The sequence below is a fragment of the Podarcis cretensis genome (assembly GCF_951804945.1).
Source record: "Podarcis cretensis genome assembly, chromosome: 1".
Lineage (NCBI taxonomy): Eukaryota > Metazoa > Chordata > Lepidosauria > Squamata > Lacertidae > Podarcis > Podarcis cretensis.
The window spans coordinates 136,508,380-136,759,483 of record NC_137170.1 but is presented as its reverse complement, the minus strand read 5'-3'; the positions used below and the strand labels follow the sequence as shown (position 1 = coordinate 136,759,483).

Genomic DNA, 251,104 nt, shown 5'->3' with positions numbered 1-251,104 from the left:
TAATTTGTTGTTGTTGTTGTTGTTGTTTAGTGTTAGAGAGGAGATTTTCTGATTCAGTTGGGATTTTTTGTCTCAAGTGCCTTGGGTACTGTGCACATTGAATGGGGGCGGAGAGGGGGTGGAGAGGGCTTGTCATTGGGAGTTGGCCAGTGACCTCATGCCTCTCCGAAAGAGCCAGGACACAGTTTGCCCACAGTCCCCTTGAGAGGTGCCTCTATTCAAGGTGGATCAAAAGAAGCCTGGTTCCTTCTCTTGCTATGCTGAGGATATCTACATTGCTTCATTTAGACACATAAACATTTAATGACTCAGTAGGGAAACATAAAATATTCAAAAGTCATTCTCTGACTTAGCAAAAAATGAATCAAGGCTGTTCCGGGGTAATACATTTTCAGAATGTGAAGATCAATCAGCAGTTCATCATGTCACATTTCAACATTATGGCAACTTTCCCTTTCCAGGCCAACACTAAATCAAAATGAATTACAGAAGGAATTTCAGATTGGCACAATATGATTACCTGAGCTGGATGCTTGCCATGAAATGATGTCTATCATTCTTCTTCTTCTTCTCCTTCTTCTTGAAAAGTTTCATTAGGAACACTGGCTATGGCTGAGGCTTCAGTTCTCTCTTCATAGCCCCTTCCAAAATAAAGTCACAGCTGCAGCAGCCACTGCCATTGCAGGCCTCCCACATAGTTTGCATGTGGTGTGTCTTGCGATCAATTATGTGGGGCGGGGCTTCTCTGCCCCCCATATTTTATTCAAGTTGGCACCCCTGAGTGTTGGTGTGTTAAATAGGATTTATTCCCAGGTGAATGGAATTGCAGGTATGTAGGCTAACATCTGTTAATTGGCTGTAGTTCAACAATATCCTTTTTGAGGTAAGGCAACCATAACTTTACACAGTATTCCAAGAGCAGTTGCATCATAGATTTCTCCAATGATATTATCAGTTTTATTTTCAAGCCATTTCCTAATGAATCCTATGTTAGCATTCATTAGAAAAGGGACTAAAAATGTAAGCAGGATTTCTTAACCGTTTTAGAATGCCCTTTAAGACACACAGGCTCCCAAGCGCTTGGAATCCTTTGAAGGAGAGAGTGCTGGAGACTTAGGCATTGCTGTCAGTGCTCAAATTATTGGAGGTGTTGGGAGGGAGCTTAAAGAAGTTCTCAACTTCCTAATAAGATGTACTGTCAAACAAATGTAAATGATAATGTCCTCATATTATTGTTTTCCTAGACAATTCCCAAAGTTTGAATGAACTCTCCACTGCAAGTTGCAAGTTAGAACTGTGTGTATTCAGCCATGGCTTGGCTTTCTCCTGCACAGGAACCTCAGATAATTCATTTACTTGATCTCTAGAAGCCAGCTTTTAAGAAAGAAAAGTATCAGTGCAGCCTTGTCAAGGAAAAGCTTTTCCCTGTGCTGCTGCTGTCATCTTCCCTGCACAGTGGGACACTGCTTCCTTCACACCGCAGGACACTGACTTCTCTGTTTCTTCCGGAACTCACTCCTGTGTTTGCTTGCAAACTTTTGCAAAATGATTGTTTTTGTGTGTGGCAAATGTAGCAGGTCTGTCCAAAACAGAGCATTGCCTGAATCTGTGTGTGCTTCCACAGTCATTGATGTCGCCTTTTACAGTTTAATTCTGGCTATTCCTTGCACAGTTCAGATTACAACCTTCCATCCTGACTGATCTGCCCCCCTTACACTGTTGCCCTGTTGCAACATCCACTGTCTTGCTCTCACTCCAACTTGGCAAATTCTGATTGCTTTCCCCAAGATTAAATCCAGGTCCTCAAGGCAATATTTTTCTTAGTCCTGAATCCTGAGTACCAATTACAACTTGATCTTTAATTAGTTAATTAATCTAAAAGTTCTCCATAATGACATGACTGAAATTACCGGTACATTCTAAAATCCATAAGGAAAGATTCAAATGTTCCCCACTCCTTCTGGGCTCCCATATTGACCTAGCTCAGTTGGTAGAGCATGAGACTCTTAATCTCAGGGTTGTGGGTTTGAGCCCCACACTGGGCAAAAGTTTCCTGCGTTGCAGGGGGTTGGGCTAGATGATCCTTGTGGTTCCTTCCAGTTCTCTGATTCTATTTAGTTAAATTTTGCAGGGTGAAATATTCCTGTAATTCTGTCTCATAAAAAGGTTTCTTCAACTATGTTTGAAGAAAGAGGAAGAACGAGCAGGTGGTAGGTCCTCTGTGTGGAGAAGACAAAGAAATGTTATTGGGTGTCAGAGAGAAGGCGGAACTGCTCAACACCTACTTTGCCTCTGTCTTCACCTGTCTGGGAATGGCCTGAAGACAAGGACTGGGAATGCATTCTATGGCAGACCAGCTTCTCTCCGAAGGAGAGCTGGAGGGGGAAGAGTCACCTCCCTTGTCCACAGCATGTTCAGAAGCAGAGAGAGACAGAAGCCGAACAGCTTAGGGAGGAGTTACCCAGTTTCAAGATAATGACAAGAGAGCCAGAGAGGAGGGGGCAGCTAGTTGAGACATCTCTTGAGAGCATGGGGCACCCCCCCCCCTCACCACAGACTTGGAGGTCCAAACATATCAGAGAGCAGAGGAGTCAGAGGGAGGGAGGAACTTCTTGTTGGCGTCCAAAATGCTGCAAAAGCTGGAAGGAGCTGTGTATTTGTGCCTGCAACATGATGCTGTAAAAGAAAGACTATAAGGAAGGAAGGAAGGAAGGAAGGAAGGAAGGAAGGAAGGATGGAAGGAAGGAAGGAGTTTGGATTTGATATCCCGCTTTATCACTACCCGAAGGAGTCTCAAAGCGGCTAACATTCTCCTTTCCCTTCCTCCCTCACAACAAACACTCTGTGAGGTGAGTGGGGCTGAGAGACTTCAGAGAAATGTGACTGGCCCAAGGTCACCCAGCAGCTGCAGGTGGAGGAGCGAGGAATCAAACCCGGTTCCCCAGATTACGAATCTACCACTCTTAACCACTACACTCAACTGCTTGTTAATTCTTATCTGTGAAGTTACCAAAGGAGAGGAGGACTCTCCACGCCTGACATCACCCAAAAGAAAAGCAGTGCCCAACCTGGTGCTAACAGGTTAAATGAAGTAAGGCAGGAGCTGCACCCCAAAATAGGAAAAGATGTGGTAAGGGAACACCTAGCTACTTTAAAGGAATTTGAATCTCCAGGACCTGATGAGCTCCACCCAAGGGTACTAAAGGAGTTTGTGGATGTAATCTCAAAGCTTCTGTCTATGTGCATTCTTGGAGAACAGGTAAGGTCCCTGCAGACTGGAGGCAAGCAAACATTGCCCCTACCTTCAAAGGGGGGGGGGAGAAGACCTTGGTAACTACTGACCTGTCAGCTTGATGTTGATACCAGATACCAGTAATTAAAGTGTTGGCCTGGGAGTACTTAGAAAAGCATGCTGTGATTACTAAGACCCAGCATGGGTTTCTCAAACACAAGCCATGCTAGATAAATCTCTCTCTTTTTAAATATAACGTAGTTACAAGTTTGGTGGATCAGGGGAATGTGGATATAGTGTGTCTTGATTTCAGTAAGGCTTTTTACAAAGACTCTCATATTCTTGCAGAGAAGCTGGTAAAATGTGAGCTGGATGAGTTAGCGGTTAGGTGGATTTCAAGCTAGTTGACAGACAGAACCCAAAGAGTGTTCACTAATGGGAAAAAGTGTCAAGTGGGGGGTTGCAGGGTTCTGGCCTGTGCCCATTGTTGTTCAATAATGGTTTTTAGGCTGGAAGAACCAGCTGCACAAATATAAGATGAGGAACATCTGGATTGCCATTAGTACACTTGAAAAGGATTTAGGAGTCTTAGTAGACCACAAGCTGAACATGAATCAACAATGTGATGCAGCAGCAAAAGAAAGCTAATGTATCAACAGAAATCAAGTGCCCTTATCAAGGCAACTAACAGTACCACTCTATTTTGCCTTGGTCAGACCACACCTGGAGTCCTGTGTCCAGTTCTGGGCACCACTATTTAAGAAGGATATTGACAAACTGGAATATGTACAGAGGAGGGTGGCCAAGACTGTCAAGGGTCTGGAAACCAAACCTTTTGACAAACAGTTGATAGAGCCCAGTAAAGAGGAGACTGAGAGGAGATAAGCTAGCCATCTTCAAATATCTAAAGGGCAGATGGAAGATGGAGCCAGCTAGTTTTCTCCTTCTCCGGACGGTAGGACTCAAACCAAGGCTTCAAGTTACAACAAAGGAGATTTTGACTAAACACCAGGAAGAACTTTTTGACAGTGCATTGCACTGGTTGGACAAGATGACCCTTGGGGTCCCTTCTAACTCTGCAGTTCTATGAATCCATGATTCATTAAATATTTTCTTAACCAGCAAGGGCAGAACCTCATTTCACTGTCTACTGTGGGGGATTTGTATCTTTCTGCCATTATTTCTCATCTGCACTTTCATAATTCTCACCCAAATGGCATTATAAACAAAGGGCGTCTTGTCAAGGCTTTGATGTCTTTAAACTGTACAAGATAAGCTTTTGGCAGTTCTGTATACGGCTCGCTTGTTGCAAACTGAAACATGCTGCCTTTGTGTACGAATGCATTTGGTTTTCAGTGCTTCAGGGTCACAGTAAATGAAGCAGTTCAGCTGACTGCCCAAGAAAACAAAATAAAAAGTCTGCAAGTGTATTTTTTTCTGACACTTTTATGTTTACTCCAAACCATGGGATCTTGAAAGCAGCCTGATGTGCCATGAGCAGGGCTGGCCCTGCCTTTACTCAAAGGGAGCGTCAGGTGCTGGGTGGGCAGGGACAGCAGCTGCCCTCTGGCTGTTCCTCCTAAGCCCCAGGGCTGCCAACCCCCCCCCCACTGTAAGAAGAGTTGCAGGGCTTTCTCTGCCACATGGCCAAACAGCCCTGGATATCAGGTACAAGGGGGATACCTGCCCATCAGCAGAGCTGAAGTGAGATCCAGCTGCCAGCCCTGGTGCCTCCGTAGGTGGAGAGGGGGAAGGGGCGCCATGTTGTCTTTTGCCTCAGGCAGAAGCATGTCACTTTTCAAGGACTATTGATAAATCAATCCCACTTTGAGAAAATGATGTGATGGGATATCCCAAATTCCCCTTGAATATTTGCCTTTTCCCTGTTTCCTGATGGCCCCCCTGATCAGCACCATCCAGAAAGGACACTGCAGCAGAGACTTCCTCCTGTGTTCTGGTGCCAAGCAGAAGTTGGGCCTCCTTAAGAAATTGCCAGAGGTTTCTTCAGGAGGCACGATGACCCTTTCATTGTGCAGCTGTTGTTCGCCCAGAGCAAATCTCCTTAAGAAGAAAGGAAGTAACCAAACTGCAAAGCAGCAACACACTGGCTCAGCCTTTGTACTGCAAGTAAGGGGAGAAATGTGCATTTGGTGATGTTTTATTATTCCCAAATGGGGCGGGGGTCTCATTTTTTGTAAGCAGTTTGTTGTTGTTGTTTGCTAAACCACTTAGCAATTTATTTATTTTTACAATCAAGCAGTAGATATCATGTCATGATGTCATGGCGTAGCATGCATGTGCCAGCACCCACGGTTTGGGGCCCAAGTCAGCACTACTGACCCCATCCCAACCTCACGGCTGCCCTGTCCTATACCCATAGCATCCCAGTAAGTGATGCTTGCAGTCCAGCCTCTCAGTGGCTTCCTGCCAGCCACTCCTAGTGATATCTAAACAGAACTGCCATAGCTGTTTACATGTTATCTGAAATAAAGCAAGAACCAGGTAGCTTTGCAGATGTCAAATACCACTTCTATCTGTTAAAGAAGCTTCTGCTACTTCTGCTATGTGAAGGTCTGTCATCCAGTGCCCAGGAGAACTTAACCAGAAGCCTGCTTCTACTCCCACAAGATTTGCCTGATAGGATCATCAGTTTCAGCTAGGCTGAAAGAAGGAGAGTTTCAATAATTACAGTGCAGCAAAAGGAAACTTTCTTGGACTGCCATCATCATGGGGGCTCAGCCAGTTAACAATATCCCTGTGCGCATTGACCACAAGATTTGGTTCAGACCCCAATTTTGCCTTTGTAACTGTGATTCAACTTGGACCAGTGAGGAGGCTGGTTCTGCTCAGGAGTCCGAGTTCAAATCTTTCTCCCCACCCTCAATCACTATTTGGAAATCAAAACTTGTTTTCTCTTTTGACAGAAGTGAATGAAATTTGCAGGCATAATAACCCTTTCAGAATGGTCAAAGCCTGCCACATTACAGGCAAATAAGTCAAAGAACATTTGTGCTGAACATCTCTAAAATACGCGCCCCCCCCCCCAAGGAACTGTCTCTAACTTGTTACATTTTTGGCCAGAATTAGGTGAAATTTGTGGGCAAGGTCTCTTCTTAGGGCATGAATCTTGGGCAACTTTGGATTTGGGCTACACTGCTTACTTTCTACCACATAGCTTTTGAGCTCTTGAGGAACTGCAGTGTTTTTAGAGGAAGGCTTTCTATCTGAACAAGCCAGACAAATTTAGCATTCAAAAGTACCCAGTTTACTATGTGTGGAAGAGGACATGGCTGGTTGGAACCCTGAATAAGAGCATTCCTCCCCATAATAAACTGGGCACTTTTGAATACCACAACCAGCTTCCTTCTGGCTCTCTCTTCTTCTGTGAGGATTCTTCTGTTCTTAAACCCCATCTAGCAGAACCATATACTGATGAACGGACGAAGGAGAATGTGACAAGCTGTGATTATAGTCATTGTGCATTTTAGACATTATTGGTTCTTTTGGCAGGGAAATTAAATGCAGTATTGCCTGCAGATTTCAGTACAGCCTCCACCTATGATTAAACTAAATTTGTCTGGCTACTTCAGACAGGACCCCCTTTGTCTAAAAATATTACTGTGGCTTCCAACTTAATTGCTTTGATGCGTTCAATACATATGGTGCAAAAATAAAATAATGTAGCTTATTTTCCATCAAGAGGTCAATGCCTACTTGATGTAAAATAAGCAATGTGGCCGCAATCCAAAGTATGATGCAGCCTGATCCTAAGAGTGTTTACTCAGACTTCACCCCCACTGTTTTCAACAAAATGTATAGACCAATCTTATGAATGGTTACTTGGAATTCCATTTAGTTTGCTGCTGACTCTAAAGCACTTTCTTCCTAGGGAATAAATCCTGTGCATTCAGTGGAACTTGCTTCTGAGTAAACATGCTTAGGATCAGGTAGCACCTCTTGGCATTGCCAGGTTTGGCACCAACTTTGGGTGGCCCTTTGGGCAGCTTGGCCCATGAAAGCCCCCATAATTGTCTAGTGAGGTGATGGCAATGGTGATGGAGAGATGTTTAGCAGATGATGGAGGGGAGAGGCATACCTGAATTAGGAGAATGCCCCAGATACTGCTTTGAGTGTTGGGATGAGCTTTCATCTTACACAAGGGTCACTAGGGCTGGTGATTGCTTATACAGTGGTACCTCAGGTTAAGAACTTAATTCGTTCCGGAGGTCCGTTCTTAACCTGAAACTGTTCTTAACCTGAAGCCCTGCTTTAGCTAATGGGGCCTCCTGCTGCAGCCACATGATTTCTGTTCTCATCCTGAAGCAAAGTTCTTAACCCGAGGTACTATTTCTGGGTTAGCGGAGTCTGTAACCTGAGGTACCACTGTATTGCCTCCAACCTGGCCTGTGAGGATTATCCCAGTCCCTTCTGCCATCACAAGGATTCCTAGAATATGTTCTCAGTTGTCATGGGGTTTAGTGGTGTCAGGACATCTTGGCCCTATTGCAAATAAAAGCCAAAATGGCAATGCAGGCTGGAGTCTTCAGTGATCCTGGGCCTGAGCACTGCTGAATTTTGGGGGTTGGTTGCAAGGACTGCAGCCTCCACTGCTCTTCAGTCCTGTTTAAATCAATAGAACAGCTAACAAGTCCTGATTATTTCAACAGGCCTTTGGTGTGATGCCTTTTTCCAAATTAGGACCTGTTTGGTTGTTTTCCTCCTATCGAAAGCATGCTTTTGACATTCATAAATAAGAGCACTTAGCCCATTTATGATATGCAGATGCATCCTTTCAAGGTGTTTTCTCCTTGTGTGATTACAATGTGCTGTGCCAGGTAATCTTTAGGGTAGTTGAGGGGGCATGGCTGACATCTTGGGGGATCTGAGGAGATGGCAGATGTCTCCTGGAGCAGGAGAAGATGCTAATCACTGGTGGAAATTGCCAGTGGGATTTCTCAGTCTTCCTGCCAGGAAAAAAAAAATCTATCCTGTGCTTGTGTATTTGGAAAGTTACCTGGGAGGACATGTCCAAATATTCAGGTGAAATTAAGGGCAAGAGACTCAGGATTTTTCTTCACACCAAGTAACTTTAAACTTCACCTCTTCCCCAGTTTCAGGAGCATTTCTAGCTACCCCAGCAAACTGCAGAGGCCAAGTGGGCACTTCTCAGCCACTTCTCAGCAGTCATGCCTTGCTCTGAGGAGGAGCCTCATCGGTTCTTCCTAGACTGAGGAAGGGATTAGGAGATGGTGATGAAAGAGGAAAGCCAATATTGCCAGCTCTAATGAAATAATTTGTTCTGGGACAACATATGATTAATATGTAGAGGTTCTTCTGACTCAGAGGATGACCAGCTGATGACCAGAGGATGACCAACTGCAAAGATCATTCCAAGAAGTGGGAAGAGTTATCATTTGGCACTTGTGAACTTCAGCATGAATGGTAAACTCTGTGGGTTTCCTCCTGAGCTTTCATTAGGCTGCCAGCTTACAGTAAACACAGCTGCGCTTTGCGAGGGGAGGGAGGGGAATGCTACTGAAATGCTACTTCATTAATTTGCTCCCCTGAGATTATTCTTTTGCCTTACTTTGTTCCTGTCTGACTCAGGGTGGTTCCAGATGACAACAACAAAAGCATGTTTGTGCTTTATTAATGTTCTACAAGTATAAGGCTGAGTCACTTGTAATTGCATAATATCTAGTCCCCCTGCAATGAATCGCCTACTTCTGAAGACATAATTCTGCTTCCTGAAGAAATGAGAAGCTGTTTTTCTCTATTTCATAGAATGTGCAGATCAGTGCTAGAATAAGACTGTGCACACTATATGACGCTCAGCACCTTGGGATTTTCCTTAAAGAAGCTCAACAGTTTTGGGGTATTCCTAAGAAAAGCTCAGCAACTTTGGGGGTGTCTGGATTTTTACTTCTTAAAATATGGCAACCCTAATATTTCCCTCTTCATTCCTACCAGAGAGTCAAGCTACAGTTTCAAGATTAAAAAATGAAAAAGTGTCAAATGGACAATCAATTTCATTTTATTTGCTTTGAAACCAAAGAGATGGTTGGCCAGGCCACACCTTGGTGGAATCTGCACACATATAAAAAAACATTCTGAAAATGCTGTTTTAAAAGCGTTTTAAAAAATACATTGAATTTAACTCTCCATCGCCATCTAGCGTCACATTGTATATTGCACTAAAAACACACTTAAAATGGTTTTTTTGCAGCTGTATAGCTGAGTCCCTGGATTCCTGTGTCCACTTCTGGGCACTGCAATTTAAGAAGGATGTTGACAAGCCGGAAGGTGTACAGAGGAGGGTGGCCAAGTTGATCAATGATCTGGAAACCAAGCCTTACGAGGAACAGTTGAGAAAGTTGGGTATGTTTAGCCTGGGAAAGAGGAAATTATGATATCCATCTTCAGATATCTAAAGGGTTGTGACATATTTTCTCCTGCTCCAGAAGGTAGGCTCTGAATCATGGGCGTAGCCAGGGAGGTGCTAAATCAAGTAAATAAATAGAAATACTTAACTAATTGACCATTTGCAATTGCAGATAATTTGGTTCTGCCCCCCCAGCAAAAAGCCTGCCCCCCTAAAATATATCCTGGCTATACCCATGCGCCGAATCAATAGCTTCAAGTTAGAAGAAAGGAGATTCTGACTTAAAACCAGGAAGAATTTCCTGATGGTAAGAGCTCTTTGACAGTGGGAAATCCAAGTGCCTCGTTTTAAGAAATGTTCACAATTCCTTTGAAGGTGCCCCAGGCTCTGCCTTCGTCCCGGGGTGCCCTGTTTTGTGTGGGCTGAGGACAGGGGTTGCGGAAGTAGCTCCTGTGACTGGGAAGGAGGCATGAGAGCTGCTTTTCTTCCCCATCAACATGGCACCCTTCTTCTCTACTGCAACTCTCATCAGTACCCGGGAGAGAGGGGCCCACTGTTGGCACGCCTGCCCAGGATGTTCCCACACGGCTGCCGTCATGTGTGCTCTATGGTTGGCATGGCGTGAGCCAGTGAAGGTAAGTCAGTAGCATGGTACAAGGGGGGGGGGGTGTCCCAATTTGCCCTTCCGAGATGACAGAGGGTATGGGAATGGACTTCTTAAGGAGGTGGTGGATTCTCCTTCCTTGGAGGTTTTTAAGCAGAGGTTGGATAGCCATCTGCCATGTGTGATCTAGTTGAGATTCCTGCATTGCCGGGGGTTGGGCTAGATGACCCTCGGGGTCCCTTCCAACTCAACAATTCTATGATTCTATGGATAAAATTGCAGCAGATGGACAAAATTTGAACAAAATGCCACAGAAATAGAATTATATGTATTTGCGGCGGAGATGACGGGCAGAATCCGAGACCTGGGAGAAGAACTGGTGGAGGAAGACTGGAAGAAATTCAAGGACTATCTACAAAAATATTGTAAATTGTATGATTGTTAAGAAAGATGTAAGATTAGTAAAAACACGGCTTCAACAAACTAGTTATAAAGAATATAAATCTAAATCCAATTGGAAGATGAAAAGATAAATCTGGGATAAGTAATATTTTATGATTAAGCTTTAATAAGTGTATGTTAAATCCCAAAATTTGAGATATTAAATATTGGAAAATTATATTATATGAATTAAATCAAGTTAATAATTTGCTGGTAAAACTTATGTTTAGAAAGCAGGAACAAGAGATGTGAGGAAGTCCAAAGTTGAGAATGAAATGTGGATAATGGAAAATATTATGTTATTATGTATGTTTTTTATTGGTTATACAAAATTTAATAAATATTATTATATAAAAAAAATAGAATTATATGTATTTGCTCCAAGGAAGAAAAAGTAGTAAGCATGAGTGTAAGCAGGGTCAAGCTGGTTTTAAACAGAGCCTGAACTCAAGACAAATAAAAACAGTTCATGTTTGCAGCAGTTATCCCACAGTAGACAGGCTCATGAAGGATAACAGAGCATGCCAATTCCTTTTCTGCCTTCACCTCCAGTAGTAATCCTAAACGGCATTTAATGTATTTTGAAATAATCTTTCTATTCTGAGTTGCTGCAGAAGCCTCAGCTCAGCAATCTCTAGCACAAAAGGATTAATCCAAATAAAGCGATAGCAGCCTTGCTATTGTTCCGTGATCATAGATGTACAACTGGCATTTGAAATCTCCTACACAGGGCAATAGATTTCTATTTCTTCATCTGTTTCTTAATGGGATGCAGCATTTTCTCACCTCACAGCCTAGGTTTTACATGGCCAGTGGGCAATGAGGTATTAATCTTTACTTCAGAAAACTGAACCCAAGACTTGCTGGATTAGCAATTCAATATAATGTAAATCAGCAGGTTCAGGTGAAAGGAAGTAGAAAGGCACTGTCCCTTGGCCTAGAAAAAACAGTTTGCCTCTTATGAGAAGAATACATAGAGACTCCCCCCCCCTTCTATTTTTACTTCATTTCATGTTGGTGTTTTGAAAATAATAACGACAAAGATTTGGATCACTGTCAAAGGTATTTCCACAGTGCAGGGAGGGAAACAGAGAAGAAAATACTAGATTAATTTACCTTACTATCTCTGTTGTAGACTAACTGCTATCCCTAAACCTTTAGCCTAAACCACTACATTGACTTTTAAACTAACTCTCAGTTGAGAGTAGGAGAGAGCCAGTCATTTGCAAATGAGAATTACCCTTTGTGTTGTCTGAATGGCTCTTCTCCAGGCTATCACCTCAAATGGAAATTAGCCTGACTTAATTAGCTGTTAACACTTGTGGATTCCCTAGGATTAAAGAGGTGTCTGACACACAGCCTAATACACTTGGGTGATGATTAAATTCTGACACCTATTAGACCCAGGATATTATGGTGTCTAGCACCACAGACTCCTAAAAATATCATCCCTGGGTCAGCTTCACTGGTTCCAGACCCAGTCCATTTGGGGCTGATTGTAAGGTGCTGGTTTTAAGTTTCAAGCTTTTAAGCTTGTGGCCAGGTTACCTAACAAATAATAATAATAATAATAATAATAATAATAATAATTTATTATTTATACCCCGCCCATCTGGCTGGGCCTCCCCAGCCACTCTGGGCGGCTTCCATAGAAAGCAAAAATAAAATAAAATATCACACGTTAAAAACTTCCCTGAACAGGGCTGCCTTAAGATGTCTTCTGAATGTCAGGTAGTTGTTTATCGCTTTGACATCTGCTGGAAGGGCGTTCCACAGGGCGGGCTTCTTTATGCTTCTTCTTTTTAGATTTTTTATTTTAATTTCTGCAACTCTCCCATACAAGGCAGCCATACAGTTGTGGCAAGCAAGCAAGTAAATAAAATAGTGGTGAAAAGACACTGCAACATTCTGCCACAGGCCCCAGTTGTAAGTGTTGTTGTTTAGTTATTTAGTCGTGTCTGACTCTTCATGACCCCATGGACCAGAGCATGCCAGGCTCTGGCGTGTTCCATGAAGGAGAGTTGTAACTAATACATTGTTAAGGACAACTACTAAAACTAGTGTGGTGTAGTGACCAGAGAGTTGTCACTGGATGACCTTGGCAATCATTACCTCTCGCCTCACCTCCCTCACAGGGTGGATCTGGGGATAAGAACATGGGCCATGTACATTGCCTAAGCTTTTAATTAAAAGGGCGTTATAAACATGGAACAAGCAAACCAAATGACAACAGTAACCTACCCAGTTCCCCTTGTTTTCCTTTCCAGCCAAAGTGGACAATGGCAATGACAGAAGCCTGAAAGACTAGGGGACTGAGAATAAAAATAAACCAACATACTTCTAAAGGTTGCACCATTGGATGGTGTTCTCGCCAAATTTAGTTTCTGCTCTGTCCAGAATGCCTTCCTGTATCTGTTATGTAAAGGGGCGTGCGAAGATTATGTGAATGCTGAGTTTGACACACTCTCAAAGTCTATAAGCAGAAAAGTGAGAACAGAAGGTCCCCCTGGAGAAAAACAACTAAACATAAATCAGCAATTTCATAGCAAGTTACTTCTTTCTTTCTTTCTGTGCAAACCCCACCCCCTCACCAGCCTCAAGTTCGTTTCTTAACAGTTTGCTCCTCTGAATGTTCATCTGGTTTCAGAAAGGCAGAGCAAAGACTGAGAAGATGGAAAGTCTTTAGACAGATAATAGGAATGGCATGCAAAGAATGTAGCTCATTTAAGGGTTGCTCGTTTAAGAATTTAAACTTACCAGCTTAAGGTCACAGCAATGAGATGAGCAATGAGATGAATTTAAACTTACCAGCTTAAGGTCACAGCAATGAGATGAGATCATAGAAATTAGTTGTATCCAGATTTTTGACAACATTCATGCAAATTAAGCTTTGTGTGTGCATGGTGACAAAAAGAGAGGAGAGGAACTGTAGCAGGGAAAGCCATAATTGCAAAACAAGCAAGCACTAGAGCAGGGGTGGCTAACCTGTGACCCTCCCATCAGCCTCAGCCAAGGATTCACTAGAGTAAGAATGTCAAGTTTCTTGAAATATTAACTGCTTATTAGGTTGGCCGTGTGTCCTACTTTAAATAGGTCAATCCTCGGTTTGAAGGCATATTTTATATGATGCACTGCCTGATCCAAACTCAGTTTACAAATAAAAAATGTGCAGAAGGGAGAGCAGGAGGCACTGGTGGAGGAAGGGGGTGTGATGGGTGCGGCCCACCCCGGGTGTCATCCCTGAGGGGGGGTGAAATTGCCCCCCCGCCCCCTGGGCTGCTTGCCACTCGCTGCGGGCAGTGCCCCCAGGATGCTTGCCCCGCCCCTGCGGCCGGCTAGCCCCGCCCCCGGGTGCACAGCATGTGCGCCACTGCGGGTGCTGGAACAGCCAGCTCCGCCTCTGGCAGGAGGAGCCCTGAAGGCACTTGCCAACAGCTGGCACACCTGCAGAGCAGACTGAGCAAGCACAGAGCTCACCAGATCACAATCTTTCCACTATGGTGAGTCATGCTGAATTATTATAATTTATAAATTTGCATATGTTATAAAGTTATGTGTATATAATCATATGTAAACATTCTGCAAATCTGTGTTCTATTTTTGGCACATATAAGTGACCACTCTATTGCTGACAGCAACAAAGGGCCTTTTCTCTTGAGCCAGTTGACACATTTTGCGCAGGGGGGGGGGGAATCACTTAATGTACATTTTTGTGTGAGCTCAACAAGGAGCTACAACAAATCATGTATTATCCACATGGGTGACACACTCATGCTTTACATGTTCAATTTTTTCCATTTAAAAGACTTACATTTAAAAATATCATCCATGAAATGCTTTTTACACTCATGAATAGAAAATTTTAGACTTCAGTTAATACGCAGAGTTAGTATATCTTGTTCCCCTCTCTCCTGCCATAATGTATTTTTATTTATTATTTACAAATTTATTTAAAGGCTACCTTACTAAGAAATTTGAAAGGCATCATCTCACCCCTCGTGGCCAGACCCACAGTCACTACATAGAATTGCAGGGAAACCTGTGAAACCATCATCCTTTCCTGCACTTTTTCCAAAGTCAACATTGCCTGGCTTTCAAATACATTAAAAGTTCTGAACTGTCACAGAAGTCAAAGGATTCTGCTGGGTTTTTTCAGATCAGGTTTCCAGTCAAGCGGTAACGGTGTGACTAGTCTTAGATCTTCCTGGATTACTGTTCAGACACTTTTATATTTATATTCCATAGTAGAACTCCTATTGACTTCAGTTGCAATAGTGGCTGTTCAGCATTTGTGCAGTGATCCATGGTGACTGACCTTAAATTCTGCAATAAATAATGATCACACAAAGCTGGTATGTTCATTGTGCTCTGTGCCCTGTGCCCTGTGAACTGGAAAGATAAAGACTGCCATCAGCCAACTGATTATGTGCCACCAACAAAAAGAATCACTCTCAGGCAGTGAATCAAAGGGGTGAGACATGTCATCAGCCTCTGAAACAATGAAGTAGACTCAGAAGCTACACACACACTTCTGGTTCCATCTCTAACTGCATTCCTGAGGTGACGTAAGCAAGACTGACTTGACTTTTGTGAGTAAACAGAGTTCATCTACTACCATGTTTTCTCCTGATCCTAGTTTACACTGCATGGTGAGAAAATCATGTCTGTCTCCCATATGACCTCGCAATGCATAATAATGTTTTTCTTTATTAAATTTGTATCCCATTCTTCCTCCTAAATGAGACCAAGGTGGCTATATGAATAAGGATCATGAAAGATGCTGCAGTAGAAAAGATCTTTGCCCAGCTGTTTGTAAAGAGGTGGGCAGAACACATCACTTTGTATGCTAAGACTTTCCCACAGTCTTCTTTGAATTCCAGCATTAATGCAAAATATAAATATATTTTGTATGTGGGACTTAAGATGGGAGAAGAAACTTGCTGCTCAAAATCTGCTTTGCCCCCTTCCTTTTCCGTCCCCTCCCCTTCCCTTATATTTTTGCTGTTGCTGTTTGTTTGTTTGTTTGTTTTTATCCCACACAAAACTGAACTGCATTTCTTGAGTTTTGGATCTCCAGTCATCATTTGTTGTGGAAGCTGGTTGCCAGAAGCCAGAGATATCACTATAATTTTGAATTAGCCACATAAAAGTGATATACTATATAGGAGCGTTTCAGGTTAACTTTTCTTCTTTTTCCTCTGCTCCGTTTCATTGGAAGAATTGTACTTAAAGGAAGCAAACTGTTTGGCTGAAGCTGTTGTTTGAGAAAACACTGTTTGTAAAGACTGTGTCCAGTTTGATGCACAAGAGTGCTGCTGATACAGCTTGTTTTTGCAAAAGGAAATTGTTGCCGTTTGCTTTACAAGCTCAGATGATGCAAGCCATCAGCAGCACAATTGAAGCATGCAAGAACAGAGAAGGAGCCTTTAATTATGCAGTAGTTGCCATGACAACTTTGTGTATCTAATAGGATGTCATCATGGACCATCGCCCATCCCCCCCCTGCTTTCCCCAATTGCTTTCTCTTTATAGTTTGCCCTGGAATTCCTGATCAGCGGTCAAAGGCTAAGGGTGAGTCTGTGCCAGCTTTGTAGCCAACTCAATGACCAGATTCTGCACCAAGGAAACATAAACCATGTTGTGTCAAAATGTATGATTCAGGGTTTAAAAAATCTTTAAGATTCCCTATGGGAAATGATGGGTGGGGGAGCTTGTAAGAATGACAGATATTATAACAGCTGACATGCACAGAAGAGAGGGGCAATTGAGACCCAGCAGCATGAACAAGAGTGCCCATACATATTTGGACCCGCACTCCTCCCCCTCTCACTTACAGCCCCCTCATCCATGAAGAAGGGCTGAGACACCTGGGAAGGTATTCGAGCATCTGTGCGGAGCCTCCAGTGCTCAATGGGTTATGCTTTTGAAATAAGAATAATGAGGGGTCCCTCCAAGGGGTTCCGCTTCTTTTTGTTTTTAAATGATATTTATTAGAGTTTCAAATAATCCAGAAAAGGTAAAAAGGACAAAAAAGAAAAAAAGAAAAGAGACAGAATTAAAAGACATTCAACACTTACAGTCCTTATTTTCAATAACTTTTTTCCATGACTTCCCCTCGCCTTCCCTTCTTGTATTCCATGTCCAAATATTTGTTCAACAAGTTCTTATCCCTATTTTTTAACCTTAATTTGTTATTGTATTTAATTCAATTTATATATGAATTTTAACTTATATACATTAATCGTAATACTTAAAGACTTTTTCTAAGATCGACCCAATTTCCCTTCCACAAATTCCCCATTTTTATACTAATAACAAGACGGGAAAAAAACAATAGAAAAAATCAGAATATATTTGTACACCCTTTGGGTTCCCAGACCCCACCCTCCCTTTCCCGGTTTTGATCCCCTAACCATTGTCCATTAGTCCATCTGCTATCAGCCTGGATTCCTCACGTCTGCGGCTCTTAATTCTCTCTCAGTTCCTCTCTGCCGGTTTTTTTGATAGTCCTTTATATTAGCCACCAAGTCTCGGAGGGGCTCTGTCCCAAAAATGTCCATGTTCCTTTCAGCCGGGCCTCCATATTTAAAGGTGGAGCTCAAAACTTGTTTCTTAATCCCTTTAAGTCCAAATGTCCCAGAAGCTCCAACTTCTACCTTAATCAGGTTGATAGTCCATAGATCTTCAGATCTCCACAAAAGGAGATCTTTCCATTCCTCCTTCTTCCATTCAAACCAAATTTTCATCATCCAGTCCTTTTTTTCTTTTTTATCCATCTTGACAGGCCTCCGGCTCTCCTTTGCCTTCTGCAGCATTTCAGCCCCGCCTTCCTGTTCCTCTTGTTCGGCAAATGTCTTTTTCTCCACTTCCTCAAATTTCTCAAGTTTCTTTTCTTGTTCAGCTGTCTGGACTGTAGACAAAACATGACTTTGCTCTAGCAATTTTCTCACGAGAAAAGCAACCTCGTCCAGATCAGCTAGTATTTTCCGACCTATATCCATTCTTGTAATGTTCCTGAACCCCCTCTAGAGGGATTCTGGTTATTACAGTAAGTATTCCTTACACTTCCAGTCCCAAAATCAAGTTAACTTGTTTCAGTTCTTCTTTATTTTCAACAATTTATCCCTAAATTGTAACTAATGTAACCAGCAAAAACATCAGAAACAAAGTTCTCTATTTTTTCCAACTTTGACAGCTAGTTTGACAGCTGTCAAAATCTTCTATGTCTCCTCAGCAGGCTCCTCACGCGGATCACTCCCGGGTCCCGGGGGGGCACTTTAGTTCTCGAAGTTAGCTCTTACCCTCCAGCACAATTACTTATACTATCAATCCGTGCAATTAATAACTTTATCCAATAAAAAGGAGATATTCTCTCAATCTTAATTATTTAGTCCTTGCTTCAAATTGTTTACAAGACGGGGAGACGGACTTCCTCTTTGCGCCTTCCCCGATCGTGCCAGATTCAAACAGAAAAAAACTTTCTTTTATAGATCCAATTTCCGTATTACTCACGGGCTTTTTACTTTAGGTCCAAATGTTCAGGAGAAGAAGTCAGCGCTCTCCGACCATGGCATGCGGCTTCCCTCAGTAGGAGTAGCAGTCGACTCTCAGCACCGCGCCTCTCCCCGTCCCCCGTTCCGAAGCCTTTAAAAAGGCTCCCTCTCGGGTCGGGGGGGCGCGAATGGTGCCCGCCGAGTCACCAGGTCCACAGGCTTCCGCGCCTGTGGTTTCTGAGGGTCCCCGCGTCGCCGCCGCGGCAGGACCCGTCTCCTACTGAGCCGATTCCCTCCGGAGCTCGGAGGGAATCCGCCATTAGGCAATGGCGCTAACCCGGAAGTCCAAGGGGTTCCGCTTCTTAAGGAAGACTGGACCTTCGGAGAGAGCGTACCTTTTAAGGCTCAAACTGGTCGGGAAATGAGACCAGACCAGGATATACGAAAGCAAAGCGGCTATAAGCCTGATCTTTATTAAAGCTATTGCAACAAGGTGTTCCCCCGACATGCAGGAGAGAGGAGGAGGACCCCAGACAATGGTGTGCAAGCCCTTATATAGACTTTGAAATTGCCCACCCTGTAGCTCAAGACCACCCCCCAGATACATCATACCTACATCAGAGAAGGGGTGTAGCCCAAGACCACCCCCTTAATACATCAGAGAAGGGGCGGACTACAACAGAAATCTGAGTGCGTTGTTTTTCTCCTGTCTGCTAGGTTACTTGGTTGGATTACCTGGGCATCCTGGCCACTCTTTTGTTATGATAACTACTCAACTCCTGAATCCAGGTCATGGGTCACAGGCTCACAGGTCACAGGATTTGTGAGCAGAAAGACAATGAGAGGCTTTCCCCATTTCCTTCGACCTTGCAGAGAAATATTTGAGGTCGATTTGGAATAGAAAAAATGGTTTCAGGACTTTTCTGTGGGTTTCAGACATGTGGTTCAGACATATTTGTATGTGTTTGCTTGGTACATTTATGAACATCTAATATATCTAATCTTAAAATTAGATTTTAACATCTAATCTTAAAATTCTTATAACACTTTCAAAGGATGCCTTTTCAGTGGAAGTTTTGGGGGCTGCAAGAAGATTCTCTGTTAGTGAAGACTCATGAAAAATAAACATTAAGACTCATTTTTCCAGCAGTTAAGAGTATGTGAAGAAGCTGTTTTTAGAAAGCTCATCTGGGAACTCAGTTAAACGTAGGTCTATGAAAGGTGTGTTTTGCCCACTTTCAGGAGGTCAGAGTTTAACCTTCCCTTCACCATTGTCCCAGTTCAAGGGCTTAGCTAATGCGAGGCAATTAAGCCTCAAGGTCAGCAGCATCATGATTTATTATACAATGATTTATTATACATACACAGTTTTAGGACTGTGAAGTTTAATTAAAAGTCAGTAAAGTCAGCTGTTAATTACAAGCTGAAAATGAGTATCAAAGGAACTTGTGACATTGCATTTGATGCCTTCCTTAAATTTTATTGAATTAAACTTATCTGGGCATTTTAAAGCTTGAGGGTCTATATATGGAATACCCACAATAAACACTCACAATGCACTGCAGAACCATTAATGAGATTCTAAACCTCATACCCTTGAATTGCAAATGTGCAGGCACAGGAACATGCACCACCATTGGTCAACTGACCCCACATGTCCTTGCTCAAGACCTAATCACAGACTCCTCATTGGAGGCAGAAGCGGGATAGGAGAAGTCAGCAGAATTATTTGGTTGTGATAGGAACTACGCTAGCGCCTGCCTTTTCCTCCCAAGCAGCATGAGAGTCTTAATCTCAGGATCGGGAATTCAAGCCCCAGGTTAGACAAAAGATTCCAGCAATTCAGGGAGATGGACTAGATAACTCTTGTGGTGCCCAGGGCTTTTCTGGAGGTACTCAAGGGTACGCAGTGGCAGCACCTCTTGTTGTTTAAAAGTGTGGCACTTACTGTAACAACTTCATGGTGAGTGCCAGCGCCTATTTTTCTAGAAAAAAAGGACTGTTGGTCCCTCCCAACTCTACAATTCTATGATGCTGTGATTCTACTTTATATAGGGTCCAGCCCCTGATTACAATTGTCCCAGGCAGCATCTTCCTAGTCCTAAAGGGGAAAAAATTCACACTTTAATGAAAACTAGATTCAAAAAATGTTTTTACTTATTCAATTCTTCATGTTTTGCTTTACCATTCCCCAAAAATCTGAAAGCTTTTGAGATAGCAGAGAGAGAGAGAGAATGCAAAGCCCTCTATCGGGGTAGATCTTAATCCTTATCTCACCCCAAAGGGGGTGGGCCTTCCCAAGTCTCACCCAGGAGCTTCCATTTCTTCTCCCAGCCCCCCATGCTAGGAATTCTTCCCCTTCCTGCCTCCCACCCAGGGTCCTTCATCAGGCATCCATCACCTTTTTGGGAGTATTCTCATCAACCCAGTGCAGAGGACATAAAAAACTGAAATGAAACAGCCAAGCTATCTTAAAGGCAGGCAACTTATTTTGTATGAGCCCCTTACTTTCACGCCACTTAAACACAGCAAATAGATCAAACAGCTGCAAACCTTCCTAATACTGTATTCCATTACTGTTAACTTACTGTTCTCTAAACCAACTAGCCAGCCAATTAAAAATAATTCCTTTTTTGTCTTTGCATTTTCAAAAGAACACAAACAAACCCACAAATCTTATTTATATGTGTGTGTAGTTTCATTGTGGAATGTTTCATCTTCAAGGAGCTAAAAATCAAAGGCCACCAAAGTGTGATTCACTTATATCGGAGGCAAGTCAAAACAAGCTCGCCATAAGCCCACCTCCCTTCTCACACCTGGATACCATCAGGCCTCTTCGTATTCACTTCTAGTGGCAAGGGCAAAAAAAGAAAGAGAAATTCCTTTTCTTGATGGGGCATGCAAGTAACAAATTCAGCAAAGCCCTGTCTAGAATTTAAATCTGTTCCTTGTCTGAGTGGGGTGGGGGAGCCAACAATTGCACCAACTTCCCCCCATTTGTCATTGGTTAAGGAAAGCCTGTGCTACTCAGTAAGATTTAAAAATAAAATAAAAATAAAATAAAGACTCTTTATTGTGGGATAACCAGCCTTATATAAGCAACATGTTTAAGTCTAAGTACTGTAATGCATGAAAATAATAGAGAAAGCTGTCCTTTCAGGCTTAGCTCATCTTGGGAGGAATTAGGTAATCAAACCTTTCTTCCCTCCAATCTACTTGAGAAGCTCAGCATGTGAAGAGGCCTGAGCTGGTTGCTCCAGGATCAGCCTGCATGGCTCTAACAAGCCTCTCTTGAGTTTGTATATCAATAATTTAGGAACTTTCACCACTTTCTAATGAAGCCAAGTTTTACTGCCTATGCAGTTTTTTCTGAGTGATGTAGGAAAAGCACATGGACATGACCTTTGAAGAGTTTGTAAGTAAACCAATTTTTAACTTACCAAATGTGTGGTCTTTTTCTACGCTGGGGGAAGAGGGGCATTTTGGAACTCGGAAGGGCATATTTTAAAGGTCAAACAGGCTATATTTCCAAGCTTTGCTGCATATTTTGTGATTTTAAATCTCTGTTGGAGTTCTCTCCCCAAAGAGTACTTGCCCCAAACCTGGATTTTGGCATCCAAGTAATTCTTCTTTCTATCCCTATTTTCCCCTTGAACCAACATCTTTGAGCAGGGCTTACCTTTGTTTCCCTCCATATCCTGCCCTGCCATTGCCTGCTTCCTATGACCACCCCTATACTGGCTTCCCCAGAGCTCTGCATTCCGCAGCATCATTTAACAACCCATTCAGTGGACTGTCTGAGCCCCTGCTGCCCTTAAAACAAACAGTACACTTTACTGCAGCCTATTTGGAAGTTCAGTTTTTCTACACTGTAAGTGCTGACAACTTATACAGTATGAAATACTACTGCTCTCATAAGCTGCTTACATCTCTGCTTTTGTAACATTTCAATATGATCCAGTTGAGCTGCAAAATGTAATCAATTCCAGCCTGAGTCAGGGATGTGGAACTACAGGCCAAATCCAGCCCACCAGGAATACGGCCCCCAGCACTCTCACCACTTCCTCTGCTGGTAATGGAAGCTGGATCGGTTGGTGAAGCTGGGAACAGTGCTCTGCCCTGTCAGCCGCTGGACAGGCACAGGTTTCTGTATTTCCTCTGCATACAATGACAAGAGGGTCTCCTTTATCTAGGCAGAGAGGAAGACAAAATGAGAAAAGGAGGCCAATTTTTAATGCAAATAATCTCTGTGTGTGTAAGAGAGAGGGGGGGAGAGAGAGAGAGAGAGAGAGAGACCGAGAGGTGGGGTGGGGGCAGGGGGAGAGAATGGTGTGTGTGTGATGGCCTGGAATTCAGACTCGGATGCTGAACCTGAGGGATCCCAGCCTGCACAGGATTCCCCGCCTCCAGAACCAGCTGGGCTGGGGCTGGGGCTTGAACCTGAAGGGTCTTCACCTGTGCTGGATCTTCAGGTGCAGGCACCAGCTGAGTCTGCTCTGGCCCCTGAGGTGATGGAGGACCCATTGCCTGCAGGTGCTCCACTCTCAGACCCGTCAGAGGAAGCTGAGGCTGCCTCTGGGTCCGGTAACCCTCCAGCCTCTCCTGAGCTACAGAGGCTCAGGGCAGAGAGGCAGAGGGAACTAAGTTCCCACAGGCGGAGTGCTCACCTCCAGGCCAGGAGAGGCAAGTCACCAGATGATTGGGGCCGCCCTATGCCTTGGGGCAGATAAAAGCCGGCCAGCCCCAGTCCCAAGTTGCGGGAGCAACATTGTTGGTTGCCAGTTCCTGCCTGAGCTCCTGACCTGATCTGAAGCTCTCCCACCCTTGAGTTGGAAACCTCCAGAGTGGCTTTTCCAGGAATGTAATTGGAAGGTAATTGGTCACCTCAACTTTTGATTTATGCTCAGTTACAACTACTTTATGTGGTCCATTCCTGAGTCAAGGGAGAGAGGCAACTGGTGGAAAAGGTGCTCAAACCTGTCCGCCTCCTCCCCTGTCTGCCTGCCTCCCCCCCCCCCCCCACTGCTTGCCTTGTATGTACAGAGAGCCAGTGTGGTGTAGTGGTTAAGAGCGGTAGTCTCCTAATCTGGGGAACCGGGTTCGCGTCTCCGCTCCTCCACCTGCAGCTGCTGGGTGAACTTGGGCCAGTCACACTTCTCTGAAGTCTCTCAGCCCCACTCACCTCACGAGTGTTTGTTGTGGAGGAGGGAGGGAAAGGAGAATGTTGGCCGCTTTGAGACTCCTTCGGGTAGTGATAAAGCGGGATATCAAATCCAAACTCTTCTTCGTCTTCTACAGCAGCCCAGGCAAAAGAGCTGCAGCGTTATGTGTCGGGGGTGCAGGGGCATTGGAGAGGACCTTTAACTTTGTTTTCCCATTTTTCTCCCCTCTGCATCTCGGAGAACAATTAAAAGTAGTGGAGAGATCAGCCCTCCCCTTCCTGATTTTTTGTTTTGGAAACAGAAGTGTTTGCCCTGATTGAACAATTTAAAGGGCAAATTCCCAGGATAAGCTCTGGAGTTGTTCTGCGTGGGCATGTCTTGGAGTCCTGTGTGTCAGTGGAGGGGGTCTCTCCCTCTCTCCTTCACCAAGGCTTGGGTGAAAGGGGCAGAAAGTATGAGAAATGCTGGTCAGAAGTGAAAAAAGATCTTGAAATATGGTCAAACCTGAAACTTTCCTTGTTGGGCTGAATTGCTGTTATCAAAATGAATGTATTGCCAAGAATGTTGTTTTTGTTTCAATCATTGCAAATAATAGACAAGATGGACTGTTTCAAGAAGTGGCAAAGAGATATTTCTAGATTTGTCTGGCAGGGCAAGAAGCCCAGAATAAAATTTAAAATACTCACTGATGCAAAGGACAGAGGTGGATTTGCCCTGCCGGACTTTAAGTTGTATTATGAATCAGCAGCTTTTTGCTGGCTGAAAGAATGGCTGCTTCTTGAGAACACAGACATTTTGGACTTAGAAGGTTTTGACAATGCTTTTGGGTGGCATGCATATCTGTGGTATGACAAGGTTAAAGTGCATAAGGCTTTTAAAAATCATATTGTCAGAAAAACATTGTTTAATGTCTGGACAAGATATAAAGACTTACTTGAAAATAAAACCCCAAGGTGGTTATCGCCTATGGAAGCGAAGGCTCTGAAAAAACTCAATATGGAGGCTAATTGGCCAAAATATTGGGAGATTTTAGAACAGGAAGGTGACAAATTTAAATTGCAGAGTTTCGAGAAATTAAAGGATAAAGTGGGAGATTGGCTTCACTATTTTCAAATAAGGGAGGCTTATAATCTAGATAAAAAAATTGGTTTCCAGGTGGAAAAATCAAAACTAGAAACAGAATTGTTAGAATCCAAAGCTAAGACATTATCAAAAATGTACAACCTGCTGCTGAAATGGAACACTGAGGATGAAACGGTAAAATCTGCTATGATAAAATGGGCACAAGATATCGGTCATAACATTATGTTTGCTGACTGGGAACAGTTGTGGAGCACAGGTATGAAATTCATGGCATGTAATGCCTTAAGAGAGAATATTATGAAAATGATATACAGGTGGTACATGACCCCAGTCAAGCTTGCAAAAATCTATCATTTGCCCGATAATAAATGTTGGAAATGTAAAGAGACTGAAGGTACATTCTTTCACCTCTGGTGGACGTGCCCAAGGATTAAGGCTTTCTGGGAAATGATCTATAATGAATTGAAAAAGGTATTTAAGTATAATGAATTGAAAAAGGTTCTTGAAGAAACCAGAGGCCTTTCTCCTGGGCATGGTCGGCCAATTGGTGCCAAAAAAGGATAGAACTTTTTTTATGTATGCCACAGCAGCAGCAAGAATACTCACTGCAAAGCATTGGAAGACACAAGACCTACCCACCCTGGAAGAATGGCAGATGCAAGTAATGGACTATATGGAATTTGCTGAAATGACCGGCAGAATCTGAGACTAGGGAGAAGAGTCGGTGGAAGAAGATTGGAAGAAATTTAAAATTTATCTACAGAAACACTGTAAAATTATTGAATGTTAATGACGTTGGAATAAAATGAAGTGGTTCTAGTAATAAGGTAAAATAAGAATATGCAAGAAGGGATGGACACTAGATGAAAATTTGAAGTTAGAATATGTGAAGATAAATAACCAAGGGTAAAATATGAGGTTATGAATTTGCTGAATAAATTTTCAAATGGAATACAAAAAAGGGAGGTGTGAGGAAGTCACGAAAACAAGTAAATGAATGTAAGATATTATAAAAGGGATTTTTAGTTTTTCTTTTTTCTTTTTATGTTAAATTTTTGGTTTTTGTATTTTTGTAATTTTTTTTCCTTTCTGTTTGTGTGTTATTATGTAACTTTTTTCTGTTAAAATTTAATAAATATTATTAAAAAAAAGAAGAAGAAAGGGGCAGAAAGGGCTGCCTAGAAAAGCGCCCTCCCAGCTGCTGCCACCACGCTTGGCTCCACCCCTGGTTCCTCCCAGCCCTTGTACATCATGCAGAATTGCAAACCCCCTCCCAACATTTTATTCAAGTTGGCATCTCTGTGTCCACATGGAGCCTGCTTGAGACTCCTGGGCTTATTGGTCTCTGCTAATGCAATGGCAGGTCTTGGGTTTAAGAGTCAGTATGAGAAGCAGTCTAAAGTAAGGTTACCAGATTTTTTTCAAAGAATCCAGAGACAATTTTTTTTTCTTGAAAAGAGAAAAAAAAGTTGTTTTTTTAAAAAAATTAAGAAGTCATATCTTCTCTTTTGCGCGACCTTCCTCAGGACCCCGACCTGCTCTGGGCCCCGTGGAGTCGGCTCAGGTTGGGCCTGGGCTCGGCCACGTGTCCTTGCCCTTCTGGTGCTCTCCTACCTCTCATCCTCAGTGGCTCCCCTCTTTTTTCTCCTTCCTCTTTCTCTCTCTCCCTTCTCCTCTCCCTCTTCTCCCTGTGTCAGCCCCGGAGCGCCTCTGGGCAATCAGCTGGGTGGCCGTGTGCTCTCGCTCCTGGCTCAATTTGGGTTGCGGGGGGGGGGGCAGCGGTTCCCCCAGTTGACACGATAGGCATCCCCAGTGCTCCCTTTGGCAGTGGCGGCAGCAGCAGCAGCAGTCTCAGCAGCCCAGAGCCAGCCTGGTAGCGCAGTTGGCTCTGGCTGGCTTCAGGAGCTGCTCGCTGCCATGGCACCCGCCATTTTGCCTCGCCAGAAGTCCCCATATGATGTGTCTTGTGCCGTTGAACCAATCATGCAACATTCACTCCCTACTAATAAATCTACAACACTTAAAATATAAATCCGGGGACATTAAATGAAATCCGGGGACATTCCAGGGATGGATTTTGTCCGGGGACAGATTTGTAAATCTGGGAAATGGGGGCGTCTGGTAACCATAGTCTAAGGGCACCTTGGATCTGGATTGGCTCTTACATTTCTGCACAAACTTGTGCCTGCATTCTCAGTGGACTTACTTCCAGGCAAAATATTCCAAAAATTGTGTTTTATTCTGTAAAAGCAGCACACTAGAGGGAATTAATGAAATAATGTGGACAAGAGGAAAATGCTTAAACAAACACACCCCGGGTCATGCGTGTAGCCAGGATTTTTGCTGGGGGGGCATGCCTTTTGTTGGGGGGGCAGAACCTCGGTTTACTATGTATTTTATTATTATTATTATTGATTTGGGAGGGCAGCTGCCCCCCCCCCCGGCTATTCCCATGCCCCATGTTCCTCCTCCGTTCAGCTTCTCTTATTTTTTCTGCTGTTCTGGGAGGGCTCCCTCCCAAGTCCCAAATGGGGGTGGTCATTAAGTCTCCTTAGCAGTGGTGCTGCTTCCCAAGTGCCAGAGCATGAGAGTTGTCTTCATGTTTTGTTTTATAACTTTCTTTAGAAATGTCTGGTTGGCTTTTTATTTATTTTTTTTAAGGAAGGCTATGGACCTAGGGCTTCTGCATGTATGGGGCCTGGTACATATGTCCCCCCTGTTGGTGGCCCTAGTTCTGGCTCAGAATTTCCCCTGGCACGCTAGTTTTCTGTGTGCCATGATTGCATTCAGTCACCTGAGCTCTGACACAGGTTTATCACCTCAGTGAGAGTATAGTCTCATTTTCTATATAAAAAGCCTATCCAAGCAACTGATGTGCAGGTAAGTTGCTACTCATTAGTACTGATAATTGCACCTTAAATCATGTTCCTTGAAATTCTTTTACAGATCTCTCCCAAGCACACACCTGAGATTTCAGCATCTCACTTCAAAGCGACTCCCTGCTACTACCTGTGGCTGATCCCTGCCATCTCTGTCCATCTGGATGTGAGTCCTAAGTTTGCTCCTCCCAGCTCTGTTTAGACTATTTTACCTCTTTTCCCTACTTTGGTCTGAGTCTTTGGCCCACTGTACTGACCACATCCCCTGACTGTGCTTCTCCTGAACCTCTTAAACCTGAACCTCTTGAACTGCAGCAGGACCCCAGGAGCTTCTTAGTTAGATGCAAAATAACTCTAATATTTAATAAACCAGGAAATGATTTAACAGCTCTAGACACCATGTCTTTGCCAATTAAGTATTTGGCAATATTCCCAGTGTTGGCACAATAACTGTTTAACCTTCAGAGCTGCCTTCAGTGCACTTCCATCTTGCCTTGAGGTGACTCCTTCTCTGACAAAGATATTCAGGGCAGTGAAGGGCCAATGAAGTAAGGTAGCCTTGCTTTCCCAAGTTGTGATGTCCTGGAAAACAGTAGGTAATGCCATATTTGAAGTGTGGAAATTTAAGTGTGTGAGAGAGAGTTTTAACATGAATACTGGTGAGAAAAATCACCTTGTGGGGATTTTTTTTTACCTTTAAAACAGTCAGGAATCAGCTACCCGCTTGCAGACTCGTGGGCTCCATTAAGTACTAGAGACAGATGCAAATAAGGTAGCATTTACATTTCCAAAAGGGAGAGCAGCCATTCCTTGTTTCTCCCAACATGCTTTGGTGCAACATGACAGTTTTTGCACTTGGCATAAACTCATTTAATCATTATGCAAAGAGCTTCCTGCGTTAGATTTGTAAGATAGCCACAGATTCCTCCCAAATATGCTTTGCATCAGAGACATGTCTCTCTCTCTCCGCCCCCGCCCCCATTTCTTATTTATTTTTGTTGGTTTAATAGCTAGGCTAAAGAGGACTCAAAAATTAGTTCAATACTTTATGACTTTCAATTGATACTAATAAAGGCATTATTTGATTGCTATTGAAGGAAACTTTATCCTCTGTGTGTTGCTCAGGCCATCACCTGAGGCACATGTTCCCTCGCCTTGCCTTCAGAAATGAAGTGGGCAGGGACACAAAGGCCTCCTCCATCATGGTGCCACATCGCATGGTGCCAGGCTTTTCTGAGAGAGGTCTGCCTGACTCAGTCACTGCTCAACTTTTGGAGAGCTGTGGAAAGGTGGTTGTTTAGGGGGTCCCTTGGGACACAACCAAAGCTCAATAATGCAGCATGTGCTTTTCATGTGCTTTTCATGTGCTGGGTGCCAGATCCAGCCTCTGGCATATCCAAGTTTAAAGAATGAGGTATCAGATGACATAAATAATAAAATTATTATTCTTTTGGGAAGTTTTTAATGTTTAATGTTTTATTATGTTTTCATATGTGTTGGAAGCTGCCCAGAGTGGCTGGGGCAACCCAGCTAGATGGCTGGGGTATAAATAATAACATTATTAAAAATTACTATTATAAAGATCTCTGTCTGAGATCTTGGCATAGACAATACTAGGCTAGAGGGACAAATTGTCTGACTTTGAATAAAGCAGGATTTTTGCTTAATATTCCTCCTCCTGCTGCTGCTGCTGCTGCTGCTGCTAGATATAGTGATATTTTAAATGTGACGTCCCCCCCTTTTCCCTTTAGTTTGTACTGTTCAATATCATTTTATTGTTTTGTTTTCAAACTGCTTTGGGATTCAAAGGAGTGGCATTAAATATTTCTAAATGACAGATATGGATGTACAGATGAACTTTCTTCAGCCCCTCTTAGCAGAAGTATTGACTCGCTCAGAACATTCAGAGCAAGAAGGTAAATAGAGGTGATTTGTGTTTTGTCCCCCACCTCTTCCCCATCACTTGTTTAACTGTTCAAAGCAGACTTGAACCTCTGATAGATGGGCCTCAGGAAAGAGCACAGTCAGACTGTATCTCCTTCCCCATCACGGCAGGGGCTATTGCTGCTTCAGGGGCACATACACCTCCCCATTTTCTGTGTGTATGCGCGTGCGCTTGAGCCCAGCTTTAGAAACTTGAAACAAGTGCCAGCGTAGCTCAGCTCACTTGTTTTGAAAATCCAAAGCTGCTCACAGAAAGTAAGGTAAGAAACGAAATTTAGTCATGCAGTCTTTGTTTTGCTTAAAGCTTGCTTGGAACTAGTGTCAATCTCTGATTTATCTCATTATCATGCTACAAATGCTGGACTGAGGCAAGTTGGGGGATTATTAAAATATGACAACTGATGATAATTTGAGTTGTTGTCTCCAAGGGTGAGTTCGGATAATGAATTCAAGTAGGATAACCTTGTAGTAGACTTAGCACGCAGCTTTCCGCACAAACTGCAAGTGGTGGGGAAATGGAATTGTGATAGCAGCTGTTGGCTGATGGATAAACAACTTAATGCTTTATCATTACTCCAGCAATGAAACCGGTGCAGAGCACATTTGAGGCATGGCTGATCTCCCTGCTTTTGGGCAAGTGGTGCACAAAGAAGCTGTGGAATCATACAAAGCCTGTCTGGGATAGAAATAATAAAAGAAAACAAGTATTAGCTCAGCTGCTGGGTTAATTTTAGCACTGAAAGCAAGTTCAAAGGTAACACAGCCAAAGCTGCACCAATAAATCCTCTCCATTTCTTGGGAGCTGGGGGGGCAGTGACTTTGGGAGACTGGCTTTGACTCTTCTGGATGGAATGCGAGCAATTTCTTGGTATTATTTTCCACAGGATATTAACAAGACAAAAGCAACTCGCTGGGGATTCTCTTCAAAGGCAATAGCTGAAATGCATAAAAGCCGGCTTGAGTCACAGTATGAGCTGAAATATTTCCTTTCCTCCATCCTATTAGAATACATTATTGTTCACAGATATGCACTGATCTAGCAGTTATTGTTTGCATCTCCAAAAACAACAAAAAGGAATTCATGGAGCATACTGATTCTCACCAGAGTAACCACAAGTAGCCCACCCACATCCTGGAAACTGAAAAAGATATTCTAGGACAGGGGATGTGAATTCTAGACAGGCTTGAATCTTGGCATCCAATTCTGGGCTTAGACATTTTCATGGCACAAAGCAAAAAGCAATGACCCAGCCATCTTTGCTTTCAAATCAAACAATTTTGGTTAAATTGACATAGAAAGATAGGGACAAACAGAACACTATGGGCAGAGATGTGGAAGCCCAGAGAAAATGGGAGCGGAATTCCTCCCTCTCCAGGCCTTAACATCTGTATTACATCTTATGCATGATCCAGTTGACAATGTGTATTGAGACTTCCAAGAAGCATTTGATAAGCAAGTTAGTTTAGTAGTCATGGGAGTTTAGTAGCCATACTGCTCTTATGGACCAGTAACTAATTAAAGAACTGGGAGGAGAAAGGAATTAGTGGACAATTTTCCTAGTAGAGAGGCTATAGAAAATTGACTCTCCAAAGGATTGGGACCAGTGATTGTGAACTTGTTCATTAATGTTCCAGCGTTAGGAATGAGCAGTGAGAGAGCCAAATGTTTTTGTTCACATTTTGTTCAGTGTAGTTAAAAGGGGTGGAGGGTTGCATGGGGCTCTAAAAAGATTTCTTCAAACTAAGTGAATTGGCAAATGCAATTCCAAGCAAGAAAATTGTGTGTGTGTGTGTGTGTGTGTGTGTGTGTGTGTATCTTAAAGTAAAGGTAAAGGGACCCCTGACCATTAGGTCCAGCCGTGGCCGACTCTGGGGTTGCAGCGCTCATCTCGCTCTACTGGCCGAGGCAGCTAGCGTACAGCTTCCGGGTCATGTGGCCAGCAATGACTAAGCTGCTTCTGGCGAACCAGAGCAGCGAACGGAAACGCCGGAGCGGTACTGTTATGTATTGATGACAGCCAGCTGCCTATAAAAGCAGGCCAGCTGAGCTGTTTGCTGTTCAGTTTCTATTCCAGCTTACAAAATAAAGAGCTGCTTGGAGAAATCGCTGTGTCGTCTGTCATGTCTACCCACTATTCAACACTGGCGACGAAGGTGGGATCGATGGACATCAGAGCACAGCCAGATGCGGCCAGCCTCTGAACTGAGCTGAATCACTGAGCTGAATCACAGAGCGAAATCACTGAGCGAAATCACTGGACAGAACCAATTCAGAGCTGACTGTTCTGGCTAAGAGCACTGTGTTCCATCCATCGCCCTTCACGCCGGCATCGGAATCATGGCTTCACTTGTGCCTCTACCGCCGTTTGCCCCAGCCTCTGAATCCTGGGACTCCTACCTCGCTCGGTTTGACTGCTACCTCCAAGCAAATGAGCTGACAAGAGGGTCTGTAGAGCAGAAGCGGGGCCTCTCCTCAGCCTTTGTGGCCCCGAAGTGTTCGCGACGGCCCGAGCATTGGTTGCGCCTCTAGCAGTCCAGGCAGCACCTTGAGACACGATTCAAGAGAAGCTCCGCAACCACTACGCACCAAAGCCGTCCAAGATTGCTGCCCGCCATGCATTCTACCACTGGAACCAGGCAGAGGGGGAGTCAATCAACAACTACACCACCACCCTCTGACAGGCTGCAATGCACTGTGAGTTCCGAGACTTAGATGATGCCCTGATGGATCAAATCATCTGTGGGGTCCGGGACATCCGTCTGCAACGGCATCTCCTCGCCATGCCAGACCTCACGCTGCAGAAAGCCACTGAAGAGGCCGTGGCCTCAGAAGCTGTTGAACCCTCCGCCCAGGAAATCCACAAGGCCAGTAGACCGTATTTAAAGGACTATGTTGTTGGACATGTAACACTGTTGGTCTAATGGAAGTAATGTGAAATGTAACCAATATGCTTTGTGCCTAACTGAACCATTACGTGTAGTGCTGTATATAAGGAAACCATTACGATTGTAACTAACGCCTTATCTCGGTGGGGAGGGGTGTTATGTATTGAAGTTCTCACTCAGGCCACCAGGAGTATTGTGTATGTAGTTTTCACTCAGGTCCACGTCAGTTATTTTAGGCGGGAAACCCTGGGTTGTTCTTGCTACAATGTTTGACAGCCAGCTGCCTATAAAAGCAGGCCGGCTGAGCTGTTTGCTGTTCAGTTTCTATTCCAGCTTACAAAATAAAGAGCTGCTTGGAGAAATCGCTGTGTCGTCTGTCATGTCTACCCACTATTCAACAGGTACCTATTTATCTACTTGCACTTTGAGGTGCTTTCGAACTGCTAGGTGGGCAGGAGCAGGGACCGAGCAACGGGAGCACATCCCGTAGCGGGGATTAGAACTGCCTGCCTTCTGATTAGCAAGCCCTAGCCTCTGTGGTTTAACCCACAGTGCCATCCGCGTCCTGTGTGTGTGTCTTAAAGGTAAAGGTAAAGGTACCCCTGCCCGTACGGGCCAGTCTTGCCAGACTCTGGGGTTGTGCGCCCATCTCACTTAAGAGGCCAGGGGCCAGCGCTGTCCGGAGACACTTCCAGGTCACGTGGCCAGCATGACATCGCTGCTCTGGCGAGCCAGAGCCGCACACGGAAACGCCGTTTACCTTCCCGCTGGTAAGCGGTCCCTATTTATCTACTTGCACCCGGAGGTGCTTTCGAACTGCTAGGTTGGCAGGCGCTGGGACCGAGCAGCGGGAGCGCACCCCGCCGCAGGGATTCGAACCGCCGACCTTTCGATCGGCAAGTCCTAGGCGCTGAGGCTTTAACCCACAGCGCCACCTGCGTCCCTTGTGTGTGTCTTAATATCACATAAAAGCTCATGAGGAGAGTGCAGAAACTATACAAAGGTAAAATTCACCCACTTTTGCTTCTGGCCCCCACTGGCATGTGCCCCCCCAAAGGTCACCCAGAAGGAAATGCATCCCTTGGCTGAAAATAGTTGTCCCACGTCTGATGCATAGGATTGCGCCACAAAGGAAGGAAACACAAAAGCACCAACAAGAGAACACAGCAAGGGCTGGCTCTGCTTTGAAGCATAGCTGTCAACTTTCAGATTTGAAAATAAGGGATCAGCAGCCTCACCTGTCCTGGAGACAGTCTACGGGATATCTAACAATCCGGGATAGCAGCAGGAAGCAGCGGGAAACGGCGCTGAAATAAGGGAATTTCCCGCAAAAAAGGGACGGTTGACAGCTATGCTTTGAAGGCTTGTTCTGGCTGAGCTATTGCCTTTTGCCCCTTTCCCTCCAGTACCTGTGTGACTGTGTAGCCTCTCCAAGGTGTTTTTTGGGGGTGGATGGAGTTATTTTCAGTGGCTGGGACTTATATCAGCAAAATTTCTCCTCCTTGTGTTTCAATGCCCTTTTACAATTTTTCATTGCTTTCTCAGATATATCCAATACTGCTGCTACTACTACTACTACTACTACTACTAATAATAATAATAATAATAAAATTTCAAACCTAGGGGTTAGCATAGGTCTCCAACAGGGGCTCATAGAACATGCAAAGAGGAGAAGTAAGTGCTTTGCAAGACTGTTTGGGAAACTCCTTAAATATTATGTCCTCACAGATTTTGCAGGAGCAGCTGAGCTAAGATGAGTTTTCCCTTTTACAAAACTTGCTACCAAAATTCGCCATGAAAGTCACTTTTGCTTAGCATCAACTGGACCCATTTTAAGATGGGTTAATGGGGGGGGGCACACACAGATAAAGAACTTTCAACCCTCTGCAAAGGGACAAGCTGAAGGGTCCAGAGTTTGTTTGCATGATAAACCTGGGCTGTCAGAGCGTGGCATTCAGAAATGTAATTTGAAAAAGAGCAATCGTCAATGAAAATGTCACTCTGGCTGCCTGCCCTCACAGAAACAGAGCTTCATTATCATAATGGTGAAGGCTGTGATTTGACAAAGTTAACATTGCCTTTTCCAATGGTGGAGGACAGGCATGAGGAATTTTAATGATGATAAAGGTTGTTTTCCAGTTAGAGCATGACTTGTTGACAGTCGTTGGACGCAGGTCTGTCATACTGTATTATATGCTTCACTTCCTACTTTTCAAGCTCAGTCATAAAAAATTCTCCCTGAGCAGATCTTTATATATATAAATAAATAAATAGAACAACCACCTAAGACAGGGGTGGCCATCTGGCAGCTCATGAGACACAACTGACCCACAAGGCCATTATTTTATTGGGCCTTGGGCAGCCCTACCAAAGGTTAAGCAAAGCTTTGTCAGAAATATATGCCCACATTTTCGTTTGAAAGGAAAAGAAAACTATTTCCCAAAGCTGTAAGAGATATTCTGCATTTTAATGTCCCATGCTGCTTTGGGTTTGGGTGCAATGCTGTGAATGATAGCTGCTCAAGGACTTTATTGAAGGATCTAATATTCTATGAAAGAGCTGAGTTTGTGGCAAGAAATACTTTCAGACTCTGAATCACTATCTGGGAACCGAGAGAGAGAGAGAGAGAGAGAGAGAGAGAGAGAGAGAGAGAGAGAGAGAACGTACACATATATGAATCAATTGTTTCTTTTGAATAATTCTGTGATTAAAAGTAGGTTATTCAAGAATGTAAATGGGAAACTTTTTCTGGCTTAATAGATCCCCTTTGTGCTGCAAGGTTCTGTCCTAGGCCCATTGTTATTCAACATCTTTATAAATGACTTGGATGAAGGAATTGAGGGAATGCTCCTCAAATTTGCAGGTGACACCAAAATGGAAGGGGAAGTAATGCCACAGAAGACAGAATTAGGATTCAGATGACCTTAACAGATTGAGACCTGGGCGCGAACTAACAAAATGAGTAGGGACAAATGTAAGGTTCTACCCTTAGGCAGGAAGACCATAAAATGGGGAACACCTGGCTTACTAGTAGTATATGTGAAAAGGATCTAGGGGTCTTTGTAGACATCTAGTCTCCCGATCAAGGAAAGTAATAGTACCACTCTGTTCTGCCTTGGTCAGACCATACATGGAATCCTGTGTCCAGTTCTCAGTGCCAAAGTTTAAGAAGCTTATTGTCAAGCTGGAGCATGTGCAAATCAAGGCTACCAAGATGATCAAGGTCTGGGAACCAAGCCTTATGAGGAATGGTTGAGGGAATTGGGTCTGTTTTGGCCCGGAAAAGAGGAGAATGAGGGGAAATATGATAGCCATCTTCACAACAACCTAAACCCCCCAAACAGCATATGAATTGATATGGCTAACCTGGCCCAACAACTCCAACCCACTCACACAGGCATCCAAATGTCACTGCAGTCAATTGGGCCCTGGGCTATCTCTCACGATATCAACAAAAACAAATAAATAAGTAAATAACCTATCCATGTGACGCTGACACAAAACTCCACACATAAACTACCATTACCCCACCTCCCCCCCCCCACCTCACAATACCTACAACAGCAATGTCTTACAGCGAATGCAAATGACCTGTAGAAAGGACATTATAAACAAAAAACCCAGACATTTTATGTACCTTTGTTAACCCTGAAAATCTTACAATTATATATATATATATATATATATATATATATATATATATATCAGTCACATAGGGTTTTTGTCTTCTAAGATATGAGCTGGCCTTCCCAGTTTGGTGTCATCTGCAAATTTGATGAGTATCACACTCTTTCATCCACGTTATTTATAAAGATGCTAGACATCACCAGGCACAAGGCAGATCTCTGCAGCACCCCACTTCTCTTTTCGCTCCAGGCTGATGAGAAGGCATTAGTGAGAACTCTGGGTACAGTCCATCAACCAACTATAAATCTGCCTGACTGTAAAAGGTAAAAAGGTAAAGGACCCCTGGACAGTTAAGTCCAGTCAAAGGCGACTATGGAGTTGTGGCACTCATCTCGCTCTCAGGCCGAGGGAGCCGGCGTTTGTCCGCAGGTAGCTTTCTGGGTCATGTGGCCAGCAGGACTAAACCACTACTGATGCACTGAGGACCGTGACGAGTGCCAGATCACATGGAAACACTATTTACCTTCCTGCCACAGCAGTACCTATTTATCTATTTGCACTGGCATGCTTTTGAACTGCTAGGTTGGCAGGAGCTGGGACCAAGCAACAGGAGCTCACCCTGTTGCAGGGATTCGAACCGCTTTAGACCACAGCGCCACCCGTGTTGTCTAGACCATACTTTACCACCTTGTCTACAGGAATATCACAGGAGACCTTATGCAAGGTTTGGTTTGATGGTGGAGGACCTTCCCTGCAGATGTGGGTGACTGGCCAATTCAGATGGCCTTCCCATAAATACCTAAGGGATGTCTGAATGCTTTGGGAAGGCTTCTTGAGAGACAGGACTTGTGATTCTGTCAGTGAGTTTAAAAAATGTTTTTGTTTATCTTCGCATTTGACTGGTGGCTTCATATTTTAATTGCTGCTGCTTTACTTGCCAATACTGGTACTGTTTTAATGTCTTGTTATTTTGTATATGGGTCTTGTTGATTCTTGTTAGCCTTCTTGTTGAGAGTTTTACCCTAAAAGGTGGGATACATATATATTCAAATGAAGTTCCTGATTCCGCCTTCCCTTTTCTAACTTCTTGAGAATTAGGCAGAGGGCTAGCTAAACTTCACCACAGCAGTTGCAATGGTTGTGCTGCTGAGGAAGATCAAGAGTGCCCTTGTTTACCAGAAAGGCAAGGATGTTGTCTTTGAATTCAGATACTTTTTTATTTAAGCCACCATTGACTTGAGTGAAGGCAGCTAATAAGAAGTAATTTCTTAGATTATAACAAGGGCACTCAATAGGTAGTACGCTGACCGAGCTAATCCTGCCAACTAAAACACAGGCATGCACATTAAAGTTTGGAGCAGGAACTCATTATATGCTTCAGTTAACACTAACAGACCTGCAGGATTAGTGATTAACAGTCCTCCACTGTGGAAGTAAAGAATTCTAGGCCTCTGCAGGAACATCACTTTCTTTCTTCATGAAGTTGAATAAGCTAACACAATTTGCTCAAATTAAGCACACTTAAGAGACGTGCTTGCTGCATGATCAGTTCCAAGCACATAAAGGGCCTGTGGGAACAACCCCTCAACAACGACACATGTGCTGGCCATGCATCTGGCTGATGCATGAGTGATGTTAGTCTGAAAGCAGCAGGAACCCTAGTCCCAAATGCTGCTGAAAATGAATTTGCTAAATATGTGGGCACATACCAGGAAGTTACAGCCAGTCACAGGTCCCCAGCACTTGTGTTCTATGTGCCATATATACATACAACCAACTGAACTTTACAGTCTTCATCAGAGGCATGAGTGTATATGCATAACACAACTGTCACGTAAAGTGAGAACACACCCTGTCTTCCAATCTTGTCTTGTTCTGGATTTAACTCAAAGGTTTGTGGTGGGAAGAGGTACTTGCCAAGTAGTTTATGTTTTGATGCATTTTAATACCGTTGCCAATTTTAAAGTTTATCCTTTACCTTTCCCCAGCTCAACCACAATATTTCCAACCCACCAAACAGTTATTTGGTGGGCATTGCATGGGGTAGACCTATCTTATTTGCACCCAAAAACAAAAGATCAGCATCAGTGGCAAAAGCAGGAGCAGCAGCAGCAAGGAACATTCAGGGAGCCATGGGAGAGACTCATCTAAAACTGGTACCCAAGAGGTCAAGGCCATCTGGTGGCTGCAGAATAATGGATAGTGAGTCACTTGCTTCAAAAAACACTGGAGGGGAACGGAGAACTCAGGAGTCTCTTTCACCTGTTCACCCTTCTAAAGCTGAGGCCTGAAGACTGTGAATCTTATTGGATGGATTTCCTCCAAATTGATTTTTGAACTTTGAATTTTATTGTTATTCATGCTTTTATACTGTATTTTATGCTGCTTCTATGTTGTATTACAATTGTTTAAAATTTGTTGTTAGCCGCCCTGAGCCCGGTTTTCTGAACTGGGAAGGGCAGGGTATAAATAAATTATTATTATTATTATTATTATTATTATTATTATTATTATTATCATCATCATCATCAAGCGGCCAAAGCCCTGGCCTGACAACAAGCATCTCTCCTCCTTTCTGTGATCTCCTACCTGACATGCTCCCTGAGCCGCTGGATGCATATGCAAGTATGAGAGACACTCTATTTCTCTGTCAAGTCAGGCTCAAGTATTACATCCATGAAGGCCTGGCTCAGGCTCTGAACCACCAGCATCAAGACCCTGACCCAATCCCACAGCCGATAGTACAGCAGTCCTGGCTTCTGAAAGCCCGTTTCTCCAACTGTAAGCTTAAGGTCAGAGCTGTCTTTCCCATAGGGCTTAGTGGTGCGTTGCGCCTCTCGGGGCGCCCCAGCAAGTGGAGCTGCGTGGCTTTGCCGCCAGCCTCCCCCCTTTCCCTGCATGCCTGCCAGCTGCGCCCCGCCAACCCTAAGGCTGGCAGGCGCGCAGCTTGCCTCCCAAGCTTCTGCGGAGATCGCTCTCCAGCAGCGGCATGGAGGAGAGTTGCCCCCCCAATGGCTGGCGGTGCGCAGCTACGGCCACCCCAACACTATCCATGGTAATTTGGGGGCACTGGGCTAAGTTATTTAGGGCTTAAAACACTAAAGTCAGTACTATAAAGTGCAGCTCTTAGAACAGGGCCAATATGAGAGGTTATGTTCAGAGTTTATTTTCATACAATCCAGTTAGAGGGAGTATTTAACTGGAGTATTTAAGTGTGCTCTGTATCATTCTGTTCAAAAAGACATAGTGTATTATTACTATTATTGTTGGACAGTGTTCTCGAAGCTACCAGCATGAGTTTGACCAAACTGCGGGAAGACAGGAGGGCCTGGCAGTGGAAGACAGGAGGGCCTGGCGTGCTCTCTGGTCCATGGGGTCAAGAAGAGTCGGACACGACTAAACAACTAAACAACAACAAAATTTTATTGGGGGTTTTTACCAAGGTTATTCAAAGCAACTTTCAATATATGTACATACAAACACATACATTGAAACCAGCATAAAAGAAAAAAATAAAGACCCTAAAGGAAAATCCGATTTTAAAAGGCAGAATTAAAACATTCCACCCACTCAAGGCCGCCAAAATAATTAAGGGGCAAAGGCCTGGTTAAAAAGGATTTTTATATAATGATGGTGCCAGAACATTCCACAAACAGGGAGTCAGCACTGTAAAGGTCTATTCTCACACTGCCACCCTCCAGATCTTCCAGATGATGAAAGCCAGGTCCAGGATGCTTTATATGGGGAGAAGTGGTCTTTGAGGTATTGGGGTCCTGAACTGCATAAGGCTTTATAGGTCAAAAGCAGCACTTTGTATTGGGCTTGGAAACTAACTGGTAGCCGGTGTAGTCAGGCCAGAAATGGTGTTATGTGCTCAAGCCGTCTTGCTGGTTTGGGGGGGTGGGGGCCTAGGAGAGCTGTGCAGTCCAACTGGTTTGAGGGGGGAAGAGAGATCACACACTGGTTTAGGGGTGGAGAGATGAGGGAGGCGAGAAGGAGCCCTGTCTCTGAGGAAGCAAGGACCACCTCTGAGGACCACCACCAGCATCTCCTGCATGGCTTTCTTTGACAGAGGAGGGTGGAGGGAGAGAGGGGGAGAAGGCGGAATCTGCAATGTGATTGCCTGCACAGCTCTCTTTGACAGATTTCAATTGGGGGCGTGGGGGGGGGGGTTGACAAAAAGAATTCTGCACCGGGTACCACTTGACCTTCCTACACCACTGTGTCCTCCCTAATATGAAGTCAGGCTTGCCGGCTATTTTATTGAAACAATTTGACACGTGTCTTTAGCTTCTTTCCCCATCCCGTGGGAAGCAGGGTTTCTTTTTCTTTTTTTAATAATGATTTGTATTAAGTTTTCCATTTTAAGCATCCAATCAAATCACATTAAATATTCCAGATTATGCAAATACATACCATAAAGTCCTAATATTTTGCCAAATTATAAAGGGAAGTGGGGTTTCTAAATCAAGATTGTTTTGTTTTGTTTCTTGGTTTCTTCTGCCTCTAGCTTTGGGGAATACAGCCTCGCTTGCCTCATAGGGACGTTTTTTTAAAAAAGAGTTTGTCCTGTTTCTGGTCTTTAAATTTTGCCTCTCTCTCCCCTAGCTTCAACTCCTCCCCCCCCCCCCAATTGTGAAAGAGAGACCGGCAGGTGAAGCGGATCTCAATCAGCCTCGCCATTCTCAAAGGGAGGCAAGCAGCTGATTTCAATCGGTCGAAGCTTCTGGTCGCGGATTGAGCATCTACGTCCCCGGCGGACCAATCGGAAACGGCCCCGGGGGGAGTTAAATGGAGGGCCGGGGGGGGGGGGGCAGAAAAGATGGGGGAGGAAGGCGGCGGCGGCTGCTTGGCAGGTGAGTTTCTGGGGGGTGGGAAAGGTGAGTTGTCCCAAAGTGGCGCCGATTCCCGCGACTCCCAAGCCTGCAGCGAAGAGGCGCAGCTCCCCGGCTGGAGGAGGAGGCAGGCAGGCAGGGCGGGTGTCGTCCCTGCAGAGGTGGAGAAAGGCGGGCTCCATCTCGGAGGGGGGGGGGGGAGGCTCGCCCGGAGAGGCTGGGACTGGGCAGGAGCGCCCAGCGGTTAGAGCGAGCCCGGAGGAAGGGAAGGGCCCCTGGGGGGGGGGTTCCTTCATTTCCTCCACAAGAGGAGGGGGGACACCGTTCCCCGCTGCTGGCGTCAGGCTGCTCTTCCTCTCTCTGGAAGCCGCCTCGGGTCCTGGCCATTGAGGGGGGGGGGCAACTCTCCTCCATGCCGCTGCTGGAGAGCGATCTCCGCAGAAGCTTGGGAGGCAAGCTGCGCGCCTGCCAGCCTTAGGGTTGGCGGGGCGCAGCTGGCAGGCATGCAGGGAAAGGGGGGAGGCTGGCGGCAAAGCCACGCAGCTCCACTTGCTGGGGCGCCCCGAGAGGCCAGCGTCCTGGCGCAACGCACCACTAAGCCCTATGGGAAAGACAGCTCTGACCTTAAGCTTACAGTTGGAGAAAGGGGCTTTCAGAAGCCAGGACTGCTGTACTATCGGCTGTGGGATTGGGTCAGGGTCTTGATGCTGGTGGTTCAGAGCCTGAGCCAGGCCTTCATGGATGTAATACTTGAGCCTGACTTGACAGAGAAATAGAGTGTCTCTCATACTTGCATATGCATCCAGCGGCTCAGGGAGCATGTCAGGTAGGAGATCACAGAAAGGAGGAGAGATGCTTGTTGTCAGGCCAGGGCTTTGGCCGCTTGATGATGATGATGATGATGATGATGATAATAATAATTTATTAATAATAAGGATAATAATTTATTTATACCCTGCCCTTCCCAGTTCAGAAAACCGGGCTCAGGGCGGCTAACAACAAATTTTAAACAACTGTAATACAACATAGAAGCAGCATAAAATACAGTATAAAAGCATGAATAACAATAAAATTCAAAGTTCAAAAATCAATTTAGAATCATAGAGTTGGAAGAGACCACAAGGGCCACCAGCTGGGGGGAGGGAAGCGCTCTCCAGAACCGGGAAGAGATGCCCCGCTCCGCCTCTCCAGCCCAAGACGCTTTGGAGGAACTGCCGGAGCAAAAAGGGTTTAGCAGCCGCTTCCACGACCACCACCAGCGCTTTGAAGGGGAGGCGGGTCATCCTCGTAAATGATGAGAATCCGATCCAGCCAATCAGCAAGCGGCTTCCTGCCTGGCCTGAACCACCCGGGCGGAGGGGGGGGAAGAACCGAGGAAGCTTTTTAACCCCAGCACCACCAGGGCCCTGTGAAAAGAAGGCGAAGGGGGAAGCCAGGGGAGTATCCCCCCCCCCTTCACTCATTTCCCGAGGGACAAGGAGGCGCCTCGAATCTCTCGAACCTCCCTCTGGGCCTTCCTGCAGGATCGAGCGCCCTTTGGTTCCTCGCCTCCCCCCGCCCAGGCGCCCGAGATCGATTCGCCCACCGGCCCTCCCCTTTAGGCATTACTACGGAGCAACTTGTGGGCGGGGATTGAGCGCCTACGTCCCCAGTAGACCAATCGGAAACGGCCCCGGGGGAGGGCAGAGGCGGTTTTTCCCCGAAGAGATTGGGCAGGCAGGGAGAGGGCGGGGCCGTCCCGGAGGGGGGCGGGACATCCTCGAGATGCTCGCCCCGCCCCTTGGATGTTCGCCCCGCCCCCTCAGGCGATTGGTTGTGGCTGCGATGATGATGATGATGATGATGATGATGATGATGATGATGATTGGATTTTATTTTATTTAGTTTTATTTTATTTTACATTTCTTACCACTGGGCGATTTACAGTACAAAAAAACAAAAAAAAATGCCATAATAATAAACAAAAACAATAAAACACACACATCGTTTAAAAGACCATAGATGGTTTAATTAGCCAAAGGCCTAGGAGAAGAGGAAGATTTTTGCCTGGCACCTAAAATATGTAACAAAAGCACCAGGCATGCCTCCCTGAGAAGAGCATTCCACAAGATATGCCAGTTCTGGGTTCTGTTGGTCGAGGGCAGGTGTGCTACTGTATATACTGATCCGCACATTACAAACTGGTATTAGTGGTGGCTGTTTTTGTTGGTCTGTGGGACGTGGGTGGCACTGTGGGTAAAACCTCAGTGCGTAGGACTTGCTGATCGTATGGTTGGCGGTTCGAATCCCCGTGACGGGGTGAGCTCCCGTTGCTCAGTCCCTACTCCTGCCAACCTAGCAGTTCGAAAGCACGTCAAAGTGCAAGTAGATAAATAGGAACCGCTTACCTAGCAGGAAGGTAAACGGCGTTTCCGTGTGCTGCGCTGGCTCGCCAGAGCAGCTTCGTCACCACGTGACCTGGAGGTGTCTGCGGACAGCGCTGGCTCCCGGCCTCTAGAGTGAGATGAGCGCACAACCCTAGAGTCTGTCAAGACTGGCCCGAACGGGCAGGGGTACCTTTACCGTTTACCTAATCTGATGGTGATAGTAAAACAGGTTCACAACTTTGCTTTCGTTTTTTAAAGATAATTGAAAGCAAAGAGATAGCTATGATGGCGCAGTAATATCTCACTTGGTGAGTTCTTTGAAAGATAGAACAGGTTTGTAAATGGGAGTTGGTAGAAAAAAAACTACCATTGAAGGATGCTGCAGCTTGTGTGCATTACAGGAACATCCTGCTGGATCAGACCAACGATACCATGCATGATCTTATACACCTCTATCAGGTCCTTCCTTAACTTGCCTTTCCTCTCAAAGCCCCAAATGCTTTGGAGGAAAGAGGTTTGTGTGCCATAGGATCTGCTCTGTCCTCTAAGCTATGCTGCTGCTCTAAGATGAAGTAGAGCAGGGGTAGGCAACCTAAGGCCCGTGGGCTGGATGCTGCCCAATTGCCTTCTAAATCTGGCCCATGGACAGTCCGGGAATTGGCGTGTTTTTACATGAGTAGAACGTGCCCTTTTATTTAAAATGCATCTCTGGGTTATTTGTGGGGCATAGGAATTTGTTCATTTATCCCCCCAAAATATAGTCCGGCCCACCACATGGTCTGAGGGATGGTGGACCGGGCCACAGCTGGAAAAGGTTGCTAACCCCTGATTTTGTCTTGGCACCAATCTGGTTGACTTGGCTATACTGAAAGAGGTGGGGTGACAGGAGTGCCATCTTCTGTTTCAGCTCAGGCAGCAAAATATATTGAGCCAGCCTTGTGTGCTTTCTGCTTGAGATGTAGCCAGCCAACTATATATTGAGACTGTGGAAGGCTCATGAACTTCTGAAGTGTTTAATGGGGCTGTTTCTGCCTGGGAAATAGCAGCTGCAGAAATTAAGCTGCTCTGGGTTTCAAGTCTGTTTGGCACAGCAGTCCTAATGCTTATTCAAAAGGAAGTTCCATTGACATTGCTGGAATGTGCTGAAGAGGTGCAGACTAAACAATGCCCATGTTACTACATTTATATCCCACCTTTCCTCCAAAAAGCTAAGGTGGCCTACTTGATTTTGTTCCCCTCCATTTTATCCTTACATCAATGCCACAAGGTAGGTAAGGTTGAGAGACCAGTGAGCTTTGTGGCTGTGTGGGGATTTGAACCCTGGCCACATTGGTTCCTTGGACTATAGTAGAAATTCAGTTATGACTGTTCTTAAAGGGGTCGAAACATCAAATCACATAGTATGCACATCCTTCTACCTTTTCTTCTGTTACAGACCAACCAGGATCTTAGATGCAATCTACTAATGACATTTAACACACGTTTCCTCTGTCCTTTTGCTTTCATGAAATGTTAAATGTTGTTCATTTGAACATATTTTCTCCCAATATGGTAGCAAAAGGAGCTATTGTGGCAGGAGCTGTCTGAAAATAAAATGCTGTTTGATGTTTAATGCCTAGGGATTCATCTCGAAGAGAGCCAGTGTGGTGTAGTGGTTAAGAGCGGTAGTCTTGTAATCTGGTGAACTGGGTTCGCTCCTCCGCTCCTCCATCTGCAGCTGCTGGGTGACCTTGGGCCAGTCACACTTCTCTGAAGTCTCTCAGCCCCACTCACCTCACAGAGTGTTTGTTGTGGGGGAGGAAGGGAAAGGAGAATGTGAGCCGCTTTGAGACTCCTTAGGGTAGTGATAAAGCGAGATTTCAAATCCAAACTCTTCTTCTTCAAAGAAGGCTGCAGTGTCAACTAAAGCCTCTCCATCTTGGGCCAAGTTATCAAGAAGCTTTGTGCCGATCAGGCTGGGTAAGGACAATACAGTTAAGAAAAGGTTTTTTAGTTTGTGCTGTATTGAAGAGTGTTCTCACTTGATTCTAGACCAGGTAGCCAACGTAGTGCCATCCCTAGGTTGTTTGACTACAATTCCCACTACCGCAGGCCATTGGTCATCTGTCTGGGCCTGATGGGAGTTGTCATCCGACAATTTTTGGAAGCCACCACATCTGCTGTCTCTGTTCTAGATGTAAAAGATCGGCTCTTGGCCAGTTTTGCCTTTACTTGATAAGTAAAAACTTCCTTGTTCTTTTTTTGGTCATCCTCCTTCACCAGAGACTACATTAACTACAGGGGTAGCAAGCTGACACAGATTCTCCAGAATTCACTAAATGGAAATACTAAGACTGTGATTATCTGCACAGTCCCTCAGACATCCTTGGAAGAAACTCTTAGCACTTTCCAGGTAAAAGTATACAGTTCCGTTTTCTTCCCCAAAAAGTTTTGTGGGCAAAGTTGCCCAAAGTAGCAAGGAGGCAAGAAGTTATTTCCCTCTCTTTAAACTGGCACGCTTTGTTCTAGTGTATGTATCTGCAGTTAAAGAACTGTGAGAAATCAGACTTCCTCTTCAAAGGGAAGTAATGTAGCACTTCCTCTAATAGCTGGGGTGGATATTGACATTTGCAGAAGCAACCCAACCCCTCCAACTCTTAAAAAGAGAGTCTTGAATATCAGGCGGAAAAGGAAAGGTGGGGGGAATGGCCTACTTGAGCTCCTGATAGTTTATCTGTTGCCCTCCAGATGTTGGAGGACTCCAACTCCCATCAGCCATGGTCAACATGGTCAGATGATGGGAGTTGTAGTTCAACAACATCTGGAGGGCACTAGGTTGGCTAACCTAGGCTTCTCCCTTCTATGAGAGGTGAAGGTATGCTGCAACATTTCGTTTAATGGGTCCCTTTTGCATTTACTGTAATAGCAAATGTTGATTTTTAAGATTCCATACTTCTGTAATTTTTGAAAAGAGATTTTAACAAAGGTATTTTTTTCTGACTTCTCCTTCAAAGAGCAGTTCTGACTGCATGTGCCTATCTCTCCTAGTTTGCGAGTACAGCAAAAAATATGGAAAATCTTAAGAGAGGTCGTTGAAATGACGCCTAGAAGAAGTAAGTTGTTTACTTTGAAATCTGAGTTCTAGGCTGGAACAGGTCAAATTGCATCTATATCATTTTTTTTGTTTTGTTTTTAAATGGGGTTCATGCTCTGTTTTGCCAGCAATTACACCTTAAAAGCATAGCATTCTTTTGGTTGGTGACTCGGATTATAAAACTTTTTCTTTTACCGGTAAGCTGCCTATACCAAGTGAGGATGCCATAATCTGTGTTTAGACGCACTCTCCATTTTAAGAGTCTGGCCGAATTTTAATGGCGACCCTGAATAAAGTTGGCAACCATTTCATGCAGAGGTTTTATTCCCGGCCCCACATACATTGGAAGGGCATGTATAAGTGTACCCCATCCCTGTTACGCCCTTTTCGTGACATGCTGAGCAAAGTTTTTGGGTCACTTCCAGGTTCGTTGCCATATGCAATCGGATGTCTTTCGGATGTGCATTAATCGGTTGTTGTGTGTATGCAACCCTTTCCGCACTGAGGGTGGTGCAGACTTAATTTCATAGAACTGACTTAAGGAACTTAAATGCTTTCATTGTTTAATGCTGATGTTTAACCTTCACAGCCATTAGTACTTATAGTACGTTATTACCATCACAGTACAGTGGTACCTCGGGTTACGTACTTAATTAGTTCTGGAGGTCCGTTCTTAACCTGAAACTGTTCTTAACCTGAGGCGCTGCTTTAGCTAATGGGGCCTCCTGCTGCTGCCGCGCCACCGGAGCACAATTTCTGTTCTCATCTTGAAGCAAAGTTCTTAACTTGAAGCACTATTTCTGGGTTAGCGGAGTCTGTAACCTGAAGCGTCTGTAACCCGAGGTACCACTGTAATATACAGATTAACAGCCACAATCCTCATAAGCAAGAAGGGGTCTACACCAAAGCACATGGGTATCCTATCCTTGCTATGAACATCGTGTGCCTTCCAACCTTTGGTATTGAAGCTTTCCCTTTCTGGTTTCATCACAGTCCCAGCTGGCACAGATTCTTGAAGAGAAGAAGGCTCTTGAAAACAAGCAGCAGGAGAAAATAAGGATTGTCACCGAGATGCTGGTGACACCATCTGCTTCTTCAGCATCAGCAGAGGAGTTCAAGTTAATATTTAAAAATTTAAATGTTGTGGGACCTTTGGTGGAAAACTGGTGGCTCTTCCACATTTTGTGTCTCAGCTGTTAAGTAACCAATCGGGCAAAGGACACCTGGGAATGGCTAGAAGGGTGCCACTGTAGAAAAGGACCATCTGATGTGTAGAAGCTTAACCTAGCTCTGTTGAGGCATGCTTGAAGCAGGAAGTTCATCCCGGGAAGCTGGTATATCTCCAGTGACCTGTTGCTTTTGGTGGCCTTGCATGTATAATCAATCAGAACACTATTGTTTAGTCTTAGTCAAATGCCTTGAATTCTTTGGTCGGTTTGTCAATTTTTATGTAATGCTGCGCCACACCTAAACCCCCATCAAACTGGGAAATGGAATGGTGTGCCTGAACACCTTTCACTTCTGGTGTTTTTCCTCTTTCTTGGTTTATCAGGAGGAAGTATTGTCAAAAGACTTGCAGATCAAGGAGCAAAAGAATAAAATCGAAGCACTGGAAAACCACGTTAGTGAGCTACAAAAGATTTTGAATAACACGGGGGCTGAAATGGAAAAAATGAAGCAGGCTCTCAGTGATGCTGTAGCTGTGAGACAATGGTTAACAATCGCCAACAGTTTAAATGCCAGAAGGAAATATGCTCCCAAAGTTGTACAGTAGCAGCAGCAACTTCCTCCTACTAGACAAGAATAAGTTATTCACTTAAGTAAACTTACAAAGCCTTTGAAGCACAGCAAAGAACTTTCAGGCGGCCCTTTGAATGTATCCTGCACTGCTTCCTAGGCATAGTTTCTTCAATATTGCGTTAAGCACTTCAACTTGCAATGAAGCAGCAGCATGAGGCTGTTTGAAAGCCCTTTCCCTCAAACACCTCCCTGCTGCTCCTGAAACCTCTTCCAAGCAGAGAGCTAATTTTGATGATTATTCTCTTCTATTACCTCTTGCTCTCTTTCTGCCTCTTTCAAGAGCCTCAAACTCATAAATGGATATGTCTGCCTTCAGCTCTCTGAACTCACATACCAGCTGCTCTTTCTCTAGTCATAATAATAATAATAATAATAATAATAATAATAATAATAATCTAATAATAATAATAATAATTATGGTCCAACGACCCATAACATAGATACAGAATAAAATACTCATATAGACAGCCCCCCAGGGAAGGTAGACCGAAGCGTTACTTGCTTAGTCATGGGTATGTTGATCTTTGATTTGTATGACTACTGAAAGAAACTTTGGCACGGCCACTGTGATATCATTGGACTTGTCATCCAGACGATATTTGATATAGTAGGCCGATTTGCCAGTAGTGGTTTAATCAATAGTTCCCTCGCTTGATCATATTGACCGCAATGCAATCAAATATGCCTCATGCAGTCAACGTCCTGAGAGCACACACAGATCCTATTTTGATAAGGGATGCCTCTCCGTCTGCCATTTAACACTTCTGACGGGAATACATTTAATCTGGCTTTGGTGAAAAGACGCCAATATGTTGGTTCAGACGAATTTCTAAGATATCCAGGTGTCTGAAAATTGAACCCATAGTGAATTCCTACTGCTAATGGGCCAAAGATAACATGAGATTGAGATCAGAGATCACTATGTGATATGTCGCAGAGCCTTTGCTTCAGAGATTCAAGGGCAGTATCATAGCCCAGATGGTACAGGGGAGAAGGTGGCATACCAAGCCAAGTGGCTTTTCTAACCATAATTTTCATCCATGAGCTGGCAAACTCCTTGTTTAGGTATGGAAGTAACCCCTTCCCTAGGCCAAAGATGGAGATCTTGAGCCAGTATCTCAGGGAAGCCCACCATGCTTTAGGCGATAAAGAACATTCACCTGTTTCTAAAAATAGTATTGCATTTGGAACACAATTTGGAACTTGTAGGAGGGACAGGAGAAACTTGGCCTTTCCCACACCATAAATATGCATGCCAACCAAATCTGTTATCATGTCCTTACGGATCTAATAAATCAGTATTTCCTAATTTGATCCAGTCCCGGATCCAAGTAATGCAGCTTGCGTCATAGAAAAAAAATTAAGTCTGGAAGAGAGATGCCTCCTCTTTCTTTCACATCTGTTAATATTTTGTTTTATTCTCGGTTTCTTCCCTTTCCAGATAAATTTAAATATATCTTTTTGCCACTTTTTGAAGGAAACTGCATCACTTATTCCCGATATTGTTTGGAATAAAAACATTTTTGGCAATACATTCATCTTGATTGCTGCAATTCTGCCTATTAAGGAGAGATTTATTCTTCCCCATATTTCTAGATTCCTTTTTATCTCATTCCAACATTTTTCATAATTATCTTTATAAATATTAATATTTTGATATTGTTTAAATGATTTTGTCAGCCGCTTTGAAAGCTGTAAAAAGAGAAGATGGCCTAGAAATAGGATTATTTACACACCCACTTTGTCTTGCCTCTTTTTCTGTTTCCTTTTCAAGAGCCTCAAACTCATAAATGGAGATGTTTGCCTTCAGCTCTCTGAGCTCACATACCAGCTGCTCTTTCTCTAGTAGCCTTTGTTATACCATAAATGTGCATGCCAGCCAAATTGGTTATCATGTCCTTCCACCTACTGGTGTTATGTACCATCTATACATCATTCCCATTATGTTCTCTTTCTGCCACTTGCTGCAGAGAGCTGCTCAGAGTATGTGTGAGTGTAGACCCCGCCCCTTGGGCCTGATGAAATTGACTTGTAGTGGGGAGCAGTCTTCCCAAATACAGTGGGGCCTCGCAAGATGAAAAGAATCCGTTCCGCGATTCTCTTCGTCTAGCGGTTTTTTCTTGCGAAGCAAGCCCATTGACGGCTTAGCGGATTAGCGCTATTAGCGGTTTAGCGGCTTTTAGCGGCTTATCAGCTTAGCGGATAAGCGGCTTAGCGGCTTAGAAAAAGGGGGGGGAAAGGGGGAAAAATTCGGAAAAACTTGCAAAACATTTCGTCTTGCAAAGCAAGCCCATAGGGAAATTCGTTTTGCGAAGCGCCTCCAAAACGGAAAACCCTTTCGTCTAGCGGGTTTTTCGTCTTGCGAGGCATTCGTCTTGCGGGGCACCACTGTACTCACAGGAGTAGCGGGAGCCGCAAATGCAATTTTTAGGGAGTGCTTCACTTTAGAGGCTTTGCGCAGCTATCCCTGAAGCTAGAACAGCAAGAGGGATTGCTGCACAGCTCTCCCTCTTGCTGTTCTGGCTTCAGCGATAGCTGCACAGCCTGCATTCGCTCCATAAGACACACACACATTTTCCCTTACTTTTTAGGAGGGAAAGAGTGTGTCTTAGAGAGCGAAAAATACGGTATTTTGTCATATAATCATCAAAGCATTGCTATTTGTTTTTTAGTTTTTGATTTGACTGCTGTCATATGGATGCTGTTAATTTAGCCAATTTTAAATATCCATTTAATTTGAGAATCCATTCCTCCTTGGTAGGTAGTTCTTTAGCTTTCCATTTAGATGCTATTACTATCCTAGCTGTGGTGGTCGCATATAAGAAAATTCTTTTTTTCGATTTTGGTATTTCTTTTCCTAAAAGGCCCAGTAGGTAAGCCTCTGGTTTTTTCGTTAATGGCATTTTAAGCATTTTTTCCAATTCCTCATGTATTTCTCCCCAGAAGTACTTAATCAGGGTGCAGCTCCACCACATATTCATTGTTGTACCAGCTTCCTTGCTGCATTTCCAACAGAGGTTGGATTTCAGTTTATAGATTTTTGCTAATTTGACTGGTGTTAAATACTACCTGTAGACCATTTTGTACTACAGGTGGTAAACCTTATATCTTCCTGCCAGTGTTTCTCCCATTGCTCTAAATATATTGTGTGGCCGAATTCTCGCGCCCATTTGATCATTGTCTTTCACTTCCTTGTCAATCATGTCCAAATCTAGCAAAAGGTTATACATTTTAGATAGTAATTTTTTGTTGTTTTTTAATGATGTTTCAAGCATTAATGAATTCTCTTTAGCAAAGCCTTTCTTTGAGTCTGAGTTAAAGACACTTCCAAGTTGTGTACATTGCCATCTGTCGGAGACATAATGCCTTATTTCCTCATATGGTCTTATTCTAAGTTTACCTTGATCTTCCATGATCAAATCTCTATAAGTTGCCCATTCCTTATTCATGTTTAGTTTTTTCATGGCATGGGCTTCTAGGTGACAGCCACCATAGTGTCATTAGCTCCACTCTCATTTTGTACTTACTCCAGACTCCAACGGGTTTCTCAATAGGTGGCTATTGAAGTCTTTATTGACTTTGATCTTCTCATATGCGAGGTGGGCGTGCCATCCATACCTGTTGTTAAAGCCCTCCAGGTCTGCTTTTTCCAATAAATCTGCTTGATCCGTTCTTTCAGCCATACAAGGCATTCTGCTTCATAGTATAATTTTAAATTTGGCCACGCCAGACCTCCTTTCTTTTTTGTCTGTCAGGAGTTTAAATTTTATGCGGGCTTTCTTATTTTGCCATATGAATTTTGTCATATCTTTCCTCCACTCCTCGAAACATGCTTCCCTTGATATTATGGGAATTGTTTGAAAGAGATGGAACATTTTGGGACAGGCATTCATTTTAATTATGGAAACTCTTCCCCCTATTGATAATTTTAATCTGCTCCAAATTTCAAAATCCTTTTTTATTTCTTTCCAAACCTTATTATAATTATTTTCAAATAAATTGATATTTCTCATGGTTAATTCTATACCTAAATATTTTGCCTTTTTCACAATTTGCAATTTTGTCTTTTCCTGTATATCTTTTTGTTCCTGCTCTTGCATGTTTTTCACCATTAACTTTGTCTTTGTCATATTCATCTTAAATCCTGATACACAGCCGAATTCTAGAATTTTCTCTATTGCTTTTGAGACACTTGTTTCTGGTTCTTCAGTCGTTAAAATGATGTCATCCGCAAACGCCTTGATTTTAAATATATTTTCCCCTAGTGTAATCCCTTTTATTTCATCTTCACTGCTTAATTCTGAATTTAAAATTTTGAGGGATAAAATGAATAATAAGGACGAAAGCATGCCTGGTGCCCTTCTCAATTTTTATAATATTGGTCTTGGTGTTGTTTACTATTAAATTGGCTTGTTGTTGTTTATATATTGCTTTGACACCTCTACAGAATTTTTCTCCAAGAGCTGATAGTTCTATCGTTTTTTGCAGAAAGGCCCAAGATAGGTTATCAAAGGCCTTTTCGGCATCTATTAGCATAAATGCTACTTTTTTGCTAGGTCTTAATTCCAAATATTCAATTAAATCAATAACCACTCTAGTGTTTGTTTTCATATGTCTGTTTGGTAGAAAGCCTGATTGATCATAATTAATAGTATATTTTAGTATTAATTTGAGTCTGATTGCCAGGATGCCCGCAAATAATTTATAATCGTTGTTTAATAGCGAGATGGGTCTGTAGTTACTTACTGGCTCTCTAGGTGTTCCTTGCTTATGAATTAATACAATATTTGCTTCTTGCCATGACACTGGAATTTTACCTTCTTCCAATATTTTATTAATCAGATTTTTTTAAAAGCAGGACTATGTTATCTTCCAGGAGTAAGTAGAGATTCATTCTTCCCCATATTTCTAGATTCCTTTTTATCATTCCAACATTTTTCATAATTATCTTTATAAATATTAATATTTTGATCTTGTTTAAATGATTTTGTCAGCCGCTTTGAAAGCTGTAAAAAGATGGCCTAGAAATAGGATTATTTACACACCCACTTTGTCTTACCTCTTTTTCTGTTTCCCTTTCAAGAGCCTCAAACCAAAAGTGGGTATGTCCTTCCAGATCTAATAAATCAGTATTTTCTAATTTGACCCAATCCTGTATCCAAGTAATGTAGCTTGCCTCATAGAAAAATTTTCAGTCTGAAAGACAGCCATTTTTTCATATGTGGTGGAATTGTAAAATAATTATAAATTATTGGGATATGATTTATAATGAAACGAAAAAAATGTTCAAGTTAACCTTTGGTAAAAGTTCAGTAGCATTTTTATTAGGTTTTGTAGGGCAATATTTACCAAAAGATAAGAATCTATTTATGTATGCGACAACAGCGGCCAGAATTCGACTACCTCAAAGATGGAAAAGTGACAAAATACCAACAAAAAGGACATTGGCAAGAAAAGTTGATGGAATACGCTGAAATGGCGAAGTTAACTGAGAGACTCAAAGATAAGGACGATAATGACTTTTAAAAAGATTGGGAACACACACACACACACACACACACACACACACAAACAATGCACTGAAATGAACTAATTTGCAGGACTCGAGTAACCCACTTACAATGGACATATATAAACAGAAAATAATATGAGGTAAAAATGTTAAGAGTAATTAATAATACAATTTTAATTTCAGTATATAAGGCATCAAAACTATAAGCAGAAAAAATATGCTATAAACCAAAAAGGGAAGTTGGGGGAAGTCACTGTGGGAGGGGGGGGTTAATTGAAATTGAAAATGTACGGTAATTTGATTTTTGTATTATGTTAAAATTTGTAAGCTTAATAAAAAAAATTTAAAATGATTGCCTAGCATTCCAAGATCAAGTCCTTTGTGAAGGTCTACAATTTGCACCAATAAATATTTTTTAAAGCCCCTCCCCCAAAAAAACTGTTCATGGTTTTTATACTTTATATGTAAAATACTTATTTTTAATGTGATTTTAAAAGATGAAATAAATAACAGACCTTTGCACAAATATTTATGTTGTTGAAACTGAGGTCATCTTTCCAAAGTGTGGTGGCATAGAGAGAAACTGAGACGTGTGTGAGCTCATCATGACAACCAGGACTCCGTAGCCACATCTCCAAGAGGATCAGTGGTTTCCAAACTTCCACGGATCGCTTGAAAATTGCTGAGGGTCTTTGTGGACCATTTAATGGCCTTTCTGCCTGTTGTAGCAATTGTAACATTCTGCGATGAGACAATGTATGGTCTTCCATTGAATTTCTATTGTTGCTTTTATTTATTGTGTTTCATTGTACTACAGTTTACATTCCATAGAACTCAAATAATACAATAAACTACAATATGAGAAATAAAAGAAGCAACAAAAATTACAATTAAGAATTTAAGTGAATATTAAGGCAGACCACCTGAATGAAGCTCATGGACCACAATTTGGGAGCCTCTGTTCTAGATAATGTATGACTGTAAATTGCTTATAAAAATCAGAAGCAAGGCTTAAGCAAGATTTTAATTTGGTGTGCAGATGGACATTGGCAAAATACATGTGGATGCTTGCCTAAATGTATGCAAGTTGGAAGAATCTGCCCGTTTCCTTGTGAGGTAAATGAGTTTAGCCTAGTATAGAAATAAGCTTCATTTTTCTGATGGTTTACACAACCCTCATCATGGTCTGCATTCCCTGAGATTCGCCTTGGTATAGCTGGCAACCGCCAAAAGTAATAAAAATTAAAATAGGTAGACGTATTGTGGAGCTTGTACATCCATATAATCTTTTATTTTTAGAAGTAATTCAATGCAGTGGGCAGTATTCAACTAAATGTGTGAGTGGAGCAATTTCAGTTTGCACCTTGGGAATTTTTCGCACTCTCCTCTCTGCACGGGCTCCACCTGCCCTCCCCAAATCTGCTCCAGGTGGTTGAGAACAGGTTTAGGGGTTGCTGTGCTGAATACAACCTGATGCAGTTTTAATCTAATTCATTTGTGTGACATGGTCAACTCTACTGAACAATTTTTATGAATTGCATCTAGTACAAAAAATTGAACCTGTTGCCATCGACCCCGGCGTACTCACTGGCGAGGCTTGGGCTTCCCAGTCCCTTTGAGAGGACAGAAGGTTTGCCAGTCTACCCACCAGAGGGCCAGGAGATGCCGGTCTACCTGGCGGAGGGGTTGACAGCATTACCAGGTCTAGCAGCCCATGGCCTCCTTGAGACCTACAGGTTTACCTCATGCAGAGTGTGACATTATGTCCAGTGCCCCAGGGTCTACTCCCTGGGAAGGCTCGTGCTTCCCGCTCCCCTTCGGAGGAAGAAAGGCTTCCCTAAAGCCCTAACCCAAATCCCTAGCCTAACCACAAAACCCTAACCCCAACCCAACTTTAGCCCCCTAACCCTAAGGCTGAGAACAATCTAGACTTAAAGTGTTTGCTGGTAAACATTTGCAGCCGTAATAAAATGGCAAAGAGTTCTAACATTAGAGAGAATGAAATACTTATTTTGGGACTGATCTTTACTAAGCTGTTTTCTGTTTGCAGCTTCACATTTCTTTCCTGATGTGTTCTAAACAATGAATTGGGTGCAAAAGCTACACAAACAGAAGGCTGCTGGTGCTGTAATGGAATGTGGCATTCTCATTGGGAAGAAGTTGCCTCCACTTCCCTTTGAGCAATTTATTCCCCATACTGTGGCTCCCTGCATTACGACAGTGTTTAGGAAGATTATCTGTCAGAAGGCTGTTCTTTATCATAGAATCACAGAACCTTAGATTTGGATAGGAGCCCCCTGCAATGCCAGATTCATTCTTATTCCTTACCACATATGTTGACACTTATACCTGATGTTTTAATATAATGTTGCATTTGCAATTACTGAAATACAAGTCTTTCAGTTTGACAGTTCACCAGTGCCTGATACAGAAAATGGCTTCAGCTGTCTTATGACAACCTGCACATGATGTGCACCTCCTTCCCCCACATTCCTAACAGTCTTCAGTGTCATCTAAGTGAAAAATGCCATCAATATTTGCACTACTTTGTTGGCCAATGGGGAATACAGTTTGATGCTGCAGATATCTTTCTTTATCTGTTTGTGTGTGTTAATATTTTATTTATTGATAAGAACACATTTTTTGCTCGACTCTTAAAACTTTTGAATTGAAAGCTGGAAAGCTGCAATCTTTGCACTTACTGAAATGTAAATCCCACTGCAATGATTTTTACTTATTTATGAACATGCATTGAATTCAATATCAAGGGTACTTCTACGACATATTGCAACAATTCACAATTTTATTGCACTCTGTGTGAATAATAATAATAATAATAATAATAATAATAATAATTTTATTATTTATATTCCACCCATTTGACCGGGTTGCCCCAGCCACTCTGGGCAGCTCCAAACAAAATATTAAAAGCACAGTAAAACATCAAATATTAAAAAACTTCCCTATACAGTGGTACCTTGGGTTACAGACTCTGCTAACCCAGAAATAGTACCTCAGTTAAGAACTTTGCCCCAGGATGAGAAGAGAAATTGTGCGGCGGTAGCTCGGCGGCGGCAGGAGGCCCCATTAGCTAAAGTGGTGCCTCAGGTTAAGAACAGTTTCAGGTTAAGAATGCACCTCCAGAACAAATTAAGTTCTTAACCCGAGGTACCACTGTACACGGCTGCCTTCAGATGTCTTCTAAAAGTCAAATAGTTGTTTATTTCCTTGGCATCTAATGTGTGGTCATTACACAGGGCACATTCTGCTGAAAGAGTAATGCATCTCCCCTCCTTCCTCAAAAGAAAATTGATGTTGAAAATTGTAAGTCCTGCCATGCTAGCTGTTGGGGGAGACAAACAGTAGAGAGGGCTGTTGCATTTCCAGGTGGCCACTGTAGGAAGTGGAACACTAAACTAATCAAACACAGATCAGTTGTTGGTCTGATTCAAGACTGTTCTATTTAGGCTCTTATGTAACAAATGCTATATTTATATTCTTCTTACAAGTTTCATTTCTGGTAACCCACATGAGGTGGGTGTACCACATCCAATCAGCTTCCTGTTTTCAGTAAGTTAATAAAACAGAAAACAGTACTCCATAAACCAACTAGCTAAAAATGAAACACGCAACACATCCAACCCTTTGTACAATGCACAGTGAAGAGCTTCACAGAAGTCTGACTGCACCAAAAAAAGTGGCATCTCCATTCAAGACGATCTTGGCTCCCATCCGTGGAATGGTGAGCTGAAGCTCATCCCCTTCTTCTAATTTTGCAATACCTGCCAAGAGAGTTTGAATATCCTTACAGATATGTAAACATATGAACATGTACAGATTGTTATCAATCAGTCCAGAGACACCTCTTTGATTTAATGTTGTTATTGCTGTGTTGCTAATAATAAGGTCCCAGGATGTAAAATAAAACTTATAATACAACAAATAAAAATAATTATTTTCCTAAGTAGAACATAATACCTGGAAAGAGACTGTGTGGGTCTCCAACAAGTGTTGGGAAGCAACACCTGTGTGACACATATGGTATCAGTCTGGGTGGGTGACTCTCTTCCTAACTCCATAGGATTTTTTAGAAGATAAAGGGATGGACAATTATATACACTGCCTGAGATCCTTGGAGAAAGTGCAATATATAAATGTAATAAAATATAAAAAAATAAAGATTGACTTCTAAAACTGAGGCCCAAGTTGGTGGCCACAGCTTTCAGATCATGGAACAGGAAACGGAAGCCCTAAACTACCCATAACAGATCTTAAGCATGATGTGAGCATTGCTTATAGACAGTTAATCATGCAAGTTCTCCAACACACACTTTTCAAGGGCAGGAAGTCATGTGAATTGTTCCTCCACCACACAGAGACTCTTTGTCATCCAGGTAAGAATTTGCACTCAGGCTTCAAAATTACTGAGCACATTCTGCTGAAAGTAGCTTGAAATACCGGTAACAGCCACAACTCCACTGAGGAGAATCTATTATTGTCTTTGAATACTGTTCACAGGCAACTACCACAGAGTAGGTAAAGATAAGGAATTTAGGAATTTATGTATGAAACTTAATGAGTTCAGTGAGTGGTTGCAGAAATATGTGGTACACACTCACACCACTTAGAAACACTGTGTCAGATATATTTTTAAGCTCCTCATTCCATGTGTGTAGGACTTGACAAAATGTATTTAGGACAGGGAACGTATTTACCAGCAGTATAACAAGAGTTGTTAGGATTAGTGAGAGGCATGTTTTGGATGCAACGAAATAATGTAACCAAACTGAGATCATCACCAACTACATGAGCTTTTTTCCTCTGGATCCAATGTCCCATTGCAAACATTTCATCTGTATACAAAACCTGAAGAATAAAGACAGACAAAATTGATTACACTATGAAACTTTAAGAAAACAGAACAAACTCCAGGAGCTTACTGAATTCTTTACCTGACCATATATGAAAAAGTAGCCAGTTTCTCTGACAAGTATTTTATTTCCTTGCTCTTCAAGAGCAGTTCCTCTTTTAAAGCTAAGAAGCCATGGAACTATACTTGAACCATCTAAAAGAAACAAAAAAAATATTGTAAGAATAAGCTAATCAGTTTATGTTTCCTTTTAGCATCAAAGGCATGTTGCTGACTTTTGAAGAGAATCAGTTGGATTTTTTGAAATCAGTCGTTTCTACCTTTAAGATGAGATTCAAAGAGCTGTGGTAACAACTGCGTTATACCTGCTTGTTTTTCTCTTGGGTCACCAAGAATAAGGCACCCTCTCCCCATCATAGATTATTCATGTTTTCAAAAATTTCTGGAAAGTTGCAGCAGTGCAGCAAAAATAGAAAATGTGGATTGCCCTAGTATGCACTATATTTTCTATATTTATATTCACTATATTCACTATATTTACTAGTATGCACTACAATTTGAGTATATGCACCACTCGAGGTGGTATGGCTAACTTTTCTCTAGGCTGATAGCCAAACTGACCCATGGGTCAACTATCTAAGTGGGCATGACCATTTTTTCCAAAAAGAAAAAGAACAAAGAACAATTTGAGGGGACTTGAGGGGGGGTCACCTCTTGGCGTCACAAAAACACAACAGAAGACATGCATTTAAAATCTTTAGAAAAAGAAATTGACAAATTTGGGAGGGCACAAATCTTTTGAAACCACAGTAGGGAACAGAAGGAACCAAGCCAGGCCTCTTGGGACGCTGTCTGCAGCCCACAGGGTAGTAACCCCTGCACTAAAACAAGTGCAACAATGGAACAGAACTCACAGTGCTCATGTGCTCCAATGAAGCAGCAGCTCACAGGATTTGAAGACAGGGTCACCATTTCAGCATAAAGCTGTGCTGACAAATTCCCATTGGAAATGTGAAAGGATGTTACTAATGGAAATGAAAAGCTGAGCACAATTTGATGTTTCTTGCCCTGTAGCAAGTGAAAGGGAATCATAGGTGGTGCTGCCCATTTATTTGTGGCAAGAGTAAAATGAGGTTTAAAAAATGCTGCATTACCATGTTGCTGAATGTCACGCTTGCTGTCAGCCATCAACTGAAGACATGACTGTAGAACTGAAGGGGGAAACAGAAGGAAGGAACTAAAATATACATCCCAGCAGCCGAGACACAAAAGTACAATTCCCCTGCAGTGGCCACAGAAGCAGAACAATATTGATGGTAGGTTCTGTGTGTGTGTGTGTGTTTCTCCTGCCGTCAGGGGCAGAGGAAGAGGGGTGGGGGGCGGGTTTACTGACTACCTTTTGAGGAATTATTGTTTGAGTAAGACCATACCAAACCAAAAGCTCTGAGCTTCAAAATTTGCCCCTTTAAATAACAACAGATATAGAAAGTGAAAGGCAGCTATGGTTAGAGGTGTTAAGTTGAGCAAAAATGGGATTTAACCAACACAAAACATAATGAATCTACTTTTCCAAAATAGTACAGATTTTTATGGTGACATACCATCAGCCTCTGAATATATTGATCTATACAGATTCAGTATTCTGTTTTTTTGAACAGATTAACCATTACTTATTTATCTGCTAATTCTGTATTGTGTCTTTCCACCAAATCGTGTTGAAGATTAATAGTAAAAGAATACAGATATTTTGTATTGTTTGTATTTGTATTGTTTATAAATTTTAGCAATGTTGCTTCAATTAATCTGTGTAGTTTGTTCACCTTCTATAGACAAAATAACACTAGTGAACCTACCAGAGTTGAAGTGTTCCCCATGTGTGAAAACAATAGAGAAGACCAGGTGTGAGGAACATTTTTCATCCTAAGTGGGAAATTTTAAGGAGACCACCAGCGGAGCAAGCTGATCGGGCGCCTGGGGTGGCGCGCATGCCCTGCGCCTGGGGCGGAGCCTGTGGGGGCGGGGCCAGCTGCCCGTGGGGCTAGCCGGGGCAGGACGCTCCACGGGGTCTCTGAGGAGTCTGCCTGCCTCCTCCCATGCAGTCACCCAACAGCTGAGGGAGAGGGGGCGGGTGGACTATTTGGGGAGACGCGTGGCTCAGGCGCGCTGCAGGCCCCGCGGTGAGTGCTGCCCGGCATTTTGTCACCCCCCCTCAGTGGTGGCACCCGGGGTAGCCTGCCCCCGCCCCCCTACCTCTGGCACTGGAGGCCACATGCTAGTAGGCAGGGCCAGAGGTAGAAGGGTGTGGAGCAAGCAAGCACAATTCTAGGACATATGCAGTTAGGCAAAAGCTCTCAGGGAGCTGGGAGAGCAGGGCTGGTGAAAATCGTGACCTGGAGAGAGTCCTAAGGAATGGATTGAGCTGTTCAGTCCCTGGGTCTGAGATTTCTTACCCCTAGTGTGTGTGTGCGTGCACATACACACACACACACACACACACACATGCACACACACATACTGCTTTTTTCCCTAAAAAATATTTAGGGGTATTCTCATTTTCCTACTCATATTGAAATACTGCCCCTCAATGAGGCCAAACTTAAGATTCACAAAATGTTTAGGGGTATGCGTACCGCTGTATTCCCCCAGAAAAAAGCACTCTGTGTGTGTGTGTGTGTGTGTATCAATGTTACATTTTCCAAAACCACATTCATATTAAAATAAACATTTCCCCATTCATATCTTTCTTTAAAATAAACCAATTTACGACTTCCCTTCTTCCTCCTCCCTGGTTCCTTTAATTCTCCCACCTATTCTTGTATTTTCATTTAATTCCCTTTATCCTTTATTATTCCTTTGTTATGTGTTAGACTGTTGAATTTACCTTACTCCTACTAATGTTTTCACATGGTTATAGTTGTTTTCCACTCCACAACAATTTTCCATTCTTCTTTATATACTTGATCTTCTTGTTCTCTTACTTTATTCGTTAGACCTGCTAACTGCATATTCTGTCATTTTTAATTGCTAATCCTCCGTATTTAGGACATCACTCACCCACCATTTCTGGGCTAACAAAATCCTAGCTGCTGTAGTAGCACACATAAATAGTTTTTTTCTGAGACCTAGGTACTTCCGTCTGTACTATTTTCAAAAGAAATACCTAATTACCATAATTTTGGCTGTATGCCACAGTCCCAGCAAACAAGCTTACATGCCATCTCTGGCTTTCATATTTGTTTGTTGTCTTATTTACTAAGCTCTTTTCACTTACCTGCTTCTCTTGCGTGCAGAGGAGACCGTTTCCCCCTGTGTTTTTCTCCACTCCACATTATCTCTTCACTACTTTGATGTGGTCCAGAAGAAATTTGCTGCCAACAACATACGCAGAAAGTCAATATTAGGGCTGTGACTCCTGTCCTTCCCCAAAGCGAATGGAAATTGCAGAACACCCAAAGAAGTATACATTTCCTTCCAATGGGTTCTGCAGCTCACCTGACTAGAAGCACCTTCTAATACATTCAAGTAGGGAATGAAGGAATTGGCCTCTTTGCTCTTTTCCCAAGACCTCAAGAGCTGTGGAAATGATGTCCTTGTCTGGACCCTGCAGTTCAGCTTGCTGCTCAGCATTGCTAGTTCTGATTTTAATGCTGTAACATAGTAGAAAGAGACTGCTGCAAGGCAAGATGACATGAACACTGCAAGCCCCAGAAATATTAGTAAGAACCCTTTAGGATCCAAGCCATTAAAAGGATGGGAGGTGGTGATATGGCTCTTTCCTCGTGTGTAGGTCATAAATGCCATGCCTCCTTCCTTAAACACCAGATGAAAACTTCAGCTGATTCTTTCTGGTGAATAACCACATCTTGCCAGTTGCATCCAAGATATGTGGCCAAAATGCAGACAGCACTTACTTCCTGTCATGTGGGTCTGTTGATGCTATATGCATGACATTTAATGTTTGCTTCTGCTTTGTGGCTCTGTTTCTGTAGTTCCCCAACTGACCTTCCTCATTTCAGTTTCAGCTTCACGTATAGCAGTTCAGCTACACAGCTGTGTATGATCTTCACCACATCCAGGTGTCTGGTCATTTTGAATTCCATTGTACTCTTAGATAGCAAGCTGTGTAGGAAACTCTTGGCAAGGTGTAGAGAATACAATGTATTGGCTCCGAGTACCAAACATGACATAATTAGGTATTTTCATTTTCCTCTTATACAATCCAGTGCCAGAAAGATTAAAACTCTGACATCATCAAAGAAATCCTATCCAACTACAGGGATTAACAATGCTACTCTTGTTTTTCAAAAGTCACTAAGAAATAATTATGTTAAAGCTCCTAGACCATGTATGTCTTATTGATACACTAAGGCTGCAGCCCTATACCAATTTATGGAAATGGCTCATTGATCACAGTGGGGTTTAGAATCATAGAATCTTAGAGTTGAAAGGGACCCAAGAGTCATCTAGTCCAATCCTGTGCTATGCAAGAAACACAGCTAAGAATCTCAGAAAGATGGTCACCCAACCTGTTTAAACACCTCCAGTGAATGATAGTCCACCACTGTCCATTGTTGAACAGTTATTTCTGTCAAAAAGTTATTCCCATTGTTTTAGTTGGAATCTCCTTTCTTGTAATTTGAATCCAATGGTTTGTGTACTATCCTGCAGTGCAGGAGAAAACAAGCTTGCTCCATTGTCCATGCGACAGCCTCTTAGATGTTTCAAGATGACTATTATATCTCCTCTGTCTTCTATTTTCCAGGCTAAACATACCCAAATTTCTCAACCATTCCTCATAAGACATGGTTTCCAGGCACTTTATCATCTTGGTTGCTCATCTCCAAGGTTGTCAATACCCTTTGTAAACTGTGGTGCCCAGAACTGGACACAGGACTCCAGGTGTGACCAGATCAAGGTAGTGTGGGACTATTACTTCCCTTGATTAGGTCACGCTTATGGTCTATTAAGATCCCTAGATCCTTTTCACATGCACTACTGGCAAGCCAGCTATCCCCTATGCTATATTTGTGTACCTGGCTATTCCTAGCTAAGTGTAGAACTTTACATTTGTCCCTATTGAAATTCATTTTGTTAGTTTGGGCAGTGATCTCTGATCCATAAAGATTATCTTGAATCCTGATACTATCTTCTGTGGTATTAGCTACCCCTCTCAGATTGGTGTCATCAGCAAATTTGATGAGCATCTCCCGCTATTCCTCCATCCAAGTCAATTATAAATATGTTGCTCAACAATGGGGCCAGGACAGAACCCTGCAGCACCCACACTTGTCACTTTTTACCAGGATAACAAGGATTCATTGGTGAGCAATTTCTTGGTTTGGTCAGTCAACCAGCCAGAAATCTACCTCATAGTAACAAGCTGATCACATAACACCAATTCTGTTACAAGAAGAGGAGTTTGGATTTGATATCACGCAGGTGGCGCTGTGGGTTAAAGCCTCAGCGCCTAGGGCTTGCCGATCGAAAGGTCGGCAGTTCGAATCCCTGCGGCGGGGTGCACTCCCGCTGCTCGGTCCCAGCGCCTGCCAACCTAGCAGTTCGAAAGCACCTCCGGGTGCAAGTAGATAAATAGGGACCGCTTACCAGCGGGAAGGTAAACGGCGTTTCCGTGTGCGGCTCTGGCCAGAGCAGCGATGTCACGCTGGCCACGTGACCCGGAAGTGTCTCCGGACAGCGCTGGCCCCCGGCCTCTTAAGTGAGATGGGCGCACAACCCCAGAGTCTGTCAAGACTGGCCCGTACGGGCAGGGGTACCTTTACCTTTACCTTTTATCACTACCCGAAGGAGTCTCAAAGCGGCTAACAATCTCCTTTCCCTTCCTCCCCGCCAACAAACACTCTGTGAGGTGAGTGGGGCTGAGGGACTTCAGAGAAGTGTGCCTGGCCCAAGGTCACCCAGCAGCTGCAGGTGGAGGAGCGGGGAAGCGAACCCAGTTCCCAAGATTACGAGACTACCGCTCTTAACCACTACACCACACTGGCTGTCACTGGTACAACTCCATAGCTGGCTGGTTTTGACCTATAAAGCTCTTTGCAGTTCAGGGTCCCAACACCTTCTGGAATGATTTTCCCAATATGAACCTGCCTGGACCCTTATATTTTCTTCTGAGCCCCTTCTCCCGAGAGAGGCTCAGAGGGTGGTGACAACAGAAAGGCCTTTTCCATTGTGGCTCCTCATCTGTGGAACGCTCTGCCCAGTAAGATCCATCCAGTGCTTTTCTTGACATGTTTTTCGCGCCAGGTAAAGACTTATCTTTTCCCCCAGAGAGAGATGATATTGTTATGTTATCAAGTGTGATTGTGAAGCTTCCTGTTACGGGGGTGTTGGTGTTGTGCTTTTGTGGTATAATGTTTTAAGCTGCTGAGGCCTTTGGGTAACAAGTGACAAAGAAGTCACATAATAATACCAATACTACTAATAATTCAAGGAGCTGGTTTTAACATGTAAATCCTTATACAGCTTGTGTCTTATACAGGCCTCTCCCAACAACAATATACCTGGACCTTATGAGCATCTTCTGAGGCCCTTCTCCATATGCCCCTACTGAGAGAGGCACAAGAAAGGCAACCAGGCAGATGGCCTTCTCAGTTCCATGCTCTCTGGAGTAAGGCCTGCATGGAGCCACCAAACACCTTTTTGGAGTCAGATGAAGACTTTTCTTCACCAAGGGAATCAAGGCTTGATGTTAGTACTGCTCTGGGTTTCAGAGCAGTAAGCGGTGGCTTATGAACTTAATTGCTCATCGAAATTTTTATGGTTGCTGTTTGATACTCTTTCTCAGATCATTATCGGTTTGCTTACCTGCCTCTCCTCCCCAGGTTGTGCAAGTTTCTGGTTTCTTGAAATGGCCAACATTTCAATCAGTTCCCTGAAGCAGTTTCCACACAATGGAAAAAGTCAGTTGCAGTTTCTGAAAACTGAGTTACATCCTTCACGCCTCCACAGTAAATACCAAGCCTAAGTAGAAAGATCCAGAGAAACACTACAGTACCATGTCCATGCCACTTACTTGGGCGAAGTCATATCAAAAGTATAAATGAAACACTGCCATCTACAGGATGATAATCCTTGTAATGTTCACTTCTTATGCAAAGCAAGTATATTAGAACTGTATCAGTTAGTAGTCTTTCAGAGTAAAAGAACTAGATCCATATTTCTTGACTAGAAAAATAAGGGTTGCCATAAGACCCAATTTTCTAGGATTTGCTTGGATCTCTTTGGGCTAATAACTGGCCTGAATTTCCAGCTTTCATTCTGAAAGGGGAGAGGAGGAAGCCTCTGCTGTCATAGAATACAGGTGGTGAACCAGCAGCCCATCAACCTGATGCACCTTTGTAGCATTTTTCTATGCAATGGCACAGAGGGGGGAGGGGAGTCAGCAAACTACACGGGGGCTCTGCAGTTGACAAGATCAGCATTCTTTTTTTTCAGTCTTTGCCACTGGGACTGCATGGAGTTGCTCTCTAAGCGATTGCAGCAGCAGCAGCAGCAGCAGCAGCACCCTAGTGTTGGTTCTGCTGTTACTACCAGCATCCTGAGTGCTTCCTGAGAATTTGTGCAATTTTGATGAACATCCGGCCCTTTTTCTCCTTTCCAGGTCAACTACAACTTCTTCAATTCACTCCCCACCTCCAAATTAAGGAGTGGGTGGTGGGAAGAAAGCCTGGGAGCTTGAAGCCCAAAGAGTTGATTTCCGGAGTTTGGAGCCTGTGTTTGCCTTTTGAAATCATCATCATTCAAAAGTGAAATATTCATGTGCCATGTGCCAGGATTAGGCAGCAGCATAACAGGAGAAACTGAAGGATGTGAAATAGTAATCATATTAATATGCCATGCTACAACATATTGAAGTAAGGAAGAATAATCTATCTGAAAACAATTCTGATGCACTGACCAAAAAAGGATAAGCTTACTATACCAAACATCAATCAATCCTTACTCAAGTCATATGTGCCTTTAAAATTATCTGAACTGAATGTATAACAGATTAGGTTGGCAGTGTTGTAAGTGTTAAGAGATTATTTTCCACTGCTGCCCAACTGATGGCCTATTCTACATTTTGAAACTACAGGAAATTGACAGATAATTATACCGAAAGCAAAACAAACACACAGAAAAGGCTATTAGCAATTGTAGGTGTTATCAATTTATTGCATATGTTAGTACATAAAAATAGAGGTTATGTAAAAGGAAAATCAATCTACTATTGTAAAAAAAAATGAAAATGAAAATGAAAGTGCTTAATTAAATGCATGTCTAAAAATATGAAATGACAAGTATTGTTTTTAATCTGTAGAAAACACACATATACCAACAGTCTGGCCCTAAACATGTTTACTTATAAGCAAATCTCACAGAACTCAACAATATTTACTTTAAGTGAAAATACATATGGCTGCAGTTTCAATTTTTCTTTTGATCTAAGTGAAACATTCAAAATTGAACCCACAAGTATCTTTAAGTCTATTGCATGCAGCAAATTTATTTTTTGGCAATAGTTCTACCATAAAGTTTTGTGTCATTTGCAAAAAGTTACACAAACAACAAAAATCTATAGATGTTTCCCCATACTTATTTTCTAATTGAATTTTACTGAAATTTCAGTAGCCTTAATTTTGTGGATCTGCCAAAGCAGAAGGTAGGGTATATAACCTTAGCAAATAAATAAGAGCACCAAAAGGACATTTAAATATCCTTACTCTGATTTCAGTATTACCTTGTGCCACAATGCACAAACCCTTGATAACAGACCCTCAATTGGTCCCATAAATTAATCCAGATTTTTTTGCTGAATTATCAAAGGTAAAAATGTATTCAAAACAATACACCTGTCATTACAATTGGACCCAATAAGCTTGTGCTATAATATTTAAAAGCATGACCTTCCTGAGGGGATAGGGGGGACATCTGAAATGGAAAGGGGCTTGATACAGTTCCTATGCAAATACTCTTTGTGAAAACAAGCACAAATTTCATATAAGCATCATACTCTTAGCTCTGCACAAGTACTTACTTGAAAGCATAAACTTCTCTTATCTCTTCAGGCATAACTGGGGAGTCAACGAATCATTCTTCATTCAACCCTAGACCATTGCTAATCTTTCTGGAAAGTACCACAAATTTCAGAGACAAAATTCGAAGCTCAAGTCTCGGCTGATTTACTGTCCCACAAAAGGCTGTTCAGCTGCTCTTATATAAAAGATAATGTAACCTATATTTTTTCTACAAGATGATGAGCTCCAAGCAAAGTCAAAGTGCACATAGCAAATACACATATCATTATGAAAAGATGAGGGGAAAGGGATATATCTACAACAAATGCTATAAGATTAATAATTACTATAAGATTCTCTTCCAAAGCAATAATATACTGATCATTGTCGTCTAGGGTGTCATTGCAGCATTCCTGCACTGTTTTAACTTCACGCTTTCTACAACTGTGGATGGTATGATCTACATCCTACAGTATGCTATTGCATGCTAATGTTGAAGGTTTTGTATAAGGCTTAATTTACTTTCTGTGAACACTAATAGAGGCATGTTTCCAAAACCGATGAAGCTAAAATAGCATACCACAAAAAAGAATGGCAAAGTACAAATGCTGTAGTTCCTGAAATATATCAAATTATTTAAGAGATTATTTGCAGTTTCTGTGTCATGTAATAAATGTTAAAAGAATGATGAATGAGATGTTGGAAGAAGACTAAACAGGAAACAATTATGTCAGAGAAGATAGAGGAAAAACAGAAAGAAAATGTCCTCAAATAGATACTCAATATTGGTTCTAAGGGGCAATATCCAATGTTAGTCATACTAAACAGACTCACTGAAATCAATGGATTTAAGTAATTTCAGTCCACTGATATCAATGTGTCTACTCTGAGTATGACTAACAATTGAGTATTACCCATTAGTTTTCCACTTCCTGCACAATTTATGCACTCTTCAAACAAGCACAACCAGTTTTATTTTACTACATCTTAAAAAAATGAGTGGTTAAAATTGCATTCTGTAAGATTCTGGAGCACTATAAATGGGTAAACTGTTTTTTCTTTTTCTCAGAAAATAAAAAACCCAGTTTTTTGCAATAAATGCACTGTGTATAAAGCAAAAATAAAACAGAACACACACACACACTAGATATCCTAATAGAATAAGTAATTTGATTTTGTAAAGTATGCTCAATATCAAACTCATTATTTAATACTCGTCTTCATCACTTAGTCTGGCCCTCTTAATAGCTCAATCCTAAGTATATTTTCATGAGGAAGTCCTGTTGTTTGGTGGGACTTATTTCCTGAGAAGTACACCTAGGATTCTAGCCTTTAATAACCAAAATATTTTCAGTTTTATTCATGTTACATGACATCTGTCAACAGTGTTTAGAAAATGGCAACCACGCTGCAATGAAAGAAACCCAATTCCCCTACAAGAAAACTTTTTAATTAAACATTTTAAAATAGTTAAAGAGGAGTTTGATATGAAAAGCAGATTTTTTAAAAAAACCCTTTCCTTGTAGTCCAGCTTCTCCCAATTGCCATATTGTTGCTTAAGTAGAAAGCAATATTCCAACCAGACTTTAGGTTTGATGCATTTAGCACTCATGGCTTCTAGGGGAACAAGCACAAGAGGCAAAATGCACAAGTGCTAACGGCAGTAAACCTTCCAGTATAAGGATAGCAAACATAGCAACATGAACACTAGTCAGCCCGTCTTCATGACTGGATGAGAATATCAGCACTAATATATCATTAACTTTAAATGCATCTTTTCTCCATTCATCCTGCACGGGGATGTAATAAGCAATGAACGCAGCCATGTCATACTGAATAGAGTGTACTTCCATAATTTGTTTAATTCCTACCCTGCCTTTCCTCCCGAAGGAGCCCAGGGGGCCATTAGTGCTACTTATAATATTAAGCACACAATCTGAGATGCATAACAAAAGAATTCTGGGGTTTATCATGCATCCCAAAGCTCTAGCTACAGTGTGTGTCGCTAATCATGGTTACCTATGCAGCCCAAACGTACACTGCATGCAACAGCTCTGTTCTTCTCTTAAAACCTGTGGAACATCCAATGATGTCTGTCTGCCTGCACAACAGAAATCTTCTTGTACAACAGAACTTCCGGTTTCTCTTCTCCCTGCCCCATCCCACCCTGCTCTATGAAGCATCCTATAATCCTCTGGAGCAAAATTTGGGAAAGGGGGGGGGGGCTACAAAGGAAAGAAGGCCCATTGCACAAGTGGATTCCTCTTGCACCACATCAGATCTCCCCAAGGGTTAACTTAAATTTTACCAATAAGTTTATTAATGTGTCTTAATCTAAGAAATGGAAATTAAGATTAATTTTATCAAAAACATCACTAATTTATAACGCTAAGTGTAAAAACTATCTGGCTCATAATTTATTAGATCTCTCCATGTTTAATTTTGCTCTTTAGATAAGTACAAGACAGAGTACACACTTTAAAAATTGTCATTCTTTATCACTTTCTACAAATCCAGGTACAATGCAGTTGTATCAGACACAAAGACTGGAGTTAGTTATATTATTGTTACATTAGATGACATTTTTGCCATTTCTTCAGGGGAATAACTCTTTGCAACTTCTTTGATGAATTGTTCAAGTGCTGTGAAGTAGCCTTGGCACTGCCAAGTGTCATTATGAGTTCCATCTGGAAATATTGCCAATCTCTTAGTCCGAGCAGGGGAAAGCTCATAAAGCTGCTTCATCATAACTGGAGGAATCAGCTGGTCAGCAAGCCCAGAGATGAACAGTGAAGGCATTCTGCATTGAGATATTTTTCGATAGGAGAGGAACTTGTTTTTATAGCACCACAAAGGAAGGTATCTCATTGGAAAGAAAGAAAACAGAGTGCTGGCCATGTGCGGGATACTAAGGAATGTGTTCTCCACGATGATGGCAGAAATCCTATGGGAATTCTCAGATGCTAGGCGAATAGCAACTGCTCCCCCCAAGGATCGTCCAAAGAGGAAAATTTTTGTCTTGTCAAGATCAGATCTAGTCATCACATAGTCTAGCACAGCCTCAGAATCTAAATAGATGCCATCCTCGCTTGCTTCTCCTTCACTTTTTCCATAGCCTCTATAGTCAACCAGCAATAAGTTTACTTTCAGGTTCACCAGCATCAGCAAAGCATTGGGTAGTCTGTGACCAATGTTTCCTGCATTTCCATGAAAGTAAATGATAGTAGGTGAATATGAGGAATTGTCTCCTGTGTTTCTGAGAAGAATCAGATTGAGCAACACACCATCTTTGGTTTTGATGAAGATATTTTCATGTGGGATGCCAGTAGGCATGGGGACATAGAGTCGTGATGAAGCAGGTTGCTCTGGGAAATAAAGCAACACATCCTGGAATTTATATAATATACCTGCAATAGATACAAATATTAACAGAGGTAATATCATGCCTCCATACAAATGAAAAGTTACTATCAAAGGTAAGAGAGAGATACGGCAGAGGCCCCAGGACCATGAGACCAATGCAAGGAGCCACTTTTCAATGAAAGTCCAAAGCATCCATGATTTTTCCATTATAGTAGTCAATGAATCTTTAGTCCATATGAAGCCTGAAAAAAGAAAATAAATAAGCTTCTTTAAAAACAACTTTTAAAAGGGACAACAAATGTATAAGGTAATTCATACCTATACTTTATGTAGTGCAAAAGACGCGTGGGCTCCAAAATAAATTTAAATAAATAATTTAAATAAATAAAAAGACGCGTGGGCTTTCAAAATAAATTGAAATACAGTGGGGGGAAGGAAATCTAGATCTAGAATATTGTGTGTAATCAATGCCATTAGTATTTCTTCAGAGAGCATAATGTGTAATAAAGTGGGGAGATGACCTTCTACAAGAAGTAACTCCAAAGCTCAATAGCAAAAGCAGAAAGAATTATGGAGCTGCTTAAATGACACTTTTCTAAATACAATCACTAAGTACAATTTGATTAGCATCTTTCAAACACCCCTACCAGTCGTTATGCCCCCCAAAGCAGCTACTACCCTCACAAACACTACAATATGTCTGGGAGTGCAGAGCAGGATTAGGGAATCAAGAGAAACTGTTAGAAACAGATGTGCCTTCACGTAAGGAGGCTCTGGATCCCAGCTAGCATCATATAGACCAGTGGTGGCCAAACTTGGCCCTCCAGCTGTTTTTGGATTATAACTCCCATAATCCCTAGCTAATAGGACCAGTGATCAATGATATAGACAATACACAAAAAGCCTAAATGCTTCAAACTAAAGCCATTCAGAATAATAGGATAAAGTAACACAGGTGCCTGGTAACTGAGGACCAATAAAATAAAAATATAGGACTACCAAAAACGATGTTGTTAGATTTTATGGATCTTTGGAAAGCAATTAAAGACAAGATAGGGGATTCAGCTGAAAATGAAATAAATTTTGTGCACAAAATACGTCTTTTAGTCATTTAGAGGGGGTAGTTTCCCAAACCTATATCTTTATAAATTTGTGAACAACTGTCAAGGAGCTATCAACAATCCAATCCAACCACAGGGCAGGCACATACATGAAAGGCACGGAATGCAATTAGCTCCTTATTAACAGAAAATAACACAGCAGATTTCTCTGGTTCATCTTAATCCAGCTAAAACATTGCTGAAACTGACCACTAGCTCCGAGCTTCCCACCTCTAGCCTTTCACTCTGGATCTCTCCCAAGAGGATGAAGTCTGCATTGAGGGGGCAAACTCCTCCTCTGGGCCTAACTGGCCCGTTGCTCAGCAATGTGCAGGACTCTTTTTGAGTGGGGTGGCAGAGGGGGAGGCAAGCCAGCACGACTGTGACTGTTTTGCTGCTGTGTAGCAGGGCCAACTAAGTTGGCACTCACACTGTGACTCTCAGTCTCTACGCCTGTCCTGGAAGGCCCTCCTTCTCCTGACCTCTCTTAATCGCTCAAACTCCCTGCTTCTAGGGGGGCCCTGCTTGCATCTCCCTCATGCTCCTCTAGTCACCCTCTTCCATCCCGCCCATGACCACAGTTGGTCACCCCACTTTGAACAGTGTAGCATCAAAGACACTTTGATGCTCAAAAGGCCAGGAGCGACATTGATTTGAGTAAATAGTAGTGTTGGCAGCAGAATATACGATACCAGAAATTTTAAACCTATAATAATAAAACAACTCATCAAACCAGCAAAACCACCACTTAAAACCTTCTAAGCTACCTGGTTAAAGCAAATAGGATTACAGCATATGTTAGGTAAAAGCCATCTGAAATAGACTAATGATTACTTAAAAGCTTGCAGAGACAGCCACCTGCACTACCACTCATGGGAAGTTCCATAGTCCTTTAGGTCCATAGCCACACGCGCACAAAATGTATGATTCAGTCACATTTAGAATACTGCATATGCTGTAGTTGTAATTGCTCCATTTCAACTGGATACTGTATTGTTAGGCCTTCATATCCAGAAACAGGACATACAGCACTTAAAGGAGTACCGATGGTGTGCCAAGTTACAAAAGGAAGTATATTAGCCAGTATTGCCTCACTATCATAAATGTTAATTTTGAAAAACAGGAATGAGGCTACATTAATAACTGTTAAATTTATCAAATAAGTAATTGCAGCTTTGGAAAACATCTTGTATCAGACATCATTCTTATTAATTTCCAGTTAAGAGTTGCTTTTTTAATAGGGCACTACAGGCTGCAGTGTTCACATACAAAAGAGAAATCACAAACTCAACTATGCATCCAAGAGTGATGTTCCCAGAATGATGTGATTTTTCACAAGCAAGTTTTTAGGCTATTAAATCATATTTTTAACAATATATTACCCAGACAGCTTTCCTGGATTTCTACTGTGGCTATCACCAAAGCTTCTGGAATGACACCATAGAGCCAAACTTTTGCCTTATAGTAGAGTGGAGGCTACATGCATTATTACTTGGAAAAATCAGGACTTCCAGGTAAACATGCACAAAGCCATTCTACCACCGTGAACATACGCACATCGAAGCAAATCCCACTGAAACAAACTGGAACTGCGAAGCACACTTATTTCAGATACTATACAAACTCAGCAGGGCTAAATTCCAAAGAATGTCATTTCGAGCTAAGTAATGAGGCTGCCGGCGGATCTTCACGTAGCGAGGCCAGAGAGAGAGCGGCAACCGGTCAGAACCGACGGCGCCGGGCTGCGCTGCCCTCGAAGGCGAGACAAGGAGGCGGGATGTGGGCCCTGGGCAGGAGGGCGCTTTCCCTCGTGAGGGGCCGAGGAAGGGTCAGCCGGGAGAAAGGGCCTTCCTGCAGCACCGAGAGCCGCCGCCGCCGCCGCCCTGTCCAGGAAGCGCCAGGCAAGCCGCGCTTCGCTGCCTGCTCCCGGGCGCTGGCTAAGGGAGGCGGGGGACGAGGCCGAGAAGAGAGTCCCGCGGCTCCCCAGCCGCCCCTACCTGAGCCTCCGCTGCTCCGCTCGGGCGGATGGAGCCCCGAGGCGCCCACCTCATCGCGGTCCCGGGCGGGACATGCCCGCGCCCCGCTCCCGTCTCCCCCGTCCTCCTCCCCGCCCCCCGGCCAGGAATCTCCTCGCCCACTCACCACTTCCGGGAAACCGGCACGGACGGCAACGCTTCCGGGACAAAGTTCGAAGGGCAAAGGTTTCCAACGAGCGCCGCGACGGAGCCTATCAGGGAAGCGCCTGGTGGTGGAAACTCCGCGAGAACAGGCGAGGTTTCGCACGCGCACATGCGCAGAGCAGAAAGGCCGTCGGGCGCTCTTCCTGTCAGGCTCTGCTTTGGTCTCTGTGGGAGCGGCGGAGGGGGACGAGGAGGAGCCCCGCGGAGGTGAGCAGGGAGGGGCGGGGAAGCCGCCTCGTTCCGAGCCGGAGCCCTGGGCCCAGCAGGCCGGCCGCGGCTCTGCGGGGTCTCTCCCTTCTGCGTGCCAGGCCAACTCTCCGGCGCCTCCGGCCCAGGGCTGGACGTGGGGGGAGAAGCCCCCGCGCTGCTCCTGCTGGGTCGCCTTGGCCGCCAGGGGACGCAGGTGGCGCTGTGGGCTAAAGCCTCAGCGCCTAGGACTTGCCGATCGAAAGGTCGGCGGTTCGAATCCCTGCGGCGGGGTGCGCTCCCGCTGCTCGGTCCCAGCGCCTGCCAACCTAGCAGTTCGAAAGCACCTCCGGGTGCAAGTAGATAAATAGGGACCGCTTACCAGCGGGAAGGTAAACGGCGTTTCCGTGTGCGGCTCTGGCTCACCAGAGCAGCAATGTCACGCTGGCCACGTGACCCGGAAGTGTCTCCGGACAGCGCTGGCCCCTGGCCTCTTAAGTGAGATGGGCGCACAACCCAAGAGTCTGTCAAGACTGGCCCGTACGGGCAGGGGTACCTTTACCTTTTTACCTTGGCCGCCAGGAGCCCCCGAAGTGGCCTGGACACACCTGCGGGCAGTCGCAGCTACGTCAGCATGTGATTTCTGTATCGGTCTCTGCGGCGTTGTGCTCCTCCCAAATGTGAAAACTAAAGATATTTCAACATTGTCCTCTAGTATGAACACGTGTGTCTCTTGCTCTCTCCTCTTTCGGCCACTCCAGACCACTGACCCCTCAAGTCCAGCATCTGTTCTCTCAGTGGCTAACGCTGTGGAAGAAGTGCCCACACAGGAGATGAGAGCAACAGCCCCCTCTCCCCTCACTTGTGATTCACAGCAGCTAGCATTAAGAGGCAAAATGCATCTTACTGTGGGGGTAGAACATTCCCATTATGGCTCCATGAATTTATCTAATGCTCTTTTAAAGCCATCAGATTTTGGTGGTCAGCGCTATGTCTTGCAGGAATGAATTCCATAGTTTAGTTGTGCACTGTGTGAAAAAGTACTTTTTTGCCTTTCTTTCCAACATTCAGCTTCACAGGGTGGCCCTGAGTTATGAGAAGAGAAAAACTTCCTAAATCCCTCCGCAGCTATCACCACATCATGCATAGATGGCATACAAATAAAATGATGTATGTATCATCTTACCATTTTTCTAAACTAAAGAGCAAGATGAGCACGCAACCCCAGAGTCATCCGTGACTGGACCTAACATTGTGTAATAAAGCTGAGATTTTAATTCATTTTAAACGTAGAGCAATGTGGCTAATTCAAGGAAAAGCAGGAATAAGGTGGGAGTTGTACTATTTGAAAACAAGCTTGCTATTTTCTTTCTTTTTGTAGTGGAATACTCAAGATGTCTTCCATCTCTACTTCCTGTTCTCCTTCCCAACTAACTGTGGCATCACAAGTTCCTTTTGAAGATCTCTGTTCAACATTAGAACGAATACAAAAATGCAAATCCCGACCTGAGAAAACCAAGAATTTCAAGGAGTTTTTAGATTCCTGGAGGAAATATCATGATGCTCTTCATAAAAATGAAAAAGATGTAACAGATTCTTTTTATCCAGCAATGAGGCTTATTCTTCCACAGTTGGAAAGAGAAAGGATGGCTTATGGAATTAAAGAAACCATGCTTGCTAAGCTGTATATTGAGCTGTTAAATTTACCCAAAGATGGAAAAGATGCTTTAGAACTCTTAAATTATCGAACACCTACTGGCTCACGGGGACATGCTGGAGACTTTGCTATGATTGCCTATTTTGTCTTGAAACAAAGGTGTCCCAGGAAAGGTCAACTGACCATAAAACAAGTGAACGATATTTTAGATTCCATTTCTAATAATAATGCTGCCAAAAGGAGGGATCTGGTCAAGAAGAGCCTTCTTCAGTTAATAACTCAGAGTTCAGCACTTGAACAGAAATGGTTGATCAGGATGATCATAAAAGATTTGAAACTTGGTGTCAGCCAGCAAACCTTACTTTCCATCTTTCATCCTGATGCTTCAGAGTTGCACAATGTTACAACTGATTTGGAGAAAGTCTGTAGACAGTTACACAATCCTTCTGTATTTCTTAGTGATGTTTCTATTACATTATTTTCTGCCTTTAAACCGATGCTTGCTGCTATTGCTGATATACAACAAATTGAAAAACAAATGAACAACCAGAGTTTTTACATAGAAACCAAATTAGATGGTGAGCGAATGCAGATGCACAAAGATGGAGATGTTTACAAGTATTTTTCCCGAAATGGGTATGATTATACTCAGCAGTTTGGAGCTTCTCCCTTGGAAGGTTCATTGACTCCATTTATTCATAATATCTTCAACAATAATATTCAGAACTGCATTCTGGATGGTGAAATGATGGCCTACAATCCCACCACAAAGAACTTTGTACAGAAGGGTAGCAAATTTGACATCAAAAAGATGTCAGATGATTCAGAATTACAGACATGCTTCTGTGTGTTTGATGTTCTAATGGTTAATAACCAAAAATTGGGTCATGAGATGTTGAGCAAAAGATATGAGAAACTGAACGAGATATTTACACCAATAGAAGGTCGTTTGCAGTTTGTTCCTAAAAATCAAGCTAACACTCAGAAAGAAGTAATAGATTCTCTAAATGAAGCAATAGATAACAGAGAAGAAGGAATTGTAGTAAAAGATCCCATGTCAATTTACAAGCCGGACAAACGTGGGGAAGGATGGTTCAAGATCAAACCAGAGTATGTTAGTGGACTAATGGATGAACTAGACCTTTTAATTGTTGGGGGCTACTGGGGAAAAGGTCTTCGTGGTGGCATGATGTCACATTTTTTATGTGCAGTTGCTGAGACTCCTCCGCCTGGTGAAAAACCGTCAGTGTTCCACTCCATTTGTCGTGTTGGTTCTGGTTACACTATGAAAGAACTTTATGATCTTGGCTTGAAATTAGCCAAATATTGGAAACCTTATCGTAAAAGAGATCCTCCTTTTAATATCTTGTGTGGAACTGAGAAGCCTGAAGTCTATATTGAGCCTTGTAATTCAGTCATCGTCCAGATTAAAGCAGCTGAGATTGTGAGCAGTGATATGTACAAAACTGATTATACATTACGTTTCCCTCGTATTGAGAGGATAAGAGAAGATAAAGACTGGCATGATTGTATGACTCTTGACATTCTAGAGCAACTCAGAGGTAAAGCTTGTGGAAAGCTAGCGACTAAGCACTTTGATATAGATAATGATGAGCCACAAGGAAAGAAACGTAAAACTGTGCCCAAGATTAAAAAAAAAATTGGTTTAATAGATCATTTTAAAGCTCCTGATCTTTCAAATGTAAACCAGATTTCCAGTATATTTGAAGATGTTGAGTTTTGTGTTATGACAGGGACACAAAAATATTCAAAATATCAGCTGGAAAGTAAAATAGCGGAATATGGCGGCAGCATAGTCCAGAATCCTGGTTTGGACACCTATTGTGTGATTGCAGGAATTGAGAATGTCAGAGTGAAAAATATTATTTCTTCTGACAAGTATGATGTTGTGAGAGCGGAGTGGCTTTTACAGTGCTTTCAAGCCAAAACATTTGTACCCTGGCAGCTTGATTTCATGATTCACATGTCTCCAGAAACAAAACAGCATTTTGCCTGTGAATATGACTGCTATGGTGATAGTTACACAGGTGATACTGATATTGCCAAACTAAAGCATGTGTTCTCAAGAATGAATAACTTTCAGGCAGAGATCTCTCAGGATGCAATTGCTGACATAGAAGCACGTTATTCATGGGAAAGCTCTCCACTAAGTATGTTCAGGCAGCACACAATTTACCTGGCTCCTTCTGATGAATTGAGTAATTCAGGTGCTAGGATTAAACAAACAAAACTGTTAACTGCAGCACTGATACTTCGATTTCATGGAGCAAAAGTGGTTCAGCAGCTTGAAGAGGGTGTGTCCCATGTAATCAGTGGAGATCCTGCTCATTTGAAGGAGATAAAGACTGCGAGAAGAACGTTCAAAAGGAAGTTTAAAATTTTGTCTGAGCAGTGGGTAAAGGATTCTATAAAGACTGGCAAGTTACAAAATGAAAATGTTTACTTAATTTAAATCATTTCATTTAATAGGAAAATAATTACTTTGATTAACTTCATTTATCTATTTAATGAATTCTGCCAGGCTCTTTTTAATACTTCACTTCATTTTGACGTTTGTAGATAAAGTTTCACAAGTATGAACATGGAAGAAAAGCTTTCAGGTATGGTGCTGAAAATTAGGTTATTTTTTAAAAAAGCAACCATCCATTTTATTGAGCTGCGGCTAGCACATTTATATAGCTGCTTTGGTCAAATATTTGTTAAACATAAACCCAACTTGCAAATGAGTTGAACTGGAGAAAGTGCACCTGAAGTAATTTAGTCAAACCCAATAGGACTATAAACCAAGCAAGTGTAACCACCTCCAGTACTGTGGATCTAGTCTAGGCTTCCTCAATCTTGGCCCTCCAGATGTTTTTTGCCTACAACTCCCATGATCCCGAGCTAGCAGGACCAGTGGTCAGGGATGATGGGAATTGTAGTCTCAAAAACATCTGAAGGGCCAAGGATGAGGAAGCCTGATCTAGTCACTGTGCTGGGCTCTGTAGAGCTCTGCCGGCACAGCTGCCAGTGAGGATCCAGGCGTCTCCACTGTGGCAGCCTGTGGCTTGTCCCACATAGGTATTTTTAGACTTCAGTCTTACAGGGGTGGTACAGAAGGTGGTTGAACTGCCTTCTCCAACTCTGCTCTTCCTGGCAGTAAAGAAATGAGGGTGGATATGTGATCTTGCACTCCCGTCCTTTTAATGGATGTTTTTATAAATAACTATTTTCCTTCCACTGGGAAAAACTTTAAGGGAAATGCGGGGGGGGGGGGGGGAGAGAGAAATTCACAGCAGCTTGGGGCCCTTACCAATGTTGGAGCTTCAAAAGCTGTTAGATGTTTCCATAAATGTTGTGTGGTGGATCTGACATTTTATTTCTCCATCATCGATGGACAGGGGGCTCTTGATGTTTCCTTGGACTCTTGGGATATATTTCTGGGGTCACAGGATTGCAGTTTGCAGGTTACAATTTGAATTTAAAAGTCTAAATTAAATCCAGGCATTCATCCTTTGAAAGAAAGCTCTGTAAATAACTATACAAATAAAATACTTTTTTAAAAAAAAAACTGCTTCTGATTTTGAAATCAGAAAGACTTGCTGAGAGTACTTTCTGATGTATTTCAAGTATACTAGGAACACTTTTTGATATACCGTATTTTTTGCACCATAACACTCACTTTTTTTCCTCCTAGAAAGTAAGGGGAAATGTCTGTGCGTGTTATGGAGCGAATGCCTACGGGTGCTGGGGGTGGATCTGCTGCAGTTGTGAGCAGAGGATCCATGGTTCCCCTTCCTTCCCTCCTCCATGGCTCGCTTTGAAACAGCAAAGAGGGAGAAGAGCTGTTGAGTGGGGAGGAGAGAGGGACAGAGAGCCTGCTTGCTTTAAAGGAGCAAAGCGGGAGAGGAAAGGAGCCGCTTACACTGTCCGGTTGGCTCCTTTAAAGCAAGCAGGCTCTCTGTCCCTCTCTCCTCCCCACTCAGCTCGCTAAATAGCATTATTAGCAGCATCCTTCTCCACACACCCCATGCATGCTCCTTGTCCCTTGAGTGCTTTTCCTTCCCTCCCCACTTAAAATGTGGTTACAAAGCACAGATCCACATGGATCCTCAGGATTTTTGCACTGGGTCACCCCAAATTCACCATCAGATCACATAGCATGTCCATGGCTACATCTTGCACCAAAAAAATCACGCACCCACTGTTGCCTGGGGCCACAGTGGTGCAAAAACGTGGTTACAAAGCATGGATCCACATGGATCCTCAGGATTTTTGCATTGGGCTACTCCAAACTCACTGTCAGGTCACATGTCTGTGGCCACAGCATGAACCACAAAAATCATACATCCACTGTTTCGTTTAGAATATTTTTTTTCTTGTTTTCCTCCTCTAAAAACTACGTGCGTGTTATGGTCTGGTGCGTGTTATAGAGCGAAAAATACGGTATTTTGGACGCTGACAATACTAATGTTGAAGAGTCTTTGTTATCCAAACATTTTTAAATTTTCTACTAGGTGACATAATCACTCATAATCACAGGTTTTGAAGCTAAAGAGGAAGGGGAAGACCCTAATACAGTGTTGCTGTCTTCTTTCATTCCAGATCAAGTGTGGGAAAAGGTTTGATATTTTAGGCCACATACCAACTAAAATACATCAACACATACCCTTTCTTGCATTGCATTTATATTTCACATTTATATTTGCCCCCCCCCCCCTTTTCAAATAAAATGTCATACATGCATTGTTTGTTCATTTGCCACATTTCTCGGCTTGGCTTGGCCATGTCAGGTCTCAGTGCGAGGGATAGTGTCAGTGAGCGAGCTGAGGAGGGGGCAGCGGGAGGCAGGGGTCCAGGACCAGGAATCTTCTTCACCTGCTGAGCAGCAGCAGCAGAAAGCTCCAGCTTTTGTAAGCAGAGTTTCCAGCCTCAGTTGCTGGAAACAACATTAGTTGTTCCTGGCCAGACCTTGCTGCTTCTTGCTTCTCGTGACCTCGGCTTGGACGCTTGGCTTTCTTGACCCTTGGATCATCTGACTACGTGAACTGAGATACTCTTGACCTTGGACTGGACTGGACCTTGTATATGGACTCTGCCACCTGGCAAGTGCCCCCTTGAGACTCGACTGGTTCTCCCTCCACTAATCTCTGCCGTGGCTGACAGCACAGGACTAGGACACTAGCCAGTCCAACAGTCCAGAGTTGCCCCTTGTACTTGAGACCCTATGTTTCTCAAAAACACTCTATCCTTTAAAAAAAAAAAAAAGAAAGCTGGAGCCAGCTGGCTCTCATCAGGAGCAAGAAGGCCGATCAGCAGGTGGAGTCACTATAGGAAATTATAGGGTTAGGGTTAGACATTATACATAGTCCATATACAATTATAGACCTAAAATAAAGTTAAAATAAAGCACAGGTATGTGAAGGTAGCAACTGGAACTATTGTTATAGATGTGCGGGGGGGGGGAACCTCCTAAACCCTAGACATTAATAAATGGTAGAATTTTGATTATTTGGAATATTGAAGGGGAAATTGCAGGCCAGTAGAAAAATGCATGCTAAGCTTCCTTTCCAAGCCAGGGCCACACCAGCTTCTGTACTTTATGGAGGAACAAAGGCAAGGTTACAAAACATGAAGCCTATTATTTTAAGGGAAATAATCCAAGTATTCAAACGTTCTTAGTTACTATATCAGCCATATTCTTTCATAGGCCAAGGAGGTTTCTTGGCCATGTTCCTGCTTACAAATAAAGCCAGACCAAACAGGTACGAAATTGTCATTTCTTTCTTTGGTCTCCAAGGACTCTGCTTGTTTTGCCAGTTAACACTGCAGGTTGTTTAAAGGATCTTTCGTAGACAATATGAGGGAAAAGAGGTCTTTATTTGAACAAAATAGGAAAAACTCAAACAGCAACAAACCCCACCCCCCTCAAATAGTAAACCTTAAACAGCAATAAAAACCTTACACTAAGGAATAAACAATCCCCCCACCAGACCTTCACCCACATACAGCACCCGCCATAGGGAGCCCCCGTATTTGGTGCATCATCGCCCTGCACCATTTGGACCTGCCCCAACCAGGCGGGGCTGGATGTCTCCATGGCTGTTACCTGTGGCAATTAGGGCTCCTAATCTGGGGAATCCAGCCCTAGCTGGACCACCTTCAAGGGCAGGAGTGCTCCTACGGGGACTCACACGAAGGGTTGGTAGTGCAAGGATTGGAGCAGGGAGAGGATGACAGACCAAATGCTGCTGAGGCTCCCTATGGCTGGATCTGGTGCTGTATGGGGGTGAAGGTCTGGTGGGGGAATTGTTTCTTTGGAATTGTTCCTCTGGAGTTATTTCTCAGTACATTCATACCTTGGAAGTTGAAGGGAATCCGGTCCAGAAGTCTGTTCGACTTCCAAAATGTTCGAAAACCAATGTGCGGCTTCAGATTGGTTGCAAGAAGCTCCTGCAGCCAGTCGGAAGCTGCAGAAGCCCTGTCAGATGTCCAGCTTCCAAAAATGGTTCGCACATCATAACACTCGGGAGCGGTGTTTGGGAGCCAAAATGTTTGAGAACTGAGAACTGAGGTACAACTGTATAAGAGAGTTTAAGAAGGTGGTGTCACTCTGTATGTCAAAGGGCATTAAACCCACAAGCTAGAAATCCCAAAAGGAGCAGAAACACAGTGGTGTGATACATAGCACCAAGAGTAATTTAGTACTATGGACTAATACTATCATCCCTCCAACCAAATTGCCCAGGAAAGAGGAAGTGTTGTACTAGATAGATGCATGGTCCAGTCATGCCAAAGAGGTAAAGTGCCTTAAAAATGACACTGCCCTAGAACAATTTGTCATGAAACCAACTAGTGGGGCAGAGTCCATAGATTTAAGATTAAACTCTTGTCAATGACCTGGTGTGCGAAGCAAGTATTGTTGAACTAAATGGGAACACTGAGCATGTAGCTATTAAAACCCAATGTGGAAAACTGTCAAGTAATAACAAGTGTCACATATGACTACAACCATGTATATGTATGTTGTGTTTAAAGATGTGTTTGTCAGCACATATGTGTGTCATCTGTACTTTACATGTTTGCCGCACAAATACTCATGAAAACACATTTGCCACAAACGTGAAGAGTTTCCAATTCTTTATTTATCCTAGTTACAAATCTGGCCCTGGTTCCCAGTTGTACGCAACTTGTTAAACGTATATTCCGAAAGAAGCTTTCTATAAAAAGGAAGTGTATCTATTAACATAACATTCATTCCCACTTTGCTGTAGATAAGTTTTTGTGGCACAACTATTAGAGATAACACATGCTGAACGTTTTGTACACTCTAAGGCACTATGTAAGTGCTAAGATTGTAACATTCAGATCCCCACTGATTTTAGTAACACATTTCACAGTAATATTTAAAAATGATTTCATTTAAATATAAATATGTGAAGGAGAACAATGTTCAGCTCTTTGAATAAATTTTATTTGCTACTCTAAAGAATACTATGTCTGCCCAGTACTAAAAGAAACAAGCATTTATTAGTTTGTATACAAATCTACATGATATTTTAAATTAAGTACCAGAAAATCATGAAGACAGTACTTTCATAGTGATTAAATTACAACGTTCAAAGAGTTTTTGCTTTAGAAAGCACAGGCTGTAAAAATGCACTGTTCATAAATAGTGAGCAGTATGCTCTAGTTTATTCACTGTACTGCAGAATATAAATATATTTGATATACTGCATATACAGAATACCTCAACACATTCATCTGTATTACGATAGTATTCTGTGCTACATGAATTGTTTCTCTTAAAGTTGCCCAGTAGATACTTCTGGGAAATGAAGTGCTAATGCAGCAGTTTGACTTCACACCTGGAGGTGCACTCCATTGTCTCCTGAGACAAATGCCAACAATATGTTACTAAGCCTAACTGTTAAGTTTATCATTGAGATCAACACAAGCTATGGACTTTTTGGTTTTCTATTGGGAACACACATTTTCAGCCTCAAGCATGTATTTCCCCATATGAAGAGCATCTGTTTCTGTAGCTGTAACTGAAGGAGAGACTGCAACTAAGTATTTAACTTTTTTTTATTACAGCAAACACTTTGAATATTAACAGGAAGGTGATACAAGCTTGCCTATCAAGCAAGTAAAATCTTCACACACATAAAAGGAGTAAGAAATAATAGAACAGTATTTTAGGAAGCTGAACACAACAAGGGTTTGGGGAACATGAACCATTACATGTCTGATCAAATTGGTAACTGAAACTTAACATCCACTTGAGCTTGCTTTGCTAAGGTGACTATTTCAGAGAGTTTCACAACCTAAAAGACAAAACAAAAATCACCTTGAGATATTTTGTTTCCATAAGATATTAAAAATCTTCAACAACTACAGGTGAAATGACAACAAATAAAAAGTAATTTGGGTGATTAACAGTATGAATAACTGCAAAATGTTACAGCTAAGTCAGATGGAAGAAGTAGCTTACAGAGAGTAACCAAACCTCAGAAAGGAAGTCATATCAGTCTAATGCACTGAAAGATGAAGTCATCTGACTGCTTAATATGTACAAGGGTGAAGAACCTTAGGCCCAGGGGCCAAATGTGGGCCCTTTGGAACTGCTCTGCCAGGCCTGAACTTGGGAAAGTAATGTTAGCCACATCGTTGCCAGAAGCATGCGTGTGGATTCTGGGCACCTTGGGAGCTGCTGTAAGTGCGTGCTTTTGTCAATAAAAAATTAAACTATTGTCCGTTTGTCCTCCTTGGCTGGGTGTGCACAGGACATGGGAACATGAAGAGCAAGTGAAGGTGATCTGAGAGCGAGGGGAAGGTGGTCTGAAAGCAAGCAGAGGTTCAGTCTGAGTGAAAGGCCCCCAAACACAAGACAGCTTCTTCCTCAAGGTAGGAAAGCTAAAAAGCATAATGTGTTCCCACAGTGCAAGAGAAACTGGCTGTGCTGGACTGCTTGAGAGGCAGCATGACTGTGCACTGGCACGGGGATATGGCCTGAACGAGTCCAGCATCCGCGCCATCAAGGTGTGCAAAGAAGGAGATCCATGGGGCTGTGGCATCAAGTACTCCATTACCTGCCAAGGTGACCAGCCAGGGGTGTGCCAAGGCTTTACCACTGTAGCAGGTAGGACGGAAGGCTGTAATTCTCTCATTCACTTCTCTCTCTAAGCTGTCTATTCACTCTACCTGTGACCTCCAACTTTCCCTCAGAACCACCTAACAAACTCCTCCTCAGACACTGTTCAGGGCAAAAAGAGTTGTGCCTCAAGCACTTGCTTCACAGAGTTCCATTAAGTTACTATCATCAGTTTACATAATTATATGTGTATTATTTCAATACATGTACAGTGGTACCTCGCAAGACGAAATTAATTCGTTCTGTGAGTTTTTTCGTCTTGCGATTTTTTCGTCTTGCGAAGCACGGACTTTGGAAAAGCTTCAAAAATCACCAAAGTCTTCAAAAACCTCAAAAAAGGCTACCACACTGCGTGCTATGAGTTGCTCCTCGAAGTCAAATCGCAACTGCACCCCCTGAATGCACGGTTTTAAGAAAAAGGAAACAAACTTGCAAGACAAAGGAAACAAACTTGCAAGACGTTTTCGTCTTGCGAAGCAAGCCCATAGGGAAATTCGTCTTGCGAAGCAACTCAAAAAACGAAAAACTCTTTCGTCTTGCGAGTTTTTCGTCTTACGAGGCATTCGTCTTGCGAGGTACCACCGTACAGCTATATGTATGGTCTCTTATCCTGAATAAGGTGGGAGTCTAGTTATAAGCATATTGATTATGAACAGATGTAGACAGAAGCTGCCCTCCATGAGCTGGGAAGTCAAACATCACTAATCTCAGGGTTGTGGGTTTGAGCTTCACGTTGGGCAAAAAAGATTCCTGTATTGCAGGGGTTGGACTACATGACTCTTGTGGTCCCTTTCAACTCTACAGTTATATGATTCTATGGCCTGCAGCGGGGAGTTTTCTGTGCCTGTGGGGGCTCCCTGCACAATTTAGACCCCTGGTTTACTCAGTGGTTCAACTTGCACAGGGAGCCTCCGCAAGCACAGAAGGCTCCCTGCTGCAGATGTTTGCCCTCCAACATGGTGAGCAGCAGGCATAGAGCAGGGATGTGGTGAAGCCAGACGGCCCGACTTAGAATTGTGTGATCATACTGAGAGCCTTAACAGGACTAGATTCTTACAGCCACCTGACTGTGCATTCGTACATTTTGCGGTATATTGCAGTATGTGAAGAATCCTAGAACACTGAAAGCTTAAGAGTGCCATTTCATCATGTTTAGGTAAGTTAACAATGCCTATCAAAAATATGTTACAGCAAGAATTTATACAAATAAATTTTAGCTCACCATTTTAGCAGCTTCATCCAAGTCATCACAGGCAAGTATTTTCAGACCGCTGGCTGTTATTAAAGCTTTAGCATCATCAACTCGTGTACCTACATAGTTAAGATTTTATATTTCAGGATTCACAGGTTATTTCTGTCAATGTTATCCAAACACAGAACATAGTAATTAGTACAACAGTGTGGCCTTGATTGAAGTAGCTACAATGCTTCTCTTTCCTTACAACCAATCTTTTAAGGCTAGAGTGGGAGTCCAGTTGTCCAAGAGGCAAAAGCTTTGTCAGTTTTGGGTGCCCTTACTGCCACATGGTAGGCAATTGTATGTGCACCAACCTCTGCTCCGCTAACTTCAGAGTGAGATTTGTGCCGCTTATGTTCCAGTTTTTGTCCAGCTTCTTCATAGCACATAGCTCTCTAGAATGCCAAGAAGTTAATCAGGCACTGCAGTGCTGGAAAGAACGCTCAGGAATGATCAGGCACTGCCTGCCTCATCTCTGCATTACAAAGGAACTTTGGAAGGATCATCCGCTTTTTCCACTGGAAAATTCTCCAGAGTATTCAGGAATCTATCAATTTCTGCCACACCCCTGCCAGTCCCCTTCACCCCCTGCTACCACTTCAAACCTTACTAAATATTGGTGACATCTGGAAACCAGTCATTGAGATAATTTGAATTCAGCAACTCTCCTGACCAGGAGAGTTTTAAACTAGATCTTCAAGGGGGAGGGAGACAACATTACAAATGACAGAAGAACACCTGGTATTTTGAATAATAGCTGCATTTATGCACAGAAAATAAGATGGCATTTCAGAAACCTGCTAAAGGGCAAGAAGCTACAAGGAGGAAGCAGCTGAAGGGAACAACACATGGTTTCAGTTGTATCTAAACAAATGCACAGAGTATGGGAAATAAGCAAGACAAATTGAAGCTTTTAATAAAGGAAGGCAAATATAACCTGGTAGGCAATAATAATAATAAATTTATTATTTATACCCCGCCCATCTGGCTGGGTTTCCCCAGCCACTCTGGGCGGCTTCCAGCAGAATATTAAAATACAATGATTCATCAAATATTAAAAGCTTCCCTAAACAGGGCTGCCTTCAGATGTCTTCTAAAAGTTACTGAATTACTGAAACCTGGTGGGATGAGACTGGAATGTAGGAATTGAGGGGTATAACCTGTTCAAAAGGAATAGACCAAACAGGAAGGGAGGAGGAGGAACCTTATAGAGGATACCTGTGAAGAAATCTATGACCTGGAGCATGGAAAGCAGATTGATAATATATGGGTAAAAATTGTGTGGGAAACAACAGTGACCTTACTGTGGGGGTCTGATATAGTCTGCCAAGCAAGACTTAGAAGATGCCTTCCTAGAGCAGATTACCAAACATTCAAAAAGGAGAGATACAGTAGTCAGGAGAAACTTCAGCTACCCCAATATCTGTTGGAACTCAGCCTAGAATGTAAGGTCCAACAAATTCCTCCATTGCCTTGCTGAAATTTTCATTTCCTAGAAGGTGGAAAAGCATCAAGGGGATCATCTATCTTGGACCTGGTCCTCAATAACAGCTAGGAACTGATTGACAAATTGGAAGTACTGGGAAACCTGGGAGAAAGTGATCATGTCCTCCTGGTTTTCATGATACAGAGACACGGGGAAGCTGAGTGTGGTCTGATAATCAATGGACTTTAACAAGGGCAATTTCATCAAGCTTAAGGAGCTACTGGGTGAGATCTCATGGTCAGAAATACTCAAAGAGAAGGGAGTCCAAGACAGATAGGAGTTTCTTAAAGGTGAAATAATGAAGGCCCAAATGCAGACAATTCCAACAAGAAAGTGAGCGGGATCTAAGGAAACCAGTATGGTTGCATAGAGTGACAAGCTAGGTGAATCAGGGGAATGCTATGAGCATAGTATATCTTGATTTCAGTAAGGCTTTTGACAAAGTCCCTCATATTCTTGCAAGGAAGCAAGTAATTTGTATCCCCCAGAGGGCATGGTCACCCCTAGATACAATCTCTATAGGAATAACAGGCAAGATTGTACTGGAAGTGGTGTCACTCTATATGTCAAAGAGGACATTAAACCCACAAGCTAGAAATCCCAAAAGGTGCAGAAACACAGTTGTGCAATACTTAGCAGCAAGAGTAATTTAGTACTATGGACTAGTGGGATGCCACAGGGTTCTGTCCTGGGCCCGTTGTTCAAGTCATTCAATGGATGAAGGAATGAAGGAATTGACTTGGATGAAGGAATTGAGGGTATGCTAATCACATTTGCAGATGACCCCAAACTGAGAGTAGCTAATGGCACAGAAGAATCGGGATTCAAGATGATCTTAATAGATTGGAGAGCTGGGCCCAAACTAACAAAAAGAATTTCAGTATGGACAAATGTAAGGTTCTGCACTTAGGCAGGAAGAACCAGATGCACAAATATAAGATGGGGAAAACTTGGCTTACTATTAGTCTATGTAAAAAGGATCTAGGGGGTCTTAGTAGACTACAAGCTTAACATGAGTCAACAGTGTGATGCAGCAGCAAAAAAAGCTAATGCTATTTTAGGACTTCTGGGTTAGCGCCTCTGGCAATGGCGGAGCTCCTCTGAACGGGAGGAACTTGCTCCATGAAAAGTAGGGTCTGAACTGCCACGGCGAAGGCGGAGACCCACTGAAATCACAGGCGGAAGAATCCTGTGAACTTGGGATTCGGCTGGCACCCTTTGCGCCTCCCCTACTCGCGGGGAAACCCTGTTTTGGGGATCCGGAGCGACGTGGGGTGAGCGGCGCGGTGCTTTGAATCGACTGCTTCTTTCACGGAGTGAAGCCACATTGCTGCTGCCGGAGAGTGCTGACTTTTTCCTGTGGACAATTGGACTTTAAACAACAACCCGTGAGTAGTACGGAAAATTGGATCTTTAAATACCTTAATTTTACATCGAACGGGGAAGGTTCAAAACAGGAAGTCCGCCTTCCCCTTTTGTAAATAGACTGAAGCAAAGAGCTTACAAGTTAAGGTATTGGAAAGCCTTATGTAAAGGATTAAACTTCCATCGATTGAAATTATTAGACACCCCTTGGAAGTAGGAGAAGAGGGGGGAAATTTTGGACCGTGTACTCTGAAGGAGAGAGTGATTAGAATTAAATTGCCACTGCTCTGAACCTGGGAACAGACTGACAGTGATTGACGTTTTGGGAGAGTTCATTGACAGCGAAGAGAACGGATGTTGACAGTCGGTTGAATAAGAGAAATATATTGTTTCCATTGTCCGTTTCTGCATTTGAAAGGGAGGAAAAGTAACTGAAAATTGAAACCAACTTTACTTTTTGAACTTTCTTTGAAAGGATTGATACAAGTGGAGACTGTTTCCCTCTAGAGGGAGCTTTTGAAACTGTTACAAGAGTGGAGCTGGGAAATCTCCAGCTGCTTGATAAGAAGTGTGGGAACTAGAGATTGACCTTGGACATTCGAGAATGTCGACAAGAGAAGCCTTAGTAACTGCATTTTGCAAGACAAACTATTTGCTGGAACAGCTTCATAAAAAATTGGATCTTATGATTACTATAACTGACATTTTGGGACCAAAAGTGAGCACCAATACAGAAATTACTCAGGATTTGACACAGGAATCTATTTTAGCAGGACAAATTGCTAAAAAGGAGTAGGAGAAAGTTGCTGTTGTCGAACCTAAAGCAATGCAAGGGGGAGCCTTAGTCTTACAGAGGCAAATCGAAGACTATAAGTTGAAGCCCTTTAAGATTGAAACTAGAAAAAGTCAGACTCTGAAGATCGGAGCCTGGCCTGGACTGGAAATGGAAAGTTGGAAAGTTGGAAAGATCCCTCTATGCAGGGATTAACTGACTTTTGGAATATGGACTTGGGTCAGGAGGAGATTGGAGCTCGGGGGGCCTTTGGAGTTGGAGGAATTTTGAAATATGCCCTGAAATACTTTATGGATCCTAGCTTTAATTGTGGAAATTTGGCTGACCTGTCGAGAGGGAGTGGAGGTGTCGTTGGATTGGAGTTTCCTCGAGATCTGCTCTTTAGCATCAAAGAATATGAAGAACAACTGCAGAAGGGATGTGGAAAAGAGTTAAGAGCCTCAGACATAAAATCTCCAGGTTGATGGACTGTATGGAGTGGACGGAAGTGTCTGTCAGAGCCCGAGACCGGGGAGAGGAGATGGTGGAAGATTGGAAGATTTAATGTCTATATATAGAAATATTGTAAAATTAATGAGTGACAGGAAAATGTTGGAATGAATTTTTTATGGCCTTAGTAGAAATGCTATAAGGAGTTAAGCTTAAATAAGTATACTAATTTTAATGGAAATAAGATTAAAAATATTTTAAGACATTTATATGATAGAAAATGGAGAAAGATGGAAAGGAATTGCTAAAACAATTAATGGAAGTGGAATACAAAGAGGGAGGTGAGAGGAGGTCGATGATATAAGGGAATGAAAGTTAGAATATGGAAAAGGTATGATGTATGTTTTTAAATAGTTTTTGTTTTGTTTTGTTTTGTTTTGTTCATTGTGTTGGGTGATGTGTTGAGGTTGTGTTTTGTATGGTTTATATATTGTATTGTATTGTTTTATTTTTTCTTGTTCTTGTTCTTTTTTGTTTTTCTCTTTTCTCTCTTTTTCCTTTTTAAAAAGTAATATTATTTTTTTAAAAAAAAGCTAATGCTATTTTAGGCTGCATCAGGAGAAGTACAGTTTCCAGATCAAAGGAAGTCATAGTACCACTCTATTCCACCTTGGTCAGATCACACGTGGAATACTGTGTCCAATTTTGGGCCCCACAATTTAAGAAGGATGTTGACAAGCAACCAAGATGATCAAGAGTCAAGAAACCAAGCCTTATGAGGAGTGGTTGAAGGAGCTGGGTATGTTTAGCCTGGAAATGAGGAGACTGAGAGGAGATATAAGAGCCAATATCTGAAGGACTGTCATAATAATAATAATAATTTATTATTTATACCCCGCCCATCTGGCTGGGCCTCCCCAGCCACTCTGGGCGGCTTCCATAAAAACCAAAAAAAACAATGTCACATGGAAGATTCAACAGGCTAGTTTTCTCCTGCTCTGGAGGGGAGGACCCAAACCAATGGATTCAAGTTACAAGAAAGGAGATTCCAACTAAACATCAGGAAGAACTTTCTGATAGTAAGAGCTGTTAGATAGCAGAAAGGACTCCCTCAGGAGGTTGTGGACTCTCCTTCCTTGGGCATTTTTAAGCATCTGTCATGGATTTCAGGGGGTTGGATTAGTGTCTCTTCCAACTCCACAATTCTATGATTCTATTAATGAACCCCCAGTGCTTGAGTCTATATTTTTAGCATCACTGACTGATATATCTTCATATATAGGAGGAAAATATAAGCTTGTGGTATGTCAATGAATGTCTAACTTCAACAGTAAAAGGGACTCTGTACAATAAGAATTTGATGCTTTTGAATTATGGTGCTGGAGGAGACTCTTGAGAGTCCCATGGACTGCAAGAAGATCAAACCTCTCCATTCTTAAGGAATGGAGTGCTCACTGGAAGGACAGACCGTGAAGCTGAGGCTCCAGTACTTTGGCCACCTCATGAGAAGAGAAGACTCCCTGGAAAAGACCCTGATGTTGGGAAAGAGAAGGGAAAGACCCTGATGTTGGCACAAGGAGAAGGGGACGACAGAGGATGAGATTGTTGGACAGTGTTCTTGAAGCTACCAGCATGAGTTTGCCCAAACTGCGGGAGGCAGTGGAAGACAGAAGTGCCTGGCGTGCTCTGGTCCAGGGGGTCACGAAGAGGCGGACACGACTAAACGACTAAACAACAACATACGATTAAAAAAGGTACAGATTTAAGAGAAGCTGTAAAAGATTATTCATTATGTTACAGACTCTGCTTTTCTATATTCTGTACTGCAAAGCATGCAAAAGCAGCATTCGAAATTAACCCATCACCCGTGGCTTTTTGTGACTCAGGAGTGCCACCTAGCAACCAAGTTGAGATTTGCAGTCACATGGTTTGCGACTAGCTGAGCAGCAGAGCCGAGATTGAGATTCCTGCATTGGAGGTTAGACTGGATCACCTTTGGGATCGCTTCCAACTCTACAATCCTATGATTCTTTTATTGTAAAATGCTCACCTTGTAACCGTACAACAATAGGTATTTTAATCTCCAAATCTTTTACTGCCATAATTATTCCCTGTGAGATCACATCACATCGCATAATGCCTCCAAAAATATTCACCAGAATAGCTTGCACCTGTGTAAAAAAAGTATATAGAACTGTAAACATAATGGAGCACAGATTCATTCTGTCTTCTGATAAGAAAATAATGCCTGTTCTGCAAAAGGAAGATCGTTGGATAGTTTGCTAATTTGTAGACATTATGCAATTATGTGGCTGCAAAAGAGCATATAATTGGCAATATGTTTTTCTTAATACCTTTGAATTTATAGTTTTAGGCAACCATGCTTGGCAGGCATCACCACATGTCCAAACATATAAGAGACTAATGCAGTCATAACACTGGGTTTTGGAAATATATCTTGCCTTAGAAAAAGACATACACACACACACACACACACACACACACACACACACACACAGAGGCAGCAGTTTTTAGGAGGGAGCCATTATGAGAGACCCAGCCCAACGGGACAGTCAGGGTTTTTACCTACTTTGACCCACCTTAAACCAAGGCAGCTATGCAGTGATTCAGACTGGTGGGACAGAGAGGAGCCATTGACAAAGGGAACCAGCAGGGAAGCATTGGAGCCAGAGAGTGGGGGTGAAGGGGACTCTGATGTGGGCACCGACTCTGATAGGGAAAGAGCAGGGGCTACATCTACTGCTCTGCAAGAGACCTCTGTTTTGGGCCCTCCCCCTTTCACAGCTCAAGAACCGGGGGTGGGTGGGGTGGAAACCTAGCTCCTTTGAAGTGTGTGTGTGTGCTGACTCTCTGGGTGTTAAGCAATAAAAGTTAATTGCCATCAAGTCTCGTGCCCGCTTCTGATTTACGGCATCAGGCAACAGTCAGCAGAGCTAATTTGGCATTCTACTTCTTCCCTAAATCCTTGTATGGAGGTCATTTCCATTTCCATGTGACCATCTGCTTCCTTCCATTGATTATTTCTTGATCCAATCCTCCCAACTTTTCATCAATTTGATCTGGGGCCTCTACGTATTCTCCCTTTCCATTTTCTACCTCATATTCCTCTGGCTCCTTTTTTTAGCATCACAATCTGGCTCATTTTCTTTATCTTTATCTTCATCAAACATCATTGATCTTATCGTTTTTAATTGTCCAGCTATCAACTGCTGAACAATACCAACAGTCACTGGTTGATCCAAAAGTACTTTTACCATGTTGGAAACTTTTAATGTTTTGGTTATTATTAGCCACTCAATTCACCTCAACATAACTTCATTAAAAACCAAAGTATTGACATTCTGCAGCTGCACCTGCTATCTCAAAACAAATTCTTTTTCTCATGACTAGTGATAATTACTCCACTTTCAATTTCTCGAATTCTTTAGGTGGCAGGAAGCAAAAAAAAAAAAAAAGATAACAGAATTTCTATCATCTCTCTTGTCCACCATAAATCAAGCTTTCACTTTGCTTTAGATAGTTTAACAATTCATCTACTTTCTGTTTTTCCAGCAACAGAAAGTGGTTTTTTAATAAAATATTTCTGAATTTATAAGAGTACAAAATACAGCACTGAAGAATAAAAAGGAAGGGGGGGGAAGGGGGGAGAATAGATACATTACATCAATTCATAATTCTATTCCATCAACTTCCCATCCATGGCTCCCTAAATTTCCAATTTCTGCTGCATATTCTATTTTTTCTAACTATTTAAACATTCAAATTCTTCTCATTATAAACTTTAACTGCTGAGCTTACTCCAAACTGATTAAAGTTCTAATGTTTTTACAATGGTTTTTAAGGTAGTCTAGAAATGGCTTCAATTCCTCTTTTAAAATTTTCTCTTCTTGCTGTCTAATTTTGCTGGTTGAGCTTGATAATTCTGCGTATTCCACTAATTTCATCTGCCACTCCTGCTTTGTGGGTATTATCTCCTCAACAAAGTGGTATTCACAGATTTTCAGATGGTAGATCTTCGCCAGCAGATGGAGAGGGAGGGAGGGCGGGCTCTCATTACAGTTTTCTTATCCCAAGGCTGTTTTAAAGGGTTTTAAAAAGAGAGGGTGCAATTCAATTGCCTGTTTTCAGGCAATTGCGTGGCGTTTGGACATGATGGCGTTCTCCTCTGTTTGTCAGCCTACTGCTATTGACAGACATAAATTTGTCTAATCCTTTTTTTAAAGCCACTGAAATTTCTGCCTACCACTATCTCTTGTGGGAGCAAATTTCATAGTTTAACTATGCACTGTGTAAAGCACTTTCTTTTATCTGTTCTGAATCTTCCAGCATTCAGTTTCACTGAATGTCCCTCAGTCAAGTATTATGAGAGAGGGAGAAAAACTTTTCTCTATCAACTTTCTCCAGACTATGGCAAATTCCAAGCACCTCTATCATGCCTCCTCTTACTGCTTTTTCCTCTAACTCATTCCCTAAGGGGCAGGAGCTCGCTGCACCAAGCACACATCCATCACTTCTGTCCAGCAGGCAGACAGCTGCACATGTGACAATCATTGGCATACACCCTTGCTGCCTTTTTAGCTGCGTATCTATTTGGTAGTTTGAGTTAATTTACCCTCTAGCTCAAGGAGAGGTTCCTATATCCCTGGTTAGCTTCTACCACCTGCTACTACAGCCAATGAGATCAGGCAGTGTGGATCAAATCCCTAAGAGTAGGAATTTGAATGAGATATGAATTTAGATGGGAATGGGAAACAGACAAGAGGGGAGGCGTGAGTTAGAATTAATCCCTGTAGAAGATAGCTTCCTTCACGTGGAAGGTTCATATATATATATATAGTTTCAGCTAAGTCTTACTTCCACCTAAAGTCTAAACTTTTAAAATTAATGAAACCTGAAAAAAGTACTACAGGCTTTTAACGCTCAAGTTACCGTGCAGTTTTAACTTACAGTATCAACGGAACTAGCACAGGACTGTGCTCAGAGGTCAGGATGTTCCTTGAAAGAAAATGCCTGCTCATAGGAGAAACAGTAACCTGCATTTCTGACTAGCAGCAATACTTGATTAATTAAACATCAGGTTAAACAGAGAACTCTAAACAGCAACTGTGTTCTTACCTTTTTATCTGATGTAATCAGTTTAAAGGCCTCTGTTACTTGTTGCACTGTAGCACCACCTCCAACATCAAGAAAATTTGCTGGGGTGCCTCCATGAAGTTTAATTATATCCATAGTGGCCATTGCAAGACCAGCTCCATTCACTGAAAGAGGGGCAGAAAAAGAAAACAGTAACTATTGCAGGCATTGCTGCATCTTTAGTTCCCATATTCAGCATTCACCATGCCCAACATACCAAGACATCCGATGCTTCCATCTAATCCTATATAATTGAGATCTGCTTTGGCTGCATCTCTGTCTCGCTGGTCTTCCTGGGTCCAGTCCTGCAGGCCGAATATTTTCTGCTGGCGATAAGCCGAATTGCTATCAAAATTTATCTTTGCGTCCATACACATCACTTGGAAAAACAAACAAGTTGTGTTTAGACCCCTTAATGCTAAGAACAGTAACTTCCCAAGTTATCTATGTGGGCTAGTCTAAACACAGCGCAGATTAAGGTAGCAGAGTCCTGAGCCAGTTTAACATGAAGAAGATATTGTATTTCTAAATGTCCCATAACATGCAAATTCCCTGAAAGAAGAAAACAAGCCTTGCTTGCTCTCTGATGTGCAATAATATGTTTCCTTCCTGCTGTGCTGGTTTTGTACATGCAGGGAACTTTTTACAGCAGTCAAATGCAGGAGTGGAATTCCCCCATCTGGAACCTGAAGTGATGCACTACACTCTTTCACCTCATCCTGCTACATGTATAGACCATCAAAGTTACGATATTTCTTCCCAAAGCCAAGAAGATACACGAGAAAGTCAGAGAAAATGGTGTGCATAGAAGAGGCTCCTACAAAAAGGGTACAAATGGGAAAGGCAAAGTGATTTAACTCGGAAGAGCCAACCACCCCCCACCCCCCCAAAAAAAGAGAAAAAGGAATCAGACTGAGCACATTTAAGGGATACACTGACCAAATTTCTGAATCTTGTCACGGTACATGTAACTGACAGTCCTAAAAATGTCTTCTCACTGCAGTTTGTAGAACCATTTAAGGCATAGGATCGTGTTTGGACAATGCCAAAGCACATCTTAAACAGGTAAATCTAGTTTGAGGGTTTTTTGGGTTTTTAAATCCTCTTAATAAAACATGAGCAAAAACTCAGAAATCCCATTTTGTAATTAAGTTAATAAATTCCACAATTAAGTTTTCAAAGTGAAACAATTCCAAAAGAAAGTACTTTACCAATCCCTGTAGAATCTTCAACCATGGGGTTAATTTCTACCATAGTAGCATCAAATTTAATGAAGAGGTTGTAAATCTTAATCATATTATCAGCTGCTTCGTCCACCAAATTAGCAGGAAACCCCATTTTCTTGGCCAGCTGGAATTGGAAAACAAAAAACACAGAAGGAACCTTTATGGTAAATCAAAAACAAGAAAACTCAGGTAAGAAGAACAAAAACACATTAAAAAATCTCACCCCCTCTAAAAGGTCCTAGATCATAAAAACCAGGGGCTGGTTGAAGAGGAATGTTTTTGCCTGGTGAAAACTCTATGGAGCAAATGTTTGGGGGCACAGGAGGCTGCTGGAGCAAGGTGGGGGGGGGGAGTAGAGGAGGAATGAGCAAAAATCTCCTCCTCACGTATTTCTACTCGCAGCAGTATTCACCCCACGGGGTTTTTCTCTGCACAACTCTAAATCCAAACCCTTAAAGAATCTGAAGATCCAGTGTTATATCTTTTAGTTAAACAGACCATATGTGTACAGGTTATAGAGAAGCTGTCGCTGAACAAACAATACATATTTTAGTACCCTGATGGCCTGCTCCTTTTGAATGCCTTCTACAATGTCAACTGGTTCCTTAGCTATGGCATCAGGATTCTCTGCAGCAACATCTTCAATATTGACACCACCCTGGGAACTGCCAATGAGTACAGGACCCTAAAAAGAGAAACACTTTTCAACGAGGTCTTTTAACAATCCCCAAAATATTAAAGTAATTTTGTAACACACTTGTGGGTTGAATATGAAAAATATAAAATTAGATACTACATAGAAACTGAGTGTTCAGTTATACGCCTAGAAAAACCTACAAACACAGAATAACTCATTTACAATAGCCTGGTTGCCAACCAGCTATTTGAGTGCCGGTTGACTGAAAGGTAAAGGTTATCAATTAGTCAATAAAAAAACTATAGGTGTGACAGCTGGAAATTTACAGGCCCCTAATTCAGTCCTGGAGACTCGAGTCTTTCTTGCTATCATATCTTAATTACCTTCTAAAAACCAGCTGTCTGAAAATATTCCAATGAATGTGGTTGGGAAAGGTGGTTATATCATTCGCACGAGAAATTCTTATTTATGTGCTTGTGAACTTTCAGAGAAAGGCAGAGTAGAACTCAAATCTAATATTTGCCCCCCAAACGATTGGCCAGCGAAACAAGCTACTAAAAAAAGTAGCACCACTACCCCCAGTAGGAATCAGTATATTTTTTGAAGAAATTAGTTGTGATCAGCACTTTGGGAAACTCCTAAAGCATTTTATGTTTTTATCATTTCATTCTTGGAAGACAACCAAAGGCATTGGAGGTTTAGTACCAACATGCAGTGCGTAAGATAAGAATTTGAAACAGATTCTGTAGTTTTTATGCAAAAATGATTTTAATCCAAGCCAAAGAAGAACCCCTCTCCTCCTCTCCACTACCACAGCCAGTTAGCCCCCCCAAATTTGCTACCACTCATAATCCAGCCTGGCTCCATTTCTGCCAGGGTAGGCTATAAAATGAAAAACTGTATTGAAGTCTAAATATTTTAAAATCTTATTCATGTCCCTAAAGCTGTGCTCTTATTTACACTCTTGTTAAGCACAAACGAAAAGATGATGGTTTAAAATGCACCCAGTATTTTCTAGGAAAGGCCCCTTTCAGCTGCTGTCCTCAAGAGAACTCCAAAAGGCTATTGTAGAACTTGTCACAGACGCATGCATGGTATTTCTCTTGAAAGAACTCTCACCTGTTACTAAACTTATACAGGTAAGAAGCTATTTGGGGATTTACTAAAGGCTACTGCAGAAAAGGAAAACCTCTAAAAAAACTCAGATGCTCAGATATCTAATCAAAACCTTACATTAATAAACACTTCTGTCACTGAGCACCTTACAATTCATATGTCCTATGAGGCACCTAATTGCTTCATACTATAGTAAATAACACTGACAATGTTTGATAGCAGAATGTTGTTTTTTTAATACAAACTAGAAAAACAAAAACGAAAGATTTTGCCCAGATTGAGAACTAGGGTACTACAGTTAAACCTCGGTTGTTGAATGTAAACCATACCGGAAGCCCCTTCGGCTTCCTAAATGTTCAACAACTGAGGCACGACTTCAGATTGGTTATAAGAGCTTCCTGCACTCAATTAGAAGCCACGTCAGACATTCAGCTTCTGAAAAACATTCGAAAACCAGAGCACTGACTCCTGTGTTTTTGGCATTCGGGAGCCTAAACGTTCCAAAACAGAGCTGTTCAGGAACAGAGGTTTGACTGTATAATCCATGTTTTGCTCTACTAACTATCCTTCTGAAGACAGCTTAAAAGTCTTTGTCCCAACCAAAAACACTAAACTCAATAACAACAACAACAACAACAACTTATTATTTATACCCCGCCCATCTGGCTGGGCTTCCCCACCCACTCTGGGCGGCTTCCAAAAAAATATTAAAATACTGTAATGCATCAAACATTAAAAGCTTCCCTGAACAGGGCTGCCTTCAGATGTCTTCTAAAAGTCTGGTAGTTGTTGTTCTCTTTGACATCTGGTGGGAGAGCGTTCCACAAGGAGGGCGCCACTACCGAGAAGGCCCTCTGCCTGGTTCCCTGTAACTTGGCTTCTCGCAGTGAGGGAACCACCAGAAGGCCCTCGGCGCTGCATCTCAGTGTCCGGGGTGAACGATGAGGGTGGAGACGTTCCTTCAGATATACTGGCCCGAGGCCGTTTAGGGCTTAAAAGGTCAGTACCAACACTTTGAATTGTGCTCGGAAACGTACTGGCGTAAAAAGCATTTCTCCTCAAAATAGACTACTCACCTGAAATGATCGTTCCATGGTTATTGCAAAATAGTACTCTCTCCTGGGATATCTGCGCTCACAGATAAACACTTGATTGCATATTCTGCCCTTTTCTCCTGTCTGCTTTGTATACAGTTTTTTCCCAATCATTTTGGAGGAAATCTCTCTTGCTTCTTCTGGACTAATAAATAAATATTATTTATTAATATTATTTATTTGTGTAGCCAAAGCCATCACAAAACAAAACAAAACACATTAAACAGAATAAAATACATTAAACAGAATAAAATATATTACACAATTAAAATAATTATTAAAGTATTATTCTGTCAGATAAGAGTTTCTGTCAGATAAGAGTTTATCCCCACAAACATTTCTTCTTAAAACTGCCACTCTAAAGGCAAACAGGCCTATTTTTCAGAGTTGTAGGGTGACCTGTCCCCTAATAAAATAAAAATAGTATTCACAAAATACTAGATCACCCTAAGATCCATGTTATACCAAAAAGAGATCAAAGTCCCAAAATCAAGTTGCTGAAGTTTAAGTAATATTTCAAGCATTCTAAAAATACAAATACTGAAACAATTCTAGTAAATAGTTATGCATAGTAAATTCCCCTGGGCTATTAATGTTTTTGCGTTCTGCGTTAATTAATTAGAAGCTCAACTTACGAAAATACTATTTTCACTCCTCCTTTAAGGCCACCTTCAAAGGTTCCTTTCCCTCTACCACCAGCTAAAACTTGTGCCTTTACAACAAGGTCCTTTGTACCTGGAATAGAAGGAGGGTAGACAAGAATTGTTTCAAATTAAATAATGTACAAATACTATTTGAGGGGTTTTTTTTAACCTAGGCAGATCTAGGTTTTAGAAAAGAGAATGAAAAGCTTCTTTCCAGTAGCCAAGACAGGGGCCTTTGACAGCATGTTGGGCCTAAACAAAACTCTTGTACTGAAGTACAAGAATAATCTCACCCTGGGTCATGGTATCAGAAGCAGAGGATATTACAGTGTTTGAAGGATATGACATCCCCCAAGTAGGCCTCTGGAAGCCCTGACCTGAGGGAACCGGAACAAGGGATAGCCCCAAAGCAAGGAGGACAAAATGCTTTTTTTTTTTTAATTCAGGGAGCCTTGCAATGCAGCAGAGGAACAGGCTATAAATTAGCATGACTAGTAGAATATACAATTGGAAAGTGTCACTAACATAACTAATGTCAAAAAGTACATCTAAGTACTTCACAGTTGACAAATCTCTGAATGGTATTCTCTCTCCTACAGTGATTTTGTAGGATCTCAGAAATTGAGAAAGAAGTAAGAATTTGAAAAATGTAAGCAGTTTTACCACTACCTATTAAGTCTCTAAAACTTCGTGCATGGAGCATTACCTGGGGAAAAACAACGAAAAGAAAACATTTGCTACATCTATAGACTTCAGTTCTATACCTATTTCTTTTGCAATGTTGTAAGCTTCCTCTGGTGTCTTTGCAACCAATCCATATGGAACAGAAATGCCAGCTTCTTTTAATAGTTCCATACTTAAGTATTCATGCAGCGACAAGCTCCTTCGTTGCTGCACTTGGAACACATAGCTAGGAAACAAACCTTGTCTTCCACTGAATACCTAGGAAAATAGGAACACGACTTTCAGTTTAACAAGTCTTCATTTATTTACAGTTTACATACTTTACTATATAAACAACCAAAACACGATCTTTTTACAGTGACACAGCCAAGGGATAAACAGCAGCTTCACCCTCTGGTTGAGATGAAGGGGATGGGGGGGTATGTAAATAATGAAATATATCAAACAGGGAGAAAAATGGCAAAGCAATACAGTGGGACCTCGGGTTACAGACGCTTCAGGTTACAGACTCTGCTAACCCAGAAACAGTACCTCAGGTTAAGAACTTTGCTTCAGGATGCGAACAGAAATTGCACGGTGGTGGTACGGTGGCAGCAAAAGTGGTGCTTCAAGTTAAGAATAGTTTCAGGTTAAGAATGGACCTCCAGAATGAATTAAGTTCTGAACCCGAGGTACCACAGTACTGCTTATTATGTTGAGGAGACATTAACAATCTTAAAGTAATTGCAAATCATATTTTAGAATATACAAGACAGAAATAAGCTTAACATGAGTCAACAGTATAATGCAGCAGCAAAAAAAATCTAATACTATTCTAGGCTGCATTCAATAGAAGTCTAGTGACAAGATCAAGGGAAGTAATAAAGGTAAAGGTAAAGGTACCCCTGCCCGTACGGGCCAGTCTTGACAGACTCTGGGGTTGTGCGCCCATCTCACTTAAGAGGCCAGGGGCCAGCGCTGTCCGGAGACACTTCCGGGTCACGTGGCCAGCGTGACATCGCTGCTCTGGCGAGCCAGAGCCGCACACGGAAACGCCGTTTACCTTCCCGCTGGTAAGCGGTCCCTATTTATCTACTTGCACCCGGAGGTGCTTTCGAACTGCTAGGTTGGCAGGCGCTGGGACCGAGCAGCGGGAGCGCACCCCGCCGCAGGGATTCGAACCGCCGACCTTTCGATCGGCAAGCCCTAGGCGCTGAGGCTTTAACCCACAGCGCCACCTGCGTCCCTAAGGGAAGTAACAGTACTGCTCTATTCCGCCTTGGTCAGACCACCAATTCAGGACACTACAATTTAAGAAGGATATTGACAAGATGGGATGTGTGCAGAGGAGGGCAACCATGATGATCAAGAGTCTGGAAACCGAGCCTTAAAAGGAATGGTTGAAGGAGCTGGGTATGCTTAGCCTGGAAGAGAGGAGACTGAGAGAAGAAATGATAGCTGTCTTCAAATATCCCAGGGGCTGTCACATAGAGCCAGCTTGTTTTCTCCTGCTCTGGAGGGTCTGACCTGAACCAATGGCTTCAAGTTACAAGAAAAGATTCCAACTAAACAGCTGGAAAAACTTGCTGTCGGTAAGAGCTGTTTGACAGTGGAACATACTCCCATGGGAGGTTGTGGACTCTCTTTCATTGGAGGTTTCTAAGTAGAAGGTGCATGGCCATCAGTCATGGATGCCTTAGCTGAGATTCCTGCCTTGTAGGGAGCTGGACTAGATGACACTTGGGGTCCCATCCAATTCTATGATTCTATGAATATGTTTTAGAATGCCATTCTTTTCTGTCACTGTGTGCCTGGGGGCAGATTATCTGCTTTAGAGTCTAAATAAGTCACAATCAGTGTTAGAAAGTCAGATATATAAGCTAGGTGCCAGATAATAATAATAATAATTTTTATTTATACCCCGCCCTCCCCAGCCAAGGCCAGGCTCGGGGCGGCTAACAAGCAATAACAAAAACAAGTTGAATGAATACAACTTAAAAACAAGATTAAAATACAACATTAAAATATTTAAACATTAAAATATTAAAATGCAGCCTCATCACAGGAGAAAGGTAAAAGAAAAAAGAAAGAGGGGGAGAGAATCAAATTGGCTCCAAGCCAAAGGCCAGGCAGAACAACTCTGTCTTACAGGCCCTGTGGAAAGAAATCAGATCCTGCAGGGCCCTGGTCTCATGAGGCAGAGCGTTCCACCAGGCCGGAGTTGAAAAGGCCCTGGCTCTGGTTGAGGCTAATCTAACTTCCTTAGGGCCCGGGACCTCTAGGGTGTTGCTATTTATGGAACTTAAGGTCCTCTGTGGTGCATACCGGGAGAGGCGGTCCCGCAGGTATAAGGGTCCTAGGCCGTGAAGGGCTTTAAAGGTCAAAACCAGCACCTTAAACCTGACCCTGTACTCCACCGGGAGCCAGTGCAGCTGGAAATGCACTGGGTGAATATGCTCCCATGGCAGAGACCCCATGAGGAGCATCGCTGCAGCATTCTGCACCTGCTGGAGTTTCTGGGACAGCTTCAAGGGCAGCCCCGCATAGAGCAAATTACAGTAGTCAAGCCTGGAGGTGACCGTCGCATGGATCACTGTGGCCAGGTCGGGGCGAGAAAGGTAAGGGACTCCTTAAATGGCTCCTTAAACCAAAACGTAATGTCTAGTTGCCATTTGGGGGCAAGACAACTCCATTAAACATATAGCTAGTTCAGATGACAATCTTGAGTTAGGATAAGAACTTTGAAAACTTAAAAAAGAAAAGTCACTTGATGCAGGGACAGTCCACATATATATCAGCCTATTCCAGCCTCTGTTTCATAACGCAAGTCTATTCTTCACAACTGTGAGCAGGGCAGTGGGGTAAGTGAAGACAAGCTACATCAATTAACTACTGTATAACATTGTTCACTGCTCCTGCTCAACATTTTGGTTCCTGAAATTCATTCTGATTGTGCAGATAAAATATAATGGATAGAATTCTACAGGATGTGGTATTAGTGTATGAAAACTGTCAAGATCCAATGATCCCCAGGCATGCAGCTCCAGATGGTGGAGATGTCAGGCACCATCCTGTGCCCAGGGAGCTTCTCTTGGTCACAAGTGGCTGATCATCAGGTGCAAAATATGCCTGGCACCTGGCTAATTTTGAACACTGTCCTGTCCCCTTTATAAAGATCTGAGGAATGAGATCATCACCCCACTCTTACTTACCATCCCAGGCCGCTAATCTGCAGCTACATTGTTTTTCTTTTATCAGATCTAAATGATCAAACAGCAAAGGTTGCTGGGTTTATTGAGGGTGCAATGAGATTAAGAGCCACTATCTGAACGATAATCTTGGTCATTTGATTGCCCTTTTTACCCATTGTTGTCTTTTTAATTGTATATATTGCTTGTTTTATGTTGCTATGGCCGTTGGCTATTGTGAATAAAGTTTTTTTTAAAAAAAAAACCACTGGTCACAACATTTTCAACTAAAGCCCAACAGCATTGTTGAGTTCATGGTTGAGCCTGCACTGCTGAAGTGGACCAAGAATTGGCCCAAAGAGAATCAGTGTGAAAAGAGCCATGAGCGCTAAACAGGAACAGACATAATAGGCCCCATTCCTATTAATGAAATGGCATATATTCAGTGGGAAAACAAATCACCTGAAGAGCTTCCACTCCAGATTACTGGGGATGGCTAACATGGTGCCATCCAGAGCCTGTTGGACTCCAACTCCCATCAGCCCTGGGCACCACAGTCCAGCCAGCATGGCCCACAGACAGGACTGTTGGGAACTGGAGTCCAGCAACATCTATATAGCACCATGCTGGTTACCCATGCACTGACTGCTATCAGAGTCCAACAGAAAGAAATCACACAGGCAAAGAAAACATTTTGGTTGCCACTTTCATTTACAGCTTTTAGCAGCAGCTATGTAATCTGTATTTATGATATGCTTACTACATAGGTCCCATTGTATTGGGTCTGTTTATACTGTAAAAAATTCATCAAGGGGAAAAAGAACCACCAAAAGCCACACAGGTATTGTAATTAATAAAAAGATACAGCCACATAGAAAACAGCAACTCTGATATTAAGAACATAAATTATACTTCAAAGTTTGTGAACAAGGCTAACACATTTTACTTCAGTCTGTAATATCAATTTCCCAGAACTGTACTAAGGGACTGACTGCTTGAGATCTGCATAACACTTACTCAACAGCCTGCACAAGAGGTATAGTCATGGAGAAAAGAAAGTACAACCTCTTTGAATTCTGTGGTTTTACATATCAGGACATAACAACAATCATCTGTTCCTTAACAGATCTTTAAAACTGGTAAATACAAACCTCAGATGAACAACACACGACATATTACACCGTGTCTATATTTATTAAATTGAAATAAAGCCAAAATAGAGAAAGAAAAAAGCCTCCACAAAGTTGCTACAAACAGGAGTAACAGCATCTCAAGGTACTAGCTCATGACAGACCACAGCAGTGGGAGAGCTGAGAGTTCATGCCATCGCTTTGGGGTGACAGCCCAGCCCCAGCAGGTCTCCTCTCAGCTGTCACCTAGGGGCAGCTGTGGCACCCAGCTGCCTTAGCGGAAGAGGCAGGAAGCAGGGCTGGTGTCACCCGCTTTGCTAGAGGCCCAGCTCCCTCGGGCACCTCCTGCCCCTTGAACTGGGCCAGCTGGACATGATGGGAACAGCTCTTTAGAAACCGGTGCCTGAGTTCTCACGTTGCATTTCCTCTTCCCTCGCTGATCCTTTTCTCTTGTGCCTTTTGGCTTTTTCAGATTGTTAAGTCTACAGGTAGGAACTGTCTTGTTCTTTTGACTGTATGTAAACCATGCTAGGAGGGACGCAGGTGGCGCTGTGGGTTAAAGCCTCAGCGTCTAGGACTTGCTGATCGAAAGGTCGGTGGTTCGAATCCCTGCGGCGGGGTGCGCTCCCGCTGCTCGGTCCCAGCGCCTGCCAACCTAGCAGTTCGAAAGCACCTCCGGGTGCAAGTAGATAAATAGGGACCGCTTACCAGCGGGAAGGTAAACGGCGTTTCCGTGTGCGGCTCTGGCTCGCCAGAGCAGCGATGTCACGCTGGCCACGTGACCCGGAAGTGTCTCCGGACAGCGCTGGCCCCTGGCCTCTTAAGTGAGATGGGCGCACAACCCCAGAGTCTGTCAAGACTGGCCCCTACGGGCAGGGGTACCTTTACCTTTACCTTTACCTTAAACCATGCTAGGAGCCTTTTTGGGGAGAAAAACGCTCTAAATAAATAAATATCACACAGGCAGGATGGTGGGAGGCTGAGATGTGTGAAGCAAATGCTTCCAACAGAAACAGTAGCAGCATCTGACTGTTTTATGCGAGGCCCTCAGAAATACAAGCTCTGAAGGTGACGCATGATCGCTAAGAAAGCAAAGGAAATCCAAAGTACGCGAGAGCCTGTTAATTGCTTTCTTCTTCTGCAAATATGTCAGGCTTTTTGAGTTGGGGGGGGGCGAGTGACAAGAAGCCGGAGCCTCCTTTCCCTGTCCCCGGCCCCGAGGGGAGGCCAGGCGCGGAGCCTGCAAGGCGGGGGTCCAGTCGAGGCCCGTCCCGACCCTCGCCATTTCCGAGGGTTCTCCCCCCGGGCTGGGCCCTGGAGGGACCCGCACCCGGCGCCCCCGCCCCGCCCCGGAGCTGGCCTGCCGCGGAGGCGCCCGGTGACCTTCCCTCGCTGCCCCCGCCTCTGCCTGCCTGCCTGCCGGGCCCCTCGCTCCGGCCTCCCTCCGCGGCCAGCAGGCAGGGCGAGGCCCGGCCCCGCTCACCTTGGCAGCGCCGCTCCGCTCCGCGCAGCCCCAGCCCAGCAGCTGCTTCGCCGCCGCCGCCGCCGCCGCCCGGGCGCCCATCATGGAGGCGGCCATGATCCACCTCCTCCCTCAGGACTGGCCTCGGCGGCAGTGCGCGTGCGCGGCAGCAGGCGGAGAGGGGGGCGCAGACGCGCTGGCTCCGGCGGGCCGCTGCTCTCCCCGGGCTGGGCCGTGGCAGCCTGCGGAACTCCCTGCCACGGGACGGCTTTCCAAGAGGAGGCGGCCAATGCAGGGCGGGGGCGGGGCTGTCGCTGGGCCACTAGGCTCCGCCCTCCGCCGATGCTCTCGATCCCGGTTCCCCGCAGGCATCTGGTGGGAGGCTCCGGCCCCGGCCTCAGCCGGCAGGGCTCCTGCTCCGTCCTTGCGCAGCAACACCGGCGCCAGCAGAAAGCCAGGCCGCACTTTCCGGACATCTCCAGCCGCTTTTCCCCCTCGCCGCAGGACTGCCGCAAAGCTGGGACCGCTTCCAGAGGGCCGCTCTTTTCTGGAGGGATTCACTCACATGCTGGCAAATTGAGGCTGCATAATTAAAGCTGCTTTGGAACGCTTAAAAAACAAAAAAACCCATTTCCCCAAAAGATTATGAGACCTTTTGCAATAAGGAAAGTGACAGGGAAATGCATTGGAAAGTGTGGGATCGCACTTGTTGGATGTAACTTTGCTTGACTTTGCACAAACAATTCAGGATGATCTCTCGGCAAACAGCAGGCAGGACATCTAGAAGCATCCTGACATCTGATTTTGTTAATTATTGTTATTTATTAAATTTTGTATACTACCCTTCAGCCGAAGATCACAGGGTGGCTCACAACATAAAAATACAAAATGAAAACACAAAATACATGAAAAACCCAAACCCCCTTCAAACACATTTTGAAGGCCATAGATTTGTTACTATTTATTAAATTTTATTTAATGTGTGCTCCTCCTTTGGTCTGAATCATGGCAAAATGGCTATGCAAAATGTGTTGTCTTGCTGGTAGATTATTACTCTGTATAAAGGGGTATCTCTCAGAAGAGATTATTTGCAGTACAGGTACATTCTGAGACATCTTAGTGTACCTGTAATTGTGCAGCAAACTATTTTTTATGATTGTTACCCACCTCCCCTACTTTTATATGTAAGCTGGAAAAGCGGGTTATAAATAAATATACATGAAATGCTGCTACTATGCGGGTGGTTAGAGGGTGGTGCTTTGGTTGCAGGTTTGATCCCCGTTTGCCCCCAACATGACACTTGCCCTCCCCAACATAAATCCGTGACTGCTGCCCATTCATTTTTGTTACTCCAGCACGTAATATAAAAATATACGCATGATGTACGTAGAGAAAACTAAAGCAACTTAAGCAGTTACCAATTTTACAAAACAACAACAGCTGCATATAAAAATGTTGCAGTAAAACTCAGGGCGACGCAGAAAAACAGCGACCCCCTTTCTCTCCCCCCCGCCCCCCCCGCCCCCTTGATTCCGTGGGGCTGCAGCCCCGGTTTGCTCCGCCGGCAGAGGAGAAATGGCGCGCGCCGGGCGGGGAAGCCGCGCTACACCGAGGGGCCGCCAGGTGGCGCTGCCTCCCAGCTGCCTTCCTCCTTCGCTCTCTTCCTTCCGGTCGCTCGCTTCCTCCTCGTCACGCTCGGCGGAGGCCATGGCGGCGGCGGCGGCTGGCGGAGGGCGGAGCAGCACCCGCGAGCGGCTCTTGGCTGCGCTGGACGACCTGGAGCTCCTCGCCAGGTGGGTCGCCAAGGGAAGGTCAGGCGCGGGCAGCGTCTCTCAGGCGGCGGCGGGAGAGGGGCTTGTGCGGTGGCGGCGGCTTCGCCCGCCCGCCCGCCTGTCCGTCTTACTGTCGGTCAGCAAAGGCGACGCTCCTGTTCTCCCTCAGGATTTACACCGCAGGCTTAAAGGAGCGGTTATTTATTGTTTATTATCATTATTAGGATTTTATTGCAGGTTTAAAGGAACTCATTTATTTATTATTTCCCCCGGCAGGGACTCAAGGTGGTTTACAGGTTTAAACAAAAACATGGGAAGGGGGGGAATATATATATATATATATATTTAAAAATCCAGTTAAACATATAAAACTATTATATGTTAAGTTGAAGGCAGCTGTGAAACAGCCATGCACCCTGGTTCGCTCTGAGGTGGCCAGGAAGGCAAATTTATAAATAGACAAATGTAAACAACTGCTGCATAGTTAGTTTTTATTTCATTATTTATTAGCACAGAAAAATAAAATTAATAAGTTGTTTTTATATTAAATTGACCAGGATAATGCAGGAATGGTCTCAAGGTCCCCAAATATACAAATAGTTTAACCCCCACTCCTTTTTAGTATCCACTTTTTTTTTAGTATCCACATATGGAAAGGCTCCAAAGCAGCCAACCCAAGTCTGTGCATGCAAGCTCAGAAGTAATCTTCATTGAGGTTCATCACTCACTGAGTTCAGTGGGACCTTCCTTCTAAGTAAATATGAATCAGTGCATGAAGGACAGGTTGGTTTTTGTTTATCACCTAGAAGGAGCCTTTGGAAAGAGGAATATAGAGTTTGCCCTGGGGGAGAGCTTGTTTTGTGATACTGCGGCAGTTCTCCATTTTCAGTCCCCCTTCTCCACATCAGGACCATTGAGAAATGGAGTAGAAATATGTACCCCAAACAGAAAATTTTAAGAGACATATTTTTGACTAAAGGACAATGGTATAAATGCTGTAAGTAAATAAATAAGTGATCCAAACCAGGGGCTACAGAGGATGAGGATGGTGAATCCTCAGCATCTGAAGCCCTGTTGACTTGCACCAGAAGGGGAGGGGACAATTTACTATTAGGTTTTTGCCACACCTACACCTTGTGTGTACTGTATTTAATCTGTGCCGTTTCAATGAGCAGGCTTTCAGCTGTGCAAAGTTGAAATTGCACAGGTTAATTGTGCACTATACGCAGTCATAATGTATTTCAGATGCTTTTTCCACACAAAACTTTCAGGAAGGCTGTTTTTTTTTTTCAAGTTTTTAGACATACAGAGTAACAGAGTGAATATGTAACAAGTCAGGAAATTGAAAGCTGGAAATTCAGGCCAGTTATTAGCCCAAAGAGATCCAAGCAAACCCTAGAAAACTGGGTCTTATGGTAACCCATATTTTTCTAGTCAAGAAATATGGATCTAATTCTTTTACTCTGAAAGGCTACTAACTGATACAGTTCTAATATACTTGCTTTGCATAAGAGGCGAACATTACAAGGATTATCATCCTGTAGATGGCAGTGTTTCATTTATACTTTTGATATGACTTTGCCAAAATAAGTGGCATGGACATAGTACTGTAGTGTTTCTGTGGATCTTTCTACTTAGACTTGTTATTTACTGTGGAGGAGTGAAGGCTGTAACTCAGTTTTCAGAAACTGCAACTGACTTTTTCCATTGTGTGGAAACTTTGCTTCAGGGAACTGATTGAGATGTTGGCCATTTCAAGAAACCAGAAACTTGCACAACCTGGGGAGGAGAGGCAGGTAAGCAAACTGATAAAGAGCTCATAAGGTCCGGGTATATTTTTGTTGGGAGAGGCCTGTATAAGATGCAAGCTGTATTAGGCTTTACATGTTAAAACCAGCTCCTTGAAATACTAGTATTATTGGTATTATTATGATTTATTAGACTTGTTTGTCACTTGTTACCTGAAGGCCTCAGCAACTTAAATTATACCACAAAAACAGAACAGAAACACCCCATAACAATTATGACAATCACACTGTGAGCAGGGCAGTGGGTGGGGTAAGTGAAGACAAGCTACAATCAACTATAACGTCGTTCACTGGTCCTGCTCAGGCTGCACAGAAAAAGCATTTTGGTTCCTGAAATTCATTCTGCTTGTGCAGATACAATATAACGGATAGAATTCTACAGGATGTGGTATTAGTGTGTGAAAACAGTCCAGATCCAATGATCCCCAGGCATGCACCTCCAGTTGGTGGAGATGTCAGGCGCTATACTGGACCCCAGGCATCTTCACTTGGTCGCAAGTGGCAGATAGTCAGGTGCAAAATGCGCCTGGCTAATTTCAAACACTGGGTACTAGTGTACAAAACCTTAAAACAAGTTGGGATCAACCTCCTTTGTTATATTCAGAATTATTTTTTGTTTGTGTTTTATACAGTTACACAAGCAGTGTTAGCTATAATCAGCTGAATATTTTAAACAGTATTCATAAGAAAGTCTATTTTGGAAAGTGAGATACCATGAGATATCTGAGCCTGCATTTTGCCAATGAAGTGACCTGTTTGATGGTTTTCAGACTTAGCTGATTCGTAGGATACGGATGTTATTTCTTATTTCGAATAAGCAAACTTCAGATCAGCCTTGGCTTAACTTTGCCACAAGGTGCTTGTACAGGGAGTCGTTCTGAGTGACTTTTACACCTTGCCTCCCGTGTGTAGCTGTTGCCTTTGGAGCCTGCACATCAGAGACTAGTTGTAATAGCCACTCAAATCTACGCCCTGTATGAGGACTATGCAGCGAAGTGTCGCTAGATCTGCCACCAGTGGGTGGTTCCGAAGTGTTAAAATGTAAGACTCAAGCCGTTCTGACATTTGGTTATAATATGCCAACAAAACAAAAAGCCTTATGTGGTATTCATCATACCAGTTAAAGTTTTAAAGCAAGAATTGTTTTGGGTTTATCCATAAAGCCTGCAATTCAGATACACAGGATTCATAACCTACTTGCAGGTGATGACCCACAGTTTAGGAAATGCTGATTCAGAGCAGAATTATTTCAGTAAACTGCTCAGAAATTGACAGTATATATACTTTCCAATTCAGCTTTGAATTTCTACTTAGCAATCAAAAATTGCAATACACATTGGTTGTTGGACAGATCCTGGAGTTGTTGATTCAGAGGGATAAAGAGTTCCAAGAATTAATGAAACTGGCCCTTGATCAAGGGAAAATACATCATGAGATGCAGCTATTGGAAAAAGTGGTGGAGAAGAGGGACACTGATATCCAGCAACTTCAGAAGCAACTGAAGGAAGCAGAGCATATATTGGTGAGTCTGTGAATAAAATGGCATGTCGGAAGATGGGCATGACACCCATGTCTAATAAATCTGCCATGCAGTGAAGGGTGAACATTTTAATTAGTCTTCTAAACACAGTTAAGGGTTTACATGTCGCAGTCATAATAAGATACACTGCACATTACTTTACTAATAGTCCAGCCTTTGAGTGCCTTACTCCAGTTACTATGGCATCCTCAACCCAAGGTCCAGGTTTCCTTCAACTCTCTTGAGAAGTCTAGGTTCTCAGACTCTTCCACTTCAATCATCCCATTCATTTGAATTGTTCTGTTCCCTTTTAACCCCAGGACCTCTATTGCCATTTCTTCTCCCACTCTTGCATTTCTCCACTTTCCTGGGATTGGCATCCCTAAATTTGTCTCCTCCCTGTAGTTCCATGTAGTAATGTTTCCTGTTTCCTGAAGTCTAGCACCTGGCAATAATTACAGGTGCCACAGAAATTCTACCTGGTGATCATTTACAACCATAGTGGATATGTGGACAAGCCTTGCTGTTGATATATCCCTGGGAGGGTATGCTGTTTTAATATTTTCTCTGCAACAACGAAAGCTAGAAGTATGTGTTGTCAATCAGTGTAAGGTATTCTTAAGATACTGTCAAATGTTTGGTCAACTTGCAAAACATTTAGTTCAACTAGTATGGGAATTCTCTTGTACTAAACTCTGGTTGCATATTTGTTCACCAACGAATGTATTTTTTTAATATAGGCCACAGCTGTTTATCAAGCAAAAGAAAAACTGAAAACAATAGAAAAGGCAAGAAAAGGTGAGTATTATATTTTCAGTGTATTTTAGGAAGTTCTGCGGCCAATTTCCACAACTACATTTGACGTGTGATTATTATATCTCTTGTGTAATAGCTTTCCAGTGAAAAACTGCTATTAAAGATCATCTAAAAAATAAGAAAATAAGCATTTAAATGCCAACTAATGACAGATCTTATTACATGGAAAATATATGTATAGTATTATATCTTTACAAATGTTAAACAGTTTTTTGGATTAATTTCTAAAGAAATCTAATTCAACTCACTGTTGGATTTTATTCAATACGTTCTTCTAGCATTTATATCTTTACATATCTAAAACTTTTTAATTTTCTCAAGTAAATGTCTCAAGTAGGCAAGGGTGGTCAGTAATGTCCTAAGAAAAAGCTCAACAATCTTGTTTTATTTAAAAAATAAAACTGAAAAACACAACTTTGGCCACACCCCCCCAAAAAATATATATATAAATTATATAATATATGTGTGTGAGAGAGTGAAAAGTATATAATACTTTTTCAGTTTTATAAAGTTACATCTCCCAAGCCACATATGGCAGTTAGATAAACAGTTACATATACATGCAAACACACAAACATTCCTGTAGATATAATTTCCTAAAATATATTTTCAGTTTAGCATCCTGGACTCTTCTATAGATATTTGAAGATGGTGAAGAGTTATAGTCGGCTACCCTGAGATCTAATGGGGTTAAGTTACAGAGGAGTAGGTTTCATTTGAACATTAGGAGATACTGCTTGATGGATAAGAACAGTTGGACAATACAGTGGTGCCTCGCAAGACGAAAAGAATCCATTCCGCGAGTCTCTTCGTCTAGCGGTTTCTTCGTCTTGCGAAGCAAGCCCATTGACGGCTTAGCGGATTAGCGCTATTAGCGGTTTAGCGGCTTTTAGCGGATAAGCGGCTTAGCGGCTTAGAAAAAGGGGGGGGAGGAAAAAAAAACCCGCAGGAACTCGCAAGACATTTTCGTCTTGCGAAGCAAGCCCATAGGGAAATTCGTTTTGCGAAGCACCTCCAAAACGGAAAACTCTTTTGTCTAGCGAGTTTTCCGTCTTGCGAGGCATTCGTCTTGCGGGGCACCACTGTACTGCCAATTATTTAAAAGGCTCTTCTTGAACAAGATGGTCTACAAGACCCCCTTCCTGACTCTATGACCCTGATAGTATCCAAAATAGGAAAAAAGGATGTAGTTGGCATCTAGATGCAACACACACACTTTACTTCACCTAGGTTTCAGATTACAAACCATGCAACAATTAGAAACTTGCTTGGTTGTTAATCACTGCCCTCAGCACACATAAATTTAGTTACACCCATGTGTTCATGACATCTGCATAGGAGTGCAGAACAGAATGGTTTAATAAACAGGAAGGAATTGTTTTAATTTGGAAACTTCCAGGCAGCCTCCTACATAGTAGCCATAACATAGGAACATATAGTGATCTGCCCCCCAAAAAGTAGTGGTCTACAGTACGTACAAGTCTAAAAATCAGTGTGCAAGGTTGAGAAAATGAGGGGGAATTGGTGGCTCAGGAAACGAGCAGTGACAGCTTTTACATGTTTCCTCCTGAAATACTGGTTTTTGAATCTCGTAATGCAGAGATGAGGCTTTTTACCTACTGCATTTTTTCTCTCTGCTTCTCACAGGGGCAGTTTCATCTGAAGAAATAATTAAATATGCTCATAGAATTAGTGCCAGCAATGCTGTTTGCGCTCCTCTGACATGGGTGCCAGGTAACAAGTTTCACAATTAAACATTTGACATACTGTATTTTCACTGGAAAATCGATCTAAAAATGTTTTATCTCTGCGTATACTTTGTGTTCAAGTTTTGGCTGAATTTCACAGGCAGATGGAGTGAAACACACTTTTCTGGACCATAGCACGCCAGGCACTCCTATCTTCCACTGCCTCCCGCAGTTTGGTCAAACTCATTCTGGTAGCTTTGAGAGCACTGTCCAACCATCTCATCCTCTGTCTCCCCTTCTCCGTGTGTGTGTGTGTGTGTGTTCAGAATTGCAAACCAACCTCCCTCCACCTCTTTCCCCCTTTTCTTCCTAATGTAACACTAATGTCTCACAACAAATGAAACTGATCTGTACAAAATTCAGCTTGAAAAAAGAGACATTGCACATACTTTTCTAAACCAATAAATCTTTAATAAAAATCTATTTTAAAAAAGAAAGAATTGCAAACCAATTGTTTATTTTTAAGGTGACCCTAGGAGGCCATACCCAACTGATCTGGAGATGAGGAGTGGTTTGCTGGGTCAGATGAACAACCCATCAGCAAATGGTGTCAACGGACATTTACCAGGCGATGCACTTGCAGCAGGGAGATTGCCAGGTAATGGGAAATGAGAGAAATTAAACTTCTCCATTGGCCAGTGACTGAATCAAATCATTTGAGCTGTTTCAAATTGTGTCTATTATTTCAGAGATGGAGAAAATGCATGTGCTTTAGTTAGTCAACAGCTAAATTGAACAGGGAGAACAAAAATACATTTATGATTTCAATTTTGTTAAATGTTTTATCAACAAAAACAAGATGGTCAAAGAAGTGATATTTGTTGTGGATAACATTCTGGTACTGCTGATTGGCATTCAGTCACTAAGCTAAGGGTGGCTTAATATGTTTGAAACAGTATAGTGGTACCTTGGTTCTCAAATGCCTTGGTATTCAAACAACTTGGAACCCAAACACTGCAAAGCCAGAAGTGCTCCGGTTTGCGAACTTTTTTCAGAAGTTGAACATGTTCCATTTTGAGTCTTACACTTTTAATTTGAGTGCCACACTTCTGTTTTGAGTGTTACTCTGAGGTCTGTCTGATTTTGCTATTTATTTAGCGTTTTGTTTTTGCAGCTCTTTTTTTGTATGACTGTGTGGAACCCAGTTTAGCTACTGATTGATTGATTGATTGATTGATTGTGTGACTGCAGTACATTGTTTATTGCTTTCATTTTATGGATCAATGGTCTCGTTAGATAGTAAAATTCATGCTAAATTGCTGTTTTAGATGTTGTTTTTAAAAGTCTGGAACAGATTAATCCATTTTGCATTACTTTCTATGGGAAAGCATGAATAGGTTTTGGAACGCTTTGGTTTTGGAACTGTCTTCTGGAACAGATTAAGTTTGAGAACCAAGGTACCACTGTATTTAATTGTTAAACCATAATATGGCAATCAGGACAACCACCTTGTAGCTCCTGCTCATCCCGTGAACAACTCCCTCTTTGGAAATAACTGTGCTTTGCAACAATATAGCATTAGCATTGAAGCCATGGTCAGAAGCAGAATTAAAGGGTTTTAGGCTAGCTGTGATTAGCAAAAGAAAAAAGTGAAGATGGAGGGAGAATAGCTTGTGTGAGAGAGACAGAAGGGCATTCTCAATTCCAAAATGGGCATTTGAATGGGAAGGAGAGCAATCCACAGTTCAACAATTAGGCTATGTAATGTCTATACCAATCTCCCTCTGAAATCAATTGGGCCTAAACATTTAACTTTGGTTGGCTTGTATTTTCATGGTTTGTCTTTGGTTGAAATGATATGTAGTTTTATTGCATAATTTGCAAATATTTATAGTGGTACTTTGGTTTACGAACTTTATCCGTTCCGGAAGTCCGATCCTAAACCAAGGTGCGCTTTTCCCATAGAAAGTAATGCAAAATGGATTAATCCATTCCAGACTTTTAAAAACAACCCCTAAAACAGCAATTTAACATGAATTTTACTATCTACAATTGAAATGAAAGCAATAATCAATGTACTGTACTATAAAATAAATAAAACAGTATTGTAGATGATAAAAATTAAAATTTAAAAAAATCTTACCTGCACTGATGAGTCATTGTTTGGATGGGGGCAGGGCTTTTATCCATTTCCGCAGTCACACAATCAGTCATTCAGTCAGTCGCTAAACTAGGATCCACACAGATCCCCTCCCGCCACACTGCTGTGGGAAATGCTCCCTAGAGCACGTGCCTCCCACAGTGGCACGGGGGGGGGGGAGTTGCGCGCCTGCCTACCAGCGGGCGGGCAGGCAGGCATGCAGCTTCCCTCCCTCGCTGCTGCAGGAAACGCCGTGGCGACCCCCTTCTCCGCTGCCAGACAGCGGAAGTGTGGCACTCAAAATGGAAGTGCACCCCCGAACAGAGTATGTTCGGATTCCAGAAAAAGTTCGCTAACTGGAACACCTTCCGGTTTTGAAGTATTCGTGTTCCAAATAGTTTGTGAACTAGGCTGTTCATAGACCGAGGTACAACTGTAGTTAGAAATAAATAACTGCATAGTTCCGTGAAAGTTCTAAACTGTGCATAATAATGGGCTGCAAGTTGTTAAAAGACATTGCTATGAAAATAACTGGATGTGTGATTTTTGTATCATTTCATTTTTCCTTTAGATGTACTCGCACCTCAGTATCCCTGGCAATCAAGCGACATGTCAATGAACATGCTACCGCCTAATCACAGCAATGACTTTATGCTGGAACCTCCTGGACATAATAAGGAGAATGAAGATGATGTGGAAGTCATGTCAACAGATTCATCAACCAGCAGTAGTGACTCAGATTAGCAGTAGTGACTCAGTCTGTTTGGTGCACATTATATACATCATTAAGCACCTGCTCTGCAATCCAGATAGTCACAGTGCAAGGAAAAAAACTGTCTACAACTTTGACATTTATTTCATTATATTTTATGAATTGCTGTTCAGAATAACCCAGCTATGGCTGGAAACAGTCCTGGAGAAAGTGAAGCTTGTTTCCAGCAGCTGTAACACAATTTATTTCAATGTGTAGATAAAACAAATTCTTGAAGAAGAAACAGAAAGAACAACTGCAGGAAGTGGTATCTGATAATCCTTTAATTTGTGGAAGGGGCTTTTTTCTAGTGGTGGTGACAGCAAACAGACTGAGGAAATTTTCACTAATTCCCCTAATAGCCTTATCAGAATAGTTAGTTGGAGGGCATGAAGAAATTTGGGGAAAGTATTTGCATTTCCATTAACAGAAATATAATTTGGGGAGAATTTAAGTCACAGAATCTCTGGATTCATCTCTCTAACTTTTCAGAGAGAATATGCAATGTGAAAACAGTTAAACTTTTGCAGATATTTGAAGTCAGTTGCTGGATTCAGCTTACGACCAGTATATAGCATATAAGCTTGAACTAACTTTGGTGTATTATGAACAGCTTTCCCTCAAACAAAAGCATACCACTAGTCATCTTTTTTTCTGAAAACGATGGAATAGGAGGGCATAAAGTTGTATCCACTTGTTGCACAAAATAAAGATGATCCAACCAGTCTTCCTCAGCTCAACCCACTCCACCCCACAACAATCTTTCTGAAAAGCCTCTCCGTAGGGCTGAACACCCTTCTGAACATCAAGAGCTGTGCTGGCAGCTGCTTGCCAGCGTGGGGGAAAATCACCAGAAATCAGGTGAATGCACACACAAAGTGCCCCCGCTACTTTGGATTATTCTACCCTCCCACCAGAGCCCCCACCCTGCCAGTGCCACAAACACAGTGCACATTATTCAGGAGGGCCTTACAGCCGCTCTCTGGAGGTTTTATAGGGCGGTGTAGGAGAACTCTAGGTTATGCAAGCTGCTTTCTGTTCAAGCAAACCTTGGATACAGTGCTAAGAGTTCTATTGTACATGTGATATGAAGATTGCTGTACTATTCACAGAACAATCCTAACTCCCAACCGGCTGTGCTGGAAGGGGGTTGGATGTGGCAAAGGAACCCTTCCGATGAGTGCCTGAATGTCACCATGTAAACAGTGGGTGGTAGTACAGTGGTACCTTGGGTTAAGAACTTAATTCGTTCCGGAGGCCCGTTCTTAACCTGAAACTCTTCTTAACCTTAAGCACCACTTTAGCTAATGGGGCCTCCTACTGCCGCTGCCGCCGCATGATTTCTATTCTTATCCTAAAGCAAAGTTCTTAACCTGAGGTACTATTTCTGGGTTAGTAGAGTCTAATCTGAAGCGTCTGTAACCAAAGGTATCATTGTATCCCTGCCATGGCATTTTGGGAGTTTGCATTGGCCAGTACTGGATCCTGAGCTGGGTCACGCTGTGGTAGTAATGGATTTGATTTCAGCCTCTCTACTGTGCTAGGGACGCGGGTGGCGCTGTGGGTTAAAGCCTCAGCGCCTAGGGCTTGCCGATCGAAAGGTCGGCGGTTCGAATCCCTGCGGCGGGGTGCACTCCCGCTGCTCGGTCCCAGCGCCTGCCAACCTAGCAGTTCAAAAGCACCCCCGGGTGCAAGTAGATAAATAGGGACCGCTTACTGGCGGGAAGGTAAACAGCGTTTCCGTGTGCGGCTCTGGCTCGCCAGAGCAGCGATGTCACGCTGGCCACGTGACCCGGAAGTGTCTCCGGACAGCGCTGGCCCCCGGCCTCTTGAGTGAGATGGGCGCACAACCCTAGAGTCTGTCAAGACTGGCCCGTACGGGCAGGGGTACCTTTACCTTTTACTGTGCTAGCCTGGGGATCACATAGCAAGAGACATTTTTCCTGTGCCAGAGACAGCTATGGATGTGGCAGTGGCTACATAGTTCCAACCTCCACTGCTGCCAACCATGGATTTGGATTGCACCCTCTGGTTGCTTGCAGTATATATATGCTTAGTTTTTTATTTCGCCTTTGAAGGTTAGGTGTGTTGCTGGGGGGGGCGTAGTAGTGGGTGATTTAGAAAGAAAAAGCACTGATAGGGAGGACTAACATCACCACTTAATTCACGCAGTATGTTACAACTGTCCATATTCCAGGACCTGCAGTATTGAGGCTCACCTTCCCTTGTAGCCAGCCTTCCAGGAACCCCAGGGGTGGGCAGGGCCATGCAGCAGTTCCCCACACACCACAGAGCTGCACCTCTGCATGGTCCAGCACTTGGCCCCTGCCACCAGCATCCCAGGAGCAAAATCCCTGCCCAGTGCTTTGTCCTCTTATGGAAACAGCACTATCCCCATCCCAACTCCTTAAAAAAAATTTTTGCTAGACTCTAAGAAAAGTGTAGTTTGAACTGGGTGAAATGTCTAGGAAAATGAACTTCACCTCACTTAAAAGGATCCCCCATGGACTGGTATATAGCTTCAGAGCAACTGAAAGAACCAAGGAAGAGAGAGCCACCAGTTAGGAGCCCAGTTTGGCTCCCAACTAGTGCTTGCCACAGCTCCACTCAGTGGTGAGCGGGTAGGAAGTAAAGCTGGTAAAGGCATCTTTTGTGATGATGATGATAATTTATTCCCCGCCCATCTGGCTGGGTTTCCCCAGCCACTCTGGGTGGCTTCCAACAGAATATTAAAATACAATAATCTATTAAACATTAAAAGCTTCCCTAAACAGGGCTGCCTTCAGATGTCTTCTAAAAGTCTGGTAGTTGGTTTTCTCTTTGACATCTGGTGGGAGGGCATTCCACAGGGCAGGTGCCAGTACTGAGAAGGCCTCTGCCTAGTTCCCTGTAACTTGGCTTCTCGCAGAGATGGAACCACCAGAAGGCCCTTGGCACTGGACCTAAGTATCTGGGCAGAACAATGGGGTGATCTAGGGCACTTGTCTAGTGCTAAACCTAGTTGTTGTTGGGCCTGCAGAGAAGGTATGCAAGCAGGTATTTTAACTTCTTCCACCTCACTTAATCTTCCAAAATCACTCTTATGTTCACCACAGGCATGCAGACCCTCAGCAGATGTGGACAGGGAATTGCCCATCCCAGCCTGGAAGGTGTAGGACAGTGGGATGCCTATCTAATGGTGGCAATGTACAGTGGTGCCCCGCAAGATGAATGCCTCGCAAGACGGAAAACCCGCTAGACGAAAGGGTTTTCCGTTTTGGAGGTGCTTCGCAAGACGAATTTCCTATGGGCTTGCTTCGCAAGATGAAAACGTCTTGCAAGTTCCTGCGGGGGTTTTTTCCTCCCCCCCCCCCCTTTTTCTAAGCCGATAAGCTGCTTATCTGCTTATCCGATAAGCCGCTAATAGCGCTAATCTGCTAATCCGCTAATGGGCTTGCTTCGCAAGACGAAAAAACCGCTAGACGAAGAGACTCGCGGAACAGATTCTTTTCGTCTTGCGAGGCACCACTGTATATGGAATTCCAGGCGTCGTTTCTTTTCCTTTGCAGCAACATTGCATGTTAACTGCTTTATCTCCTTATTTTAGGCTTCCTCTGGTCTTTTCCCTCAAGTTAGGCAGCCCTATATATATATATTTAATTGCTTGCTTCATCTTAAAAAATACTGTGTGTGTTTTGCTAAGGCAATGGTGACTGATGCCTCTGGTCGTCAGATGCTGCTGCTGCCCCACCTTTAAAAATTGCATGTCCTGTTGTCATGGGGACTGCTCTGCCAGCTACTCTCATTCTAAAATAGGTGGCATCCTGTGGCCCTCAGTCTAGAAATTTCTTGTGGGAGTGGGCGATCTAGAGGAAGGGGCCAAAATGAATAGTGATGAGAGAAGCAGTGGGGTAAACCCTCTATAAGCAATCATTCCTGGCACCAGCAATCTATTATTCCTGTGAAAACCCTTTGGGGAGAGGAAAAGGGTTCCAATGGTCACTAGTAATGTGTCACTCCTAAATATTGTCAACAGAAAAGTTTTTCTCACTGCTTTCCTAAAGGCATTCAAGCCTTCATTGTCAGATGATGTGTTTTAGCTTTCTTCACGGATGGAAAGGGGAAATCTGGGAGTTTCTCCTACCTGAAAAGCCACAGGTCCCCTAAACTCTGTGTATTAACTACTTTTCTGCGCTTTTGATGGTAACTCTTCAAATTGAGCCAGAGAAACTTATTTTGGTGAGGAAGACACAACATGAAACATACAACACAATACTTGTTTATCAAAAACAGCATGCAAAAAGCAATCAGTGTGCTATCACACAGGGTAGGGAAGGAACAACCATGTATTTAATAAGGTAAAGGTAAAGGACCCCTGGACAGTTAAGTCCAGTCAAAGGCGACTATGGGGTTGCAGCACTCATCTCGCTTTCAGGAAAGCTGCTCTACTGCATCCTCTTGTACACTTGCTTTGTAATAGTGCATATCTAGTACATCAAAATCTTACTTGCCATTATAGATTGAAGAGTAGAGGCAAAAAAGACAAACACTGATTGCAAAAATGCTGCATTTTTGTGGCATGTTTAGTGTCAAGGATTATTGCTACATTTTGTGGAAGTAGCTGACTTCATGCTCAGATAAAACTACCCCCTTCCAGGTGATACAGAATTCATTTTACAAATAAATGTCTCTGTAAAAACACATATTTCCTATGTAGTAAATTAGCACTCTTTTTTCACATAATGATTTCCAGTGTATCCCACAAGGTGATTAAATTCTTCTGTGAAAGGATTGTAACCTTGTTCTTTTAAGCAGCATAAAGCCCAGAACAGTTGATCTGCTGAAGGAAACTCTTCCCATTTTACCCATTCCCAGCCTGTAAACAAAGAAAAAGAGAGAAATGATAGATACTGCAAGTTCAGAAGTCAGAACTATGACCTGGCTCAGCTAACACCCAAATATTTTCATCCCTAGGGTCAGGATGCATTTGAATTGGAGTGCTTCCACCCAGTTTATTGTGTACTTGGTGCCACTCATGCGTGCAAGTATTTTGCAGCATCCACAAAATGGGGTCCCCATCAAAATGCCATCCCATCTTGGAAACAATAGAGCCTAATCTAGGGTTGCCATACATCTGGGTAATCCCAGACATGTCCTCTTTTGGGGGGCAAACATGCCCATCTGGGGAGATTTTTACATTTTAAAGGAAATGTCTGGGTTTAGGAGTTATTTGTTTTTCTCTTGTGCAACCACTGCTCTGAATGCCATGGCCACTGCCAGCCTGAACCAGGGAAAGAGGCGCAGGTGGTCTGCATGCCCAGCCACTGCCAACCCAAGCTGGCGAAAGAGGCATGCGGGTGCAGCAGCGGCCCTGCGCATCTGTGCCCCTCTTTCTCCATCTTGGGCTGTCCTCTTTTTTGCAACCCTAGTCTACTCCCAAGGTAATACTTTATAAGGTCGCAGCCTAAATCTCACCAAAACCAGTAAAAAAATCAGTGTGACAGCATTTTCATACATGATACAAGAAAAATATAATATTATATTAATACTATGCAGAGAATGTGGTTACAGAAACTGCCTAATGCTCACTGAAGAGTAAAAAATATGATATCCTACTTTCATTTTTATCAGGTTCCAGATTCCTTGGTTCAGATTCATAATTCATATCCACCTCTCCTTTCATTAAGATAGTTACATAGTGGTAATTATCCTTCAGACTAACAGAATTTACAGTTGATGCAAAGCGAACATTTGTTAGGTGCAAGGCTGTCTCTTCCAAAACCTCTCTTTCTGCACATTCTGCCAAGCTTTCACTAAAAAGCAAAGAGAAAAAAGAAATACTATTTCTACTGAGAAGGCAAGAATCAGTTCTATTTGCTTGAAGTAAGAGCCCAGCTTCTTAGCCATGAAGCCGCATGAAAGACAATAATTGAATGGCTTTGCCCTCCACCTCCCCACCCCCCATTTAAGGGACAATATAGGCGTGAAGAGGGGGCTCAAAAGAATCAAAGATATGAAAAACATGGCTCCATTAGGTCATTTAAAATTTGGGGGGGGTGTGTTTCCCCTGCACTCAAGCAACTGGCCGTGACCAATTCTATTGGGTTTGCAGGGGGAAGAAGTCATCCAGTCCAGTCAGGTGATTAAATATAAATATACCATAAGAAGAGTCTGTGGCTCATTCTGTTCTCAGTGACCAACTAGCGCAATAGGACTCCTCCTCCCTGTAATTTTCAGCAACTAATATTCAGCAGCAAACTGCCTGCGACCATGGAGGCAGAGCATAGCCATCATGGCTAGCAGCTCTTGGTAGCCTTATCCTCCATGAAATTGTCTAATCCCCGCAATGACGGGGTGAGTTCCCATTGCTCGGTCCCAGCTCCTGCCAACCTAGCAGTTCGAAAGCATGTCAAAGTGCAAGTAGATAAATAGGTACCACTCCGGCGGGAAGGTAAACGGCATTTCCGTGCGCTGCTCTGGTTCACCGGAAACGGCTTCGTCATGCTGGCCACATGACCCAGAAGCTGCACGCCGGCTCCCTCGGCCAATAAAGCGAGATGAGCGCTGCAGCCCCAGAGTCGGCCACGACTGGACCTAATGGTCAGGGGTCCCTTTACCTTTAATTTGAAAGTGGGGATGCAGAAGGCATGACCCTTCATAGTACTAAGGTGCATCAGTCTGGTGAAAGGAACCAAACTGCGATGCCTATGAGACAAGCACCACGTCCCCCTTTGCGGACCTTTTATACTTCCTTATAGAACTTCACTGGACCATAAAGAAGGCTGATCGCCGAAGAATTGATTCCTTTGAATTATGGTGCTGGAGGAGACTCTTGAGAGTCCCATGGACTGCAAGAAGAACAAACCGATCCATTCTGAAGGAAATCAGCCCTGAGTGCTCACTGAAAGGACAGATCGTGAAGCTGAGGCTCCAAGACTTTGGCCACGTCATGAGAAGAGAAGACTCCCTGGGAAAGACCCTGATGTTGGGAAAGATGGAGGGCACAAGGAGAAGGGGACGACAGAAGACGAGATGGTTGGACAGTGTTCTCGAAGCTACAAACATGAGTCTGACCAAACTGCGGGAGGCAGTGGAAGACAGGAGTGCCTGGCGTGCTCTGGTCCAGGGGGTCACGAAGAGTTGGACACGACTAAACGACTAAACAACAACAACAACATAGAACTTCACGGCAGCCTTTTGCGGTAGATGAGGTGATTGGTCCAAGTCAGGAAAATATAAATATAACATATTGTTCCCAAAGAAATCACTACCAGCAATAAGGTCTGGACTGCACCAGAAGGCGAAGTTTGCACAGACATAGGGGCCTGATTTCGCTTTCTTTTTAGGACACGAGAGATTTTCCTGAGTGACGGAAACCAGGTATGAGATCCCCCAAGAGCTCTTTCCTCCCAGGCCTGCTGCCTCCCAGCCCCTCAGGGGAGGTCGCCTGATGACGACGCAGAATGGCGTCATCGCCCCGCGCAGGCCTACCCGAACTCTAGGTGTCCTCCGGGGAGCTGGAACAGGCCGGCGCCGACAGCGCTCTTCCTCTGGCCGAGGAGGACGCATCCTGGGTGGGCAGGGCTGACGACCACCACTCCGACGCCCACTCCGGGGCGCCCCCGGCCGCAGGCCATACCGGAAAGGGCGGGGCTGTCCGTCGCCTGGCCCAATTAGGGCGGGACCGTTGCCTCAGCTGCTCCAATCGGCAGTGAGCCTCCGGGCCACGCCCCTCCACTTTTCCCGATCCGAAAATGGCGGCGGCTCCAAGTTTCGTCGCGCAGGCGCAGACGGGGCAGGGAAAAGAGCAGTGTGAGGGCCGTCGCCCAAGGGAGTGGCAGGAAAATGCAGCCCATCAAGCCCTGCCTGCTGGGACAATGAAAAGCAGTGGAATAAAAATGAATATCCGTAAATGAAAGAAATGGGGATGCGTGGAGGCAAACATGCCAAATGCACACACACAAAACAATAATCTGAACTGCTTGTTTGTGACACAAGCCACCCACCTGGAAGTCTTTGGCGAATATACACTGTGTTCATATTATTTTGCTTTGGATTAAAATAATCGATGTATTGTTTGCTTCTGTTATTAGATTCCCTCAAATTGTTTTCTCTATATCATATGCATTTACATTAGTTTGCAACTATTTTTTTTAATATGAACGTTGAAAACATAAACAATACATGGCATTTATTTGCTGCACGTTTTACACATTACTTTAGAATAACTCCGTATTAACACAGTACAGTGGTACCTTGGGTTAAGTACCGGTACTTAATTCGTTCTGGAGGTCTGTTCTTAACCTGAAATGGTTCTTAACCTGAGGTACCTCTTTAGCTAATGGGGCCTCCCGCTGCCGCCGCGCTGCTGGAGCACGATTTCTGTTCTCATCCTGAAGCAGAGTTCCTAACCCAAGGTACTATTTCTGGGTTAGCGGAATCTGTAACCTGAAGCGTTTGTAACCCGAGGTGTCACTGTATTTATATAATCTTTTCCTAGACTGCTTAAGTCTTTCATAGACATGATCTCAGTAAACCTTTAAAGGCAATATGAGGATTCTCCAGACTGAGGCTAGTGACTGTGGGGGGCTGGGGCTCAGAGGGAGCAGCTTGCCTGGAGGTATGCAATATGTGCATAATTAAAGTTAATTTAATTCAGTACATTTACATTTTCCTTTTAAAAAACTGGTTTCCCTCCCCGTTACAGGATATGCCCAAGCTGTATCTCCATTGCTGTGTCCATTGTCACTTCAATGTCTGTTGTTGTTGTTTAGTCGTTTAGTCGTGTCCGACTCTTCATGACCCCCTGGACCAGAGCACGCCAGGCACTCCCATCTTCTACTGCCTCCCGCAGTTTGGTCAAACTCATGCTGGTAGCTTCGAGTCTAGATGACATCATTTCACTTGCCATTGTCTTTCATTCAGCTGCCCTTTTAATCACCTGACAAATAGCAACTTCTATTTAATCCTTAATACATATAATCCGTGACACATGAGGTGTGTTGTTACAAGTTCACTTCTTTGTCTGTTTAAGCACTCATAAATTGGGATTGCTGAATTAGTAGAGATTGCTACAAAGGTATGGAGACAGGGAGATAATGTGGAAGTAAAGGAAGCAGAGAAAAGGTAGACGTACTTGAGGGCAGCGGCATTTCAAGACAAAGGATGTCGGGGGGGGGGGCTCAGCCCAAGGTTCACAATAGGCGACCCTCTCCATGAAAACCCCCAGGGCCCAAACGGTGTGCCTATAGTAAGGAGCAAGGGCACTGCAAAAAGAATTGTCTGCTCAGGAAAGGAATCCCAAGGTCTTGAGAGCACTCAGGTTAGAAGAAGAGTTGGATGAGTGATGGGAAACAGGGTCTGGCACCTCGCTATGGCAAAAATTTGCCAGGCCACAAAAAAGGAAAAAGAGATTCTCCCTCTAAGCGGGAGATATAGGTACGCGTTCACTGAGGAGCATTATTAAATCCAGTAGGTCTGCGTCAACATACTGCATTTGCAGCGCCACCCCCAAAGTGACCCTTTAAATCCACTTGATAGTCCAGCTGTAGGCGATTGTCTTCCAGGCAGAATGAAAGGCGCACCCACCGATCCCAATTCCTTCCTCTCCCCTTCCCACCCGCCTGCCTCCTTCCCGTCCTCTCCCCTGCCTGCCTGTCTGCCTCCTCCAGTCAGGAGCAATGGTGCACTGAATGTCACCCCCCCCTTCAGGGATGACACCCGGGGCGACCCGCCCCCACCGCCCCCTTCCTCCACCACTGCTGGCAAGGCAACCTGAAAGGCATTGGGGAAAGCGGCGCAGCCTGGCCCAGCCTTGCGGAAGGCCGACCCGAAAGGAAGAAGGTGAGGAGAGGGTCTTGTTTCCACTCTTTCCTGGCTCGCCTTCTGCAATAGATAGACTCTACCCAGGGAAGTTTAGAACATCAACTGGAAACATCAATTATTTGTGCTTAGTAACATTAATTAAAAAAGGTAAAGGTACCCCTGCCTGTACGGGCCAGTCTTGCCAGACTCTAGGGTTGTGCGCTCATCTCACTCTAGAGGCCGGGAGCCAGCGCTGTCCGCAGACACTTCCGGGTCACGTGGCCAGCGTGACAAGCTGCATCTGGCGAGCCAGCGCAGCACACAGAACGCCGTTTACCTTCCTGCTAGTAAGTGGTCCCTATTTATCTACTTGCACCCGGGGGTGCTTTCGAACTGCTAGGTTGGCAGGCGCTGGGACCGAGCAACGGGAGCTCACCCCGCCGCGGGGATTTGAACCGCCGACCTGATGATCGGCAAGTCCTAGGCACTGAGGCTTTAACCCACAGTGCCACCCACGTCCCTCTTAATTAATGTTAATTAATTAATTAATGTTAATTAATTAATGTTAATTAATTAGCATTAATTAATCATGCTAAATATCTGCTTCTGTATATCATTGCTTGCTGCATGCTTTTCTTAAGGTACATTTGTTGACAGGACATAGAGAGAGAAGAATGTAAAGGAACTGAAGGAGACTGAGGTCAGATAAGATTGGTAATAGAAATGTTAAGAATATGATGGACCAGTAAAAGCAGCATCAGCATTTCATTATATTTAGTTTATTTGTCAAAAGGATTACAGTGTTTTAAATGGGAAGATTGTTCCACAAATGTTTAACTTTATAATGCCCTGAACATCTTGGTGAATCGAGGCTTCCGGGTTAGCGCCAGCGTTAATGGCGGACTCCCTCTGAGTCTCAGAGGGACCAGCTCCGCGGGACCGGGTCCTACCGCTACGGCAAAGCGGGGACCCTTTAAAAATCACAGGCGGGTGAAGGACTCGGGGACTCGGGGACGTGGGGACTCGGCGGGCACCATTTGCGCCCCCCCCCAAGTTGCGAAGGAGCCTTTTTAAAGGCTCCAGAGCAGGACGGGGTGAGCGGCGTGGTGCTGAGAGTCGACTGCTTCTTCCGCGGAGTGAAGCCGCACAGCCGTTAACGGAGAGCGCTGACTTCTTCTTGTGAACATTCGGACTTTTAAACAACAACCCGTGAGTATTACAGAAATTGGAATTTTAAAGGAAAATTTTTAAATTCGGCAAGATCGGGGAAGGTCTAAACAGGAAGTCCGCCTTCCCTCTCTGTAAATAACTTAAAGCAAAGGACCTGTCAACTAAGGTCGAGGAGAGTTTTTTCTTTCTTTTTTTTTGTAAAAGACTTTAATTCCACGGTTTGGCATCATAAGAAATTTTATTCAGAAGCAGAGGAACCTGCAGGAAAAGAACTAAATCTGGGAGCTGAAGTTCCACCACCACCACCCCCCGGACCCGGGAGTGGTCCGCGAGAGCCTGGTGATGAAGTATAGAATATCTTGACAGCTGTCAAGCTAGCTGTCAAGACGTAAAAAGAGGACTTTATTTCAGTTGCTTCTGCCGGTTACATTTGTTACAATTTGCTCTTGGGGAAAAAAAAAAGAAGGGTTGTTACAATTTAACTGGACTTTTGGATTGTGTTGAAAGGAACATAAAGGAACTAAAATTCCCCTAGAGGGAGTTTTGGGACATTACAAGAATGGCTGGAGGAGGAAAAATCCAGGCTGAACTGAATAGAGCATTTGTTCTCTTGGGAAAGTTGCAAGGTCAGATTGATGTTTTGGCTACAAGTGTTACAATTTTGGATACAACAGTAAACACTATCATTGAATTGGATAAGGATAAGGATCCGACACAGGAAGTCTATTTAACTGGACAAATAGAGAAACTTGAGAGCCTTGAGAATTTGGAGAAGGAGACTTATGTTGTCCCTGAAGAAAAGGAAGGGGGAGCCGCAACCCCGCAGATGTTAAAGGAGAGCTGCAATTTAAGGCCTCTCATTATGGTAACAAGGGAAAATAAAAAGTTGATGTTGAAAGTTTGGCCTGAATTGGAAAGTGAAAGATGGAGAGAGCTCTTTATGTGGAGATCTGAAGACCTTAGGATTACAAATTTGATCCAAGTGGAAGTTGGAGCTTTGGAGACATTTGGATTGGAAAGGAGTATGAAACAAGATCTGGAATACCCCATAGGCCTTACTCTCAAGTATGGAGATCTGGCTGGAAGAAATGTGGATCCTGTTGGGTTGGAGCTTCCCCGAGATTTGGTTTTTAATATTAAGGACTATCAAAAAGGCTGGCAGAGAGGACGTGAGAATTAAGAGCCTCGGATGTAAGATCTCCAGGCTGATTGCTTTTTGAGACTGATGGACATGTTGGGGACTGAAACCGGGAAGGGGGCATGGGTGGAATAGAAATTGGGAATTTTTGTTTTGTTTTTGTCTCTTTTTTGTTTGTATGAGAGTTGGGAAATTCGTGGAAGGGAATTCTGGTCGACCTTAGGGAAATGCTTTAAGAATAAGTATTGATATTGATATATAAGTTTGGATGAGAGTTAAGATTAGATAAAGTAAAAGTGGTTTTTAAAATAAACTAAATTACCTAAATGAGAAGATTAAACAAAAATGAACTGAGGAAATGGATGAAAGAGAGAATGTAAAATAAGAACATATTAAAATAAATTATTAAGTTAAAAAAAATAAGGTGAAAGGACTTGCTGAAATAAAAATTTGAACTTGAATACAGAAATGGGAGGTGTGAGGTCAAGAAAATAAGTAAAGGGAAATTGATTATGTAAGGGATTCAATTTGTTTTTTGTTTTTGTTTTTTTAATGATTGTATTTTTCTTTTTTTCTGTATTTTTCTGTTTTTTTATTTTTCTTTTCTTGCTTTTTGTGTCGTATTATGTATCTTTTCTTTTTTTTTCTCTGTAATCTTGAAAACTTTGAATAAATATTATTATTTTTTTAAAAAAGAACATCTTGGTGAATCTTGGGTTAAAAAAGGTAAATCACTTAAAATACACAACAAGCCATGTGCACTTCAAAAATATTCTAGTTTTTCAAGCAAACAAGACTTAACAGAATGTATGGCTTTACAGTAACATCAATTTGTCAACTAAGTTGTAGCAATAAATACTTTAAATCTCTACCTACAGACTTACATTTTGATCTGGTTTAAACAGTACAGAAAACAAATAACAATTGAAAATCTGCTGCAAAATGCTGAACACTCAAAAATCTTTAAAAATCATTTTTCAAAAACTAAAACCAAAACATTTAAAGGGCATTACACATGAACATGGAGAAACATGGAGTTCAGATATGTTTAGTGTGAAACTGGTAGGGGTTGGTAGCGGGGGCTGGGGGGAATTATTGGGGAATGGGGGGCTGGAAAGAAAGCATATAGCCAGCATGTTAGGAGGAGGGAAGGGGTTCAATGGCGGTTAGTTCTTTGTTCTTCTTCTTTGTTGTTGTTGTTTTCCTTTTTCTTCCTTGGGTGGAAATCTGAAAGGCTAGCATAGACATGACTCAGAATGACAATATAGCACTCTATGTTGTTACGGGTTGCTGCTGCAAAGCAGCTTTGCTTTGAGATACATGTGGGTGACTACAAGAAAAGGGTTAAATCCTATCTGATTAAAAAACAAAACTTTGAATCACCATGTTCAATCAGAAAACCAAGATCTTTTACCCCTGTATATTGTATCCTAATCTTGGCTTTCTTCTGATAGCTTTCCTCTTGGCTCATTTGTCTCCAACGACTAGATTCTCTGCTTTTTAAAATTTATGGTAGCAGAAGAACAATCCAGCATTCAAGGCTGGGTGATGCCAGGAGTGGGGGGAACTTCTGAGCATCAAGTTTGCAGTTATTTTGCAGGTAGTTGTGTCAGCCATAGCCAGGGGCAATAAAATGAAAACCCATGAATGCAACAGTCATTTCCTTCTGTAGATTTTACCATGTTTCTGCAGACAGTTTATTCTTCCCTCTTCTTTGGTTGTGCATGTCTTTCCCAAAACGAGGGGTCAAATTGGCTTTTCGCCTTCCCTGGCAGAGGGGCTGTTGGAAACAAAATGGTGGGGGGAGAAGGAAGCATTATTTTGTCTTGCTTCAACACCAGATTGTGGCCCCTTCAGCTGGAGTGTTATGTACTAAGCTTGGATCCTAGAACAATAGGCAAGTAGGATCCTAGAATGCAACAACTGATTGGCTTGCAGGAAAAGACCAATCAGGCTCCAGGAAGAAGTTAATCCGCCTATTAGGCTGGTAGGATCATATAATGCAACAACTGATTGGCCTGCAGGAAAAGACCAATCAGGCTCCAAGAGGGAGGCAGAATCAGCCAATCAGACGGCACTCATTGTGTAAATAATGTATATAAAAGCCTGAGGTTTGGGGGGCAACTCAATCACTGTTTTACAAGCTGCAGTAAAGAGCATGAAATCATGACAGGACTATATTTCATGAAGGCTTTTCTTCCAGTGCCAGAAAATATGTTTCTTAAAACACCAGTGGGGTACGAGGTATTTGCAGCAAATCAGTATTCCCAGACTGACTCAGCTCAATGCACCTTCTAGACCCCTGGAGCCTCTGGCTTGAGTTGAAATGAAATCACTCCACTCCTGACGGGGAAAGAGAAGGCAGCTGGCCAGCCTGGTTGAGCTGGGAGATCACTACCGGGAAAGGCAGGAAAGGGTGACCAGTTTAGCGCAGCAGAAGAGCCCTCGGGATCTCCTCCTGCTAATCCCCTCTCGTCCTTCCCAAATGCAATCACACTGTGTTCAGCTAGCAAATGCTATGCAAGCTCTTCTGCAGATTAAACAGCCTGTTGATGGCGAAAGAGGAAAATGAATTAGACTTCCTACTTTAATGTGACCAGAGAGCTGTGGCCTGCTTTCTCTTCATTTGTCCAAGGAGATACAAAGGGGCATACTGCTGAAGTTCAAAGGTGAGTCACCATTGCCTCTAAAAGCTGACCTGCAGGTGTTGTCGCCCACTAGCCATGTTCGGTGAGCCAAAAGAGGATCAATCAGCTTCCTTGTTTTGCAGCCTGTTTGGGAATGAAGGAGCTCCTCATGGGCCACGAGGCAGAACTGATGGATTCCAGTCCACGTGGTGCATTGTAATTGGCACAGGCTTGCCTGGAAGGGAACCTTTGCATTTCCCAGGCACACCCACTCCTCTGCAATAAATGTGACCAACAGGCTGTTAGAGTGTAAAACTGCCCCCTGAGAGATTGTCAAGGTTGGTCCTTTGGCAGCAGAGACGCCACTGCAGATTCAGACAAAACCATGCACAGTGGAACCTCGGTTGTCAAACTTTGTGACGTTTGCCTGTTCGTTTAGAGCCTGTATGCACAGGGGTGGAAAGAAAGGGTTAAAAATGTAGACCAATAGGAAAGCTGGAGGCGGAGCCTACATGTGTATAAAAGGGCTTAGCCCGAGGTTTGTTAGAGTTGTTGGTGGGCAGTTGGTTGGTCTTAGTGGGTTGGCTGGTTGGGAAAGGCAGTTGAAGAAGTGGTTGGCAGGCAGTTGGAAATAGAGAGACAGGGCAGTGGGTTATTGAGTGAGGGGAGGGAGAAGAGATAGAGAGAAGAAAATAAGACCAAGAAAGTAAAGAGTAACAATGTTTGGAATGCCGTAAAAGTTTGTGTCTGAAATAAAATACACTCTTCTTTATTAACTTGAGAACCTGGCTGAGACTGAAGTGATTTTACCAGGGAGGACCTGGCTGGTGTACGGATCAATAGTCCCAATAGTCCCAACAAAATTGGCAGCAGCGGCGGGAGAAATAAATACACCCATGGTGGAATAAAAGAATACGCCCGTGGTGGGATAGATTTATATGCCCGTGGCAGGATTGATTTATACGCTCATGAAGGGGAAGTTGGATCTGGGAGTGAGGTTATTTTGGCAGAGGTATTGGACTTGTGGTTGGAGGAAGTGTCTGTGCAGGGCCAATGTGAAGACCCAGTGCAAGGCTTCAAGGCCAAAGTCCAACAGAAAGCCTAGCCAGAAAGAATAACTTGGGGGGGGGGGAAATCTCTCAACTGACTCTATGACGCTGTCAGACCACAAGTGGTCACTATGCCAGTGAAAAAGTCAAGAAACCCTGTGAGGGAACCAACCTATGAAAGCTCCGAGGGAGAGGAAAATGGGAATCCGCAGGGAGAAGGGCAGAGTGTAGAGGAGATATCAGAAATTCCTTCTGAGGCAGTAGAGCCTAGACTCTCTTTAGAATTTGAAAAATGGAATTTGGAACAGGAATACAAATTTAAATTAGAGAGAGAAAAAATTAAGGCTGAACAAGAAAGAGATAAAATTAAGGCTGAACAAGAAAGGGAGCAGTACCGTCTGAGGGAAAAAGAGATGCAATTTCAGTTAGAAATGCGGACAATGGAATTGGCATCTGTGGAAAACCAAAATAATAATAATAGCACAAATGATCAAAGCCAGGTTAAGACAGACCTCAAGCGTTTTCCTGAATTCAAAGAGAAGGATAATCCAGAGGCTTTTATCGTCTCATTTGAAAGAGCATGCAAAGATTTCCAAGTAAAAGATGAGGGAAAAAATGATAATATTAAGGGCTAGAATTAGTGGAACCTTAGCAGGGGGAGAAAAAGGGTTAATATGTAAACCAATAGGAAAGCCGGAGGCGGAGCCTACCTGCATATAAAAGGGCTTAGCCTGAGGTTTGAGTTGTTGGTGGGTAGTTGGTTGGTTTTAATGGGTTGGTTGGTTGGTTGGTTGGTTGAGGCAGTTGGAAAAGCAGTTGGCTGGCAGTTGGAAATAGAGAGACAAACAGGGCAGTGGGTTCTTGTGTGAGGAGAGGTAGAAGAGATAGAGACAGGATAAAACAAGACTAAGAAGGTAAAGAGTAACAACGTTTGGAATGCAGTTAAAGTTTGTTGGTGTCTGAAATAAACTACACTCTACTTTGTTAATTTGAGAACCTGACTTGAGACTAAGTGTTTTACCGGGGAGGACCTGGTTGGTGGCAGCGGATTAGTGGTGTACGTATGGGTCAATAGTCCGTGAGACGACCGGGGGCTCCGTACGAACGCCACAACCACGTTCAGTGGAACCTCGGTTGTCAAACTTAAAGCTTTCCGGAAGCATGTTCAGCTTCCGAAGTGTTCGAAAACTGGGACTCAATGGGGTGGTCAGCAAGCTCCATTCAGAAAGAGAAACATGCCTCAAGGCATGTTTGAAAACGGAAGCATTTCTGGTTTTTCAGAGTTTGGGAGCCGAAACATTCAGCTTCCGAGGTTCCACTGTAGATCACAATGTAGATCTTCTTGATACAAGAAGATACCTTACCTAGTGCTTCTTTTGGAGGCTGTTCTTTTGTCTCCTTTCTCATTTCCTATAGAAAAAGAGCAAAAGGGTAATTTGACGGTTCATTGTGTTATTAATATTTTGATGGGAGCTTCCCAGATGGGAGCTGGTGCAACCCAGTTGGATGGGTGGCATATGAAAAATATAATATAATAATTAAAATAGAAGAAATATAGCCTCAAGTGATTTCCATGGAACTGGAATCATAGAATCAATCCATCTGACTTATTTTTTTACCTAAACAATTCAGCTTTAATAGATCACAGCTTCAGAATTATTAAAACACTGGAAATGTAAACACATGTAATTTGCATTTAATCCTAAGGCTTTAGGAAGAAAGGGGGAAAGCCTCATTTAAGAGAATTCATTCTGCCTGTTTCTTTGTCTCAGAACGCAGTACACAGAAATATATTTTTAGCATCACCATAACTAACTGGGTATTGCCAAGCTTTCAGGTCAACCCACCATTCCACAAAGCGTTCACACCAGCCCCTTTCCTTTCCTTGGCAAGTGTCAGGGAGCAACTGGCATGGGAGTGTCAAGAAGGAGGTTTGTCCCCTTCCACTCCTCCTCCCTCTTCCTTGCTCAGTTGTCCTGATTAACAGCATGCTGGGCTCCCAAGCCTGGGGACTCCCCATGCGAGAAGTAGTTTTCCTCAGGCTGAAAAGTAAGAAAAGGAAAGAGCACCGTTACCTGTCTGCTTCATTTAACCTTGTCCTCTCTTGTGCTGCGTGCCACTTGTTAAGTTGTGGGTTGACATAGCAGACGGCACAGCGATTTCTCCAAGTAACTCTTTATTTTGTAAGCTGGAATAGAACTGACTGCAAACAGCTCAGCTGGCCTGCTTTTATAGGCAGCCGGCTGTCAACACTGTAGCAACAACAGCCCAGAGTTTCCCGCCTAAAATAACTGACATGGACCTGAGTGAAAACTATCTACAGACCTGAGTGAAAACTATATACAGTATCCCCCTGCTGGCCCAGGGTGAAACTTCACTACATAACACCACACTTGGCCCAGACAATGGGAATGTGGGGCACATCTGGACAGGAACTAGCCAGCATGTGGGTCTGGCTTCAGCATATAATCAGGCCAGCTCTTGAACCGGTTTGGCAGCAGGTGGAGGCTCCATGTCCTATGCAGGTGCTAAGCGCTGATGGGCAACTTCAAGGCCCCTCATCTCACGTCTTCGCCCAAGCAGCCGCTGCGACAGAGCAGCAGCGCTCTCCTCCCCTCCCAGCGCCACAGGGCAGTAGCAAGCTTGACACACGGCAAGCCCCCAGGGGGAGCACTGGATGGACTATGCTGGTGTGTTTGCACCCATGCCGGCTTGTCCCCCCCCCCCCGTAAGCCATTGCCTTCAAACAGAGGACTGCCTTCTACATAGCAGGACACATGACCACTGCACAAGCCGGGACAAAATTAAACATACGCCTAGAGATTTACCCTTTTTGTTGTTCTTACCTTCTCTTAGGTCTCGACAATCTTTCCCATACGGAGGGATCCTCTTTTTTACTTGGTGGGGGAGCTGTTGGAAACAAAATGGTGGGGTATGACTGTATTTGCCTCACCATTAGTGCCCTCTCCCACAGTAGGTCAATCTTTCTCCTTTCCACTTCTAACACTTCTGCCGAAGTCACGATTCGTGGGGATCTATATTTTCTTTCCTGAAAGTAAAAAAGGAAAATTTATGTGATTCTTGCTCTTGCTAAATATCTTTTAACCTATTGCTACCACCAGGATGGGTCGTAACTTTAAATAAATGATTTTCAGAGCAGAGCAGTATTTGTGTGTAGAAGCTAATTCTTAAAATACACTTCCATCCCAAGGCATGCCAGACCCTGCAGTTTGGATGGCCTTACTCATTCATAAGAATAGTATCATGATTTATTGCAACATGCGAATTCTCAACACATTTCAGTAATAGTGTGCCTTGACCTATTAAAGCAGGTAGTACAAGGAAAGTAATAGAAGTAACAATCTACATGCAGTTTTCTTGTTTTGTTTTTCAAAACGGGAGTATTGTCAATGTGGGAAATGTTTAAACTCCTAGTTGCAAAGGTTTCTAAAGGCAGTGAACACAGCCGGCTGTCTAGCTCTGCCCTGCACAGAGTTGGTTGTTTATCTAGGATTATGTTTATAATCCTTTGTTATTTCTTCTTTGAATATTTTCTTCTTTTTTTCAAAAAAAATATTCATTTTTTAACACAAATAAAAAATAAAAAACACAAACAGAAAACAATACAAATTCTTGTCATATCCTTATTTTTCTAAACATTGTTAAGTGGGCTTCCCCAAGTCCCCCCTATCTGATTTTCATTTTACTTCATCTTTAGCAGTTTACATATATCATAATTTCTAACCATCTTTTTTTTTAATCACACTTAAAATAACTTCACATTTTATCACTTACCTATAGTACTATTTTAAAATACCCTATCTTCTAGTTCTAACCCTACAGCCTATATCCACTTCCAAACTATAGATAACAAACATTTAAGATAACAAATACTTCCAATTCTGCCTCGCTTGCCAAACTCTTCCCCACTACATATCTGCAAAAGATCAAGATAATATATCTAACTCTTGATATATTATTCCTTCTTTCCATCATTTTCCCCAGTCTTCTAGCTGTATATTATAGCCAAAATCCTTAGCCCAATGTATCATCACCGACATAATCTCTTCATCTTTCACATTCAATTCCATTAGAAATTTATAGATTTTTGATAATATTTTAACTTTATTATTTAATATTTCCATTTCAAATTTTGGTTTAGTATAACCAAATCCATTTTTCTTTGAATCTTCTTTTAACTTTATTATTTAATATTTCCATTTCAAATTTTGGTTTAGTATAACCAAATCCATTTTTCTTTGAATCTTCTTTGAATATTTCATTGATTTGGTGATAGTGCTCTTTAGGAGGACTTCCAGTACTGTTATGAATAATAATGGTGACAGAGGACACCCTTGTCTTGTACCTTTCGTAATTTCAATATTTTCTGTTAGCACATTCCTTACTATTAATTTCGCCTTTTGATCTGAATAAATCGCTTTTATTCCTCTTTTTTTTGTTTCAAAAGCAGGAAAACTTACATGTGCGGCAGGTGGGGGGAATCTGACCGGGGACACCTGGCGTTTGGCTTCCTTCTGCTGATTTGTTCCTTTCAACTGTTATAAAAAAATAGGAGGAATTGTCAGCTTTTTCAATCAACATCCAGCTCTTCTGGATTCTAGAAGAAATGCTTCTTGGCAGGGGCGTAGCGACGGGGTGCGACAGTGGCGCTACGCCCCGGGTGCCACCACTAAGAGGGGTGACAAATCCCAGGTGGCACTGTGGGCGCGTGCAGGTGCCGCTCCCCAAAAGGTCCGCCTGCTGCCTCCCACCCCCAGCTGTGACTCGTGGTGTGCTTAACTGGACCTAGAAGGTTATTCGGATGGTAGTATGGTTGTGAAAAGCGGTGAGGATGGTTGCGAAAAGTGCCATTCTTAAGGCTCGGGCGTTTGAGGAGTGACGTGGTGGCTTAGGCGCCTGCAGGTTTCGTGCAGCCTGAGACAGCAGCGTGGGACTTGCGTCAGTCTGCTGCCTCTCCCGCAGCTGTTTGGAGACTACCATTCCCATCATCCCTGACCACTGGTCCTGCTAGCTAGGGATCATGGGAGTTGTAGGCCCTAAAACATCTAGAGGGCCAAGTTGGGGGAAGCCTGCCATAGAGGAACAAGAGGGAAGGAGAAGGGGTCTTGCAGGTTCAGGTGTGGAGCTTCTAGGCGAGGGAGGTCATGGTGCAGAGCTTAGGATGGAAAGGGGATCAAGCAGAGGGCAGAGCAGACCTACTTCTTTGCGGAGGCTGGACTGCCAGAATCTCTCCTGGGCCATCTTCTTCAACAGCGGAGCACAGTGGGCTCAAGAGGCCTTTCTCTGCTGAAGACAACAGAAAAACTGCCTCTTTTGATGTCACCTGATGTCATCACATTCCACAGGTGCCCAGTGTTCCTTGTGTTCTAGATGCGTTCCTTGTGTTTTCCCCCCCCAGCCCCAAAGAGCAGCTCGGGGAGCAGCAGACAGGCTGCATGCAGCCTACCCGCTGCTCCCAGAGATAGTCGGGGCTGGCGGGGGAAGCCTGCCCCCCCCCAGCCCCAGGGACCACACATTCGCTCCATAAGACGCACAGACATTTCCCCTTAGTTATTAAGAGGAAAAAAGTGTGTCTTATGGAGCAAAAAATACGGTAATACTCAAATTTTAATTTTTGGAAATATTTTTCTTACAATGTCTTATTTCCTTACATGTCAGCATTTAATGTTCTACTGACTGTAAATTATTTTTTCTTTCCCCCCGCCCCGATAGCCAATTTTCATAACTTCATATTCAAAGATCCCAAAATTAAAACAAGCCTGCACTTTCGGGGGGGAAACTACAATAACCAATATTATTTTAATTTTTAAGATGTACAACTTTGTTTCATTATTTTTTTTCTATTACAGCTATGGATTGTAGCCACCCCTCTCCGATGACCAAAATCATAAAATTTTTGTTACAAGGACCCCCCCCCCAATAAATTTCATTCTTTTTCGAGGAACATGTCTTTGCAATAATTTTCAACATCAAAAACTTTTGCTTACATCATGCCCACACACTCTAAATTCAGGTTTTCTAAACCTAGTTTTTCCACCAAAAAAACTAGGCTACAAGTGCATTTATATATTTTTTTAGGCATTTATAAAATATTTTGAGTGTTGGTGTATTTTTTTTCTGAAATCCTCATCATTTTATTGAGCTCTGTGTAAAAATTCAAAGAGATCTGATCATTGGTTATGGAGAAAAAAAATAAAGTGTACACAAGGGTATATTGTGCCAAGGGTCTCAAGAGGGACAGACAACGCAGATTTAACAAAACTTCGAAGTGCTATAAAATTAAAACTGTTTGAGATAGAGGGGAAAAAATTAAGGGGGTTTCTTTCAACCATATGGGAAGGGTGTACACCAAATTTAATCAACATCCGAGATGGAGGGTGACATGACCTAACTGAAATGATGTGGAATGCCCCAATTACAAACCATTTGTGCACTGGAAAAATCCCAGCTGGATTAATTTCTGTTGCATTAAAATATCAACAAACTGAACGAGTCTCATAAGATATCACAGAGCCCCAAAATGCCAACAAACAAAACAAATTCAGCCACCAAACTATCACAAAGCCCAGGCAAAACCTTGGTCTTGCTCTGTGGTCTCAACAAAGAGTAAACGAAATGTTGTATATATAAATCAAAAGGGAACACCACAAATTGATATTATTGATAGCCGAGTAAGATTGTCTTCCATGAACATGGTTTTAACAGTGAGTCCGTAAGTAACTGTGGAGGCCAATTCTGGATCCACATGTCCTTCCACAGTGGGGACATAAGTTTCTGGGCAGAAGCTGATCATGGTGAGGGTTTGCCAAACATGCACATTTCTCCCTATTGTCCTGAGTTCTAGTGTCTTCAAAGTCCATGACACCTTTAGTAAAGGATGTTTTCCAATTGGAATGCTCGCAGGCCAGTTTTCCCCAGTTGTTGGTGTTTATACTACATTCTTTTAAGATTTGCCTTGAGAGTCTTTAAACCTCTGTTATTGACCACCAGTATTACGCTTTCCATTTTTAAGTTTGGAGTAGAGTAGTTGCTTTGGAAGACGATAATCTGGCATCCACGCATGACCAGTTCAGCAAAGTTGATATTGAAGAATCATTGCTTTGATACTTATAGAATCATAGAGTTGGAAGAGACCACAAGGGCCATTGAGTCCAACCCCCTGCCAATCTTTGCTTTTTCCAGTACACTGATATTAGTTCGCCTGTCTTCCCACGTGATGTGTAAAAATTTTCAGACACCCCATTGATGGAATCTTTCAAGGAGTTGGAGATGGCGTTTATAAGTGGTCCATGTTTCACAAGCCTGCAGCAAGGTTGGTAGTACAATAGCTTTGTAAACAAGCATTTTGATTTCCCTGCAAATCTCCCAGTCCTCAATTGGGAGAAAGCTGCACTCGCAGAGCTCAGGTGATGCTGGATTTCAGCATAAATGTCAGCCCTTGTGGAAAGGTAGCTGCCCAGGTAGAAGTGATTTATGCTTGGTTTTGTGGCGCTGCAGAGGGGTATTTTGTGCTTGTTGGTGCAGCACTTTGTTTTTGTGGATGTTGAACGATGGAGCAAGCTTTTCACAGGCTTATGCAAAGATATTTAGGATGGTTTGGAGGTCATCCTCTGAGTGTGAACACACTAGGTTGTCATCAGCATATTGAAGCTCCATGACGGAAGTTATGGTGACCTTACTCTTTGCCTACTCAAATGAAAGAGATTTCCACCTGTTCCATAAATGATTTCTACCCCGGTGGGGAGTTTGACAATGTGTAGGATCATGGCCATGAAAATAATAAATACGAGTTGGGGTCAGTGGTGTAGGGTGGGTTGTCAGCACCCGGGGCAAGGCAAGTAATTGGCGCCCCCTAACCCGTGGATTTGCGCCCCCTAACCCTAACCCCCAGATGTTGCGCCCGGTGCGGCCGGCCCCCCCTGCACTCCCCACGCTACGCCACTGGTTGGGGTGACAACACGAGCCTGTTTAACACCTAATCCCCCTGTGAAGGGTTCACTCTGAAAGCCCTGGGCCTGCCCTATTTGCGGGCTAGGGAGAAAGACGTTTCTTTTCCCGCTGGCCAGGTGCAGGTTTGCGGGGAGGCAGCCGGGCGAGCCCCAACGGGGCCCGGCCAGTTGGGCCGTCCGCCTGCTGCCCGCCTTTGGCGCGCCTCTCCCGCGGGTCGCTCCTGAGGCAGCTCCCCCGGGCCCGGTGGTGGGGGCGGGCGGCGCGGCCTTGGCTCCTCCCTCGGCCCGCCCTCTCCCGCGGTCGCTTGCCGAGCGAGGAGGCGGAGGCGGAGAGCACAGGGCAGGGAGGCCGAGGCGCAGCAGCGGCGCGCACCTAGGCCCCAGCCGCACCCTCCGCCGCCAGCCCAGCGGAGAGCCAGAAGCTGCCGGGATCGCCATCATGGTGAAGGTGTCGTTCAACTCGGCGTTGGCGCAGAAGGACGCCGCGGGCCGGAAGGAGGAGGACGAGAGCAAGGAGGGCGGCTGCAGCCAAGTGCTGATCTTGCCCCCCGGCGCCAAGGTGAGGGGGCCGGCCCGCTGGGCTCCGGGGCGGCGGCTCCGTCCGCCAGGCCTCTTCGGGAGCGGCGCCGGGGTCCCGGCCCGGCGCCTTGCAAGCGCTGCGGAGAGGCGAAGGAAGAGCTCGGGGAGGATCTAAAATGGCTGACTGGGGAAGAGCCGCCGAGCTTCGCCCCTTGCTCTTGGGCGGCCTTCTTTTCTCCGGGCCGCGCTGGGAGCTGCCTCCTCGATCCGGGGGGCGGCGGGGCCCTTGGGGATGCCGAGTGGGCCTCGGTCCGCCCCGCCGCAGTTGCCTCGTTAGCAGGGGGGGAAAGACGCGCGCGGGCGGATCCGTCCTGCTCGGGCCGCCGCGCCTCTTGCAGCAGCAAGACGGAGGAAGGTGAAGCGTTTTTGTGCCAGCTTCCCAGACGGGTAGGATGATGCCGCAAAAACAGCGAAGACAAACAGATCTATTATGTCGGGAGCTTCATGGCTGGCATTTCCTCCAAGCGCAGGGAGTGGAACCGGTTTTCTTTACACCTATATTTCTGCCCGCTGAAAAAAAAGCACACTTAATGTAGCTGATGAAGTAGTCTGTAATCAAGGAAAACCTATGTTAAAATTAATAATTGCTCTTCACATTGCCACGTGATGGTCATATTGTACCAAATTGTGATGACATCAAGTAAATCAGTAGTTTTATGCAGTGAAGCAATGAATTTAATCTCCAATAAGGCAGTGGATGAGCCATTTAATTTCCATAATCCCAGTCAAGTTAAAACTGTCTTGCAGCATTCTGATAAGTTTTAGGTTACCATTTTATAATGATGGTACATGGTAGTTAAAATAGTCTGGCATTTTCGGACTTTATAAAGACTAAACAGTTCATATTTACACTTTATAGTTCTCTAAGATGCAACTATACGTATATACATTACTACAGCAAAGAGGAAATAGGATTCATCAACATCAAGCTATTGAAACTTGCCATGGTTCCAAATTTGGCATTCCTGGGTTTAAGCAGTTTGGAAAACGGATACACAATTGTTCTTCAAAATGGAGGGAAAAATTAATTATGAGATTAGTGAGTTTTATTTTTTAAAAATGTTTTCACTATCAATTGACACAGTTAGATCTGCTCAGTATGCTGTGTTAGATTCCAACTCTATCTTCAGTTCCTCTGATATTTTAGCTGCAGTAGACCAAAGATCTTTTGCAAAGTTGGTGCTGTCATTTGATGTGGAAAGGTGGGGGGTTAATTTGGTCCTTGTAACAGCTGTTCAAGAAACTGCTGCTTCCCCCCCACCATTCCTTACTTGGGATCCAAGATCTAAACAGTTTATTGTGGGGTTGTGATAGGGATGACCCTTTTTTATTTCCCTTGAGTTGCTGGTTTGTGTTATCCAGCAAGGGCCTAGTATTAAGGAAATTAAAGGAGGAAATCAAACATACAAACTTTCCTGGTATGTTGATGTTGTTTCACTCTTCCTCTCTTGACTCGATTTAATCTTGCTTCATAACAAGAGCTACAGAATCAGCTGGACTAAGCCAAAAGCAGTCCTCCTTGCCCAACACTTTTCACTGTTTGCCTTGCCTAGAACATTACCTGGAAAATGAACAGATTTGATGCCTACACTTCTGTACAGTGGGCCTGCCACTTACACAAGAGTTCGGTTACAGGGGTCCGCACACAAAGGCAAAATTGGGAACCTCCAGAACCGCCTTCCAGTGGGGTAGGGGGCTGCATACTGGGGTCCTAGGAGGGCCCTGAGCGCTTTCCAGGCCCCTCATGTGACTTTTCCAGACCCCAGTAAGTGAGGTGGTGCCTCCTTTACTGGGTTTTGGGACATTCCCAAAGCCCTCGCTCTGCCTTCACCAAAGTCGGGTCACCGAGGGAAGGAGGCAGGAGGGCTCCAGCCTTGTCCCAGAGTCCTGGCACCTCATTTGCAAAGTCTGGAGACTGTTTACTTGGCTTTGGGAAGGTGGCTGAAGGATTTCTGCTCTCCATTCCACAACAATACTTTTTAAAATGTTCAGCTGTTTCAGAGATTTTTCCTGGGGGGTGGAGTCTAAGCTATGTAAAACTTACTTCAGATAACATGCTAACTGCAGAGAGAGGCTTGATTCATTAAAACATCAATCATAATCAATACCAAAATACATTTTTATTAGCACAAGCTAAATGATGGATTACCTTGACTGAGCACAAGTGACCCTATCATTGCCATAGCATGGCTCAGATTCGCTGGTCTCAATTAGGTATTTACATATGATTGCTGCCAGGAAATAGACTAGGAGTACAGTGGCATAGCAAGTAGATTTTGACCCATTTGCTGTTAATTTACTCAGTACAGTGGTACCTTGGTTCTCAGACTTAATCCGTTCCAGAAGTCCATTCCAAAACCAAGGCACGCTTTTCCATAGGAAGTAATGCAAAATGGATTAATCCATTCCAGACTTTTAAAAGCAACCCCTAAAACAGAAATTTAACATTAATTTTAGTATCTAACGAGACCATTGATCCATAAAATGAAAGCAATAAACAATGTCAATGGTTTTCTTGCCTTTGCTGCTTTTATTCATTTCCGCAGTCGCACAATCAATCGATCAGTAGCTGAACAGGGTTCTACACAGTTACAAAAACAAAGTCACAAGTCAGCCACAAAAATGAAAAAGCCACACAAACAAAAAGACAAAAAATAGCAAAAACAAAAGCAGCAAATATAAGATCCAAATATCACTTCAGAACACCTCAGAAACAGAATACTTCTTTTGGAATGGTAGGGCGCAAATTAGCAGCACAATACTAAAACTGGAAGAGGAACTTTTCAATTACAATGGTAGGACACAGATTAGCAGCGCAACACTAAAAATGGACGCTCAGGACTCAAAGCGGAGCATGTTCGGCTTCCAAAACAAAGTTCGAAAACTGGAACACTCACTTCCGGGTTTTCAGCATTCGGGTTCCAAGTAGTTCAAGAACTAAGCTGTTCAAAAACCAAGGTACCACTGTATATGGGGTTAGGTAAAGAGACACGGGTGGCACTGTGGTCTAAACCACTGAGCTCTTGGGTCAGCAGTTCAAATCTGCAGTGAGGAGCTCCTGTTGCTCTGTCCCAGCTGCTGCCAACCTAGCACTTCAAAAGCACGCCAGTGCTTCCCACTGCAGCGGGAAGGTAAATGACATTTCCGTATGCACTGGCTTCTGTCACAGTGTCCCGTTGTGCCAGAAGTGGTTTAATCATGCTGGCCACGTGACCCAGAAAGCAGTCTGTGGACAAACGCCAGCTTCTTTGGCCTGAAGCGATATGAGTCCCACAACCCCATAGTCGCTTTTGACTGGACTTAACCGTCCAGTGGTCCTTTACCTTCTTACCTTTACCTATCTGGGGTAATCCACATATCCTGACCTCCTTTCAAACAATCCTGCGGAATGCATGAATGTATATACTCTAAATGAAATATTGTATGAGAATAGTGCCTTCATATATTTTCACATGCTCCAATTTAGGTTGCTGTCCTTATCTACCTGGCAGTGTAGACTCAGTACCATGCTAACAGTGCTGAAAACTTACTGGTCCACTTTCTATGTAACACACTAAGCCAATTTAATGAGTTAGTGTGAATGTACTCAGCAAATTTTACAGCTGCTTCACTTTTCTTGCAATCCTGCTGCTGCCATGTTATGAATGGGGCAAGACAAAGAGAGAAGCAAAGCAGCTCTGACCTTTGCTGCTGTGCCTGCACTCTTGCTCATCACACTTAGCTATGGTCTGATTTAGCAGAAAATGCAGATTAGGCCACAGACCTAAGTCATGCTTAGAACAGGCTGTTTGAAATTGCTAACTTATGAGTGTAACATGTTGGGCACGATGCACTGGATCCCAACACCTTTCCATTATCTGAATAATACATGTTGGTGATGCAGTTCCATTCAGGTGTACCTTTTGGAAAAAAGTTATGTGTAGAACTATAATAACCATTGAGACATCACTACCTGTGCTAGGCTACAGCCCAGTGAAGTAGGTGCTATCAAAAGGCAACCCATCTTCCTTGTGTTGAGGATTCTTTCAGGAAACAATCCCCAAAGAATAGGAGAAAGCTTGGGTACAGCTTGTGGTTAGTGAGCAGTTTCACCAAGAGTCCTGGCTTGAATAGCTCAGTTGGTAGAGCATGAGATCCAGCTGAATTTCCCAGTAGAGGACAGCAAACTGCAACATGGTACTTGCTTTGTGGATATGGAGATCTGCACAGTGTACCTAACCAAGGATCCTGTGGAGACAGAGACTATCAGCCTAAGTTTTGGAAACATCCCTGCTCTCTAGGTGACTATGGTGAAAAGTGGGGAAGAAGAAGAGAAAGAGACATAAATATCCTGTGCTGGATGTTGGAAGCATCTGGGTCTGGTCTGACTTGCAGGTATAGGGCGATATACCACTGCAGTAGTAAATAAACCGTTTTGACCTCTTGCATTTTCCTGCAGAGATGCTTTAAATTCTAATCAGGTTGAGCACCACTTTGGGAGATTTTTGTTTCTTTCAGTGTTAGTGTACATCAGGGCTGGCCAACTCCCAAGAGACTGCGATCTACTCACAGAGTTAAAAACTGGAAGTTCAGGTCAAACGGGGGGGTTCAGGTCAAAGTCGTTGAGCTTCTTTGGGGGGGGGGAGCCGCAGGCGTCCCAGTGATCTACCGGTAGATCGCAGTCTGCCTCTTGGATGTGCCTGGTCTACAGTGGTACCTCGGGTTACATACGCTTCAGGTTACAGACTCCGCTAACCCAGAAATAGTACCTCAGGTTAAGAACTTTGCTTCAGGATGAGAACAGAAATCGTGCTTTTTTGTGGTGGTAGCCTCTACAGTCGTACCTTGGAAGTCTATTTGACTTCCAAAACATTCAAAAACCAAAGTGCAACTTCTGATTGGCTGCAGGAGGCTACTGCAGCCAATCGGAAGCTGTGGAAGAAGCCCCGTCAGACGTTTGGCTTCCAAAAATAGCTCACAAACTAACACTCTCTTCTGGGTTTGCAGCATTCAGGAGCCAAAATGTTTGAGAACTAAGCTGTTTGAAAACCAAGGTATGACTGTACTCTTAAGAGAGGTTTATTTGGGTGGGGGGCAGTTTGAATGATGTTCTGTGCTCCTTTCAAACCTGTGATCCTATGTATGGGGCAGAATATATAAGAGGAAACAAGCCAAAGCAGTTCCTTTGTTAAGGTAATGACTTTGGTTGCCTGTTTAAGTACTGCAATTTACCAATCTAAAGAGGTTGCCATAGAAATAAATGGGTGGGTGTCAACACCCCGCCTGGCTGGAAGATAAAAGTAGGTACAGTGGTACCTCTGGTTAATTTGTTCTTAACGTGAAACCCGTACTTCTGGGTTAGTGGAGTCTGTAACCTGAAGTGTTTGTAACCTGAGGTTTTTGTGCTGGAGACAGAAAAATGTTTGCTCTGTGCTGGATTTTGGGGGCTCCCTTGGAAACGAATGGGGAAGCAAGAGCTATGTAATTTTAATCTGCTTCACTATGTTAATTTCTGTTTGTTTTAAAGTAGGGTTGTGTTTTTTTTCTTGATTTTACTGGCTGTTGCTGAAGGCGCATTCATAGTGATTGTTGTTGGTTTTCAAAATCTCTTTTGCACAGAACTGCTCTTGCATGAAACAACTGTATTTTTTAATTTTAAAAATTGCAGGAAATGGAGTCAGGAAAGGAAAACAAGGGGTGCACGGAGGTGACAGACTATTCTGCAAGTAACTCCAAGTTCTTGGCTGCTTTGCAGTAACACATGTGCACGCACACACACACAGTGATGTTAAATTCTCAAGAATATTCTCAATTACTGAGAATATTAGAGAATTTTCATTTAAAATAGGAGAATTCACCTTTCTAACGTGATGGCACCAGTAATTGTCATGTTAAGGTTTGGTATAAGGTAGTTAAATCATATTTTATTCTTCCATTAGAACGTGTACATGTTATAGGACAAGGCAAAAAATACAATTGGCATGTTAAGGTTTGATACAAGTAAATTCAGTAATAGGCTATCCTGTGCTTCTAATAGCTCTAACACTTAACTGTTTTGGTGACTAAAACACAGCTTGATAAACAAAACTTTATGCATACATATAAAAAAGAAGCCATTAACATTAAATATATTGTCATTATATGATAATATATTTCAGTATGTCACTCTCTTTTAAATGGCACTGCAGAAACCAGTTACTGGCACTAAATAATAATATAGAAATGAAAAGCTGTTTAAATCAAGGCCACCTCATATGCTGTTACACGTAATTTTATAGGCCTGGGTACTTTAAGTGTATAAAGCATTAAAGCTACTTTCTGTAAAAAAATCACACTGTATGGCCAGGGGTATGGAATTGCTAAGAATAAGGTCACACCAAAATAGAAAAAGGCTGTTACATATAGTTGAAATACATACGAATTCTAATGTTTATCAGATTAAATGAATAGCATTTTTAAAACTAAAAAAATGTTTTCTGTAGCTCAAATTTCAGAACTGTCAGTGGTGAATGACACAATGCCAAATAATGTAACTGGATTAAAAAAATCATTATTCATTACTTACACTGGCAATATCACAGCTTGACTTATTATTTACTAGATTTTTAAAATGTGAGTTGTAAAACTGGTTCTTACATCAGAATTTACAGTTGGTGGAGACTATTCTCCAGAGAATTTTCTAGCAGAGAATATTCTCACCTCGCCTCACTGCACACACACACCTTTGCAAATCAGGTATATTGAAAAATGTGTATTAAAAAAAGTAAATGTTTGAGTGTACCCTTGCTTTCTAGCTAGATTTATCCCTACAGTGCCAGTGATGCAGCCAGCATAGCTTTGTGCATGTGAGCAAATGTCTTCTCAGCACAAGCTTGGAAGTGGGGGATGGGCCAGCTTGGCAATGATTATACGCTTACAGAGTTGTCACCAATTTTCAGTTACTTGATGTTCAAGACAAAGCATCTTTCTCAGATACTTGCAAGCATGCCCAAGGTGCACCTCAGGTTTCTGGAATTTAAGGAGGGCAGGAAGGGTTAATTGAATGGAGGGGACAATAGCATACAGTGCAAGTACATCCCATAAAGCGTTGCCCACTAGTGTGGATGTTGAGATAAAAATTGCAAGCTGTCATGTGTGGATGAAAGTGTGCACATGGAAACAGTGACCCAGGTACAATGAACAGCCTAATCTGGACACAACCCATGCCATTGCCTTTTCTGTTGTCTTTATATTAGTGCACTAAATACACTTTATTATACAAACAGTGTGTGTTCATTATATAATAGTATTTGCTGTGATTTTCCACCCTAATTTAGAGGGGGAAATCCATTTCTGCTTCTTCTATTCTTTTCCCCCCAAGAAAAGCGCTTGAGGTTTGATAGCTGTTCCATCTGAGTTCACTCCAAATTGTACACAGAATCCTTTCTTTCTCAACGCTCTTTCTGCCAATTTAGGATGTCTCTTAATCTCTCCGTCCATGGCCTTGTTGCACTCCTTGGCTGTTTCATTCCTCCTAGACACTGTGTGAAGGACCTTTCCATTTCACCATCTATAGCTGTCAATTATACCATTTCACTCTCCTATTCTGGCAGTCATTTAACAGTCTTGTTTTCCATAGCCTTTGAGTCCTCTAATTCCATTTTCTATTTCATCCTGTTTTCATTTCCCATTTTATCATTTCAGCTCTAATTTATCTTAATTTCTCATCCAATAATTGCTGTAAGATGCCAACAGTCATTGGAATGCCCAGCAATGTATTTGCCATACTGAATGTACTTTGTCTTGTTAATGGTTCAACCCAGCCACTCCCTTAAGATATTCACAGTTTCTACCGTAAGAAATTCAATCTCCCACCTCCACCATAAGATCTTCACAGCATTCTCCCAAAATTCATTTCCCATGGGAGGAACTGTTAAGTAGAGAAATTACTTTCCATTTCAAGGCAAATCTTCTGTAGGGAAGTAGAAAATAAAAAACAGAACACTTAGAGCTCCTTTGCCCATTTAAAAACTTCCTTGGATTAAAAAATTAAAGCATGCTTTTTGTTTTGTCTTTCGCCTTTTATAATTGACTCTTCTCAAAATCAGAAAGTAGCTTACACACCAGATGTAAATTTCCACTGACAGACAGCTAAACCTCTCAATTTCAGAGATAATTCATGATAATTAGGAAAAAGGAGGCTTTCTGACCTTAACTGCAAGTGACACCTCCGGACACAATGCTGGTGCCTCCCTCTTAAGTCCCCCCCCCCCAAAGTCTGGGTTTCTAGGAGCTGGCAGCTTCTCAGTCTTCTGACTCAGGCAGCAACTTTTTCAGGTTTAAATTTACTCTTTATCTCTAGAGTGAATTTCAATAACCAGGATTGCTTTGCTTTCATCATTCACCACGTGATTATCTCTGTTGGTGAGCTGTTGACAAAAGTTGGTCAATTTGCCATGACCCTCCCCAGAAGGGCCCCCCCCCCCCCGGTTATATAGCAATTTCAATATTAAAAAATATACAAGATAACAATTCAAAGCTCTCATACTAATCACTTTTACTTAGAAGTAAACAGTGTATCTACTTTGATTTCAATGAGTGTACTCTCTGACTGTGATTTAGTTTGGTATCACCCTATGCCTTTACAAAGAACCACATATCCATGCATCTATATGGCCTTATAAAGCTTGATGGACACAACTGATTACTGTTTCCCTTTCTATATTTCTAGGATCCAGAGGGTGTGGTACCTATCGCACAAAGGAGGGCTTGGTGTTGGTGTATGTGTTTTGGATTAGCTTTTATGCTTGCTGTGGTGATACTTGGGGGTGCCTATCTATACAAGTATTTTGCATTCCAGGTAGGTTGAATATATTACTTAAATGAGTAAATACTTTAATTGTTCTCTTGGTACTATTTTGACAATTTTCTGCTAGTTACTCTTTAAAAAAAAGGTGAAGGTAAAATCCCCAACATATTTTAACCGCTAGCCCTTGTATACTTAGAGCTAATTCACATGTTAATTTTAATCTTTTTGTAAGGAAAGTTCCTGCATTTAACATGTATGGCCAGGGATCATCAGTTTGGGGGGGACTGGTTTTACTTGCCAGCCCCAAATCAGTTGTTGTTAGGACACTTCTTTCCCAAAGCTAGGTCTCTGAAACTTTGCATGAGCTCAGGGATAATAAATCTGCTGCTCTTTCCAGCTTCAAGCTTGGAATTGAGAGCTGAAACAAACCTTCCCCCAACAAATTAGAGATAGAGGGAGGATAGAGGCTTCTTCTGCATCTGCATCTAATGGCTGCTGCAAGCTCAGCTACAGATAGGTGCTGCAAGCTCAGAACTGGGAGAGTTGAGGCACTGTCAGGCACAGATGCAAGCCTGTGTAAGCTCTCTTCTTCCATTGAGCACCGAGCACAGATTGAGGCAGAGGCAAGGTGGGAAGGCTTAAGGCATGGGTAGGCAAACTAAGGCCCGGGGGGCCCAATCGCCTTCTCAATCCAGCCCGCGGACGGTTCAGGAATCAGCGTGTTTTTACATGAGTAGAATGTGTGCTTTTATTTAAAATGCATCTGGGTTATTGGTGGGGCATAGGAATTTGTTCATTTCCCCCCCTTCAAAATACAGTCCAGCCCCCCACAAGGTCTGAGGGACAGTGGACCGGCCCCCTGCTGACCCCTGGCTTAAGGGTATGAGGGAGTGGGGATTGGGAGGTGATCTGTTTATTTCCCCACAATGAACTTTTCCATTAGAAAAATGAGAAAATTGAGAGAAAATAAAAAATTGTGCAAAAGTTTTTCAAAATTATATATGAAATCCTCTTTCAATCATTGTTTTGAAATATCTTTTCAGCCAACTCACTGCTTCAAAACAACTAGATACAAGCTTCAAAGGCAATAATGTTAGTGATTGGTGATTGAATTCTCTGAATTGCTAAGTAGGGATTCGGTGCTGGAAACTACTTTAAAAGCTTCAGAATGCAGAACACTTCAAGTATTTGATTAAAGGAGTAGTCTCATATCAACCATATGGCCCCTGCAACATGACTACAAACATCTTTACACTATAGCCTATAACACCCTTCAGATTCCTCCATATTGTGCATCAAATGAAAAATGTGATGTATGTTTGAAAATGCGTATGTGCAATCAGGGAATAAACTTAACATGAAAAACTGGGTAATGTCTTTCATTTTTCCCCCCCAAATCTTTGAAGCTCAAAGTTAAAGTTCAAAATCCAAAGCTATACATCTGAAAGATGATGATTGGATGAGACAAAATAAATGAGTTATTCTGTTATTTTCAATTCTATATTGAAAATTGATGGAGTAGGATATAAATAATTCTGGTTTCCAGATAACGAATTAATTATGTGCATACATGACATCAGCTTCCTGTTTATAATTATGCTACAGTAATATCCAAATTTATTGCAGTTCTTTAAATACATTGAGTTGAATCCAGACTTAGTCAAAACTGAATTAACATCTATTGATTTCATACTTGAAGCATGAACTAATAGGAATATTTTTTTCTATAGGTCTTAAACTCTTTTAAGTACAAGAATATTTAGAATTTTCCCCTCTAAAAACCAAAGTTTCTTCAGCATAATGCTGGTCTAAATATTGGTTCCAAACCTTCATAATAAAACTTTTCTTTATTTTCTACAGTGTTCATAGTTTCAATTTTAAACTGTTAAATTTTATTTTTAATCTAAATTTTCCTGATAAGAAAATAGGATATAATAAATATTTATAGCAAAGCTTCCAGGGCATTTTGCAAAAACACAGTAAGTCATATGTGATATTTTATTGCTTTTAAGAACATGCAATAATAATAATTTTACCCCCACCCATTTGGCTGGGTTGCCCCAGCCACTCTGGGAGGCTTCCAATTCATAAAAGCATAATAAAAATCAAACATTAAAAATGTAAGCTTAGGAGATGTAAGTCTAGGTTTGAGAAGAGAATCCATAATGTATGTATGTCTGTTTTCCCAAACCACTCCCACAGTGTTTTAATTGACTTTAAAACTTCCAGATATTGTAATTGATTCCCCCCCAGAAATTTCCTGTCTCTAGCAGGACACATGGACCTGCCTGGGTTACACCTGCCCTTCACACCCTGCTTCCCCTTCACTATGCTTCTTGAAACAGCTTTGAGATGAAAGAAAAAATAGCACTTTAGTGCATAAGGAAGGGGTCTGGTACATATTAATGGTTTAAGGGTGATTATAAGTGCCTGAAAGCTTGCATAATATTTGCTTCACTTTTAACTTTGCCCTTTAGGAAAACGGCGTTTACTTCTGTGGAATAAAGTATATTGAGGATGGCTTAACATTAAGTGAGCCAGATTCAGGCGCCCCAGCTCCCCGTTACCAGATCATTGAAGAGAACATTCAAATCCTCAAGGAGCAGGAGGTGGAGTTCATCAGTGTGCCTGTTCCAGAATTTGCTGACAGTGATCCAGCTGATATCGTTCATGACTTTCACCGGGTAAGGACAGTCTGTAACGCGAGTGAGAGTTTCTTGCCATATGCTTGTTTGTAGCCATGGATTGGTTGTGTTGACTTTCAAAAGCAGGCTGTAGGGTTGTGGTTCAGTCCCTGACATCTCTGACTGGGCTTGGAAAGGCTTGTATCTGAGACCAGGCGGCATAGACTAGGGTGGGCAATGTATTTTCACCTGAGGATCTTATTTGTTCCTGACCAGTCTTCTGGAGGCTGCATGCCGGGAGAAGGCAGTGCCATCGTGAATAAGGCCACTGCTCACATGCATCCACAGGTGACACAAAAGTGATGCACACACTCAAGCAACATACACATACCAGCTTCTCATGTGCCATACCTTATGTAGCCTTTGGGAACTGGCACATCAAAGTGCTCCAGGAGCTTTGGGATGGCAGCTTCATGCCATGAGTTATTGCAAAACACTCCAGCTGTCTTCTCTACCCTTTCATGATGGAACTGCCACTCCTGATGAGTTCATTGAAGATCCAGTGCTCAGGCTATATTGGAAATGATGCCCTTCTCCAGTAATGCTCAGATACTGACACTGATTGCTGAACGTTCTGGCGCAGAGGTTGTATTGTGAAATTGGAGAGAGGCCAGAGTGGGGCAGGTGAAGCCAGAGGAGGACCACTAGCCACTGACAGTTGACAGAACTTGTTGTATATTTGATTTTATTGCCAGTGCTACAATGCATTCAAAATCAGGGAGTGTCTCGAGCCCAGATAAAAACGCTCAGGCCGTTCATCATCCTTGTGCAGTAGAGAATATTTGAGCTAGCTGGACTGATGATATGATTCAGTTTAATACAGCTTCCTATGTTCCTGTGCAATAACACAGTTGCAATAACTGCAACCACTGAACATGTTCTAAAGCCTGTGAACAACAGGCTTTTTAGGAACCTGGAGTTTGGAATGTGGCAGGTATGGAAATGGGAATTTTCAGTACTTAACAAAAGTCCTGATTTTCTTCCCTAATTTATGTCCCAGACAAGGAAATGATGGATCCCCACCACTGATTTTTGTAAAAAAATTATGATGTGAGTACAAGGGGGCCCTGCAGCAAAGCGTTGCAGTGCATCTTACTCCTAACAGAAGTACTGTTCTAGGCTTCACCCATCGTGAAACAGGAACCTTGCACTGCTTGGAATTTACCATGAGCACTTTCCCACTTTTTCCTTCCTGTGCAAAAGTGCTTCAGATTGGTGTGGAACAACATTTTATTGCTGCATAGTGTAGTGAGGAGAGTAATTCACTGCTTGCCATGATGCTTTTAAGGGCCTGTGCAGGTAACCATCCTCACTCCCTTTTTCATTATCTTTTCTGTTACTACCTTTTCAGCGTTCCATGGTTTATCTTCCCACAATCATCAGACTTGCATCATTTGCCCAAATTCCAGTTCCTTCAATCTCCCTTGCAGTGGAAGTGAGAGCTGCCCATAGAAAGGAGTTGGAAAGCAAATTATTTTAACATGGCTGTGATTGAGCAGCACTGTTTATATTGTCAACCACCCACATTGTTTAGGGAAGTTTTTAATGATTGATGTTTTAATGTACTTTTAATCTTTTGCTGGAAGCCACCCAGAGTGGCTGGGGAAAAATAAATTATTATTATTATTATTATTATTATTATTATTATTATTATTATTACTACTACCAGACTCAACAAAAACTAGCAGCCGCCCGGAGTTCATGTTTCTGGTATTCATTGTGAACTAAACAGTTCCCTCCATGCAATCAGTTACATCCAGCAGCTTCCTTCCTGCAGAATGGGAATGGGGATGCTGTGATCTTCAGGTGTTGCCCTCCAACTCCTATCAGCCTGAGCCAGCATTCTCAGTGGTTAGGGACCCTCACTGTGGCCTCAGTGTACTTTCAACTGATGGGATATGTGGCTATTTGAGTTTACTCTTAGATGAAATTCCCCCCCCCTCTCTCTCTCTCCAATTCTTTTACTGCTCTAGAAAAAACCCTCAAATTCTGATTTGTCTACCTTGCATAAATTGGGTTGTCTTACTGCAGTAACTGAAATTCAACACATAATTATAGAACCCTGCATATTAATCTGATATTTATTTTAGAGAGTTGAATAAGGAAAATCACATTAAGCATACTTTGAGTGTCATCTACCATTTTGGATAGTTTGCCTATGACTTGAGATGCCTGGAACTTGGGGGTTGTACTGTATAATAACAATTCTCCTCCAAATAGTTTAAATCACATGCCCAGAAAACCATCACATTTACAATTTGAAAACATTTAGTGCATAAAAAGTACTAGGTTTTATTGTGTTTTGCACTTCTTAAATTAGGCCTGGGATATTCATGCAGCAAAATGGGGTGGTGGGAACCTCAGTTGGCAGAATGGTTTGTGCCACTTCAGGTAATTGGATCACATTTTTTTTTAGTGCTTCCCAATGTGGAAGACACTGCTCCCCCCCCCCCCCCGCAAAAGGAAGAAACAACCACAGAAAACTAGCACAGAAGGCTGGACTTTTCTTAGTGCTGGTTTTGTTTTATCTGAAAGGACATTACAAATAATATCTGCAAAGGCAGGCAGGCAGGCATAATAATAATAATGATAATAATATCCCGCCCTCCCCAGCCAAAGCCGGGCTTAGAGCGGCTAACATCAAATGTGTAATACATTAACATAAAATCAGACAATCAATTAAAATACATCCTCAAATCAGATCAGGATCAGAATAAAATCCAATCAGATGGCAACTTGCAGATTAGGGTTGGGGACCTTAAATGCTCACCAGGCCCAACTGTTTGTGCTGAACTTATATGGGCCTGTGAGAAAAATTGGGAGGCCACTTTCATGCAAGTTCTTATGAAAGGGGAGAGGGAGTCAGACTGAACCCCGACCAAAGGCCTGGCAGAACAGCTCCGTTTTGCAGGCCCTGCGGAAAGATGTCAAGTCCCGCAGGGCCCTAGTCTCTTGTGACAGAGCGTTCCACCAGATTGGAGCCACAGCCGAAAAAGCCCTGGCTCTAGTTGAGGCCAGCCTAACCTCTCTGTGGCCTGGGACCTTCAAGATGTTTTTGTTTTCAGCAGGAAAATGAAGTAGCAATTACTCATACATAATTTTGTATGTTTACAATTACTAACATGCTATTTGTGACATCTTCTCATCAGAGACTTACAGCTTACCTTGACCTCAGCCTGGATAAATGCTATGTTATTCCTCTAAACACGTCAGTTGTTATGCCGCCTAAAAACTTTTTGGAGTTGTTGATCAACATCAAGGTATGATTAAAATTCACGTTTCTTTTTGAATATATTCAAGCTAGATCATTAAACTTTCATACTGGAGATATAAGTGTATGTAAACATGAAAGAGCAGCAGAATGTTGTAACTTCATTAGCTAATTTTTTATTTATAAGTCATTTTAAGAATTTAAAAAATAATAATTACACCGTACACAATTCAAAAGCATAACTTACATTGTTTGAAGAATGTGGTTTAAGTCTACCTTGTCTATAATCAGTTAATTTTTACATTATAGCATATACATAAAACTTGTTTACGCATTCAAACAACTTCTCAACAAGAATGCTGTTTCACAGAACAGGGGTAGTCACGCTGAAAGCGATGCTTGAAGCCGGGGTTGACTAGGCTTCTGATATTTTTGATATATCAAGGAGAAACTGTTCAGCAGAACACAGTGACTTACTGAGTAGATAAGAGTTAAGGGGGTCTCTGAAGTACCGTATTTTTCGTCCCATAGGACGCTCCGTCCCATAGGACGCACCTAGTTTTTGGGGGGGGAAATAAAGGGGGAAAAATCCCTTTATTTCCCCCCCAAAAGCAGGTCGGGGAAACCGAACCAGGTCGAGGAACGGCGCTGCGCCTCCCTGCTGTCCCCCGAGCTTGTGGGGCTGGCCGATGTCTGCCTCAGGCGGCAGGCTGCTATCCGCAGTGTGGGGAACCCTGCGGGGAACTCCTGCAGGGCTCCCCATGCTGCGGATATCTGCCTGGCGCACGGGGCGCTCTGCTTCAGGGCGCCCAACGCTCCGGGAAGCAGGCTGCTATCCGCAGCCTAGACATCCCTGCCGGACCTCCTGCAGGGCTCCCCAGGCTGCGGATGTCTTCCTGAAGCCTGGAGAGCGAGAGGGGTCGGTGCGCACCGACCCCTCTCGCTCTCCAAGCTTCAGCGAAAGCCTGCATTCGCCCCATAGGACGCACCCAGATTTCCCCTTCATTTTTGGAGGGGAAAAAGTGCGTCCTATAGGGCGAAAAATACGGTAACCTGGTCCTAATCAGTTGTTTTGAAAAATCTTAATACAAACTATTAATATTCGTTTTTTAAAGTAATTTTGTATTGAGGCCCATTTTTGCTAGTAGCCCAAACCTTTCAGTTTAAATTTGAGTTCCCCATTATGTCCAAATTGAGAGAACTGCAGTTAACTTTAGTTATGGAAGGGTTGCCATATGTCCGGAATTTCCTGGACACATCCAGAATACTCCTGTCTCTAGCTGTGTCTGGGCGGAAATCGGTCAAATGTCCGGGAAAATCCGGATGTATGGCAGACCTTGTCGGTAGTGCCGTTTTTGCTTATTTTCCTTTAAAAAATTGGCCCAAAGCTCAACAAGTTTGGCCAAGAAAAGTAGAACAACATTTCTGTCTGGATTTTCACTGTTTGAAATATGGCAACCCCAGCTATGGTTATTTTAAAAAACTGTTATAGTGGTAGCATTAAGCCAAAAACCTTTCGGCAGCTTTGAGAGATCTTATTGAATATATTAACAGGGCAAAACTGCCACACATAATGTAGGGCAAAACTGCCCTACATTAGCCTTGGCAGAAATATATGATACAATAGTTAGCTATTATTATTTATATCAACTGTCCATCAAAATGTGATTCACCATTTCTCCTCTATTATGTTTTATTGTTTTCTAAAGTGTGCAAAATTGATAGAGTATTTTTAAAAAGCAGTTTCCTTCTACCTTCTGCAAAAAGTCCCTCCCCTCCAACACACATTTTGCAGAACTGAATTTTTTTCCCCGCAGAACAATTGTAAAAACAACCCACCTGACATCATTAACATTATTGAGACTATACTGTTGCATTTTTATTTGGGTTGATGCAGGCTGGAACATACTTGCCTCAGTCCTACTTGATTCATGAGCAGATGATAGTTACTGATCGCATAGAAAATGTGGATCAGCTGGGCTTCTTCATCTATCGCCTCTGTCGTGGCAAAGAGACCTACAAATTGCAGCGCAAGGAAATGCTGAAAGGTATGGTTGGCGTGTGGATGGGAAAAAGAAAGCTACCTCAACTCTGTTGAGGGTGATGGCCCTCCTGTTAAGTGCCAGATAAAATAGTGAAAGTGTAGCATCCCAGTGCTACATCCCAGTATTCATATTGTGACAGCCTGAGACTTTGCAACTTTGCTGCAGTTCAAGTGTAATCGCATGCGTTTGTTGGCCCTCATGCTAAATAGTTACATTCTCACATGGCAGCTCTTAGCATTCAGGACAGTTTTTTGTGCCATTGAATTTTTTGTGTGTGTGCCTTGTACACTGTTGCGATATCAGTAATTGCATGTTTAGCACTGTGATCTGATTCAGAGAATATACTTCACTAAGAACTATAATAATAAACGTATAAATGGAATGGTGAACTCATGGACAAAATACATAAAACGTATTTCATGTGGTACTTATTTAGTTTAACCAGTTTGCCAGTTTGAATCATGCTACTTTTATGCATCAAGCATTTTGCATAAGATTTAACAACAGTGCAGTGGGCACCAGTCAGATGTAAGCCAAGTCACCATTATTTTCAATGGGTGACAGGCATGAGCTTAAACATTTACCATTCAAATCAGGGGACTAAAAATTGCTTAACTTGGACTGAATCATGAGTTGTAGCATCTCGTGGTATGTTGGAACAGAATTGACTAATTTTGCTGGAGCATTGTTTGGGACACAGAACAAAGGAAGTACCTTTCAATGATGTGGATCTGAAGAAGTGTGCATGCACATGAAAGCTTATACCCAGAACAAACTTAGTTGGTCTCTAAGGTGCTACTGGATGATTTATTATTTTTTAAATTTCGACTCCATCAGACCAACATGGCTACTTATCTGAATCTTGATTACTGCTTGCTTTAAAGGAACCAACTGGACAGGAGCCGCTTACACTCATGTAAGTGGCTCCTCTCCTCTCCCGCTTTGCTCCTTTAAAGAAGCAGGCTCTCTGTCCCTCTCTCCTCCCCACTCAGCGGCTCTTCTCCCGCTTTGCTGATTCAAAGTGAGCCACGGAGGAGGGAAGGAAGGGGAACCATGGATCCTTTGCTCACGACTGCAGCAGATCCCCCCGCCACCCATAGGCATTCCCTCCATAACACGCACAGACATTTCCCCTTACTTTCTAGGAGGAAAAAAGTGAGTGTTATGGTGCAAAAAATACGGTAACTGTTGAGGCTTTCACCACAGCTCTTCAGTTGGGTAGGAAGAATATGACAGGGATGGCTGATCTGTGGCTCTTCAGACATTGTTAGACTCCAGCTCCCGTCAGCCAGAACCAGCATGGCCAATGGTCAGGGATGATGGGAGTTGTAGTCCAGCAATATCTGGAGAGCCAGTGTTAGCTACCCCTCGTATAAGGTGGCATTTCTTGCATTTGCCTCCCTTTGGCAGCAGAAACTGTGAGCTATGCTGGGGCAAAACTGAATTTAGTGGTAGCCTGTTCTAGAGCCTAGATTTGTTATACTTGGTATGGCGATCCTGATTAAAGGACAACAATATCAGATGCATCAAGATGGTTCAACAAGAACTGTGCATATGAGCAACTCTCTTGCGATAAGACTGCTCAGAGCAAGTCTTGAGAGAGCCGCTGTGTCTGCTTTTTAGTTCATTAAATGTCTGCAGCTCCCTGCATCATCCAACATCCAGAGATTTGCAGAGATTTGCAGCCTCCAGCCTTCACAACCTTCCTATCTTGACTCTCCTATGTAGTTTATATGTGTCTTGCAGGTGCTCATCAATGCCCTAGTGCAGCTGAGGGGCCTGAAGGAAGGGGGTGGTTTTAATTCTTGAATTTAAGCCATTTTCTCAGGGAAAACAAAAAAAACCCCACTCCAATTAAAAACAGAACTTTTATTTTTAGAAAAGCAGTTTGCATTCAAAACATTTTCACCAGCACTTTGAGTACTTTCTGCCTATAACTGACCTATCAGCTAATAAAAAGTCATAGGGAATCTTTTTGAAGGCCCAGCACCCAACAGCTGGGAGCAGCTCTAAAGGAAGTTGCTGTAACAGTTCCAGTCACCTCCTTTAAACTTTGGCATACACCAGGCACACGTCATTGTGATGCCAGCCTATTGATGGGTGGGTGGTCAAAGTTGGGGGTGGGGGAGATACGGAGCTGGCTTGTTGGCCAGACCCAGTTCCCTATTAATGACCTACAGAGTCTCCAGTTTGACAGAATCCCTCACAACAGTTTTCACAGGAAATAAAAGGCAACTATCTTTTTTTTTTAAAATCTTTATATTCTATTCACTTTCCCACAACAGGAATACAGAAGCGTGAAGCAAGTAATTGCCGAAAGATTCGACACTTTGAGAACAGGTTTGTCATGGAAACACTCATCTGTGAAGAATAGACATACTGTTGTGACTGAAAATAGACACATTGGCCCCGCCCTTTATATTATGTGCAGTGATCTTTATTTTAAGTCATTTATGTAAGTAGTGGACAAGGCTTTATAGCTGAATGCCAACACTTTTTATCTTACAATAAACCTTTTTAACGTTTTCCCATATTTTGAAGCATGGTGCCCTTTTTATATGTTTGAATAGCTGCTATATAAAGTCTTAGTTGTTAGTACATTTCATGTAATGAACCTTTAAGTAATACCAGGTCAATAATTTATCCCATTTTAGAGTAAAATTGGAGAATAATTCATCTGAATTTATTATAAAGAATACATGCACAAATGGACTGCAACTCTTGAGATTTTTAATAGCATATTACTTGCAACGCTGGGGAAGCATTGGGAAAACAATTTGTAATAAAAGTGCAATTCATTTTCTTCTTTTAATACAGTCTCATTTAAATTTGATTTCCAAGTCGCTGTTCTAGTATAAGCATCTGCTGTAACAAAGTTAAGCAGTAACAGAATGTTACTGACGTGTATATATGCTATGTATGTGCATTGAAAATAAATATTACAAACCTGTTTGTCTAAATGTTTTTGTAACTTTTCTTTGAGCAATTTTCTTTATGTGCACAGTATCTCTGGGAATGTTTGAATTACTGGATTTTAATGCTAATAATATTTTAGAGCAGACTTGACACTAAAATACTACAAATCACCTTTATGGATTAAACAATAGAAACCATTATTAAATGGGAAATCCTAACAAGTAAACAGAGAAAAGTGCTTCATGTTCTCAATTTTGGTTGTCCTTTTTCTACCACAGTTAGTTGCCACAGTTGCCCCAGTGAAAGGGCCTTGCTGGGTTGCCAGTTGTGTTGCTAGAATGTGCCCCAAAATCATCCAAGTGATCTCAGTGAGCATTTCAATGTCAAATACTCAGATTATTTCTACTTTTTATTTAGTATTTTTATTTATTTACTTGATTGGGGAGGGCAGCTGTCCTCTTGGCTATGCCCATGTCAATGTATTTATGTCCACAGCATTCCCCTGATCCACCAAACTTGTAATTATCCAAAAAAGAAACAAGATTTGTCTGGCATGGCTTGTTTTCAAGAAACCTATGCTGGGTCTTAGTAATTGCCACATCCTTTTCTAAAGTGCCCACAGACTAACTGTTGAGATTAGCTAGGTTTTTCCTTACCACCTCATTTCCTGTCTTGGGCTGCAGCTCCCTTCTGATATCATTTATTATGTTATCACCAGATTGGGCATTATTTTCTTTTTGGATGAAGATGGAGGCAAAGTAGGGTGGAATCTACACACACATAAAAATTGCTCCAAGAATGCTTTTTTATTTTTTTAAGTGTTCTTAAAAATACAGTACATTGAATTTTCCATAAGGCTCATGATCGCCATCTAGTGTCTCATCACATATCGCATTTAAAACACACTTAAATTTTTTATTCGCAGCTGTATCTGAGTCCTAAGTGTTGAGTTTTGCCTTCCAATAGCATTTCTTTGTCTTCTCCACACAAATGACTTACCACTTGCTTGTTCTTCCTCTTGCTTTAAACACAGGCAAAGAAACCTTTATTATTTAAACATCTCTTTCAAGCCTGAGCTCATTCTGAGCTTTAGCCTGGCTGACCCTGCAACTGTTGGCTTCTCATGTGATTTCCCCTTTCTTCCATTTTTATACACGCCCTTCTTAAATCTCAGCTCATCTGTAAGCATTCTTTAGATGCCTCCCACTTTCTTGTTGCAATTGTCTGCATTTGGGCCTTCAGTATTTCACCTTTAAGAAACTCCCATCCTTCTTGGACTCCCTTCTCTTTGAGTATTTCTGACCATGAGATCTCACCCAGTAGCTACTTAAGCTTTTTGAAATTGGCCGCCTTAAAGTGCAGATCACATGTGTGACTAAATGCAGCTCTCCCTTGCTTCTGAATCATGAAACCCAGGAGGACTTGATCACTCCCTTCTAAGTTTCTGAATACAGGTGGTGACTATTTAGTGCATGAGTTCTGCTCCTGGTCCCTGCATGCTCCACCCTGCTCCCGTTCTGGCTTCTTCCTGGTCCAAAAGGACCTACGTCGGTGGTCACACATCAATGAGGTGCACACAATATGGTTGCCATCTTTACTTCCACTTTGTCAGTTCCTCCCTATTGGTGAGTACAAAGAGGGACCGAAGGGTTCAAAAAATTATTTCTCCAAAGTGAGTGACTGGGTGGTAAAATTTCAAACAAGTGCAAAATGATGCATTTGGGGGGGGGTATTTTTTGGGGACGCAGGTGGTGCTGTGGTCTAAACCAGAGCCTAGGTCACTTGCTGATCAGAAGGTCAGCAGTTCGAATCCCCATGACGGGGTGAGCTCCCGTTGTTCGGTCCCTGCTCCTGCCAACCTAGCAGTTCAAAAGCACATCAAGTACAAGTAGATAAATAGGTACCACTCCAGCGGGAAGGTGAACGATGTTTCCGTGCGCTGCTCTGGTTCGCCAAAAGCAACTTAGTCATGCTGGCCACATGACCTGGAAGCTGTACGATGACAAACGCCGGCTCCCTTGGCCTATAGAGCGAGATGAGCACTGCAACCCCAGTCGCCCGCGACTGGACCTAACTGTCAGGGTTGCCTTTTTATTAATTTCACAGATGTGATGGTGTTTGAACTGGTGGCGATGGACCAGGAATGAGACCTTGAAGTGGTGGTGGATAGCTTGATGTTCACCGTTAGCAGCAGCAGCAGCAGCAGCTGTTAAAAAGGCAAATTCCATGTTTGTGAGCAAGGAGTTGAGAATAAAACTGGTGCCCAGTCACATTCTTTCACCTTTGGTGGACATGCCCAAAGATTAAGACCTTCTGGGAGATAATCTATAATGAAATGAAAAAGGTATTTAAATATACCTTCCAGAAGAAACCAGAGGCCTTTCTCTTGGGCATGGTCGGCCAATTGGTGCGAAAGGAGGATAGAACTTTTTTTATGTACGCCACAACAGCAGCAAGAATACTTATTGCAGAGTATTGGAAATCACAAGATCTACCCACCCGGGAAGAATGGCAGACGAAGGTGATGGAATATATGGAACTGGCTGAGATGACTGGCAGAATCCGGGACCAAGAAGAGTTGGTGGAAGAAGATTGGAAAAAATTTAAAGCTTATCTTCAAAAATACTGTAAAATTAAGGATTGTTAGAAAGATGTTGGAAAAAGAAAATTATGTGGTTTTGGCAGAAATGACATAAAGGATTAAGTAAAAATGAATTGATGAAAGAGAGAACGTAAAATTATAGTATATTAAAACAAATTATTAAGATAAAAACAAGGTTGGAAGGATTTGCTGAAATAACAATTTGAACTAGAATACAAAAATGGGAGGTGTGAGGAGGTCAAGGAAATAAGTAAAGGAAAGAAAGCTATGTAAAGGTTCGATTTGTTCTATTTTTTTTAATTGATTGTATTTTTTCTGTCTTTTTTATTTTTATTTTTTCTCTTTTTTCTTTTTGTAACCTTTAAAATTTTGAATAAATATTTTTTTTTTTTTTAAAGAGAATAAAACTGGTGCCCAGTTGTGGCCCCACCTCACTTCCAAAGGATCGGGGCAGAGGGAATCAAGTGCCTCTCGAGGCCCCGCTTCTACGGGACCAGGCTGCTCTGCCCCGCCCAGAGCCCACCACCTGCCGAGGCTCCGCCGCCGCCCCGGCCTTGCCAGCCCGGCATGCTTTGCGAGCGGCAGGCCTGGGCGGCGTCCTTCTGCCCCGGAAGTGACGCAGGGGGCGGGAATCTGCCGGAAGGAGGGGCGGGAGCCGCGGGCGCCGGTCGGAGGCTCGTCCGCGCAGGTCGGGCTGTGGCGGCGGCGGCGGCGGCGCCCGGGATGGCGACCCCCAGGACCCCCAGGAAGACGGAGGCGCCGCCCGCCGGCCAGGCGACGCCGGAGCGGGACAGGTGAGGCTCGCGGGAGGGAGGCGAGGGCTCTCAGCTGTGGCGAAGGGTCCCTTCCGGGGCCGCGCGGGGTCCGGAGGGTCCGGGGCAGCTTGGCGTCTCCCCGGGGCGGGGCGTGGAGGAGGCCCGTTGCTCTGGCGGGACTGGCGGCGCCTCGCCTGCCACCGGCAGAGAGAGGCAGGACAGCGCTGCCCCCTCGTAACTCTCCCGCAGCCCCAGCAGATCTTCTGAAAAGGAGGACGGTGTGTGTGAAGCAGAGAGAAAGGAAGCGGCACCCGGGACACCAGGCATCAGGAACCGGGCAAGGGAACAGAGATCCCGAAATGGATCTCCTCTCTCTCTCTCGGCCCGGCAAGGAACTTTTATTCTGACCCAGTCCTGTCATGGGAGTGAGGTGAGGATTCCCCGGGCATCCCTGCTCCCTCCAGCTCCCACTTCCGCCTCCACCAGACTCCAGCTGTCTCTTCCTGGGACCCCAGCTGCTGCTGCTGCTGCTGCCATCCTGCCAACTACAGTGGTACCTCGGGTTACATACGCTTCAGGTTACAGACACTTCAGGTTACAGACTCCACTAACCCAGAAATAGTACCTCGGGTTAAGAACTTGGCTTCAGGATGAGGACAGAAATCGTGCTCTGGCGGTGCAGTGGCAGCAGAAGGCCCCAGTAGCTAAAGTGGTGCTTCAGGTTAAGAACAGTTTCAGGTCAAGAACGGACCTCCGGAACCAATTAAGTACTTAACCCGAGGTACCGCTGCATAGCTAACACATCTGCATTCCAGCACACTTTTGATCCTGCTGACATCCGGAATGTCATAGAGATAGGTTAGAAAATGAATACAGTGGTACCTCGGGTTATGTACTTAATTCGTTCCGGAGGTCCGTTCTTAACCTGAAACTGTTCTTAACCTGAAGCACCACTTTAGCTAATGGGGCTTCCTGCTGCCGCCGCGCTGCCAGAACCCGATTTCTGTTCTTATCCTGAAGCAAAGTTCTTAACCTGAAGCACTATTTCTGGGTTAGCGGAGTGTGTAACCTGAAGCGTATGTAACCCGAGGTACCACTGTAGAGTGCCCTTGCTCCATGTCATGCTCTATCACTAGAGGTTTAGTTATAGGAAGATGGGACATACGGCTGGCCAGAAATTCAGATCTTATGGATGACGTCTCATGCCTTTCTCCTGCCAAATGGAAATAGATAAAATTAGTGTCTAATCAGAAAAGCTTGTTCTGGCCCAAGGCAACACATGTAGTGCTTCAGGGGGAGTCCAACATGGCAGCCATATTTTTGTCACGATCCACCTTGGGTACCAGCCCACTGGTTGAGGATCTGTGCCTTGTCCTGAGCATAACCTCTAGGACTTGTGTCTATTTCTACCGTTCTCCCTTTGCTAGGTTTAATCAGACATGAAGGGCAAGGCTTGCAACAGCACATTGTTAGGTGCATAGTCACAAGTACCTTGTCAAAAATAAAGGGCTGCAAAAACTGAAATGAATCCCATAAAGCATGATTTGATGAATCATTGGAAATCTCACTTGGAGCTGCATCAGTCATTCATACAACCAGCTTTAAAATCTAAATCTCAAAAATTATTTCTTTTTTTTTAATATATATTTATTAAAGTTTCTTGTATACAAATGCATAAACAATAAACAACATTACTTATATCATAACATAATTTCATCACTTCTTTGGACTTCCTCACGTCTCCCGCTCGCACTTACATCGTTACAAAAAAAAAATTTTCCAAGCAAATTACCCTCTTGTTTGCAATCTTATCTCCGCTCAAAAATTATTTCTGTTGGGTTAGAACTTTTCTTGTGAGCCAATAGTGCTTTTTGTTTACTATAGCTATCATTTTGCACAAAAGTTACTAATTTGGTTTTGGAATCACTGAGACCTCAATTGCATCTGCAAATGTTTACAAGGAATTTGCACGCTTACTTCAAAAGGTAGCCAGATTTAATGGCAGCTCTCAGTGCAAGACCTTTCTTTAGATGACTGCTTGTTCTATTCAATTTACAAATTGAGTTGAGTGTTGTCCCAATAAAACACACCAAAAAACCCCCCAAAAAAGCATCCAAAAACTAATTATAATCAAATGGGTTCTGATATTTGTAGATTTTAATAAACTGCAGCTGATGTTCTTTAATGTATTTACCAATAATTGTATTTAAACTTTTGGTCAAAATTGTGGTCCATATTTTGTAATATTGGTTCAGGAAAGCAATGGGTTAATAATACTCTATTCTAGGGAAATAGTGGTTCTTTTTTGTTTTACCACCTGTTTGACTTAATCCCTTTTTGAGGGGGAAATATTGCATTACTTAATTTATTTCTTCTAAGAAATTATATGCTAATCCCTTAATAAATGTTTTGTAATATTCTTCTGTAAAACCATCTGGCCCTGGTACAGTGCAATAACTTGATAACATTCAGTAATAGTTCCCAGTTTCAGTATCCATTGCAGTTTCAGTATCCATTGCAGGCCCATCTGCACTGTACATTTAAAGCAGTATTATACCACTTTAAACAGGTATGGTGTCTCCCAAAGAATCCTGTATACCTGAAAGAGCATTTTCCACCACCAGCTCTGAGGGCCTTCTGGCAGTTCCCTCATTGCAAGAAATGAGGTTACAGGGAAGTGAGGTTGCAGAGGGCCTTCTTGGTAGTGGCACCCTCCCTGTGGAACACGCTGCAATCAGATGTCAAGGAAATAAACAAGTATCTGACATTTTAGAAGACATCTGAAGGCAGCCCAGTATAGGGAAGCTTTTAATGTGTGGTGTTTCACCATGGTTTTATCATTTGTTGGAAGTCGTCTAGAGTAGCTGGGGCAACCCAGTCAGATGGGCAGCAAACAAACAAACAAACAAATAAATAATCCTCATCATCCTGGGAATTGTAGTGGTTTAACAGTTAATCCTTCCCATGGAACTCTTGAAACCGTAGCTCTAAGCAGTAGTGCAGTGCAGCTGCAGTATATAATTTGTGTTTCTTGTTTTGGTGTAGAGTACGAATACTGTTGATAAAAGCTGGTTCATTATGTGCTGATGTTGCTGCAATATTGCGTGGTCTGAAGAATGAACTTTATGATTGCCCAAAGAATCCTGATACTCTTCATCCTGATAAATAAAGAATAATCCATAACCCACCTTAAATTTAGGTTATGGTCATTCCCCCCCCCCCCCACAAGATTACAAAGCAAATGGAGGCAAGATGGGGGATCTAGCGGAAGATGGAATGAATGCTGTGCACAAAAGAAAAGTTCTTTAGAACACAGAAGCAGTCAAGTGGGAAAGCAGTCTAGAAGAGAAGGGACTGCAGTTCCATTCTAGCAAATGTAAAAACCAAACATCTCTTACTCAGTTAGAAGAGGTAGTTTGGCAAAATCTGTATCTCTATAAATTTGTGAACAACTTTGCATAGCTAAATTGTGGTATTTGGAGGATTGTAACCAGCCATAGTAAAACAGTTCATACAGAGAGCAGAGGGGGGCTTTAATGTAGGAATGTATAAGACAGTAACACCCAGTGAACTTCATGGCTGAGTGGGGATTTGAACCCAGGTCCTAGTCCTACCGACACTCTAACTGCTCGCTGGGGAAAACCTTTTTCTTTCAGTTTGCAAAGTCACAGCTTCTGTGATAGGTGGAGCTGCCAGTGAGGGACGTTGACTCATTCTGTACATTCATACCTGCATAGCATGATTATTAAAAAAATTTAATGTTTTTATTTCTGTAAAGGAAAAGACTTCCCTGTAAATGGTACAGGAGCAGTGGCGTAGTTGAGGGGTGTGGAGCTGGGGGAGCATGGCCCCCAGGCACATTTTTTGGAAGGGAACTCCCCACCCCTGCAAAAATCCTAATCCTTTTTGTCATAGTTTCCCATCTGCACCCCATGCTCAACCTGCATTTCTAGAAAGATGCAACAGTTCCAAATAAAGGGAGCAAATTCTTCCAAGCAAGCCAGCAAAAATAATATTATGAGACGAAATGAAAGGCAAAGCAAAGAGGGATTGCTTTACTGCTAGAACCATTTATTTTTGAGAAACAAGATCACCGTTAGAAGCCCCTTAAATCATCAGCCAGCACAAGAATCAGCAGCAGAAGCCCCACAAGCTTGTTTGCAAACCACAGCATGTCTCAGCGAAAGATTGGAGGGGACGGGTGAAAATCAGTCAGATTTTGATACATTTTTCTTCCTTAGGCTTCCATTTGCTGAAAAAGCATTTTTTGCCCTATGTGATGCCTTGCATGTGACGGACAGTGTGCGAGTAACCGCTTGGAAGACTTATGAAAAAGTGTCTCTGGATGGAGTTGTAGTAAGTATATGATTTGTTTCTTAACAGATTAATAGCCATTTATGTTAGAATGTGCTCAAGATATAAAATACTTATGAAGACTGAGACAATAACACTAAACCAAAAACTTTACTAGCCTCTCTTTATACTCAAAACATTTTTTTCCTGCCTCTGTTTCTATTTCATCTTATGTAGTTGAGGTGGTTTGCGAACAAACAGTATTGGTAGAAATCATGCATATGTAATAGTCTTCTAAAAAATGCTAAATTTAGTGTGAACCTTAGATATTTCTGAAATTGCATTAATCAAATGTAGGCATTTATGACCAGTGACATTTAAATGGGGTTCAGTTCTTTCCTGTATAAGCACAACGCTCATGTGCATAAAGACCTTTTCCCCTCCCCACTTGCCGTGTGCAGCTGGGCCCTCAGCAGACCAGGCAGGTCTAGGAATGGGAATCCTAGGCCTCCTGCCGTTCCCATGCAGATGTTCCAAGCTCACATTGTTGAATAAGGTGGAGAGGAGAAGCTCTATGGGCATGTGGGAAATGTTTTTGTTCCTCACCATGTCTAGATATGTTCTGCGCATGTGTCTACAGGTACCCTGAGGAGGGAAACACGCATGGGACACAATCCCCTTCTGAAGTGTTGCCCTGCCAGTTAGAGTGCTTCTGTTTCCTATTGTTGTCCATGGGAGAGCCTGGGATGTGCTTAATTTTTTCACATTGACATGAATGGAGTTTCAGTATCCGAATCTTAAAATCTATCTTAAAAACGAATTCCACTGATTCTGAGGTGCAGGAGAACCTCAGCTATTTTTATATCAATCATATCCATTGACATTTGCTTCTTGGTATCATTTGCCAAATCATACTAGCATATGCATATTCCTAAGAAAACGCTTTGTCTTAAGAAACAACATTGACTACACAGTTCTACTTCTGATTTACAATGAGCATGAAAACTACTCTTTGTTTTTTCTAGGAGAGCCACCTTAAAAAAGAATGGTGGGGGATCTGTATTTTTACAGCAGCCATTGACTTGGATGAGGTGACATTCACTTTTACAGAGCTCCTGAAATGCCTAGGTATTAGGTAGGTTTGTTGTACCAGCTGAGTTTGATACAATTCAACAGGTATGGAATAATTCTGTGTGTGTATTTTGTCGGAGGCTTATTTCCCGACTACTGTGAATGGTTCTGTTGCTGTGGTTTTGCCTAAAGCAATGTCTAACCAGGGTCTAGGATTTAACAAGATAAATGTTTCCTCATTTCACTTGCATGAAGAGGGGTCTGAGATCAGTTTTTGTCAGATTGTACTTGACTGTTAACCTCCCTCCCTATTTTCCATATCGAATCCTACCCTGCTGTGGAAGAATATAAATCCCGGCATTTCCTCCCGGCTGCAAAGCTTAATAGCAGCTTGGTGGGTCTGCACTTTTGGTCAGGGAAGTGCTGTGCTGCTACCCTGATAACTTTTATCAAGCACTCCGTGCATTGCAGCTGCATTTAAATAACGGCTGGTGGAGTAGGGAATCGTGATAGCAGCTTTGCCATCTCATGTCTGTTTTAGGCCAGGGAAAGAGAGTGGTGTGAATTGGCTGAAGGTTGAATTGCGATGAGATACAGCTTTTTTTCTTTGGGACTCCAGGGTGAGGTGCTGGATAGGCTGCCTGGGGCCAGTTTGCCTCCTCCTGTGCCTGGCTTGGGGATAAAGCAAATATTTTAAAGGCCCTAGAGAGCTTCACTGCTCTGTTAGCCGAGCAAAGCTTAAACCCTGTAGCATTGCTCAAGGAAAGTTTGGTCCTTTTTGAGAAATTGGCTTTTAATATGTGCTTTGAGCCTTATGGAAATATTTGATTATTGACTGTTACGTTTTCCTTGCAGCGTTTGCAAATTTGTGTACATGATTAAAGAAATGGATGTCAACATGGACACCATTAGTACTAAAGTGGAAAGTACTATATCACACCTAAAGAAAAAATACGATGTCCTGCTTGCACTATACCACAAGTTGGAAAGGTAAAATGCTTATTGTTTGCTGCGTTCTAAAACCTAGTTTAAATTTAAATTTACTGTTTTGAGGGAATTACAGCATTAAAGTGAACATTAGTATTTGGGGATTAAGAATGGTGTAGTGGCTGGAATGTTGGTCTGTGACCTGGGAGACTGACGTTCTAGTCCCCACTCAGCCATGAAGCTCGTTGGGTGACCTTGGACCTGTCACTGTCTCTCAGAAATGATAGGTCAAGATATCCCTGCAACCTCCAGCTTAGTCTTTCTATTATTGATTGACATATCCCCCCAAGGTTCAAAGAATTGACAATCTTTCTATTTAAAGCAGCACAATCCCAAATTACACAGATAAATGAACAGAATATGGTTTATTGGGCTTTCTGACTGTCTCACTTACCATGCCAAAATTATTCAAGCCACTGCTAAGAAAGATTGTTTTGAGTCTGTCTGGTTCCCCTTTTAAGTTAAGATAATAACAACCTAAATGTTAAACCTACAATTGCTCAAATCTCACTGTGGAGAGGTTTAGTTTCTCATAAACGAAGAGGCTTGACACAGGTAACATGTTTATGATCTTAGCTTAGCTTATCTCTTTTATTTCATTGTAAAGGCAATAAAAACAATTTGGGGAAAAATCTCTTTATTATCCAGTGTTTGACTGTAACACAGTATGCATTGATGATATGATAAAACAGAAAAGCAAATAAAAATTGATTTTTTAAAAAAGAAAAATAGTTCACAATTCAGCCAAATTAATTCAAAATTACACAAACACACACAGTGTCTTTTGAAAATTGATAGTACAACAATGCTTGTCTGGATCATGTACTACTACTACTACTATTAAATTTTTATTTGTATCCTGCTGTCCCCAGTCGAGGCCGGGCTCAGAGCGGCTAACATTATAAAAACAACACAATATGCATAAAAACAGACATCAATTAATTAAAATACATCTTAAAATTAATTCAGACAAGTTAAAATCTGGGCAGGTGGCAATTATCAGGTTAGAATTGAGAGTGCTTAATACTTGCCAGGACCAACTGTTTCCACTGAGCACACAAGGACCTGTGAGCGGGTTGGGGGCCTCCTTCGGGCTTGTTTTTATACAAAGGAAAGTAAGTCTGACCTATAATTATGTTAATTATTGTGCTACATTTGAACTTGCATGTTTAAATTTGTTCATGCAATAAAGATACTGGTACCATACTTAAGATTTCAAAATAGTCTACTATTTATTGCTCTTGGGTGGCCATCTGTCATGGATCCTTTAGCTGAGTGAGATTCGTGCATTGCAGGGCGTTGGACTAGAGGACTCCTCGATCCCTTCCAGCTCTGCAATTCTGTGTTTCTAATACGTCCTTTAGCAACATCATTCCACCACAAATTTGCAGCATTGAAATCCTCCGGGCTGGGAGGGGGTGTTTGAATGGTGTGAAAGGGAACAAGGAGGAGAAGTTTAAAACTTCCTGTTAAGTCTCCCTGTAAAATACTGCAGGGAGTATCAGCATCGAGTGGTACCTCGGGATGCGAACGGGATCCGTTCCAGAGCCATGTTCGCATTCTGAAGCGAACACAACCCACGTGTGCACAGGTCACGATTTGCCGCTTCCGCGCATGCGCGTGACGTCATTTTGAGCGTCTGCGCATGCGCGAGCAGCGAAACCCGGAAGTAACACATTTCGTTACTTCCGGGTCGCTGCGGGACGCAACCTGAAAATGCTCAACCTGAAGCTACTTTAACCCAGGGTTTGACTGTACTACAGTACATAAAGGGAACAGAACAGTTCCCTCGAGCTGCCAGTTACTAGCATGTCTCTCAAGCTGAGTTGAAGAGTTTGGATAAGGGAGAAGAATAAGCAACTCTACTACACAAACACAAAGTAAAAACAAAAACCTGGTATCATTCCTATTTGGGGCTTTCACAACTAAGCGGTGTTGTCCAAGAATATCCAGGTAACTCTGAAAAGGCGCACCTCAAGTTACTGGACATGTTTTGCTTTGTGTGCAAGGGATCTCCCTCCTTCCACAGCCCAGAAGGGCTGCATATCCACACTGAGCTCTTCCTCGGAGGGTTCCTGGACCCTCACAAAGCTCTTCCTGCCCGCCTGCACCTCCTCTGCCCCCCTCAGCCTGAGGGGACGTAATTCAGGGGGCTTCTCGCAGCCTCAGACAGGAGAGATCCGTTCCCTGGTCTGCTTTCCTTTCCCAGCTCCCTCCAGCCTTGGGAGGCATTTCTCCCCCCACGGCCTCAGCGCCTGCAGCCACAAGTTGGATCTGAAGTCTTAGGCGAGGCATAATGCGACAAGACTTCAGAAACTGCTCACAATCATAAAATTCCTTGTTGCAGGATGTGCCTGCCGCCGTGGGCTTTTCAGGTGCTTGTTAAATGGTAGGTAAAGGTAAAGGTACCCCTGCCCGTACGGGCCAGTCTTGACAGACTCTGGGGTTGTGCGCCCATCTCACTTAAGAGGCCAGGGGCCAGCGCTGTCCGGAGACACTTCCGGGTCACGTGGCCAGCGTGACATCGCTGCTCTGGCGAGCCAGAGCCGCACACGGAAACGCCGTTTACCTTCCCGCTGGTAAGCGGTCCCTATTTATCTACTTGCACCCGGAGGTGCTTTCGAACTGCTAGGTTGGCAGGCGCTGGGACCGAGCAGCGGGAGCGCACCCTGCCGCAGGGATTCGAACCGCCGACCTTTCGATCGGCAAGCCCTAGGCGCTGAGGCTTTAACCCACAGCGCCACCTGCGTCCCTTGTTAAATGGTACATATATATAAAATTATAGTGTATAATATAATACTATATAGTATAGAAATAATAGTAGACAGATTTTAGCATTCATATGATAGTATAAGTTTCAGCATAATTGGAAAAACCGCTGCAGAATTTCATTTTGCATCCCTTTGGCTCCTGCTAAAAACCATCTAGGATCCAACCCTCTCCCAGAAAACACATTTTCTTCAATACCCTGGGTGTGCTGAGTTGAAATCTTAAGTTTTAGAGTGCACTGATACGCCTTTTTTCTTTTTCTTTTTAAAAGAACTTGTGGACTTATCTATGTTGAGCATCCTGATGATCAGTAAGTTTGTCTGTTTTCATAAAATCAAAGAAATGTTGATGTGTGAGCTGCTAGCTAGTGCATAGGTTCACTAGATAGCAGTTGGCAAAGGGTAGGAGTATGTTTCACTGTTATAATGTGAAGGTATATTGTTTTAATAAACTGTGTTGGGGGTGTGGGGGTGCTGTTTTTGTTTGTTGCTATGTTAGGTATTTTTATATTGTAAACTGCCCTGTCATCCTCGGATGAAGGGTGGTATAGAATTATTATTATTATTATTATTATTATTATACAGTAACTGTATTTTTTGGCTTAAAAAATCACAGCCACACAGAGCATTAAACCTTTGGCTTAAATCACTTAGCTGCATACCTTTTAAAAAGTGTTTTAAAGCAGGAAATGTAGAATCGTCACTGTAATGTTTTTCTCTTCTTTTTGTAGAGTTTGTGCTGAACTAAGTTCTTCACTAGTTCTAAAACTATGCTGGATCATGTTTCTTTTGGCAAAAGGTAAGTAGTAGTATCCTTCAGTGTTTAAAAGAAAAAAGAACCCCCCAAAATTGGTTTGACTATCTTGACTCTTAAGCTTTGCATTAATATTATAAGCCACCTGGAGAACACTGTTACTGGGACCATATAAATGCTGTAGGTAGATCAGTCGATCAGTAAAATAATTTGAAATCTGAGAAAAGCAAGCATAGGGCTGGTTCCTTCCGTGTGTGTGTGTGTGTGTGGGAGAGAGAGAGAGAGAGAGAATTGGGTGATATTCAGCTGATAAAGTGATGACAAAGCTTATTTCAGGAATACAATTGAAAGAAAAAAAAGCAGAGGAAGATACTTATTAACTATCATCTGAAATTTTTTTCTAGGTATGTTTGGCTTAGTTAGAGAATCTTCCTGTCATTTTTACCATATAGTTGCCAAGCTAAGCAGACATATTACCAAGCTGAATTCAGTGCTGCATTTGTGCCAAAAGGGATCACCTGAAATAAACCACCTGATCATGTATAGTGGAGCCCTTTGTGTAATACCTTGGTGTGCTACTGTTGTTTAGCGTGGGCATATCCTAAAGCAGCAGGGGCCATTTTGGATAAACTGTGATGACCTGCCAGTGACCTGATGTCAGGCACAAGAGAGTTAAGGGGATCTCTTATTTCAAATCTACATAAGCACCATAGCACTAAGGTTGGAGGGAAGCCTTCAATGAGGAAAAGGTAGCCATGAGATCTCTTATCTCTTCTAAGCACCACAGTGGTCAGATCAGAGAGAAGCTGTCAGCTTAAGGGAGAGGTTTGTGGAAATGCTGCTTTTTGCTGTCGTTCTTATCCCTGTGGCGCTCAGCCCTCTGGAAAAAGCAAGCAGAGGAATCTTAAGGGGAAGGGGCTGGAAATGCTAAACGTGTGTGTGTGTGTGCGTGCGTGCGTGTGTATGTGCACCTGTCTGGCTGCTTGCAGGTCTGGTGTGTGGGAGAGGGAGAGAAATGTGTGCTTAGTGCGCATGTGTGGGACAATGGAAGAGGGAAAAGGCAAATACATATTTATTTTTTGCCTCCTTGCCTTTGCCTTGCCAAGTTTTGCCCTGCCCACCATGGGAACGTGCCCCTCAGAAGGTTGGATAAGCTCTGATCAGGCCCTCAGGCTGAAATAGGTGCTCAGTTCCTGTCTTAAAACTTTATTTGAGCAAGGTCTTGAATACTAGGCACTGAAAATTGTTCATGATTATAAAGTGTTTGGCAACCTAGATAATTTGCTGAAGAGCCATAAGATACAAAGTGTTGCATCCAGATTGTCTCTTCTGCAAAAGGAAGAGCTCCTTTCATTCACAGAAGGAGCTGAGCTCCAACAGAGGCCTCTGCTGGAGGGAGGGGAGCCAATGTCTGCTGATTCCCCCAGTCACCCACCCACCTTCCCCCTGTTCTGGAATGTCCCCAAACTCTCCCTTGTAGCTTTTCAGGAAGCAAAAAGGGCTGCAAGGGAATGGGGATTGTGCAACAATGGCCACCCTCTCTTCATTCAGTGTCCCATGAGCTCTAAATCTACGCCTAGAGGGCGGATTCAGCCACCTAGATCCATTTGCAGAAGCCAGCCCAAGGGCTCCTGCTAACCCAGTAGGGTTTTGCCTCATGCCCAGATCTGCTCTGGAGGATTGGGAGAACCCTCCGGAAGAGCAGGAAAGGGGAGATCCTTATGCTGAGCAGGCAGAAATGTTTGCAGTGACAGAACACTCTCCTTAGTCCTCTCTTGAATTCCACCCTATGTATTTCCAGCCTAGTTTTCCCAAATGTGAAACATGATACATTTTTCACTTATGCTTTGAAGAGGCGTTGATTGAAAATGTTCCCTCATTTTTCTAATGTTTTCAGGAAAAATACTACAGATGGAAGAAGATTTGGTTATTTCCTTCCAGTTGCTGCTTTGTGTCCTTGATTATTTTATCAAACTGGTGCCTCCAGCAGTACTCAATGAACCATACAGTAAGGATTTAAGCTTTTCATTGCACACAACAGTAAACATGTTTGTAGTCCACATAAGAGATTGTGTGTTCTGTCCTGAAAAGATAAAGAGAATTGTATAAGTTGTTTAAACTGACCCCACTTTCGTTTATTGTGTTGCTTATATTTGTGCCCCTTAGTCCATTCTGTACCAGAGCGACTGTTCAGCCCTGCAGATATATGTTGCTACAAAGGAGCAGCAAAAATGTAAAAGCTTACACTTAATAATATTTGGGAATCATGCTTGAGTATTGAAAACAATAACTGCAATATTTGCATTTTATAATACAGTACTTGCATAACTTTTGTATTGCTGCAATGCCCTTTAGAATCATTTCCCCATATTCTCTACATCTCTGAAAGACTTGCCGTGGTCACGGACAGGACTTTCAAAAAGAAATGCATAAAGTACATTGTAATTGTACATTCTAAATCCAAAGAGGGTTTTTACTGAAAATGACACAAAGAAAATTGAAACGTCTGTTTTAATCTGAGTTTTGTTCTTGTATTTTTGCATGCTGCTTAAAAATATTAAAATATTGTTTACAAATCCTTTTTTTAAGGTAAATAATAAATATTTACCTATGAAAGTTTTATTTGTAATTTACTGACTGGCCTGGTGGATGCTTGAATATATATTAGATTTTGGTTTAAAGCATCCCTGAAATCTTTCAGAGAGCTATGTCATGTTTAAAAAGGTTTTTTAAATAAAATTGTTTTGTGAATTTTCCCTAGAGCTCTGTATAAACTGATATTCTGGCATCAAAAATATATGGTGATACATATACTGTGAGTGCACATGTCACGTGAATGTGTGCTCTGAATTTTGTACTGATCCGAGTCAGACTCCGTAGGAAGCCAACCTTTTTGGACCGGTGGGCACATTGCAGGTTTTGAAAGAGTTCTGTTTTGCAGTAACAAAATGGCTACCATGGGGGAGTGGCATAACATTGCAGCTCACTTCAGAAAGTCAGCCAAAGTAATTGCTGCCCAATTACAACAGAAAGCCTTTCTCAGTACCAGGAAAAATGTACACAGTAGCCACAATCACTTCTCTCCCTCGCACACATGCCACATATGCAGACCACAGACACACAGGCCTCTCTCTCCCTTGCGTTCACACCCCCCTTCAGGTCCACAGCCACACGTGCCACCCTTCCTCTCTCTCTCTCTCTCTCTGGCCAAGTGCATCTCCTTTGTCTCTCTTGACCTCGCAGTCATGCACCCCCCCATCTCACACTGCACACATATCTCTCCCCTCTCTCCCCTGCCTCTTCTCCCCCCACCCCAAATCTTTCCAAACCAGCCAGAATGCGGGGGGGGGGTGCTTCCAGTTCTAGCAACCACTCCACACTTCTGCCATTTCCAGTTATTTAATTTTTTGTGGGTTACCTGGACTGGGCGCCTTTGAGCACAGGGGCCTGGGGATGCCAGGGAAGGCCTTTGTGAGAGCCATGGAACCCAAGGGCACCAAACTGGTGGTCCTCACAGTAGGCAACAGAACCCAGTCTATAAGGCTATTGCTTCATGCTGTTCTTCATTACTGTTGAAAGAAAATCCTGAAATAGTGCCAGTTGCAGAATCATTTTAGATTTCAAGATGAGGCAAAATTGTTTTGGTTGGTGGCTGAAAAACCAGGCACATTTGATTCAGAAATACTAAATTCTATTAATTCCTAAGTGTGAGACTAAAATAGTGTGCCTGTTCGTAGAATGACATAGAAGGAAACACAATGATGAGTTTTAGAACTATCTAAAATGCAACACAGATATTTCTAATACTGTTTTTATGTTTAAATATTTATTGCAAAACCCCTAAAAAGGACAAAAAATATAGATTTCCATATTTTAGGGGTTTTGCAAGAAATATTAAAACATAAAACCAGTATTAGAAATATCTGTGTTGCATTTTAGATAGATCTCGAACTTATCATTGTGTTTCTTTCTATGTGATTCATAGAGAGAGAGAAGGAAGAAAAGCCGAGGGATGGATGTGAATGCAGTTGAGTGTTGAGGATTAAGGGCTTGTGCCAAAGTTTCAAGGATATTTTAAGAAAGCAGGAGTCTTCGGTGGGTTATGCATAGTGAGAGTTACTTCTTGTTTAATAGGTGTTCTCATTTCCTTTTCAGATATACAGATATAGCTTTTAAAAACTTATTTTCATATGCTTAAAATATTGCTTTTTTGCATTTTGCTTTGACTTAATGATGTATGATGAACAAATACTTGCCTTCCTTCCCATAGAATCCCTGAGTGCAATGTATGTTAATAGCTCAGCTCGAACTTACAGGAGAACTCAGAACAGGAGTATACGTACTTCAAAAACAGATACAGAAATAAAGGTTATCGAAGAGCTTTGTAAAGAACATGATTGTAATTTGGATGAGGTAAAACCAGATTAGTGTTGTTGTTTGTTTTATAAAAAAGAAAACAGTTTTCTGCAATGTCCTCCCTTCCCCCCCCAGGTGACCCACTCCCTTCGTCAATTGCCTACAACCCCGCACTTCTCCTCCTAGTTTCTCAGCCTGTTATGTCTTGTGTCCCTCTCCTTGCGATCTAATGCCTTCTGAGCCCTTTTATGTTTGTCCTGGTAAAACGGATTTCTCCCACCGCTTAGAGAGGCTGCCCTGCCCTGTTGCCGGCACGCCACGGACTTCTCTTCTCCCTCCCATCTTGACCTCAGCAGTTAAATATATGTGAATGTCCCATAACCTCATAGCCCCCCAGTCAGTGTATAAGAATGGGTTGAAGTCCAAGAGCAACAATCTGTTATTTGTCTATTACGGTTTCATCTGATGTATCTACTCCTAACATCAATGACATAATAGCATTTGGCACTGAAGGATTCCCTTTCTTTCCTCTTTGGAGATTGAAACCTTTGCCTTGTTTTCAGTATAGTGGGGTCAGGAAAAGTGCTGTCGAACAGTGCCTTGAATTTAGCTCTCAAAAGTTAAAGCAATTGAAGATACTTAAAGTAATTTAAAAATCTAATGTCTGGATGTGGGCAACTGCTCAGACCTGGAAATACCAGCAGATACCGGTACATCATAGTTTTTCAATAAGCTTGTTTTGCTATATTATGCATGAAACTAAGAGACCACCTAATAGTGACACTTTTTATTGTTTTTTTACCTTTTTAAGGTGAAAAATGTTTACTTTACTAGTTTTATTCCATTCCTGAACTCTTTGGGTATTACACCTTCCAGTGGACTTCCAGAGGTAACATTAGTTTAATTTTAAAATCTTTAATTCAGGGTTGTCACAGTGAATCCTAGTTATGTTTTTGTTAGTTTTATTCTGTCTAATTCTTAGTTTATATAGGAGTAGCTATTTCACAGCTTTTTGATATGATAGGTCCTTGGAACTGTCAGATTAAAGAGATTAAGAAGAACTTTAAACTGACTATTAAAGGGTAGTTATATAGATGATAGGGACGCAGGTGGCGCTGTGGGTTAAAGCCTCAGCGCCTAGGGCTTGCCGATCGAAAGGTCGGCGGTTCGAATCCCTGCGGCGGGGTGCGCTCCCGCTGCTCGGTCCCAGCGCCTGCCAACCTAGCAGTTCGAAAGCACCTCCGGGTGCAAGTAGATAAATAGGGACCGCTTACCAGCGGGAAGGTAAACGGCGTTTCCGTGTGCGGCTCTGGCTCTGGCCAGAGCAGCGATGTCACGCTGGCCACGTGACCCGGAAGTGTCTCCGGACAGCGCTGGCCCCTGGCCTCTTAAGTGAGATGGGCGCACAACCCCAGAGTCTGTCAAGACTGGCCCGTACGGGCAGGGGTACCTTTACCTTTACCTTTATATAGATGATGGAGCAAATTTATTTCCTGTTGTGCCGGAGGGTAGGGCTCAAACCAGTGAGTTCAGTTACAGGAAAAAGGACTTAGACTACACATGAGGAAGAACCTCCCGATTACATACACCAGCAGAATACCTTGCAAAGAGCTAGACTATTGAAAGTTTTGAAGTACAGTGGTACTTTGGTTCTCAAACGCCTTGGTACTCAAACAACTTGGAACCCAAACACTGCAAACCCGGAAGTAAGTGTTCCAGTTTGCGAACCTTTTTTGGAAGCCAAACGTGCTCCATTTTGAGTGTTACGCTTCCGATTTGAGTGCCACGCTTCCGTTTTGAGTGTTATACTGAGGTCTGTCTGTTTTTGTTATTTATTTTGCATTTTTTGGTAGTTCTTTTTGTTTTGTTTTTGTGACTGTGTAGAGCACAGTTCAGGTACTGATTAATTGGTTGTGTGACTGCAGTACATTGTTTATTGCTTTCATTTTATGGATCAATGGTCTAGTTAGATAATAAAATGCTGTTTTAGTGGTTGTTTTTAAAAGTCTGGAACGGATTAATCCATTTTGCATTACTTTCTATGGCAAAGCGTGCCTTGGGTTTGGAATGGACTTCCGGAACGAATTGAGTTTGAGAACCAAGGTACCACTGTATAGGCTTTGTATGCTGTAACAGTAGATTTTGTTCATCAGTAGCGGGTTGGTGGAGTACATTAATTTGGAAGTCTCTTCCAACTGTACAGTCCTCTAATTACTTTCAGAAATGAATTGAATTGCAAATAAATAGCTTGCATATGAATAGTTAGACAATTGTGAGCCTAGGTCTCAGTCTTAGTTTTTTCCTTTTGTCCCCTTTTTGTTGAAACCCAAGGTTGAGAATATGTCGAGCAAATATGAAGAAATGTATCTGAAAAACAAGGATATTGATGCCAGATTATTTTTAGAGAAAGATGAAACTTTGCAATATGATCACACTGAATGGTAATTTTTTTAATTGCTTTTTTTTTGCATTGTAGTAAATTCTACTAATTCTTGAAGCAAAATGGAAACTTGGGGGGAATGCTTCTTAACTAATCTATCTTGCAGGATTTTTCCAATGATAAATAAGAGCTGTAAAATTCTATGAGAAGCGCTATGTGAGAACAAATAATAAGGCTTTAAAACCGCTGCTTTAGAATATGACTTCTATGGATAATAATATCTGTATGAGTTCTTTCTAATCATCCTCCTTCTCCCAAAATGTCCTGTCATCTTTCCACTTGCTTTAATTAATACGTTTAGAGCTGAGATTCTCAAATATTGATAACAAGCTTCTCTTCACTGAGTTGTCATCATGGACCTCAGTTGGAGGCCTGATGTTTCTTTCTTGGAGTTGCAGCTGGAGTCTGTCATGGCAGCAAGTGAGCGCTCCATCCCTGTGTGCCCAAGGAAACTGGCCTTTTCCCAGCACTGGCCAGCAGGGGAAAGCCTTCCCTTCCCCTGTGCACGGATTGCTTGAAGTCCCACCTGGCTTGACTTTCAGGGGAGTTAAGGCTTTCAAAAGATTTCATGTCGGTGACCCACTTTTTAGATATGCATCATTTTGCAACACAGTAATTGAGTTTGTACTTTGTAGTTCCGCTACAAGTGGAAAGGCCACTTTTTAAGAAATCTTCCCTGGGTCCCGAAGACTTAAATACCGTATTTTTTGCACCATAACACTCACTTTTTTCCTCCTAGAAAGTAAAGGGAAATGTCTGTGTGTGTTATGGAGCGAATGCCTGCGGGTGGCGGGGGGGATCTGCTGCAGTCATGAGCAGAGGATCCATGGTTCCCCTTCCTTCCCTCCTCCGTGGTTACAAAGCATGGAATCCACATGGATCCTCAGGATTTTTGCATTGGGCTACTCCAAACTCACTGTCAGATCACATGTCTGTGGCCACAGCATGAACCACAAAAATCATATACCCACTATTTTGTTTAGAATATTTTTTTTCTTGTTTTCCTCCTCTAAAAACTACGTGTGTGTTATGGTCTGGTGCGTGTTATAGAGCGAAAAATACGGTAGCTATCACCAAGTTGCAAATGTCCCCTTCCTAGGCAAGGTTTTTGAGCAGGCAGTTGCTAACCAGCTCCAGGCTCTCTTGGAAGAGACTGATTTTCTAGATCCATGGCAGTTGAAGTTTAGGCCTTGTTTTGGCATGGAAACTGCCTCTCCCGTCTCTTAGGGAGTGCAACCCACCCACCCACCCATCCCTTCATCCAGGGCAGTTTACAATATAAAAAGACAAAAATACACACTGTAATAACAGACAACAACCCCCCCCCCCCACACACTCACAGTTTAAAAGGGCATAGATTAGATAAATTAGATGAAGGCCTGGGAGAAGAGGAACATTTTTGCCTGGTGCCTAAAGGAGTCTAATGAAGGTGTCACACAAACCTGCCTCAGGGGAGCCTTCCACAAACAGGGAGCCACTGCTTCACTGGAGCAGAAGTGAGCAAACCACAAGCTTATGTATGATTCAATGAAACCATGGCTTCATATCCTGGCTTGTTTGGATATTTCCTGGTTTGAACAAAATGGGAGAGCATAGTTAATGAGAAGACTTCCTGGTTTGTTTGCTCATGGACATAAAGGGTAAAGCAAGGAGGTTTTGTGCAAGATCAAAGTGCTTATTCATACCTACCTACCAAACCAAGAGTTTGTTGTCCAAATGCAGGCATCTTGGCTGGAATACACCAGGCTTTTATGCAGACAAGTTAACATTTTTCTCATGTTAAGTTTACAGTCGGAGAGAACACCAACCAAGAATAACCCAGGTTATGATCCTCTTGTTGTGCTTCCGCAGACCCCGGTTCGGTAAGAAAAATTGTCCTAATTTTGAATTTAGTTGAAAAGGTTTAGAAAATTATTTCTATGGGTACAGGAAATATGGTGAGTTTATCTGAAATTCTGTTTGTCCTGCAAGTGCTTCAATTCTGATTTAATGCTTCTGCATAAAAAAGCATTTGCAGAGACCCTACAGACAGGCTGAATGGTATCAGTGGTCTTTCCATCAAAACCAGCCTTCAAGTTCAGCTCACAAAAGTAGACAGTAGTCAGTGTCTTCTCTCCACATTTAGAATGTGTGTCAATATTGCACGGCTTTAAATCAGTTCAGCCACTGCTCCCCAGAAGCTTAATCAGAACTTACACAGCTGCCGCAAAATTAAGTTCATAGACTGTATAAAATGTTGCTGAAAATACTAGTGATATGAATGTAAGGAAGTACCAGCCCTGTTTTTAATCATGTTCCAAAGAAGGTTATTTTTGGTAGTTGTGTTCAGCTGATCAAATCTTGGCTTACTAACCTCTGGGTCAGTAAATTCTGTGGAACACCTCGCTACCAAACTCTGCCTCCATCTTCTGCCATTTGGTGACTTCTGCCTCTGCAGCACCATTTTGTGATTGATGAGTTTCAGTGAGTTAGTGTGTCCTGGAGGTAGAATTTTTGAGAAGTCCTCTTTTAATCTGTCCTCATGCAGGAGTTGCTCCAGCCCCCTGATCATTTGGGTGGCTCTACTCTGAAACTTGCCCAGATCTACAGTATCCACATTGAGCTGAGGCATTTTCATATTAGCAGATCTATTTTAGATCCCTTTTCTAGTATGATCCCTAGGATGGATTTTGGTGTGGACAAAGCACAGTGCATTACTTAATGCTGCCCTTCGCATTTTATTTATATTATTGTGATTTTATTGTTATATTGCTTTATTTATCACTTTAATCTCCTGGTTATAATAGGCATTATATACTGTAACTAATTTAATTAATAAATAAATAATGCCTTGCACACAAGCTAGGAAGCTATGGTGAATGACTTCCAAACAAGCCTGAATATAAAGGGATAGTTTGACATTGGTTGCATCTCTTGGTTTGTTTTGAAGCCATTAACCATAGTTTCCAATGTTGATGTAACAGGAAACTACTGTCACGGCGCTGTCAGACAAAAATGTCCAGAGTGAGGAATTAACTCTTTATTGTCAAAAGTACACTTGCAAGTTAGGGGAAGGCAGGTCTATCGGTCCACGTCTCAGCTGCTACAAGATGAGTTGTCGCAACAGAGAGTCCTGGACCCCGACCTCAGCTTATGTATCTCCCCGATCTGAGCTGTGTGTAAGCAGGTGCAGACTTTGTCTGTGTGAACCTGCTTCTGTTCCTCCCTCTGCAGTCCTCTTCTGGACCTGGGGAGCTGGGGGCAGGAGGAAGCGGTGTGGAAGCCCTGGGCTCTCCACCAGCCTCTTCCTTCTCTCCCTACATGCTCCCTCAGATCACTGATCCCTTCTTCCAAGTCAGTCCCAACCCCCCTCCTCCCAGTGCCCACTCTTCAGCGTCTAGCCAGTCCCAACAACTATGATTTCTCCTGCTTTCCAGGTCCCTTCCTTGCTGGAGGAAGGAAGGAAGGAATTAAGCATGCAGGTGTAGGAAGCCTGTTCATATTGCTGTTCGTTATGTAGTTATTTGATGTCCAAATGTGGCCGATGTATCATTTTATGTGGTGATTTTTTTCTGTTCGAAGGCAGTTTCTTCATTTCAGAAAATAGTAATAAAAATACTTTCCCCCTCTGTAGTGCTGCGATGAATACTATCCAACAGTTAATGATGATTTTAAACTCTGCAAGTGATAAACCATCAGATAACCTTATCTCATATTTTAACGTAAGTAACATCATTTTAACCAAAGGGACTGGTTTGAATGCAGTATAAAAAAAAATCAGAATTTAATGTTATTTTATGCTTCACAAATGTTTCATGTTCTAACATGCCCTTTTCATGCTACTTCCCCACCCCAGCCCGGCTTCAGGTATTATAGCCCCATTTATCTCCAGGTCTCCAGAGGCGGAGCTAGCTGTGCCCCCGGGGGCAGGGCGAACTGCCTGCGGGGGCACGTGGCGCAGTGATGTCCCCCCCCAGGGATGACACCCAGGGCAGGCCGCACTCACTGCACCCCCCTTCCTCCGCCAGTGCCAGTCTCTATACCTTTTTCTAACTCAGAATATTCTAAAGTAGTAGAAGGAATAGATGAGAACTTTTAAGCATCATATTAAAGCTCTACTAAGTATGCTAGTACGTTTGTTTTGCCAGCAATGTAACTTTAATTCCTTGGCAGGACATACAGATTTGGGTAAGAGAGGAATGGGGCAGGGGTAGTGGTTGTTCCCAGAGATGATAGAATGATCCCATCACAAACACGCTTACTAAGTAGACTTTAATGTCTTTTGAATAATGGAGAGGCATTTGTGAATCTAGATATTGTAGTGAGAAAGCCCTTTTTTGCAGTGTTTTATTTAGAACCTCCTTGTTAGGTGGTAGTCTCCTGAATTGTGGTAATGTAATTGGATGTACGTATTTAGACTTTTGAGGATTTCATAGAAGCCTTTTTTGCTGCCAGGAAAGATATTAGCCCATTTTCCGCTCTCAAACTTCTTTGATAGTTGGCTTTCTTTCTTTCTTTCTTTCTCTCTCTCTCTCTCTCTCTCTCTCTCTCTCTCTCTCCTTCACTCTTTCTCTCTTTCTCTCCCCCTCTCTTTCTCCCTCTCCCTCTCTCCCTGACCTCCCAGTATTCTCACTGAAAATCAGTTCTTCATGACATAGTAATTCCATAAAGCATGAGCACTAGCAGAGGATAGTTCTTGTTCATCCAATATATTATATCTCTTCATCTAAGGGAAAGCTTCCCCCATCTCATTACAGAACTGCACTGCAAATCCTATGCAAAGCATATTGGAAAGAACAGAAAACCTGAGCCATGTCTTCAGAGAGAAATTTGCTGAAGCAGTTGGGCAAGGATGTGCTGAAATTGGATCACAGGTGGGGGTTCTCTGTGGCTGTGCAGGCATCATCCCAGCCTGTATTTGAATGCACATTCAAACTGCCCGTTCTGCAGGACTCAAGGAGGCTCTGCCACTGCTGCTGGTCTCACAGCCCAAATGTAGAGCGCTTTTGCTTTCGCTCTTTACACACAGCTGAGATAGACCAGTGCCTGGCCTATGCAGGCTGTGCTGATTTAATTTCTCCAGGACCCGTGCCACTCTCTGGACTGTACATTTGGTATCCAGCAGGAAGCTTCTATCTGAATATCCTAGGGCTGGGGTGGGGAGTGTACACTCTAGACTGGACAGTACAGTTTACTGCAATTATGAGGCAAACTCACAACTTTTCATTTCAGATTCTTTCTTGATGTATCATTTGCTTCTAATTCTGTGACTAGGAATGCTTAATTGAATGGATATTATGCAAAAATATTACATTAGACTTAGTGAGCCATACAAGTCCATGCAGAGCTTGCTTGAGTCTTGTTACAATAAAGTTATGAACTCAGACAAAAAAGCAGCTGTTCCCTGGAGGGCCCCCGCTTACCTCTGCAAGGTCTGGGGCAAGTGGTGTACCTGGTTGCCCCCCCCCCCCCGCCCCATACAGGCCTGGAGCCATAAGGTGGGCTGAGTTGCAGGGCCATAATGTCTTGCCAGTCGGCTTCTAGCACCCTTTCTTCTGAGAGTTTGCTTTGATTTCCAAATAGTGTGTTCCAAAAAAACCATGCAACAAAAACATTTGTTGGGGATGGATTTCTACAAATATCCTAGTCTTGGATATGCCTTTTTCTTCTTTTCTGGGGTGTGCGTGTGTCTGATGTAGTAGAGCAGTTCTCTCTAAATAGCCACATTAAACCCATTAATCACAAATAAACTGAAGTGTATTACAGAAGGTCATTCTCTTAAAGCAAAGTATTGTTACAACTTATTACATCAGCTTTTAAATTGTTTTCCCCCTAGAGGTATAGGCTTGGTGTACGGTTATACTACAGGGTGATGGAAGCCATCTTAAAGTCGGTAGGTGTTCAACATACAGAATTTTTAATATTTATATTCCCTTTTTAATGGGCTAAAGTATATCTTCATTTATTCATTTATCTTAGGAAGAAAAACGCCTGTCAATTCATAATTTTAGGTAAGTTTGGCAAACCTACTTCAAAGTTATATTTTAAATACATCTAAAAAATGTTAATGTTGAAATGCTGAAAGACTGTCTTTTTTCTCTTTTTTATAGCAAACTTTTGAATAACAACATCTTTCATACATCTCTGTTGGCCTGTGCTCTTGAAGTTGTCATAGCTACTTATGGCAGTAAGTTGTATATCTGTGCCATATTACGGAAGGGGCTGTTTCATCCATAGTGATCAGTCATGATCCTTCCCCCCTCCCTTGCCTTTTTCCCACACAGCCCAGACTTCCCTAGTATTTACTTTGTTTCACCTAATGCTGGTAAGAGTCCGTTGTGGTGTTTTGTGTGTGAGTTTTATCCTTGCGACAATGCTTTTAATATCAAATTATTAAAACTGAGTTATTTACATTTGAAATACTGATTACTACATTATTTGCAAAAGGAACACCAGACAGATTAATGCCAGAAGGCTGGGGGGGGGGTTAATGTACCCAATTTCCAAAACTGTTATAAAATTGCCACCTTTTGTATAGCATTCCTTCCCCAGTCTCAAGTTAACAGACTTCCAGTTTCCTTCAGAAACACTGAACCATTAGGGCATGTTGAATTTTTCAGATTCCTTAGAATGAGAGGTGCTGAAACACGGCTTGGGAATTCAAAAGATATTTCGGTTAAATTAATATAATTTAGTTTTGCTTGGTAAGTAAAATGTGTGTAAAATTGCGGGTGGCGCTGTGGGTTAAACCACAGAGCCTAGGACTTGCCAATCAGAAGGTTGGCAGTTCGAATCCCCGCAATGACAGGGTGAGCTCCCGTTGCTCGGTCCCAGCCCCTGCCAACCTAGCAGTTCGAAAGCACATCAAAGTGCAAGTAGATAAATAGGTACCGGTCCAGCGGGAAGATAAACGGTGTTTCCGTATGCTGCTCTGGTTCACCAGAAGCAGCTTAGTCATGCTGGCCACATGACCCAGAAGCTGTACGCCAGCTCCCTCGGCCAATAATGCGAGATGAGCACTGCAACCCCAGAGTCAGTCACGACTGGACTTAACTGTCAGGGTCCCTTTACCTTTTACATAAAAAATGATTGCCAAGTACTTGCAATAATATTCTATATTTTTTATTAATAATAATATTTAATATCATTTGGCATTGTGCTATATTTTCAGAAGGTAAAATTAAAATTCTTAGATTTTCTGAAAACAGTAAATGTAGACTTACCAAGCTAAATGTGGTCCAGTTACCAAAAAATAGCAGATTTGAATTCCTCAAACCCCAAAATTATTTTTAACACCAGACCACTCACTGAATTTCCCCCCAAATAAGTAAGTTTAACCTCCTAAAATGACATGCTCTAGAACCATAGTTTCTTTGGGAATTTGTTGTCTGATCTCAGATCTTAAATGCTGGCGCAAAACCTATTTTCAACAGGACTTCCTTGGATCTGGAACTTTGAGAATAGGGACATGATAAATGGCACATCTCAGTGTGTAGGAACAATTTATTGAGGACTTGCGTTATTCACAAAAGAATAATCAGTTGTGTTCTCTTTAGCCTCAAGCAATGCTTCACAAAGTGAAAGTATGAATATGGAAACAGATTTATCTTTCCCATGGATTATCAACATATTTGACTTAAAAGCCTTTGACTTATACAAGGTTATTGAAAGCTTCATTAAAGCAGAACCAAACTTGACAAGAGAGATGATAAAACACCTGGAATGCTGTGAACACCGTATAATGGAATCCCTGGCATGGCAATCAGTAAGTTGTCTTCTCCATTCAAATACTAGCAAGGTCTAAACCTGCTTAGCTTGTGACCTCAGGCAACATCAGGTGTGTTCAGGGGTCTATGGCCTTAGGCACTGGTAAATTGCTTTCTAAACATAAAAATGTAGTGTATGACAGGAGTATAGATACATAAAATATATGTTATTTAAGAAATACCACCATTTTATCTCTGTCCTATATTTGCACTTGTCTGTCATCTCACTGGCAATGTAGTGTGCATGCCCTCTCAAGTTAAAGCCCAAGAACCCCTTGGCCACGCTGGTGCCCAAGGCTCGTTGGCTTACAGTTGGGTGAGGGGAGCAGCCGCTGGCAGTAGTGGTGGTTGGAACTCCAAAGGGTAGGGACATTGTGTACCTGGCTTCTGACACCAAGCACTAATTCTTGCCAGATGGGTAGCGGGGAGGTACAGGGACCTCAGTTTCATGCAGGCACGGCAGCAAAACCAATCTGGTTGTCCTGCTGCCGCCCCCACACCACGTGGATCTCCCTGTGCCTTGCCCACTCTCTCTTGGTACGCAGCAGCCCCATCTTCACCAACCTCCTGGTTGCTTCTGCTAAGTGACCTCTTCTCTGGGGGGGCGGGGTGAGGAGGAAGAGGAGGCTCCTCTGGGCAGCCACTCCTGGCCATCAGTTGGGCTGGGCGATACCAGCTTTTCAACATTACGGTATATCGCCAGCCAAACATTGCAGTTTGGTCATATTCCACGATGTTGAAAAAACAAGCTGCATTGGCCTTTTCCCATGAGGCACCTGGAGAAACTGCCCCCGCTCTCACCTTGGGAACTGTGGTGGTTTCACCCAGGCGCTCACAGGCTGGAAAATTGCAGCTTGTTTGCACAGCTCAGCTGGGAATCAAGAAGGTTCCCCCTCCCCAGCTGAGTCAGCCCTGGTGCTTCCTCCGCTTCCCTAAGCTGAACAGTTTCACGGAGCCCCCACCCCGCTCCTGGGTCATGGGAGCTCATTTATGGGAGCTCATTCATGGGAGCTGGAATGTGGTTTGTTTGGTTGTTGTTGTTGTTTTGCTTTTGTTGTTTTTAAGGGATGGCATCCAATTTCGTTGCACTTGTGCAATGTTGCACTTGTGTAATGACAATAAAGAATCTATCTATCTATCTATCTATCTATCTTAAGTGCTTGGCTGTTTGTTGCTGCTGTGCTTACAGCACCACCCGGCTCCAGTTCATTCTCCACCAAACTTTGATATAGATATGAACTGTGGAAAGGCTTTCTGCCTCAACTTCAGTGTTTCTTTGTGGTCACACACCATTCTAAGCATGCCTGTTGATGGAATATTTCTTTGACTTCTATTAGTTTGTTAAACCACAGAGCCTAAGACTTGCCGATCAGAAGGTCGGCGGTTCGAATCCCCGCAACGGGGTGAGCTCCCATTGCTCAGTCCCTGCTCCTGCCCACCTAGCAGTCTGAAAGCACGTCAAAGTGCAAGTAGATAAATAGGTACCGCTGCAGCGGAAAGGTAAACAGCGTTTCCGTGCGCTGCTCTGGTTCGCCAGAAGCGGCTTAGTCATGCTGGCCACATGACCCGGAAGCTGTAAGCTGGCTCCCTCGGCCAGTAAAGCGAGATGAGCGCCACAACCCCAGAGTCGGTCACGACTAGACCTAATGGTCAGGGGTCCCTTTACCTTTACCTATTAGTTTGTGACTTCTTGCACATATTATATGGCTTTTGTTTATGAATTAAGAAACAATTGATCATTTCATCAATATTGCCAATACATTATTAGCCCACGTGTTGCCTTTTGTTGATCAGATCATCCAGCTGAGGTTAGGGCAGCTGCACACTCCTCAGTCAAGGAGGTTAAAGATCCCTCTGCATCATAGGAGGACAGAGTGCGATGGCGGTTTCACTCCCAATTATATCGCTGGTGAAACTGCTACCGCTCCCGAGTCCCTCTGCTAGCAGCGCCACTGGAGGAAGGAACTCTAGCAGAGGGACCCAGGAACAGCAGCAGTTTCACCATCAATATACCGCTGAGTGAAGCCGACACCACGGTCTGCTCCTCCTCCTGGTCCTGGGCAATAGATTGATATGTCGCCCAGGCCTAGCCATCAGTCGCACCTTCTCTAGAGCCGCAAACGTAGCAGGACTCATTTCCCCTCTCTGTGCTGCTTCCAGATGGGCCTTCTCTTCAGGATATATGAATTTTTGTTGCTGAGATGGGCTTCCCCACAGTTGGTTATTTTGCAGTAGTGTGGGGAGCAAAAGGAAATTCTATCAAAATCATTACAGATGGAAGAAATTAGGACTGTTATTCTTAAAATTAATTCCTGTAAAGCACTGGGGCCAGATGGTTTTCCTGTGGGTGGTACGATTCATATCTAGATTTCTTACACGCTAAGCTTCTTTCTGTTTATGAAAATGCCTTTGAGGCAGGTACCTGTCAACTTCAGTGTCAATGTATGAAGCACATATGTCTCTGAAACCTGGCAGAGTACACACTAATGGTGAAAATATAGATCAACCTCTTTAATTAATGTTGGTGTTAAAATGCCGGCAGCAGTTCTGGCTAATATATTGACCAGTGATTTCAACAGTGTGTTTCATTCAGCAGAGAGCTGACCATCTAAGATGGGAAACCAATTTAGTGGCTATATATAGTCTTTGAATGGGTCTGGCTGCACTTACTTCTTTGGGTGCTATAAAAGCATTTGATAAGGTATATTGGCAGTTTATGTTTGTTACTTTGGAAAAGTTTGGATTTCCTCAAGAACTTATAAAATGGATTAGAATTTTATACCAAGCTCCTAAATCTTAAGTAAGGACAAATGGAATTATTTTTGATCCGTTATCTGGAGAAAGTTACAAGTCAGTGTTCTCCTCTGTCTCCAATGATATTTCCAACCCTACAATTCTGTGTTTCTGTTATGTATCAGTCCACATTTATCCAATGTTGTAGAACATTGAGTTATCAAAAGTTGCTTACAGGATCATCTTCATCCTCCCAAAATAAAAACAAAACCTGTTCTGTAGTATATTACCTGTACTGTATTGTTTAAGTTGGCTTCTCTTGAGTGCAAAATTATTCTGCCCAGTAGATGTCAGGCTTTTCCATCTTACACTTTATAGTTTCAGGCATGAAAAACACTCTTTCTCTCTTCCTTTGTAGACATTACAGCTAACCTTGGTTGTATCCTTCCTTCTCCACATGGCAGATGCGACACAGCTGTGATACCTTACATCTTGCTTTCACTTGCTTTCTCCTTTACTGACTGTTTCTTTGATCTTTTCTATTATTATTTTTTCTACAACAAACCTGTGAGGTCGTTAAGCTAAAAACAAGTTCTTTGCACAAGGCTTTCCTGGGGCCTCACGGCTGGGAATGAATTTGGCCTTACATTGTTTTTCACTGCCCTCATTCACTGCCCTCTTGGATTGCATACCGCCCCCCGCCCCCCACTGTCCTTGGCTTGAGAGCCCTGGGATATGAAAAAGTATTAGTTTCTTTCTTTCTTTCTTTTTTAAACTTGGGGTTGCGTAACTGGCTGTGCTGGTGAGGCACTCTGTCTCGTCCTTAAACAAAGGGGCATGCCATTAAGAATGAAGCGTCTTGCAAAGGGACATGTTCTGGGAAGTTCATATGCAGCTATTAAATTAAAGGTAAAGGTAAAGGTACCCCTGCCCGTACAGGCCAGTCTTGACAGACTCTGGGGTTGTGCGCCCATCTCACTTAAGAGGCCAGGGGCCAGCGCTGTCCGGAGACACTTCCGGGTCACGTGGCCAGCGTGACATCGCTGCTCTGGCCAGAGCCAGAGCCGCACACGGAAACGCCGTTTACCTTCCCGCTGGTAAGCGGTCCCTATTTATCTACTTGCACCCGGAGGTGCTTTCGAACTGCTAGGTTGGCAGGCGCTGGGACCGAGCAGCGGGAGCGCACCCCGCCGCAGGGATTCGAACCGCCGACCTTTCGATCGGCAAGTCCTAGGCGCTGAGGCTTTAACCCACAGCACCACCTGCGTCCCTACTAGCTATTAAATTAGCCATGGTTAAAAAAACATGGTGGTTTGGTAGATGAGCATGTTGCAATAAAATTCTCCTAATTTCAGCCTTGGTATCTTTTGATAAATATTCTGGATCATAACATAGCTTGCAAATGGAAAATAAAACTGAGGCCCTGAAATAAAAGTCAGTATTAAAATGTGTGTGTGTTAGTGGTACATGATTCAGAATGTGGAGGCCACTAGTAACATACGTACATTATAATCAAATGTCAACAACTTTTTGCGCAGGAGGGAAAGGCTAGGCAGGAGAACAAATACTGTTCTGTTGAGCACCGGCTCCTATGGAAAGCATCATTTGATCTCTTTCCTGAGAGATGTTAGCAAACCTTGCAGCTTGAGTGAATTAGATTGGAATAATCACTTAACATTTATCGAGTTCAGAGTCTTTTTTCACTCAGGAACTTTTTACAGAATGAGTGGAGAGGAATAGCAGTCATTTTGTTTGACAAGAACAACAAAATGGCTCAGCATTTAGGGATGGAGTTAACCTACAAACAAACCATGTCCTCATGCTACTAACTCAAGAGAAGGAAATGTATTTGCTTTTCTCCAACTAGGGAAAGTCTAAAAGGAAGCATGTGCTAATAGCCACTGATTTATTGTACTCCGCACACCTCCAGAAGGCATTGCCAGACTCTCTCTCTTCCCCAGTTGTCCTATCTGAGGGTAAAGGCTGGAGGGGAAGAAGGTGTAACTTCTAATCTGGCCTTGCCTGTGTGAAGTACCAGATGGTGGCTGGCAAAACCAAACTTCACTGAGCTAACTGTAATCGTTGTAATAGCAGGCTATGTGTTTGTAGCATACATTCTGAAATACTTATATTTCTCAGCTTCGCTCTAAAAACGTTTACAAACAGTTATTGTACCCAGTGCACTGTTTTCTGTTGAGGCCAATTAACAGAGCTTTCTCAATGGAAGTACACAATGTAAACAGCAAACTATTTGCATTACATGGATGAATTTGTAGAATGACTCTCACGGGGCTAAAGTATCAACATTTCCCCTTCTCTGCCTACATAATGCAAGGGAGGATTTATGGCAAATTTACTTTCAGTTTCAGTGAACTGCTTGCTTGTGAACCAGAAATTGTGTTTTAAAGTAAACGATTACCTGCTAACAAACCAACTTTATGCCATGAATTACATGAAGCTGCTTTCTTTGTTTACTAGCTTGCTGATTTATATGAACCTAACAGTTTGCTCCAGCTTGCTGAGACTCAAGCTCCACTGTTCAGCATGTAAAAATAAATTCTGAACCAAAGCAGCAAGTTCCTTGACTAGCAGAAACATACATTTCAAGCAACATTAATCTGTACACTCCAAGTGTAATTAAATGTTGTTTGCAAAGAAGTGAAGACTAACCTGGATAATTAATTTAGCATTAGATCGCTTGTGATCAGGACACTCCCTGTCAGAAGGATCAGTCTTTTTGTGTCTGGGGATCTTACAATAGGTAGGATTATTGTAGGTATTAATCTTCACAAGATTCTTTGAGCCTCTGGTGTACACAAATTTGCTACAAGAACATTGAAAATAAATGGGATTGATTATCTTGCCAAGTTAGGTTTTAAACTTGCAGTGCAGCCAGTGTTATGGTACGGTCAACTTTTCTGACGTAGAAAATAGAAAAAAGAATGCAAGGTGAGTGAGAATCACTTTTCATGTTCGTTATTCCAATAGGGATAATATTTGAAGCTTTTTCTCATTAGAACATAATTTATAAATTGTGAGAGGCTAGTTTTAAATAATTGCTTTAATCAATATAATCTTCATCGTTATATGTACAAGCGTACAAGCAACTCCTTATACAAAGAAACAAAATACCTACAGATTTTTTTAAAGGTTCATTCTGTCTCTCCCATTCTCTCGTGTCCATTTATATTGCAGATTCACTGTCAAATATTCTTGTTTTTATGGTCTGGAGGCCATGTTGAACGAATTTGTCAGAACCCTTAGTTTCAGGGAATCTATTATCATATCTTCTAGTCGACCAGCTCTTCATTTTTATTGAATTTTGAATAGTCTCTGAAGTAAAATAATAAACTATGGGGTCAAAGCAACAGTTTGAAACTGCAATACATAGAGTGACTGGATACATAGTCCTGACAGCAGCAACTACTGAACAGTTAATCCACGTTTGTGTTCTGATCAGGGAATAGAGTATTAGGGTGATGTTATATGGCACAAAACAGAAGCAGAAAATCAGCAAATGAACAAAAATCATTTTAAGGACTTTTTTTTTGCTTAATTTATTCCGACTTAGTGTAGCTGGCTTATTTAAAGTTCTTAAAACCATTGTGGAGCAAGTAACATTCAGTATCAGTGGAATTAAAAATCCTACAATTTCAATGAAAATTATAATCCTTGAAAGATAGGTTTTCCAAATTTTTTCAGGAAAGTTTTCAAAACATGTCCTTTGGGGGAGTCCTTCCATGCTGACATGAACATTGGTGGATTGGAAAAAGCTTGCTGGGGTGCTTCCTCCTATCACAATTATCCAGACAGCAGCGCAGATGATCTTGGCATTTCTTCTTGTTCGAATAGCCTTAGATCGAAAGGGGTGTACGATAGCTAAAAAACGGTCAATGCTTATGCTAGTCAAAAAGAAAATGCTTCCATACATGTTTATATAGAAGAGTGTGACCGAAATCCTGCAAAGTATGTCTCCAAATGGCCAGTCTTTGGATGCAAAGTAATAAATCCTGAAGGGTAAGGTGAAAACGAAAAGTAGGTCTGATATTGCTAAGTTAAGCATATAAGTGGTTGTTTCATTTCGTACTTTCAATACGCAGGTGAAAATGTATATAGCAACGCAATTGGATATTAAACCAAGAACAAATACCATACTAAACATGCATCCGTACAAAGTATACTTGAAGGAGTCTTCAGCAGAACAGTTAGAGCTTAGCATTGTCATGCAATGAACTGCTAAAACTAGCTGCTTCTTCAGTCAAGCCGTACCTTGTATTTTGTTGTAGTCTCCGTGAAATCCTCAGATGGTGTGTAAAACCAGTCCTTGAGTGATTTCATATGGGTCCAGCTTGACTTTGAAACTTCACAGCTGAATTAAACAGAGAAGATACCATTCTGCTGGTCACTGGCAAATAATTATTTTCTTCCAAATGCCGTAGTAGTTCTGGATGATAGGGCGCATCTCCTCATCCACAATGAAGGTGTAATTAAGCTTAACTTCTTCACATATTTCTGTAGAGGTTGATCCTTCCTGTGGTGTTGTAGAAAGCACTTCAGATAAATCTGTTTCAAAGTTATGTTCTGAGTTAGGTGGGAACAGACTTCTTGTGTTAGCACTATGCTAGCATTTTTCTTTCCTTCGTGCTGTTGAGTAAGTTCTGACCCCACAGGGTAGAAAGCAAGCCAGAGAATAAAATTCCTAAGCAAGTATTTTCTTGCTGATCTTAAGCTCTCCCCGCAGCTGCCAATTAAATGGTGTCTTTGCTTGTTCAGAGAAGGCAAACTAAAGAGCACGCAAACCCCAAGCCCCACCCATGCTTACTCAGCTTGCTAAATGACATGGCAGGAAGAGGAGGCTGGGCTTCAGAAAGGAAGGGTTCCACTGCAAATTCTTAAGCAAAAGTATTTTTTTTAACCTTCCATGCTAGAAATATATTTGAACTGAGAGCCATGCAAACGATGACTACCTGGCTCAGAGTGGCAGATCAAAACCTTATTAATACTTTTAAAAGTTAGGTGTGCCTTAGGAAGTATAATTAAGCAGTTTTTAGTTACATTTCATTTTTATTTCTATGGCTGTCTACCATTTTAATTAATCATTCTGTTGATTGATCTGTTATTAGGTTTAAATATAAGTGAATTTCCATTTTAAATGCTCAGTGTAGGTGTTCAGGGACATTGCAAGAAATGAAAGAACTTGCAACTTTGCTTAGAAGTCATCTTTAATGTTTTCTTTTTCCGTTCTCTGTTATAGTAACTCAAAAATCAAAATAGTAATTTTCTCTCTCTATTTTTAGATTACACTGAAATGCCATATCTTTTTTTACCTCTTGACAGTAAAGTGAATCACAGCGTTTCCTTCCTCTGAGGTGTCCAGCTGTTCCACATGCTTTCAGGCCCTTGCTACCAGAGAGTGCATTCATAAAATGAATCTGGCCAGCATAGGTAACCCTCCGTAATCCAAAGTGCAAAGCAAGCATTAGAAGGCAGTTTAGAAAGCATCTACTTTTGAGAAGAGATCACTCTGAGGTTCTGGTCCTAAAGACAAGTTGTCAGTGCTTGATAGAACACAGTTACAAAGCTACATAAATGTATGTTACTACAATATGCAATGGACCTTTAGAAAGCATCTTCCCACTGTGAACTCACCCATCCCTTAAATACCTTTCTCACCACTATGTATGTATGCATGCGTCTCCTAAATTAATGGATGGTTTGACAAGTATAGAAATGCTCATAATAGACAAATATCTCTGCTGCTTTACACCCTAATTTCAAGTATGATTTCTTGGGAAACGATTCCTGTTTCTGGGATATGTCAACTCTAAAAAAGGCATGTGTGAAAGGCTGGCTAAATTTAACCCTATGTTAAACAATATGTTATTGTGATTTTAATGTGCTGTGTTAATCTTCCAGTGAAATTAATCTTGGGTGACTCTAAAAACAGATTGCATTAGTGAAAATTGGTGATGATATTTGAATGGAATGTTTAATAAGAGAACAACTTCATCAGTATTATCCCTCCAATGTAATTTAGCAGCAACTGTTCTACAGACTTCAGCAAAGAAGTGGGACTACAGAGCTTCTTCATCGGCTAACCTAAGAGGCCAGCAACTTTTGGCTCTTCTGCTTTTTGATTTCTTTCTTTCTTTCTTTCTTTCTTTCTTTCTTTCTTTCGTAAATTTATGCCCCAGTCTTCCTCCCAGGCTAGCCCAGGGTGGCAAACCACAAAATCGAGCTCTACAACAGCCTATTTAGAAAGACCTAAAAGCAACCCCAAACCCTCACAGTTGCTAATTTCAAGGCTGTCAACCATCTAATGGCAAGGTGATAAAAAATGTTTTTAAATTTCTTCTAAAAATCTCTGATAGACACACCTCACCAGGGAGGTCATTACACAAACAGGGAACCAACCACTACAGAGAAGGTTGTGCCATGGGTCAGTCCAGCTGGACAACAATCAGAGGTGGCACCACCAAGAGGGCCTCCCCTGCCAACCATGGGGCCCAAGATGGTTGGTTTTGGGGGAGTCCTTTAAGTACTTGGTCCCAAACCATTTGGCATTGCATGCTAGGACTAGCACCTTGAATTGGACTAGTGTGGGGCCTGGTGGCTCCATCAGGCTGCCCCGTTTACCAGCCTGGCAGCCACATGCTGCACTAGCTGTGTCTTCAATGGCAGCCCCCCCTCCGGAGCACATTGTAGGCTCAATGGGAGGCCCCTAGACCATGAGCACCAGAGGTCAAGCTGTCTCGGTCCAGGAGTGGCTAGAGCTGGCAAACCAGCCTGAGCTGGGCCTAAGCACTCCCAGCCACAGAAGACTCAAGTGACAAGTTGGAACCCTGGACTACTAATAGTAGTAGCAAACTATTTTGAAATCATTTTTTCAGCTGAGAGGGGTGCAAAAAATTGTTTAAATTGTGTTCTTGGTCCTTCTAATCCTACTTCCATAACGCCTTGTTGGTGTGAAGAGAGTAAGAATGTCCTCAAACACAGGACTTAGTGATGTACCTTTTTAAAACAAAAAACAAAAACTTTGGGGGATTTTATTTTGTGAGGAGTTTGACTTGTATCTTAAGATAAAGTTCTGAAGTAAGTACCTTAAGCTCAGTTCACGGAAAGACAGTTCATCTTTCCTTCTATGAACTGCCTTAATGGTGTAATCTTGTAATCTTTTGTGCCTACTCAGAAGGAAATGCCAAGAGTTCTGTGGGATTTATTGCCACGTAAATGTGCATATGATTGCAGTCTTAAGACTATACCCGCTGACCTTTGAGTGAGCCCCCCCCTTGACATTTTTTTTATGGGTGGACATTCATAGACTGATTGCGCTGTCCACTTGTGCTGTGTGAGAGACAGACAAGGGCTTGCATTTCAGCATCAGAAAAATGTATGCAAAATATAATGATCATTTATTCCTTTTTGTATTCTCTTCCTGAACCTAATTGGAAAGACTATTCCTGATGTTCTCAGCTGACATCCCAAGGCTTTTATTTCAGTAGGAATTGTTTGATTTAGAGGACAGAATAATATTCAGTCTTGTGTTTTGTGGCCAAGCTACCTTGGGCCTTAGGAACTGAACATTTCTTTTAAAATTATCAACAATTTGGCAATCTTACTTGCAAGCATAGGTAGTGGTTAAAGTGCATTGTTAGTAATAATAATAATAATAATAATAATTTATTATTTATACCCCGCCCATCTGGCTGGGCCTCCCCAGCCACTCTGGGCGGCTTCCAAAAGAATATTAAAATACTATGATACATCAAACATTAAAAGCATCCCTGAACAGGGCTGCCTTCAGATGTCTTCTAAAAGTCTGGTAGTTGTTGTTCTCTTTGACATCTGGTGGGAGGGCATTCCACAAGGAGGGCGCCACTACCGAAAAGGCCCTCTGCCTGGTTCCCTGTAACTTGGCTTCTCGCAGTGAGGGAACCGCCAGAAGGCCCTTGGTGCTGGACCTCAGTGTCCGGGTAGAACGATGGGGGTGGAGACGCTCCTTCAGGTATACTGGACCGAGGCCGTTTAGGGCTTTAAAGGTCAGCACCAACACTTTGAATTGTGCTCGGAAACGTACTGGGAGCCAATGTAGGTCTTTCAAGACCGGTGTTATATGGTCTCGGTGGCCGCTCCCTGTCACCAGTCTGGCTGCTGCGTTCTGGATTAGTTGTAGTTTCCGGGTCACCTTCAAAGGTAGCCCCACGTAGAGTGCATTGCAGTAATCCAAGCGGGAGATAACCAGAGCATGCACCACTCTGGCGAGGCAGTCCACAGGCAGATAGGGTCTCAGCCTGCGTACCAGATGGAGCTGGTACACAGCTGCCCTGGACACGGATTTAACCTGTGCCTCCATGGACAGCTGTGAGTCCAAAATGACTCCCAGGCTGCGCACCTGGTCCTTCAGGGGCACAGTTACCCCATTCAGGACCAGGGAGTCCTCCACACCTGCCCGCCTCCTGTCCCCCAAAAACAGTACTTCTGTCTTGTCAGGATTCAATCTCAATCTGTTAGCCGCCATCCATCCTCCAACCGCCTCCAGACACTCACACAGGACCTTCACCGCCTTCACTGGTTCTGATTTGAAAGAGAGGTAGAGCTGGGTATCATCCGCATACTGATGAACACCCAGCCCAAACCCCCTGATGATCTCTCCCAGCGGCTGCATGTAAATGTTGAAAAGCATGGGGGAGAGGACAGAACCCTGAGGCACCCCACAAGTGAGAGCCCAGGGGTCTGAACACTCATCCCTCACCACCACTTTCTGAACACGGCCCAGGAGGAAGGAGCGGAACCACTGTAGGACAGTGCCCCCAGCTCCCAGCCCCTCAAGACGGTCCAGAAGGATGTTATGGTCGATGGTATCAAACGCCGCTGAGAGATCCAGCAGAACTAGGAAACAGCTATCACCTTTGTCCCTAGCCCGCCGGAGATTAGGATTCTGTTTGTCTTTTGAAAGGACTTCATGGGTTAGAGGAGTGAAGAAGAGGGGCATGCAAGTAAGATGTGGGTTTTCCTCCTCCTGTGTGTGTTCTGGAGCAAGCCACTTACTAATCTGTAGTTTCCTTATCTATTAACTGACTATATTTGCCTAACTGAGCTGAGGCTTACAGGTTGACTCAAGTGGAACTTTGAATTGGACTACTTTGCAGTCGAATGTTGTCCTGTAACAGAAGGTTTAGCAAAAATATTGCATAACTTAAACAATTTCTTTAAAATAAATCATGTTTAAAATAATGTGTAATTTGGCACCCTAAAGTGTCACTAAAAAGCTTTGAAAAGGAATTTAAGATAATGAAGTTTACACAAAAACCCCAATCAAGTAATATTTTCTGTAGTTAGAAGTGCATAGAATGGGTGTACAAAGTCCTGTTTTGTGGGCGTGATAGTGGACTCTGCGTTATTCCTCTAAAAGGCTTTTCTACAAACTGCAAAAGGTCTCTGGTTCAGTCCCTTTTGTCTCTAGGTAGCTGAGAGGGTTTCTTTCTGCAACCCTTGGTGGAATTATTTACCAACTTAACTAAATACTTCAGCCTTATTAGTAGGAAGAAATCATATTTCAATGGAAGTTACTTCCAGGTAACATTAGAGGCTGCATGGAGAGGCAGCATTTTCACTGTTGAACCTCTCTGACTGCTACAGAAAGAAGGTGCGTTCCCCATTTCGAGTCACAGGCCACGGTCTCGCCACCATGAAGTGAGCCTGGCTTGTGATTTCCTTCCAGAAGTCCCTGCTTCAAACACGAGGAACTTGAACAGTTCCTCGTTTATCAGGAAGTTAATGGTGCATTTTAAAATAGCTAAAACATTGAGCCTAGTTCTTTTCAGATACAGCTTTCTTCTGTATTTGTCACATACTGGTTACCTACATTGAACTGTCAGTCCACCATTACAAAGAAATAAAGAATTGTTTGAAAATAGTTTTTAGTATTTACCTGTCTTGGTTCTTAACTGAAAGGTTGGAAGGGAGCAGCTTGAGAAAACTGGAAGGCTTCTGGTAATTCTGTATTTCTGAGGGGCAGCCAGACCAGTTAAGAGTTTAGTGAAATCGCCAAGTTCTGTCAGGTTCCAAGTTCATAAGGGTATTGTTCTAGCCAAAGGCCATGACAAACCTGTAGCAATAATACAGTGGTGCCCTGCAAGACGAATACCTCGCAAGATGGAAAACCCGTTAGACGAAAGGGTTTTCCGTTTTGGAGGTGCTTCGCAAAACGAATTTCCTATGGGCTTGCTTCACAAGATGAAAATGTCTTGCGAGTTCCTGTGGTTTTTTTTTCCTCCCCCCCTTTTCTAAGCCTCTTATCAGCTGATCCGCTAAGCTGCTAAGCCGCTTAACAGCTGATCCGCTAAGCCGCTTAACAGCTGATCCGCTAAGCCGCTTATCAGCTGATCCTAAGACGCTAATAGCGCTAATCCGCTAAGCCGCTAATGGGCTTGCTTCGCAAGACGAAAAAACCGCAAGACGAAGAGACTCGCGGAACGGATTGTTTTCGTCTTGCGAGGCACCACTGTACAGAACATACAGCCATAATAGAGAGAAGGTACCTGAGACACAAACAAGATTAAATCTAGGTTGATTTCAGATCAACCCCCCAGTCACCCAAACAACATACAGCTATTTTATCTAAATCTTTTTCCCTGATTTGTTTTGCAGCTCGTGCGTAGACAGCTGCTCTGTGTATTACAAAGCTATTATTGTCACTCAAACTCAACCGTTTATGCAGAGGTGCACCTGCTTGCTTATGCAAATAACGATTTCAGAAAGCGATATAAGGGCGAGGCTAACAGATAAGGAGTGATTGCTTCCATCTGAGATTACAATCTAAATACAGGCCTACTATTGTAGTAGACTTTTTCTTTTCCAGTTATTTTCAGCAATTAAAAAAACTTAAGAGAACTCCAGTACGGTAACTAATCAGATTCTTATGTTGCTGGCATTTGTTTTAGGATTCACCATTATTTGAGCTCATAAAGCAGTCTAAGGAGCGAGGTGGGCAGCCTGAGCAACCTGACCCTCCCAACTGTTTCACTCAGCCTCTTCAGCATAACCACACTGCTGCAGACCTGTAAGTAAAATTATGGGCAGAGCCCTATGAGACTGTAAAGATACTCACGTGGCCCATTGACTCTTTGCCTACTCTGACTGGAAGCAAGTCATCTACTCCATTTAAGTTCACAGGCGTAGGCAGTGGTCACATATGAGATAGCATCATCTCCATGGGGTTCCCACGGGGAGCACCTTTTCCCAACTACTGTTTGGAGATGGAGACCGTCTGACCAAGGGGCTCCACACACCGGCAACCTTGAGATTGCATTACTGCAGCGGTAGGGCATGTTGAATTTTTCAACTTTCAAAGTTCAAAATTGAGGGGTGCTAAAAAGTTGTAACGTGACTTGGGAATTCAAAAGCTATGTTGGTTAAATTAATATAATTTAGTTTTGCTCAGTAAGTAAAATGTGTGTAAAATTGCATAGAAATAATAAAAATGACTGCCAAGTGCTTGCAGTTACAGGTGAGATCCGGGGTACCTTATTGTATTGTGAAAGAGCTTTAATACAATTTTATGAAGAGAGAGAGAGAGAGAGAGTCCCTCACTCGTTCTGTTAGTGCCTCATTGGCCCAGGGAGTGGGCTCTCTGAGAGCCTCCCTTGAGAAGTGTCTCCAGGGCTTCCTCTGTCTTCAGGCAGGAGGAGGGAAGCTCCTCCAGTTGCTTCAGTCCAGGGTGTCTGTCTGGCCTCAGTGCCCACCCACATGTCAAAGATTTCTTGGAGAAGCTACACTTATTTCTCCACTAAGAGTACACAGATCCCCTAAATGGGAATTACACACAATACTCAACACTTTCACAATACTCAACACTTTCACCATGGGTGTAGCCAGGATTGGGGGGGCAGGCATTATTGGGGGGGAGCAGAACTGAGTTATCTGTGATACAATCTGACAGTTAATTATTTTTATTTATTTGCTTGACTCAGAGGGGCTGCCTCTCTGGCTATGTCCATGTATTTCACTAAACTTATTTGAGTCACTGTGTGGAACTGCTCTGCTTCTGTCCTTCAAGACACCTTTTCTGAGTGCTATGGCATTGGCGCAAGGAGCCTCTGCATTCAGTGCGTTATCCATCAGTAAAGATCTATGTACAGTCCACAGCGACTGTGACTCTAAGAATTTGCTTCAAGATAATAATAATAATATATTCCTGTTTTCCACAGAGAACAGGAATCAGTGCTCCCTTCCTGATATCTCCATGCTCTCTCCCCTGAGCAGGCAAGGGGCACCATAGATGTCTGTAGAACTCTATGTGCACACAGGCACACAATCATTTCACATTTTCATCCTCGCTCCGAGGCAAAGGCCTTGAAGGGGCTGCTTGGGAAGCTGTGGCGTGCCAGGCTTCTTATCCTGCGGGGCTCACAGCACATTCCACAAAGCAGCAGCTGCAACTGCAGCCTTCATTACCAACACCACTATTCAGGACATTTTCAGGACAGCTCTCTGGGGCTCCAGTGCCCACATTTACGAGACAATACAGAGTGGATCTACATGCATCAGTTGTGGTGGTCTTTGTTTTTCTGCCACAGGGAGTGGTGTTTTGATTCCCACCCTTTTCCCTACAGGCCCTGGTACATTGCACAGTTGCATTTTGCTAGGAAAATGCAACACTGACCATGCACTCACCAAATGGTACTTACCGTGCAAGGGGGCCAACTTGAATAAAATTTTGGGACACTCAGGGAAGCCCCACCCTCCGTAACTGATCACAAGACATGGTGTATGCACACCATTTGAATAGTGATGCCCATCAACTTTGGGGGAGCCTATCCCCCTCAAATATTTTTGGGGGGGGGGCTGAAGGGACCTTGGCCCCTAGGAGTTGGCTCCCAAGTTACTGTGAATGCAACTTACCCAGCAGAATAAGTGTGATAACAACCAGCAGACCCTGCATACAAACTGCTCCAAGCCTCATGCAGCAATCACTGAAGGATGGGGCATTCCTACCCTCAACAGAGTTACATTAGAGGCCCTGTTTTTTTACTAGTTTTTCCATGCTATATTCTGTATATGTATTATTTCCACATGTTATCTGTGATCTTGGAGGAGCTTCCATCTAGGTTTGGGCGTGACAGTAAGCCTGGGGAGGAGCAATGGAGGAAGTGATGAAGTTTAGCCACATGTTTCCTGCCTGGAGCAAGTGGGAGGATATAGTTAGCCCCCAGCAGGCTCACTTGCTTATTCTGCAAGAAATGTTCCATTCATGTACAGGTGGTACATGACACCAGTCAAGCTTGCAAAAATCTATCATCTGCCCGATAATAAATGTTGTAAAGAGACCGAAGGTACATTCTTTCACCTTTGGTGGACGTGCCCAAGGATTAAGACCTTCTGGGAGATGATCTATAATGAAATGAAAAAGGTATTTAAATATACCTTTCTGAAGAAACCAGAGGCCTTTCTCCTGGGCATGGTCGGCCAATTGGTGCCAAAGAAGGACAGAACTTTCTTTATGTATGCTACAACAGCAGCAAGAATACTTATTGCAAAGTATTGGAAGACACAAGATTTACCCACCCGGGAAGAATGGCAGATGAAGGTGATGGACTATATGGAACTGGCGGAAATGACTGGCAGAATCCGACACCAGGGAGAAGAGTCGGTGGAGGAAGATTGGGGGAAATTTAAAGACTATTTACAGAAACACTGTAAAATTAATATCTGTTAGAAGGATGTTGGAACAATATTATATGATTTTAGCAGGAAGGATATAAAGGATTTGGGAATAACTGACTGTTAATTGGTGAAAGGAGGAAAAGTAAAGCTACATTATATTAAGACAATTTACAGGACAAAAATTTTAAAAGAGGGAAAGGATTTGCTGAAATAGATAATAGACCTAGAATACAAAAAAGCGAGGTGTGAGGAGGTCAAGGAAATAAGCTAATGAAAGATTGGTAATGAGGAGATCTGATGCATTTTCTTTTTTGTGTTTTTGTTTTTGTTTAATGGGTTTTATTTCTCTGTTTTTTTGTTGTTTCCCCCCTCTTTTTATATTGTGTGTTGTTTTGTTTTTGTTTAATGTGGTATGTTTATTTTTTCTTTCTGTAATTGTTGAAACTTTAATAATTTTTTTTTTTAAAAAAAGAAATGTTCCATTCATGGTTAGCATCCAGTGTTCCATTCTTGTTGATTTTGTGTTGTTTCCATAGGTACCTGTCCCCAACAAAATCTCCCAAGAAAAAGGTGTCTTCCGCTTCAGTATATCCTCCTCCAGATGGTCAGCACGCATTGGCAAACCATCCTCAAAAACCTTATAAATCTACTTCTCTCTCACTGTTTTACAAAAAAGGTTGGTGTTGTGTGTGTGTGTGACACTTTATTATTTTCAGGCAGTGGGCAGAATCCACTGTGACGGGATTCCACCTTTCTCTCCCTCCCATGACTGCCACCTTTCCACCCCAAAAAGCTGCTCCAGAAGGTCTTCCTTCCATGAGCTTGTAAAGGGCTGCAAAGGGAGGGCAAGAAAGCGGCAGGAGTGGAATTCTGTTCTGCTCACACAAGGGCAGCAGCAATGGCTGCCTCACTTGGATCGTCTGTATTCCATTACAGACATAATCAAGAGAAAGGGAAGGAATGCAGGCAGGAGCAGGGAGGGGAGGGAATGAGTTTCAGTCCTGAACATTTGAGGAAGATTGGCAATTCATAATAATGGAGAAATAAATACTGTTGCTTGCAAAGAACCGCATGCAGTGAGTGTTCTGCAGATCTTTTGGCTGCAGCAACTTGTGTTCCTCATAGCTTCCTAGGAGTGAAAGGATGTGGTAGATCTGTAACTCCTATCAGTAAGCAGAAATTCTTTTTGTTTATGCAGTGGGCACTCATGATGCAAGCATATATATTTGGAAACTGCAGAACACTGATCCTTATCTCTCTTTTATTGCAGTTTTAAAATAGTCCTGATGGATATTTATCTTTTAGCATTCTTTTATTAAAAGAATGCTGTTGTAGTGCAGTTAATTTTGAATCATCTTGTAGCTAGTGCAAACAGGACAGAACTCCTATAGCAGAATATTAATACATTAGAATAGATTTAAAGGTCATCAAAGAAAGAAACTGAGCAAGAATCAAAGTTATTGTATGTTAAAATACCTTTATTATTCAGATTCATACAGTATCTTAGGTTTCACTTGTCCGCATTAACATTAGTAGCATAAAAAACAGCAACAAGGAAAGACTCAGCAAACTATTGGGGAGACTTTTTTTATGTAAACAAAATCTAATGGAAAATATCCAAGACTTAATAGTTGGATAACCATGTAATGGTTAGTATGGCAGACGTGAGACTGTCTCTGTTCCATTTCCTTCAAATCAGACACAGCTTAAGATCTCTTGAGCAAAAACGTTAATCAGAATTTGAAACTTGCATAAGAGGTTCTTCACAAAACCTTATTAGCAAATTTCACCATTTATTAAAAACTGAGCAGCTTTCTTTTCATTTAGAAAGAAATGGAATAAAGACTTTGTTCAAGATATAGACTGGATATCAGTATTTAAACATATTCCAACAAATTTAAAACATGCCTATCAAAGGAAAAAGTTAATGCAGTATACCATAGGCATCTAAATCTGCATAAATTCAGTATGGTTTATACTTCTGATATTTGCTAATTATTATGTCCATTCATGAACATTTTGGCTCCTGAATGACGAAAACCCGGGAGTAAGTGCTCCGGTTTTCGAACATTACTCGGAACACGAACGTTCAACACGGCTTCCGCTGTGCAGAAACCTAGCTGTCAGGCAATCAGAAGCCATGTCTCTGAAGCCGAACGGACTTCCAGAACGGATTATATTCAAGTTCCAAGGTACCACTGGACTGGACTGATACTTGGCAAATTATATAATACCACCTTCCCTCTGTATCTGAAAGAAATCCTGATGGGTAATTTAAAAGGAGAAATAGAATTAAATGATTTATAGCTAGTTCTTACATTATTTTCAGGGGCAAAAACATATTGCCAAATACTGGAAATTAGATTTAAACCTGCAAATATCAAATATCCGACTGGCTGGTTAATAGCTGGGAAACAACCATTTTAATGAACTCTATAACACACATGCATTATAATACAGTAAATATTCTTAAACCCAAAGCCGCATAATTTCTTTAAAACAAGAGTAGATGCATCAAAAGCAGATCTGTTTTTCTGAGCAGTTCACTTCTGTACATACCACGCTCTGCTCAAAAGTGCAACATGCAACAATGCATTTGAGAAATGCTGTAGGGTTGGCAAATAGGCTGTTGGCTGGAACTTGGTTCCATTTAAAATCACAGTGCTTTGCTTTAAATTTCTGCAACACTAAATATTATGTGACAAGCAGTGATTTGAAGATGATCCTCCTCTCTCCTCTCTCTCTCCTGTCTAGTGCATTGGCTGGCTTATATGCGATTGAAAAACTTATGTTCGCGTCTTCTGTCTGATCACCCTGAACTTGAACATTTGATCTGGACACTCTTTCATCACACACTGCAAAATGAATATGAACTTATGAAAGACCGGCACTTAGACCAGGTAATGAGTCTGGTGGGTGTGAGCTGATTTCAGTCTTGTGTAGCTTATGCTTCTTTTTTTTAGCTTCTCCATGGTTCAGAAACGTTGTGCGAAGTTTGCAAAGTGAATTTGCAAAGTAAGTGAAAGTAAGTGAGAAACCCAGTAGTGTTTCTCAATCTTCTCCACACAGAGGACCGACCACTTGCTTGTTCTTCCTCTTGCTTCAGACATAGCTGAAGATACATTTATTATTATTTTTAACTTCCCTTGCAAGTCTGAGCTCATTCTGAGTTTTAGCCTGACCGTCACCCTACAACTGTTAGCTACTCATGTATACTCCTCCTTAGTGATCTCCTCTTTCTTCCACTTCTTATACACACCCTTCTTAAATCTTAGCTCATCTGCAAGCTCCTTTTGCAACCACACACTTCTGTTTCCTTGTGGTACTGATGTAAAAGAGTAATAGAGATGGATTCATTCAGCATCTGGATGGCACCCCCTCCCCCAACAGCTTCATGCAGTTGTTGAATAGCATTGGTTAGAAACAGAGCACTGTGGAACATCATGGTACATATACCTTAAATGCCTTCAGCTGAGTGTGCCCCCCAGCACTATCCTCTAGGATTTAACTCCTAGGTAAGAGCAGAGCCTCTGTAATAAATGCCATCATCCCAGACAGGAAATCCAGAAGGAAACCAAAGCAATAGATTGTCCCCCCTCCACATATTTTGCCGTTTGTAGGTTATCCACCTTGGAATTTGGAAGTTTCATTGGGAAACCTTCACCTTAAAATAGATTTGAAGGGGTCCAGATAATTACTTTCTTCCAATAGTGGGTTTTTTCAGCTTTTTAAAACGAATGCTGTATTGCAGACATGCCCAATGCATCGATTGCAATCGACCAACCAATCAATCACAGGATGAATTCTGGTTGATCACACATGTGTGGCCCTCCTGCCCTTGTTCCGTGCGTCCGTCATTGGGAGAGGGGTGGGATCTTTGCAATGGATGAGGGCTTGGTTGGCTGCCTCAGGATTTGCACCTCTCTCTGGGTTGTGCAGTCAGGCGGCGGGTGTGGAAGAGAGGGAGCCTGGCAGGTCTCTTTCCCTCTCTGCCCACTGGCCCCCCCTCCGCCTGAGCGCTGGTGACTCTGAGGCAGCAGCCGTTAGAGCAAGAGCAGACGCCTCAGGGAGGTGGTGGCCTTTGCTGCTGCTGCCGCCACGCTGGGGAGAGCGAGTCAGAGAGGGTTCCCCCACCCTCCCTTCCCCAGCCATATGCCTTTGTTTGGGGTCCCCACATTCGCCACCGCTCCCCATCGCCTGCCCTGTTATTCCCAGTTACTCCAGGTTGGCAGCCTGTTTTCCCCACCCCGTATGATTTTTGTCCCCCTTCTTCTCTCCCTCAGTCTACCCCAACAGCCCGTAGCCTGGCCCACCCCCCTCCATTGCCCTCTCTCCTCCTCCTCTCAGGCGCCTCCCGCACGAGAGGAGGGGGATCCATGGCCAGGGACCTGGAATGTGTGCCAGGAGCTCTTCGTCAGCGGCTGTGATTCCTTAAAAATATATATTTTAATGCTGGTTTTCTGGCCCGAAAAGCGGTGCCTTTGATTTCGTCTCCTGCTCTCTCTCTCTCTCTCTATATATATATATATATTGCAGGGGGGGAATGGTGTGTGGGGTGATGAGCGGGCCCTCCTTGTGGGGAGGGGGGAGTTTGATAGATCACTGCCAGTATTTTATACTGGATGGTATCGCAGACTCCTTGAAGTTGGACATGCCTGTAGCCAAGACCATTATACACCAAACACCCTTGCTTCTGAAGAAATGGGAAACACATGACATAGAATATTGGGGAGGGGGGGGGAGACAAAGCGACAACATAGCAAAACACTCTATAGTACTGTGATTAAATTGAAAAGAAAAATATCATTTGCACTGTCATTCCAGAAATTTAAAAGCAGAGCCCAGCTCTCAATAAATTTGTTTCCTCAATTATTACGTATTGCATTTATCTCACAGGTCAGGTTTATGATTAAGACAAGTTTGCCAGGTTTTGCATCTCTAAATGGACAGGGAATTTGGGGCATTTGAAGGATTGCCTTGTGTGATGTTAACATATGAGAGTGCTGGAGGTGAAATAGTTAAACAGGTTACCCAATCAGAACCTTAGGGGGGTGGAGGCAGAGGGACTATAAAACCAGGTCTGGGAGGGGTGAAGAGGAGAGTTCGTTAGGAGGCTGGCTGGAGTGGGAGTGAATTGGGATAGAGTCTGTGGGTAGGTTGAGTTAGTGTAGCGAAATAAGCTGAGTCAGGAAGAGTTAGGAGCTAGGAAGACAAGTAAATATCTGAGAGCTGGTTTAGTGAGTAAGAGCAGGTAGCGGAAGTTATAGGTCTGGATAGGCACCCCATGATTGTAATTGACCAATACAGTTTATGAAACCACACGCTTGTTAAACTGCAATAAATAAACAGAAGTTTATGTTCCAATTTAAACCTGACTGGACTCAGTATTGTACCAGGTAGGGCCTGGGGGGTGGCAGCGAGAAATAAAGTGATGGCACAGGGATCAAGAGACTGTGAAACGTCCGGGGACCCCGTATGATTGCCACATCTTGTCTGAAATGTGTGTTTGAAATGTGTCTGAAATATAAGGTCAACATCAGAGGCATTCCTTCAGATGTTTGCACTAGTGAACATTAGGTGGGTGGAGACCAGATAGAAGACACTGTCAGTGATGGCCCCAGGCTTTATGAAACGTCTTTCCCAAACACATGCGGGAGGTACCAAGAATGTTGTTGTTTCCGTGACAAGTTAAGAACTTTTTATTCTTCCAAACATTTATTGGTTGATTTGGTGCAGTTTTTCCAAAATTTTGTTGCATGTTAAAATTGATATCTCCCCCCCCCCCTTTTTTTCACAAGTGGAGTATTCAAGTGCTTGCTGGTTTTTGTGTTATAATTTTGTTTGTGTATTTTTTATTATTTGTACAGCTGCTTTTAATAGAAAAGCAACATAGGAATCTTAAATAAAATTAATTAAACTTTTAGGTAATTCCAAATAGTGTGTAGTTCCATTTGTTGAGTGGTTGCTTAGAGTTCATCTTTTATAATCTCTGTGAAGGAGCAAAATGGAAGTGAGGGGCTCCACTGATGTCCAGTTCTGACAGGCACTCTCTGTTTTTCCATAGATAATGATGTGCTCCATGTATGGCATCTGCAAGGTGAAGAACATTGATCTCAGGTTTAAAACTATTGTGACAGCATATAAGGAACTCACTAATGCAAATCAAGAGGTATGGGAAATCTTTCAGCATCAGTTTTATATAGCTATTTTAATTATGGCTGCTAGTTGGGTTTAACATTTATTTGAAACATTATGGCATTATGAAAATGTGTTGCCATCCCATTTTCCTTTTTCTTTTGTCTCCTTTCCATTTTTTATTTAGATTAGTTTGTTTTTTATTGTACTGTATGTGGGGAAAGTATCAATAAAAAAAGGGGGGGGAAATGATAGTATATGCTGAACAGTGTGGATGCATTAGTTCCTTAAAGGATGTCTTGAACTTTTGCAGTTCCTGAGTTAGATCCAGGAATGTCCTATCTAAAGGCAGTTTTAAACCAATCCAACCTCAGGATGGGCACCATAGAGGGACACCGTTCTATTAGGACTGTGCTATGAAGAAGAATAGAAGAAAATGCAAATACTAAAGAGAGCTTATATATAACTTTCTAATCCTGTCCAGACTTTCAAGTGTGTTTTGATTGGGGAAGGAAGATATGATTCCATAATAGTCTTCTACAACTCAATATTCATGCAGAAGCTGAAAACTAACATTTTACAATATGCTTCCAATAAGGTAAGTAGTTGTGCTCCTGTCCTGAGTCTAGTGTAAATTAAAAGAAATGAGCAAAAATTAATTGGATGGATTACAGGGTGCCTATCCTGATATGAAACTACATTAGCTCTTCATCTCATGCCTTTCTCCAAGTCCCTTCTGGCAGGGAGGCTCTGAGGACCAGGGGGGAGGGGGGCTTTTCAGCTGGGGATCCTCATTTTGGGGGGGGGTGCTCTCCGCAGGTTGGTCTGCCTGGCACCTTTGCCGACATCATCTTTTTGGTGCCAGATAAAAACGCCCTATTTCCTCCCGGCTTTTGATGGACTGTGATGCTGATGTTTCACTACTAATGCTCTGTCAAAGCTTTCTGCTGCTGTTAGGTAGATTATTTTGTGCATTTTTAAACCAACGACTTGAGTTTTTATGTGAATGGATCTATATTATAAACTGACACACTGTTAAGACCATATTCATGGAAGACAATCTTGCTTGGCTACGAGTGCTCACCAAAGAATAAAGTTATAATCTAGTCTTACTTACCCTTATGTTTTTAAATATGCTGTAAGTAGCTTGGAGGCCTTTTTTGTGTAACAAGGAACTAGCCTGTTTAATTGATTATGATGTTGTTAATAATCATATGTTTTCATGTTAACAGCCTCCAATATTATCGTCTCTGCCGCACCTTCCTCACAGCCCTTACAAGTTTTCTCATTCCCCTTTGCGTGTCCCTGCGGGAAACAACATTTATATCTCACCTTTGAAGAGTCCCTACAAATTCTCTGAGGGGCTGTTGTCACCCACTAAAATGACACCCAGGTCAAAGTAGGTAACCTGTTTCTTTAAGCAAATAACTGAATCAAACACAAAAACAAGCTAGATAGAATGTTTCTGGGCTGAAAAGATCAGACTCTTGCTATACCTTCATTATGTGAATGCTTAGGGGGCTCTGTCATCTCGTCCCCCTTCCCCATATCTGCTACAGGAGATAGGGGGATTATTATTTATTATATTATATTATATTATATTATATTATATTATATTATATTATATTATATTATAATTATTCGGTGCTACTAGTAACTAGTAAACTAACTACAAGAATACTTGCTTTTGCTATGTCATATTCCTTACTGATTTATATGAAAACTTTATCAAGAAAATGTGGAAGTATTATTGATAACCTTAAAAAGTATTAAGGATTGAAAGTCTGATGTTTTTAACCTGGATTTTCAATTTCTACTTTAGCTATGTCATGACTATCTCATCTAGAATTTGTTTAGCCAAATGAAGCCTCTGACTGAAGAAAAGAGGCTGGGGGAGAGCAGGGGAAGCAAGAAAATTAGTTTAGTTGGGTCAAATAAATGAACCACCTCCAAACAGCCTATAGAATCACATCCAGACTAGGAACTTCACTCTGACTGGTTGAACATCTGGATATCATTGGTTATCAGTCCTTGTCTGTAGCATTCTCTCCCCTCCCCCTCAGGAGTAGCTTGTCTTGTAGTTTAGGGAGTTAAGAAAATGGGTTTTGTTTTCTTTCCTTTGAACAGGATATGTCTAGCTGATAAGACACCTAAATCTGGGTGAAAAGGAGCAAGTTGAGCGTTATGGGGAGTATTGTGCAACTTCCTCTTGCAAACGTGACAGTTTTCACATGTCATGCCTTGTATATGAGGTACCTCTCATCTTATGCAAGAGTTTGGTTAAACATGTGAAGCCAGGAGCCCCCGTAAGCGCTCCCCTGCTGGTGCTTTCTCAGAGCCCAAGTCTGGCTTCAGGAGAGAGGCCTAAGAGCTCAGGCAGGGGCCTAGAGCCCTTGTGCCTCCCAAACTTCCTTTTCTGAGTATGCTGTAATGTTTCACTGTTGCTATGGCCATTGGCTAATGTCAATAAAGTTCTATCTATCTTTGTGCCTCCTTCCTTAAGGCGGGCAAGCGCTTGCCCAGTTTTAGGGAGGAAGTGGGAGGGCTCTAGGACCCTGCCACAGCCCTGGTGCCTCCTTCCCAAAGCTTTAGGCAGGTGGGGAAGATGAAAATAAATGGAAAGTGGGTTTCCTTCAGTTTCCATTTATTCATTTATTTATTCCCCACCCATCCACGCAAAGCTGCCATCGCAGAAGTAAAATAAGCAGAAGATGCAAGTTACCTGTAATTTTTGGGCATCAGTTTAATAGAAAAATGAGAGTTATGTTTTTATCCCATTCTTGTTTTTGCAGAATATTGGTCTCAATAGGAGAATCGTTTGGGGTGAGTTTTGTGTTTGAAATGATAATTGCTTTAAAAAGGATTTAGAGAATTATGGTCAAGATGCACATTACAGAGCTACAACATGTCCCTTACATCTTTTTAAATAAAGAACATCTGCTGGACACACCGGAAAGAGTGCATGACGCAATTTTGTGGTTGGCTCTTTCCCCTCACAATTTGCACCCATCAAGCTACATGTCTTCCTTCAGGCGAAAAGATACAAGAATCTGTTTTTCTTCCCCTATACTGAGGTGAGACAGGAGCAGCCTGAGGAGGGCAATTTTGAGAGGAAATTTACCAACAAGGAAAGGGTTAAACACTCGCCCCGTCATCTTCCAGCCCTTCTGATTTCAGCTCCATCATTAAAAGCGAACTAAAGTGGTTGAATTCCAGTTACCGTATTTTTCGCCCCATAGGGTGCACCGGCCCATAGGGCGCATCTAGTTTTTTTGGGGGGGGGGAGAATAAAGAAAAAAAATATTCTCCCCCCCCCCAGGCACGGGGCTGGGGCGGGGGAAGCCCGAGCTTCCCCCGACTCTAGCCCCCAGAACAGGCTGCTATCCGCAAGCCTAGGGAGCCCGGCGTAACCTCGCGCCGGGCTCCCACGGCTTGCGGAGAGCTTCCTGAAGCCTGGAGAGCGAGAGGGGTCGGTGCGCACTGACCGTTGTCGCTCTCCAGGCTTCAGCGAAAGCCTGCATTCGCCCCATAGGAAGCACACACATTTCCCCTTCATTTTTGGAGGGGGAAAAAGTGCGTCCTATAGGGCGAAAAATAAGGTAGTTTAGAAGTGAGCAGAGCCACACAAAAATGAGATACAGTCATACCTTGGTTTTTGAATGGAATGTGTTCCAAAAGTCAATTCGACTTCCGAAACATTCGAAAACCGAGGCACGGCTTCTGATTGGCTCCTGATTGCACAGGCGCACCGGAAACAATAGCGGAAGCCATATTGGATGTTTGGCTTTCAAAATAACGTTTGAAAACCGGAACACTCACTTCTGGGTTTCGATCGTTTGGGAGCCGAAACGTACGAGTACCAAGGTGTTTGACTTTAGTGGTTTCTACATACTGAGTGGACCATCTGGGTTGCAGCCCTCTTTCATCCTGACGTCTGGATTCCCTCATGGGCAGCCTTCCAAGGGCCACACACCAGGGGTGAGTGGGGCTAGAAGCAAATGGACAGGGCTGCATTCCAACCATGCAAAGGTGAGATCACAGGAATCTGCCTTCCAGTCAGACAGACTACTGGCCCCTCTATCCCAGTGAGTGGTTGCAGGTTTCCAGGGTCTCCTCCAGGGATCTGCCACCTCACTTCCTACCTGAACCTTTTAGCATAGTGAAGGGTGGCTAGGAAGAGTGGCCTCCCTGCCACCTGGGCTAAGCTTGAACAGGTTTGGGCTCAGGTTTTTTTGTGTTTCCTCCCTCCATTAACACTCAGCTGCTTATAGCACAGTATCCCAGAAGGAGTGATGGTTAGAGTTTGGAGAGTAAGTGCTATGATATTAAAAAATAAAAACAAATAAACACCAGCTCCCTATCCTAATCTATGTGATGTTGTATCGAGAATAAGGAAAGGAAAAAAGATGGCTTTTCCCTGCTGAGACTTTGATGACTTAGAATCCAGCCTTGTGCTTGGTAGAGGTCTATTCCTGTGATGTTCGACTGGAGGAAAGGAAGGGGAAGCGATCTACCCGTTTCTCCTTTGCCCTCTGAAAGGTGGAAAGACCTCTGGAGCACCATGGGAGGTTGTGATGGATCTGTTCCCTCCACAAACAGAAGGGCAACTCTGGATCAAAGCCATAGTACTGTATTTCTAAGATAAATGGATGGATTTCAACTTTTGTGTGGTTCTCTGGCATTCTAGACTTCTGAAAAGTTTCAGAAGATAAACCAGATGGTGTGCAACAGAGATCATAATCTAAAACGCCATGCTGAAGTGAGCACAGCGCCCAAACCTCTGAAGAGGCTGCACTTTGATATTGGACAAGATGAAGCAGATGGAAGGTGAGCTTGTTTTTAAAGTGGTTGAATTCAGTTGTCTTCATTGATATAAAATACTTTCTAAAAGGAGAATGGAATGTTTGGTTAAGTGTATGTATGTATAATTATGTCAATTAACATGTTTTATTTTTATACAAAGTGATAAGGCAGTTTCTGAATTTTCCAAAGCAGCTCTTAAGTCTTGCTGTATTTTATATTGAAATGTGGCTTGTTTCTTCTACAGTACAAATGACGACACTGGAAATTTTGGTGAAGCCTCTGTTTCTATGGTTATATAACTGGTTTCATACAGTAAATGAAATTTTGCAAATGCCTAAAATGCAGTGTAGACTGTGTATTTCTCTGTGTGTGTGCACACACACATTAAGCTTGAATGAGAAACTCTGTCTGCTTTAAATGATTAAATTATGTTCTGATCTGCCGAAGGAGATTCCTTCACTCCCTTGGAAATTCCACACAGAGATTAGGTGCAATGTACACTGAAAGTCATTCGGTGCCGTTTGCCAAACATGTATCCATGTTCTCATCTGGTTTGCAGTGGGAAAGCACATACACATTTGCTGCCCTGGGGCACTAGCCAACCAACCATGCTTTCTTTTCTCTCTCTACAGGGAACACCTCTCTGGAGATTCCAAGTTCCAACAAAAGCTTGCAGAAATGAGTAAGTTCTTGTCTCCAGGGAAAGATAGTTCTCAATATAACAGAGAGTGACATTCTCAGGAAAGGAGGAAGAGGGGAACAATCCCTTAGAAGGACCCTTTCCCTGAGGCATGAGTAATTGTCCTCTCAGGCCAAAGCTACTTCTCTGGGGGAGTGGAGGGATCTTGGTCGTGGGTCAGTCAGTCATTAGGAACAAGAAAGCCGCGTGTGATGGGGATACCAGTCGGTGCAAAGGTTGTGGATGCTGCCTGTTGCCTACGTAACCTTGTCGATAGTGCTGGAGAGGAATCAGTGGTCATGGTGCACATTGGCACCAATGACAAAGGGAAATGTAGCTGTGAGGTCCTAGAAGTGAACTTTAGCTTGGTAGGATGTTGAGTCAGGACTCTCAAGGTAACTGCCTCTGAGGTGCCGCCAGTTCCAAGCCCAGAGACAGCTTGACAGCAGACTGGCCTCTGTGTGTGGATGAGACTGTATTGTGAGGGGGAGGCTTGGACTTACTTGGCACTAGGGAATGTTTTGGGACAAGCCAAGCCTGTACAAGAGAGGCAAGCTGCCCTTGAACCAGCATGGAACCAAACTATTGACACTTAAAATATAAAGGTGGCAAAGCAGCTTTAAAACAGATTGTAGAGGGAAAGTTGATAGGAACCGAGGAGGGTCCAGTTCAGAATAAATCTTTGCCCAGAGATGAAGGTGAAATTTTGTTCAAATGTCTTTGGCACTTGGTTTTAGTCTGTGGTGCTTTGACTTCTTTGAACTGCTGTCATGCACCACTACACTTTCAATGCCTAGATTCTGTCTCTCCTTTATAAGGAGAGAAGCTCTGTATAAATTTATATGCCAATGCTAGACGCCTCTGAGTCCGTAAGTGTGAGCTTTCGTGCCTGGTCTTAAGAGGAGAGCATTGATATAAGGGGCATATGGAGAACATGGTAGACTGGAGAAAACCAGTGGGATGCAGTTAGCTCTGAATACAAAATCCATAGTAAAGGCAGAGAAGGAAGCACTGGAGGGGGCATCATTCGGTATGTCAAATAGGGCACAGAGTCCAGCAAGCTAGAAATCCCCAAAGGGCAAGATTTCTCCATAGGAATGCTGCACACGGTGATACTGCGTCCCAAAGCTAATTTAGTGCTTGGGGTGGGGGTGTGCCATCAGCCCCCTGACCAAATTGCTCAGGACGATACTGAGAAAGGCTGTCGTAATAGCTGATTTCATGTAGACAGGGTATATGTGTGCTCTGGTCAAGACGAAGAGGTAGAATTTTTGATGCACTGAATGACTCTGCCTTAGTTGTTCATGGAACTGACCAGAGGACTTAATCTTAAGTGGCACCCAGGATGCCTTTTCCCCTGAAAGGGAATCAAGGCAGCTTACAGATAAAATAGAAATAGCTTAAAACACTTGGGGGGGTGTCATTAAAAACAGTTAAACATTAATAGAATTAAAAGGTGTGCATGTATATAAGATCTATTAAAACACAGAGATCATTACAATAAAAGCAGCATAGCACCAGCCTTTTCCTTAAAAACGGTCAGTTCCCAAAAGCCTGTTGGAATTCACCTGCTGGCAGAAGGCAGTTTAGCCTGTATAGGGAGGGAGATCCAAAGTCTGGGAGTAGTTTAAAGCAAAACATTCACACCAATGGGGTGTTGGCCATGCACAAACAGCTGTGCAGTTTTCCAAGTCTGGGTTTCTTGATTTCGACTGTGATAGTCTCCGGTGCTGGTGTTCTTGGACTCAGTTGGGTTTCGTGCCCCCTTGTGCTCTTAAGTCAGGTCCTTTTAATAACTGATGCAGTCCCAGGTTTTTCTAAGCCAACTTTTCGTTATTCCTCTTGATACTGTTTTTATTCATTCTCTTCACATGTCCATTGTAATGAGCACCACATTTGTAGAACAAAGGCCAGATTAGCTGCTTATTTGCCTTCCACTTATTTTTCCTATTTAATGCCCAAAGTAAAACTGTCGTGCTTGTTTTTTAGCATCTACTCGAACCAGAATACAAAACCAGAAACTGAATGATGGAGCTGATACTTCAACCACTGATCAAAAGTGAACTTCCACATTATGTGAATTGTATGTTTTGCTGTATCTTTATGGTCTACATTATCTTGTCATTTGCTAATTTGAAATAGTTGGGCTTTATAGCCAATGTTTTATAGCAGTATGCAATATTAGCTACTTAATTGCCCATATATGGGTTTTTTAAGTAAAAATTTCTTTGCTTCCAAATGCAGCATTGGTGGTTTAATACTCTTTCATTTTATTTATACAAATTCCTTAGAGCAAAGGCACCTGGGATTTAAGTAGACAGTCAAAATGCACTTGTGTTTTAAGAAATGTCATTTCAGTTTTAGACTTGCATGCACTATTTACCTATTTTATGCATTAGAAACAAACAAGCAAACAAAAAAGCAGTTCATACATAATTTAATTACACATGCAAGGACTAAGATCTACAATAATGTGTATAACTTGAACATGAGGTGTAAAAGCTGATTGTACTTGAGTAGGACTGGATCCAGCTCACTGTGTAGCCATACTACTGAAACAAAGATGCTGTACCTCATTAATATTGCCACCTTCATTCCTTTTGTTTTCAAGCACTTATTTGCTTTTTGTAATCTGGTGGGCTTCTTGAATTTTACTGAAATGTACTGATAGGCATATTCACCATTTTCTTTTCTGCAGTACAAAATACTAAATGTGCTCTTTTCCATCCATATCTTGAACAAAAAAAGATGTTAAAAGCTTTCATGCAATAGGTGGTTGAATTTTAAAGCTTAACTAGGCTATGAAAATGAAACCCTGGGGTTTTACTAGCAATAAGTTTAAGATTTTGGCTACTAAAGTTTAACTATCCTATTATAATTATGTATTGAAGCAAAGGTGACTACTGTCCATTGGAAGTATTATTCTTTATACTGCTTCAAGGATTAATTTCACTTTTTCATGTAAGAAGGGATAGTCTTCATGTAAGCAGCAATATATAGTTTTCCTTGTAGTTATGACCTTGAATTCTCATAACCCTGTGCATTTGATTTTGGTCCTAGGATGGCTTAGAGGTGAACTATAAAAATGGATTTTTTTCTCACCTTTGTCTCCAAGTATGGATTATTTTCATGCTGCATGATTTATGGTTTAGAGAAAAAAAAACTACATTCTTGAAATGTTTATTTCAGTACAATACACATTTACAAACATTGGTAGTATAACGTTAATAGTGATTTCAATGCAGTCAGATTGCTAGCAAAATACTAGTGTGTAACTATTTTTAGGGCTTTTTCACCTTTAGTTTATTTGGGTTTTTGTATTACTACAATACAGTTTCATATTCGCTGGCCATCCCTCCCTCTGCCCTCATGCCCTTTTGTTGTTGTTGTTACATTTTTTCTTCAGGTGTTCAGGTTCACATGCTCAGATAAGGGTTAGGGCAAAAGAGTGTCAGTGCTCTGAGTTCCAGATACAAATATGCTGGAGAGGTTTGCAGCCCTCTCTTCTGCCTCCTCCTAGCTGTGGCTTTTGGGTTACTGTGCGAGCAGTGTCTTCCTCCTTTTCTCATGCTCTGCCAAGCTCTCGCCAGCGCTGGAAAGGAGGGTGGAGGAGCCCTCAGCTGGTGAACATGGGCAGGGACGGCAAATGCACTAGCTCCTTTGGGTCACTTTCCCATGGTTGCTGGCCAGCCAGCAGGTCCCTTTTTGGCCCTAGAGACACTGGATCTCCAAGGTTGGTCTGGTCAGGGCAGTTGTGGCAGAAGCAGGACCAAGGATCTCTTCATCCTCAGAAAGGGAGAGCTGATGCATTCTGTGGCCACGGGATGTCTTTCCAAGGATCACAGGAGTACAGCCACAGTATCATGCAAAAACTCCTTAATTTGGTTTGAATGGCCCACAAGGATGCTGATTTTCAGCAATAAGGATTAAATAAGCAACTTTTATATCTTTATCTTACACAAGGTTTACTTGGCAGTAACACTTGTGTCATGCTGTCACTGGGTTGGGTGGAGTTGTCCTGGTGAGGAAGGCAGGAGCAATAAGCTCTTCAAGAAGTGGTTGCTCCGTTTCCTGCTCTTGCCTTCGCTTTGCTCCCCTTTTGCTCCTTCTACAGTCAGCAGTACTTTCTACAGCAGAACTTGAGCTTGGTGAGTCTGGGGGGACACCCACTGTGGGAAGAGCTTATCGCTCCTGCCTTCCTCACCAGGACAACTCCCCCCAACCGAGTGACAGCATGACACCCTTACAAATCTACTTTTCAGGTAAATACCAGTTGTACTTTCTACCAATGGGAGGTTTAAAAGCTCTTATCATTTACCTTATAGACTAGAAACACCAATTTTCTTCCCCATTTTTCTTTGCACCCCATTTCACTTTAGTGACAAAGACAAAACAGTACTGTGGCCTTTCTCTGACCTAAAATATGCACACATATGTATGAGATTTTGAAGCAGTTTTCAAGTTCCCACATACATGGAAGAGCTTTAGAAGACTAGTTCTAAAAATACACCTTAGTCAAACACACGAGTATTTTCTACCAGTTTTAACAGTGAAGGAACGAGCTCCTGTTGAGATTTCCCTGTAAGAGCGTGTGACTAGAGAAGGTTAAATTTAGATATCTGAAGCCATAGAAGTGGGAGTGGAGGAAGAAGAGTTAAGCAAAGTTTAGTAGTTAAGGGGAAGAGCTCAGTGGCCCCCAAGATCTGCAGAATAAATTATACATAATTTATACAGGTTGGCAGAATTTAAAACCAGAGTTAAAAAAGGTAAGTGAACACAATCTCTTCAAAAATCCACTTGTTTTCTCCCCCAGCCAACCTCTTTTCCATAGAGCAGCTCCACTGCTCCTCCTCCTCTTATTAATGTTCTGACATATTAATGTAAACTATTTATCTGTCCTCCATCACCCACCCTTGGGTAGATGGAAGTAGAGAAGTAATTTCTGCTGCAAAAGGCACTCACTGAAAGATGACTTTGTAGCTTGGAGTACAAAAGAGGTTTACGATGATGCTGCTACCTGCTCCTCTTGCCTCTGAGGATTATAGTGTGACAGCCTAGAAATGACAACCACAGCAGAGGCTGGTATAATAACCAAATTTACCTGCAAATGAGGAAAACACCAGTTGCTGCTTGTTTGTTTTTTAAAAAAGGAAAGCAACCTGCAGAAAAAATACCGTAGGTTCTGGTTGCTGAGCGCATCTCAATCCCGGTCATGAGGTTATGTGCCACTGCAGTCTCTTTTGTAGACGGCTGATAACGCTGGAGCTTTTATGACACTTGCTTTTAAGTGGGTTTAGATTTCTGAAAACTAGCCTAGACTTAAACCCGGGAGTAATTTAATTCCTTGTCAAAAGCCCACAAAAGCTTGCACTATTGTTGCAGCAGAGAGACTGATAGAGTGACACCATTTGAATTTCACTTAGGATAATATGTTGCTCTAAAGGGTTCAGCAAACAGTACAGATACAATTTTAGAGAAGTCCGCTGAATTCTACAATACATGTTTGGAACACAAGCATAGGTTACTTAGTCCCTCAAACTGAAGACGACATGAATTCTGTCCATGCCCAAGCTAAAGCCAAGAGGTGGCATCCTCTGCAAACAGAGTAGAACATGAAGTGAATAGATGAAGTGAAGTGTCCTTTCCTAGGTTTTCACCCACCAGGAGTACTAAGAGGGGGAGTTTTCCCTTACTAGGGTAGCACACTGATTCCTGAATGCTGCCAATGCAAACTGCCAAACAGCATTTCTGCAAGGTTTTTCAAAGCTGAACAAGTGACATAAAGGAAGACGCAACAATATCCTGGAGGAGGGGGAGTGGCTATGAGAGTCCCGCAGCCTTTTTGGCTCCAATGAAGTTAGTGGCTATGTTTTGCGAGCCAAACTACATTCGTGAGACGTACTCTTTTTTCAGCACTTACTGAAAATACCTTGATTTTCTGCAACTGCCCTTCCTTCAGTTTTTAAATGCTCCCACTTGGCTGGCTTTGCTAATGAAGTTCTTCAGAAGGTCATGGTCCATTTCTGCAAAGCCTGATGTCTGAGTAACTACAGTCAAGTGGTTTATGCAAAACCGAAAGCAAAATTCCTCTAATTCCTAGGAAGGAAATAAGTATTACATATGTTAGCGGAAATGAGACCACCTAAAGTGAAGCGACATGGCGGATACATTTTCCAGGCACAGCTGCAGCCCCTGCGCTGACATTTGCCAAAATTCAAAGTAATCTCTGACAGTAGCTGCCACCCATGGGCTGGTAACTCCAATTGCAGGTCATTCTGTATCAAGTGATCCAGTTTTTTTTACCTCATGGAATTCAATTTTCTTAATATTTTGTACACTTGTTGAATGATCAAAACTAAGTTTAAATCTGAAATTTTATTTTTTTACCTCATCCCAATTTTGAGTTATGCGGGTTTGAAATTTAAAAAAATTACAATTTTGGCCTTGCCAGACTACCCAAAAACCTTGAAAGCTCAGCCAAGAATCGAGATATTTCAAAACTAAAAATGCCAATCTCTTCAGAACCTTTAATATGTTATTGTCACATGATGGGCTTACTTTAAAATTTAAAGTTAAGATACAAAATTTTAAATTTAAAAAGTGATTTAAAAATTGCCAAATATGTATTATTTAATATTTCTAAGAGTTACTTGCAAAATTTCATCTTGGGATCTCAATGGGATCACATTTTAAAAAATATTTTGTACATACATGTCTGCCTTATTGGGTTCTATTTAGGATAAATGGGTTGTCTTGGAGTAAAATATAGCAGAACAAACAAGACTTCAAACTGTAATATCAGTTACTTCAGGCATTTCTTTAGAAAGTTATTCAGTTAAAAGGTACCTGAAAAGCTAGTAAGGATTTTTTAAAAAAAAAAATGTGTTCCAAAGCCGAGTGATAGTTTGCTGTTGCATGATAGAATTAACGCTTTGAAAGAATCCTTGTTGGTACATCATTTCAAAGAGTCACTGGATCAAAGGACTGCAGAGTTAGAAGAGGCCCTGTGGGGCAGCATCTAGTCCAACTGCAATGCCGAAATCTCAATTAAGGCATCTGAGCCCATTAGCACTAAGCCACAGTTCAGCATCTGCAAATGCAGCCAATATTGAAAATAAAGTTGGCTCCAGTAATATGAACCATACTCAGCAACCTGAATAAGAAAAGAAAAAGCATTTGAAAAGCAATTGTTACAACAGAACTATGAAGGCTGGATCCTGGCCACCCAGAAGCTGAACTCTTCCTGCTAAAAGGCAGGAGAGAAGTGAGTTTCTCTGACTGTCCCTTCCCCCAGAAGTCGGGCGGGGGGCATTCAGTACAGCAAAGAAGGTCGAGCTGGGAGCATCAGGAAGAAGGGGGAATGGGTGAAAATTGCCTCCATGCAGAAGGAACTTGCTCCTCTCTGTAAATGGAAGGAGTCCATCTATCCCTTAGTTAAGGAGAGTAAGTATAGATCCAACACTTGCTTTTTTAGAATCATCCCTTAAAGTTCTTCAATAATAATGTACCATGCACCATGAATACACAAAAACAGCTCTCACGAAGGGAGTGTTCAAGATATTTTAAAGTGTACAAGTTCTGCTGAAAATGCAGCTTTGTGGCTGAGCTATGGATTTTGTTTATTATTTTCCTTTACTCGATATAGTATATTTCAGTGCAGACAATCTGTTGTGGTGGCTATGAACGAAAGGGCAGGTCACTAGTGCCTGGTCCCATGAAGACATCCACGAAAGCAAGTCTAGAAGGCAGAGGGGAAGGGGAAAGTCTGCAGCTCTCTAACCTTTTGGATTTGATAACTTGTAAACCCTTCATGGATCACTGCCTTGCCGTGGCAAAGGGGCTTGAATAACTCAGAGAAGCTATGAGCTATGCCGTGCAGGGCCACCCAAGATGGACAGGTCGTAGTGGAGAGTTTTGACCAAACATGATCCACCTGGAGCAGGAACCGGCAAGCCACTCCAGTATCCCTGCCAAGAAAACTCCATGGACAAACTCGAAGCTACAAACATGAGTCTGACCAAACTGCGGGAGGCAGTGGAAGACAGGAGTGCCTGGCGTGCTCTGGTCCATGGGGTCACGAAGAGTCGGACACGACTAAATGACTAAACAACAACAAACCAGAAAAAACGGTGACCTTCAGATTTATATTTGTGCTGTACTTTCAAATGTTCAAACTTCTTTGCCTCCTGTGTCTTGTCATCCTTAGAACAGCCAAGGAAGAAGATAGGCCAGGAGTATTCTCTGTAGATGGGAAGCAGAGGCTCAGAAAATGGCCCTTTGCCCCTGGCAGGACGCAGATAAGTGTGCCCTGCTGGAAGGGGGCTGCCATCTGACTGGGGAGAGGAGTGCAGTGGTTTGTGGGTACCTGTACCAACCAGGAGGTAGGACTCATAGGCAGGCAGGAGAAGCTTCAGAGCTGGAGGAAGAATAGGCAATTGCTCCCTGCCCAGAACCAGGAGAGGATGGAAGGGGGGAGAACAGAGGGGTCTTCATGCAGGTGCCGGCTATGTGTGCACAGGCTGTGGGGAGAAGGGGCAGAACCTGGTGGAGGCAGAGTGCTCTGCAGTTGCTGCAACTGCTCCATAGAGCCCAGACCTGGGAACAGCTGCCTAGACACTAGAGACATGTGCTTAGGTATCCCGAGCTGTAGAGGCGACTAAAGAGTTAGCTCTGCCATGTGTCTTCCTTGGACTGGGAAGCACCCCTGACAGCCACCTGGAAGGTATATATCAAAAGCAAAATTCAAACTGGGCCCCTCCTGATTCATAATCATCATTTAAATTTTAATAATAATCATATTATTTATGCCCCGCCCATCTGGCGGGGTTTCCCAGCTTAGTCTCTTAGTTACCAGATTATTTCCAATACCAAGGGGTCTCAAACATCACAAGCATCTCTGCAGGAAACTATTAAGCCTCATTGGTAAGCCTCATTCCTACCTTTGCTTCATACTTGACTGCGGCAGAAAGAAGGGCGATTGCATTCTCCTCGGAAATTCCCTGCTTGATTGTTTGCTGGCAAAGCTTTTTCAGTCTATTTTCTCGGTAGAAGGTTGCGAGGTCCAGCAGACCTGCCAGGAGAAAAGAGGGGGCAGGGGATATACGTGGCCACACAGGTTAGAAGGAAAGGAAACATTTAAGAGTTCATATTTTCAGTGGCACACAAACACCCAAACATTTAGGGATGTTTTGCACATACAACATGCTTGCTATTTGCATTCCACAATTTTAACTCATCCCTATTTTTCTAAGGTTTCCCTGAAGCAGAAACTCTGGATCTTAATATAACTGCCCAGAAGGGGAATAAGACAGGAAAAATGCATTCGCTATAGTCCTGTATTTCATGGATCAAAATTGGTAGACCACAGCTTTGTAGCTTAACAAGCTGCACGGTTGCTTCTTGGGGACACTATTTAACATACTTCCAGTTTCCCACTGGATCGGGAATCCTGGTTGTCCAGGCATTCAGCTGGATGTGCAACAGTTGCCCCCTTCAGACCTTCCTACTCAGTGGGTGAAGACCTGAGGTTGCAGCCAGGAGAAGCTTGGCTTGGCCTGCCTGTGATCAGTCAGGACGGAGCAACCCCCATCCTGATTCCTGAGGCCTAAGAGCCTCTAGCAGAAAAAGTAAGGCGGACTATATGTGTTATGAAAGCAACCATTTCCTCATTCCCTTTTCTTCACACTGACTTTCGTGACAATTGCCTGCACTTCCCACCCCAAACAGCGTCTGGCAACTGCTATGGATTGCATGTTCCCATTATATAAATTCTTTGTTGTGGGGAGTTATGTGATGTAATGCTTATGCAGTGTTCCTTTTTGAAAATGAAAAGGGAAATAATCGAGATTTCACTTCTTCTTTTACGGAAGATGTGAAATACTATTGGGTCTTCATTGTCAAAGGTCATATTATCAATTGAGCAATTATGCTGAACGCCAGCATAACTGTGATAATTTTTTATCAAAACTGCAGCCTGGGGAGAAGCAGTGATTTAATTTTGCTCAAGTATGCAAATGGTACATTAGGAAAATTAGGGATGCTGAAAATAATCAAATAGGGGCAAAGCCTCTTAGATTACCTGCAGGTTAGTTGAGCAGTGCACCTGGGGCTCCTCCTGCCACCACCTGGGGCAGGTGACCCTCTGGCTCCCTCATCTGGAGGGCAGGAATTCTGTACTGCTAAAGCTAATAAAAGATAAGGCTACTTAAGGTCTACTGCTCAGCTCCTTCCAATAAGCCAGGATCACTTGCTTAGAGAACTTTAAAACAAGACTGGACATTTGTTAAAAGCAAAACCAGAATTCACACCCTGTTTTATTGGGGAAAAATACCACGGATGACCAGATTATCATCAGGCAATTGCTCTTTCTGCCATGTCCCGCTTACATCACATAAAATCCAATCAGATATATCTTGAAAGGCTGTATGAGTGCTGAAGTAAGGGGGCCTCCAAAGGAATCCAACAAAGGTTTTGCTTATTTTGTCATTTATTCAAAATGTCCTGTGACACATACAGGTCTATCCAACTACATGCACACAAAATTATAATTTACCCACTTTACCGCTAATTAAGGCCTTTCTCAAAGGCTACAAGTTGGACAAATACATGCTGATTGCTCCAGTGCATTGACTCATAAATGCATCCAATGTACTGACCCATGAATTCTCAAATACACAGTAAGGATGCTGCATGCTGGAAGTGGAAAGTTAGTGCAGCAGATTCCATTCTGAAATTCAATGTACAGGCATCCTACCACGTGCGTGGGGGCCCCATGTGCATAACTGAAATCATGTGAAGAAATCATGTAAAAAGCTTCCAAACCCCCTTTTTTCCTGCTCACTAGCTCTCTCCCACTCTCTCCCCAATACAATATCTGGAGTTGAAGGTCTGGGGCTGGCAGCTGCTGCGCTACCCCATGCATCAGCTGTTAGGCGGGGAAGTTAAGCAGCTGTAAAAAGCCCTGCTGTGCCTCAGGTCTCTTCAGGGCTTCCTCTGTCTTCACTGATGCCCTCTTCCAGCTCCAGCTACAAGGACTCTCTAGCTCTCTCACACCATTTCCAAGTTTAAATTAAATTATTTCCCAATGCCACGTGTATATATGGTGCACAAATTGATCGCACATAAGTGGGGGGACACCTATATAAACAAATGAATAATCAGAATAAAAAAGGGCTGTTCTCAAAATATATGAAGTATTAAAGAGTATCACATGCTTTTCAATACATTCAACTACTTTACATTTTAAGCCTGCTGAAATGAACTTCAGCTCTTCTAAATGAACCCATTTCTTCCAATTACCTACTGCATCTTCAGGAGGAAGACTGATGCTGTCCGTGTACAGGTATTCCAGAAAGGCTCGGTAAACCGGATAGGAGAATTCACTTATTTCTATAATTTCATCGTTATTGTTGTTTAGTACTGAACGGAAGTGCTCACACCTGAAGAATTACATACAAAAGGAAAATAAGGTACGTCACTGGCAAGCAGCTTGATTCTGGTTGTAAAACAGAACAACAAAAATGGAGAAAAAAGGGTGGGAATATTAGTTCCATACCTAATTTTGAGAAGGACTTTATGAACATGAATGTATTTTCCATCCACTTGAAATCTCACATCTGCATTATCTGGACTGTCAAATTCCTTCTTTATTGACTGAGCTACTGTTAAGTGGTCATCAGGCTCTAAACAAGACACCAATGAATACATTTAAAACACACTGCCTCTCCCTTCGGCCCTCTCTTCACATGAACCAATGCAAAAGAAGCAGGCAAGAGCATTTCAAGGAAAGGGAAACTGACAATCACGTATGCAACCAAGGGAGAGAGGGGACAGCCTTTCAGCCAGTCTTCTCTTTAGAACATGACCCCTGGCCTGGCCACATCGGGAGTTCTTTGCGTAACAGGAATTGTCTCTCTTGGCTTGTGACCGAGTGGTAACCACATCCTCATTTGTCACATAAGCTGCTGAAGTTCCCACAGTTTACACCCAGGCCCCAACCTAAAAAGCTGAAGAGCAGAATGGAGCAACCAGGGGTCTAAGGCCCCCACCCCCGGCCAGGGGCAGGCAGTTAAGGGACCAAGGACCTGCAGGGCAGTTCCTCCAGCTCTGCCGCCAGTTCTGAGCCCTGGCTGAGCTGAATACCAGCTATGATGGATCTGATTATAAATACAAAACCAAAGTGCTAACACAGAACAGCACTGAGCAAAGAAGGAAAGCGACTCCATCCCTTGTGGGGGTTATGGCCCTCATCTGTTGCCTTGGATTTAAACTGAAAGCCCACATTGCTCTGAGCTCTGCCCCCCCCCCCCAATTTTTCAATTTGATGTCGCTCACAAACTGCCATTATGGTTTTTCCCCCTATCCCTTGGGCTCTGGGTAGTTAGCAGAAGACAGTGCAAGAATTTCAAGGGTGGAGTTTCAGGTTTGGAGCTTGCCTGATATAAGCTAGAGGAAAAAGCATAGTGGCAGTTTAAATCGAAGGCGACGGCCATGGGAGAAAAATAACCGTGTATTGCTGTGAGCCCCTCCATCATAGGCTCAAGTTGTGTGTGTGTGTGTGTGTGTGTGTGTATGCTAATAAACCATGTATCTTAAAGACACCACAGTCTCTTCTGTGCCTCATTTCTACAAACACAGGCTAAGTGGCAGGACTCTTGGAATGCCGCAGTGCTGTGGAGTCTGGGGTACCATGTAACACTCGTTCTCTGGATGGTGTTGGAGGCTTCCAGCACAACCCCAAAGGTCAATCACAACCGGGGTGGGGTGGGGTGGGGAGAGAGCAGTTCAGAAACCCGGAAGAACCTTTTGAAGCACCCCTTGCCCCAATGCTGCCTTGGCTAAGTGCCTGCTCTAAGTAGAAGGAGCAGCACCAGTATCTGCCCCACACAGTTTTAGCATTCAAGGAAAATGTGCTTGAGGTACCTGCAGCCACTGAGGGGCAAAGGGAGCTGCTTAGCCTCAAATGAAATAGCCATGCAGCCTCCAAACCACCTAGAAAACATAGAATGGGACACCCTTCCCCACAAAGCTATGGGGTGAAACAATATCAACAGTTTTAACAAAAAAAATGGCCCATAGCTATGGGGGCAAGGAAAGGTTTCCCCCATCTCTCTCTTTTTTAAAAAAATATTTTTTATTAACCGGCCAATCAAATCAAATCAAATCACATCACATAAATTCCGAATTACAAAGCCGAATTTTAAATTTTGTTGAGGGGACCCATATTTCAAGATCCGAAGATCTCTTTATCTAGGTGGCTCAGAGCCTGCAAACCCACTCCTGGTACTCTTTATGCCAGTGTTATGGGTGAAAGAAAAAGGAAATCAAACAGCATGAAATGTCAGCAAATGGATTTTTTTTATTTTTCTGAAAACAGTCTAATTGTAAACAGAAAGCTGGAACTTAAGAAACAGGAGGGATGTCCCTGGGGGGGGGGGGAGGTCTACCTGCTCAGGAGATTTGCTGTGCTGACATTGTCTCAGCTTGTTAAAGGTAAGGCAAAGGACCCCTGGACAGTTAAGCCCAGTCAAAGCCGACAATGGGGTTGCGGCGCTCATCTCGCTTTCAGGCCAAGGAAGCCGGCGTTTGTCCACAGACAGATTTCCGGGTCATGTGGCCAGCAGGACTAAACTGCTTCTGGTGCAACAGAACACCGTGAAGGAAACCAGAGTGCACGGAAACAGTGTTTAATTTCCTGCTACAGCAATACCTATTTATCTACTTGTACGGGTATGCTTTTGAACTGCTAGGTTGGCAGAAGCTGGGACACAGCAATGGGAGCTCGGCCCATCATGCGGATTTGAACCGCCAACCTTCTGATTGGCAATTGGTGGAACCTCCAATAAGGGAGATGGGTGGCTCTGTGGTCTAAACCTCGGCCTCTACAGAGGCTTCCCCAAGAGAGTCAGAGGCATTGTGCCTGAGGCAGGTTCCAGGCACCATCTGATGGCCTGTGTTCATAACTGTTTTACTCAAGATGGTGCCTGCTTTGTTGCATACCCAGAGATTGGTGGGTCCTTGAGGGAGCAGTTTCACTTTGGGCAGCAAGGCCAAGACTGTCTGATGTGGAGGGCAATCGAGTGGGACTGGCAATAAATTCCTCCTTGCAGCTACAGCAACTTGACTGTCCCAAATGTTAGCTCACCAGTCTAGGAAGATGAAGCAAAGAGGCATTTGCCAACTGCTACCACGGAATATGCCCATTTTCTTAAGGACCTGGCAGCGTTTGCTGCTGCCACAAGTCTTACGGGTTGATCCTTTCCAAGATGGAGTTATTGGGACAGGGAGAAAAGGAGGCAAAGTAAAAAGGGAAAGCTGCACCAGGGAGCTGGGCAAATAAACATGTGCTTTTTTTAAAACAAAGGAAAAGCAAAGAGGAGAGCAGTAAAAGACAGAAGGCTAAACTAGGCTAAAGAGAAGAGGAGACAGAAATAGGAGGCAGAATGAGCTGAGCTTGTAGGAGAATCGGTGGAGAATCAGCAGACCCTGAGCGAAGGCAGGAAACAAACTGAGAGACCGACAGGAATTTTAGGATTGCGTTTCCTGCCTTCTGAGCAGTAGGAGGCATTCGTGTATGCAACACATATATTGTTTTTCAAGCTGACCTCAATCAGTTCACAAAATATTTTTACAATGATAAGGATTACTTTTTAAAAATTACAACAAAATGGGAAAAGCAAAAGCGCTTGTGACTGCTTCTCTTGGGGCAGGATGGTTCTGCAGAAGCGCTGTGGGAGCTGGCTGGTGACAGTTCACCAGGCTGCTTGTCTTTCTTTTCTACTTCCGGTTGGAAGTTTGGTTACAACGTAGTGGGAATCTAACCATATCCCAGGATATTCTGTTTCTCACTCTGACTGATGAGGTCACTGCAGACATACGGTGCCATATGAAGGGAGCAGCAGATCTGACGGAAGAGGGAACCTGCCAGAGCTGACATACTGCGGGTGGGCAGGGCTGCCAGCAAAAGGGGGCAGGCCAACTAATGTAAATTTTACTGATGCACAGGAGGCTAATTTCTACACACACTGACACCCCACCTCTGTCCTCCAGCCAGGCACACTAGAGTGCAGGGACATATTCCAGCCAGGCAGGAAAACTCCAGGACAGCCTTTCTCACCTCGGGCCCCAAGATGTTCTTGAATGGCATCATCCCTGACTGGCCATGCTGCTAGGAATGATGGGGGTTGTAGTCCAACAACACACAGGGACCCAGGGTTGAGGAAGGCTGCTCTAGGACGATGTGCAGGGAGCGGGGTGGCCTGGGGGGAATCCCAGGAGTCTGGGATTGTGCATTTTGGCCCCAGGCTCCCTACTCCTGGCCTACGGCTGAGCTTCTTGCAAATTCTCCTTTGTGGTTCTGCAGTTGCTCAGACCTGCAACACAGTTAGGGAAGGGCTTTCCACAGCTCTCAGAATGGTCAGGCCTGTGCCATTCAGATGCTTTCCAACTGCTATCACAGCAGCGGTGTTTGGAGCTTTCCTCTCCTCCTGGGAAGATTTAAGAGCACATTCAGCAGAACACCAGACGGAAAGGAGCCTTCAGCAGTCCAAGTTAAGGGGGCAGGTGCCCCTTAGGACCAATATGGCAGAAGGCCTGCCTTTCACCTAAAGAGAAGCCATGTCAGAGGAGATAGAGCCAACCCTGACAAGGACTTGGGGCTTATTTCTTCCACCAAGCTGTGATCCAAACTATACCACTGAAAAGAATGCTATTTACATATCTTCAAGAACTAAGTAAGATACAGCAATGCAAACAGAAAAAAATTTGTCTGAAGCTCACCCACTGAGAGGAGACGCCAAGTCACTGCAGGAGTAGCAAAACAAGCAAACACATCATCCGTGCAGACAAAGTGGGTGAGATGCGGCAGAGTGAGAGACTGTCCCCGGCACTGACCCCACATGTACACTTGGCCACCCTGGGTTTTAGCAGCAGAAGTGTGAGCAGAGTGACATGCAGCAATCTCTACGACTCTATATTTAAAAGCAAACATAAAAAAACAGTGGCATAAGGACAACATGCAGTGACAAAGCTCAGAAGTCCTAGCTGCAGGTGGCCATTGTTCCAGGACCACTATGGTAGATAAAATGCATATTTGTAACCTAACGGCCTTTCCTATCCCTTGCCTCGACTGTAATTCTGATGGCTAGACTTGCATTTCTAGGCACATTTATCAGTTATAAACAAACTCTCTTTAGACACTGCACATTGTTTTTAGCAATTCTTGTTTTTATCTGTAAGCAACCTTTAGCCCTGTCAGGGGAAAAAGTGGGTTATAAATAAATATATAGTAAGAACAGTAAGAATCCTAGGAACAGTAGTTTGTTAAGGGTGCTGGGAAGTATAATAATAATAATAATAATAATAATAATAATAATAATAATAATAATATATTATTTCTACCCCACCCATCTGGCTGGGTTTCCCCAGCCACTCTGGGTGGCTCCCAACCAAATATCAAAAAAATGATACAGCATTAAACACTAAAAACTTCCCTAAACAGGGCTGCCTTCAGGTGTCTTCTAGAAGTCGGGATAGTTGTTTATTCTCTTGACATTTGATGGGAGGGTGATCCACAGGGTGGGCACCACTACCGAGAAGGCCCTCTGCCTGGTTACCTGTAACCTCACTTCTCACAGTGAGGGAACCACCAGAAGGCCCTCGGAGCTGGACCTCAGTGTCCAGGCTGAATGATGGGGTGGAGACACTCCTTCAGGTATACAGGACCGAGGCCGTTTAGCTTTGTGAGGGGTAAACTACAGTTCCCAGAATCTTTTTTTTTTTTGCGGGGGGCGGGTCATGTGCTATAAATTTATGATGTGTTCTTCTATGCCCAACCCGTATGTTTTCTAGGACCTATAAAGCATTTCAGTAGTCCTGGCTTCCACTGTTCCTGGGTCCTCAAAGTCCACAGCTATTATGGTGTTTGCTCCTCCCTCTCCCTGGCAGTGGGATACCACACCCTGTTGCTTGCAGGAATTGCCTTAAGGAATCAGGTACTCTGTAATCTGCCATTCTCAAGAAAGCACGACACACCTCTGCCTCTCAAATAAAAAGGTCTAGTCTCCATTCAAACATAACATGACACCAGATTGTGTTAGGCCAAATTAACACTTTAGTTGTTTGAGCTTCCAAATATACAATACTCAAACCATGTTTTCAATATTTTTATATGCTTTTATTTCACAACTGAGGACTGTACTTCATAATTTCATGAAGTCATTCATCTCCATGGTGCAGGAACCTCTTTATGCAAAACAATTGCCCTGTTTTTTTTTAATGGACTTTGAACTCAGACACAGCAAACTAGCCAGTACTACAACTTGAAGCTATGATTTCAGATTCTAGTTTGTCAGCTTCATACAAACCACAGTTTGTGGGCAAACATGAATTCAGGCAATGAGAAACCATGGTCTACCCTAATGGCAACAAGTTCAGGCACTGCCAACTACAGTTAGGGCACAGCAACAAGATTGGAAAATTTCCCTTCTGTTTTTAATGAATTGCAGGTTGTTGTCATATGACACACACACACACAGCCTTTCTGCCAAATCATGCTTTGTTTTAAAGAAGCCAACTTTAAATCATGGGTTATGAAGACAGCAGAAGTAGACAGCCTGGAGGAGCTGACCTCACTCTGGCTGAATTGCTGCTGCATACCAGGACAGGGACAGGTGAAGCAGTGGCAAGGAGTGCTGGACTGATACTGACAGTGTGCTTGTACCACACTGACCTCACCCCCCATGGGCCTCCTCCATCCCAAGATGCAGCAGTGTCTTAGCCCCAGGGAGGTCAGGCGAGTGATGCAACCCACCCAGTGATGCCATCTGAGACTGGAAGAGAGAAGAAGAGAAGAAGAGTTGGATTTGATATCCCGCCTTTCACTCCCCTTCAGGAGTCTCAAAGTCGCTAACATTCTCCTTTCCCTTCCTCCCCCCCAACAAACACTCTGTGAGGTGAGTGGGGCTGAGAGACTTCAGAGAAGTGTGACTGGCCCAAGGTCACCCAGCAGCTGCATGTGGAGGAGTGGAGATGCGAACCCGGTTCCCCAGATTACGAGTCCACCGCTCTTAACCACTACACCACACTGGCTCTCACAGAGCTTATTTCAATACCATAAACCAAGCATTGCATAAATTTTATGAAATAAATACCGTATTGGTACTTATTTTTTCAAATTCCGACTGTGAAAAGTTAAAGTGCGACTTAAATTCACGACCTTACAAAAATTGGCTGAAACAGACATGCCGTGAACTCCCACCCCTTTAACTCTAACTCTGGCTGGAGCCCTGGCAAGCAGGGGTGGCGGGTGGCTGGCTGGTGGCTGCCGTTTTCCGCTTCCCGCCTCCGCTGACTTGCGGGGGGGGGGTGCCCAGGAGTGGCAGGCGGTGGGATGGAAAGTGTCGACAGGGGCTGCCGCAGCAGTGCCCACCATGCAGTTCCCCTCTGCCTGCCCGCCACTGTTAATGGAGCAGGGGGGTGCCTGTCTGGTGCCAGGAGCGGTGGGATTATCAGCAGCGGGGCAGGCAAAGCGGGAATGCATGGTGGCGGCGCAGCAGCTCCCGCCGTCCCACCCCACCTGGCGTGGTTTGAGCTGAGCTGAGCGCCCCCAGCAGAATGTCTCTCCTTGTCCAGCTGGCCCCCGCTGCTGTTTCTTTTTCTTTCCAGTTTTAAATTGGATTTTAAAGGTGCGGCTTATTTGCAGGTGTGGCTTATATTATATTTGTCTACACAAACCACAGCATACCTGCCTGAAAGCAAAACATCACTCTCCTGGATGTGATTATAAAAGCATACAGGAAGTGCCCAAAGGCATCTGATAACTGTGATCCTTATCCAAGTACAAATTGATATCTCATTTGTTAAATACGGTATTAGAAGCAAATTATGGAAAAAGGAAAGTCTCCAGCCAACACCTCTTGTCTGGGTTTACCAAGCACCTCACATTTCCAATAGGCGAACTGCTTCCTCTCTATTGCAGAACAGCATTGGGAAGGGGGATTAGCAGGCAACCGGGAAGCATATCTTGGCAGAAAAGGGAACTGTTGGGGATTCCCCTGCCCACTGCTTCTCTTCTGCAGATGTCTCCACCTCATTCTGGCAGGGAAGCAGAGAAGGAGCAGCCAGTGTCTGGAAATGGGAAGTGGACTAGTAATGCGTAGTCCTAGCTTGATAAGTTGTAAGTGCAGCTCTAATATCCACACTCTTAAAGCCTTGCACTTCTCATACTGGGAAACAACAGCTTAAAAGCACACACAAAAATAAGCTGCTGTTTCCAAGAAAGACAGAAAAATATACTGCCATTTCCAGCTACCAAGTTGCTCTTTCCCAATTATTCTTTTATTGCCAAAGCACCTTTGTACAGATCTATAGGCTTTATATTCAGAAATGTGAACAGTCTAATAATTTTACTATCTTCCTTACTTATGGATAATGTCTAAGGGAAAAAAATCCCACAGTTGCTGCAGTACAGGCTACAAATTCTGCTTATTGCGTGATTATTAGCAGGATCCTACCTGTCTTTATCCACAGGAACAGGTGCAGGATATGACTGGTTCCCTCTATTCCCAGTGCCTAACTGGCCATAGGAATTTGCTCCCCAGGCATACAGCTGACCCTCGTCCGTTAGCACTAAGGTATGTGCATAGCCACAGGCAACCTAGAAAAGAAAAGCAGCTAAAATAATTTTTATTCTTACATTTTTGCATTTTGCATCCAAGAAGATTTATTAAAGGTTTTAAAAACATTTCTGGAGAAGTATTTATTTAAAAAACCAAATGCAAAAGACAGTTGAATCATTTATCACCATTCAAGATTCACAAACAGAATTTAAGAAGCTCATCTCTCTCGGATTCTGTGAGAAATACTGAAATACCAGCTTCCAACATATCATAGAGTCTTTTGTCTGCATGTGGCAGGACATAGAGCGTATACAGATTGACACTTAGACAATGTGTAAATTCAGAACTGACAGGAGGCTATCATGACCTTATGCAGGATTAGGAAGAGCCAAGGAAACAGGAAAAGGCAGAAGGTGGGCTATCTCAAACAGTTGTCCCTGCAATCACAACACATCTACAAATACTCAGTTAAGTGTCTTGGGCCAGCATTGCTCAGGTTAACTTACATTATGGAACAAGTAAAAAAACAAAACTGAAATAAGGCTAATTCATCCCAAGTTATTGGGAAATAAGTCTTTTCTCATTGAAATTTAGGTTTCTTTTTTATTACACTAATGAATGGGACATTTGCAGCTTGCAAAAGTCTCCCCAGCTTCCCCCCCACAAAACCCTTCACTCAAAGAAGTGTGTGTCTGCACACACTCACACCCCTTTCTTTTGAGTCCTTTTATTTCTGCAGGAGAGCAGGGAAGGCTGAGAGGAGATATGCTAGCCACCTTCCAATATTTGAAGGGCTGTCACAAGGAAGATGGAACAAGCTCGTTCTCTGCTGCTCTGGAGAGTAGGACCCAAACCAATGGCTTCAAGTTACATGAAAGGAGATTCTAACTAAAGATCAGGAAGAATTTTCTGACACTAAGAGCTGTTTGGCTGTGGAACAATCTTCATCTGGAGGTTTTGAAGCACATGTTGGATGACCCTCGGGTTCCCTTCCAACTCTGCAATTCTGATTCTTTCAAGGCGGCTGGTTTTTCTTCCTATATCCTACCTGTGCAACTGCAAATCATCTTTTCAGAATATGCCAAGCATTCAGCAAATCTCATTTAACTTCCCTGTTTGAGAGCGAGAACCCTCTATGTTCTGCCTTCTTTCTACACTACCTAGTTGAACCTTGTTCCTCCACATATCCACTTCCCCATACATGCCCACTTGACAACTTCTGCCTGCAGAACTGACCCTGTACCAGGTGCCACACACTATTCATTCAGCACTTGTAAGAAATGAGTCTTTTAGCATGGCAGCACCCACCCTTTGGAACTCTCTGTCTATTGACACCCGTCAGGTATCTGCATTGTACTCTACCCAGACATGTAGACTTGTGTTTTAATCTGTTTTGAGCTTGACCGTTGATTCTGGGGGTGCTCCCATTTTCAGCTGTCTCATATTGAATACTTGCCCAGTCCCTAATATTTACCCATCTAGAAAATCCATTTCAGGATAATGGCACTGTACTGATAACTCAAGTCACTTTAGACAGTATCTCTGATAAAACATTAATTTCTTTGATGAGATAAGATAGTGCAGAGTGCTCCTTTTCGAAACTCCAGTTAAGCAGACCCTCTTCCAAATACTTTGCTCGTTCTCTGTCTCCCACACACCAGTTCAGCCCAACAAAAGCCAATCAGCACTAAATGCCAACTGAGCATGGCTCACAGAGCTGTTTTTGGGGTCCTTCCCCCTTTGAATGTTTTTCCTAAATATATTTTGGGCTTCTGTAAACCCGCAGCTTCCCCCAGGCATGTTGCCACCTTCCCTCCTGTATGGGATAGCGCTGTTTTGGCTGCATCAGTATCCACACTTGGGAGGACAGGCTTGCTATCAGTATATAAGATGAAATACATAGCCCAGTAGGGTAAGCTTTTAACGAAGGCCTGGCAACCAGCAAGACCTACCCGCTGCACACGGATGCCTTGCAGAGCTGCTATTCTGCAAGGTGTTGGTTGATTGCCACTATTGCCCAATCCAAGCTGACCATTGCCATTGTATCCCCAGACGTAAACCTTAGAAAGGAAGATAATTCCAGTTAGTTTGCAGGAATAAGAGTAAAGAAGAGGGAAACAGGAGTCCCCTATAATCTTTGTGTAATTCACTATGACACTTTTTTGAGGGGGGAAAACCCCTTTCGTTTCCTTAAGCATTAGAACCAGTTCTGTACTCCATGGGACCTTAGCATTCACCTGAGAAGCATCTAACAAGAAAAGATCCTGCCCAGTCCAATATATCTATGTGTACAGGGGTGATGAAATGACCTGCTTGATCAGGGAAACATCTGAATGCCCCAATTTGCTTGGGTAGCTGCTGCCTTATAACCTTAGTATTAAGTTAGACACACACTAGCTAGACTTCTCAGGTTGCAGAGGCAGCGCTGTCCAATGGTTTTCTGCATTTGCCCCTAAACTGATCCCATGAGCAGCTAAAGCCCCTGGCTTTTCTTTTCATCTCACTTCTAATTTGTATGCCACCTTTCTATAAGGCAGGTTATAAGCTGTAGAAATAACAACAACAAAATATACATCAAAGATCACACATCATATAACAATCCAATCCAATGCAAATGAGCCATGATAAAGAATATGACCTTAAAATAAACAACTTATGTAAAATAAAGCAATATGCAATGATCCATTTAGGGTATATTACACTATTAAATTTACTCCCTACATATCAGCAAATACCGTATTTTTTGCTCTATAAGACTCACTTTTTCCCTCCTAAAAAGTAAGGGGAAATGTGTGTGCGTCTTATGGAGTGAATGCAGGCTGCGCAGCTATCCCAGAAGCCAGAACAGCAAGAGGGATCGCTGCTTTTGCCGCACAGCGACAAAAGCGATCCCTCTTGCTGTTCTGGCTTCTGAGATTCAGAATATTTTTTTTCTTGTTTTCCTCCTCCCAAAACTAGGTGCGTCTTATGGTCTGGTGCGTCTTATAGAGCGAAAAATATGGTAATAATTAAACAGAAATGCACTCTCAAACAATAACAATAAATCATTACTAGACTATAATCAATAAAAATAAAAGCGAAGCCAGAAAAATTAGAATACTACAATACATAAATGACTACGTAAAAAGATCAAACTAAAGCAACCAAGTCACATAGCTTATAAAAGTAACCGGTCCCTTGGTCCACACCCAGTTCCTGGTTCAGAACGTTTGGTGAGTCTCCCAGGCGGTCTCAAGGAAGGAAAAAGGGCACTGCTCCGCTCACAGTTCTTTCTCCAGACTCTGCCCACTTCCCCTTCAGCAGCTTTCAACTTATCATGCCCTTTAATGCTTATGCGTTGTGGATGGGAAATTACCTGAGGAATTGCCCCCAAACTAGACCTAAACAAAACCTGCAGTTTTACGACTCCCTTTCACCCACAAATTTGATTTTTAGGGCAAAGAGGATGATGGCCAGGGGTGGCATTTCCTCTGCTTTACCATGCAAGCAGCAGTGGAGGGGTGGCACTCAACCATGCACTGTTACAATTGTTCCATCAGCGCAAGCATTTCTTGCCAGACAGAACAATCTCCGCTCCCTCCCTCCACATGTTGACGTGACACACATGCACCCCAGAGCTGATTTGGAGGAGCGAATGTGCGGTGCTAGGAGGTGGGGAAGCCTCACCCTTTTAGTGGGAGTCCTTGTGCTGCCTCCAGCTGCTGCTACTATTTTGTTGGATCTGGCCCACAGAGTAAATGAAGACATGGGGAGGTGGATTTGCAGTTATTAAAAGCTCAAGGGAACAAAAAAGCCTTCACTAACTTGGACACTCAGAAAGGACCCAGTCAGAGAGGTTCCCTTGGAAGAATATTTTAAAGTTGTGACAGAAGGTAGCCCAAATCTATGTAGCTACCAATCTGGTACTGACAAACATCCTATCCCCCAGTTTAACCATCGAAATCTGTTTTCTGGATTCAACTTTCAGCCTGTTGACAGTCTCTAGACAGCTGTTAACAGACTTCATGAGGAGCATAAAAAATAGAGCTGCACTTTGTCCATATACAGACCTAACACTCCAAACTTCCAATACAGAATTGCTCCTTTGATCCATTTTGTCACCTAAGGTGAAATGGTAAAGGTGACAGAAGCAGCTACCGGTGAGATCTCACCAGAAGCTGTCATTGTGTGATTCTGCTACCTGAGATGGCTGCTTCAGTTCGCCTCATGGGCAGACTGGCCTGCCATCTGCTCTGCCTCTTGGGCACCTCCAATGCAGAGTCTCTAGTAACTGAGATTGGTGCTTCCTTGTGAAGATGGGGGCAGAGCATTCTGACAGCTCTGCCGCACAACCGTACTGCAACATACTTGCACAACCTAGCATGGGGGAAGGAGAATGGATACCCAATTATCTTCACCGGGGCCTCTCCTCAGACCTTCTGAAATACTCTTCTTTGCAGCACAATAGACTTTCATTCAAATACTTTGTAAGAGGAGGCACAGAGCACAAGAAGGACTCACAAGCTTCTATGCTCAAAACTGTGCCCAGCTTGGAGGGAGGAGTTTACCCTGGTGAAATCAGAAATTGAGCCTTAATGACAGGAGGAAGCACTATTCTGAATGTTAAGAGACAGTTGTTCTCCAGACACCAGGAGAGAATATTCGGTCAGAATCTATCTAACCAGATTTATTATAATTAAAGATCTGCCTTAATTAGCAGCATTGTCTACTGTAGGGAGACACTGTCAACAACTTAAACCACAAGATTACACACCATAAAGAAAAACAGCCTTTTTAATTCTGAAGAAATCTCTTACCTCCCCATTTTCTACCACTGCCATTGAGCACATCTGGCCACAAGCAATGTTAACTGCAATCTTGCTTTGTAAGCAGCTAGTGACTCTCCGTGGAATTGGCTGGTTGGCTGTTGAGCCAGATCCAACTTGCCCTGAATTGTTGTAGCCCCATGTATAAACCTGTAAAGAAGCAAACTATATTATATGGTTATAATCCCAAGAAATGCCAGGCCCATTTAATTCAATGGTAAAGGTAAAGGGACCCCTGACAGTTAGGTCCAGTCGTTGACGACTCTGGGGTTGAGGTGCTCATCTCACTTTACTGGCCAAGGGAGCCAGCGTACAGCTTCCAGGTCATGTGGCCAGCATGACTAAGCCGCTTCTGGCGAACCAGAGCAGCGCACGGAAACACCGTTTACCTTTCCGCTGCAGCGGTACCTATTTATCTACTTGCACTTTGTTGCTGGGTTGGCAGGAGCAGGGACCGAGCAACGGGAGCTCACCCCGTCGCAGGGATTTGAACCGCAGACCTTCTGATCGGCAAGCCCTAGGCTCTGTGGTTTAACCTACAGTGCCACCCGCGTCCCTTAGTTCAATGGTACTTACTTCCAATAAACATGTTTAAGATTACACTTATGTCAAAGACAAATGCTAAATTAAAATCTCAGTTGATTTAGGCTAATGGAAATTTTTGTGACTCAAAATTTTCTGGAAAATTCATGTCACTGATAGATCTGTGAAGAAATCATCCCAAAAGCAAACAAATAGAAGCAAATATTATTTGGAAGTTACATCTCAAAAAGAGTTCTTTCATTTTTGGTTTCTTGATACTAGATAAGATTGCCTCTTGTTTGTGGAAACAGTTACTAGGACAGCAGTGTGAGTATTCATGTATCTGAGCTAGTATCCCACCATATCTGGGATAATATAGTACATTTAAAAACAACACACAACCCCTTGTCTAACCTCAGAAACTAAGGAAAGAGACATTATTTTTGCAGTGGTTATGTAGCCCAAAAGTAGCCCAATGTAGCCCAGCGAACTTTCAGATGGCTATCAGCATACAATTTACACCCCAGTTTTATCCAATCCAGAGTGCTTGCCCCTTTTTGTTTTAGATATAAAATTCCAAAGTTACTTGAACAAGATTCTGATATATTTTCTTACCTCTCCATCAGATGTTAAAACCATTGAATGATGTGAGCCACAGGCAACTTCAACCACTTTTTTGTTTAACAAGTTGGTGGAGATTTGGCAAGGAACTAAACTATGGTTGGTTGTTCCATTGCCCAGTTGACTATAAGCATTATGTCCCCACGTATATACTTCTCCTTCTACAATATAAAAAGAAAATAACTTTGAAAACATTACAAGCTATCTTTTTCCCAACTAAAGAGAAAAAATAAACAATGGCTGAAGCTTTTTGTTCCATATATTGTCCTCTGCTGTGATTTAACCACTATGTAGAACCTGATGTTGGGAAAGAAGGAGGGCACAAGGAGAAGGGGACGACAGAGGACGAGATGGTTGGATAGTGTTCTCGAAGCTACCAGCATGAGTTTGACCGAACTGTGGAAGGCAGTGGAAGACAGGAGTGCCTGGCGTGCTCTGGTCCAGGGGGTCACGAAGAGTCGGACACAACTAAACAACAACAATAGAACACGATTAAGGGCAAATGTCAATTTAAGCATTAGCAAGCATTAATGGAGACAATAATGGCTCAAAAAAGTAAAAGGGATGGGTTGTGCTCTATTAGCAATCCATATATTGTCAAGCCTTCAAATGAAACAATTTAAATCTTGAGGAGAATGTGCGAAGTTATATAACCCCCTCCTCTTTTTGGCAAAGTAAAATCTCCATGCTTACTATGCATCTCAAATTACAGATAGGTAGCCGTGTTGGTCTGCCATAGTCAAAACAAAATAAAAAAATTCCTTCCAGTAGCACCTTAAAGACCAACTAAGTTAGTTCTTGGTATGAGCTTCGTGTGCATGCACACTTCTTCAGATACACTGAAACAGAAGTCACCAGACCCTTCTATATAGTGAGAAGGTGGGGGGTATTACTCAGAAGGGTGGTGGGATTGGGTGATTGGCAGATAGCTGTGATGAGCCTGTTGACGACTCTTAACGACTGCAATAGGTCTTACAGGAAAAAAACCTTACGCCAAACCTTACGCCAAAGAATAAACGGACATAAATCTGACATCAGGAATCACAAGACAGAGAAACCAGTAGGAGAACACTTCAATCTCCCAGGACATTCTATAGTAAAGGTAAAAGGTAAAGGTACCCCTGCCCGTACGGGCCAGTCTTGACAGACTCTGGGGTTGTGCGCCCATCTCACTTAAGAGGCCAGGGGCCAGCGCTGTCCGGAGACACTTCCGGGTCACGTGGCCAGCGTGACATCGCTGCTCTGGCCAGAGCCAGAGCCAGAGCCAGAGCCAGAGCCGCACACGGAAACGCCGTTTACCTTCCCGCTGGTAAGCGGTCCCTATTTATCTACTTGCACCCGGAGGTGCTTTCGAACTGCTAGGTTGGCAGGCGCTGGGACCGAGCAGCGGGAGCGCACCCCGCCGCAGGGATTCGAACCGCCGACCTTTCGATCGGCAAGCCCTAGGCGCTGAGGCTTTAACCCACAGCGCCACCTGCGTCCCACAAGATCTCAAAGTAGCTGTTCTATTACAAAGGAATTTCAGAAATAGACTGGAAAGAGAAGCTGCTGAATTGCAACTTATTACCAAACTTAAAACCATGGAGAGACCTGGTCTGAACAAAGACATTGGATTCTTATCTCATTATACATGACAAAGCCATTTTTCACCTTCTCACCCCTTGCTTTTTCCTGTAAGACCTATTGCAGTCGTTAAGAGTCGTCAATAGGCTCATCACAGCTATCTGCCAATCACCCAATCCCACCACCCTTCTGAGTAATACCCCTCCCCACCTTCTCACTATATAGAAGGGTCTGGTGACTTCTGTTTCAGTGTATCTGAAGAAGTGTGCATGCACACGAAAGCTCATACCAAGAACTAACTTAGTTGGTCTTTAAGGTGCTACTGGAAGGAATTTTTTTATTTTGTTTTGACTATGCATCTCAAAGTATAATATTCTCTCCTACTGGAACTTTATCCTGCAAGGGGACACATGAAACAGATCTTTTAGGTTTAGTGTTGCAATCTCTCATTGCTAAAAAAAAAAGGGGGGGAAAGACCCCAATCAGCTATCCCATTTATCTCAACAGTGCATTGATCCAGATTCACACCCTCTCTACGACCCAACCTTGTAGAACTGAATCAACAGGGAAAGGCCTGCTGAAACAAGTTCGGTCTGGGATTGGAGGCAGCAACTACAAAAAGCTTTTCAACTTTGCTTTAGTTGTTTAGTTGTGTCCGACTCTTCATGACCCCATGGACCAGAGCATGCCAGGCACTCCTGTCTTCCACTGCCTCCCGTACTTTGGTCAAACTCATGCTGCTAGCTTCGAGAACACAGTCCAACCATCTCGCCCTCTGTCGTCCCCTTCTCCTTGTGCCCTCAATCTTTCCCAACATCAGGGTATTTTCCAGGGAGTCTTCTCTTCTCATGAGGTGGCTAAAGTATTGGAGCCTAAGCTTCAGGATCTGTCCTTCCAGTGAGCACTCAGGGCTGATTTCCTTCAGAATGGATAGGTTTCATCTTCTTGCAGTTCATGAGAAACGTGCCCCATAGCCTTTATAGGCTTGAGAGTACTGAATCAAGAAAGTGTAACATGGATATATTCTAAGAGTTAGGAAAGCCTTGCTCTTTCCTTAGTGTTTCTACATGTTGTCGCTTGGTGTTTCTGAATCTGAGCTTGGCTTCACCAGCAAAATATGACTGTTCCTTCATTATCTGCTTTTGAATCTCTAATAGTGAAAACATTATTAACAGACCATTTTCATTTATTATCATAAGAGTCCCAAGATCTGGACCATCCAGGTGGTAACACAAGTATTCCCATGAAAAAATAAGGAACTAGACTCAATAATCACCCCAGAATTGAAAACTTAATATGTTCTTCCTTATCAGTGTAAAGAGTAGATACTGCTTTTCTCTTACAGTTAAAAATTAAATATCCCTGTCAAAGTAGACTAACAGAGGAGACTAACCACACTGAAAAGCACACAACATACCAGTGGTAGCAGCAACAACATGGGGGCCACTTCCATAGCTGAGGCAGGCTAGTTTTTTGCCACATAAAGTATCTAACCTTCGAGGTTCAATGCTGCTCTGTGTGTCACCGATTCCCAAACAACCACTGCAGTTAGTGCCAAGCGCAAAAACCTGTCACACAGTGATACTGTTAGTACAGAAAATATTTACTATCATAGCATTTCAGACTGAAAGTTTAATAAAATAGTTACAGTTTTTTAAGATTTTGTCAGATATTTTAATTAGAACTATATCTTTGTTAAAGAAAATCAGAATTCTGCAGCGAGGATAACTATTTTGGCACAGTAAAAAATTGTGCAAGGCAAGTTGACATCCACTCCTAGTGTACCATTTACTGTGCTTGCAATCGCCTTGAAGTTCTGCGTCCTGGAAATCTTAATCCAATGCGTGCTTAGACAAACATTATGTAGAGACAAACAGTTATTAATTGTTATATCTGCAAAAGTTACCTCATCATTTTCAGTTGCATAAAGTACTTCATTGCCTGCACTGCCAAATACACAGGCCTGGCGAATTAACTTCAACTCCTCTTGAGAGCGGAGAGCAAATATTGGCCATTTCCCAACATCCAACATCTGTTCCAATAAAAACAATATATTGTAGATTGGTCTATATAGGTTAAATGCTTCTTCTCATACTGTTTTTTAAAAAAATCACCACAAGTATTACATTGTTTTGAAACAGTTGTCCTGTCCATTTCACTAAAGATAAATGTGAATATAAACTAAGTAAGAAAAGGCAACCGAATGACAAATGAAAAACAAATAGGACAGCAAATTATGAACCTAATCCCAACTACACATATCACTTTAAAACTACTTCCTCCCACTTTATATTTTTTTAAATACATGTATCTGCTACAGTGTTACCTCGGTTGTTGAACGCTTCGGAAGCCAAACGTTTTGGTTTTCGAACACCGAAAACCCGGAAGTGAATGCTTCTGTTTTTGAACACGCCTCAGAAGTCGAACGGCTTCCGAGGTGCATTTCTCCATTTTCTCAATGGAATTTGCCAACCGCCCATTGCACCTCAGTTGCTGAACATTTTGGAAGTTGAACGGTCTTCTGAAACGGATTACGTTCAACAACCGAGGTTCCACTGTACTATGATCTGTAGCTTCTCCTTTAGCAACACAGTAGCACCTCGGGTTACAAACTTAATTTGTTCTTAACCCGAAACCATTCTTAATTAATTACACTAATTAGCTTTCACTGATGGGGCCTCCTGTTGCTGCTGCGCCACCGCTGCGCGATTTCTGTTCTCATCCTGGGTCAAAGTTCTCAACTCCGGGTTAGCAGAGTTTGCAACCTGAAGTGTTTGTAACCCAAAGCGTTTGTAACCCGAGGTATCACGGTACATGCTTTGTCCACATAATCGACTCCTTGAGAGCCAGCTCCTGTTTACTGCATGTCAGTCACCACAAATGAAGAGCATTCATTTTCAACCCTACAAAACGTCACAACACTTTATTGCAGGGTAGTCCAACCCACAGCCCATTGAATGAGGTACTTATAAGTACATTACATATAATTTAGAGTTCCTTTTTGAGCTGAGCAGAAGAAGATTCACAAAACAGAGACTGAAGTCTGGGTTTTTTGTTGCCAGAGTTCTGTTGGGACTGCAGCAGCACAAATATACTTAGAGATCGTTTCTCTCGTGGACTCCCTGTTATGTAGGCATTGTTGTTGTTTAGTCGTTTAGTCGTGTCCGACTCTTCGTGACCCCATGGACCAGAGAACGCCAGGCACTCCTGTCCTCCACTGCCCCCCGCAGCTTGGTCAGACTCATGCTGGTAACCTCGAAAACACTATCCAACCATCTCGTCCTCTGTCGCCCCCTTCTCCTTGTGCCCTCCATCTTTCCCAACATCAGGGTCTTCTCCAGGGAGTCTCCTCTTCTCATGAGGTGGCCAAAGTACTGGAGCCTCAGCTTCACAATCTGTCCTTCCAGTGAGCACTCAGGGCTGATTTCCTTCAGAATGGAGAGGTTTGATCTTCTTGCAGTCCATGGGACTCTCAAGAGTCTCCTCCAGCACCATAATTCAAAAGCATCAATTCTTCGGCGATCAGCCTTCTTTATGGTCCAGCTCTCACTTCCATACATCACTACTGGGAAAACCATAGCTTTAACTATACGGACCTTTGTTGGCAAGGTGATGTCTCTACTTCTCAAGATGCTGTCTAGGCCTGTCATTGCCCTTCTCCCAAGAAGCAGGCGTCTTTTAATTTCGTGGCTGCTGTCACCATCTGCAGTGATCATGGAGCCCAAGAAAGTAAAATCTCTCACTGCCTCCATTTCTTCCCCTTCTATTTGCCAGGAGGTGATGGGACCAGTAGCCATGATCTTCGTTTTTTTGATGTTGAGCTTCAGACCATATTTTGCACTCGCCTCTTTCACCCTCAATAAAAGGTTCTTTAATTCCTCCTCACTTTCTGCCATCAAGGTTGTGTCATCTGCATATCTGAGGTTGTTGATATTTCTTCCGGCAATCTTAATTCCGGCTAGGGATTCATCCAGCCCAGCCTTTCGCATGATGAATTCTGCATATAAGTTAAATAAGCAGGGAAACAAAATGCAGCCTTGTCGTACTCCTTTCCCAATTTTGAACCAGTCAGTTGTTCCATATCCAGTTCTAACTGTAGCTTCTTGTCCCACATAGAGATTTCTCAGGAGACAGATGAGGTGATCAGGCACTCCCATTTCTTTAAGAACTTGCCATAGTTTGCCATGGTCGACACAGTCAAAGGCTTTTGCATAGTCAATGAAGCAGAAGTAAATGTCTTTCTGGAACTCTCTAGCTTTCTCCATAATCCAGCACATGTTTGCAATTTGGTCTCTGGTTCCTCTGCCTCTTCTAAATCCAGCTTGCACTTCTGGGAGTTCTCGGTCCACATACATGAGTGGTCAAAACTCTCCACTATGACCTGTTCATCTTGGGTGCCCTGCTCGGCATAGTTCATAGCTTCTCTGAGTTCTTCAAGCCCCTTCGCCACGGCAAGGCAGTGATCCATGAAGGGGTATGTAGGCATACTAGAGACCAAATTGCTACGGCCTGTGAAGGATGACATTTCCCCTCTTCCCCTTTCTAGCACAGTGTTGTATAACAACCAAGGTTCCTTGTATATGACTCACACCACAGTAGACTTCACTCATGGCTCCGTGACGGGTGGTTTCTTGGCGATTTTCATCTCTGAATCCAGGGAGGCTCAGCTAAGTACAGAGAGCGCGGCTGGTGAGCCTTGGCTTGAGGTTTGCGTCACGGCATCCATCCTGCACTGAGGCAGCCTTTGGGAGGGGGGAGGGGGAATGAATGGATGTCCCAAGCTGCCTCTTCTCTTCACGCTTCTGCTCAGACTCCATCTTCTGGCTCCTTCTCATTCCAAGGGTCCTAGTTGCACTGCACACAGCTACGTATAGCTGTTGCATGTCCTTTGCAGCCACAAGGGGCAGCTGACAGTGCAGCTTAAAAAAAAGGCAGGCAGGCAAGTTGGCTGTTTGGGCTGCTTCTCGAACGCCATGTACCATAGTGTACCATGTATGTTATAGGCACACAGGCTGCAATCTGAGGCACCATTACTCTGGAGTAAGAACCACTGGAATAAATGGGACTTACTCCGGAGGAAATGTGCACAAGTTCAATAGGTAACCTTTACAACAAGGACAGGGAATCTGTGGCCCTCCAAATGTTGATGCTCTGTCACCCCTACCTATGGTCTGTGCTTGTTGTGGAAGTTGGGGGGTTGAGGTCGGATGAGGGAAGGGGTGAGCTGCAGGCCACACTGTCCACAGCGCCCTTGATGGGGGGGGGTGAAGTTAACTGTGGGGCAGCTGCCACTGCTGCTGGTTCCCCTTCTAGCCTTTCCATAATGGCCACATGGCACCAGTGGCACCAGTGGTCCTATGAGGAGGGGAGAATGGGGAGGTGGCTCATAGCCTTCTACAATAATGTTTGCATAATATTTTGTGTAATAAATTAATATATTAAATGTGTTTTAATGGTATATTTTCAATTAAATATATTAATAATGTATATTCAACACCATTTATTGCAAACACTTTAATTTATGATATGGAAATTTAATTCAGTTCAGTTTGTGGCTCACAGGTTCTGTGTCACAGAACTCTTGCAGGCCACTTGGTCTGGGGTCTGGAACCAATCTTACCTTTTCAACATCAACAAGTCTTAGTTTAGCTCATTTAGAGATGAAAGTCTATGCCATTTCTGTAGCCTAGAAAAATAAGAGGAAGAGGTGATTAGGGCAATCTCTGAAGCTCTGTCTGACAACATCTCAAGATTAAAGCCACCATCTGGGACATTTTCCCCATTATAGCTGTGAACAATCCCCTGTGTGTGTAGTTTTTGAAATGCTGTTTTTAAAGTCCATACAGGACTGTGGCTTTATGCAGCAAACATATTTCCAGTGTTCTCTCAATGAATGCTCTGTGCACCATCAGATAACTAATTGGCTGTAGTTCTTTAGTGCACAACCAGTGCCTCTCAGCAGATGCATGAACATCTTAAACAGTTCTGATGTTCATAGACATAATGAGCAGACCCATCAAAATTCCTCTCTATCCTGCCCATCTCCAAGAGCTCAGACTGGCTTACAGTTGACACAAACCAGCAATTCTAAGAACAAACAAAAGCTGAAATATATTCATCTGCAAAACCAACTTTTATGCAACTTATGCACATATAAAACACACCAACGCCAACATTGCATAGGAATAAAATAGTACAAATAAAATTTTAGATACAGCTTCTTTGTCCTGACTGCTGTGCATAGGCAAAACTATCTTGCGGAAATCTACAGTTCTGCTTTGACTCTGTGCCTTATGGATAGCCAAGGCAGCTGCTGAAATTCTCTTCTTCTATTCTGCGTCCTGCTGGCCACATGGAAAAGCTGCTTGTGGACCAAGGCCGGCTCCCTCGGCCTGGAAGCCAGAGTCGCCTGGGCCTGCCTTAAGCGTCCAGGGGGCCTTTACCTCCTCTCCCCCCCGCCCCAAACCTCTGGAGAGCTCGTTGCCGGCAGGGGCTCCCTGGGAAGGCAGCGTGGTTGGTGCCTCCTTCTCCCCAGCCGAGGGGCCCTTTTCCTGGCCACATCCCCCCCCCCGAGTCCCGGCCGCCCAGAGCCGGGGGAGCAGGCCGCTCTGGCGCGGCGCCTCAGGCCGCCTTTTCCCGCGGAGCTGAGGGTCTGGCCGGCTTCCAAGTGCGGCATCCATCAAGGGCTCTCCGTGGATGGGACTCCTCTCGGCCTGCTCCTGCGCCCGGGAGGGACGGGAAGGGAGGCCTCGTCCCGGGCGCAGTTTGCAGAGGGACCCCCGCACCTGAGCCCCCCGCGCGCCCCGGCCTCACCGTCCTCCCGCCGCCGCCGCTGCCCGGCCCGCCTCGCCCTCGGGCGCCGGCCGCGTTCCTCCGCTCCGCCTCGGCCCCCAAGCCGGGCGCCGGGCTCTTCCGCGCTCTGGGCCTCCGCGTCCGTCCCCTGGAGCCGGGCTCCTTCCTCTCTGGCGGCCCCGGAGCCCCGTCTCCTGCCGGGGAGGAGGAGGAGGAGGAGGAAGGCAGGGATCCAGAGATTCTTCGATCGTGCTTGCAATTCTCCTCCCTCGACAAAGAAATTGCCACGCTGTGGAAATGCAGGGTAGAAATAAATGTATAGAGGATTTTCGACCTCAGGACTTTGAAGCTCATAAATTTATAAAATAAAGCCTAACTTTTTATGAACCAATTATAAAACAATTTCACGGTAATCCTTGTAAAGGTAGACACGAAACATTCCAAAATGCACAGTGACCAAAAATGGGAAAAGTGGTGGCCATCTTCTAGGATAGAGACC

At 43.1% G+C, this 251,104-nt stretch overlaps 10 protein-coding genes and 3 long non-coding RNA genes across 28 annotated transcripts; 6 read left to right on the top strand and 7 right to left on the bottom strand.

The window, feature by feature from the left end:
- The first annotated feature begins 44,903 nt into the window (after window positions 1-44,903).
- Window positions 44,904-48,146, top strand: LOC307221358. Its single transcript, XR_013841339.1, has 3 exons — window positions 44,904-45,326; window positions 45,962-46,026; window positions 47,001-48,146. It is a non-coding gene; the product is annotated as an uncharacterized lncRNA (long non-coding RNA).
- Window positions 48,147-56,156: 8,010 nt separating this feature from the next.
- TNFSF13B (TNF superfamily member 13b) lies at window positions 56,157-63,526 on the bottom strand. The gene is made up of 6 exons (XM_079988514.1): window positions 61,682-63,526; window positions 61,461-61,557; window positions 59,344-59,400; window positions 58,272-58,384; window positions 58,035-58,185; window positions 56,157-57,101 (listed from the first exon to the last, which is right to left on the bottom strand). Exons 1-6 carry the CDS (start codon window positions 61,988-61,990, stop codon window positions 56,989-56,991), a joined length of 840 nt encoding a protein of 279 aa, XP_079844640.1. The 5' UTR covers window positions 61,991-63,526; the 3' UTR covers window positions 56,157-56,988.
- A 6,093-nt stretch (window positions 63,527-69,619) lies between these two features.
- ABHD13 (abhydrolase domain containing 13) lies at window positions 69,620-73,919 on the bottom strand. Of its 6 annotated transcripts, none has more exons than XM_079982028.1 (2): window positions 73,809-73,919; window positions 69,620-70,808 (listed from the first exon to the last, which is right to left on the bottom strand). In XM_079982028.1, exon 2 carries the CDS (start codon window positions 70,771-70,773, stop codon window positions 69,760-69,762), a length of 1,014 nt encoding a protein of 337 aa, XP_079838154.1. In that variant the 5' UTR covers window positions 70,774-70,808; window positions 73,809-73,919; the 3' UTR covers window positions 69,620-69,759. The 6 variants fall into 6 exon arrangements, with proteins under 6 accessions (XP_079838154.1, XP_079838158.1, XP_079838157.1 ...); XM_079982032.1 differs by lacking the exon at window positions 73,809-73,919 and adding an exon at window positions 73,664-73,784; XM_079982031.1 differs by lacking the exon at window positions 73,809-73,919 and adding an exon at window positions 73,713-73,784.
- Window positions 73,920-74,795: 876 nt separating this feature from the next.
- On the top strand, window positions 74,796-79,408 carry LIG4 (DNA ligase 4). Its single transcript, XM_079995874.1, has one exon. It carries the CDS (start codon window positions 75,427-75,429, stop codon window positions 78,160-78,162), a length of 2,736 nt encoding a protein of 911 aa, XP_079852000.1. The 5' UTR covers window positions 74,796-75,426; the 3' UTR covers window positions 78,163-79,408.
- A 3,404-nt stretch (window positions 79,409-82,812) lies between these two features.
- On the bottom strand, window positions 82,813-106,641 carry SUCLA2 (succinate-CoA ligase ADP-forming subunit beta). The gene is made up of 11 exons (XM_079980582.1): window positions 106,489-106,641; window positions 100,789-100,966; window positions 100,016-100,115; window positions 99,363-99,525; window positions 97,090-97,218; window positions 96,519-96,657; window positions 95,525-95,686; window positions 95,290-95,432; window positions 92,204-92,324; window positions 86,066-86,154; window positions 82,813-84,016 (listed from the first exon to the last, which is right to left on the bottom strand). Exons 1-11 carry the CDS (start codon window positions 106,582-106,584, stop codon window positions 83,942-83,944), a joined length of 1,395 nt encoding a protein of 464 aa, XP_079836708.1. The 5' UTR covers window positions 106,585-106,641; the 3' UTR covers window positions 82,813-83,941.
- A 1,504-nt stretch (window positions 106,642-108,145) lies between these two features.
- Window positions 108,146-117,688, top strand: MED4 (mediator complex subunit 4). Its single transcript, XM_079982842.1, has 7 exons — window positions 108,146-108,260; window positions 109,969-110,035; window positions 111,399-111,569; window positions 112,307-112,364; window positions 114,030-114,116; window positions 114,597-114,728; window positions 116,782-117,688. The coding sequence occupies exons 1-7, from the start codon at window positions 108,175-108,177 to the stop codon at window positions 116,952-116,954; spliced, it is 774 nt and encodes a 257-aa protein (XP_079838968.1). The 5' UTR covers window positions 108,146-108,174; the 3' UTR covers window positions 116,955-117,688.
- A 2,317-nt stretch (window positions 117,689-120,005) lies between these two features.
- Window positions 120,006-121,183, top strand: LOC307220434. The gene is made up of 2 exons (XR_013840877.1): window positions 120,006-120,139; window positions 120,463-121,183. It is a non-coding gene; the product is annotated as an uncharacterized lncRNA (long non-coding RNA).
- A 20-nt stretch (window positions 121,184-121,203) lies between these two features.
- On the bottom strand, window positions 121,204-124,609 carry NUDT15 (nudix hydrolase 15). The gene is made up of 3 exons (XM_079983509.1): window positions 124,432-124,609; window positions 122,557-122,753; window positions 121,204-121,816 (listed from the first exon to the last, which is right to left on the bottom strand). The coding sequence occupies exons 1-3, from the start codon at window positions 124,575-124,577 to the stop codon at window positions 121,662-121,664; spliced, it is 498 nt and encodes a 165-aa protein (XP_079839635.1). The 5' UTR covers window positions 124,578-124,609; the 3' UTR covers window positions 121,204-121,661.
- A 16,445-nt stretch (window positions 124,610-141,054) lies between these two features.
- ITM2B (integral membrane protein 2B) lies at window positions 141,055-160,944 on the top strand. The gene is made up of 6 exons (XM_079995833.1): window positions 141,055-141,257; window positions 149,967-150,095; window positions 152,522-152,728; window positions 155,878-155,988; window positions 157,837-157,987; window positions 160,270-160,944. The coding sequence occupies exons 1-6, from the start codon at window positions 141,138-141,140 to the stop codon at window positions 160,356-160,358; spliced, it is 807 nt and encodes a 268-aa protein (XP_079851959.1). The 5' UTR covers window positions 141,055-141,137; the 3' UTR covers window positions 160,359-160,944.
- Window positions 160,945-164,136: 3,192 nt separating this feature from the next.
- On the top strand, window positions 164,137-219,787 carry RB1 (RB transcriptional corepressor 1). Of its 3 annotated transcripts, none has more exons than XM_079977451.1 (27): window positions 164,137-164,296; window positions 168,499-168,613; window positions 169,576-169,685; window positions 170,477-170,611; window positions 173,649-173,687; window positions 174,108-174,175; window positions 176,028-176,138; window positions 178,401-178,543; window positions 179,298-179,375; window positions 180,818-180,927; window positions 182,711-182,788; window positions 184,540-184,627; window positions 185,663-185,779; window positions 186,742-186,798; window positions 186,885-186,916; window positions 187,016-187,092; window positions 188,462-188,670; window positions 202,348-202,466; window positions 205,606-205,745; window positions 207,824-207,969; window positions 211,134-211,238; window positions 211,689-211,802; window positions 212,437-212,603; window positions 213,997-214,027; window positions 215,892-216,031; window positions 216,640-216,689; window positions 218,676-219,787. In XM_079977451.1, the coding sequence occupies exons 1-27, from the start codon at window positions 164,226-164,228 to the stop codon at window positions 218,747-218,749; spliced, it is 2,724 nt and encodes a 907-aa protein (XP_079833577.1). In that variant the 5' UTR covers window positions 164,137-164,225; the 3' UTR covers window positions 218,750-219,787. The 3 variants fall into 3 exon arrangements, with proteins under 3 accessions (XP_079833577.1, XP_079833578.1, XP_079833579.1); XM_079977452.1 differs by lacking the exon at window positions 164,137-164,296 and adding an exon at window positions 167,614-167,633; XM_079977453.1 differs by lacking the exons at window positions 164,137-164,296; window positions 168,499-168,613 and having other exon boundaries at window positions 169,591-169,726.
- On the bottom strand, window positions 194,448-196,378 carry LPAR6 (lysophosphatidic acid receptor 6). Its single transcript, XM_079986902.1, has one exon. It carries the CDS (start codon window positions 195,627-195,629, stop codon window positions 194,589-194,591), a length of 1,041 nt encoding a protein of 346 aa, XP_079843028.1. The 5' UTR covers window positions 195,630-196,378; the 3' UTR covers window positions 194,448-194,588.
- On the bottom strand, window positions 219,107-250,688 carry RCBTB2 (RCC1 and BTB domain containing protein 2). Of its 9 annotated transcripts, none has more exons than XM_079979833.1 (13): window positions 250,627-250,688; window positions 249,434-249,499; window positions 245,720-245,845; window positions 245,231-245,381; window positions 242,245-242,411; window positions 241,099-241,257; window positions 238,255-238,362; window positions 236,198-236,340; window positions 232,464-232,654; window positions 228,241-228,367; window positions 227,985-228,124; window positions 225,626-225,756; window positions 219,107-222,782 (listed from the first exon to the last, which is right to left on the bottom strand). In XM_079979833.1, exons 3-13 carry the CDS (start codon window positions 245,843-245,845, stop codon window positions 222,642-222,644), a joined length of 1,584 nt encoding a protein of 527 aa, XP_079835959.1. In that variant the 5' UTR covers window positions 249,434-249,499; window positions 250,627-250,688; the 3' UTR covers window positions 219,107-222,641. The 9 variants fall into 9 exon arrangements, 7 of the variants coding, with proteins under 7 accessions (XP_079835959.1, XP_079835960.1, XP_079835961.1 ...); XM_079979834.1 differs by lacking the exon at window positions 250,627-250,688 and having other exon boundaries at window positions 219,107-221,787; window positions 222,616-222,782; window positions 249,434-249,948; XM_079979835.1 differs by lacking the exon at window positions 250,627-250,688 and having other exon boundaries at window positions 219,107-221,102; window positions 222,616-222,782; window positions 249,434-249,948.
- LOC307220859 lies at window positions 223,383-225,613 on the bottom strand. Its single transcript, XR_013841134.1, has 2 exons — window positions 224,790-225,613; window positions 223,383-224,482 (listed from the first exon to the last, which is right to left on the bottom strand). It is a non-coding gene; the product is annotated as an uncharacterized lncRNA (long non-coding RNA).
- Window positions 250,689-251,104: the final 416 nt, after the last annotated feature.

Bases quoted from the DNA above. Each gene is read 5' to 3' on its own strand.
- ABHD13 (XM_079982027.1), bottom strand. From the start codon at position 72,552: ATGGAACTTCCCATGAGTGGTAGTGCAGGTGGCTGTCTCTGCAAGCTT. The intron at 70,809-72,500 runs GTAATCATTAGT...TTCTTTTTTCAG, and splicing joins CTGTCTCTGCAAGCTTTTAA to GCTTCATATGGACTAAAGAT.
- TNFSF13B (XM_079988514.1), bottom strand. From the start codon at position 61,990: ATGGCATTTATGACCTACACACGAGGAAAGAGCCATATCACCACCTCC. The intron at 61,558-61,681 runs GTGAGCTGCAGA...TGTTGTTGGCAG, and splicing joins TAGAAGGTGCTTCTAGTCAG to CAAATTTCTTCTGGACCACA. The intron at 57,102-58,034 runs GTAAATACGTTC...CTCTCTTGGCAG, and splicing joins CAACTCTTGTTATACTGCTG to GTATTGCAAAATTAGAAGAA.
- SUCLA2 (XM_079980582.1), bottom strand. From the start codon at position 106,584: ATGGCCGCCTCCATGATGGGCGCCCGGGCGGCGGCGGCGGCGGCGGCG. The intron at 97,219-99,362 runs GTGAGTAGTCTA...TTCTCTTTTTAG, and splicing joins CCATGGAACGATCATTTCAG to GGTCCTGTACTCATTGGCAG. The intron at 86,155-92,203 runs GTGAGCATTTTA...TTAACTATGTAG, and splicing joins TATTGTTGTACGGTTACAAG to GTACACGAGTTGATGATGCT.
- LPAR6 (XM_079986902.1), bottom strand. From the start codon at position 195,629: ATGACAATGCTAAGCTCTAACTGTTCTGCTGAAGACTCCTTCAAGTAT.
- RCBTB2 (XM_079979833.1), bottom strand. From the start codon at position 245,845: ATGTTGGATGTTGGGAAATGGCCAATATTTGCTCTCCGCTCTCAAGAG. The intron at 245,382-245,719 runs GTAACTTTTGCA...ACTGTGTGACAG, and splicing joins ATGCAACTGAAAATGATGAG to GTTTTTGCGCTTGGCACTAA. The intron at 228,125-228,240 runs GTATGGAACTAA...GTAATTCTTCAG, and splicing joins AAAGTCCTTCTCAAAATTAG to GTGTGAGCACTTCCGTTCAG.
- ITM2B (XM_079995833.1), top strand. From the start codon at position 141,138: ATGGTGAAGGTGTCGTTCAACTCGGCGTTGGCGCAGAAGGACGCCGCG. The intron at 152,729-155,877 runs GTAAGGACAGTC...TCTTCTCATCAG, and splicing joins TCGTTCATGACTTTCACCGG to AGACTTACAGCTTACCTTGA. The intron at 157,988-160,269 runs GTATGGTTGGCG...TTCCCACAACAG, and splicing joins GCGCAAGGAAATGCTGAAAG to GAATACAGAAGCGTGAAGCA.
- LIG4 (XM_079995874.1), top strand. From the start codon at position 75,427: ATGTCTTCCATCTCTACTTCCTGTTCTCCTTCCCAACTAACTGTGGCA.
- MED4 (XM_079982842.1), top strand. From the start codon at position 108,175: ATGGCGGCGGCGGCGGCTGGCGGAGGGCGGAGCAGCACCCGCGAGCGG. The intron at 108,261-109,968 runs GTGGGTCGCCAA...ACTTTGCTTCAG, and splicing joins GACCTGGAGCTCCTCGCCAG to GGAACTGATTGAGATGTTGG. The intron at 111,570-112,306 runs GTGAGTCTGTGA...TTTTTAATATAG, and splicing joins AGGAAGCAGAGCATATATTG to GCCACAGCTGTTTATCAAGC.
- NUDT15 (XM_079983509.1), bottom strand. From the start codon at position 124,577: ATGGCCTGCGGCCGGGGGCGCCCCGGAGTGGGCGTCGGAGTGGTGGTC. The intron at 122,754-124,431 runs GTAGGCCTGCGC...TTTGCTTTTTAG, and splicing joins GGAGGACACCTAGAGTTCGG to TGAAAGCTTGGCAGAATGTG. The intron at 121,817-122,556 runs GTAGGATATCAT...CTTTGTTTACAG, and splicing joins GGAACCTGATAAAAATGAAA to GCTGGGAATGGGTAAAATGG.
- RB1 (XM_079977451.1), top strand. From the start codon at position 164,226: ATGGCGACCCCCAGGACCCCCAGGAAGACGGAGGCGCCGCCCGCCGGC. The intron at 169,686-170,476 runs GTAGGTTTGTTG...TTTTCCTTGCAG, and splicing joins CTGAAATGCCTAGGTATTAG to CGTTTGCAAATTTGTGTACA. The intron at 182,789-184,539 runs GTAAGAAAAATT...CCCCCTCTGTAG, and splicing joins CTTCCGCAGACCCCGGTTCG to TGCTGCGATGAATACTATCC.